Source organism: Apodemus sylvaticus, chromosome 9 (genome assembly GCF_947179515.1).
Source record: "Apodemus sylvaticus chromosome 9, mApoSyl1.1, whole genome shotgun sequence".
NCBI lineage: Eukaryota > Metazoa > Chordata > Mammalia > Rodentia > Muridae > Apodemus > Apodemus sylvaticus.
This window is the reverse complement of record NC_067480.1, coordinates 53878963-54122339: the sequence shown is the minus strand read 5'-3', so window position 1 is coordinate 54122339 and position 243377 is coordinate 53878963. Positions and strand designations below refer to the sequence as shown.

At 44.2% G+C, this 243377-nt stretch overlaps 4 protein-coding genes and 1 pseudogene across 11 annotated transcripts; 2 read left to right on the top strand and 3 right to left on the bottom strand.

Moving 5' to 3' along the window:
* Positions 1-2009: 2009 nt before the first annotated feature.
* On the bottom strand, positions 2010-20463 carry Tmem237 (transmembrane protein 237). Of its 3 annotated transcripts, none has more exons than XM_052193393.1 (13): positions 20340-20463; positions 18042-18073; positions 17410-17420; positions 15998-16054; positions 14154-14291; positions 11770-11887; positions 10840-10994; positions 8802-8925; positions 8168-8359; positions 7381-7454; positions 6466-6556; positions 5480-5601; positions 2010-2636 (listed from the first exon to the last, which is right to left on the bottom strand). In XM_052193393.1, exons 1-13 carry the CDS (start codon positions 20379-20381, stop codon positions 2575-2577), a joined length of 1218 nt encoding a protein of 405 aa, XP_052049353.1. In that variant the 5' UTR covers positions 20382-20463; the 3' UTR covers positions 2010-2574. The 3 variants fall into 3 exon arrangements, with proteins under 3 accessions (XP_052049353.1, XP_052049352.1, XP_052049354.1); XM_052193392.1 differs by lacking the exon at positions 20340-20463 and adding an exon at positions 19945-20202; XM_052193394.1 differs by lacking the exon at positions 20340-20463 and adding an exon at positions 19709-19787.
* A 498-nt stretch (positions 20464-20961) lies between these two features.
* Positions 20962-61725, bottom strand: Mpp4 (MAGUK p55 scaffold protein 4). Its single transcript, XM_052193395.1, has 21 exons — positions 61644-61725; positions 60306-60427; positions 55616-55693; positions 54223-54303; positions 53053-53184; positions 52586-52667; positions 50395-50480; positions 47796-47867; positions 45542-45738; positions 44676-44740; positions 41930-41947; positions 40711-40749; positions 38290-38310; positions 33936-33950; positions 31990-32031; positions 29851-30021; positions 28849-28929; positions 25197-25290; positions 24361-24469; positions 23050-23184; positions 20962-21449 (listed from the first exon to the last, which is right to left on the bottom strand). The coding sequence occupies exons 1-21, from the start codon at positions 61717-61719 to the stop codon at positions 21258-21260; spliced, it is 1908 nt and encodes a 635-aa protein (XP_052049355.1). The 5' UTR covers positions 61720-61725; the 3' UTR covers positions 20962-21257.
* A 4892-nt stretch (positions 61726-66617) lies between these two features.
* Als2 (alsin Rho guanine nucleotide exchange factor ALS2) lies at positions 66618-133107 on the bottom strand. 4 transcript variants are annotated; one of them, XM_052192536.1, is made up of 34 exons: positions 133009-133107; positions 119249-119326; positions 116605-116759; positions 113975-114894; positions 111286-111643; positions 109335-109503; positions 108311-108407; positions 107530-107607; positions 103896-104078; positions 100474-100645; positions 97875-98055; positions 96555-96620; positions 92519-92681; positions 92064-92195; positions 91603-91731; positions 89066-89136; positions 88687-88753; positions 87846-88048; positions 87666-87731; positions 86449-86547; positions 85899-86063; positions 83251-83362; positions 82831-82908; positions 81945-82078; positions 81320-81487; positions 78533-78650; positions 77037-77194; positions 74543-74665; positions 73947-74123; positions 72296-72341; positions 71991-72052; positions 71088-71237; positions 70820-70916; positions 66618-67167 (listed from the first exon to the last, which is right to left on the bottom strand). In XM_052192536.1, the coding sequence occupies exons 2-34, from the start codon at positions 119266-119268 to the stop codon at positions 67129-67131; spliced, it is 4956 nt and encodes a 1651-aa protein (XP_052048496.1). In that variant the 5' UTR covers positions 119269-119326; positions 133009-133107; the 3' UTR covers positions 66618-67128. The 4 variants fall into 4 exon arrangements, with proteins under 4 accessions (XP_052048496.1, XP_052048499.1, XP_052048498.1 ...); XM_052192539.1 differs by having other exon boundaries at positions 81320-81484; XM_052192538.1 differs by lacking the exon at positions 133009-133107 and adding an exon at positions 132702-132767.
* Positions 133108-152054: 18947 nt separating this feature from the next.
* Positions 152055-242998, top strand: Cdk15 (cyclin dependent kinase 15). Of its 3 annotated transcripts, none has more exons than XM_052192655.1 (13): positions 152055-152180; positions 152904-153053; positions 153616-153707; positions 160304-160383; positions 173832-173926; positions 174671-174733; positions 182275-182398; positions 184143-184263; positions 196677-196770; positions 206012-206075; positions 222690-222738; positions 226952-227091; positions 240957-242998. In XM_052192655.1, exons 1-13 carry the CDS (start codon positions 152055-152057, stop codon positions 241064-241066), a joined length of 1308 nt encoding a protein of 435 aa, XP_052048615.1. In that variant the 3' UTR covers positions 241067-242998. The 3 variants fall into 3 exon arrangements, with proteins under 3 accessions (XP_052048615.1, XP_052048616.1, XP_052048614.1); XM_052192656.1 differs by having other exon boundaries at positions 153613-153707; positions 240975-242998; XM_052192654.1 differs by having other exon boundaries at positions 153613-153707.
* LOC127692380 (mitochondrial import inner membrane translocase subunit Tim23-like) lies at positions 198630-199217 on the top strand (annotated as a pseudogene).
* Positions 242999-243377: the final 379 nt, after the last annotated feature.

The following is a 243377-nucleotide window of genomic DNA, read 5'->3' as shown; positions in this document are numbered from 1 at the left end:
AGTGAACTTTCCTAATCATCATGGTCAAAAGAATCTTTGACATGCACTGTTGGGTTGTTGCGGGTGGAGGATTTGTAGGTTCCATCAGCTACTCAGGGACTGTGTCCTTGTTGGGGTACATCAGGGGATGTGAAATCTAAGTTATACTCTCAGACCTGAATTCAAAGACCACTCTTCCAGTGTCAGTTATGACATTATTAACATAGTCAGCTTTCTCCAGCTGCAGTGTAAGGCTGCATTCTCTATACCGTTCTGAGCAAACTTAGCCACTTAGCTAATACAAAGCTGCTACCTTACTCATCTGTATTTTAAGTCTGGCACAGATATAACTGAGTCCAAATCAAAGTACCACAGGAACAGTACTACTTTCTGGAGGACTGCTTCCTTGCTTATCCTTGATAGAATTCCTGAATTCTATGTCTGTTGGCTATTGGATAAGAGTCTGTTCCCAGCCTTTTGGGTCACTAAAGGCCCCTCCACCTTTATAAGCAGAAATATCACAACTGGCCAATAGCTTTCAACAACACAGAAAAGGGTTTAGTCCTTTAGAAAACATCTAGGTCTGGAGAGATGGCTCAGTGGTTAAGAGCACTGACTGCTCTTCCAGAGGTCCTGAGTTCAATTCCCAGCAATCACATGGTGGCTCACAACCATCTGTAATGGGATCCAATGCTCTCTTCTGGTGTGTCTGAAAACAGCTATGGTGTGCTCATATTAGTTAATTAATTAATTAATTAAAAACATCTCCTGCCTAGCTGAGCCACTGCACAATGGGGGTAACGGGTACTCTCCCCATTTCAAGGCTCATATCCCTTTTCACATCTGCAAAAGCACTTTTGCTGTGAAGTCATACACTCATGGACTCCAGGGATGAGAGGGGCCATGGCTCAACCAGCGACAACCCCACACTGACAGCACCTTTCCCTACTTCTCCTTGATGACACAATTCAGATATGACAGACCTTAGCTCAACATCCCTGCAGTTGCTGCAAAACAGGCGATGAACTGCTACCTCACAGCTGCTGCTGACATGAGAATCACTGCTAATCAGTGAAGACTAAAGCTGGCAGGAATGGCAGAACTGCATGCAGTTATAATTCTATAATACAAGTGAATATCCACTCAGTGATGCTGCCTTTACGGAGAGTAAAGGATATTTCTAGTATGCTGCTGGCATAGACCAATCCTCAAGAACAGCCACCTCAATTATCAAACCATCAGTCACCTTCTATATAGCATTCAGCTGTGTGCTAATCTGGGAGGCCCGGTAGTTTCGGGGATGTGTCCGACAGCCTGTGAGCCACCTTCTCTTCTAACAGGTCTTGTTGCTGACTTAAGCTGTCGGGGCTCACAGACACCAGCTGAAGAACCATTGAAGTGTGTTAAGACAGCTTTTTTTTCCATGCAGAACCCACCCCAAGAGTGGAATTTCCCAGAAACCTAGAGATATCTGACCGAGAGTGTGAGAACGAGGGTGGTGATGTCCCACTCGTGTTTCCTATGAGTCATGAGAAGAACCCCTCAATCTCAGCATTTAAGAGGCTGGGGAAGGGGGATCAGGAGTTTAAGGTCAGTTCGGGCTACAGTGAACCCCTTTCTCAGCAAACTAGCAGAAATAGAAGGACTAATGAGGTGGCTCAATGGTAAGAGCCCTTGCCTTCCAGACTAAAACCCCAGGCAGGTTTGAAATCCATCAACAGTAAAACGTCAGAGCAGAGACTCCAGAGGTTAGCTCAAAGTCATGAGTCTCATGCTCTGCTCATGCTGTGTCTGAGTTTGTTGTTGCTGCTTTTGGTTTCTGAAATGGGCTCTCAAGTCGCTCGGGCTTGCTCAAGTCAAACTTGCTGAGGAGCTGAGGGTGGCAATGAGCTTGTGACGCCCTGCCTCCACCTCCCACATCCTAGGTTACAGGAGCTGTGACACATTCTCCTGAAGCTCCCTACAGGGTTCTGATGTGCAACCAGATAGGAAAATAAATGGTGCAGATTTGAAAAAGGAAAAATCTTCAGTTTATAAAACTTTTCAAAAAGATGTATTTCTGTTTTATTAGCTATAAAGCATCTTTCAATTCAAGTGATAACATAATTATTACATGATACACAACACTGACCAGATTCAGAAAACACAAGGTATATACTGCAGTGTGTTCAATAAGAAGACATCAAAAATATAAAATGAAGACACTGCCCCTCTTCCCCACTCTCTAGATTTACATTTAAACTTGATGTATATTTTATAACACTGAAGTTGCGGCTTTTCTAAATTGGTGCTTTTTAGAAAGTAATTATGAATTCAGCAAATCTGAGAGAACAGGAAACAAACACATGACCTGCTTTTTTTTTTTTTTTTTTTTTTTTTTTTAGCTCATTATCTCCTGTATCACTGAGGTGATAATAACAAAGATGTTAATGTTTGGTATAAAGACCAGATATAATTTAAACATTTTTCATAATCTCCAGTAGCATTTCAGCATTATGTAACAAAAATCTCAGTTATAAGTACACATATCTTATAAAAATACACGTAAAAACAGGCGTGGGGAACACAGGTGTCACTGCAGGGAAGGAGCCGGCGCTATGGAGAGGCTTTGGCTCCTTTCTCGGGGTACTCGTCCACATCAGAAAAGAACATTAACTCTGGAGAAGAGAATAACAATATCATACTTAGAACACTTTCCGATCCTCAGAATAGTTTTGCAGCTTAGTCACAGTCTGCTGAAATACTGACTTAGGCATAGTACTCATAGACAAGGATGAATTAATCAGCGAGTTTTTAATCTAAAAGCTAAGCTAGTAGCAAGTGGACATGTTTCATAATTTTAAAAGTTCAAGCATTAAATTTATTATAAACCTCCTAAAAATAAACTACACATAATAAAGTCAACATTAACACAACTTACCAAGAAATTAAGTCACTAGGGTCATTAAAAGAGCTAAGAGATCTAATTCTACGGTGACCAGGTGATTCAAGAAGCAGGGGAGAGGGAAGGATTCAGAGCCAACACTAAGTGTCTGCTAGAGCACCTCCACTCTGCTATCCCATTTCATCTCCAAAAGTCCCAATAAGCTAGGTATTATCCTCATTTTGTCTTCACTTTTAAATTGATCATCCTTAAAAGACAGCAGGTTTCTGGAATTCTAGATGTACTGTGTACTTTGCAGTTGAGACAGAGCCCTGTACAAGCCAGCCAGGTATAGTGTCAGTCCCAGCAACAATACAAAGTGCTATTAGTTGACATTTTCATATAATTATTTTTCATACTATTATTTTACATAGGAATTCAATTTATCATTAAAATGCTAAGAAATATAAAAAAATTAAACCTTGAGAATACAAACCATGAAAGTCCTGTGATATAAGCCATTAGATTAAAAAATTCTTTGAATGTCCAAAACCCATACCTCATGAGAAAAAAAAACAGCAAAGCACACAATGAGCAACATTTTTGTGTGTGCGTAAGTATGCTGTGTGTACATGTTCATATGACTGTGTGCACACACACAGCTGCTAGAGGCTGATGTCAGGTGTCTTCCTCTATCACCCTCCACATTATTTTTGAGACGGGGTCTCTCACTGAACCTGGAGCTCATCAATTTGGCCAGGCTAGCTGGCCATGGACTCCGGGATCCCCGTCTCCTCCCTCCCTGTGCTGAGGCTACAGGTGTACAACACCCTGCCTGCTTTTACACAGGCACTGGAGACCTAAATTCATCTCCTAGTGTTTATGTAACAAGCACTTTGCCAGCTGAACAGCTACCCAGGCCCAAAGTCCACAATACAGCAAACTGAAGAAAGCACAGGATATTTAGCGGACCAACATGAGAACTGCAAGGTAAAAAAGTACAATCCTGAATGAAACACACAAAGAAATGGCATTCTGGTTTGGTATATGTATACATGGACATATGTCTGGTTTGGTATATGTATACATGGACATATGTCTGGTTTGGTATATGTATACATGGACATATGTCTGGTTTGGTACATATGTATACATGGAAAACACCAAGTGGGCTCAACAGACTGTATGTTTATGTACATGCCCACATATACACATTTTACATCTATAAATGGAAGAAAAATGATAGGAGAAAGGATCCTGAATTTGGAAGGGACACAGGAGAAGTTAGGAGGAGAGAGGGAGGGGTGGAGATGGTGCAACTACAGTGCTCACGAGTGAACAAATGACAGCGTAGAAGCCCTGTCAAGGGAGTACAATGAACAGTAAACTACCAAGTATTCCTAGAGCATCTGCAAATGAGCTAGCTAACAGGAGTGTTCTAAAAAGACCCATGTGTCCAGAGATTAGTGACTTCACTAGGCACTGGGCACATTAAAATAAGAAATAATAAGTAAAATAAGAAAATACTGTTAGACAATGAAATAAGAGTCTGTGTCAACGTTAGGTGAGAATCTCTTGCTTCTCTGAGTATGACAGAGGCTGTGCTGATGACGTTTTAAATAATTGGATGCTAGTGTTTTCTATTCAATTGCCTTTCTGATATTTATCTCAAACCAGCCACCTCTCTGTTGTAGAAAGGCAAGTCACTCTAGATCTTCAGGTCTCTTTGTGTCCTATTAACACAGAATGTAAAAAATCTGGTCAAAACAAGCTTCAAAGATGTCGGGAATATGAATGGACTTGAAAGTGTATCTTTTGACTAGCCACAGATTACATTTTTATTTTGCTGTCCACATTAATAAAACCTCAGTCTCCAAAGCAAAGGCTATACTTATGTGAAGTCGGCTCCATTTCGAAGACTGATGTTTCCTACTTTGACTTTCTTCAGCTGTGATACAAACATTCAGAGGACACAGGATAAACCTGAGTGTCTCTCCATCACCTTCATGTAGATAAGATGAATAAGGCTAGTATGCAAAGTGCTCTCATCCTGCATCTTAAAATGTAGCTGACAGTAGCTATTCAATGTTGCATGAAATAAATGGAACAAATAAGCCCAGCACTTGAGGGCACATTCAGTAGAATGGTTAAACATCTAGGTTGTTCAGTGGAAAATCAGCAAAAATATCTAAGGCTTAAAATAGAGAAGTGAATATTATTAGGTGGCAATTCTCCATAGCCTCAGATTTTTTTCTTTTTAGTGGTTTGGGATGCAAGGAAATTCCCTAGCTCCTTATTACCAGGTAATGTGTTGAGAACATTTATTATTATTAAATTATTATTATTATTATTAAATTATATGTTCTGTAGTTATCTGTCAAGATTAATTGTATATAGTTCGGTTAAATTATTTACTGTCATATGTATGATATTTACATACACACACACACATAGTGAGGACCCTCAGGAAATGTTTCCAGACTCCGACTCTCTTAAGTCCTCCCTGTTTCTTCTGAGACCTTTTTATTTTCATTGCCCTTCCAGTAGTTTATTTTAAATGTATTTATTTTTGAAGTTATTGCAAGACTGATCGTGGGAGAAATTGCACAATACCTCTATCTTTTTTTAGTTTAATACCTTCACTAAGATCCATGTCTGGCCTGTAAGACAAAAAGAGCCAGGATAAACCAACCAGAAGAGCCACCACCAGATTCACTATGATCCATGGCATGAGAATCGGTTCCTTGGCTTCTGCTGCCCTGGAGGTGAGAAATATTCATTAGAAATTCCTTCATTTTTGCCCCAAGGTCCAAATGCAACTATTTTATATACTTTTAAAAAGTAGTCCTCTCCTAGAGTAATACCAAGTGTGATCTTCCTAAAACAAGTAACAGAAGAAACCCAGCACACATCTGCAGAGTTCAAAGCCCATGTGAGCTCTAAAAAGATCTCTGTATAGCAGTGTAATGAAAGTTAAATGTTCCCCTCAGAGCCCCAGCAATTTCCCTTACAATAATATCATGGCACTATTCTTCAACTGACATTCTCCTTTGTCTCTTAGCCCACACCTATTCACTCTCTCAAAAGAGACTATCATTCATTAAAACTGGACTTTCAGCCATCTGGTCAACCTATCGCTGGCTACTTGTCTGTGAATACTGCTTCTCCCATACTGATTTCCTAGCACCACTTGCTCAGTTCTTGGGCTGTATTCCAGCCATCCTCCCGCCACCATTCTGTGGTATTAGGTTCTCTGCATGGAGTAAAGGCATAGAGCACCTCCAATCCATCAGCATATGTTTTAAAAGAAGATGGTTCATTTAAAAGTCCAGGTATAAGCTGGGTATAGTGGCTCATGCCTGTAATTACAACACTTAGGAGGAACAGGCAGTATGATCAGGAGTTCAAAGCCAGCCTCACCTACACAAGAAGTTTCTTGAAACTACATGTCAAGAAAAACAAAAGTAAAAATATAAAAAGGTCATCATCCATTAACCAACAGATCAGGTACTTTCTTCTCATGGTTAATTATTAATAGAAATGTAGCCTTATTATTATCTACAGATGAAAATGTGCGAAGGTATCATTACCCTTCTCCTCCCCGCATTACTGTGGATTCTTACCAGAGGCTTCCATTGACAGAAGGTTCATAAAGGTTGATTCTGTCACTTGTCATTTGCTGACTCAGAGATAGTATTAGAGCAGTAAAATACACTGAGGGGGAAGAAGTGAAATTACTAATAAATTTAACTGCTATTTATATTGAACTTTAAGACCAAAATAATCCACCCTTTGGTGAATGATTATACAAAAGAATCTCATTTCACTCCACTGGGCAGCTTTTATTGTGTAGGCGTGGACACGGTGCCGAGTGTAATAGATGAGCACAGTTTTATCATTGGGACTGGCAAGAAGCCTAGACGGCCTTTAAGAATGTAAATGACTTGTTCAAGGTACCCAGACTAGCTTTAATAGATCTTGTAACACATGAGAAAATGTATTGTAGAATGCCAGAAATACATCAAGTGGTATTCATAACTAAACAGCCACGGCAGCTGTGTCTGCCAAGTGGAAAACACAAGCTAAATAAGTAATGAAGGCCAGCAAATTTAACTTTACTTATTATTTTTGGTGCAGGCATTAAACCCAGGACCTCACATATAAATTCAACTTCTGACAGTCATTTAGATGATCTTCACATGAGAAACACTTGTAAGCCAGGCAGAGCAGTGGGTGCTCTGCCAATCCCAGAACTTAAGGGAGAGCAAACAGAATGAGAAGTTCAAGGCTATCCTCAACCACACAGAAAGTTCAAGGCCAGCCTGAGCGATGTAACAGATCCTGCCTCAAAAACAAAAACAAACAAATAGTTCTAAAAAATTACTCCTAACACATTTCAAACTACAAATTCATTGACCTATAAGCAATGGTTTATATGAAGAAATAATATAAAACTTCTGCGCAAATATTTTTCGTGTTTCAAAGTGACAGAATTGCTCCTCAATTATAACACAGTTATCAAGGTAACTATTACTCACGGAAAGAAGCTAAAGCTGTTGGCTCCAGGGCCAAAAAGTTCCGGATTGCTACTGATGTTTTAGCAAAGTCAGTCCTAGAATGAGATGAAAGCTCTCTGTCACTGTGCAGCTGTAATGTGGCACAACGTTCTTCCCTTGGTGGTGTCCCCTTCTCTAGTCTACTTACACACACACACACACACACACACACACACACACACACCTTGCACTATGATGCACATGCGGAGGTACGAGTTGGTTGTCTCCTACCACAATGTGGGTCCTAGGTAGCAAAAGAGACAGCAGGCTTGACAGCAGGCATCTTTACCCACTGAGCCATCGCTCCAGTCCTACTGATATCTTTTAAAATGGGTTAACCTGTCTTCCCACAAAATAAGTGGTGAAGGTCTAACCTTAGTCCTTATGAAGGTGACTTCATTTGGAAGCAAGATCTCTATGGATCCAGTGAAATGAAGACAAGGCCATGCTAATCCAAAGACTGGCTTAAAAAACAATTATTCTGCTGGAGAGATGGCTCAGAGGGTAAGAGCACTGATTGCTCTTCCAGAGGTCCTGAGTTCAATTCCCAGCAACCACATGGTGACTCACAACCATCTGTAATGAAATCTGATGCCCTCTTCTGGTGTGTCTGAAGACAGCTATAATGTACTCATAAACATAAAATAAATAAATCTTAAAAAAAAAAAACAAAACAATTATTCTACCTTGAGAAGTCACAGTAACATATATTGCTCACTATTTCTTCCTAAAGAAAGGTTAGAAGGCCCCACGGTCACAACAGCCTTACCTGTCAAATGCTGACACTGTACTTAGAGCCAAAAGCAAGTAAAGAAGGCTCTGGAAGGGATAAGCCAAGGGCTTGTACTGCTGCAGAAGGTTGGAGATGTTAGACAACTGATCTCCTGCGAGAACGTAGATCACAACGATGTTCCACACAGCACAGCCAGCCAAGAAGCCATGAGAGAACAGACCAATCATCCTGCAGAGGAGAGTTTAATTATTGTTTTAAAGATTTATTTATTATTATATGTAAGTACACTGTAGCTGTCTTCAGACACATCAGAAGAGGGCGTCAAATCTCATAACAGATGGTTGTGAGCCACCATGTGGTTGCTGGGATTTTGAACTCAGGACCTTTGGAAGAGCAGACAATGCTCTTTACCACTGAGTCATCTCTCCAGCCCGAGTTTAATTATATATTAACCAGTAAAATAAAAAGCTAGGTATTTTTAAAATCTCCTCAAATAAAATAAAATTTAACATATTATGAAAAGAACAGTGGGATGTCTACAAAAATAAATCTACATATCATTTTTAATTGTCAAATTGTTTACAAAGTACAGAACAGCCACATTTCTTTTGTTGTAAATGACGGTATCCAATTAACATCTGCTTAATGAACACCAACAAAAGGCAGCCACCTGAAAGCTCTGTGCACGGAAAGCGCCACGTCGCGGGTAGTCCACAACGGCTTCACGTCCATTGACACGTCTATGTTTTCTGTGGTCTTTATCAGTTCTGAACGATCCGCCGCATGAAATCTCCCTGGGAGTGCAGACCAGACAGAGCACAATCACTAAGGCTAGCAAGAGAGAGCCTGCAGCTCCAGGCCCTGCGGGATCTGGCACCTCTGGCCTCCACGCCACTCACGCAAGTAACTGAAATAAAATAAAATCTAGATAAAAAACAAAGGAGCCTGCAAGATGGCTGCTGAAGTAAAGACGCTGCCTCAGACGCATGCAGAGGCAGCAGGACGGAACCGGCTCCACAGTGCTGTCCTGAGCTCATCCGCGTGTCACATGTCTATCTCACACACAATCACATGTGCTCCAAACCTAAGTAATAAACAAGGAGGGCGAAAGAAACTAAGGGTGAAATCTGCTGTTTTTCATAATCTAAAATTTCCCTTGACTGTAACTTTTTTCCTTTTCTTTCACCTTTGGCTGCTTAGACATATAATTTCTTCACTCTTTTCTTTCTTTCTTTTTTTTAAAGATTTATTTTATGTATATGAGTACACTGTCCTTTTCTTCAGAGACACTAGAAAAGGGCATTGGATCCCATTACAGATGATTGTGAGCCACCATGTGGTTGCTGGGAATTGAACTCAGGACCTCTGGAAGAGCAGTCAGTGCTCTTAACTGCTGAGCCACCTCTCCAGCTCCAAGTTTCTTCATATTTAAAAAGAAAAAATAATAATGCAATGTCAATAAGCTTTCTTCTTAACCCAAGGCTGATGTCAAAATAACAATATTAAGATCAACTATATTGAATGAAATCAACAATGAACTTTCAACTCAGAATTAGAAGTAATTTAAAGACTCTAGGAATTTTAAGATGAGAATGCTGGGGACTAGAGAAATGGCTGAGAGGTTAAGAGTACTTGCTGTGCTCACAGTTCCTGGGTTCAGTTCCCAGCACCCACACAGTGGCTTACAGCCACTGTAATTCTAGATCCAAAGATTAGACGACCTCTTCCAACTTTGTAGGCACAAGATACACACTCAGAATATACATAGGCAAAACACTAATACATATAAAATAAAAATAAATAAGCTTTTAAAATAAATAATTTTTTAAAAAGTATTTAAAATGTTTACACTATCAAGGCAAGTTATTCTTTAAAATTCTTGGGAAGAGATGCTGGCCTGGCAGGGAGAAGTAGGCTACGTCACAAAGTTCTCTTGAGATTCTGGAGCGGGACTGGGGAATCTCACATTTGCACTGTGGTGATTTTCTTCTTTAAGTATAGCAATCCAGAAATGGATCAGGAAGCAGGCAGACTCCATCTCAGTTACCTTCACAAAACCCATTGCTCAGATAGTTTAAAGGATAAAAGAATGACTAATGTTCTCAAAAAAAAACAAAAAAACAAAAAAACAAAAAAACACCCAAAAAAACCCATTCCTGGTGCGTCAACAGAAGCATTTGTGCCTGTCTTACTGGATAGTCAAATAGGCAAGTTTTTACACCAAAGGAAACAAGAATAAAACGATTGCTCTAAGAAAGAGGGTGTGGGGGTAGCCCAGGTAGTAAATGCTTGCCTCGCAAGCACAAAGACCTGACTCAGCCCGAGAGCCTACCTAAAATTGCTAGGCACAGCGGCCATGCCCTAGCGTGACCACACAGAGGGCCAGCTAGCCTGGTTTGGGAGCTCTAGCCCAATGAGAGATCCTGTCTCAAAGGAGGCAGATGGTAATTACTTCAGGGTAATGCCTGAGTTGGGATGGGGAAACTGAAATCAGAAGATTATATACGGAAAAAAAATCTATTTTCAATTAAATACAAATAAAACCTAGTTGGGGAAAAAATAGTGTAATGACTAGTTTTATGGGTCAGTTTTCTTCCACATTTCTGTTTAATTTCCTTCACTCAGGTCATCAGAACCATCATTACCAGCCTAAAGATATCCCTGTACAATATTTAGAGCAACTGTATTACAAACAAGGAGTTACTTACGGCTTTTTTCCACAAACACTTTGCCAACAGGCTGGCTCGCTCCGGTGGGTGCCGTGAACCTGGCGTGATGATCTAGAGTCTGCTCGTCCGTGGCTATGTCTTCATCCTCCACCCCTAGCTCGCTAGCATACTGCGGCTCAGCTGGCTGCTTCTTCCTGAAACCAGGGAAAATCGTTGAAATAATAGATAATTCTTGAATTTTTAAAGACTCATGTAAGAAATTACCCATGAATATAATGGAAAGAGTCCTGAACTTGGAGTGAAAGAAATATGCCGTTTTCACAAGTAGATTTGTTATTAACTACACACATTGCTGTGAGCCTCAGTCTTCTCATCTAGAGAATGGACACTGACTGGACTAGATTTCTCCTGGCTTCAAATTATTAAATTCTAAATGTTAACTGGTTACTGTTTGTAGTTATTTTTTAGGTACAAACATTAATGTTATGCAACTTCCAGCATACTTTTAAGTATGCTGTTGTTTGTATTTTAACAATTATGTTATTATTTAAAATATGTATAATGTATATGGCTATATAATAGTTATTTTCCTATATTAAAACACATTGGTTAAGATTATTTCAAAATATTTCAAATCCATTAACATGAAGAAACAAAGCATAGTAGCTTTGTTTAAAGATTACTCTTTATGTCAGGTTTGCAACTTATATGAAAATATTTTCTTTGTTAATGCTTTCTTAGAGATGAGTCCCTGGGCTATTTCCATACACTATTCTTTTTCTTCTCGTCTCTTCTCATCTCTTCTCTTCTTTTCTTCCCACATTCCCCCTAGCATCAGTGCATTTCTGTAACACTGCTCATCCTGACACACACAGCCATGGTGTTTTCTGAGACCCAGTGAGGAGCTCCTGCTTGGGATAAACCCCAGCCCTAGCTCGGGAACAGCTCAAAGGATGACCGGTCTATTACTTTGTCTTCCTTCGAGGTTTCGGAATCACGGCCTCCTCAGGAGGCTCCACATCAATGCCGTTTTCATTCCGTAGTAAAGATGGACTAGACGGTTTTTCAGTGAAGGAAGTCTCCAACTCTGAAAATAAGATGTGTCACATGATTACAAGGTAGAAATAAAAACAATACACAACTTTTGTGAGAGGAGAGGACTTTCAGACTTTTGGTTAGACCAATTCTTTTCTGCCAAGGGCAGTGTTGTTGTTTGAGACAAACTCACTGTGCAGTCTCATCTTCCCTGGAACTTGCCATGTAGACCAGGTTAATCTTAAACTCAGAGAACTGCCTGCTAAAGGCGTGTGCCAACATGTCCACTAGGATTAGATTTCTTAATTTTTTTCTATAGTGGTTGACATTAAAACTTGAAATTATATATTTAAAATATAGAAGTGTAAAATTTTTTAACTGAAAAAGTTGGCTGGTGCAGTGGTTTTTAATGTTTTTAATATCAGTGCTCAGAAGGAGAGACGGCCAGATCTCTGTAAATTTGAGACAAGCCTGGACTACACAGTTAAACTCCAGGCTGGCAAGGGCCACACAGTAAGACCCTGTCTCAAACAAACGCAACCGAACACTAATCCCCAGCTCTGGAGTACCGCCAGGTTTGGCAACTTGTTTGCAGGACTCACGGGACTCAGAAGTCATTACATTTGCAGTTAGTTTATTACAGCGAAGGAACAAAAGCAAACTCAGGAAAAGTGGAGCAGCCCCAGGTAGCCCAGGCACAGTACCAACAGTTCTCCATCAGAGCTGTCAAACGGCGCCTCATATTCCAGCACCAGTTACAACACCCCGGAGATGCAGATCCTACAGGGAAGCTCATAGGAGACTCAACATCAGTCACACAGACTTACAGAGTCCCTGAGAGGAAGCAGGGTCCACCATCAGTCAGAGCTCGCGTGCAAAGGCACAGTGAGGCCCTCACAGGTCAGTAAAGGTGACCTGTGTGAGTTTGGGAACTGTTGATCATCATCCACAGTACCCAAAGCCACAGACCAACCGAACAAGCAGGCTTTCTCAGAGTGCAGGGGTCTCAGTTTATGACCGTCACTCTTCTGCACCCAGCGTAGCCATTACGTTCCAACAAGTGGACAGAGCCACCTGACCATTAGCTATTCTTCCCACCTGAAAACACTAGTTCCCTCAGACAGGCTCAACCCTTCAAACTATTTTACTAAAATGCAGCCCAGGCTAGAAAGACAATACAGGCAGAACAGTACACAACGGTCATTCTGGGTAAAACAAAACAAGAACCAGGGCTTTAAAATCGTAGAAAGTTAAGAGCTACAGACGTCGCTCAGCTGGTGTAGGAGGTGAGGAAGGAGGAGGTGAGGAAGTTCAAGCCTTGGCTACACATCAAGGCAAGTGTGTGTTACACAAGACCCTGCCTCAGAAGAAAAGAGAGAAATGCTACAGCACCCGACCAGCAAGGCTGTGTGCATGTAGAATGGCTATAGCAGGTCCCCAGAGCCCAAACTTCCTTTGGTCTGATTCTCCTCCACCTTGTTTTTTGGTTTGGGCTTTTTGTTGGTTCGGTTTTTCTAAACTGTGATTATTAAACAGGACCACAGTGTTCTGATGGTTACCCATTTCTACTTTTAAGCTAATATCCTTTGACTGTATCAAATATTACAGCTGCTTCTATTCTTAGACATCTGGATAGGCTGAGGCGATTTATGCTCCTATTTCTGTATTAGTGTTTCTGTTCCCATTATCACTAGATTTTATTTTAATATTGTGGTCTTTTTTGAGGTATGAGGTTGCTTAGCTCAGGCCCGGAATTCATTACACCTTGCAATCCTTCTACCTCACTCAGCATTGTGAGTGCTGTGACTACAGGCATATACCAGGCTCAGCTCGTCCTAGATTTTCAAATTTAAAAAACAAATAGCACTGCTAACTTGTTACACATACACACACACACACACACACACACACACACTTACATTTTTTGTTCACATGGAGAGAGCACTGCCTGAGTCACAAATACTCAATAAACGGTGACTGCTGCTTTATTAGATCCTTCCTAATACAGAATTCACTCTAGCCCTACTAATCTGAAATGTCCATTTCATTAACTAAATTCTTACATGCACTGAGATTTGAGCTTTCTATTTTAGACCTGATCTCTCTCTCTCTCTCTCTCTCTCTCTCTCTCTCTCTCTCTCTCTCATTTACTTCTTCTTCTTCTCTCATAGTCTACATATTCTTCATCAAAGAGACCTGGAAAAGGGTCTGAGTCATTGGACTTGAAATGGAAAGTATCTTAAGGAAGAAAGCAAGAACCCACCTACGGGAACAAAATCACCACCTCTGCCACAGGCTAGCCCTCTTTCCTCACGTACCAGGAGGTGCTCTTATCTTCTTCTGTCTCCTCTGAGCAGGAGCTTCTGGGTGTTCCTTGAGTTCTGCAGCCGGCGGCTCACTGCCCTCAGCCCTCCTGTTAACAACAGGCTCAGCAAGGCCTTCCGAAGGAGCAGCAGCTGCCGGAGGACAAGAGAAAAACACGTCAACCTGAGCAGAGAGCACGGAGTTACAGAGACGGTCAAGGGCCCCTGCGGTGTTTTCTGTGCATCCACACCCCTCCTCTGGATTGTGCCTCTCCACTGAGTTCACAGCTCCTCTCCTCTCACTCCGGGCTCTATGCTGAAGATGAAATCAACATGGCAACAGGCAAGCTGAGGAAGGGGGAGGGCTGAAAAGAAGGCCACCGCTTAATGCAGAGCAGGAGAAACTGCTTCAGAACATTCAGAGCACTGAAAAAGGTGCAGCGGAATTAAAACTGACATCACAGACAACGCTCTTGTTTCCTGCCCTAAGAAGCGTATCTGCCTCTACAGCTCAGTCTTTCACTTGTAAGGTAACATGGGATTAAGTCACCATGAATTATTAACTGGAGCTGACAGGTCATTTAGGAGTTTCAACATTTCCCCTAAGGAAACCAAATTTCCGAAATTTCAACATTATTTGGGAAAGTTGAATCATTCTATTCACTGCTATTCCTTGAAAAAGAAAAGGGAAAATATGCTGAAAAACAAAAGACGAATGCTCTCAGCCCCACTGGTATTCCGAAGGCCAACTCTGGGCTGAAGATGGAGGTTCTTGGAAGATCATCGGCACAGCATGTGGGGCCAGGGTTATCTTAGCACTGGGAAAAATATCTAAGAAATGCAAACGAAAGACAAACTACCTTTCATTCACTGAATCAGTGACTGACAATGCAAAATTGTTACAGACTTGAAAAGGTGGCACTCCCATGCTTCATGGGCAGAAAATAAGAGAGACGTCCTTGAAGGCAAGTCAGCAGACCCCTTGTTATCAACAGCACCAAGGCTCCCACTGCTGGCGGTCTATGCCCTACCTTCGCCATACCACACACCACACCGCACACGACTGTATGTAGAACTGCAACACTCTTTTAAAATGAGATCTTTACGTAAATTAAACAATATGAAGTTAAAGATTAATAATATTGTAACATTACAAAATCACCACTTAGGGATACCTACAATGCTCTATGAAGAGCTAGGACAGTACCTACAGAATATGATTCCTTTTATATAAGAAAAACCAAATCAACATCAGCAACAAAAATCAAAGCATCGCTACTACACAGACTTTTTAGGCTTGGGAGAGATGTTAAGTAGAGAGTTAAGAAATCAACTGAAGGTTACTCTGAGGTCTCAAACCCATGAGGAAAATAAAGAAAACCAAAAACTGACTATTGAAGGCTACGCATTCTAGATGTGTTAAGTCTGGGTTATCAATAGGCCATCCAGGATTGCCAGGGCAGCAGAAGAGCGTCCTGGGGTTGCTTGCTATTAAAGCTTGAAGACATGGATGATGTGAGCATCTTCAGGGTCTTGCTCTAACACAGAATGGGAGAGTTAAGAATCCCAGGTGACTAAATCTATTATTACATTCAAGGGTCTAGAGCCTAGCAGAGCTTCAGACCACTCACGTTGTCTCGGATCAAAGACCTGAAGAGCCCAACAATACTGTAAATTTAAACACAGGTGGCACAGTGCTTCATTCTGTGAACGAATCTAGTCAATCTCAGGCTACCCATGGTCTTGACCCACTGATCCCAACTCATCGGTGACTTGGTCTCTCTGTAATTTGTAATCAATGCTGATAATGCTTAAGGTCCTGGGAAAACTTGTCATCACCCATAATGCAGACATCTTACCTAGTGTGCTTTTTGTTCTGGACTTCTTTTTCTTAGGATGACTAAGTGGAATATCGTCTATAAAACAAAGGGCAACAAGAAAGGCAGAGAATCAGCTGGAACAGAATTTCTAGTAAGGAAGACGTTTCCTCTCTTCTCTGGAGTCAATCAACATTTACACAGAGGGAAAGAAAGGGCAGAAGCTGACAAGGCCAGAACCACAGCGTGGTGCCAGCATACCTGATGCCCAGTGGTGTTTACAACTGTCACTTAGAAAGTTGGCTCAAGAAATGTACACCTGTCCCATACAGTCTCCAGTGCCTGGCACTGAGGTACTACAATCTAGATTGGTTCCGGCCAGGCAGCTGAAAAGATGTGGCATGTATCTGTCTGCAGCACTGAAGGGCCCGATCTTGTCGACATAAGAAGCTAAGCGGGGTGAAATGTGGTCAGTGCTTGGATTGGAGACATGATGTGTGTCACATATGCCATGGCTGCACGTCAAGGGAAGAAGCTTCGTGTAAGGATGACAGACTCACATGACAATGCAGCCTCAGTCTCACTGCAGCATCAACAAAGGCAACTGCTCTGGAGTGGAGCCCAGCGGACTTGGGCTTTGAAATTAACCTACTTGGGCTTTTTCTTCAGAGAAAAAAAAACTTAACATTTATTTATGTTATGTATATACATATGTGTGTGTGTGTGTGTGTGTGTGTGTGTGTGTGAGAGAGAGAGAGAGAGAGAGAGAGAGAGAGAGAGGTGGGTATAGGTGTGTGTACATCAAGTGTGCACACCACACCTTGTATGTAGATGTCAGAGGGCTGCTTGCCGGCGTCAGTTCTTCCCTTCGTCCCCGTGGGTCCCTTCTGGGACTCTAACTCTGGTTTCAGCTTGGCACCAGGTACCTTCACCTACTAAGCTGGTCCATCCTTAAACTATTTCCAACAAACTAGGAAAACACTAAGTGAACAAAACCTTTGGGGTTGTTAGTGTAGTACAACCTTGCCTAGCCTGACTAAAGGAGAAGAGAAAAAGTACAGTCTATCACAAAGCTATTAGTAAGTCAAGGCAACTGCAGAGAGCAACCTATTACTGTACACCACACATAACTTTCAAATGGCAGTCACGGGAGATTGTGGAAACAAGTGGGCACTGTGGTTTTATAGACTATACATTTAGATTCAATTCAAAGTAGAACACACTAAGGAGTCAGAGAAGAGCATCATTATCACCATCACTGTTATTATTATCCTAAGGCAAGGGCTGACTGGTACCATACTGGCTGTCAACTCCCGCACTTAAGCAGCTCCCCTGCCTCAGCCAGCAAGGGCCTGGGACTGCAGGTGTGTGCCACTGTCCCCACCTTGAGGCCTACATAGTCCAGGCAGGTAAATGCATTTAGGACTGTTTACACTAAGAGCCAACTAACTCACCTTGGATAGCACTTCACGTGACCCCCGGCCAAATTTTACAGAAGTGGGGAAAAAGGAGGAGAAAAAAAGAGAAAAAGGAAGAAGAGAAAAGAAACTATTAATTGGATATCTATTTTATTGTCTGGCTAAAAATTGACTTACATTATTACAACCTTAAAAATAAAACTAACTTTCACATACTGTTAGCCAGTTTATAAACTGACTTATTATTTGTAAATAGTATATTGTTTAATAGCACTGCTAAAAAAATATTTTGAAAGCACAAATACACATTCGCTACTGTCTGTTAATTAAAGGCTCTAAGCAGATTAGGAACTCTTCTTTGTCACTGGTTATAATCGGCTTAAGCTCTGCCGGAATATTCTGCAAACACAAGGGCCTCGGAGAATCCTGGTAAACAGGACACCAGCACTCTTAGAACAGACCTATCACTCCTCCGTGCTAGATTGAGGGCTTTCTACAATTACTCAACAATTATTCTCATGAAACTTCTTAGGAAGACTTCTAAAAATTCCAGGAAGGTTTTTTTTTGTAATGAAGTATTGTAGGTTTTTCAACCATATAATTAAATTTTTTCTACTTACTTTACATTTTTACAGTTCAATAATTAAATGACCGTAAACTGTTTTTACCTTGGCACAGGTGGAAGTGCTCGTGGAGGACGCTATAGGGTAGGGGAGAGGCAAAGATCTCATCAGTAAAAGCTGGGTTAATCTTAGCTTCATTTATCTCAAGTACCACAAAGCTACTCTTTTAAAAGCCCACTGTCCAGATGCTATCAAATAAAATGGATCAGCAATTATCTTCCAATCTTTGGAGGATTGTTTATCAGTGAAACCCAGGAGGTGGTGATGTAGACTGGAGTGCCGGGTTTAGATCTGTTCTGCTGTTCCTACATCCCGTGTAAAGTTCTTCTCTTCTTCCATTTCAACCAGTCTGGCGTACTCTGAGCATTCAGAAAAGGATCAAACAGGGCTCGCCTCCCTTTGCACACCTTCCGTTAGTGGTTAAGTACTGGAAGATAACGTTGCATGCACGGATAAAACTAGACCATGCCATATAAATGTGTGCGAGCATGCCTATGCATATGTGTGCTTGTGTGTGTGCATGCATGCATGTGTGTATGTGCATGCATGTGTGTCTGTACATGCATGTGTGTGCCTGCATGCTCAAGTGTGTGTTTACATACAATAACCACATATAAGGAATGCAGAGTGATACTTTACTTAGGGAAAGCCTCTTTGACATTATCTGAGCTGAGGTCTTCATAGCAAAGGAGCTAACGCTCCTTTTGGCAATGGAGCTCATTTATAGGCAATGAGAAGCAAAGGTTAAGGCTTTCAAGAAAGCCTGGGCACAAAGAGCTCTAGGTAAAGAGGAGCAAGGCTGGGGCACAGTTACAAAGGACAGGAAGGCAGATGCCAGATTAATTAAGACCTTGCATACTACGAGAAGGAATATGGATTTAGTTTTATTAAGTAGAAAGCCAACTAAGGTTTTATGCCACCAAGTAACATGCTTTTCTAAGTTACCTTAAAGAGAAATAGATAACATATTTTAGAACAGGGAGTATTTGGGGCTGGTGGAATTTACACTGTTCTACTTGAGTAAGAAAAGTCGTGCTTGTGAGCTCAGGAAGCATTAGTTAGGCATTCTGAATTTTTTTCAAAATAGAATGCTAATCATTGAGATGGCTTAGCCATTAACAACAGTCACTGCTCATGCAGCGGACCTGGGTTTAGTTCCAGCACCCACAAAGCAGCACACAGCCATCAGTAATTCCAGTTCCAGGGAAACGGACAGCCTCTTCTGGTTTCTGTGTGCAACTGGCACACAAGTGGTGCATATACACGGATGCTAGCAAAACACTCATAAAACAAACACATCTTTTTTAAAAAATTGAACACTAAGAGCAGTGCCTAGACGTCAATGTATTAGCTCAAGTATTTCATGCTGCTTATAGAAGGCACTGATTCCAAAGGCTTAGATTTAAGATAATCTTGCTTGTCCCATTTCACAATCCACGGTTGTATTCATTCCAACAGATTCGTGAAAATGCTACAAAATTAGGACACTGACGATGTCCTAAGCAGTAAAAATGACAACTGGGGTAGAATAGTAGTCCTACAAAAGCACTACTATTCATAAGATGCTATGAAAGTGGGACCCAGTCCTCAAGATATTTCAAAAGTCCCGCAAAAATGAAACATTTCACTCATCTAGAAACCGCAACTCTAAGCCCCTCAGAAGCAGAACCTCTGAACAGGAGGAGACTAAATTCCCAACAGCTTAAAAGTACCTGAGGCTCGCTAACCACCTGCTTCTTCCCCATCTCCAGACCACAGCAGAGCACAGGGCACGGCAGCGGCCCGCCCCGCCCCGGCTCGCCCCGCCCCGCCCCGCGCAGGCGCAGGCGCAGAGCGTCATCGAGCTGCGCCTCCTGGGCTACTGGGCCCAAAGGGTCCCCACCCATTCTCGCCGGAGGTATTGGGGCAACCCGGTCTGACCCCTTTCAGATTAAGCTTAAAGGAAAACCTCAGCGTCGGCCAACGTCCCCAGGAGCGGAGGGGGTTCACCCACAGTTTCCCAGGAGGTCATCGTTGTTTGCGTGGGGATGGGCATAGCGTGACCAGACCAGGATTCAAATTCCCCACCGGAAACAGCTTCCTCTCTGGCCTTGTCAGCAGCCGAGAGCCTCTGGGAGGCGTCGTCATGGCAACGTTGACCAGGGCGCCGGGATGTTGGGTGGGACTGATCGCCTGTTGCGGGGCCCGCCCAGGTGTACCGCCCGGATCCGGCCCCGCCGCACCCCTCGGGCAGTGCTGCCCCTTTCCCGGCCACCCCCCAGTTCCCGGCTCGGCGGTGGTCACTGCTGGTTAGGACACCTCCACTTCGCCACACTCCGGGTCAGGCGCCCCCTCGTCGCTCACCGCCTGGTCCTCCTCCAGCGGAGACCCTGAATCGCCCCTCATGATGCTTTCCTACGGGCCTCCCTAGGCGCAACCGCCCGAGCCCGAGGCCAGCTCCCCGCGACGCCCGGCCTCCGGGGACCTGTAGGAGGAGGCGGCTTTGCGGAGCCTGGAGAGGCCTGCGTGCCGCTGCCTGCTTCCCGCCTGCCAGGGTGCTGCCTGAAGGGAGATTTCTGAGATTAAAGTAGGATCACTTTCACTGGCAGGCCCAGATTCTTAGGTTTCCTGCAGGCCTAGGAGTATAATTTGAATGATCAGTTCTGATAGTTTATTCAGTGGGAACAGTTATAGTTAAAAATAGGTAGAATGGAGAGAAGCGTGGATATAAAGAAGATGAACAGACATGGGTGCAAGGAAGCTTCAGATCTAAGGAGACCAAGACACCCTCATTTGGACCTTATATTCAGGCTTTAGGACTAGTCCACTGTCCTTTACTGATCTGGAAATAACAGTGTCATAGGCTTCCTTCGTAGATGTGTGTGTGCTAACCGTTCTTACCTTAGTTGGTCAACTAGGCACTTTTGTAAAATAAACAGAAATAAGAAAATAGTTTACATTACAATAAGAATACAGTTTGTCATTAAATAGTCTGATTTATTTAGAAGAGACTTTTGAAAGCTAAATCACAAACACCATATGAAATCTCACATTCAATGACTATTCCCATCCCTCGCATTAGCTCATATGGAGAAAAAGCGGGAAATGCCTGAGAGCCAAATGAGTAGATCCATATGACTATTGGAAGCTGTCGATAGCCACACAATAAGCACTTCATGGCTGCACTTCTAATGGGTCAAGTACTGCTCTTTGCAATGGCTGCTGGTATTCTGGATCTTTAGGACACACTATTAAGCTTCCCATTTTAAACAGGAGACTAGATTAAGATTCAGTGCCAGGGGAAACCCATGCTTCTGGTACCCACTGCAGGTCTTCCTGAGCCTTCTGTATGGCAGACAACAGCTGGGCACATGCATCTTGCAAGTTGTCATTCACAATCACGTGATCAAAAAACTGGCCAAACTGACTCTCCAGTTTCTGGGCTAACTCCTCCATCTCTTGTAGGTCTTCATCCTTCAGGAGAGATTGAAAAATATGAATGGCACAGGCAATAAGACATCAGGTGTTCTGCTGGCAAAGTTGTGAGTTATAAATGCCTCACGGGTATTTATAAGAACAATTATGTCGCCGGGCGTTGGTGGCGCACACCTGTAATCCCAGCACTTGGGAGGCAGAGGCAGGTGGATTTCTGAGTTCGAGGCTAGGCCAGCTTTACATTGGCGCTTCTTCTGCCTCACTGCCCCAAGTGCTGAGGTTTCCCGTGTGCCCCCATGCCTAACACAGACACAGATTTAAAAGCCCAAAGACTTAGAAAATAGACCGTTATGTCCACAGACATCAAAAGGCCAAATTGGAAAACCATAGTTTAATGGTAATTGAAAAAAATATAGAAAGAAAACTACTTAGGGGTAATAGAAAAATACTTTTGACTTGTTTTGACTTGATGGACATCATAAAATTGGAACAGTATGGAGATTAGCAATGGCCCCTGGGCAAAAGGATGTGCAGATTTGTGAAGCTGTCATACTTTTTTTTTTTAGTTTTCAAGGCAAAAATTCTATTTCACAATGTAAATAGTCAATACTATTGAACTGTATACTTACTATAATGTATATGTCTGTCTGTCTGTCTGTGTTAGTGTGTGTGTGTGTGTGTGTGTGTGTGTGTGTGTGTGTGTGTGTGTTAAGCAAAGAGGACTCTGCTATGTGGGTCCTAGGGATCAAAATGTCATCAGGCTTGGTGGCAGATACCTTTAACCATTGAGCCATCTCACTGGCCCTGAGACAGTAGATCTTGTTATACATACATACACACACACAGCTGTAATGTTTGGATCTGGATGATAATTTGGGTGCATACATATAAAAATTCACTGAGATATATGCACTTGAGATTTCTACATTTTAGTAAGTCATATGCTATGGATTATAATTTCTGAAGTGAATTTAATGTATTTAAATACACATAACCATTCATAAAAAGAAAACCTTTCCTAGGATGAGTTCACCTGACTGTTCCTCTTGTATCATTATTAATACTTTTGTGAAATATCTTATTTTATAGATGAGGTATACACAGTACAACATTTTACAAAGTATTTAACTAAAAATTCAAATATAGAAATAGCCTTATGCATACTTTTGTTTGGCTTTGCAGATTGTGACTTATGGGTCTTTTATTAAGCTCAGAAAAATAGTATTTATTAAACCTCATTTTAATAACTGCAAATGATATCTAATTGAAAAGATAAATTTGGGGGTTTTTATTTGTTTTGGGTTTTAATTTGTTTGTTTTCCAAGTCAAGTCTGTGTAGCCCTGGCTGTCCTGAGACTCACTGTGTAGGCCTGGCCTCGAACTCAAAGATCTGCCTACACAGTGCCGGGATTAAAGGTGGGCAGCACCAATGGTGAGCTAAAAAAGATAAATTATAAAGACTACTCATTAAAACTTCCAAAGGGTTCTGTGGAAACAACAGTGGTTTTTATTTTTTAAAACCATTCTCTTGAGGTGCTCCTGAGAAGAGGATCAAATAAAGAGTCAAACAGGGAAAGGCTTTCAGCCCGGCCGCCGGTGGTTCTCCACCTCCCATAACCAGGATTCGGGTGTGGCCTACCTTCAACTTCATGTCCACAAAGTAGTCAGTGATAATCTTAGCGTTCTTCCGAGAGTGTTTCATGGAGCCCAAGTTAGGTGGCTTAATAAATATAACATAGGGCTTCAGCTCACGCGTCCGAGCCAGCTGAATATCCTACAAAAAAATTAAATGCAAAGGTAGAAGTGGGGCAGGAAGGTGGCTCAGCTGTAGAAGCAGTTACCACGCAGGACTTATGAGCCCTGTCCGATCCCTGCAGCCTGCTGTATTAGAGAACTGACTCCTGAAAGGCATCCTATAGCTTCAACACCAGCATATTCAAATACACATTATTCGCTCTTTAAAAATAAAAAATAGAAGTCCTAGCTTTCTGTAGTCAACATGATCATAGTCTCATGTGCCCCCCCCAAGTCCTCAGTTGTAAAATCCAAACATTTTAATAATTATGGTTCTAGAATCAAAATTAAGTTAGAATCTTTGTACCTTTGAGTAGCTATTGATATATTGAAATATGTCTTAAATATGACAATGCTGTTTACTGAGCATAGACTCCTATGTAGCACTTCATGTGACAAAAACAAAATTGGGGAAAGGGCCATTTTGCCCTCTTTTCATTTTCCTCTGGCCAGCACGTCACTCTGGACACCACTTCATCTTTCTGACCACTAGCTCTGACCCAGGGAAGAGCACATCACTTTTCTCCTAATTTTCTTTACCATGCAAAGTAATTCACATTAAGTGACTAAAGAAAGTGCAAGGATGGAAAAACTGGGTCTACACGAGTAGGAGAAACCATCCCTACTCTCTGCACATGTGGTTCAAGAACATAAGACAATCTTGCCAGCACAGAGCTTAGGCAGTAGCTCCTCCCACACAAGGTTACTGTGACAAGTTTGTGCTCTGTATTCAAAGCAGTAAAGATTGGGACTTCTTCCTTTATGGCTATGCACTCAAGCTCTGGTTCTAGGTATGAAAAGTAAAACTTTCCAACAAAGACAAAAATGTCTCCCATTAACATTTCAAGGAATGGCCTGGCCCTGATATGAGAGATGGTTTTATTCTTAAACATTTAGCTGAGCAGGACAATGGTGGCCTATGCCTTTAATCCCAGTATTTGGAGTTCAAGGCCAGCCTGGTCTACAAAGTGAGTTCCAGGACCACCAGAGCTACACAGAGAAACCCTGTCTCAGAAAAACAAAACAAAACAAAGCAAAACAAAAAAACTTTAGCTGAATAGGATGTCTTGGTTATAGCCTTAGCCTTGCGCACAGCACGGATGACGTTACATGCTTGTGACTTAGCATGATGGGAAAAGTGCTACTGCAGACCCACCTGAGGCTCCAAATCCATGATGCAGACCTTCCCTTCATCAAGGACTGCGTGTACAGCATTCACGCTAGTTCCATACAGGTGGCCCTTGTGCTCACCGTACTCCAGCATCCTATAGGAACAAGACAAAGGAAACGACCTTCACAAGTAAAACATCAGCAGTAGTCACATGAACTGTGCTGGTTAATTTTTTATCCACTTTACCTAAGCTAGAGTTACCTGGAAAGGGACTTTCAGCTGCGGGATGGCCTCCATCAGACTACCTAGAGGCCAGTCTGTGAGCGTGTTTTCTAAGTCAATGATTGAGATTGGAGGGCCCAGCCCTGGCACTGTGGGCAGTGTCACCTATGAGCGGGTGATCCTGGGTTGTGTAAGAAAGGTGGCTGAGTAAGCCAGGAGGAGCAAACCAGTAAGCAGCACTCCCCCATGGCTTCTCTGTTATCTTCTGCCTCCAAGCTGAGGCCTTGAGCTCCTGTCCAGACTTTCCTCAGTGGTTACCTGGGATGTGGACTTGCACGTCAAATAAACCCTTTCCTTCCAAGCTGCTTTCAATCATGGTGTTTTTCATAGAAATAGATAGCAAACTAGGACTCAAGTGTGACCTGCAATAGGATGGGGTTCTGATGGTATGAGAATCTTGCCAATACAAAATGAACAAGAAAAAAATCTAGAAAACCAAGGACTCAATTTCTCTGAAGCTTGCGTCTCTGGCTCTAGAAAATCAGTGTATGTGGCTTTCTCAGCTCTTCAGAAACGAGGGCTTATTGCTGAGAGCTTTGGATAATGCATAACAATGGACTACTATCAAATAACCAGAAGAATTGCCTTCTGAACCTTACCTGTGTCCATACATGAGACTTTCAAATGTTTCCCTTGACACGTAGTGATACTCACGTCCGTCCATTTCATAACTCTTTGGGGAACGGGTGGTATCTACCAAGGAAGATAATGGAAACTTTCAGAAATACATACTGATACACACTTGGATAGAAATTGCCAACTAAAACAAATAACCGATAGACAAGATGCTGGAACCAAGAGAGGAACCCTGAACTGTTGTAAGAAAGTGAGCGCTTCCATGTCAGCTTCCACCGATTACAAACCTTTATTGATTGCTCATGGTGTGGGAAGAAAGTATCATACTATCAGACAGAAAAACACCTGCTGTGATTTAGGTAATACTGAACTAAATGTAAGGCTCAAGGAGCATGTCTATTTTATCCTAGCAATAACAATGTGTGGTTTGGATGATGTACTTCTGATGATCTTACTGTACCTCTCACACTGCTTACCAGATCTGTTGTTATTTTACTGATAAGTAGCTGCAGCTTTTGGAAAGTAAGCAACTTGCTCACATCATAAGATGAATGTTTCCTCCTAAACTGCTTTTTATTACAACAGATTGTCTCAGATTTGAGAGAGAGAAAGCCCATGGCATTCTGCAATGTTGGCAAAGCATGAATATCAAAGCAGAGGCTTTGGAGACAAAGAAAGGGGAAAACTTGCCAAATCTGTGTTCAATTTGATTCTTTGATGTGGCCTCTTTAATTTAAATGAGACATTCTCAACCTCCCTAATGCTACAATTGTTTAATACAGTTCCTCATTTTGAGGTGAGCCCCTACCATAAAATTATTTTCATTGCTACTTCATAACTATAATTTTGCTACTGTAATGAATCACAATGTAAATACCTATATTTTCTGATGGTCTTAGGCTAGTCCTATGGAAGGATTGTTCAGCCCTCAAAGAGGTTGGGACCACAGGTTAAGAACCACTAATTTAGATTTAGACTCCTCAGTGTTATATTTCAATGGCATCTGGTATGGAAAACACAAGTTCCCCCAAATATCTAAAAGTGATTTATTGATTGTTTATTGACAACAACAATGAGCACATACTATGCAGTTTCTCCTGAAGTTTCCTACTGAGGACAAGAAAAGCCAGCAAAACTAAAGGCTCCCCAGAGGTAGTGAATTATATAGTGTGCATGGGATGACTCCACCATTGCCCCTATTGGACTGCCATTCCAGTTAAAATTCTGACAACAGTCTTATGCTTCCCCAGAATGCAGGGAACACCAATGAAATTCTACAATCTTCCAAGTGTCCCCATCTTCCTTGAAGCATGCACTCATTGGAAACCATCTTACAGAGTGACTTTTTCTTACTGAAAAACAAACCTCTATGAATACCCCGATGTTCTTTCCCCAAGCCATTCATATACTGATATGTCTCAGTACTTGACAGATTTTTCATATTCCTCTTTTAAAAATTTTTATCTCAGAGGGCTGGAGAGATGGCTCAGTGGTTAAGAGCACTGACTACTCTTGCAGATGTCATGAGTTCAGTTCCCAGCAACCACATGGTGGCTCATAACCATCTGTAATGGGATCTGATGCCCTCTTCTGGTGTGTCTGAGAACAGCAATAGTGTACTCTCATACATAAATAAATCTTTAAAAAATTTTTTTCATCTCAGTGCCTCAGACAAAACACTAATCTTGCTGGGCGGTGGTGGCACACACCTTTAATTCCAGCACTTGGGAGGCAGAGGCAGGCAGATTTCTGAGTTCAAGGACAGCCTGGTCTACAGAGTGAGTTCCAGGACAGCCAGAGCAACACAGAGAAACCCTGTCTCGGGGAAAAAAAAAAAAACCCACTAATCTTTATCCCATAGAATACGCATCCTTATAGACTTTCATTTGCTGAAAATTAGGGATCTTAAGCCAGATCGTCTCTATTTTATAATAAAGTAAGTGTTCTCATGTGGGCTTTTTTTTATTTATTGAAAGTTAAACTTTACTAGAAATACACAATAATGGGGATGGAGAGATGGCTCAGCAGTTAAGAGCACTGGCTGCTCTTCCAGAGGACCTGGGTTCAATTTCTGGTATCCACACGGCAGCTCACAACTGTCTGTAACTCCAGTTCCAGGGGACCCAACACCCTCAGATAGACATGTATGCAATCAAAACATTGATGCACATAAAATAAAAACAAATAAATCATTTAAAAACACATAGTAACATATTAGACTTGAAGTTTTCCAAGGTCTTCAAGCATAGAAGTATATTCATTGCTCTCCATGGGCAGTGGAGGAATGTCTGGAAGATTATCTCTTAGGGTAATGGCAAACTGGGAACATTTTCCTTATGGGAAACCATAAGGAAAAGGAAATAAGAAAATGTGGTTTTAAAAAGCCAAAGGTATATAATAATATTTAGAAATGTATATAAAATTATATATGGAGATATTAAAAGTTTTAGGTAAAAATAAATAATATAAAGGTTCCAGGAATAGTGTGAGAAAGATGATAAAGATTATGTTGGCCATTACTATAAAAACACTGTATCTTTAATGGTCATATATCATAGCGTGTAGTTTCTACTACCCCGCTTTAAGCTCCAGGTGGACCACGGGCTACCAGCCCCCTCCCTGGTTCCCTTGAATCTGTGAACACCACCCACTCACCCACCCCCACACACATGCACACACACATATACACGCACACACATGCACACACACACATATACACATGCGCGCACACACAGTTCATTTTTAACCTGCTTTATGGCTAAGCTGGGCTCTTCTCAGCCTCCTACAGCTAGCTCTCCTTTTCCTTTACTCTTTGCTCAATGCTGCTGCCCTTAGTTTAGTTGCCTGGTGCCTTCTCTTTGCTCAGCACCATACATTTTTATTAGTTGCATTTCCAATCTCCTGCCTGGGGAAGCAGCCAATGGCCACTCTACCCAAGAGCTGGCTGGTGACGCTCCCTCTCCCTCTCCCTCTCCCTCTCCCTCTCCCTCTCCCTCTCCCTCTCCCTCTCCCTCTCCCTCTCCCTCTCCCTCTCCCTCTCCCTCTCCCTCTCCCTCTCCCTCTCCCTCTCCCTCTGCCTGCCTCTCTCTGTCTCTCTCTCTCTCTGTCTCTCTCTCTCTCTCTCTCTCTCTGAAGCATGGTGAATTCCTTTTCTCCTCCTAGCCTGCCTGTGAGAGCCTGGAAGTCCCACCTCTTCTGTCCCAACATTAGCCTCTAGCTTATTTATCAATCAAGAACCATTTGGGGAACAGGACCTTCAGCATTCACAGGCAGGTCAAAGCATCAGAACCACTCCCTACAATATATATGACTAAGAAAAGTTAAAGAGCCAAGGAGATGGCTAAGTGGGCATAGATGCTTTGCCACCAAGTCTGCCAACCTGGGTTTGATTCTCAGAAGCCAACATGGTAGGAGGAGAGAACTGACTCCCACACATTGTCCACTCTCTTCCACTTCAAAAGGAAAAGATATAAGAATTATCTTTTGAAAGCTTAGCCTAACACACTATGCTATTATACTGACATAGTTATTAAAGCAAATATAGGTGGAATGACTTAAGGACTGACTGGTCCTTACATTTTTACAACAAAAGATGTGACAGTAAAGTGACCCCAGCACACCCAGAGACCAAGTTTCACCAAAACCCGAGCCACCAAGAAAGACAAACGGACGTACGTGGCACCGCGCTTTGAAAACAGCTGGGGTTGCATCCAATGAGCTGTCTTCTCAGTTCATTGACTCCAACACCTGAAGGTCCTGACAAATGACAGAGGCCACAGCAGGAACAGTTAGACGTGGGTGCACATGGTGACATGCCACAGCCGTCCCTGCAGTCATGCTGCTGCAGAAACTTGACAGCAAGTGTGTTTTTAGGGAAACTCTGTAGTAAACCTTCTTAGGATTGGAACAAACCCAGAAAGCATCATTCTCCCAGTGACTCGTGAAATAACCCACACCAGGCCGACATTCAGGGAGTCAGTGTGGAATCACAGGATCTGTCATCTCCAGGGAACTCTACCACTGTCAGTCCTCTGAGACTTCACTGGGCTTGCATCAGATAATCTGAGACAAAGTCTCAATCAGGATGCAACTCTGTCACCCATGGATGCTGTAACATTTCCAACAGGTAGTTGAGTAAGCACTGTCAGGCCCTGCTGGAGGTGGGACGCAAGCTATCACTGCTTCAGGGAGCCAAGTTTGCAGAGATCGTCGCCACAAAACCAGGGCACCCAAGTCCTGTTCTAGGTACATCCAGGAGATTTAGACACTTTACAAAGAAGGTGGCTAAACATTTCTTAGAGAAGCGGAATTTCTCTTAGCTATGTTCTTAATATGGACTACTGATGCAGGCTGGGGTGGATCATGCATGCTTCTAGACCAAATTCTAAACAAATAAAAGTATAAATCAGGTATAACCTCATCATATCAGAGATTGTTAATATACAGGTTCTTACACATCATACCACACCATGTTCAACTGTAGGTCAAAGGAGAAGAGGAGGCAGAGGAGGCAGCAAAGGAAGCTTGCCTTTTGAAAGCTTTCTTATAAAGAAATACAAGCAGACCTCTAAAACATTCCTAGGTGAAAAGTCTATAAAGAGTCCCACTTTATTGTTACTATCAACACAAAACATTAAATCTAGGATAACTCCCAGAACTGAGCAGAGCATGACATACCCACAAGCACTATGAGGCGGTGTTTGTCTGCTGGCTGCCGCTGGTACCTCACTACCTCCTCGTAAGGAGCACCCACTGCACTGTAGCAACTGCAGGTGCAGCCCATGCTGGCGTGCAGCCGGCTGAAGTGAGACTTCCTGCGACAGAGGCGCATGCTGCGGCGGAAACCAGCTGAAGAGGGAGGAAATACACAAAATGTTGGAAGCCAGGGCAGGATAGATAGCTGCTGTAAGAAGCAGACAGTGAGTTGGGCGTGGTGGCACACCGGGCGTGGTAACACGCACGTATTTAGTCAGATGCAGAGCCAGGAGGAACTCTGTGAGTTCAAAGTCAGCCTGGTCAAAAGACCGAGTGAGTTCCAGGACACCCATTGAGCGAGACCTCATCTTGAAATATCAAACAAAACAAGAAGCAGCTAGTGATGTCCCATAAGGTGTTTGTAAGTGGCATCTAGAATCCACTGTATGCCAGGGATTATGCTAGATAACAGTGATCAAACAATCCAGGTCATCTTCTCAGGAAATGTGCAATTCATGGAGGAGGAAACACAAAACAATCATGGAGAACAATAGAAGTAAAGGCTTGGGAAGGAGGTAGGTCAGAGAGTGGCAGTGGTTTATTAGGATGGACGGTTTGGTAAGAGGACCTGCAAAGCTGTCGACAGAAGCTGCAGGAGTGTAGAGAGCCGGCTAAGGTGCTGTCTGCAGAAAGGATCAAATTCCAGATACAGTGAGTGGTTTGAAAAGCTTCGTGCTAATGAACAATGGGGAGGTGGTGAGAAATGGTGCTGAGGAAGGGGCCACAGACAGACCACATGGGGGCAGGGGATTAATGCTGAGTTGGGTGTGAGCAGTGCGTGAAGAGCCCTTTGAACTGTAAGTCTGTGACCTGGCTTGTTCCTGAAGAATTCCTTTGGTAGAGGTAAAGAGGAAGCAGGGCCTCAGGGCGAGCAGCTGGGGCCTTCTGCAGAAGCTCTGTGGTCAGGGTGGAGACACTGGGTAGTCTTACAGCTCCCATTTTTCAGATGGATATGCTGCCACAGACAACTTAGGTGATTACATAGGATCACTGCAAAGTTAGGGCACCTTAGTCATTATCCCTGGCTGAATTCTTAGAATCCTTTTCCTGCCACAGCATCAAAAGCCTTTTTGGTATTTCCACAGCCACTTGCAGGTCCTCTCTGAAGGTAGAGTCAGAAACTATATGCATCTATAAACACACAGACACAGTTTTATAGATAGATAGATAGATAGATAGATAGATAGATAGATAGATAGATAGATAGATAAATCATGGGCCTTCATCAGCCCTTACAACATAACTACACTACAGGAGTCGCTGTAAACATCCCTTCTCCTCATGTGCATCCTCCTCCTCAGCCCTGGCTCTTATTGTCACTTATATCCAGCGACATCCCAGGGCTAGGGCACACCTTGATGGAGATTGTGGGTTATCAGAGACTGGCCATCAGCTACTGTTCTGTCTCTTCTGACCCTGACCACTGTACCAGGCCACCACTGTCCACAGATTTCCCTTGGCCCTGCTTGGACCCCCTATTCCCTACCCTGTGTAGCTGCTTACCCTGCCCACCCTCACTCACTGGCTTTGGGGTCAATAATTCTGGAAGTGAGGCAGGAAGGCAGCCCCTTGTGTCTTAGTTCTCCTCCAATGATCCCAAAGCACGTCCAGGCTTGGAGATAACATTCTAGCATTTAGACTACAGCTCTGTGCTGCAATTCTGTCTTGTGAACAGGGGGGAGAGGGTCCAGGGTGATTCTATCAGGGAGGTCTGATCCTTTAGAGAACTCTCCTTGGGTGACAGATTATAGAATGTGGATATAAAAGATAGTCTTAGTAGCCATGAAACTCATCTCTTTAGAGTGAGACAAATAAGTTATAGAATGGTCTGGGGATGAAATGAACATATGCATGTTTGACCAAATAATTAAAAGAAATCCAAGTTAAATTATATAAATAACAATGAGTAATCAATAGGTCAGATTATTGATGGGGGAAAAACAGACAGAGGGAAGTCAGAACAAGAAACAAGTTACAGAGATTCATCTCAGCAAGGCACCCAGGTAGTATGAATAGCACTTAAAAGCAAGAAACATATAACTCTTATCAATTGCCACCTACCGATAAAGAACTTCTGCCCATTGCCGACAAATTCCTCTTTAGCTGGAACATAGAGAATGGGAGATTGTGTGAGGACCAACACAGGAACACAACATGCAAATGCACAGCATCGTCCTCTGTCTTGTGATGCTCTCTCTCCATGGGGGGCAGCCCAGCCCACTCTACCCTCGGCGGCCTCCTAGGCCGTTCTCTGCACCTCCCATCCTGTTGCTCCTATGCAATCTCTTTAGCATTGCATCTTAGGATTTGTCTAGAAAGACTGAGAATAGAAACCTACTTCAGGCTTGGTTAAAGCTGTAAGAAAGAAGCTGGACATGGGACAAACCTGTAATCCCAACACTCAGGAAGCTGAAGACCACACTTTTGTGCCCAGCATGAGCTATATATTGAGAACTTGTCTTTAAAAAAATAGTCACAGTGAAAGATACTGATAATGCATTTTCAAACACATCCTTTAAGACCTGATGTTACAAAAATAAGAGAGAAGCTGATTTTGGCTTTCACTTGAAGACAGTGGTCTTGCAGACCCTGTAAGAATGTTGTGATGGACAATTTCAATTGTCAATGAGAGACAATCTAGTCACCTGGTAGGAGCATCTGGGGGACAATCTTCATTACATTAACGAGGTGAGGAAACACACCCACTTGGGGCAACACCATGCCTTGGGTTTGGGTCCCAGACTATAGAAGAATGGAGAAAGTAGGCTGGGCACAGCGAATACATAGACATGTGTTTTCTCTCTGCCCTTGGTCGGGGGTGTGATCAGCTGCTTAAAGTTTCTGCCTTAACTTTCCCACAATGATGGACTGCAACCTAGAACTGTAAGCTAAATAGATCCTCTCTCCTGTAGGTTGCTTCTGACAAGATATTTTCTCATAGAAACAGGTAATGAAATGAAGACAAAGGTTTTACTAGATCTTTATTTCCTAAATAAATAAAATTAAAAGTGTCCATCACAGCATTACTACATGGTCTTGACCACTATCTTCAAGTCAAAGTCAAAATCAGCTTGATTATTTCCTTTAAAAAAAAAAATCAGAAGTTGCTCTATGGTGGCGGGGAACACCTGAGAGAAAAGAGGGGTTGAGGCCAGCCCCACAGTCTCTAGGGCTGCCTCAGGCTGTTGGCCTGCTTCTACTGGCTCTCAGAAATACAGTTATGAAATCCCTTGTAATTTAAACAGGTCTTTCCTGGTTATTAATATACATGTTTGTTATAATGAATAACAAACATTTTTTATAAGATTAACTCACATATATAATTTTCTTTCTTTAACCTTATTTTTAGGAGTTATTTTGTCTGTTATGTCAGGGTCTCATGTAGTCTAGACTGGCATCAAGTTTGCTATGTAACTGAGGGTGACCCTGAACTAATGATCCTCCTACCGCCACCCCTCAAGTGCTGACTACATATGCCACTGCACCTGGCTTTACTAATGCACTTGAAAATGCAAAGAAAGCACCAGGGTCTGGAGAAATGGCTCAGCGCTTAGGGAAACTTGCTGCTGTTCCAGAGGATTTGAGTTCTGTTCCCAGCATCCATGTTGGTGGCCCACAACCAACTGTAACTCCAGCTCTGAGGGAGTGGATACCCCCTTCTGGCCTCTGCAAGTACTCAGTGTATAAATGGCATACACCAATTCAAGCATGCACACATAAGTCAAAACTTAAAATAATCTGAAAAAAAACCAGCATCAACTCCATCTTCTAGTAACTAATCCTATTTTTCCATGTTATGTAAATACATTCACAAGGAAATATTCACTAACAATAGATATAAAGCTCAATTGCCTTCATTTAAAAGGTTTTCTATGGAACCGACTAGTTCCTGATCTGGGCTTTAGAACACCTTCTCTTCTAGGAAGCTATGCTGCAGCCTTGCAGCAGTGAGAGATCTTGAGCACAGCACTAAGTGGTATATGCAGGAGATAAAAATGAACACTTACCTTCTGCGAGTTCCTCTGGATATTTGAGCAAGTGAAGAAGGAGACGCGAAGAATTAATCTTGGCAAAGATCAAGTTAACCATTTAAGGACCGTGAAGCCCATAGCAGGGAAATCATGCGCCATGTTTGATCACATGACAGAAGAAACGCACATCACTGGGACCCAGAAACTCATTTGATCTGACTCTACCGCAGGGGGATGGCGAGCTGTCCTGCAAGCTATGTGTCAAGACTGTCCCTGAAGGTGTCAATTATCCACAAAGACTACTGGTTGGCACCGTACTTGGAAGAAAATACAGGAAGACCATGGCTGAGCCTTCTCTCTGTTCTCCTGCAGCCCTGCCGCCACATTCCTGGGAAGGATGGCAGGCAGGAGTGCACTCTCCAGAAGTCACACCTTCCTTCCTTGCCCCCGGACGGCCTAACATATATGCTTTCTCCTCCGGTCCTGTAAAGACTGGGGTAGTGGGGTAGGGGTTGGTGGTTGGTTGGGTATTTTTGTTTGTTGGGTTTTGTTTTGTTTTGTTTTTGGTTGGTTGGTTTTTTCTTTTTTTCTTTTTTTTTTTCCCCCCTTGGTTTTTTGGATATTTTTTTTTTTTCCGAGACAGGGTTTCTCTGTGTAGCCCTGGCTGTCCTGGAACTCACTCTGTAGACCAGACTGGCCTTGAATTCAGAAATCTGCCTACCTCTGGCTCCCAGAGTGCTGGGATTACAGGCGTGCGCCACCACCGCCTGGCTGCTTGTTGTTATCTAAACATATTCAAGTGGCTGGATTTTCTGCTAAAGTTGTTACAGTTGTTTTAGTTAGATAGACTGTATCACTGACCCTGGGGAAATTCAAGATGGTCACATTATATTTCACTCAGAGGCAGAGACAGAAACTGAAGAACCCTAATTACTCACTGGTCCAAGTAACAAGAGTTCAGTGTCGGGAACAACTGCCAAGGCTTATCTACTCAGAACACGGGCCAGCTGGACACTAACTGGTCCTTAATTGAGCTCTTAGTCAAAGGAAAAGCATTCTGGGTCAGCTGCATGCTTTCGCTGGTAGGGCTGGCCTTAGAGACCAGCAGCTGGCCACGCCCTATGAATGACATCATAAGCACAACACCAACCAACACTCATGTGGAGCTTACTGTATGTTCTGTTCTGAACACCTTATGTATGCAGGGTGCTTACTGTATGTTCTAATCTGAACACCTTACATATGCACAGTGCTTACTGTATGTTCTGATCTGAACACCTTACATATGCACAGTGCTTACTGTATGTTCTGATCTGAACACCTTACATATGCACAGTGCTTACTGTATGTTCTGATCTGAACACCTTACATATGCACAGTGCTTACTGTATTGTTCTGATCTGAACGCATTACGAACATAGGGTGCTTAGTGTATGCTCAGCTCTGAACACCTTCCGTATGCAGGGTATTCATCATCTTAGAGGGATGGAGCCTCATGGTCAGAGAGGTGAAAGGCCACAGAGCCCACACACTCCAGTTTGTAGTGTACCCACTCCACACACTCACTTCTCCTTTCACAAATGCTGTGACTATCTCTGGGTCTTGGGTATCACTTTGGAGTGTAGAGCATGTTCCAGAAAAAAAAATGAGATAAACAGAACAAAAATAAATATATTCTAAAGATGCTAAAGAAGAAGTCAATCATAAGCTCTGAGTCAAAGTTAAATTATCCCAAATGGGCAACCATCTCAGGGAAAATGGGCATATAGAAAAAAAAGTAAGTAAAATAAATAAGTTGAGTACTTCCCAACCCCATCTGTCTTCATGCTATCTTTTAATGATAAGTACTTATCCTGGCATCTCTATTTTAAATTATTTACTTATTTATGTACAAGATGGCTTGCCTGCATGGACACATGTGCACCATGCCTGACTGTAGTGGCCTGGTGCTGCTTGTATCTAATGCTGACACTGGTTCCTCTGGTTGTTCCAGAGATGAGAGAGGCGGCAGGTAGACCTATGCCATCCTGCCCCCAAGTTACTTCTGGTTGGTGAATAAAGATGCTGACGGCTAGTTGGGCAGAAGAGACATAAGTGGTTTAGGGTTCCCAGGCTTTGGGGGGGGGGGGTCGGAGGAGAACCACGAGAGAGGAGGTAAATGGAGGAGAAGCCGCCAGATAGAGCATAGACAGTACTAACTCAGGGTTGTCCATAGGAAAGTAGATTCTAGTGGCCCAGAAGAGAGATATCTGCCCAGCTCTTGTGCTGATTAAGGCTTAGTGTAAGCAATAAAAGTGTCTTTTATCCGGAAACGGAATGATTGAGGCACGGTAGAAACCCCAAATTGAGATTAAAACTTTCTACAACCTGGTTCATGAAAAAGCCAGAAGGGGGCATCAGATCCCCTGGAACTGGAATTACACAGAGTTGTGGGTCATCGTATGGGTGCTGGGAATCGAACCTAGGTCCTCTGCAAGAGCAGACTGTGCTCTTAACGTCTCAGCCATCTCTCTAGCCTCAGACCTCTGTATGAATGCCCTCTTACAATGTCCTAACTCTACTGTAAAGGAAAAATTAAATAAGAAAAAACTTCAATGCATACATATCAAAATATAAATTCTTAGGCATGAGTTTCCTAGGAGATAGAAGAGACTGCTAGACATTAACATCTACTTCACAGGATGAAGCACGGGGACTAAAAGAGGTGAGAGGAGCTGAGGCGATTCTTCACCGAAGTACAGAGAAGTCGAGAGCAGAGAGGCAGGTACACTTCAGCATCCCAGTGCTGAGTGACACCAGGCTGGTTTGTATCCATGGCAATGAAGGGAGCCCTTCAGTTACAGTAGAGACAGCAGCCCAAGGCACAGAGACTCCAAACTTCAGCCTGAGGAAATGGAGAAACTAAAGGAAACTCGAGGTCTAGCAGCATGCCCATTTAAACAAACACGCTATAGAATCTATTCTGCTACTAACAGAGTCAATGATATTTTGAAGAATAGAGTCTGGAAAAGTGCCAATAGTATAACAAGAAATATACTAACAAAAAAGAGAAAGCTTATTCAGCATAAACACTGGACTTTACGTCTTATTTACAAATCATGTAGAACAGAGTGTGGGGAATAAGGACTTCAGAAACTATACAATTTCTCCTTCTATGTGTCTTCCAGAAGAATGACAGCATGTGCATGTGTGTGTGTCTCTGTGTGTGTCTGTGTGTGTTTGTGTGTATGTGTGTGTCTGTGTGTGTCTCTCTGTGTGTGAGTCTCTGTGTGAGTCTGTGTGTGTCTGTCTGTGTGTGTCTGTGTGTCTGTGTTTTTGTCTGTGTCTCTCTGTCTCTGTCTCTGTCTCTCTCTCTCTCTCTTTCTCTCTCTCTGTCTCTCTCTCTCTCTCTCTCTGCCATGTGGGAACGTCTGAGTACAACCTCAGGTGTAGGTCCTTACCTCCTTCCTGGTTGAAACAAAGTCCCTTCATAATTCTCCACTGCGTCAGGCTAGCTGGCCGGCACACTTCCAGTGATTCTCTCGTCTCTGCCTCATGCCTCAGCATAGGGCACTCGATGACAGACGTGCACCACTGTGCACACCTGGCTTGGCATGGGCTCTGGGGATTCAAACCTAAGTCCTCACACTTATATGGCGTATATTTTCTCCATGGAGCCGTCTCCCAGCCTTCTACACATATGGCTTATAGAGTTTACATCACTATCATGTATTGAAGAGCTACCTATTTAATCTTCACTATTGCTGCCCAGGAGGAACATATGTGGTTTTCAAACTTCCTAATGCTGAGACTCTTCAATACAGTTCGTGTTGTGGTGATCCCAACCATAAACATTATTTCACTGCTACTTCCTAACTGTAATTTTAGCTACTGTTATGAATCGTAATGTAAATATCTGATATGCAGGTTATCTGATATAAAACCTCCAAAGACTGAAAACCACTGGTCAAGCAACACCCCTTCATAGTGCAAGCTGGTTGTATTCTCCTCAGGACTCTGACATTCCTAATCCTACCAGTTAAAGGATGCTACTACTCTTAATATAGGAAACTATCAAGCACTGCCCCCACAGGAATCCAAATGCCCACCCCACCTCCAGACATCCCTGGTCCTAAGAGAAGTGGCTGGTTAATGGGAATTTATAGTAGCTCAAAAATAAATACAGCGTTGGTCCATATCTGAAACCCACAGCATATTTGGGGACATGCACAGGAAGTAAAGGCTACTGCCATGAAGCGAGGGAACCTGTCATCTCACAAGGTTTAGAGTCTTATTATTTTACTGTCTCATTTAACAATCACTTTGATATATCTCTAAATATGTTTCAATTATACGAAAACATGGAAAATATATTTAAAATTTGGTACTAAATATGTATTTTTTGACTTACCAGATTCAAATGTTTCTTCATCTGTAGTTTTCAGTGGAGGTAAAAAGCAAAATTATCATTACTTGACTGTCTACACCAAGTCTATATTTTAGCAGTGCAAGCCTAGTTCGTGATTCTGCCCATACACTGCCTTTAAAATGTTTACATTAGATCAAGATCAAGGCAGTGTTAGCTCTGTGGCATGCATACATCTTAAATGAGATGACTAGCATTTGATAGATGGGCTGTGATTACCAAGAGGGATACAGCAGGGTATTAAATAAATAGAGAGAAGAGAATAAATAAAAAAAAAATGGAACATGGGCTGGAGAGGTGGCTCAGCGGTTAAGAGCACTGACTGCTCTTCCAGAGATCCTGAGTTCAAATCCCAGCATCCACATGCAGCTCACAACCATCTGTAATGTGATCTGATGCCCTCTTCTAGTGTGTCTGAAGGCAGCTACAGTATATTCATATATATATAATAAGTAAATCTTTTTTTAAAAAGTGGACTACCACAAGAAACTCCCCAGACCATTGGTTGTGGCACAGGGGACTGCTCCAAAGGCCATCAGTGTGGCAGTGGTGTTAGGTCTCCCAGCCAGCAGCAAGGAGGATGGATTCATGAATGGCTGGCTTGTTCAAGGGAATGAGAGAGATGGGCTAAATCAACTCCCTCAGTAGTTAAAACAACTTTTCTTATCCTGAAAAACTTAGAACAGTTACTTAGCATTATATGTGAGAGGAAGAGGGAGATGGAGAAGGAAGAGGGAGAAAGGAGAGAAGGAGAGAAAGAATATGCAAGCATGCACACGCCATGACATGTGGAGCTCAGAGGATACGCAGCAAGCAACTTCACCAGTTGATCCACCTTGTCTGCACCTCTTGTTATATTTTGAAAATGGAATTAAAGATGACAAAACTATCATTTGTATGGACATAACACACAGTAGTGTGACCCATCAGGCATCCTTACACCAGGCACAGCCCCTGCTAAAGGCACTCACATCACTGGAATACATATTTATAAAGCTAGTCATCGTAACAGTGCATCTCACGGAAACCTAGTAAGCTGTTAAGAAAACAAAACCAAAACCACAGAGATGCTCTTCACCTAGGACAGAATCGTTTTCAATATACTCAGAGGCAGGAGGCCACCAGAGAAGAGCTGTGCACTGTCAAAGGATGAGCATACATGTTTGGATAAAAGGTTGGGGGTGGGGCAGGGAGAAGAACGCATGCCGTTGTTCTCATCTTCAAAGAGTACGCTTGAAGGGAACTACAGAAACTGGTAGCTGAGGCCATGAGATGGCTGACAGGTGGAAGAACTTGCTTGCGCAAGCATAACAACCTGAGTTTGAACCCTGGAACCCAGTTAAAGCTGGGAGGAGAAAACTAACTCTAAAAGTTATCCTGACTCCACACATTCACGGTGGCATGTGTGGCCCCCTATACCTAATATGTGTGCATGTCTGTAAGCACATATACACACACACACATACAAACACAAACTACATCATCATAATCATCATTTTTTAAAAGGGAAATTGAAGAGGGAAACACAGGAAGAGGAACTTCCATCTGAATATGCTTTGTGGGGTTTGAGCTATGTCGATGTATGTATTAATGGAACTTTAATTTAAAATGTAAAAAAGAAATGAACTAATTTTTTAAAAACAGATGGTGGAACCTGGTTTTTAAAAAGAATCCACGTTATTCTGCAACTGTTCTGAGAAATATACAGATGAATCTTTCATATCGCAACACTGCACTAGGCCACATGTCATGACAAAGTTACCTGGCAGAGCTTGTCCTGGTGGCTCTTCTTATGATCCCTGCGCTCAGGAGACCGGGCCATGAGGACTGCTGAGCATTAGAAGCCAGCCTAGACTATGTAGTGAGTACCAGGCCAGCCTCAAAGGACAAACAAATCCACCTATCAGACCAATGCCTCTGCAACCGGCTTCCTCGTAGAACCTAGTGGTTCCTGGGCCAGGCTTTGTATCACTGCTACATTTGAGAAAAATCTCTTTAGAACTCACAAAACCCATTAGATATAAAAATAAAAAATGTCTTATTTATTTCTCCATTACTATCTGCCTGCACTAGAATCATTACGTGTAACAGCAAAACTATACTGTGCATGTTAAGTATTAGGTCTCACACTCTTCGTTGTTCCACAGAGAGCATGGACACTTCCGGCTGTCCCACCTGAAATCCTGCTTATCTCTGTCCTGAGGTAATTTCTGAGAGGGAAACCCTGGAGACACCTCCAGCTTTGCTTCTCCTTCCAAGTGTGGAACCACAATAAAGGTACACAGGCTGGACTCATTTTACACGCCCTCCAGAGGGAGGGCTTGTGGCCCCTGACACCTCTGGTCATCTAGAGCTGAGGTGCCTCATGTGACTTCTGGAGGTGACTCGGTCAGGAGGAACTGTTACCTGCTTCCACACACTTCTCATCAATCTTCATGCTGTCTTCTACAAAAGAACATAGACAGGGGGCTTAAGATGACCCCATATCACACACAAAACCCTGTTGACAAAACTCAGACTACCTTTCAGTATGACTCTTAGGACTATTGCTCACTTGGAGCGAGAAGACAGATTCTACTGCCTCAGAGAAACATGCACGTATGAACAGGGTAACACAACACGCTCCTGCTTAAGCATCCCTGGCTCATGCCCACAGTGCCAGTCGAGGTGTGCAGCCTGCAGCACCGCGCATCAGCAGCGCTGCCCAGGGTGGATCCTGGATACTGCGGTACTGACAAGATGGCAACCCGGCTTCAATGGAGAGACAGGAGCACGACTGTTTGGGGTTAGACAATTGCTTTTTGATTGGATTTGAAGCCTGATCCATGGAAAGAAATGCAAAACTGATACTGACAACCTGGACCAAAATCGATGGCTTGGGTGTCATAGGTCCTAGGGCATCATTTACTATTGATACATGGCCAAACTGACTTCTAAATATATACATTTGTACCCTAAGGCTAACACGGATTTCCATCCTGACTAGAGGAACCTCTTGCCGTGGAAAACACTTAATACAGAGACTTGTCCTTGGTCAAAGGCAAAAGTCACTTCCCTCATTGCAGCTGAGGAGAGAGACAGATATAAAAGAGAAAGAGAGAGACAGGAGAGGGAGATAGAAGACAGACAGGCTGACTGACTGACTGACTGACTGACTGACTGACTGACTGCCTGACAGATACACAGTATCAATGTGCACATGGCTGAACATAAACAAATGGAAAAGAAATCCCTGAAGGTCCCACTTAGCCTCCAACTGAGGCCCTCCCGGAGGATGCTTGAATCTCTAGATTACCTGCTTTTAATTTTAGGCAACCATTCCTTTTCCAGAACCTCAATTTTTTATACACAAGATGATAAGAAGAAGAATTTCCTTACAATGTCATGAGATTTGTATAAACCCTTGATACGAAGCCCTGCTGAACTTAACTCCACCGAGGTCTTACCCTATGCTCTGTCAGACTCTAGAGCTATGAATCAGAATAAATACCCTTCTTGTGATACACACTACCAGACACATAGAAATAGCTTCACATAGCTGAGCAGAGAAATTACTTTTGAGAATTAGAGGAAATTCCTAGGAGTACTTGGAGATAAGGGTGTCATCCTGATTCCCAATCCTTACCTTCTTCCATAGACAGTGCTGGCAACAGGGAGAGAGAGAAACAGTAGGTCACGTTCTGTGTCATTCAGATTAACTTAGAACAAGACGAACAAAGCACCAACATTACAATCGGTGTTCTGGGAATTCATGGAGCTGCCTAGTGACCGCCCTTCAGAAATGAATGTATGTTCTAGAATGGCTGGAAATGGGGAACAACTTGCTTCTGGCAAACACACCACCTGCCTTCTCAGCACGCTCTGTATTAGTCATGTTCTTCTCAAGTCCGAGTTAGGGCGGTATTGTCTTAGGAACTCAAATCTAGGAGGGAGGGTGGGGGGAGCAGGAAAGGTGGGGTAGGAGGGCACAGGGCATGAAACAGGGATGACAGTAAATGCATTACGGTAAACAACTCTGCTCGTCATACATAATCTAACTCAGCAGTGGAACTTTCAAAAACTTGATTGATTCCTCTTCACTAGTAATCTGTCCATGTCTCCCGTTTCCACACAAGAAGATTTAAACAGCAAAAAGAGACGAAATATTATTACCATAGCATCATGCATGACAGCTAAAAGAGAAAATCTTAGAGTGTGGGGGCATGGTGCTGCCCATTAGAAGCACCTCCTGAAGATGGCGGTCTGCTGAGTCAACAGCTCCAGCCCCGGGTGCCAAGATTCAGGGCTGTGTGCCAATGCTAACAGGGCCTGACAAACAACTATCTATGTGGACTTTCAAAACTACCTAACATCCATCATACTTAAAGCACACAGGCAGATGTCATGTCAACCCCCGGCCACTCCAGACCAATAGCATCTCCATGAACCTTTGATAAATAAAACCTGGAAAGTGAACTAAAGGGTTCTTTCCATCTATATTGGTCAATTATTTTTTTCAAAATAAAATATTACTAGGACAATTATGATGTGAAAATGCTTCTGAAGAAAAGTTAAGAGAGAAAAGGTGGTATTACAACTGTTGCTGGAACCAGGCAGACGTGTGTCCGTCACTGAGAGATAACACAACATCAGGGAACCAGGCAGACGTGTATCCATAACTGAGCAAGAGCACAGCGTCAGGGAGAGGGCACTGCATGGATGCTGTCTTTTGAAAATGTCTCTGAGAGCTGAGAGTAGTGGTATAACCCAACACATGGGAAGTGGAGGCAGGGGGATCAAGAGTTAAAGTCATCTTCAGTCACTAGGCCAGCTTGGGCTACATGAGACACTGTCAAAAACAAAAAGCAAACAACCAACAGCAACAAAAACTATTTGTGGTCATTAAGGAAAATGATCTTTGGCTTGGAAAAAATGGGAAATAATAAACAGGAGAGCGTGCCGCTTGCAGCTCTGTGACGCTGGTGATGCTGTCTGTGGTCCACACAGAGCCTCCCCTGTGCCCTTTCTGTCTCCATTCTGTCTCCATGTGCCCCTCTCTGCCCTGCCTTCACCCCTACAGGGCCTGACAGGGGGCCATTTCTGAAGGTTCCCCTCAGCAGGCTCCAGTTGGCTTCCGATGTCTGCCACTCTCCTTCAGCCACTGTCTTGAGTATCAGCAACTTTATAAAGCCATAAGTAGCTCACGAGCACCTAAGGCCACAGACCCCTTCCTGATCCCCCCTCCTACCATTTGAAGAGCACTGTATAACGATCATGGTGAATTCCTTAAAATGGCAACAGTCTCATATTTAGTCAAAAAAATCCCAGGACTGGAGCTGAGGACAGAGCCCAGAGGGAGAGTTCTTTCTTAGCAGGCACCAAGCCCTTGGTTCAATCTCGTGTGTGTGTGTGTGTGTGTGTGTGTGTGTGTAAGAGAGAGAGAGAGAGAGAGACAGAGAGAGAGAGAGAGAGGAAGAGAAAGAGAGAGGAAGAAGAAGAAGAAGAAGAAGAAGAAGAAGAAGAAGAAGAAGAAGAAGAAGAAGAAGAAGAAGAAGAAGAAGAAGAAGAAGAAGAAATAGTGGCTGGAGAGATGGTATAGACGTGCAGGCAAAACCCCCCTATCCCCCCCCCACACACACACACACAAATAACAAAAAGAAAATAAATCTTAACATTAAAAAAAGAAAGGACACAAATGAAGATTATGCAACTGTATAGGCACAGACATCTGTCCAGATACCACACACAAGAGCTGCCGGGGAGGGTCCTGGAGGACTTGAATTTGGGAGGGGAATGACTTAAGCAGTCTTTAACCCAAGGATGTATTTAACTTCTGTGCTGGTTGGTTCCTGTCAACTTGGCATAAACCTAAACAGATCCGAAAGGAGGAACGTTTAATTGAGAAAACGCCTCCATCGGATTGGCACGCACTGGGGTATCATCATGACTGAGGACTGATGTAGAAGGGTCCAGCTCACGGTGGGTAGTGCCATCCCTAGGCTGGTGCTCCCGCAGCGTAGGAAAGCACACTGACCAGCCACAGGAGCCAACCAGCACACAGCATTCCTCCTACGCTTCAGCACCTGCCCCAGGTTCCTGCCTGACTTCTCCCATGATGGACGGTGATATGGAAGTATACGCAAAATCAGCCCTTCCCTGGCTGAGTTCTTTTGGTCATGGTGTTTATTACAGCAGTAGAAATGCTAATGGAAAAGGAAATGAATGCCTATAGGAGGATTTCTGATGGCTGGTTGTGGAGGAGATTATTGTGGGACAAGTAGAATATTTAAGCCCCTCTCTCGGACAGGATGCCAGCCTGAGAGACGGAAACACCATCTCGATGTGCACGCTGAGTTCAAGGTCTCTGCACACACTCACGTACGCACATTCACATCGGGTGGATTTGAGGCAGGTGTGAGGCTGGTACGGCTGAGACCACCAGAATTCCCGCTGCTTCCTAGGCAGAAAGAAAGCAAAGATTGACTGACTCTTAAAGTGTGGGCTCTCTTGGGGCTGTGGCTCTGGGGAAGTGCATTTCAGAAGAGATGCAAAGATGGGACACAGTCATCTGGCTCCAGGACTCTATTCCACTGAGCCTGGGACAGTGACTGTCCTGAGTTCCCCCCAGTATTTCCAGGACACTCTTCCTTTCCTTTAAGAGTCCCCCACTTGGGATATCGAGCCCCATTCTTCACAGCAGTTGACATGTTCTCAGTTCTAGCTATAATTCTGGGTGGTTTTATTAAGCAGGCAAATGTCCCTTCTAACGTTTTCACCTCTTATCCGACAGACTTTGATTCCTCCTTCATCTGCTATCCTGCCCCACTGCCACACCCAGGGCCGTGCACTGCCAAGGGCTGCGATCTTTCCAGGATTTCAATGTCTTACTTCTGTTTCCCACCAATACCTCCCTTCACAATACCAATAATCTGCTGCTGCTGTAATCCATGGATTCTCCTGTCCTCATCAATTCCTAAAGGCCTTTTAATACTATTGCTCTGGGAGTTACATTTCACTGGGGGGTTGGGTCAACATACTCAGACCATAGAAATATTTAAGTTTAATTTAGTCTCACAAGCACTTTTCTACCTAGCTGATATAACTATTCTGGTCCCCTTAGTGTTTAAGAAGCTGAAAGTCTATCAGTAAGTTGACACTTTGGTTTATAAACCAGGGTGTTTATGTTCGTTCCTCCATCTGCTTGTGTCTTTGTCACATGTTCCAAGCACTGCCTAATGAGCACCCTGGCTTCTCTTACCTCTTCAGAAGGTGATTAGAAGGGATTAGCCCAGCGCAGATAGCAAGGTCTGAGATTTTCCGGGCCTGCCACCAGAGGTCATCATTCTGGTCCACAATCTGTAGAATGTCCCCTTTCAGGAAAGGCAATCCAGCATCCATGCAGGGGATGTCAGGATCCTCTTGGGGCCAGTAATCAATCATGGCACGAACATAAACCTGGCATCAAGTCCACAGCGTACTCTCAGAAGAACGCTTGTCCAGAACCACCTCAACTTAAAACCGTCGCCCTCACTCCTCTGCTGCTGCTCCCATCTTTCTCGTCCTCCCTTACGGTAAAAGAGAGTTGTTCTTCTAAACCAAATGCTGGAGGGGGAGGGTTGCTGTGGGCAGTGTTGGGGTTTTGTGTAAGCTCCACCCCACACCTACCTGGCAATAGCCAGGTATGCCCCACCCCAGAGATCTGGCCCACTATAAGAGGGGCTACTTGCTCCTCCTCTCCCTCTTTGCTCTCCGCTCTCCCACATACTCTCACCTCTCTGCCCCTGGGGCTCTTCCCCCCCCCCATGTGGTCATGGCCGGCCTCCACTCTCTCTCTCTCTCCCTCCTCTCTCTCTCTCTCTCTCTCTCTCTCTCTCTCTCTCTCTCTCTCTCTCTCTCTCTCTCCCACTAACTCCCATCCCCTATTCTGAATAAACTCTATTCTATACCATGTCTGTGTGTGTGTGGTCCCTTAGGGGCAGAGGTGCCCAGGCAAGGGCCCGCCTGGACACCTTCCCCACGCTGCCTAGCCACACTCACCTAACTCACCTATATTCTCACCTAACCCCTATACCCCCACCCTTTAAGCCTCCTCATCCTTCAGGCAGCCCTGTCACAGGGCAGAGAGAAATCAGGCCGGCACAAGGCTGGAAGCTTCCTGCCTGCTGGTTAGCACTAGACGGTGCTAAGAAGGCTGCTGGGGAAGAACTGTATCAACAGCTTTACTAACCTGTGGACCTGTATGTAGTAATACCAAGCAAGCAAGCAAGCAAGCAAAGCGAGCTCTTAGGAGCAACAGGGGCAAGTCTGTTATGGCCATAACCAACCACTTTAAATATGTGATGTGATGCTCACTCCATAAAGAGAGTTCACATTCTACTGCAAACACAGTTGAACAGCCTGTGGCTGAAGAGGCCGCAGGCCCTAGGGGGAAGCTACTGATGATGTTTTGCTAGATGAGTATGATGTGTCTGTCAGATTGCTTTCCCAGGATCTATAGATTTGTGATGCTGTCGGCTGGCCACGGGAGTTCCTTTTTGCTTTGGGCAGCAGTTACTGTGAAGACCCTCAGTAGTCAGAGTACTGAGAATGATGAGTATTGAAGGAGTAGGCATAAATGGGATCCCTGCATTATCCTCTCCAAAGCTCGGAGAACACTGGAGAGGAAGAGGCAGAGATAATGTAGGAGCTGGCAGGAGTAGGAGGGGCGGTGTGCACACTGACTTACAGGCATGATGTAGCTGTTACACTTGACTCATGGCCACTGTGATTGCCTACATGACTGGGCAGGTCAGCGCCCTGTGAGGGGGGCTCCTAGGGGCCCATTCCTCCCCACTCAGGATTTAAAAACAGTCAATGGCTGATGGGAAGATTGAGACATTTGCTTCAGTGTTCCTGTTAATGACATTGATGGATCCCATTCATACATACACACTGGCACACACATGCACGTGCACGTGTGTGCGCACACACACACACATGCACGCATGAACACACACACATACACACTGGCACACACATGCACACGTGTACACATACATATGCACATACACACACACATACATAAGCATACACTCATGTTCACATAACACCCACACATCCATACTCATGCACATATGTGCGTGCATAGACACGCATATGAAAGCAGAAATGGGGCTAGTTGGAAAATAAAGAAGATTAAAGGGAGTAGAACACGAGAGGGTAATGTGATGGATAGACTATGATCAAAATCATTATACATATGTATGTATGAAAATGTCACAATGAAACCCCTCATTACAGCATGTTAAAGTGTGCTGCAGAACAGAATCACTTAGTGTAGAAATATTTGTGTCCAGATGCTCACTATTTTTGATGCAGCCTCTTAATGTTATGGTGGCCCTTCTGTGTTGTGTTCCTTCAGCCACTCTGCATTTCAGACCACCAGCATTGAGAAGCATCCTGAGTACTGAACCCTTGTCCAAAACAGTCTAGTGGCTAGGAGTGCTACACACCACACTGTTGTGTGATCTTACCATCTTCTGGCTGCTCACAGGCGGGGCAGAGACCGGAATCACCTTGAACATGATCGTGCCACAAGACATAGCCTAGAGGACGGTAAAGAGGAAGAGCGGAGAAGTGTGGACTCTACAGTGCATTAGACAGGGTAACATCTCAATGTGTCCAGACAGAATAAGAGTGCCCAGCTCAGTTTTCCACTGAGCACAAGTGATGAGGGACATGAGGGACGTGTGTGTATATGTGGGAGTGAGTGTGTGTGTGAGTATGTGAGTGAATGTGGGAGTGAGTGTGTGTGTATGTGAGTGAATGTGTGAGTGAGTGTGTGTGTGAGTATGTGAGTGAATGTGAGTGTGTTTGTGAGTAAATGTGTGAGTGAGTATGTGTGTATGTGAGTGAATGTATGAGTGTGTGTGTATGTGAGTGAATGTGTGTGTGAGTGTGTGTGCATGTGTGTATGTGTGAGTGAGCATGTGTGAGTATGTGAGTGTGTGTGAGTGTGTGAATGTGTAAGTGAGTGTACGTGTGTGAGTGAGTGTGGGTGTGGGTATGGGTGTGTGAGTGTGTGTGAGTGAGTGTGTGAGTGTGTGAGAGTGAGAGTGTGTGAGTGTGTGAGTGTATGTAAGTGTATGTGAATGAGTGTGTGTGAGTGTGTAAGTTGTGTGTGTGAGAGAGAGTGTGTGTGTGAGTGTATGTGAATGAGTGTGAGAGTGTGTGTGTGTGAGAGAGTGTGTGAGAGAGAGTGTGTGTGAGTGAGTGTGTGTGAGTGTATGTGAATGTGTGTGTGAGAGTGTATGTGTGTAAGTGAGAGTGTGTGTGAGAGAGTGTGTGTGTGAGAGAGAGAGTGTATGTGTGTGTGAGAGAGTGTGTGTGTGAATGAGTGTGTGTGTGTGTGTGTGTGTGTGTGTGTGTGTGTGTGTAGGGGAACTGCTGATCCTCAAGGAGACGCTTGGGAAGGGATGTTCCCCAGCCTGGGCCAGAACTTCTGAAGTTAAACAGGAGGCTTGGTGGGTGGGTTCCATAGCTGCAAACCAAGTCTGGGGCTGGGCATGAAAAGCTGCTGGGAGGACCACCACACGATAGACAGCACACACACCACACGATAGACAGCACACACACCACACGATAGACAGCACACACCACACGATAGACAGCACACACACCACATGATAGACAGCACACACACCACATGATAGACAGCACACACCACCCGATAGACAGCACACACACCACACGATAGACAGCACACACCACACAATAGAGAGCACACACACCACACGATAGACAGCACACACACCACACGATAGACAGCACACACACCACACGATAGACAGCACACACCACACAATAGAGAGCACACACACCACATGATAGACAGCACACACACCACACGATAGACAGCACACACACCACACGATAGACAGCACACACACCACACGATAGACAGCACACACCACACGATAGACAGCACACACACCATACGATAGACAGTACACACCACACGATAGACAGCACACACACCACACGATAGACAGCACAGCACACACCACACGATAGACAGCACACACTACACGATAGACAGCACACACCACACGATAGACAGCACACACACCACACGATAGACAGCACACACACCACACGATCGACAGCACACACCACACAATAGACAACACACACCACACGATAGACAGCACACACACCACACGATAGACAGCACACACCACACGATAGACAGCACACACACCACGATAGACAACACACACCACACTATAGACAGCACACACACCACACGATAGACAGCACAGCACACACCACACGATAGACAGCACACACTACACGATAGACAGCACACACCACACGATAGACAGCACACACACCACACGATAGACAGCACACACACCACACGATCGACAGCACACACCACACGATAGACAACACACACCACACGATAGACAGCACACACACCACACGATAGACAGCACACACCACACGATAGACAGCACACACACCACGATAGACAACACACACCACACGATAGACAGCACACACACCACACGATAGACAGCACACACACCACATGATAGACAGCACACACACCACACGATAGACAGCACACACACCACACGATAGACAGCACACACCACACGATAGACAGCACACACACCATACGATAGACAGTACACACCACACGATAGACAGCACACACACCACACGATAGACAGCACACACCACACGATAGACAGCACACACCACACGATAGACAGCACACACCACACGATAGACAGCACACACCACACGATAGACAACACACACCACACGATAGACAGCACACACACCACACGATAGACAGCACACACACCACATGATAGACAGCACACAGCACACGATAGACAACACACACCACACGATAGACAGCACACACACCACACGATAGACAGCACACACACCACATGATAGACAGCACACACACCACACGATAGACAGCACACACACCACACGATAGACAGCACACACACCACACGATAGACAGCACACACACCACACGATAGACAGCACACACACCGGGGCACTGCGTGCCGCTGTATCACTAACGAAGAGCAGAAGTAAGGCAGTTACCAGAATGTGGATCACTTGCTCAGGGTCCAGGCCCTCCACTGAAACACCATTAACCTCCACCAGTTTGTCTCCAGCGTACAGCAACCCTGTGTAACAAGAACACAACAGAGGAAGGGTCCAAAGAAATAAAACTGAGGCCGCTATTCCAATGACCACTAGCTCTTGACCCCAAACATGTTTGAAACTTTTAAATTAAAAAAAAAAAAAGACCTGTTTATACCACCGTAACTGTCTGTGAACACTGTATTTTCTACCTCTTTGCCAACGCCAAGAGTGATTTGTTTGTTTTGCTACTCTGGTGTTGTAAAATGGAACCAAAATACTGGCCAGAAGAACTCTAACGATGTCTGGGCCAGAAGGCTGAAGCAGATGCTCCAATGTGATATGGAATAGAGACAGTCCAGGCAGTCAGCTGTCACTACTATTGTTTTTAGTTTTAGGAGCTATGTTTGGTGCTTCCTATATACTCAGGTAATATTTAATTCGTTCTCAGATTTCTGACGGGGTTGAATACTACTTGTAGTCTCACAAGCAAACTTAAGTTGCTTAGCATTGAAAGATATGGTAGACAGTTGAAAACATGGTTTTCAGATGGTATTACAGGCTAAAATCAAACAATTCAGATATAGAATCATAAACTCTTTAAGTTAGGAATGATGGTAGAGTACTTTATCTAACTGACAAATATGATGGACTGGATGCTAATTGTATGTTATACCCTGTGATTTACATAATTGCTATGGTTGTACTCAATTTATACCTGAAAGAAGAGGGTTTTATTTGGTTTTGTTTTATTTTTAGTTTGGACAGAAAAGGTGGGATGTTGGAGATTGGTTCTAATGCTTCAGTTCAGTTGGGAATCTGTGTTTCCCGAGTCTAAAGGTCCTTGTCCCCAGTTAGTTTTTGATTGATCAATAAAGATGGCAGCAGCCAATGACTGGGCAAAGGAGACGGGGCGAAGCCGTAGGTTATACCGGCTAAGATGCAGGGGGCAGAGACAGGGTCGCCAGGATGCAGTGGGAGACAGAAGAGATTTAGAGCTGCAGGAGAGTGCCCACAAGCCATGTAAGAATTCGGGTAAGTGGCCATTGGCCGTGTCCCCAATTGGGCCTGGGGTAGTAGGGGAAGGTTTAGGAGTGCCCAGCCTTTGAGGTAGCCAAGGCATTTCAAAAATAAGCTGTGTGCGTACCTCACGCCCAGAACAAAGCAGGAGCCATGCCCACTAATACTCTTCCCCCACCACACCCACCAATACTTTTCCCTGCCACGCCCACCGATACTCTCCAATCTTGTTTTATGAGTTTTGTTTGTATATGCGTCTTATGCTTTTCCTTTTTTTTTAAAATTATTCTGGTTTATTTTCTTTATTTGCCTGTTTGTTTTCTAAAGAGATATAAAAATGCATGGACTTGACTGAGTGCAGAGGTGGGGAGGATCTGGGAGAAGATGAGGGAACCGTAATCAGAATACACTGTATGGAAAAAATATTTTCAATTTCAAAAAGAAAGAAAAGCAAATATCTTGATCTGTTATTACGTTTGTATACATGAATTGTATTTTCACACTGAAGCTTGTTAATACGTATGATTACTGTGTGTTGGCATTCTTAAAAGCCTTGAGAAATACAGGAGAGACGGGAGGTTTCAAAGAGCTGAGCCAACAGCAGGATGAACATCTGGAGAAAAATCAGGGGGAGGGTGACCCATCAGGGAAGAGCCAAAGGCAGAAAGAGGAAAGCAGGCCTGGGGGGACTTGCGGTGAGAGACTCCCCAGGATTTTCCAATGGATGTCAGGGTGCCACACACAGGGGCCAGGAGGCCGTGGGGAGCACAGAGGCAAAAGGGAGATGTGCGTGGAGGGTGGAGCACAGTGGGGGGGTGCTCATGATGAAGAGAGAAGAGGCTGGGTCCTTCCTCTGTAAAATGTCATGGCAATGCTTGCTTTGCTGGGCAACCTGGACAGTGTTAACAAGAATGCATCCCCTGTCCCGGAGCCAAGCATGCAGGGCCTGTCTGGCGAGGATGCTGGCATCCCTTGACACCATTGTTCTTGTTTCTTGACTGCCTTAGCCAGGCAGGAGCATCTGAAGGCCCTGGCCTACGTGGAGAAAGGAACGTCTCTGCTCCGGGGAGAACGTTGCGGACTCCCTCCATGCTTCCTGCCTCCCTTACACCTCGCTGCCCCAGCTTACCACTCCTCTCCACCAGTCCACCATGGATGACCCTGGCCACCAGGATATCCCCTGTTACCTCGTGACGCTTGATGGTTGCCCCCTGGAGACAGAACATAATAGAGCATCAATAAATTCTTTCCTGCCTTCTATTAGTAGACGAGAAGAATGAAGGCCAGTGTATTAGAACTGAGTAAAGTCCATAGAGGCCAAATAAAATACATAATACAGATGTCGAATTTCACCAAAAAGAGTTTTTATCTTATCTTCTCATAAAAGGAAGACACTAAACAGAAGCCTTTGCTCAGAAGCCTTTGAGAACATTATGAGTGAGTTTGAAACACAGGCAAAGTTATACAGCTGTCATGCCGTCATTCCACTCTCTGTGTGACTGAGACGAAATTGCCATTCAAGTCCCTATTAGCTGTAACTTACATCACAATGAACCCCGGCATAACCGTAAACAAAAGATGAAATGATTTCCTTACCAGGGGCTGTTGGTTTTTCACCAGACAAACAATCCTCATTGCTTCTTCACTGTCAGGGATATTGTCTGGCAGCGGGGGAAGAAGGGGTTCGAAGTCTTTCTGAGCCACTGTATCATGGGCACTCAGCAAGGCCTAGGAACAGAAGGGGGAGGGGGCAAAGGTCACATGCAGCACACGTGCCTCTCAAAGATGGTGGCTCGATACTGTAGAAGACATATAACCACAAACACCCACACTCAGCAAATTCAGTCACAGTCACTTTATGAGATAGGGATAGTTAGTCATTGTCCCTTTTATATATATATATATATATATACACACACACACAAGGAAACACAAAGGTTAAAATATAGATGGAAGTCGGCATTCGTGGGAGGAGTGGTCCTTGGTCAGATGAAGGCTCAGTAGAGGCCCCAACAAAGGGAAACCAAGGGGGGGAGGTGGGAGTGGGTCAGGTGGAGAGGCATATACGTGGAGGCAGGGGTGGGAGGAGGGGTTGGGGTCGTGGGGAGGGGGGAAATGGGGAAAGATTTTACCATTGGCAATATAAATGAAGATGATATTCAATAAATTAAAAAAATATGGATGGACTATAGAGGTTAAAAAGTGTACAGTAATCTCTTCTAGGGGCTGGAGAGATGGCACAGAGATTAAGAGATTAAAAAAGAGCTGGCCACTCAGAGTCCAGTGGACCTGGAGTCTGTTCCCAGCACCCACATCAAGGGGTTTACGATTCTCTATGACCCCAGTGCCAGGGGATCCAACGCCTTCCTCTGACCTCTGCAGACATCTGTGCACACGCTCACAAAGGCGCGTATGCATATATGTATATCCCAAGTTATTTCATACACTGTGCTCAAAACTCAAAACCTTCCCTACACGAGACAAAGTACAAAGATTATTTATCTGGAAACGGATGCTACCCTGGATGCTACCCAGAATTCTTCTTAGGAGGAGACACCTTGGGAAATTCCGGGTGCCTCCTTGTACCTGTGGCAACACTCGATCAGTGATTAGTCAATGACGCGTGGGCACCACGTGTTCAGGTAAAACCTGCTGGCTGCTCATGTGCAGAAACAGAATCTATACCCAGAGACGGTGTTTTCTAACACTTTCATTTATCCAGACTCTGTCTCTGATAAGACTTTGTCTATTTTAGCAAGTGCTTACCTTGCAGTGTGGAGCCTGGAGGACTTCCCTCAGCTCTTGGATCTCAGGGGAACTGGAGGCTTTGGATAACAGCTCCAAGACCTGATGCATGATGGGAAAATATACATTTTCAATATCTGTAAGCCATGTAGCTCACACCTGTAATTCTAGCCCCTGAGAGGCTGAGATGTGGGGATCACCAAGTTTGAGGCTAGCTTAGCTACAAAGTGAGTCACAGAGCACCCTGGCCCACAGGGGAGACCCTGTTTCTAAAAACCAATGTAAAATAAAATAAAATACTTAAAATCTTCATTGCCTGGGGCTGGAGAGACAGCTCAGGGTTGTGAGAACTTGCTACTCTTTTAGAGGCCCCACATCTGGTTCCCAGCACCCACTTAGGTAGGTCACAGCTGCCTGCTAAGGAAATCCAGCGGGCCTGGGGGGAGTGGGGGACAGCACACGCGCACAACATGCACGTAATCTTTCTCCCACAGTCGTCGGCGGCGGCACACAGGTTGACAAGTAGATGTTCTAACATGATGCAGTTTCTTTTTCTGCCTCCAGACAGGGCCTGGCATGTTTCCTAAGCTACTAAACTTTGACACAGCAGGTAGAGCCAAGGCTCAAGGTAGTGGCAAACCCCAGTGGTCTTTGTAACAAGGGTGCAGACCCGTCATTAGCTGAGACAGGAAAGGCTAAGAGAGGAGTGAGTTAAAGGGACATGCTGAGGATATGCTCTGTTCAAGAGGAGGAGGCTGGCTAGCAGAGTCTGGAATCCAAGCAGGGTCTTTGTTAGGAACCAGAGAATCAACCGCAGTCGCCATGCTTACCTAAGGTCAGTTACACGCAAAGGGGCAAGAGCGAGCGGCCATGAGGTGAAGATGTGTGTGAGTGTGTGTGTGTGTGTGTGTGTGAGTGTGTGTGAGTGTGTGTGTGTGTGTGAGTGTATGTGAGTGTGTGTGTCTGTGTGTGTGTGTCTGTGTGTGTGTGTGTGTGTGTGTGTGTGTGTGTGTGTGTGTTAATTTTGGAAGACAAGTTTCTTTATACTAAGTTCAATTAAGAACTCTTATTAAGGGCTGGCTAGATGACTCAGCAGTTAAGAGCACTGACTGTTCTTCCAGAGGTCCTGAGTTCAATTCCCAGCAACCACATGATGACTCACAACCATCTGTAATGAGATCTGATGCCCTCTTCTGATGTGTCTGAAGACAGCTACCATATACTCATACACATAAGATAAATAAATAAATAAATAAATAAATATTTTTTTTTTAAAAAGGGAGATAACTTTTATTAAAATGCATGCTCATTGACTGTGGTTTCCCAACAGAACCTTCCATCCATTTAAACAAACCTTACAGGTCAAAGGACATCAGCAGGGGCTCTGCGGCTCTTCTGGATAGAGCCACCTTACCTCGAGGGATAAGATCTGTGCATGAGTTGTAGCAGGAACTAGCTTCTTCTCTTTAAACTTCTGGAGGCAGTCGTAGACCTGCAGAAGAGTGAGAAGCACAAATGATATGGAGGATGTGGCCAGTGACATCTTAAAGTAAAAGCTCTCAAAGGCAGAAACAGCCTCAGGTAGCCATGCTGGCAGCTGAACAAACGATGCTGTGTAACTCTGGGCTGAGTGAAGTGTCCTCCCCGCTGGCAGGCCTGAGCTTCAGAAGTGTCCCTTCTGGCTGCTACCAGGAGATGGACAGTCCTGGCACAATTTCATTAATGAAAACTATGCAAATATTTCTCTTTTTAAAGTGAGGGAAATAAAGGAAAGATTTCTGGGACTGACCCCAGCAGGGATCTATACACAGCGTGGGGCAGCTCTGCAGGGCATAAATTGTGTGGCTCACGGCCCACCAAGGGTCCTGAATAAGAAGACAGGTATTCAAGGCATGCTCATGCACACTCTGCTCTGGTCTTTGAAGTTGCTCAGTTCTCCTTCCTCAGGCAATTCTCCAGAGCGAATTCACTGGTGCAAATTCCGCCTTAGTCCCTCCCTGTCCCTGGGGGTCTTTTCTGTACTGGATGAAGGTGGGCTAAGCAAACAGTGCTTGCTGACTTCACAGTGCTGCCTGCCCCCCATCCTACCTGGGGAATCAGATTTCTCTTACAGATGGAGAAAGGAGATTCAAGATCCCACCTGTGTCTGCAACGAGTGGGCTCCTGCTGTGCTATAGGGCTGGCACTCAGGTGTGTGGAAGTGATCTGTGCTGATTGACAGCTGTAGGGAGCACTAAGCAAAAGAACTGTGGAGCATTTATAATGAGAGTTTAAACTGCCAGGTCCTGGAAGGTGTTGGAAGGGGTGAGGTGTAGGTGTCAATCACAGGCTAGGCATAATCTACATCCTGAGTTCCAGGCCAGCCAGAGCTAAACATGAGACTCTGGGTCAAAAGCTATAAAACAATTGATGTGTCATGCAGAAGATGTTACCACTTCAATTCTATAGAATATAATATTAGCATACATCATAAGGCTGACCATATTTCATGCTTAATTAGAGGAAACACTCACATTCCCAAAAATAATTCCAAAAGGGTTTTTCTTAGGAACACTTGTTCAGAAAATCTACTTTATATGGTGCACAGAATTTTAATCAAAGCTGGGCAGTGCTGGCACACGCCTTTTATCCCAGCACTTGGGAAGCAGAGGCAGGTGGATTTCTGAGTTCGAAGCCAGCCTGGTCTACAGAGTGAGTTCCAGGACATCCAGGGCTACAAGAAGAAAAAAGAATTTTAATCAAATTAAAAGGATTCTATCAAGATAAGGAAATGTTATGAGTTCCAAACAAAACTGCGGATGTTTTACTTCTTGATTGAAAAGAGGAATGATGTTTTGTTAGCACCTGCCTCTGCCTCCCAAGTGCTGGGATTAAAGGGATATACACCACACCTAGGCAGGAGTGGCTTTTTATGTTTTCTTTTTGTTTGTTTGTTTGTTTTCCGAGACAGGGTTTCTCTGTGTAGTCCTGGAACTCACTCTGTAGACCAGGCTGGCCTTGAACTCATAAATTTGCCTGCCTCTGCCTCCCAAGTGCTGGGATTAGAGGTGTGTGCCACCACGCCCGGCTCATAAAAACATTCTTATTTGTCCAGAGTTGTTGCCCTTAAGGACAAAGGATTGTGTGGCCATTGTGATAACTGATTTGTGATCATAGGGACCTCTGAAAGAAACTGGAGACAGTAAAGAAAAGAACAGACATAGTTTTTCATTCCTAAATGCTTCCAAAGTGAACAGGGGAATGTCTCTGGCTCTCTGGATGTATGTGTGTCTGTCTGTCTCTGTATGTGTGTCTGTCTGTCGCCCCTCTTGTGTGTGTGTGTGTGTATGTGTGTGTGTGCATCTTTTCTCCCCCCTTTTTTGGAGACAGGGTCTCATTTATTTCAGGATGTCTTCAAATTGACCTTGTAGCCATAAATGACCCTGAACTTCTGATTTTCTTGCCTCAATCTCCTAAATGCTGGAATTAAAGGTATCCACCAAATCACCCGTGTAAGTGGTTTGAGTGAGAAGGACTTTCATAGGTTCATATGTTTGAAATTTAGTCACTAGGGAGTGATATTGTTTGGGAAGGATTAGAAGGTGTGGCCTTGTTGGAGGAGAAGTGTAACGGGGGTGGACTTTAAGGTTTCAAAATCCCATGGTATGTCCAGTGTCTCCCTCTCTGCTAACTGCCTTCGGATCAGGATATAAAACTCTCAGCTCCTGCCTCAGTGACATACCTATTATCTCCCATCATGAAGATCCTGGACTAACCCTCTAAAACCGTAAGCAAGCGCCCAGTTTGCTGCTTTGGAAGAGTTGCCTTTATCATGGTGTCTCTTCACAGCAATAGAACAATAACTAGCACCCCTGTTTTACCATGATGGGGTCTATCAAGGGCTTTGTGCGTGTCAGGCAGGCACTGTACAGAGCTCGCTGTACCACCCAAAGTGATCCCATACAGAACAGAGTCAAGGGCTGGTGAAGGAGCACGTGCAGTCAGGCCACCCACTGCCCTCTGGAGAAGGACATCCGTGATGATGAGGCCGAGGAGAGAGGAGGGAAAGATGGAGACGATGAGAAAAGACCTAAGCTTGAGGACTCGGGTTCGGGTGACGAGGGTATCACTGGCAAAGATAAAAAATGACTAAGGACAAATAGATTGATCAGAAGAACTGAGCAAGGCCAAGCTTGTTTGGACCAGAAACAGTGATACTGTCACTCAGGAGGAATATGAGGAATTCTTAAGAGCCTCAACAATGACTGAGAAAACACTTAGCAGCCGAGCGCTTCTCTGTAGGCTAGCTGGAATCTGGGACGTTGTTGTTTATCCATTGGCTAGCTCCCTTAGACCTCTTTGAGAATAAAAGGAATGATATTAAACTTTGCCCTTGTGTGTTCAAGTGGGACAGCCATGATGAGGTGATACCCAAGTATTTCAGCTTGATCTATGGCATGGTTGATTCTGAAGACCTGTCCTTTAACATCTCCAGAAACTACTCCAGCAGAGCAAAATCTTCAAAGTCATCCAGTTCTTGAAGCTGGAAGAAAACTATAAGAAGTTTCATGGGTATTCTCTAAGAATCTAAAGCTTGGAGTCCATGAAGGTTCCGCCTACCACTGATGCTTCTCTGTGCTGCTGTGCATGATCACATCCTCTCAGCCTGGAGAGGACATGGCTGCCATGACAGAGTGTATGCTTGACATGAGGAGACACAGCAAGCCATCTACTACATCACTGGTGAGAGCCAAGAATGAGAGGCCAACTCACTTTCATTGAGAACTTGGGGAAGAGGTCTTTGAGCCTCTTGACAAGTTTGGCAGCTCTAGTTGTTGATGGGAAGAGCCTGGACTATCGAACAAAGATGTTCTGGAGCTATGGGGGGGATGTATGGGGGGGGGAGTGGTGGGCAGTAAATCAAGTTTTGAGAATCTCTGCAAGATCATGAAGGCGCTCTTGGAGAAGAAGATGGAGAAGGTGACAATCTCTAATAGGCATATGTCCTCACCCTGTGTACTGGCTGGTTTTGTGTGTCAACTTGACACAGGCTCACAGTTATATCACAGAGAAAGGAGCTTCAGTTGGGGAAGTGCCTCCATGAGATCCAGCTATGGGACATTTTCTCAATTAGTGATCAAGGTGGGAGGGCGCCTTGTGGGTGGTGACATCCCTGGACTGGTATTCTTAGGCTCTATAAGAGAGCAGTCTGAACAGGCCAGGAGAAGCAAGCTAGTAAGAAACATCCCTCCATGGCCTCTGCATCAGCTCCCGCTTCCTGACCTGCTTGAGTTCCAGTCCTGACTTCCTTTAGTGATGAACTGCAATGTGGAAAAGTAAAAACTCTTTCCTCCCCAACTTGATTCTGGGTCATGATGTTTGTGCAGGAATAGAAACCCTGACTAAGACATCCTGCTACACTGTGATGAGCACAGTGGCTAGAGAGCAAACACAGAGCAGTTCACGAAGGCTCAGGCACTATGAGACAACTCTACCAGGGGCTATATCCTGGTCAAACAGCACTTGGAAATCAACCCTGACCACCCAGTTATGGAGACCCTGCAGCAAGTGACTGGGACTGACAAAAGTAAGGTTGTCACGAACGTGCTGGCTATGCTATTAAAGCTGCGCTCCTCCTTTCTCTCTTCTCTCTTAAGAATCCTGAGATCCACCCCACCCATGATCACAGTGGGCCTAGGCACTGATGAAAATGGGTGACAGTGGAGGAGTCCAGCATTCCTGTTCCTGATGATGCTGAGAGCACATCTCATGTGCAAGCAGTTTAGAGTTCCCCCCAGAAACCCTGTGACCTAGGCACAGTTTTTCCAATGGCTCCTCAAGTAGTCAGGATTGGCCTTGATCCATCACATTCTCTGCTGCTGTTTTCTCCTTCCCAGTTCTTTTACAGCATCACAGGAAACCCTCCCCTCCCTGACAGGAAGGTTGGAGGCGTTGAATAGACTTTTATGAAGGTTTTTCTCGAATTAAAGTATGCAAAATAAAGAAGATGCAGTTTTATTTTAAAAAGCAAGTAAATAAACCAACACTTTTTGGCAGGCTTTTACAGCAACCAGAATGGTCCAGTACCCTGGCTCTTGCTAGCCAGAGCTCAGAAAGGCACTCACCTTCAGCAGAGCCTGCAGCCACGGTGATTGGAGGAGGTCATATAAGAGACACAGACCATTCACATCTCGGCTGTAGAAGAGACTCAGTTCCTGCAGCAGGAGCCTCAGGATCCCAGAGAGACCTGGAAAAGGTCAGAGGCCAGCTGGCAGGTAAGGGCAGCAAGGAAGATGTGACTGGGGCTTCTGGGACTGCCCAGTTTGTCAGGCACTCCGTACAAGGTAACAACGCGGGGTTTAAGGTCTGAGTGTGGCTCCACACTCTGTCCTACCATTTATGTAACAGATTTCAGAAGACCCTGTGACTCTGTGAAAATTTTTTCTTTTCTTTTCTTTTCTTTTCTTTTCTTTTTGGTTTTATCGAGACAGGGTTTCTCTGTGTAGCCCTGGCTGTCCTGGAACTCACTCTGTAAACCAGGCTGGCCTTGAACTCAGAAATCCTCCTGCCTCTGCCTCCCAGAGTGCTGGGATTACAGGCGTGTGCCACCACCGCCCGGCTCCAAAAATTTTTCTTTTGTAAACTGCAAATAAGCTAGGTTCTCCTGGGGCTGTGACTAACATGATACGGTGAGACTAACACATCGGTTCTCCTCTTTCACTGTACCAGGCGGGAACTGGTCCCTAAATCATGCAGGTATTTTCAGGACCTTCTTTCTCCGAGTCAAACACAGTTGGTTTTGTTCACCATTTCTAAAATCATTTATTGAAAGTGTTACTGAAAACCTCTCCCATTAGATTTAAAATTTTAAAGTTATGTTGCATTACTTATCTGTGTGGATGCCACAGTATTTGGGTGAAGGTCAGAGGACAACCTGTAGGAGTTAGATCTCCCCTCTGGCCATGTGGATCCCAGGGAGAGAGTTCATGTTGTAAGTCTTGGCAGCAAATGTCTTTACTCACCGAGTCATCTGGCCAGCCCTCCCATTATTGTACTTACTTACTTACCCAGTGTGTGGCGGTCAGAGGGCAATCTGAGGGAGTTGATTCTCTCCTAACTGGGTCACCAGCTTTAATGACAAGCATCCTCACTCTCTGAACATTCTTGCTATTTACTCATGTTTTAAGTGTTCACTCTGGATGTGAACAAGTTGTGCAGTTCTGAGTTTTCTATATATTGGTGTGGCCTGGTGGGGCTCGGACTCTTCCACAGCAATGTCTTCGTGGTACTAACAGTTGCTTTCAGAACTATCAGCACTAGCTCTAGTGGGCAAAGGCACAGAATAAGCCCCCTGTAAGGATCACAGCAAGGCACCCTGTGCCCTTGATCATGTATTCAGATATCATGTATTCAGATATATACAGTCTCTTCTGGCCTAGGAAAGGAACTCTGGAAACACATACCATTCTCAGGACTGGGTGCTGTGGAGAGAGCCCTGTCCTCATCCGCCAGCTCCGCTCCTCTGTCCGACTGTCTCATCCTCCCTTCTGGAGCATGGAAAGGAAGTCAGGAATAAGACACAGATCGACAGATGGCGTATTGTCACTCAGGCCGCACCAGCCAGTGTTCATCATGCTGGAGTATATTTTCAACGATATTCTACAAGCCTAGCACTAGGGCACACACACTAGGGTATGCATCAGGGGAACCAGCCTTGTCCCATGATATTTCCTCTCTAAAAGCAGCTGCTACTAGCTGTGTGAAAGAGAAAACTATTCTTCCACAGACCACTCCCCTACTCCACCATTCTTCTATAATAAATGGTTTTAAATTATGTTTACACACACAGTCATATACACTCTCACGTTCAAGCTTAGAGGTCAGAGGATAGGTTGCAGGATTGGTTCTCTTCCTCTGCCATGTGGGTCGTGGGGACCAGTCTCAGGCTGTCAGCCTTGGGGCAAGCGCCTGTACACAGAGCCATCTCAGTAGGCCGTCCATCTTTTACAATAGCTGACCGGCCACGTTTTATCTACCTGCTTTCCATCCACTTGCCTAGGTGAATTACACACCCGTGGGTGCTCAGAGGGCCTCGCTGGCAGAACACACGATGCTCCGTTCTGCGTGCTGCACTTTGTGGTTCTTCCAGGAGCTGGCTGAGCAGCTGCACAGTCCCTGTTAGACAGCTGTGTGGAACTCTGTGAAACAGCTTACTGTCCTAGATGAACTCTGTGACACAGCTTACTGTCCTGGATGAACTCTGTGACACAGCTTACTGTCCTGGATGAACTCTGTGACACAGCTTACTGTCCTCTAACCTGGAGACGATGAAACAGTAATCTGGCTTTTTTATCCCCCACAGCCTTCCTGGCCCACCTTATAATCTGTTTCAGTCCTAGATGATAGTCCCTAGTGTATTTGCATAGACTGAAACATGTGGTAGCTCACTGAATCGTACCCTATCCATTTCAATACTCAGCTCTAGCAAACCATTTAAATTACTCAATTTAAAACAACAACAACAACAACAACAAAACAGTGCTCTTGATTTATTTACTCTCACAAAATGAAATCCAAAAACAGAGTGGCCTGGTGGGATAGAAGCCTCTGCACTGCCTGTCTGGCAGTGTTGAGGCACGGACAGTTCTGACTTGGGTCAGCCTCAAGTGCTGGCCACATGCCCTGGGGTACACAGCACTCGTCCATCTGCTCCAGGACGGTGCATTTCCGGTCATGTTTATACCTCAGCCAGCAGGATGAGAACAGGGTGAAGAAAGCAAGGGCAGGGGAAGGCAGGAGCCTCGGGGAGTCCCTGCAGAACGTGCGCATGTCTAACTGGATGTCTGTGTCACTGGAAAAACAAACCAAAACCAACCCCAGAATGAGCTGAATGTAGAACTCAACTTTTCAAGCAGTGGTGGCACACGCCTTTAATTCTAGCACTCAGGAAGCAGAGGCAGGTGGGTCTCTGTGAGTTTAAGACCAGACTAGTCTACAGAGAGAGTTCTAGGACACCTGGGGCTACACAGAGAAACCCTGTCTTAAAAAACACAAAAACAAACAAAACAAAAACTTTTCTTTGTACAAACACAAAGTTGTTTGCAATTTTGATTGAAACCGATGAATTTGAAGAAATGCTATCACCATAACTGAAGAAATAATTTAACTCATTGCACACTAAACCTTACCAAGTCGTCTACCAAATCAGAAAATCATTTTATCAGCACTAATCCTGCGTGTGACTCAGGAAACCACTACTACACACGTCTGGACCTTCTCCACCTGCATTCAAGGTTGCTACACGCTCTCAGGGTTTTGTGCAGGTTCACAGGTTTGCTTCTGTGCTGATCCATAGTCACACGCTTAAAACACATAGTATCTTATGGTTTTGTGTTTTGTTAGTATTCTGTTCATTTGTTTGTAGACCGAGTTCCATGTAGCCCATGCTGGCCTTAGACTTGCTATGTAGTCAAGGTTAACCAGATCCTCTCATCCTGCGGCCTCCACCTCCCTAGTGCTGGGATTACAGGCATATGTGACTGCATCTGGTTTATGTGATGCTGGGAACCAAACCCTGGACTTCACATATACCAGACAAGCATCCTACCAGTTAAGCTGTATATACTCAGCCTTTAAATTATGTAGATTTAAAAAAATAACCTCGTGTGTCTAAGTGTCTTGGTTTGCCCCAGAATGAAGAATTCTAGACAGGTGATTTATAGGGTGAAGAGGCAGGGAATTGAAAAGGCAATTAAAAGCTGTCTTATAAGGCAAGTGACCACCATGAACACCTGGAATGTACGCATTAAAGTCGGCTTTGGGTCTTTGCAGTGGCTCAGCAGGAAAATGCATTTGCTGCCAAGCCTGGTGACCTTGAACCCACATGGCAGGAGGGAAGTGTTTTCACAAGCATTCTGTGCACTAGGGCTTCCACAACTCACACACACACTCTCTCTCTCTCTCTCTCTCTCACACACACACACACACACACACACACAATTAAATTGTATTTAGACACTGTAATTAAAACATTTTAAGTATTTCCTTCTACTTTAAAATAATTGCTATTTAGAGTTCTGACCTCTTACCCATTAGGCTTGTTTCTAAAATTTTTTTCAATACGGAAATCCTGAAAAAGGCCGTGTGCAACCCTGAGAAAAAGCCTGCTGCTTCCCGCTACATCAAAGACCCTCAGAGAAGGGGACAGTTTCACGTGAGCTCTATGACAACCCACCGCTCCACACTTAAGAGATGGTATTGTATGGCAGTCAACCACTTTGAAGCAAACGACCCAAGATTATCTGTAACTCTGCTGTCTTCTGGAAATGCAGGATTGCGAGCAGACTCTTACCTGGAAGGACAAAACCAGTGTTGCTCCCGGCAAGAGACACAAAACACCAGCGCCGCAGGGGCCTTAGCTGCCAGTCACCTGATGCCCCAGAGAAAAGCTCTGTACATCCTCTTTGAGGTAATCCTGCCCTTGCAGCCTCACCCTGGACCTAAGCCTTCCCAGCAGCCCTCGATATCCCTGCATTTACATTACCCTCCACCTCACAGTGAACTCTCTCACACACTCTGCTACAAGCCCTTAATATTTTTGTTGACTGTTTTTAGATAACAAACACCAAACACCAAGCACCCTTCAAATTTTCTTTCCTACTTTCAATTTTTTTTTTTTTTGAGACAGTCTCATGTAGCCGCGGTGGCCTCAAACTCCGTGTCTAACCAAGGATGACTGACTTGCCTTCAGCCTCCTTTCAACGGCTCAAATTACAAAGGTGTGCCACTACACCCACCAGAGACTTCCATTTTTTTTTTTTTAATAACTTCAGTTTCTCAAGGCCTATGCAGAAGTCATCTGCAGGGCATATGCAGCAGGAGAGAGTTGGGGAAAGTGGGAAGCTCTGGGCTGAGGCCCAGCTCAGGAACTGAGCTAACTATTGATGGGAAGTAGAGGCCCGGCCTGGCACCGCTGAGGGCTGCTGTGAGCGGGGTCTCTCTCAGTTACAAGTGCTGGTGTTTCTACTCACAGACAGCGCCTGGAGATTGAGGGGTTTCCACACACACAACCTGAAAACTTCTTGTTTTAAGCTGCAACTCAAGAACTGTATAGAATGGGGAATAGACACTGGCTGGGCAGCGACACTGAAAGCCGAAATCAGAAGGTTAAAGTGCAGTGAGTTCTCAGAGATGAGCTGGAGTGTAGCCATTTGAGAACCTCGCCTGTGTTACTGAGTTTCCGTCCATTTCCACTGCCAGCCCCTCCCCCCTCTGAAAAAGGTGGTGTGTTCAGTTACTTTGGCTTTATGAGCCAGATCTGGCATTTGTGTGTTACCTCAGACTCAAAGATACGTGAAATGGGAAATCCTTAAAAGGGAGTGGTGGGTCCCTCTGCACGGCGAGTGAGCGCTCATCCCACTCACCCCTGCAGAGGGCGGAGAGATGTGGACAGGCCATCCTCCACTACCCCCCCTAAAGAAACTCAAAGACACAACTACCAACTAACTGCCTTACTCAAAGAAGCAGTTTTCCTTTAAGACCTTTGTCCCCGGGTTATCAGGGTCAGAATTAACTTGCTCTCTGCCAGCAAACTGGCTTGTGGTTAAGTGAGCTAAGACCCCCACGGGTCCCGAGGTCGGAGGCACAATTACAATGTGGAGAAAGAAGGGCTGCGAGCTGAGTACCCTTTAAAGTGTAGTCTGCCCCATGTCGTTTCTTCTACAGTCACAGAACAGCTTTGTAGAGATGAAGGTCATTTATTATGAAAACTGCTGTTATATTACAGCCAACATTCCAAACAGTATGTTAACAAACGCTTGTCTTGATTATAAAGTAGCTTGGAAATCATGATCCTTTTCAAAAGAGGTCACGGCCTGCTGAGTCACTTCCCGTGAGTCGGACACTGTGCTCGCCGAGGAGGACAGCGTAGACGAAGAGCACCTGTGGCATCCAAACGGCTACAGCGCAGACCAACAGCCCACAAGAGGATGTTCGTAAAAATGCAAACCGTGCCTATGCTGTGGGGCACAATACTTTTGAGGTGGGAGAATCCCGAGTGCGTCTCTCCCTCCTCCCCTTCCGAGTTCAGTGTGAGGTAGAGGGACGACCCCGCACGCTGGGCTGAGGACCGCGGCAGCTCCCTGCTGCCCCACACCTCCCAGGCTTCAGGCTCCACAAAGCTTGTGCTAAGAAGCTCCGGGGCCTCCTGGCCCGCAGCCGGCCTGGGATCAGTGAGGTCTGTAGCAGCTCAGCGCGGCAGTGTTTGCGTTCCAGTGCATTCCTATGTTCTTTTCAGTCAGCAGGCAGAAGATCCTATTTGGATACATTGCACGTGGGGACCAGGATGTCGCAGTCACCTTGTGGGAGCTCTCTGACCACAAATGCCCCAGTGGAAGGGCTTACAAAAGGTTAAAACTACAGTTAAAACTTCCTCCCCCCCCCCCCCCCGCCCCCCGCCCCAACCCCAGGAAAGTAGCGTGCTGCCCGTGTGCCTGGGAGAGGGCTAGGAGGGCCAGGCCGCTGCTTCCATTTCCAGGAAAGCCTGCGCCCTTCAAGGGTATGGATGGGGTAACTGCAAATGGGTTTAAACAAACCAGCTTAAAAACAGTCATCACCTTCTTTTCCCCTAAGCAGCTTTCCTGGAAATGTTTCCTATTACTCCATGGAGCTGAGAACTTCCACCATAGGAAAGGGTAACCGGTTTCCTTTCTAAGTAGGTGTGTGGATCTCAGCACAGGCTACTCTGTGCCTATTTCCTTTTCTGCTTTCCATTTGAATGATACAGTATGTTTCCACGCTGGGCTGGAATTGTTAGTAAGGCTCAGAAATTACAACCAAAATAACACAAAAGTCCATTCCAACTTCAACACTGTTCTTTTATGCCACCATCAGACTCCAGATGGCGCTGTAGCTTCCGCGCAGACAACCCATTCTCAAGAGGTCAGGTTTCTAGTTAAGCTTCTCACGCTGAATCTGGAAGTAACATGCCTGAAAAATCAAAACAAATTCAAATTCACCGTTTTAGACTCGGGAAAGAACAATCCCTTACTGAAGGCCTTGCTGCCTCCCTCACAAAGCTCTCCCTGACCTCATGGCTCCAGTCAATGGCTACATGTAGCCTAATCAGAATTAACAACAAACGCTCGCACATTTCCCATCTATTTCCAAAGCGAGATTGTTATCAGCTGTGTACTTTACTGATCATAAGGAGACCATTCACTAGTGACGGGGAAGTCTGAGGTGCACAAGGACAGGGTGATCAGAGCTCCTCGACACTTTCTCAGCAGAGCACACAGAAGTCAATTTTCAAGACTGTATTTCTGAGAAGCAGCCATCCCAAAGTGCTTGTGTACGTAGGACTCACAGGCTCCAATGGCCACACTCCAGGGCGGGGCACAATTTCCACTCTTGACATCTTTGGATAAATTCCAGGGAGTGGGCTCCTGAGTCCAACACTGCAGCGCTTTGCCATGACAGACACTACGACCTGTTCTTAGAGAGCCTACCCGCTCTCTGCCCGTTACCAGCGACGTGAGAAAGGAACCTCACTATAAACCCAGTAGCACTGGGAGAACCAGACACTGCTGGGATCTGAGGCACAAGCTTCAGTCTGGACCTCTACGGCTGTGACTGAGCCTGAGCACCTGTCCTGTAAACTTACTGATTCTCCCTTGGAACGCTTATAGCCATACTGTAGACATGTCACTACCAGCTCCCTCATCACCTTCTCTTTCTCAGTTTATATACAGAAACATTAATGTTAAAAAATGTTTTTTAAAGATTTATTTAATGTATATAAGTACACTGTCACTATCTTCAGACACACCAGAAGAGGGCATCAGATATGAGACACCGTGTGGGTTGCTGGGAATTGAACTCAGGACCTCTGGAGGAGCAGTCAGTGCTCTTAACTTGCGAAGTCATCTCTCCAGCCTAATGCTAAAAAGTTACCTTGGGCCTTGAACCCGATGTCCGGTTCTAAGGTTTTGGCCCCATTTTAACAAAGCAGTCTTTCCTTGTTCATCTTATCTCTACAAACCCCAGAGCAGCTACACTTCTCTACCTCAGCCTACCTCCCAAACTGCTACAAACTACAATACCTTTTCTCAAACATTTATTAAATAATTTATATTTCCCAATTTTAGTTTGCATCTTCCTTTTCTGATATGGAAATTACCTTACTGCATTGTTAATATAAACATTACCCTTTCCATTAGGGACTGCCTATTCACGGTACCATAACACACTACTTCACATTAAAAACTATATTTCTGTAAGATTTTATTACCTGGCAGTATAAGTCTGACTTTTCCTGATTTAATACATTATCATGCTTTTAGAACTGACAACATATATTCTAAAGGTATTTAGTCTATACTGAAAGGTAACTCAGAACCAGAAAGACAAGTATGATATGTATTTGCTTATATGTAGACATTAGCTACTAAGTCATTGATAAGCAAGATAGTTATCCACAGATTAAGTACAGAGGGACTAGGGAAGGGATGGGTCGGTCTCCCTGGATGGGAAAACAGAATAGATGGTTACAGATGAGGAGGAGGCTAGAACGGGAGGATCACATAGGTAGGGGTGGAAGGGACTGAAAGAGGGCTACGGAAGGACAGCTAAATGTAAGGGTCATTTGAAGGTCCCATGAACACACATACACACAAGAAGGCAATTTAAATGAAATCACCAAATAACAGGGAAGACAGAGCCCCAAATGGACATTTCTTGTCACCAAATGAAGTTTCCAATACCAGGACTAGGTTACATTTAACTGAGCTCTTTGCCAAAGGAGCACCATGGGAAGCCCTCCCACCTCAAAAAAGAAAAAAAAACACCTCAGGTTCTTCACGACCTGATGCTAAGGCTCTAACGCTGAAGACAACACCTACACAACTCAGTGAACACGAAGGGGTTGAGCTGGTTGAGCCTTCACTGACTACTTAGTTCGGGGTACTAGAAGGTGCTCTGCACACTACCAAAGGAGACAGGCAAACACCAAACCTGCAGTCTTTCCATCCACAATGGTGGCGCAAAGCTTGTGGGAGTGACCAGCCGCTAACTGATCTGAGTCAAGGCCACTCCATGAAATGGAGCCATTCACAGTGCTGCTTGGGAGGCTGAGAATCTGAGCCTAGATTGGCCAAGGACCCAGAAGAAAACAAAATACAACTCTTTGGCTGAAGCCACATAGCAATAAAATGCTCTCAGTGACATGCCGCACACTCAGACATCAACGCCTTGCTCAGCCATCATCAGAGACGCTTCCTCCTGCTGCAGATGGGACCCATACAGAGACCCAGCCCAGGGTAGGATATCAGAGACACTTCCTCCTGCTGCAGATGGGAACCCATACAGAGACCCAGCCCAGGGTAGGATATCAAAGACACTTCCTCCTGCTGCAGATGGGAACCCATACAGAGACCCAGCCCAGGGTAGGATATCAAAGACACTTCCTCCTGCTGCAGATGGAACCCATACAGAGACCCAGCCCAGGGTAGGATATCAGAGACACTTCCTCCTGCTGCAGATGGGACCCATACAGAGACCCAGCCCAGGGTAGGATATCAGAGATGCTTCCTCCTGCAGCAGATGGGACCCATACAGAGACCCAGCCTAGGGTAGGATATCAGAGATGCTTCCTCCTGCAGCAGATGGGACCCATACAGAGACCCAGCCTAGGGTAGGATATCAGAGATGCTTCCTCCTGCTGCAGATGGGACCCATACAGAGACCCAGCCTAGGGTAGGATATCAGAGATGCTTCCTCCTGCAGCAGATGGGACCCATACAGAGATCCAGCCCAGGGTAGGATATCAGAGATGCTTCCTCCTGCAGCAGATGGGACCCATACAGAGACCCAGCCCAGGGTAGGATATAGAAACCGCTGTTATTTAAATCAAGGTGAGTAAGCTGTAAACATATAACCAACTGCCTGCTATGCTCTAATTAACCACATGCAGCCGACCTTTGTCCTTACCACTGCGAGCTCTGGACCTAATGTCTACAAGAATCCATCAGGAACCTTGAGGCCATGTGTGCTGGACATAGCCAAATCTCCACCGGGCACGCCCTTGCTTAACCTGTCACGTCTAAGTACAACTGAATAACCCTGCAGCTCCCTTCGCTTTGTGCTCCCAGCCTCTGAAAATGTCGGACGATCCCTTTGGGAACGAGGCTCGGATCCAGACCCGGCCGCCTCCCTGAGGGCTCAGAAAGTGAAGCTTTCCTGCTTTAAGTGAGTTTTCTCAGCTTCCACCTGAACCCAACAATGCCCGACTGATTTTTAATAAGAGACAGAAAACATGTGGATCTGGATGGAAAATGGAAAGAATAGGGAGAGGGGAGACCATAATCAGAATACATTACATGAAAGATCTTTTCAATAAAAGAAAAAAAAATTAAAGTCTATACTTTAATTTTCCACAAAGAAGAAAGTAGTCCAGGCATGACAGCCCCACTGCAGCCGCAGCCCTTGGGAAGCACCGGTCGGAGGTGAGTGACATGCAGCCGGCTCGGAAATACTCAACCCCCACCAAGAGAGAAACGAAGACGAATGCTCAGCAAAGTGGGTCCTGAGCGACCCACACCGCAGTAAAGGACAGATGCGGAGAACTGCTCGGGGAGGCGCTCACCTTCAGGGTGGTGAACATTATGCCTTGCTCCCCATGCTGGAGATAGGGGTCCATCAGATCCTCAATGAGGTGAACTTCAGAGCCTAAATTCCGGATCCTGTCCCAGACAAAAGAGACGGGAAGTTCATTCTGCATCTTGGCTGACGCTCCATTGTGTCAACTGATGACGGCAGACATAGACCAGCTTAACCCACGTGAGATTCTGTTCGCACAGGAGCAGCCCAATAGCATTGTGGTAAACAAAATGTTGTCAGGAAAGAAAGGATACCTGGCCCGCAGCACCACATATAAGAAGACTGGGAACAAGTCATCCATAGACCACAGGAAGTCCTCCTGCAGCGACGCCAGGACACTCTGGGAGATCTCTTCAAAGGTCTGCTGGATCACTTTAAGTTTGTCTGACGGAGTAAACGTTGTACTGTTGTGAAAACAAAGTGTAAAAAGATATCCTAAGATTTTCCTAATAAATCTTTTTTTTTTTTTTTACTTTTTTTAATTTTTAATTTATTTATTTCAGGTATGTGAGTGTCTGGTGTGTTGCTGTCTTCAGACACACCAAAAGAGGGCATCAGATCCCATTACAGATGGTTATGAGCCACCATGTGGTTGCTGGGAATTGAACTCGGGACCTCTGGAAAAGCAGTCAGTGCTCTTAACTGCTGAGCCATCTCTCCAGCCCAAGCTGTCTCTAGTCATTAAAAAAAAAAAAAACAACAACAAACCCGCTCCTCTAGGTCACATGCCTCAATTAGACACACTAGGCAACAAGAGATGGCCTAGAATCCTACAATGTATGGGAAAAGAAGCCAGAAAAGAGGCTGTGGTGGGAGACCCTCACGCAATGATTCCTTTGACTGGTTGGAATCCCATTTCTGAATGAAAAGTTGGATAAAGATAAGAATACACAGATAAATCTCCAGGCAGGCAGTCTACTCCTTGGAAAACACATGAGCATATTAGAGTAAAAGTGCCCAGATGTTTCCAAAAAGACTTTCTGATATTCACATTAATTCTGACAACATTTAGGAGTGGAAAGGAAAATAATACAGCAACATCCTGTCTAGGGAAAAAAAATGGGGAGAAAGCGGGTGGGGATTGCATGCTTTCTACTCTCCCAGGACAGGAACCACTACTTTGATTTGTCTGACTGTTCAACAACATGAGGCATTACCTGATCTGCTGCAGACATTCTATTGCAGATGCAAAACAAGCATCCTTTGTGGTTGGCAATACCTGCATAAGGAGAACGAGAGTCAGAAGACAGGTGTCTTCTGGAACAAGAAAATGAGCGATCCTGGAGGACCCGGCCTGCTGTGGGGGAGGACCCAGCCTGCTGTGGGGGAGGACCCGGCCTGCTGTGGGGGAGGACCCGGCCTGCTGGGGATAACTGGCATTAACATGAACACTGCTCATGTAAAATGGAATCCTTCATAGCAAAGAAAAGCATGTTTGATTAGGAACTAAAATCCACTATACCTTTTTACTCTCTCCAAGGGTTGACAAGGTTGCTGGCCAGAATTTCCTACAATGAAAGCATAAATTGTTAGTATAAGACATCAGTATGGCAGACACACCCTTTATAAAGGTGACGGTTATCTTGGCTTCCCTGCTCCCGTTAACAACTTCTCTACAAATGGGTTCTGAGTTTCATGTTTTTATTTACTTTCCCCCCAAGTTTTAGTAAACATCCTAGAAATGGCTTAAAAGTGTAAATGAAAATTCCTGAGAAGCAGCTATATTTGGCTGTGAATGGAAACTCCCAGAAGGAGTCTGTGTGCAGAGAATAATGGACTGACTGGAATCTCAGTGATCTGAGAGATGGGAATGTGTAGGCTCAAAGGCTAATTACTTTATCTTGGGCTAATTTTAGCCTTCTGGGACAGTCACTCCTGGCTCTGAATTTGAAAAAAACACCTCATGATAATAAATAAAAATCGCATAGAAGCTATTAACTGAGCAGAAAGAACACTTTTCCAGTAAACCAAAAGCTAAGAATGTCATGAGATAGCATTCTGGGCCTATAAAATAGCCACACACCTCCAACCCCCTCCCAGCCTGTCTCAATGCATCTGCCTCTCTGGTATACCCAATGCATTTTAAACTTTCCTTGGTTGATGACCTTCTTTGTTCTGTAAAACTATAAAAACCGTTTCCATGTTAGAGCACGGAATTTGGGATAACCTAAATCTGTGTTTCTGATCCATGGTCACTTATAATGGCTCTAGAATGAACAATCTCTTATTTCTTTTAAAATGAGAGCTGTTTTTATATTGGCAATAGCAGCTACTGTATCCCAAGAGGCTTTGTCATCCTATAACCTCAGTCTACATCCAATAACCACACACTACAGTCCAGAGTGGGGCCTTCATTTACCTTTATCACATCTTCATTACTAAATTATTCCATTGAGAAAAAATGGCTTCCCAATAAAAATGTGTATACTTTTTGAGAGCGTGAATACATGGCTCCTGAGTGGACGGGGTCAGCTTTGTCACCACTCTAGAGAAAGGATGATAACCTTTCCCTGGAGCAAGAACCAATGATCTGAGACAGCAAGAAAACTTTTAAATCTAAAACTTCAAATTGCGAATGATGAGAAGGATAAAAGGCAAGAAAAACCAAAGATTTAAAGCAATTAACTTTTTCTAAGGAATGGGGGTACAAATTATACATCTTTATTATGTAAGATGCGACATTTAGTTGTTTTTTTTTTTTTTTTTTCGTTTTTTGGATTTGGTTTTTTCAAGACAGGGTTTCTCTATATAGCCCTGGCCTGTCTATGTAGGCCTGTCTGTAGACCAGGCTGGCCTCGAACTCAGAAATCCATCTGCCTCTGCCTCCCAGAGTGCTGGGATTACAGGCGTGCGCCACCACCGCCCGGCTGAGCCATTTAGTTTTTATATATGATAATGTAAGGAAAGCATGTTCAGATATAAAGGAACTTCATAAAGGATTCTTTGAATCCTCTCAGAAATGAAGACATGAATCCTACTACTGTGCTGACAGGGCGGATGAGCGCGTTGAGAAGCCACACACACATACACATAAGTAGATCCAGTCAGTTCTTGGTGGAGCCAGAGGACTTTCATTTCAAACTTTTGGCTCTGCTCACAACCGCAGTACCTACCTCTGTACTCCAAGAAAGCCCAGGAGAGCAACATCTGGCTGCTTGTTCAGTCGAAGCACACATTCCCAGTAAACGTCTTCCTCCCGGTCATTATCCAGGGCGTAGAGCATGAAGAGCGGCGGGTACAGCCGAGGCAGCAGCACGGGAAGCAGTAAGCTGGAACTCGTCACTACATACCTACAAACACAAGTGGAGGAGGCAGAGATGGGGCTTCCTTATAGACGCCAAGGATCACAGGGTGTTTGCAGAGTGCTGCTCCATACATGTACAGCTGACTGTTGTAAACCAACTGCCAATTCTTTTGGATGAGTGGAGACCAATCTGAGAATCTCTTTGATCCCATCTTGAGGCTGCTTTTGCAGAGTCACCTAACTCAGCACAAGTTGCTTTCGCCCAGTTGCCTTCATGACTGACCAGGTGGGGCTGCTTCCTCCCTGAGAGCAGCTAGTACCACAAGGAGCCTTAGTCAGGGTCACTGAGGAAATGAGGAAGCAGGAGCTCCTCATGGGGAAAGCAGCCATCTTTGAGGTGCTTCAGGAGGCCATGCAGCCTTCACACCCCACCTTCATCACCTCACCCTCCATCCCTCAGCTTACCCTGGCTCTGGGGACTCGGATCTGGAATCCGATTTCCCAGTACAGAAGGATCTCCTTCCAGAGGGCAGAGGAGCAGAGAGAGGAATCGTGCTGCCCTCTTCAGGAAGCTCAGGAAACAAGAACCTACGTGAAAAGAGAAAACAAACCAGAAGATTCTAGGTACTCCAGAAGGCCCAGCACACAGTCATCTGCACCCAACCAATGGTCAGAGGCTGCTGACCCTTGTGGTTGAATTAGGGAAAGGCTGAAAGAAGCTGAGGAGGAGGGGGACCCTGTATAGGGGCACCAGCAGTCTCAATTAACCTGGACCCCCAAGATCTCTCAAACACTGGACCACCAACCAGGCAGCATACAGCAGCTGATGTGAGGCCTCCAACACATATACAGCAGAGGACAGCCGGGTCTGTGTTCAATCAGAGATGATGCACCTAACCCTCAAGAGACTGGAGGGGTGGGTGGTGGAGACATCTGTGCGGAGACAGGGAGGTGGGGCAGAGGTATGGGATGTGGAACAGTAGGAGAGTAGACTGGGGGGGGGGGAGATAAAATCTAGAGTGTAAATAAATAATAAAAGATTATGAAAAAAAAGAGAAACAAAAGTAATGACATACAATGTTTCCAAACTAAAATAAAGCATGTAAAATTCAGAATGTACTGATTTTTTTTTTGAGGTGATGTTTATTTATTTTAAGAAACATTCTTTTTGTCTTCCTATAAACACTCGTTCCAAAATCCCTCCCCAGCAGGGGCTTATCTGACGAAGGAATTCTCTACCTGAAGTCAACTTGCATCAACTGAAATCAGAAAATCAAACTAATGCTGAATATTAGTCTCAGCATACAACCCCAACAGAACTACAGAGATCTCAAGGTCAATTTCAAAACTCTTTTCTAAAATGCAGACTAAAATGCTGCTGAAAGTTAATCCTTCAATGATAAGGGACTGAATAAATTGACTATTTTCTGGGTTTGCTTTTCCTCCATGCCTTGATTTTTGCTCTAGAGAAGTGGTTCTCAACCTGTGAGACAAGGATCACACATCAGATAGTTATGCTACAATTCATAACAGTATCAAAATTATAGTTATGAAGTATCTACAAAGTAATTCTAAGGGGGGGAGGGTGTCACCACAGCATGAGGAACTGTATTAATGGGTCACAGCATCAGGAAGGCGGAGAACCACTGCTCTGGGTGTTACCGCTGCCTTCTGCCATGTTGCTGGGGCCTACCATGTTTACTGTCTGGTTTATTTAAGAGATTTAAATCTTGACCTTTTGAAGGCAGCTTGTAATATTGTCTATTTTTTGTGGAGTTATAGCTTGCCACCCACCTCTGCTCTCTTTATAACTGGGAATACTAAACAACAAAGTAAAGAAAGTTCTTTTTAGCACACATACCTAGGCAAGGCTAGAGCTGAAACAGTCCCATTGCAGGGATGCTTTTCAGACACGCTGCTCCCCCAAACCTGGCACACTCCAAGTGCTCAGCATTTTGAGCTCGGCAATATAAGGACATTTCTGGAACAAATTCCTAAGTGACTCGCTCGGGAGCTCATTTGTTGGTTTAAAACTCCAGCTCACTGCTGCAGGGATCTGTCTTCTCTATGACAGCTCCTGGCTCATTTAACCATGTCTCTCAATACTTCCTGCTCAGTCAGGCATCCAGACCTGAAGCAGACAAGCACTTCATTCTAGCTTCTGCCTCAGTGTCCTTTCTTATTGTTCTTTAAAGAGATAACCGCTCTAACACAAGGCATGTGTTATCTGTTCTTCCTTATCTGTTCAAAAGCTGAAGAAGACTTTTCTTTTTTCACAGTTTTGTCTAGTTAAGACTGCAGTGTGTCTGGCTCCTGCTGTGTAAATGAGCATACATGGTGCTGTTTGAAGGGACGGGACTGGACATCTATATCCTCAGGGACTGAACTTCCCTGAACTCTATTCTGTAGTTAGGTTTTAGAGGCATGATTAAGCCTAGAAGGTAAATACAAATATGACTACTAACTATATTTTACACCAAATTAGACTTAGAAAACCAGAGTTTATTATAGCCTTCAGTTACATTAAATGAGAAGACATATAAGGTAGTAAATATCACATGAGCAGTTAAAAATGCACTTCCATTCTTTAGTTTATTTATGGATCTGTAGCATAAAGCCATTTTTAGATGAATACTTCCTAGGATAAAGGGGGACACTTAAGCACCTCACAAGGCTGCAACATCTATACTTAGGTTGAAGATGCCACAGTATTAAGAGAACACTCTAGCTGGGCGGTGGTGGTGCATGCCTTTAATCCCAGCACTTGGGAGGCAAAGACAGGTGGATTTCTGAGGCCAGCCTGGTCTACACAATGAGTTCCAGGACAGCTAGAGCTAGCTACACAGAGAAACCCTGTCTCGAAAACCCAAACCAAAAAAACCCAAACCAAAACAAAAAAAGACAGCATTCAAAAAAGAGAACACTCTACAGCTTTCAGACATCAGTGTAACGATCTTACCTCACAAGCTGGAAAATCCTCTTGAGATAAGACTTAATCTCCTTCACAGCTTCCTGCAGTAACCGGCGGTTGGCCCCTACACCCACATATGTCATTCTATACACTGCAACCAGGGTCTCCACAAGCCTGCCCAGTGGATGCAGAGGAGTGTCACAGGCCTGCGAACAGAAGCAAGGAACATGATCAACAGGCAGCAAGAGTCACAGTAGCAGGAACCCGTCCATGATAAACTTCGCCTACAATGTCAGGAGCCAGCCTGGGGTCAGGACAACTCAAACACCCTAACTTTCCAAAGCCTTAGTCTATCTGAACTGTAAGGAGCTGGGGTTGGGAATACTTGTTGTTCTGAGACAGGTCTCACTCCGTAGAACAGCAGAAGCAACGTCGGCACTTGCTTTTCTTCAAGGTAACATCCCACACACATCCTATGACATGTTTTATTTTTGCTTTTCTTTTTATATATTTTAAAGGTTTTTAAAAAATTATGTGATTGCATTCAGATGCCCAAAGGCCAAAGCCTCAGAAGCCTGGGGTAGCCACTGTAGGCAGCTGCAGGCAGCCTGGGGCCTGGGGCAGCCACTGTAGGCAGCTGCAGGCAAGCCTGGGGCCTGGGGCAGCCACTGTAGGCAGCTGCAGGCAGCCTGGGGCCTGGGGCAGTGCTGGGAGAGCTCAGGTCCTCTGCTGCATCGGTTGAGCCAGCTCTCCAGCACCCATTCCTTCTTTAATTGTTGTTTTGGAAATGGGGTCCTGGTACATAGCTTAGGTTGGCCTCAAACTTGTGATTGACCCTCCTGCCTTAGCTGCTCAATTGCAGAAGTGTGCCTGGCTGATTTTTATCCCGTTTAAAAATGTCAAGATCTTTCTGGAGATGATGCTCTGCATCAGGAATTCTGCTTTGTCCTTTTCAATGACTCAGGTTTTCTGCTGCAGAAGAGTTAGTAATGGTGTTTACTGGGGATTATGGCTCATCTCAAAACAGACAGAAGGACTTTGCTTTTTCATCACAAAGATACCTACATATCCTGAATTGATCAATATATAATATACAAATGTACCAGAATATTATACTAGTTCCTATACAATATAATTATTATCTATCAATTACAAAAAAATAAATTAGAGCCAAGTATAGTGGCTAAAACCTATAATCTCTACATTTGGAGGCTCAGGCAGGAGGATTGCCCTGAGCTCAAGAAGGCCAACTTAGGCGACATAGTGAAACCATCTTTAAAAGTCAAAGATTTAGCAAACAAAACAGAGAACATAAGACCAATATTAGGTTAACATTTCAATGACGATCGTGTTTGTTTTGGAGCGTTTACGGTGGAGTAGGGATGCAACACGGTTTCATGTCGCTCAGCCTGGCTTACATACTTTTTAGAGGATGGCCTACAAGTCCTGGTCACTTCTATGTGCTGAGACTCCACGTGTGCATGACCACACCCAGTTGTCTGATCTTTTAATTCACAAAGCCAACGCCATTTTCACTTGTTTACCTTTATTAAATACTTCTTGATGTCATCATATTTCTCCACAGAGAAGGCACCTACATGCTGGGGAATGTACTCCAAACTCTCCAGGGTCTGAGTCTGTGAACGGCTTAGTATTTCTGGACTGTGAAGAGGAAGAGGAAAGGTCAGCATTTCGTGTGTGAAGGCAGAACAGTTGTAAATGCACACCTCAGTCTCCAACTGAGGAGGAGTGGAGGGTCTGGCATAGATCCACCTTGCTCACCACGGCTGACCTGCTACTCAGAGCATCCACTCATCTAGCACAGGCCTAACACATTCATCAAGAGCAGCTGAACTGAAGTTATGTAAATCTACTCAAAATGGTTTTGGCTGACCTGCTACTCAGAGCATACATTCGCCTAGCACAAGCCTGAGGCTCTTGTAAACCCGAGTCCTCTCTCCAGGCGCCCTTCTTAATATTTTAGCAGTAAGGAACCGAGCTGACAACTCCCTACAAGCATACTCAGGACTGTTTCGGGAGTTAGGAAGAGTGAAGGCAGTCTGCTGCAGGCGCTTGCTTACACGCCACACACTCACTCACTGTGGACTCTGCGTGTGCTGCACACTTTTCTAGCCACTGTCACGATCATCTTCTTGGAATGTGACTGTGTCACTTCTGAACATACTTAGCTCCTGAGCTTACATGTTTATCTTTTGTCAAACCTTGAGTCTTTCTCAACTATCACTGCTTGAAAAATGTTCCCAGTCCTTATCATTATTTCTTCTGTTCTAGAATTCTGGTGAGTTTTTTATCGTCTGGAAGTGGTCTTAACCACTGAGCCATCTCTCTGGTGCTTCTCTTCTAGAAAATTTTTATTTCATTTATTTTTTATTTTATGTGAGTACACTGTAGCTGTCTTCAGACACACCAGAAGAGGGCATCGGATCCCATTACAGATGGTTCTGAGCAACAATGTGGTTGCTGGGAATTGAACTCAGGACCTCTGAAGAGCAGTCAGTGCTCTTAACCACTGAGCCATCTCTCCAGCCCTAGAATTTTTTTTTAAGTACAGACATTTAAACCTATCAGTTCTCTAAGCTTTCATTCCTACCCCGCTGCGGGTTTTTCCTGTGGTTTCCCAGGCCGGTCCTACTGACCTACTCCCAAGTTCACTGTCTCCTCCACTAGCACCTCAGTTCTGCTTCTGCGGCCTGATGAATTATTTAAGTGACTGTACTTTTGAAATCTAAAGCTTGAATCTGGTTCTTCTTTATGCCCTCTGCTTCTGTGATGGTAATTCCATTTTAACACCTATTTCGCGAATGACGGGGCTGCTCATCAGAGCATCTCTGCCACTACTGTGTTAGTTTATGGCAGCTAACTCCAACATCAGCCACCTCTGCTGAACGTCCATTCTCCAGTGAGTTAAGCTGTCTCTCCAGGACAGTATTTTGGCCTTAAGCAAACAACCTCAACAATAAACTATGAATGCCAAGGTAGTAAAGCAATTTCATTGTTTTCACATAGAAAGACTCAAAATATTGATGGGGCTGGAGAAATGGCTCGGGGTTCAGAGTGCGCAGCACCCCTGCTAAGGCTCTGGGCTAGGTCCCCAGCCCCGCATAGGGTTGCTAACACCTGCCTGCAACTCCAGCTCCAGGGCATAGTCCCTAGCCTCCACAGGTACATGCATTCACTTATACACACACACACACACACACACACACACACACACACACACACACACACACAAACAACTAAATCTTACCAATTAGAAGAGCCAAAAATATTGAGGAAGTAAATACAGCTCAGACCAAATTCTGAGTAAAGATCAAAGCGACTGTGTGATGTGAGGAAGCCAGGCCTGTGCACAGCCCTCGCTTGCCACTCTCAGAAGAACACGCTCTGTGCCCCCAGTGACGTTTCTTCATAAGTAACCTAGAGTCTCTAGATGCCTAAGTCAATAATCTGAGAATATCTAAATTAAAAATGATGCAACTGAGGCAAATGGAGGGGGAGGGCAGTGAGAGGGAGAGAGGGAGAAGGGGAAGGGAGAGAAAGAAAGGGGAGAGGGAGGGCACACGTACACCTTTGTGTAAGAGCTGGTACAGTGGCCCATGCTGTATCACACATGAACAGACACTAAAGTTCAAGATCCTAGGAGGAAGATTATTAGTTTCTCTAAAGAAAACTTACATTCTCCCCCTTATGACTCTCCTCAAGGTTTAAAAAGAATCCTCATGACCATTTCCCTTTCCTAAATCAGGCCAACGGGACTTGTCTAATTATGCTATTAAGGTGTGCACACTGTCACCTTTGCCCAAGCTTCAGGTCATTTCTCCATCAATCTCCTTTTCTGAAAGTGGTTTTGCAGACAGCCCGCAGTACTAACTTCCCCCTGCATCTCACTGATGAGGTTGCAGGGTGCTGACTTGCAGAGACCAGGAGGGACAGGAGAGGCCACCAAGCCTAGCACACCAGGAATTCCTGCCACCCTCACTTCTCCTATAACTGGCAGGGCTGCAGCTCTAGGCAAACCCTATGACTGTATGTCACCCCTTCCCCAGGTCATCTTATATGATTCAGCTATGACTAATATTGAACTTAGTTCCAGATTCAAAACACACACACACATTTTCCTTCCTTTCCATGAGTCTCTTCTGCTGGGACAACCCGTCCACGCTGCCCAGTCACTCTGGCTGGCAGCTTCCAAGCTCGCTGACTCGCAAATCATATTACATTTGTAGCCAAATATAGCAAACCTGAGCACTGTCTGCTTTCAAGTTCCGACTTAACGTGCTCTGCCATGTGCTGTGCAGGTGTGTGCTCACCTGTCTCTATGCTGGCGACGGTTGGTGGTCAAGGCCACCGCAATATTATCCCAGGCTTTCCAAACGTCCCCTTGGCCTGGGCTCTCGCAGCCCAGCTGGCGCCAACATTCGTCAAACACTGCTCTCCATTTGTCGTCCGCAGCCACGGCCAGGTTTCCCAGCTTCCTGCTGACAGAGCCGCACCAGGGTTACTCATCTGTGCGTTGTGAACGATCCTCCCCAGGGATAAAGACTTTCTAACATAAATTTCAAATACTTCTGTGACCCAAACTGTGTGCACATTGTGTGTGTGTGCGCCTATGTATGTCTGAGCTTTGCTTGGCACTTCAGTGCAGAGTGCTTTTCTGTCACCTGAATCTGCACCCTCTCCAGCAGGGTCATTTCCATGTCTAAATCTTTTAAACACCTGTGTGCCAGGACATATGCTTTAAGACAGGTCTAGAGATGTGGCCATCTATATAGGTGCAGCCGACATAACTTCATGGGAGATAGAACTTTATGGAAGTTCTATCTTGTTTAAAACGAACAATTTTAAAATATTGAATTTGCTTTAAAATATTAACCTGCTTTGATGAAAGCAAGACAACTGACTAGCGTGCAGTAACTACCCAGAGCTGGTACTCACAAGGCTTTGGGCTTGTCCTTATCACTCTCATATAGGCTAGGTTTGAAGTACGTCCCAGTGATTTTTATCCCAGATCCCCATTCTCCACTAAAATAACCTTCAATATAATCTCCATTTGGCATAGTCAGCATTCCCTGGGTAAAGGGAAAGAGAAGCGGAGTTAGAAAAATGTTTAAATTTACAGGATTAAGAGGAAAAACGGTATTACATACGTAACACTTGCTTTTATAATTTGCTTTTTTGATATTCTCAGTTCTGATAAAGAAACAAAAATGCATGCATGCACATTCCCAGAAGGAACACACGAAAACAACTCATGGGTAGGGTAAAGAGAAAGGACAGGAGGATGGGAAGACTTAGTTGTGTGAAACACACACGGTATCCCAGTCACAGTGACAGTGCTCAGGAGAGAGGTCACAGCTGCTAACATCTATCTGCCTTAGAAAATGCCAAAGGGTCTAAATCACATTCTGATTCTACCTTGGAAGAGTGGGATGAGGGAAGGAGCAAGTTGAACCCACCACGAGAAGGAAGGGTACGAAGAACAGACACCACTGAAAGAGAAACCCAAGCACTGCGGGGAAACACACATGTACCAATCAGAGTCGGTTTTATGAAAGCATACAAAAGATTAAGTTGAGTATTGTGGGACATTCCTCTAATCCTAGCATGGAGAGATTGGGGCCGAAGGACCAGAAGTTCAAGGCCATCCTCGACTACATAGGAGTCTCTGGCCAATTCTTTCCAAGAGGCATCAGAGATTTAATGAGAAAACATACTGAGGCAGTAATATTGATGCACAAAACGTATTTAGACTCTTTAAAACTTCCTAAAGACAAGAAAAATAAATGAGAGCATGCAAACAAAGAACAAAGTTGTTTCCAACCTTCCCACTAAGCGTCCAGTCATCGGAAAATTCTCCTTCATAAATAGTATCATCTTCAGAAAGCAAAACCCCATTCCCCTGTATGAAGAAGCAAAACACAAGTCACGTGACAGACCGCAGAAGACCTGAAAGAGCACACAGCCACAGCCACAAAGCCGTCCACCATCAGCAAGGTAGGAAATAGTTCTAAGAAAGTCACACAGGGCCGGGCATGGTGGCTCAGGCCTGGGGTCCCAGGATCAAGAGACAGAAGCAGTTTTTCCATGAGATCCAGGCCAGGCAGGTAGTCACACAGAGAGCCCTAGCCTGGCTGGATTAGAGTGCAGCCTCATCTCAAGGAATATTAATGAAAAGACCGTAAATGTTAGGGGCACAGGAGGTTTCAAAAGCAGACAGGAAACACGTAAAGAACCCACTCACCGTCATCTTGTTGAGGTGGAAGTTGCCTTCGTAATACAGCCCGAACTGGGTGACCACCACCCCATTCCCTTGGCACACATCGTCCTGCCACATGCCCATGTACTTCTCTCCCCTGCAGAGAAGAGGAGAAAGATGAAGGACAAATAAAACAAGGACAAAGGGAGAAAAACTCTTGCAGGGACCTGAATTACACACCTGGTCTGGACTGCTGCCGTCACTCTGTCTCCTCAGAGAGAAGTGTGATGGCAAAGGACACGTCACACATGCTGTGCTCGCACAGGAGCCTGACCCTCTACCCAGCAGACTGAGAACACTCCACGTACATCCTCAGTATCTTCAAGAGGTGTTATTAACTGGGTGTGGTGGAGTATATGTTCATTTCAAATGCTCAGGGGAAGATCTCTAAGAGACCAAGACTGGCCACACAGTGTGACTCTTGTCTCAGAATATAATATGTAATTAAAAAAGAACACCACAAATTTAAAGTATAATTGAACCAAACCTTTGAATAATTTTCCTTCCTAAAGTTTGTCATAAAAGTTTTAATTTTTATACACTTAAACTTAGAAGGTTTTGCTTTTACAATTTCTACTTAAAAAATATGAATTAGGTATGGTGGGGCCATTGTTACAATCCTACGACTTGGAAGGATAAGTCAGGAGGATCAAGTTAGAGCCAGACCTGGGCCAGAGAGAAGGACCTTTTCTCAAAGAGAGAGGAAAAACATAACTTAAGGCGGGACACAGCTTGGTGGTCCAGACTCAATGCCCTGGGTAGAGACGGGAGCCAGAGGTATAGAAACGACTTGTGAAAGCATAGTTTGCTGGGCAAGGTGGTGCACTTGGGTGGCAGAGGATCTGAGTTCCAGGCCAGCATCATCTACATTATGAGTCCCAGGCCACCCAAGGCTATATAGTAAGATCTTGGCTCAAAAAAAAGGAAAAAAAAATATATATATATATAGTTTGTGGTTAAGAAAAAATAAAAATTATGACATTTTATATATTCAACTTGTGTGTTTGTGGTCGGAACATGAATGCCAGAACACATGTGTGAAGGACACAGGACAGTCTCTCTCTTTCTCTCTCTCTCTGTGTGTGTGTGTGTGTGATGTGTGGAGGACACAGGACAGTCTGTGTGTGTGTGTGTGTGTGTGTGTGTGTGTGTGTGTCATGTGTGGAGGACACAGGACAGTCTGTGAAGTCAGTTCTCTCTTCTACCACGTGTCCAGGGATGGAACTCAGGTCCTTAGGCCCAGTGACAAATGTCTTTACCATGGAAACATCTCGCTGGCTCATAAAGGTAATTAAAAAAATTCACATTATGACAGGACCTGATAGCACATGCAATGAGAGGAAATGGGGAAGAGGATCAGTAGTTCAAGGCTAGCTTTAAGGCTATCCCCAACTCATTCAAATAAACAAACAAAAACACAAAAAATTCCCATATTATAGAAGCTATGGTGCTTAACATCTAGGAGGGCAGTACATTAAATCCAAAGTAAACAGACTAAATCAAATGAGAACAAACAAAATATACTGCTCTCCAAGGCTTGGTTACCTGAATTTAAGCAGGAGGACTTAACTCCTGATGTGTGTGCATGACAGGAAGACATACTATATTTAACACAGTCTATAGCCAGCCCCAACAGCGCTGTCTGTCACTGACCCCACAGAACATTCCGACTTTCTACTGACTTAAATTAAAGGGCTTGTTTTTCTGTATAATAAAGATTTGGGAAGCACAGGATGTAAGTCCGTTGGTAGAACGCTTGCCTGGCACACCCAAAGCTGTGGTTTTGAGCCTCAGGACTGCAAAAACCAGGCATAGTGGCACATACCTCTAATCCTAGCCCTTGAGGATATAAACTGGATGGTCTGAAATTTAGGTTCATTCTTGACTGTATAAGGAATCTGAGACCACCATGAACTACAGGGTTGATCTCAAATGAAATATATTTATTATAGATTTGGTAGCTTTTCTGAGGGAGTAAAACCTTGTATATGTAAAGATGTGGAAAAGCAGTACCCGTGTGAACTCTGAGTGAGTTTACTGCTTAGTTCACAAGGAACAACAGAGTTCTAACAATGGCTTCCTTATGGTAAGTTCTCTTTTTTTTTTAATTCCTGTGCTGGGTGAAGTAAACTAAGCCTCACTATGTAGCCCAGGTTGGCCTCAAACTTTTGATCTTCCTGCCTCAGCTTCCTTTAGCTGGGATTACAAACATACATCTCTAAGTGCCACCATTCCAAACCAAAAAGGTTTCTTAATGCTGTCAAATTAAGAAGCTGCAGTTGGTGCTTCTTGGTCTTCTGGCTAAAACTAAGATGTCCAAGTCTTTATAACTGGGGGGTGATGGGGGAGGTTGCGGGGGGGAGGCTAGAGACATGGATCAGCAATAAAGAGCTTGTAATGTTCTTACACAGGACCAGAGTTCAGTTCCCAGCCCCAACATCCTCAGCTCACAACCACTGGCAACGCCAGCTTTAGCGTGTTATCCAATGCCCTCTTCTCAGACACTACACTCATGTGTACTCAGGCACGCACATGTCTGTGTGCTACAATAATTAAAAGTAAGGAAATAGTGTGAAGGAGTAGGAACGTTATCTTCTCACTGCACACACTGAGTCAGAAGCAGAGCACTGTACCTGGTGATGTCATCAAAGACGCCATATCCTGCCTTCTTATCCATCACCCACTGGCCGATGAACATGCTAGGAGAAGAAGAAGTCAGTTTTCCACTGCGGAGGAGACCATGCCCATGGCGCATGTTATCTTGAAAGCAGCCTTCAAACACTTCACCAGAGGCATAGCTGTGGTTGGCAAGGACAGGCAGATAATGTGCACATTACAAAGTGCTTATGAGTAGCTATAATTATGTTTATTATTGTTGAGCATTAAAAAATTTAAAAACCCTCTGGTTTGAGGAACTGAGCCTCAAAAATCAAATGTTACATGAATAATATTTTGCATTAACATGGAAAGTGTGTTTAGTCTCTTATGGGAAATGAAATAATGAGCTATCAATGAGAAGGAAAAAGGTATAAAGTTTTGTCTAGATCAGACTCAAGTAAAAAATTAAACAGACCAAGCTACTGGATCTACTCCTTAGAAATTCTGTCCACACAAGCTTTAGCTTTACATGGTTCTCTGAAGACGCAACATGAGACCAGCAACCTTTGCAATGCAGGTCATTACCTGTAGACTCCTTGCCCACACATTTTCCCCTCTTTCCAATGGCCTACATAATGGTCTTCTTTGTTCAGGGCCTTGTTAGGGATTCTGTATTCACCATATCTGCCAAGGAGAATAAAAATCATTAGAAGATGCACAGATGCAAAGTCTGAGAGGAGTGGACCCAGGCCTGCCTGAGTCACCGGTGAGATGCTTTATTCTAAAGCTAATGAAAAGCAGAACACCAGTGTCCTCGCCGTCCTTGTCACTAATTCACAGCACCCCTCTGGGTAAGTCACAGCAGACAACAGCTCCGGCACCTCTCTAGTCACTAGAGTAAAGCAGGTAATACAAAAGTCCTCTTTCCTTCTAAACCTACTCAAGATCTTGAATTTACAAAATCTGACATTATCACTCATTAACTTCTCCAGTTTTAATAGTAAGATTTTTTTTTTTATTTAACAGGACACAAAATATTTAACTGCCATAAATTTTTCTTGTAAATATATTCTCAGTGTTAGAAAATATAACAAGATGTCTCATGGGATGGCTCAGTGGGTAAAAGCATTAGCTATCTCCTGTTAGGTTAGTGGCCCAAGTTCAAATCCTCAGTGTTGACATACTGGAAGGAGCATATTGGATGCCAAAGTTGTCCTCTGGCCACACATGGGACATGGCACATGTGTACCCAGACACATACATTACACATACTGAATGAATAGATGAATTTGACAAAAAAAAAAAAAAAAAAAAAAAAACACCAACAAAAAAAACCAGAACAAACTTATCCAAAATTGATGACAGTTGAGTATTGTTACAAGAATATCACTACAAAATTTCACTTTTACAGGGAGACAAATTTGAAACTACTTAAAAGCAGGCGTAAGGTGTAGTTCAGTGGTAGAGCACTTGCCCAGCACTCCCAAGACCCTAGAGTCCATCCTCAACACAGCAAGCCAGGGGAGAGGGCGGGATGAGATGGAGGTGGGGGAAACTATTTCTATAAAGCCACTAAAAATAAAATTTCTCTATGTCCTCTGTGTAAAGGTGACACCGCTGTGTCATCCTGCTCACATATTATCCTCCATTTCTACAAGCCCGCATATCTTCTGTGTGAATCCTAGCACAGCATCAAATACCTACATCTCACAAATCAACTGCTTGTTTGAAAAGCAACTCCCAGCATTAAATAACTTGTGACAAGATTTAAATTCACCTTCTACTTTAAACCGCACCCTTACCCATCTTCCAAGCCATTCCTGAACATGCCAGAGTACATCTTCCCATCAGGCCACTTCAAAACACCCCTGGAAGGCATGAGCAAAAGTAACTGTCAGCGAACATTTCAGATAATCCGAGCTCTTTTCACCATGTGACTGTCACCCTTCCTCCCCTGGAAACAAAACTGAGGCATTCTTCACCTGCCGTGAGGCTTCCCTGAAAGCCAGCGCCCATCGTAAGTGGCGTCCTTTAGGCGCGTGTCCTTGTAGAAAGTGTATTTGGCACTTCTTGAGATGGGTGGTTCCTGTCTCTGAACACTGCTGCCGCCTCCGTACAGTGGGAAATCGGATGTCCCCCTCAAAGCCTGATCCACAGCCTGGCTGATAGCACGAAGCCACTTGGTCTAGAAGCAAAAGGTCCACGTCAGCAAGTTTAAAGCACTATGTAAGTATTGACGGCTTTTCTGCAGGACTGTTCCCACTGCCTATCACTGTGCTTAGTGAGAGACGTGAACCAGCTCGTAGAATTTATTGCTCTTAAAATTAAGTCACATTTTACAAAGAAAGGAGGACTGCTGCGAGAGTTCAGGCCAGCCTGGACCAGAGTGAGACTCTACCTATACATAAATAAACAAATAAGAAAGAAAGAAAGAAAGGAAGGAAGGAAGGAAGGAAGGAAGGAAGGAAGGAAGGAAGGAAGGAAGGAAGGAAGGAAGGAAGGAAGAAAGAAAGAAAGAAAGAAAGAAAGAAAGAAAGAAAGAAAGAAAGAAAGAAAGAAAGAAAGAAAGAAAGAAAGAAAGAAAGAAAGAGAGAGAACGAACAATGAGGCATCATGGAGTACCCTTGTACTCCTGACACTTGAGAGGTTCAGGCAGAAAGAATTCAAGGCTAGCTAGGGCTACGTGACAAGGCTCTGTTTCAGGAAAACAAAAAAGGCAAAAGTTTAGTTTTGATTTAATGGTTATTAATGAAGCAACATCTTTTCTTTCTTTTTTACTAACATAAAAGACAGAAAAGGCCAAAGTTAAAAGCAATCACTAACCTTTTCCTGGGGGGTTGAAGAAACGAGTGTGAACTGTTCTTCAGGTGTGGTTATCTTTAAGCCATTCCTAAAATGTTCACACGGATAAGCACCAACAGGCAAGCAGACATCCTCCCTCCTCCCCCCCCCCCCCACCCCATGCGGAGAAGAGAAGGAAGTAGCTTAAGAGCTCCTGCTATAATCTTCGCTCCTCACAAGGGACAAGATGCTCTGTCACCAGAGAATGGAGTCACAGGGCCACCCACCTGCTGCTTACCTTGGTCCTCACACAGGGCATTTTATCAGCAAGGGGCGTGGCTCATGTGTTGGGGAGTGAGGATGAGTTTCCTAACCCAACCACCCCACTTAAGGAAATAAAAGGAGGAGCAGAGGCACTTACACGCTACCAGCTTCTTCAGAAAGTGGCTCTGCCCAAAGTGTGGCCAAAGGGAACACATGGTGTGTGGAAAACTGAAAGAGAACATGAAGGCACATCTGTGACAGGTCCAGGCCACCCTCAGGGCTCTACTAAGGCTTCCCACGTCATTACAGTACAAGCCCCCCCTCCCCAGATGGTTAAGACAGGAAGGTGGCATCATCCCAACATTGCTGCCTCTGGCGGGTCTTCCCACCTCTGCTACGAGGACCCTTTCACAGGGCTGACACTCATTCTCAAGCTAGCAAAAGATCTTGGCTCAGCAAGCAGTTTAACGAGAGAGGAGGCGTTTCATATTTAACCAGCAACCCCCCCCCCAAAACACACTCACTCTCTCTCTCTCTCTCTCTCTCTCTCTCTCTCTCTCTCTCTCTCTCTCTCTCTCTCAAATATAGCAAATTCCACAAGAGATAATTAAACATTCCTTTATTCAATAATTATAAATAAATCACAATGCTTAACATAAATTGACAGTATACACAGAGCAATAGTGTTAAAAACTGCATGGTATTGGTACAGTGACAGGCAGGAGGATCAATGGAACAGGATTGAAGATCCAGAAATGAACCCACACACCTATGGCCACTTGATCCTCGACAAAGAGGCTGAAAACATCCAATGGAAAAAAGATAGCCTTTTCAACAAATGGTGCTGGTTCAACTGGAGGTCAGCATGCAGAAGAATGCGAATTGATCCATCCTTGTCTCCTTGTACTAAGCTCAAATCCAAATGGATCAAGGACCTCCACATAAAGCCAGACACTCTGAAGCTAATAGAAAAGAAACTGGGGAAGACCCTTGAGGACATCGGTACAGGGAGAAAGTTTCTGAACAGAACACCAATAGCGTATGCTCTAAGAGCAAGAATTGACAAATGGGACCTCATAAGGTTACAGAGTTTCTGTAAGGCAAAGGACACCATCAAGAGGACAGATCGGCAACCAACAAATTGGGAAAAGATCTTCACCAATCCTACATCAGATAGAGGGCTAATATCCAATATATATAAAGAACTCAAGAAGTTAGACTCCAGAAAACCGAACAACCCTATTAAAAAATGGGGTACAGAGTTAAACAAAGAATTCTCACCTGAAGAACTTCGGATGGCGGAGAAGCATCTTAAAAAATGCTCCACTTCATTAGTCATTAGGGAAATGCAAATCAAAACAACCCTAAGATTTCATCTTACACCAGTCAGAATGGCTAAGATTAAAAATTCAGGAGACAGCAGGTGTTGGAGAGGGTGCGGAGAAAGAGGAACACTCCTCCACTGCTGGTGGGGTTGCAAATTGGTACAACCACTCTGGAAAGCAGTCTGGCGGTTCCTCCGAAAACTGGGCACCTCACTTCCAGAAGATCCTGCTATACCACTCCTGGGCATATACCCAGAGGATTCCCCACCTTGTAATAAGGATACATGCTCTACTATGTTCATAGCAGCCCTATTTATAATTGCCAGATGCTGGAAAGAACCCAGGTATCCCTCAACAGAAGAGTGGATACAAAAAATGTGGTATATCTACACAATGGAGTACTATTCAGCCATTAGAAACAATGAATTCATGAAATTCTTAGGCAAATGGATGGAGCTAGAGAACATCATACTAAGTGAGGTAACCCAGACTCAAAAGGTGAATCATGGTATGCACTCACTAATAAGTGGTTATTAACCTAGAAAACTGGAATACCCAAAACATAATCCACACATCAAATGAGATACAAGAAGAAAGCAGGAGTGGTCCCTGGTTCTGGAAAGACTCAGTGAAACAGTATTTGGCAAAACCAGAACGGGGAACTGGGAAGGGGTGGGAGGGAGGACAGGGGAAGAGAAGGGGGCTTACGGGACTTTCGGGGAGTGGGGGGGGGCTAGAAAAGGGGAAATCATTTGAAATGTAAATAAATTATATCAAATAAAAAAAAAAAAAAGATTGCTAAAAAAAAAAAAAAATTGACAGTATACAGCCATGTGCTATGTCATGATAGATCAGTCATAAGACAATGACAGTCCCAAAAGCAACAAGAGAATTCCTTTTGCCTAGTGATCTTTTTTTTTTTTTTTTTTGGATTTGGTTTTTCCCAGACAGGGTTTCTCTGTGTAGCCCTGGCTGTCATGGAACTCACTCTGTAGACCAGGCTGGCCTCGAACTCAGAAATCCGCCTGCCTCTGCCTCCCAGAGTGCTGGGATTACAGGCGTGAGCCACTACTGCCCGGCATGCCTAGTGATCTTATAGCTAGCATAGTATACCGAACACTCATGTGTTTATATATATTCAGATATACTAATGTTTACCATTGTGTGATGGCTTCTAACAGTCTGGCAGCACCAGGCTGTACCAGCTAGCCTGGGTTACAATAGGCTGTACCTTCTAGATTTCTGAGTACACTGACATCTGTGTGACAGTAAAATCGCCCAACACCGCATTTTCAACACAGTCCATCATGAAGCAGCCCACAACTGTCTATGTTCCAAGACTTCTCTTTTCAGCTAAGAACCAACCTACCTGAGCATGGACCAGGGCATCATTGAAGAGAATGAACCAATTCACAGAAAACCTGCCGGCATGCTGCAGGGAGAGGGCTCGGTTGCTGCTCTCACACAGCAGTCGGCGCTCCGGCTTCCTCAAGGAATCCTATAAAAGAGTAAGGCAAGCTTCAGAGAGCCATCAGACTTCCTTTAGAGTGTGGAGGAGGATGAACTAGACTCAAGGAATATTTAGGGGAACCTTCTAGTCATAGCTTATTATTGCTGCATCAGACGTTTCCTAAAACTAGACTTTAGGAACACACAGGAGATTAAATAGTAGCAAACAAACCAAAGGGCAAAGAGCTCATGGGAACAGGACGGTACTAGGACTCAGAACACTCATGACTACGCTCTTAGAATAGCATCATCCAATGCTACCTGTTACCAACCAACCCGCAGAGAAAGGAGGGCTGGAGGGAAGCGGCAGCTGGCAGTTACCGTCATTTTCCCAGGGAAGGTCTTCCAGAAGCTCAGGGTGTACTCTGCTTCCTTCCTCTTCTTGCCAAGATGGAGAGCAAGAGACTCATAACAAGCACTGGAATCCTGCAGCTTTTGATACTCTGGAGATGTCTAGAGACCAATGAACAGGGGGGTAAGGGCCTAAAACACTGCACACACCCTGACGCAATGAAGGAGCAGTCTCACTGTAGGCTCTCACAGCTCCACAGTGAATATGGTCTGAATAAGGCCCTGAGCAGGAACGATTCCACAGCGTGGAACACAAGTTCACTCTAGCCCGCTTGTCCTTTCTATGTCTACTACTTCATAGAGAAAGAAATCTTAAATAAACACACATATTAACTTAATGGGGCCCAACATCTTAAGGTGACTTAATCCAAACTACTTTGATTATTGGCTTCCGGAGTATTCAGAGGGGCACATAGGGAACCTACCACTTCAAAGCAAGTGGCGAGCTTCAGCAAAACTTTTGCATAATTATGAAGTCGTCTGATTGGCAAGAAAAACAGCGTGCTCAGTATTTCCATTAACTGAGTGTTCTTATCACTCACTTCTGACAAGTCTTGCAAGAGTTCTTGGTTTTTATTTAGGAAGTCACTGGAAAGGAGGGAAAAAGAGTCAGTGGGATCATGTGGTATGAACTAGGAATGATGTGACAGAGAGAGCTTCACTGCAGTAGCTGTTCTGAGTGTACTGCCTAGGTGTTATAAAATGAATATAGATATGATAACATGACTTAGGTATGAATAACAGATTTATAATATTTGTACCTGTAAAATAGGACTTTAAAGTACAAAGTGTAGCAATGGTAGCAACATAAAAGAAATGGTAACAGACCTTTCTCCACATTCTAGGAAATGAATTAGGCATTTCACAGTTTAAGGGGATATAAAGGACAAATGACACCATTCTGTTATTTTCACAGCCCAAAGTCAGAGGAATCTTGCAGGTCTGGCTACTGCTGAACACTAGTGGAAAAGCAAGCTCCTTGTTCAAAGCACTAGCACAGAACTAAATACTTCCAAGTTCTTGCCGGGCAGTGGTGGTGCAGGCCAGCCTGGACTACAGAGTGAGTTCCAGGACAGCCAGGGCTACACAGAGAAACCTTGTATCGAAAAACCAAAAAACAAAACAAAACAAAATTAAACAAAACAAACAAACAAACAAACCAAGTTCTTCCTTTTCCTTCGGACGGTCAACACAAGTTGACCACTGCAGGACTAAGACAAGCCAGGTGTGGTGATGCACACCTGTAATCCCAGTATTTAGGAGGCAGAGGCAGCAGGGTCAGGAGTTTAAGAACCTCAGCTATACAGCAAGCTAAAACTCAGCCTGGGCCACCCTGTCTCAATAATAGTAATAATAATAAATAATAATAAATTAATGAACTCTAAATTTATGAATCTAAAAGACTAATAGGTAAACACAAATGAAACAGCAGAAATTGATGAACTGTAAAACAAGAGTCTCCACCCTTCCCTAAGAACTCTTAAGAATAATTAATGGTTGGTTAATATGGGGTATAGTCACCAGTATGCTGCCCTGGAATAACCGTGCTCCTGCTAAAAGCAATCTTAACAAAAACACTGGGACAAAAAGAAAGACACGAAAACATTAAAAATAACATTCTAAAAAAGCCATGGCAGAGGAAGGACAGTAATTGAGAAGATGGGACAGAAGCTTTTGGAAGAGAGGGCAATGCAATCAAAGTACACTCTACTGGATATGTAAATGTTGTGATTAAACTTTATTATGTATAATTAATATATGCTAATATAACATTTTACAAAATGAAAAACAGCAACTACTCTTTGAAAATATTAAAAGGAAGCAAACTTCTGACAAGATTGATTATAATTTGAAAATTATAAATAAATAAGCTAGACTCCAGCCAGGAAAGCAGACCACCTCCACCATCAGCCTCCACTCGTGGAGAACAAGTGGCCGTTCCTGGCGCACAGCAGCCTGAGTTTTGCTGGGAGGTGGATATCTACAGTCACCCCTCCAAGGCTTAGGGGTCATCGAGGACGAGGGGCAGAGAGTCTAAGAGCTGGAAGTGGAGTGAAACCTCATGAACAGTTTCCTCTGAGACTGAAACACTCCGTCCTGCAGGGAAGGTTCTAAAGCAGGAAGGTAAACAAGTCCAAATACTTGCAGAAGTCCCTAAAACTGACCAGAGTCTCCAGGCCCCTTCCTCCCAAGAATAAATAAGCTGAGCTGCAAAGAAGACCCGGCTGTCTGTCTGTCGGGAAGAGGTTTAGAGCAGAGCCACTTGGAAGGGACGCTCTCCCACCTGCCGCGCTGCCTGCAGGCTGTGCAGAGAGCTCCAGGTTCCCGGCTTTGTGACCTGTCAGCCATGCTGGGAGGGGCTTTGGTGATGCTGTCTTTGAGTCATTTCTGCTTCTGTATGTATTTCCTTACCCATATTTCTATTAAATAATCCCAACAAAAGTCATGGGTTCACAAAAATAAACAGTTAAATAAAAGATAGAAAGTTCAAATAAGTGACAGCAAGGAACAGGAGAGGGAGACCTGCAGCTATGCAGTGACAGCATCAGGATGATGCTAGAGGTCAGCAGAGCTGAGCGGATGAAATGAGCAGCTTTCCAGAGAAGGAAGCCTCAGACAGGACAGGCCCGCGCAGTACAGAACCACACCAGTGGTTTGAAAACCCCCATAAATACTGCCATTGCAGGGTACACAGCTTTTTACAGCTACATTTTACCCAATCTTCAGAATATAGACAATCCCTGACTCATACAAACTATTCCAGGAAGCAGAAGAGGAGAAAAAGTTCCTTAACTCATTTTATAATGTCTAGTGCAAAGTTCAGAAAAGAAGAATTAGATTACCAAACCCCGAGTGACATCAAGGTATCAGCACTCCACCAGCATCGGAGAGCATGATTGACCCTGCCAGACCTGGGAAGTGTGGGTGGTGAGTGAGTATTTGAAATATTTTCTACTAAAATATAGAATGTTTCAGTTTGCCTTATTATTAGATCAGTGTATTATATCAGAGACTTTTGTAATATTCACCTAAACCCTTCATGCAAATATACTATGAGATAGGCTTTTCTGGGTCCATGGCAGACATTATCCACTCTTTACCAGAAGGGGAGAAAACATTCTTGTTTTTCAGATGGAAATAAAGTAGGCTTCCTGCTGTGAAGAGTTGATCAAAGTGTCAGGTCTAACAAAGAGCAGTGCTGAAGGGCCCTGATTTTACACCTCTGACTCTAATGCTCTTTCAGACATACTCTAGTGACAGTCAGGACCTGTCCTAAGAGTAATGACACTCTACACTTTGATTCAGTGAGTAACTGTCCATGCCATGGCATGCCTAAATACCCAAACTACAGAACATAATCTAGATATGGAAGCCTGCCACTGCAGGAGCTTCCCAGTATGTAAAAAAGGAGTCCAGATGAAGTTATTATATAGTGGGGGAGACAATGAATACCCCAACTCGACATCATATGCTACCAAATAAAACCCCCAGTACCAAAAATGGGTTACATCTTTTGGAGTTGTTGGCCCAAGGGGTCCTATTTATCCTCCTCAACATTATAGGCTAATTGCCAATGTTATTGGTTATCCTTCTACAAGACAGGAAGACCCTATTTCAGAAAACAACGCACATTTATGTCATCAAACATGGAGAAATTGAGCTACTGCTCAATTGGAAGCTTCATCTCTAAAGACTAGCTATGACAATGCTGGAGTACATTGTACACAGGACCGAGGAGGAAAATAACCGTCAGTCTCACCCAGTTATAAATAAAGTCTGCATGCTACAACAGTGATGGGCCTGTCGGACAGGCCCACGGCTGCAACAGTGGCGCAATGTTACGGGGTAAGCAACCAGATTTCTTTTTAATTGCATTTAAGGCTTACTGCACTGGATGGAACCCAGAGAGCATGCCACTGTTAATGAGGTTAAGAACCTGAGCACGGATAAGGAAACCTATTATTTTTATTCTGCTAAATGAATGTAGCAATAAAACAACTCCTATGACACACTGCTATACCCTTTGACCGATACACTGCTCAGCCCTCTTTAGAGAAGTGTCTACTTGCAGTAGATGGTAATGAATTTAACACAGAGACCCACAAGTGGACAATGTGCAGAGAGGAAGAGGCTCTGGAGCACTCAAGCCTTTATCACAGCCCTCCCCTCAAGGCTCAGGGATCATGCAGAAGAGGAGGCAGAAAGATTTTAAGACCAAGGTGGCAACTTCAAGGAAACAGCATCTTCCAGACATAACAGGGCTGATAAACACATGAACTCACAGACAATGTGACAACACGCACACAACAGTCAGGGAGGAGCTTGCGAAGGGCAGAGGATGATAAAAGTGTTTTGTATGAAACGCTGAAAGATTAAACTAAAACAGAAAAACGAAACAAGAACTCACAACCTACAGTCTAGGGCCATGAGAAGGATAACTGAAAGGTGTACATTACTTACATGGCAGGCTTAGCAAGAAGCTGGAATCCTCCCATAACCAGGAAATTTGAAACTGATGTGCAGTACCTTGGGTGGAAAGAACAGACACACAGGCACACAGGCATTAGTGAGGGAGTGAAGCTGCAAGTGCATATCTAGACACTTCCGTGCTTCCTCAGGAACCTGAGAACTTTGTGACCCCAATGTTAATGAGGATGACAACAGGTAGACTCAGCAGCAGAGTGATCAATGCCAAGTCAGTAGGGATATTAACATAAAGGGATTTCAAAAGCACTGTGCCATTCAGAGTGGCGGGTAGACTTGCTAACCTAACAAGCTGGAGAAAACATGGCTGAAACTGTGGGATTTTTAATGAAAATTTAATCTTCATTTCAAGTTCTCCAATTAAGTCTTGAGAAAACGAGTGTCAAAGGCTACAAAAACACTTGGGGGGTGCCGGAGGTTGATCAATGCCACCCGTGCACTGGAGCAAACTTATACTAAGTTTGAAAGGAAAATACTAAGGTAATTGCAGCAGGTTACTTCAACTTGTGGGAGGAAAGGGCAACTTTAAATATCCTTTTGATTAGCATTGCCTGTAGCTCTCGATAATAAACACTCGTTCATCAGCCCTTGGGATATTTATAACCTAAGGAAAACACAGGCACGATAGGAACTCCCTGGCAACAGGTGTTTCTCACTGACCCTGTGCTGTGACTGTGCAGTGCCTGGCACTTGCTGACAGAGTCAGTTTTTGTCAGACGGATGGAGAATAAATTAACTCCGTATCAAAGCAACACATATTTCAGACCAACAGTGTCACCTGGTCGACATTAAAATAATACTTAATGTCTTAATCATACCAAAATACAAATCAAGAAAAAGCAAGAAATATTCATTCAGAAAGCACTGTTACATTAAATGTGGCTACAGTGTCCCATCACACAGGAATAAACAGCAGGCCCAGGACAGCTTCACACTCACTTAGTTGCTCTGTAAATAAGTGTGTTCTTCATTTCCTCATATTTGGTATAATTTCCTTAAGTAAATAAAATATGCAGGCATATGACAAAATATTGTGTGTAAATAAAGTATGCAATCACTCGCTGTTGGACATAGACGGGAACGTGAGAACTCGTTGTTGTTAACTCTTTTCCCCATATGGAAGAAAATTGAACCTGAGCACTGCAGAACTACGGCCGGCTCTGGTTATCAGGTTAAACACTGCCTTTCAGTTCCGCCGCCTAGCAGCACTGTCCGTCCACTCTCCTCCAACTGAGGAGTGGCTCCCTTGCAGATTCCCCTTGCCAGGACTGAAGAGGACGTGGGATGGATACTTGCTCTGTGTAACTGTCCAGGAAAAGACTTGAGTGTTTCATGATGACCAGGCTCCTGGCTTCCTTCATGCCCTGCAGGTAGCTGCTCAGTGAGGCTCCGTGCTGCCCAATGAGGTAACACAACTTGCTGAACCGGCTGGCGACTTCCTGCAGCAGCTGTACAGTGGTCACGGTGCCCAAATTTTCTGCAACAAAATGATAACAACATGAAAACCAAAAGCTTTCTTATAAATTTGCCCTTTCTGAGAATGCTTACTCTGTTGAAATAAGCATGAAATATGGAACCCAAACCACTTCTAAAAATGTTACAAAATCAACTTCAGTAATCCCTGAGGTGGTTCAGTAGGTAAAAGTGCAACTATGCAAACAGGAAGACCTGGCCTACAAGCTCAAGTGGGAAATGGATTCTGGGAGGCAGGAGGATCCCAGAGCTTGCTGCCACCAGCCTAGTTAAAACCTAGTGAGCTCCAGGCTCAATATGAGACCCTGAATCAAAGGAGTAACATAGACAGTGACAGAGAAGAACCCAGTGTCCCTCTGGGCTTGGCATACCTCTGCACACTTGTGCACATAAGCCACACCCGCGACCTTATCTATAGGAACTGTCAGATCTCTGACTCTGTAGATTTGGTATTAGCATCACAGGATGGCTTATTTTTTTAATAACAGCCAAACCAGAGACCCAATGAAACTAATACCTGTTAAATTTTCAAAATAGGTAATGTAAAACAAAGAGAGAGAAATGAGTAATTTAATTTCACATAGTGATAACAGTCAAGATTTAATTCACTCCTACAAATAGATACTTCCCTTTTTTGAGATGATCCCACAAGCTAGGTCACAGGTCTGTGCTACCACGCCCTGTTTCAGTGCTGGGAACTGGCTCAGGGCCTGGAGCCTTGCACGTGTCACTCTGGCAACCAAGCTTATTTGGACTCAGCTCTTATTTAGCATCTTAAACTTTTTGCACTGGTTGCTGATCCACTTGACCCAGGGAGAAGCCCTTCAGCACACGGGTAATCTATACTTCAGATGGCCTAGGTTACTCTCAATTTTAGGGCATCTGCTAATTTTCTGACTTTCCCAGACTGCAGTTCCTCATTTCTAACAATGAGGCTGAAGAGAATATAACCAAGACCAACAGAGAAATCAAGACCTGGTCCGACAGTAGACTCTCCTTTCTTTAGGACAATACAGGAAGTCCCTGTTGCTTGTTCTCTTGCCTAATTCCTGGGCCCACACAACAGGGGCTCTATAACCCTTAGGAAGCGAAACAGATTACAAACAAAAAATGCAAATGCTCAAGTTACAAGGGGACTGCATTCCCACATGTGCTGACATTAGTCAGGTGTGGTGGTCCAAGCCTGTAGCTGCAGTATTGGGGCGCAGCATGAGGAGTGCAAGTTCAGTCATCTTTAGAGATTTGAAGGTTAACGAGGTCTACAGAAGACCCTAACTTAAAAACTAAAGTACAAAATCCAAATAAACAAAGCAAATTGCTGAGTTAGCTGTTACAGTAGGGTATTTTTCCATTAGAAATGACGAGCTCAGCACACAAGCCCGCATTTCCTTACAAAGGTAAAGTGGACGTGCTTTATAAAGGTAAATTGGCCTAAATCCTGAGCCCTAACAGTGGCTACAAATTAAGAGAAAAAGAGAAAACCCCATCTCTGTTTTCCATGTATAGAGCCAAACCTAGAAAAACTGGCAGGCCAGAGACTGTTTTGCTCGCTGAGAAGGTTGTTTGTTTTGGAGACAGAGACTTCTACAGCCCAGCTCCAATCCTCACTCTGTATGCTTTGCTAATGTCCTAGAGACCCTAAATACCCTGGACACAAGGATGGGGCAGCCCAGGGACTACAGGAACTACTTCCTCTGCCTTACTGCATCACTTCCGACTCCTCTCTGTGACCGAATACACAGCTAGTTAATGGACTCACATATATGAATGAAACAATTCTAAGAACTGTAAGAAAAAAATTAGGGGAAAAAAATCCATGGAAGTTATACAGTATGTAAGGACTAGGATGCAGAAGCATTGCTAAAGTCTAGTTTCTAGGGACAACTTTCCCAAAGAAGATACTTTTCTCTTCGGCCACATCTTCCTAAAGCTCTAGTCTCTATGAGTTCAGGAAGAAGGCGCTCAGGGGACTATGAAGACAGAGTTGGGGCAGCCAAGCAAACAGCTGTGAATTGCTTGGGGCCTGGGTGTGGGGTGTGGGCATAAACCATTAACACAAACAGCTTTCTTAAAGCAAGGCACAATGGCACAAGCTTATAGTCCCAGATAATGGTGAGACTGATTGTTTGAGGGCCTTAAACAAACAAACAAGTAAACAAACAAACAAACAAACCACAAAAGAGGCAGGCATGGCAGCTTACACCTGCAATCTCAGCAATGGAATGGTGGAGACAAAAGCATCGAAAGTTCAAGATCTTCCTCAGCTACATAGTGAGTTGGGCTTAACCTGGGCTACAGGTCACCTTGTCTAAGAAAGCAAATGAGCAAACAAATAAATATGCCTCTTGACAATACAGAAAGAACAGCTAAAATGAGAGTCCCGATGATCTGGGGATGCAGGCGACGGAAAGTGTCAACTTACCTAAGCTGAGAAGAGGCCTAAGGATCTGTGACTTGATTTCACTTAGTTTTGAGTAAAACCGTCTTTCCGTAGTAGCCAACTCATGGAGACTGGCGATGTATCCCATGATGTTCTTATCCACCAAGGCTATATAGCTATCTTTTCCTGCTGTTACTCTGCTTATATATCCAAGCTAAAACAGGTGGAGGATAAAAAGATTAAAGACAATATCATTTATAATCAGCAATCTGGCATGTTGTATGGGCTCACAGTGGCGGACAGGAGCCAAAGGCTCAGATACCCAGGAGCTGGGAAGCAGTTATTAAACGGCGCCATCCGACCTCTTCTCCTTTGCTTTGGAGTTGGTGCATTCACATACCACTGCTAAATGTGAACAACTGTATATACCGACTGCTATTCATCTCCAAGATACCTTAGACATACAAAGACCCAACTGAGAAAGGAGTTACACAGCTCAGAGCCCTTCAATCTTAGCACTCCGGAGGTAGAGGCAGGCAGAGCTCCGTGAGTTTGAGGCTAGGCTAGTCTATAGAGTGAGTACCTGGAAGTCAGTTACACAGAGAAAACCCTGTTTCAAAAAAAAAAAAAAAAAAGCAAAGAAAGAAAAAAGAAAGGAAAGAGTTACACAACTCAAGACTCACTTACATGAGCCAAGATTAGTGAGAACGAGGAGGAACCCGGAGCCACTGCCTCTGTGTCTCTTACAAGTGCCAACATGGGGCCAGATACGATGGCTCATGCTTATAATTCCAGCACTCAGGTGAAGCTGGAGGAATGCTGGCAGTTCAAGGCCATGCTGGCTACATACTGAGTTTTAGTCTGACCATGCATTAAGGAAAAAAAAAAAAAAGAGCTGGTGTGGTGGCACACACCTGCAATCCCAGACAGAGGATTGAGGCTAGCCTCGAATAGGAGACTATACTTCACAAATCAAAATCAAGAAACAAAATAAGGAAAACACTAAAGTGCTTCTGGATATTGGCCTGGACAAAGACTTTTCTGGATCTGACCCTAAAACACAAGGAGCCAAAGAAAAGCTGACAAATGAGACTGCATTACACGAAAAGCTTTTGGGGGTGAGGGGAGCAATAAAGTGAAGAGACAATCTCCAGAGCAGGAGGAAATGCCTTTGGACTATTCATCTAATGAAGGGGTAACAGCCAAAGCGTAAAAGGAACTGAAGAATCTCAGGAGCAAAAAATCCCAAATAATCCAATTGAAAAGTAGGAAACTGACCTCAGTAGAATTTCCCAGAGGATCCTCAAAAAGGCCAATAGAAACATTTACAATGGCCATCACCGAAAAGACAACAATTAGTGCTTACAAGGACATGGAAAAAGAGGGACTCCTATGCCTTGTTGATAGGAACTTAAATTAGTATGTCCAACAAAGAAAACAGGATGGTGGCCCTCAAACAAACAAACCAACCTATAAAAAAGAACTACTACACGGCCCAGCAACCCTACTACTCAGTATTTCCAAAGAAGCTAAAACCAGTATGTCAAGATGACATCTGTAGTCACATGCTACTCACAACGGCCAAGACACAAAATCACATAGGTATCCCTTGGCAGAAACACACACACAGAAAGTAAGTACTGTGTATATAATGGAGCCCCACTCAGCCCCCAAGGTGAACTTTTGCAGTTGTGATAACAGGGGCAGGACTGCAGGGCAGAGAATGACAACAGCCAGGCAGAGACACAAAGCACAGCCTCAGCAGCTGACGAGAAAGCAGTGGTTACCAAAGGCAGTGTGGTCAGAGGCGGTGAGTGCAAACAGGGAACTGCAAGAAGAAAGAAAAGGTCTGATGCTGCACTCGGGAAGCAGAGGCAGGAAGATCTACAGAGTGAGTTCTGAGACAGCCAGAGATTTGTGAGATTCTGTCTCACAAAACAAGCAAACAAAAGAATTGAATATCTCAAAACAGGCAGTAGAAAAGGATTCTGAATGTGCCTTTCACAAAAAGAATGTCTAAGGTGATGGAGTGCCACTTACCCTGATGTGGTCATTACCTACTGTACATTTGTCATAAATGTCACAACTGTCTATAGTTAACATGTGCTAAGGTTCTTCTCTGAAAGGAACTTTTTTTTAAACCTTTGCCCTTCCTAGTATGAACAAAATTAATCTATGTCTTTATTTACATTTCCTCATTAAACCAGGCAGGCAGGCTGTACACTGTGGCTATTACCCTTCCAAGGAAACTGGTGCCATACACCAGAACTTCATCCTTTCATCCTTTATCTAGACTGAAGTCTTCCACAGGGCATGTGGTGACAGGCCAGCTACTGCCCAGGGCCAATCGGCATGCCACAAAAAAACTGCATGTAGGTCAAGAGCCAAACCTTGGCCAATGCTGCCTTTGGCAATTAAGGTCTTGCCTCTATACATTCAACTTACTAACAAGAAAGCTGAAGACTACATATAGTCCATAGAACGTATTCTTCAATAAGATCTTCAATAAGATTCTTCAATAAGATTTCAGAAAATCCAGAATGTAACAGTGCTGAGGGCTATAACCCTGTTGACATATATTTGTGAGGATGACATACTTTAATAAGGGGAAAGCAAAAACAAGCTAATGGTTTAAAGTATATAAGTAAATAAGGCAGGAATTAGAAAAGCAGACATTAATGTGGACCTTCAAAGGAGAAAGAAGCAGCTAAGCTAGCAGAAATGAAAGCCAAGGGAATAGGGGCCCAAGGTAAGTCCCGCCAGCAACTAGTCAGGACTGGCTGTCTCTGAGTTCAGCTCAGGAGCCTCGAGATAGCACTGTCCAACAACAGAAAGAACTTCTGATATAATTCACCTGAGGGCTCTGGGAGACTTCGCTGCATGACTAGGTTCCAGGACTAGCATAGCAAAAGAGAAATGAAAGAAAAACAGCTCAGAGGGTGGGGTAGTTCTGGAGATGAGTTCTTGTCCAATGTACACAAAGCCCTGAGTTCCAACCCCAGCATCACAACCAAAAGCAAGCAGAAAGCGCAGCCCTGTACTGCTCCCCGACAACTACGTGCAAAGTATGCACTGTGCTGGAGCATGACAGCACACACCAGGGATCCCAGTTCCTCAGGAGAAGGGGGCAAAAGGTCTGCACGGCAAGTGCAGGCCAGCCTGGGCTGCATGCTTATCAAGACCTTGCCTCAAAAAACCAACAAAACAGCATCTGCAGACACAGCGATGAACGGGGAGTCAAAGCCCTACCCCCACAGCCCTCACATTACAGTAGGGCAGACAGCAGACAGGAACATCACACAGGTTTCACATGGTGATGGGTGCTGCGGGGAAAGTACAACAGGAAAGGGGGAGAGGAGGGAAGAGGGAGAAGGCCTTGCATGGACACTACAGTCACAGCAATACTCAAAGACTCCTCGTGCTACAGAGTGTGGGCCTTAGAATCCAATTCTACTGTAGTTCACCTTACTACAGGAGAGAAGTACTGGAGTCTTTGTACCACTGGGATTCTCTGGCTGGGTGTCACCTTCTGCACGGTCCTGTCGGCCACTGTAACACAACCCAGGCTGGAAGTCTTCAGTGTCCACTAAAAACAAGGAATAATCTTGGCCTGCAGCTACACTCCAGACTCCATTTTCATTGCTAACCTGAAATGACAGAAAGATATCGTCTGTCCAAGGTGACCAAGGAAAACTCAAGATGCGTGGAACAGGACAGATTACTTAAGCTGGCATGAGGTAGTTAGCCACGCCTGCAAGAGTGGATCTCTCACAGCAAATGGACCTGCTACTGCAGAATAGAGCAAAAGTAAGATACCCAAGGTTCAGCTTTTAAACTTGAACTAGACTCTTATAAAAAAATCTGAAAAAGTAGACTATGAGAATGCTCCTAGTTTTAAATTGTGTCTGTAGGTGCTGATAAGCACAAGAAGGCCCTATTTTACAGCGAGAAGTCTCTAGAGCCCTGTTCCAATAGTAACGCCTAGAATGTGCCTCTGCCTATCCACACTTGGGCATGTGCTAAAAATCTACCTAAAAAGAAAAAATCTAGATAATGAAAAGGCTAGATTCCGTCATCGCCAGATAATGAAAAGGCTACATTCCATCACTGCCAACTACACCTTTAGTGCGGAGATTCAGTTTCCCACTTGGAACTCACTATCTCTCTGATGCCAGTTCACTGTGCCAACTCCCAGATGCTGAGACAGGCAGGACCCCTGAGGAGCCATCTACGTGGACCTAGAGCAGTGGCTCTCAGAGTCTTTGCAGCAGCAACAGCAGCACCATCACCTGGAAGCACGTTAGAAATGCAAACTCTCAGCCACAGATCACCCAGGAGCGATCCGGCTTTCAGTTCACTCTGATGAATGCTAACAAATGCCCGAGAACCGAGCTCTACAAACTGCTGGCTTCCAAACACTAGGACTCCACATCATAATCCAGAAGCTTCCATCAAAAGGCAGTAACCAGAGTTCTAGGTACCCTGCCATCTACCACTTACTATTATTCCCCATTGTCCTGTCTGATGGACGGACTCCTGCCCCCGCCGCCAGCTTCCTTCAGCTCTATGCAGGGAAACCCTGTGCATCTATCAAGCCAGGCTCTACCCAGCAGACGACTGTGAGTGTGCACGCACTGCCACTACTTACATCTCAGCTGTCTTCTCTGTTCTCAAAATCAAGCCATCGAAATGATGGACTTCCAGTTCACTGTGAGATGAATGAATCACCCAGTCTGTGTGTTTGAGATAGGTCTCTGCTGGGTGACCTAGCCTGGCCTCGAATGCCCCCACGACCTGAGTACCAGGATTTCAGGGGTATACTACCAACTCCAAACAAGTTCAACAAGCCAGTAAGTGTTGACTGCATAATCTCCAATGAAACAAATCCAGGTGGCTAGAGAGATGGCCCAGCTGTTACGTGCACTTGCAGAAGATACAGAACCAGAATGATGTCTGACAACCATCTGTAACTCTAGCTCCAGAGGACCTGAGAAATGCATGCAATGCACTTACACACATGCCAGTAAAACATTCATACACATAAAATAAAGAGACTTACATAAGCGGTCCTGTGCAATGGCTCAGAGGACAAAGAGGCTTGCCTCTAAAGCCTGGGATCTAAATTCAATGCCAGAAAACCAAATTAAAAAAACAAAACCAAACAAACAATTTCAGAACTGAGCATAGTGGCACATGGTCAGGAGGAATCCCAGGAGTCTGGAGGCTGAGCAGGACAATCAAGAATTTAAAGCCAGCCTGGGCCTTATGAGAGTATGTCTCAAAAATTCAAATCAAAACAAAAACTCTAACTCAAATCTCACTAGACTTTTAGCTTTCATAGATTAATTAAGATGATTTCAAACCACCAGTGGCTGTGGTGTGTGGCTGTAGCTCAGTGTTGAAGGTCTTGCCCACCACATGCAAGGATTTCTGTCTCATCTCCAGACCACAAGAAACAAATGCACACCCATTTCCAAATAAAACAAACCTCCATGCTGTACTTTGTATACAAAGTTCTAAGACTAACCTTGTAACAAATTCCATGGGGCTAAGCCTAAATACAAACCAGATATTCAGGTCCTCTGACCCCACACTACAGCATTTTCTTTGGTAAGATTTCTGTTTGTTTGCCTTTTGTTACTTTGCTGGGGATGGAACTTGCAGCCTCATAGAATAGCCGGGTGACTATTCCAACAGTGAGCTAAAGCCCCAACCCTTTCTGGAGTACTTCTGAAATAGGGTCTTTCTGCATTGTCCAGGTTGGCCTTGAACTTGCTCTATAGCTCAGGCAGAACTTGAATTTCAACTCTTCTGCCTCAGCCTTCCCAGAAGCTGGGAAGGGGTGTCTAGCCCCAAAACCTTTCCCTCGTGAATAGGGTTGCTTCTGCTTTGTTTTTAACATGACAGGGCAATGAATCTCTGTGTTTAAGCAACAGTAGCTGGGTTGCATATTGAGAAAATGTTATATGCTAAATGCAGGGCTAGAGAGATGACTCATCAGTGAAGAGGACATATTGAGCACGTAGAGACGACCCAAGGTCCCAGCACTCATGCCAGAGCTCATGCCCCACAACATCAGATGCCCCTACTAGCCTTTGTGGGTATCTATTACATATTCTTAATTAAGAACTTTCTAATTTAAAAGGAAAATATTTACTACTAAAACTAGAAGCAGTAACTTAACATTCCCCAATGTTTTCTTTAGTCTTTTTGTTCGAGTAGAATTGAGCTCACTAAAGGGAGAGCCAGCCACCACTGTGGGCCTTAAGCAGAGACACGTGCCTTTTGGCCATAGTCTAAATTTGAACCACATTGTCAGAGTCAGGGCAGTTATCCCGTCATATTCTCTATTACTCCCAGCAGGGAGTCCGCCGTGGACACGGAAAGACAACCCGAGTCCCACATCCCATTCTGATGTGCGTCTGGCCTACACCATGCTGCCTCTAAACCAGGAAGCAGCACGGCTGGTTGTGTACTGGCATTTCTTCAAGGTGTTAGAGCAGGGGAAAGGTTGGGAAGTGCTGATCTGGAATGAAACAGGAAGGACGAGAAACTCTATTCTCTCAACAGTGCTACATAAATGAAAACCAATCATTTTTACAACTCAGAGTCATCTAAACCTTCAGCTTGCCACAGAAAGGGAATTAACAAAAGATTTGCCCTGGTATAAGCTATAAACACATACAACACCAGAAAATTATGGCTTATGGCTTGTCAAACTCAAGTTTGGAGAGAAGCCAGAGAAGACATTATTTGATGGAATAAAGAATACACCAAAGAAATAAAAGTTTGCTTAAAAGACATCTTTTTTTTTTTGCTAAAAAAGAAAAAAGAGACAGAAGTATTATAAATATTTATAACAACAGCTATAGCTATGAAGTAAACAGTTAAAGCTATGAAGTGAAAACATTTTTAAGAATTACATTTAAGTGGAAAAGGAATGGCTTTGTGTCATAAAGACTTTTTTAAAAACATAAAATTTTTTAAGGAAAATTATACTTATAAATTAAATTTGGCAACAAAAACAATTTCCCTAGACATATAAAGTGCTATAATTCTGAATCCCAGAATATATTGCTATTAAGTTTACAAAAGTACCTTTGAGAGTCGAGGAACCGTTGTTGGAAACTCAGAATGCCCAAGCTGACCGAAGGTATTACTGCCCCATGAGTAAACCTATCAGAACAACAGGGGAGCAGATACGACACATAAGTTTCTGGGGAAAAAAGTCACCTAATATTTGTTCTTAAACACACATGATTCTATTTGTTTGTTTGTTTATTTGAATTCTCTGCTCCATTTAGAATAGAATATACCAAGTTCTAATTTTTGCCCTACAAAAAAGAAGCCAGCGATTCTGACAGCATCTACTGTATACTTGGTCTTGTTTCCTGAACTGTTGTAACACACCTGCTCTGAAGACATCCAAAAGATTCATATACATGGGTCTGTTTCTAGTGTCAGGGTATTTTTGTTCAACTGATATCTTAACATCTTAAAACATTTTTTTCCTTAGGGTTTTTGTAAAAATTGGATTTCAAAACAAAAATGGATTTTTTTTCTTAGTGTCCCATGAAGAATCTTCATGAGGGAACTGAGGCTCTGCTACTACCTGGAAACTCGGGCTCCATTTAAGAAGGGCCCTGGCCTGGCAGCTAGAGTTAAATGGAAGCTTTATCCAGCCAGACCAATGCCTTTTAGACGAGCTGAATAACTTCTCTTGCTCTCCTCCCCTCATCCTTAGAATGGAAATGCTGCCCACTGAAACCTACCTGCTCCAGGAGACAGGCAACTCTGCCTGACAGTACAGTCCCTCAGACACAGTCTAACTAGAACAGCCTCCCATCAAACCAAGAGCTAACTCCGGTTAGCCTCTTACCTGAGACTTTGCAGTAAGTGCGAGAGAGTGGGAGCCGCCTGCCTCCAGGTGGATTACCTCTTTACCATCCAGACACTTGACACACAACGGCTGAAGCCTTAAAGGAAACAAATGTGCACACACACACACACACAAAGGAAAAGGGTTTTCAGCATGAATTACGGCCTTTCTCAAATTGTATAGTCAGTACTGCTATATAAAAATAAAATGTCAAAAATAATGTGCATATTTCTAAATATTACACCTAATTTTCAGTAGTTTTTAATTGCAGCGTTGTCTGTCATCACTAATTAACTTTACCCTATAATCCAGAATTCATTAAGAACCATAAAACTGAGCTAGAAGTGGTACACAGGCCTAAATCGCAGGGTAGCCCACTGCTACAGACAGTCTACTGATACATCTTCATTCTTCATATAGTAAGCATGTTAATACTGGGAATGCCTATTAAACAAAATGACAGTTTCCACTGATGTACACATTTTAATGCTTTAGTGATAGTTATTTTAAGAAGCATAGTTACATCTTTTGGGATCAGAAGCCTGTCGGCTCCTCTTTGTGAGTTAAAATGTAACTACTCAAATGTTTCAATGACATCCCACCTTATCCCTAACACCACTGTTCTGCATTCCAAAATAAACAAACATCAAAACAGACATGGACAAGTATGCATGGACACTTCAGTCCTTTATTGTTTTTTTTTTGTTTTTTTTTATTTTGAGACAGGGTCTCTCTATGTAGCCCTAGCTGGCCTGGAACTTGTTATGTAGACCAGGCTGGCCTAACTCATAGAGACTCCCTTACCCACCCTCATCTCTCCCTCCTGCTAAGAACAAAAGTGTGTGCTAGCGTGTCCAGCCTCCAGTTCTGCACTGCTAGACACTGAGGACTAAGGTAAGAGCTTTTTATCAGCAGTAATGGCGCATAGTAATCTGTCCTGTTGGAGGAAATAGGTGCATGCAGACCTCAAGAAAAAGATCATTGCCTAAGCTGATCACCATCAGTAAACGCTGGTGGCACTCACCTGGGCAGGACGTCGCCATGGCCCAGCTGCCCTTCCTTGCCTTTCCCCCAGGTCCACACCTCTGTTCTCAGGGAAGGCAGGAGGGCATCTGCTTCTCCACTGTATGTGGGAGTCAGAACCACTGTCCGCGTTTTCACCCTGGCAGCCTTTCTTAAGAGCCTGGGGGAAACTGAAGACAAACGAGAGCTGGGTAAGGGGCAGGGAACAGGAGAAGACACGATGCTTCACCGGAACATCCTAGAGCAGTCACCAACATGGAGTCTACAAAAGCACGGTTAGCTTCTTTGCAACAGAGTGGCTTTGCTGGTCAAATGACTGGGAAATACTCACGAGACTGGCAATTAGAAGCCTGCTTAAAAGTTTAGTCTGTAAGATTGTCAAACATTTGGCTGCAGAACCCTTCTCTGTGTAACATTTATCAACATCCTAGAGAACTTATATTCCAAAGAATATGCTAAATAAACGGGTACAGTAGCTCATGCTTGTACTGCCTGCGGAGGCAGGAAGACTGCTGAGAGCTGAGGCCATCTTGAACTATACACAGTTCCAGGCCAGTCTGGGCTAAGTATAAGACCCTGTCTCCAGAAAACAAACAATAAACAAAAACAGAATATGCTATAAAAAACACTCCAGGGGCTGGAGAGATGACTCAGCGGTTAAGAGCACTGACTGCTCTTCCAAACGTCCTGAGTTCAAATCCCAGAACCACATGGTTGCTCACAACCATTCATGAGATCTGACGCCCTTTTCTGGGGTGTCTGAAGACAGCTACAGTGTACTCACATATAATAAATAAAATTTATTAAGATATATTAAAAAAATACTATAAGGTTCACAATTACCTTATCTATTTCAAAACATAGCTAAAAGCTAATGTTTTCCAAGGCAACTTTTAATTTCAAATACATAACAACTGTAATAAAGGATTAGTTTTAAGACATAAAAATTTAAACTTCTATGATGGGAAAAAAGCTTTAAAAGAGGATTATCAAAAATCTCTCACAGGTGCTAGAGAGATAGCTCAGCAGTTAAGAAAACCAGCTGATCTTCCAGAGAACCTGGGTTTGATTCCACATGATTCTAGTTCCAAGCAATCTGATGCCCTCTTCCTGCCTCCGTGGGTACCAGACATGTTCATGGTGCACAGACATAGATGCAAGCAAAACACCCATACACATAAATTAAAAACAAACAAAAGCTTTTACATATTTGGATGATTACGTAGGTTAGTGGGTTTTCCCCCTTGGGTTTGTTGTTGTTGTTATTTATCTGTTGTAAGGCAGAGTATCACTATGTGGCCCTGGCTGTTCGGGAACTCACTATGTAGATCAGGCTATCCTGCAACTCATAGAGTTCTGACTGCCTCTGCTTCTAGAGTGCTAGGATTGAGGTGTGGCTCACCATGCCTCGCTGGGTTAACTTTTGAAAGAATGTTACTAGGTTTTGTGGTGTTGAAAACAATGTATAACATGAAATAAATCTCCAACATCAATGTGGTAGCAGGACAAACTTTAAATAGTCGTTAAAAAAAACTGAAGCTATAACCTGTAACTATTTCTGAAGCAGAGAAACTGGTAGCTTTCACTCTCTCTGTCTGTCTCTCTCTGTCTGTCTGTCTGTCTGTCTCTCTCTCTCTGGATTTGGTTTTTTCGAGACAGGATTTCTCTGTATAGCCCTGGCTGTCCTGGAACTCACTCTGTAGACCAGGCTGGCCTCGAACTCAGAAACCCGCCCCGCCTCTGCCTCCCAGAGTGCTGGGATTACAGGCCTGAGCCACTACTGCCTGGCGGTAGCTTTCTCTTAAAGCCACCATTTTAGTAAACCACCATTTAAAAACTTAAGAATCAGAATATGCCAGCCCGTGATCATTAGGAAGACTAACTTGCTATACTGCAGCATGTGACGCTGGGAGCACCCGGAATCTCCAGAAGTCCATCCACTGAGGCATTACCTTGTGACAACAGTCCTGGGAGGGAGAGTCTTCGACTCCCTCCCTCCGACTCTTCCTCTCTGATGTCCATGAGACTTGAGCTTTTCTTCCCTTGCAGTGACTCCTGCTTCACCTGCTCTTCCCTGAGATCTTTCAGACTCTCTGGGCCTGTGGAAGCGCTGCCTGACGGAGCTCCCGTCTCGCAGGGGGCGGTGCTGTAAAAGTTCATAACTTTCTTGAGAGACAAGGCCCCTGCCTCGTAGGTGGCAGCCACTCTCACGCCAACAGCAGATGCACAGGACACCACCAGGCTGTTGAGGGCTGAGGTGCTCGTGGTTGGTGGACTGTGGAGATCAGGACCTGCTTCTTCTGCAAGAGGCTAACACACAGACATGGTATATAAAAACATAAGCAGTCAACAGTTTGATGCTTATAGCTATCGGCATAAACAAATCTAAAACAGATCCAATGGCGAGGTGCCGTCTGTAACCTTAGCTTTAAGGAGGCTGAGGAGGAGGAATGAGGCCAATCTGGGCTACAGCAAAGCCCAGGCCAACAACAACAGAGCTGCTTATCTTCGGTCTCGAACCCTCCCTCCTAATGGCAGAGTTAACACGCTACATGGAACCAGTGCTTGAAATACAGTTCTTCACCTACGCGCTTCCTCTTGTCTCAGTGCTGTGGTTTTAGTGGCATGTTAAAACGATCTCCAGCCACTTTAGAAAACCAAGCATGGGAAAAGGAGAGAGAGGCTCGAAAGGCCCTGGCTGCAGCCCTGGGGAAGCCGAGACAAGAGGAGCTCAAAGCTACGAAGCCTGTCCTTTCATAGTATGACCTTGTCCTAAAAAGTAAACAGACATAAAAAGAAAATAACTGGATTTAATGCAAGGTGCTCTGGGTAGAAGGTTGGAAAAACTCAAACTGCTATTACTTGAATACTTTTAAGGAAATTTAAACTGATTATTTGGTAAGAAACAGAAGAAATAAGATATTAAGAAAAGAAGGCTTTTTTGAAATTTTCTAATGAAGATTTAGATGTAGGTTGTACACGCCTACATCCTACTACCCCTCAAACTGCATTCTTAGGCCGACCCTTCAGTGACTTATCTCCTATGACATAGTAGCTGGGCATGCTACAACCTTTGCTCTGGTTACCACAAAGGATAAAGGAACAGGTTAATAATTAAATACATGGAGCTGGTGTTCTTAGCGTGCTTTGTGGGAAAGTTTAACAAAAAATTCCCAGTATCAGTGAAAAATAGGTTGAAATATCAAATACTGTTTACTAAAAGGAAAAAAATCATTAGGTATACCCAATAAACACCAAAAAGCTTTTGACATATAACCATAGTTACTCTGAAAAACTACTGCTTCCCATAAGGGTTGACAGCTGGACAGACAGCTCCGCGCTTTAGAACACTTGCGGTTCTTTCTGAGGACCCAAGTTCAGCTACCAGGGACCGTGCCAGGCGGTTCGCAGCCACCCGTAACTCCAGTTCCTGGGGCTCTAACAACTCTGACCTCCTTGGGCACCTGAACTCACATGCACACACTCACGTGCAGAAACACACACCTACACATAATTAAAAATAATGTATTTAAAAAGAAAAACACTGCTTTTATACCCAAAGAGCCCAAAGATATGCCCATTGTTCCTTAATTTATCCTGAATTCAGAACCAAACCCAGCAAAGCAAGTTTATACAGCTGTAAGCCAGCCTGGGCTACACAGTGAAATGCTATCTCAAAACCGACAACTCTGACAGAAGCTTTGGGAATAAAGAACTGAGAACTCTGGCGGCTGTAAAGACCCTAAGTGAAAAGGTGCAGAAACAGTTCTTTCCTGATTAGATAGTTTGTTTCTTCCCCCACACCCCTACCACCACCTTTGGCACAAAGAAAATCCCAAATCATCAAGAGAAAACCAGAAACTGTCTTGTCACAACAGTTTCCAGGAACAGTGTCACCCATTCTGAAGTATCAATGAGAATGTTCTAAATAAGACAATAGAAAATATTTTTCCCACCTCAAATAAAGACCAGTAAAGACCAGTTATAACTGAAAACAAAATCTAAAAATACAACAAACCTGAAACATCATGTAAAACCTCTAAGTTTCTTTTCTCTCTTTTTGTTTCTACTTTTGTTTCCTTTTTCTGTTTTCTTTTATGAGACAGAATGTTAATTGTAGCCCTTGCTGGCTTGATACTATGTAGCGTAAGCTAGCCCCAAACTCATAGCAATCTTCCTGCTTTGGCCTCCTAAGTTATGGGCATGCACAACCAAGTCTAGAAATTGTAAGTAGTTATATGTCTGCCTACAACTAAACGCTCTGCCACCTAGTAACCTTGCTAGATGGGAGAAAAGAGTTTTAGGGACTCAGAAGAGTCACCCAGTGCATCAGGAGGCAGCTCTGCGAGCTATGGTTATATTGGTTATACTCTTCTGGGGACTATCAATATGTGGTACCTCAGGCAGGATGGCAGAATACAAGCAAGGAAATAAAGCATGGCCATTTCTAAAGCAAGCCCAGCATGACAGCTTTCTGAATAGCACAGGCTCCCTCCTCTCTAGGATTGCTTAGAGCCTAGAGACAGAATTATAGCAGCCTGATTGGGGGAAAAACCGGCTGGACTTAGTTCAGTTCCTAAAGGAACACAAAAACAGACTTTAACTCCAAATAACCTTTATGGTATAAAATGTAGCGGCTACCTGGACCTGGGGTGGCTTTTCTCCACGCTCATGCTTCTCCCTCCCTGGGTGCTCTGAGAGCTTCTGCAGGTATGCGGTTACGGCCTGGGTGTCTGGGTATGAGGGAGCAGTTCTGGCAGAAGACACTTCAGCTGTTCCCACGATGTTCTGCTGGGCAGAAATGGCACTGCCACTCGTGGTCTGACCGCTTCCCACGTTCAGCTCAGCTTCTACCGCCGTGTTCTCGAATACCTCTCCCTGCCCATCCAGTGTCTCCGGGTGAGGGCTGGCAGCAGTGCTGCCATGCTTTTCTGCTTGAGATTCTGACAGTGTCACACCTAGAGGGCAGCAATGGCTGTCTGATATTATCACGTGGTCCTCTTTGTCTGTCATAGTGATGAGCAGCTGGCTGCAGTGGTTGCACCGCTCTGGGACTGGCTTCATATCCTGAGGAGGGAGGCACTGCACCAGCGCGAGGCTGTGGAACGCGCCGCAGGCCACCTGGAGCACCACTCGTCCAGCAAGGTGCTCCACCTTCTGTGGCTTTGTCACTGGGAAGGTGGTGGTGATGAGACCCAGCTGACAGCCGGTGCCCCATGCCCAGATCTCTCTGCTGAGTGACAGTGCCAGTGTGTGTTCCTCGCCACATGCCAACTGCAGAATCCTAACGGCTAACACAGGGCTGGTCTCCGAGTCGGAAATGCTGACGGGACTCGGCTCCGGCACATACTGCTGGTTAGCTATCGCACACTGCCCGGCGCCGTTCTCCCCCCACATGTATACCACCCCGCTTTCTGTCACGGCTCCACTGTGGAAGCTCCCTGTTGCCACAGTAGTAACATGATGCCCAACCAGGGCACTTTCTAGAAGGGGGCTGCTTGGACAAATTTCTGCTGATTCGCTTTTCCATGGAAGGGTCCCAAAGCTGTAGACCTCACCATCTAAGGTTCAAAAGAGAACGGAGAGGTTAGTGAGCTAAGTGAGCATCATCAGCAAAGACCTCCAGAAGTAAAGACTCAGAGAAGCCGAGGGCATTGCGCTCTCCTAGCCTTTGGGCATTCTGGACTGAAATGAGGATTTACAAAGGAGTCTTGCGGAGCACAGGCCGCTCTCCAGCACCACAGGTCACTCCAAAATCAGCCAGCGAACCTGTGCCAACCTCCCAGCTGGAAAACACAGCCCCGTGCGCCATGCTGTGAGATGAAATTTTTCTCTCTTTTCTTTTTCCTCCTTTCATTTTTTTAACTACAGACTGAACCCAGGGCTTTCTGGGCTAAGCATGTCCTGTACCACCAAGCTCTATCCATCCGCAGCTCAGGTAAGTCTGCACTGTTTGTAATTTGGACACTTAAAAAAAACATGGTATCGCTTAAACATGAAAACAATGATAAGTTTTCCCTCAACTGTCCCAGCTTTTGTGAGACAGGGTCTCTCACTGAAACCTAAGCTGGCTTGAACTAACCACACAGCCCAGGCTAGCCTCAAACTTGTGGCAACCCTCCCATTTCAGCCTCCTAAATGAGCAACCAGACCCTGGCCACAACTCTACATTTTTTCATTAAAACCATTATTATTAATGTGTACATGAGATGTGGGGGGCTCACCCCACAGCAGGCCTGAGGCCAGCTCCAAGGAGCTCACTCTCCCCTTCACCCTTCGTGTGGGTGGAGCCCAGGCTCGGGTGGTCAGGTCTGGGGGACAAATGCCCTGACCAGCTGAGCCATCTTGCTGGCCTAACCCTAGACATCAATGACCATGTCAGGAAAAGGATTCCAAATATCTTACTTAATCAAGGTTTTCAGGTATTTTAATTTACAAATTCCAAACCCCTTATTTCCAACAAAGGCTAGTTCTGCAGCTCGGTGCCAGAGTATGCCTTAGCACTAAGTGAGGCCTCAGGTTCACCTCAGTACGCCGAAAAAGCCAAAGATCACCAGAATTTTTCCAAGAACTCTTGAGAATTATACGTTTTCAAATCCATAGTATAGATAGTATATACTGAACTTATAGTTCACGTTTTTCAAGTATTTCCTAAAATCTTCATAAAATATGTATCATTTCATTAAATTCAATAATAATTTAAAATGTGTCATAGAACTCTCATATACTCATGTTTGTTTTGTAACACCTCTAAATCCAGATTTAAGCTGTTTCCTACAACAAAAATATAAAACATTATTAATACTTAAATGCCTACTATGCAGAAATTTAAAATTGGAAACCAATGAGAATCTTGACCCAAATCCAATTTTCTATGACAAACTGGCAGCAAGATTAAAGTGACTCCCTGAGTCTCTACCTTAGATGGACGGCTCCCAGAGCTTTTCTAGCTGGCATTTATGCCATGACACCCCGCGCTGAGACACCCCAGCATCACTGTCCTGAGAGCCAGAACAGTCTCTAAGAAACTTTTCCTGAGGTCAGTTATATGTTAAGTGCCATAAAAATTTTAAACTACAAATCTCCCTTTTATTCCAGTTCATAGAAAGCGTCAGATGTACAAATGGACGTAATTTTTACAACGGGAGCTCAGAGCCTTTGAGGACAGGGAACAAGCTGCTGCAGAGCTCAGAAAGAGCAGCAGTGACTCTGCCTGAGCTCAGACAGGGCACGAGCAGGGCGTCAGCCTGACTAAGCCACCTCTCACCTACCTTCAGTCAGAAGAACTCCATGCCTCACACCGAGGGCCGCCTGAAGAACTGTCTTCCCTCCCCAGCCTGGCAACCTCTCTGGCGTTACAGAACAGGATCCTGCCTGCCAGACATGGACTAGGCCTCTTTCTTTGGATCCTTCTGCCTCTGTTGAGCTACAAACATTTAAAAACAAAATAAAACAATTATTCCCACAACCCAAAGCTGTTATCTTCTGCCCTCAATAATTCTTGAGACTGTCCCTTTCTTCTTCTGTGTGCCCGTGTACAGATGGGGGTGGGGGTGGGGAGGGTGAATTTGATATTGCACTTTCTACCAGCATAGTCATAGGAATAGCTGGGTTAGGTAGTTTAGTTAGCATTTGCTTTATTTACACTTTGGTTATGTGTGACACCAGAGCCGAGATAATACTATTTATATAAAAGGCTAGAGGATAATCTAAGCCCATAAATTACTTGCCTCTAAGCAATAAATAAGGCCTGAGATATTTTTATGTTTTATAATTTGGCAGCACAAATGTTCTAACTTGGTTGAAAAAAAAAATGAGGAATTGAAATTTTCCACTTTATGTTGACTTTAAAGCTAACTGATTTACATTTGTTTGTGGTGCTGGGGATTGAACCCAGGCAAGCACTGTACAACTGAGCTCTGTCCTCAGCCCACTACCTCTTAAAGTTTTTAAATATTATTTGTATCAGGCATGTACTTGAATATATAGAGTAAAACAACGAGTTAATTCTACACATGTATGTATATGCTATGGTCAGTGTAATTACCATATTCTTTACATCAAGCAAACTATTTCTCTTTGCATTTGGGACATTCAAAATCTTTTCTACTAGCTATCTGGAAATTCACAAAACTGGGTATGGTAGGTGACACTCGACTGCAACCCCAACACTAGGGAGACTGGGGGTCACGCGTTCTCAGTTGGAGCTACAGAGTGAGACTCTCTCCACGAGAGAGTGGGGGCAGGGAGGAAGGGAGGAGGAGGGAGGCAGGGTGAGATCATTACCAGCAATATCATCCACCCTACATTCCGACAGAACATTCTAAGGTTCCTAGACAAAGACACTCAATACATTAACCACATCCATTCTAACCACGTTCTGGAAACCATTATTTCACCCTCTAATTTCAAGAGATCATCTTTTTACTGTGCACATAAAAGTAAGGAGTTGTGGTAGGTGGTGTCAAGCTTTTTATACCTGACTTACTTCACTCAACAAAACACCCATGCATGTTGCTGCAAATGACAAGACTGCATGCTTTTTTATGGCTGAATATAGGCCACTGTACACACTTTTTTAACCCATCAATGAATACTTAAGTCAACTTCACATTTTGCCCACTGTCAGGAGTACATTTTTCTTTTCCTTCCCTTTGGATATATGCCCCGCAGTGAGACTGTTTTTTGACTAATTTCATTAATCAATTCCATTTGGGGGAGGGGCAGAGGTGGGGGTTATAGGTATTTGCTACTGAGACAGGGTCTATGGAGCCAGGCTTGTTTCAAAATCATACCTCTCAGGCCTTAACCTCTCACGTGCTGGGATAACAGTGTTTGCCACCGTAACCTGCCTATTTCAAGTTTTTCAAGGACCTCTATTATTTTCCATTATTTAGACTTTTGAAAGAATCAAATTCCTAACTGACAGCAGTCTTCTGTGCTTTTCCTTATACTGATAAGAAAGAACTCTCTCCACACCTCCCACTGAGGCAGGATCTCAATGTGTAGCTCTGGCGGGCTTGGAACTCTCTATGTAGACCCCAAACTCAAAGATCTGATTGCCTCTGTCCCCAAGTGCTATGATAAATGATGTGTGTTACACATCATGTTTTTGTTTGCTTGTTTCTAGCAAACACATTCTTCATTTTAGTGGAAGCAGAAAAGATTTTTTTAAATGTCTCTACTTTTACTAAACAATATTTCCTTACATTATAATAGGGCTAGCTGCACAGTGGTAGCAAAGGCCTTTAATCCCAGAACTCAGGAGGCAGAGGCGAGCGAATTTCTGAATTGAAGGCCAGCCTGGTCTACAGAGTGAGTTCCAGCACAGTCAGAGCTACACAGAGAAACCCATCTCAAAAAAATAATTAAAATAAATTATAACTGGGCATAACATGGAAGGAAAGCCACGATTTAATCTTTTTAGTATCTTCTGTGAGTAGTTTTCTAAGTAGAGATTGAAACTTAAAAAAGGATGTCTACAAGAGTTTTAAAATAAGCCAGGCAGAGGTGATCCACACCTTTAATCCCAGCACTTGGGAGACAGAGGCAAGCGGATTTCTGAGTTCAAGGCTAGCTTGGTCTACAGGGTAAGTTCCAGGACAGCCAAGTCAACACAGAGAAACCCTGTCTCGAAAAACCAAAAACCAAAAACCAAAAAAAAAAAAAAAAAAAAGAGTTTTAAGATAACAAAATCCCTCCATAAGCATAAGAAACTAACAATAAAACTTTTCTCTAATCACCTTTATTTAAATAATTTTGTCTCTTTACCTACCAATTACAAATGCAACCAGGTGCTCCTACTTAATACCACTGAAAAGAAAATCAAACTAAAAAAATATTAATTTCAACCAAAATTGAGTTGCTTGTTGTACTTTCCTAGAAGGACAAGGGAGGAAAAAAAATGATTTTTACCTTTTCTTCTTTGAGTCCATCGGTCAGGAGGAATACTCCATCACCAAATCATCCCATTAGCAAAAGCTCTATCAAGACCTAAATAGAGAGCACACACTAGGTAAGCACAAAGCAGCAGAAGGACTCTGGACACTCTGCCATCAGTAGCTCTTTGATGGAGAGGGGAGAGGGGAGGAGGGGAGAGGGGAGAGGGGAGGGAGGACACGCCTCTATCAAGTGTACATTCACTGAGGGAGAAGTATTCAGAGAAACTATTCAACTCCCTCATTCCCTGCCTACTCAAAGTCAAATACCAAGACTGAGCCTGCCCACTGAGCTTATAAAATGCCTGCTGGCCATCAAGTATAATGTCAAGGAAGAAAAGGCTGGAAGCTAACTCTTCCAGGAAACAGATTTTTCAGGCTCTTAAAAAAATTATTATAAATTCAATCTGCAAACCAACATATTTTATACAAAAAACGTCCTAGAGATTGTGGTGGTTTCAAAGAGATGTCTCCCATCTACGTGAATACTTGGTCCCCAGTTGGGAAGGATCAGGAGGTGCAGCCTTGTGGGCAGGCTTTGAGGTTTCAGGAGCCAAGCAGCACTCGGCGCCCTCTCCCCTCTACCTTCCCCTCTACCTTCCATCTGCGGTTCTCGTGTGAGCCCTCCGCAGCTGCTGCCACTGTGCATTGGCTCTATTAGCCCTTTTTAACTGTAAACCCAATCTGATAAGCTGCTGTAGTCTGGTATTTCATCACAGTGATAGAAAAGTAATACCAATATTAACGTTGCTTTTCAAGTACTCTGAGACATATAAAAACTTAAATTCCAACTGGGAAAAAAATTTTTTTTAATCTCAGTAATGTATCATATCCAAGTCATCTAATTTTCAGTAATGAACACAAAGGTTAGTTACTAAATTTCTTCGTGTTTAAGTAAAATACAACATTTTCCATTTATTGAAACTTCTGTGATAATTTCCCCAAGACAATCTCAAATCAATACTAACAAGCTTCAAACCCAGGAGGACTAGAAGACATGTGAAGTTTGAATAAGCTGTTTCCAGGCCCACCATTTGCCATTTGATCTACACAGGCTAAGAGTACTTGTATGGCAGAACCAATCGGCAGCTTGGCAGCTGTGACCTTCCTTATGCCTAGCATGGTAGCTATGGGAAGTGCTGACCACCGGGCACCTGTGCCCACAAGCTGAACACACACCAGCTCTCAGTGCTACTCCTTTCCGACACAGCTGGCCACGGTGCCTGCAATGCCGATGAAGTTCCCATTTTAGTCTAATACATTAAAACTGCTGCAGATGTAGTTAAATGGAAGAGCACTTAGCACACACGGGCTCTGGGTTAATTTTCCAGTATCCGTGCCCCCCAAAAATAAAATACAAGTCTCCACCCAAAACCCAGTTATGGTAGCTTATGACCACAATTCCAGCTCTAAGGAAGTTGAGGCAGGAGCCTGAAAATTCAAAGCCAAGCTGGTTATCGTAGCACACAGCTGTGACCCCAACACTTGGCAGATGGAGGCTAGATGATCGGGAGTTCAAGGCCAGCCTGTGCTACATAACACTACCTCAATTAATTAATTAATTAGTAATAAAGAAAATGTTGAAGGCTAGCCTGGGTATACAACAAGCCCTGCCTCAAAACACAATATTCAGTGAAAAAGAGCTAAATAAAAATAATTACATGAAAATAATAACCCATGAGTTTAAAACTCAACATTTAAAAAAAAAACAAAAGTAAGCTGGGGGGTAGGAGGGGGTGGGAGGGTGGGATGTGGTGGTGGTGGGGGGGGTGGCGGCGGCGGGCGGCGCAAGCCTGTAATCCCAGCACTCTTGGAGTCAGAAGCAGGCGGATTTCTGAGTTCAAGGCCAGCCTGGTCTACAGAGTGAGTTCCAGGACAGCCAGGGCTATACAGAGAAACCCTGTCTCAACAAAAAACCAAAATCCAAAAAAAAAAAAAAAAAAAAAAAAAAGGTAAAACAAACAAGCAAAGGAAATACTGGATGCATTTCAATTTAACAATTCCAAGTTTTAATGGCACCAAAATTCATTAAAAAAAAATACAAGAACAAAGTCCTATTTCTGTGGACCTTACAATACTGGGACCAAATTTATAATTTTCTGTAGAGGGTACGGCATGGTCACTGCTCTGGCAGGGAAATCTAAGTCCATCTGTTTATTCCAGACTGCCTGGAATTCTCACTGTTTCCCATCTGTGTATCCGGAGGAAATTACTTTCTACCTTGTAAGTGTTTAATTTAGAATGGTTCGGGATCAAATTTGGATGAAAGGTACTATAAACAGATGGTAAATTTGAATAAACTTAATGCTATTTGTACACAGAATTATTAACTGCTACTAACCTCTGTTCGTGATGATAACTAGCTTTAGTAAGAAGCCCGTTTCCTAGTACGCAGTAAAATGCTTACTCGGGCTCATCTGTATAGGCCAAGGGGTCACTTCAGATTACATCCTGACAGTATCTAGCAGGAGCCAGAGGACCCTTTAAGATTTTTTTAAATCTCACTTCCTGAAATAGATCACCACATCGAGACTGCACTTACGATCCCAGCTATTAAGAAGCCTAGGCAACAGAACTGCCAAGAGTTCAAGGCCACCCTGGGCTGCAATAGTGAGTCCCAGTCTAGCCTGAGCTATAAGAAGCACCTCAAAAAAGAAGAGGTTTAAAAGAAATCAAAAATATCCAACAAAAATGGAGGCTCATAAGATGGCTCTGCAGTTAAGAACAAGCAGAAACCATACCAGGCAGCTCACCACTGCCTCTAACTCCAGCTCCAGGGGGACCAGACACTTCTTGCCTCTTCAGGCACCTGCTGGAACTCCCCCCCCCCCCTCTCTCTCTCTCTCTCACACACACACACACACACACACACACACACACACACACACACTTTCCTAATAAGCAAAAATCGAAGGGAGGGGGCTGGTAAGATGGCTCAGTGGGTAAAGGTGTTTGCTGCATCTGTCTGACTTGACCTTAGTTTAGTCACTGGGGCCCACACGTAGAAGGAGAGAATGGACCCTGGTGACCTGTCCTCTGAACTACATGTGCATGCATGTCAATGCATGTATACACACGAACACACAATAAAGGAGCATACAAAGACATGTTTAAGGAATGAAAGAAAGAACGAACGAAGTGGGTGGAAGACGCTGCAAGGCTGGCCTTCGCATGTGCAAAGGCCAAGGACGAAGGAGCAGCACCTACCAACGTGGGGGAAACCCGCAGAAAAAGACAGAAAGACAGTCAAAGAACCTTTCCGGCCTAGTCAAGCCCATAGCAGACGTCTGGCTTATGGAACTGTAGGTATCAGCATTGTAGGCCACTGCATTTGAAGCAATGTGTCAGAGCAGCAGTATTAAGCTAACGTGTAGACCAGGGGAGGCAGCTCAGGTAGTACAGTACTTACATGAAGCCCCGGGTTTTATCTCCCACAGTGCACAAAAATGGGCTTGCGCCTGTAATCCAGGCATTCACAAGGTAGAAGCAGAAGGTCAGGAAATTCAAGGTTATCCTCAGCTACATAAAGAGTGTGAGGCTAGCCTGGGCTACAAAGGTGGAAAGAGAAATTGTTTTATAGACATTTGTCTTTATTAATATTGTTGTAGAAACTTTCCCCTTCTTTCTTTCTTAATATAGTCTTTCTACATACCCCAGGCTAGCCTCAAACTGATGATCTCCGACCTCATCCTCTCAAGTACTAATTATAGATAAGTACCCCAAACCTGGCTTCATTTTGTTTTAAAGGCTTTAAGATGTTTGACTTTTTTCAGGAAGTCATGGAAAGAAGAGAAGTGACAACTAAGGAGAACATGCCGTCCAAAGCTCACAGACTTAAGGGCAGGATTTACCGACTCCATTAACACCTTTTCTCAATTATGCACTAATACAGCAAACGATGTAAGCCAACAATAATGTTGCCTCTCTGGTGTCTCTCAGACTGCTTCTCCAGTCACAGAGCATTCAAACTGGTGATGGCAGGCCACCTGTAGGGCTCCTCGAAGATGGCTCCGCCTGGCTGAGGTCACAGTCTTCACGCTGCATGGAGGAGACTGGAGCCCTGTACCCTGCGGCTCTTCTGTTAACAGTGCCTCTCTTCCACTGGCCTCAATTGTCTAACTAACTGATAAAGACACTGTATAAACAGCACTTACTTGAAGTTACTTACCTTCAAGGCCCTTTCACAGACCAACAGACTCTCCATAAGACAGGCAACCTAGACTAATAGTTGTAGCTGTTAGCCAAAGGCCAAGGCTAGACTCAGTGGATACCACTCTATAAACTACTATCACCTTCACAGCAAAAAGATGCAACCCTCAAATGATGCATTAAAACTAAGTAAACTTTGGTTCTTACCACTGTGATCCCATGTTTAGATGCCACTGGCTACACAGCTTCCTGTGAGGAAGAAATGGGCTGCATATAGTTAAAGATGCTGTTTTAATATCAAGATCTGGGAATATCCAAAAAGAATATGGTCTAATCTACAGTCCTAATCATTGCTAGAAAGAGAGACAGAGACAGATGGGGGGGGGGGGGACACTATAAGCCACCTTGGTGATGTATGCCTATAATCCCCTAACTTGGGAGGCTAAGACAGGAGGATTGTCTTGAGTTATGAGGTCAGCCTGAGTAATAACGCAAAATCCTGTTTTTAAAAAGAAGAGCTATGAACCATCTGTACTTCCATTATATTGGAATCAGAAATCCAAAGTCCAAAGACTCTGAAAGCTACCTTTTTTTTTTCTTTTTTCACAGCAAAATCCAATATGACCTCAATTCAGCCAACTATAAAATTTGACCTGAACCAATCAGAGGCTGTTATTTTGTCTAGGGCAAATACTGCCCTGCCCCTCTTGTTGCAGAACTATCAATATGATCACAAGCTGGCACAGATTCCAGGGGAGGTACTGCATAATACAGTTTATACACTGTGTTCAGGAGAGAAAACTGACTACATGTTAAGATAGTTAACTGGGCATCCATGGTATAGACTCCTTTAAAACCAGCAAATGGAAGGTGGAAATAGATCAAAAGTCAAGACCAGGCTCAGCTATAGCAAGTTATAGGCTACCCTGGACTACACCTGACTCTTGTCCCTGTTTCAAAAAAATTAAAACCGAAGACCGGAAAGCAGAACAACAGAGCAAACTGTATCATTAGCTCTGCAAGGAACTAAAGGTAAGAGTGACTTGGACACAAAATTACTAGATTTTTCAAGTAGCCACCCACAATTTGTTTCTTTTTGTCTCCACAGGTAGAGTGGAATTAGGAAACAACTTCATTCACACTGCAGCCCAGGCTGCTTTGAACTCTGCAATTCTCCTGCCTTAATCTTGTAAATCCCAAGATTATATATATGAGCCACTACACCTGACTAGTGTTTCCTTTTTGAAGTCTGAGTTATAATTTGTTATAACGAAACCTACACCAGAGTTCACACTGTGGATATAGTGATTTAAAAGAGTCTGGTATTTTACACAGGTAAAATACTTAATAATCATTTGCTTTTAAAGTCTTGGTTACTGTGTTTACATGTGAGTTAAGGCACTCTTGGACTCTATATTCTAGATACCAACAACTTCTTTCCGGATACCCTGCCACTGATACCTTTTACCAGGCATGCAAGGCTGAGGACAACTTACCTGCAAGAACAGGCATGCTAACCAACTGGAACTGTCAAAGCCACTTCAAACCCTGGCGTCTCCTCAAAACACCCTTTAAGGCCCCAGAGTAGGGGAACACAGTAAATTAAAGCAGGAATAAATCCATGCCTAGTTAAAAGCTACTTATTACTTGTAACTTTGTACCTAGAGGGTAATGCCCTGACTCAGTCTTGACTGACTAAGCTCCTGCAGGTCAGAACCACCACAGACAAGCTGACTACATCTCAGGGAGAGCCTAATGGAAGGCACAGCCCTTGATCTGAAGGCTGCCCCAGGACTCAGTTTATAGTTGCTTGGTTTTTTTTGTTGTTGTTGTTGTTTGTTTGTTTGCTAACTTTTTAAACACTAAGAGAAAGAGTGTGTGTGTGCACACAGGGTGGAGAACAGTGCTTAAAGAAAACAAGTTTTGGAAGACAGTTCCCTTTCCACCACGTGGGTCCGGGGAACTGAATTAATGTGGTCAGGCTTGGTACCTTTACTCTGAGCCTCTCCCGCACCTAACCCTTCTTCCAATCTGCTTTTAACCTAGACGTACCAGAACTGAGCACACTTCTGATTGTGAGAGTCCTCTAAGAAGTAAGGGTATGTGGCCATTGCACAAGAAATGCCCAGCAACGCCCATTTAGTTCCTTTTCGTACCTACTGTGCAGCTTTAAAAACTGAGTTTTCCAAAATCAGTAAAATTCCCATGAAATATTTTATAATATTGCCATGGCATAAGAGGTACAAGTTGTTACAGTATCTTGGGAATTTGATATTTAACTATTAGAATTACAATATCTCAGGATAATGCATTTACTAGCTAATATAGCCAACTCAAATTAAACAAAGTACTCATTACTTCATGACCATATAAAGTCTTGGTAAAGACATTCTATATCTAAATTCCTTTCAGAGCATTATGAATGAATTTGCTCCCTGCACTTTAAGATTTCAAGATGGTTCTATGCTCGACTCTCAAGAATCCCTACCATTCTGACTCCTCTGCAGCCTTTAAACAAGGTTCATTGTTTCCTCATTTCCTAGAGAAAGCACTTCCCAGGATACAGAGTCTGTTTCCTCTCTGCAGAGTTCTGCAGAAAGGAGCTGCCAGCCACACTGCTGTCTCTCTGCAGGAGACAAGAGCTGTTTCAGACTCCACTACTTTAAAGCTACAAAGCAAAATAATGTATATGGGGAAAGAGCCCTGGTTATAAAAAAAAAAAAAAAAAAATTAAAGTGTAGTTCCCCCAAACCATCTTAGTCATTTATAAAATAAATTATCAAACCTATGTCCTCACCACCTGGATTTTAACAGATAATATTTCAAATTTGTTTCACACCACCACTGCGGGTGGCCTGGAACTTGCATCTGAGTTGAAGCCTCCCAGAGCTGGATTAGAGGTGCCTGCCTGGCTGCCCCTGCCCAGTGTCTCTATATGCACACTCAGTTAGGGTCTACGCGCCATGCCTAGTTCTCCATGCCTGCTCACTCTCATTAGCTAAAGACATACACGGAACAATGCTACTATTTGCAGCTGAACAGAAATATATCTTACTGTACATAAATACTTTCTGGCCCTTGCATCTTTCACTAAATATAATGTCCTTTGGGTAAGTACAGACCTAATTCATTCACTTTACTAGGGGATAAGAACATTCAATTGCATGAACAAGCAGTTTATCTATGTTCCTACTGGTGTGCAGTTGGATTGTTCTACTTCACTGCTATTTTAAAGAGTTCTATCATCATTCTTATTACCTTTGTTCGGAAAGTTGCCCCAAATTTAAATTGAAAACTTGGCTCAAATATATTTAGATGGTCGAAGAAAATAATAACACTAGCCAGATGCCATCATCTGGTCAAAGCTACCAATAACATCTTAACAGATCATGTAAGCAAGAAACTGGGGATGAGCCAGAAGAAAAGTATTTATAAATACTTGATAATTAAGAGAAGAATCAGTTGATCAATTTGTGGATTTAGAGAGACAAAAGCTAATCTCTCTAGGTATAATTCACTAGCAGCAAAATGAACTGCTCAAAAGCCCATCTTTTACTTGTGAGAATTGGAAGAGAAAAACAAACCTGTGTATCTTCTTCAAACTTAAAAGAACTACATAATCACTCAAAAATGTATCAATAACTTACTGATTTAAGTACTTTTTTAAGCCAGGCTCACTGCTGCATGCTTACAGTCCTAGCACACACAAGGCTGGGCAAGAAGATCACGAGTCTAGGCCAGTCTAACCTATATATCACTACCAGAGCAAAATCAAACAAAGGGCATAAGCTAAACACACCATCATCCTATGTCCAGAGACTCGGGTCCAGACAAGAAAACGAGCGCAACACCAAAAAAACAACCTCATGCTTTGTTGCAGTTCACCAAGGTTCTCTTAAACACTGACAAAAAAACTGCCACTTTTTATTACTAAAAAAAAAAAAAAAAATTGTTTGGTTATTAATGGAAAAGAGAAGTTTAAAAAAAGTCTCCTAATAAAGGAAACGCCAGGCTAGGAGACCATTCAGTAGGAGCACAAGGGCCTCAGTGCAGATCCCCAACACCCAAGTGGAAGACACTCATGTCTGAAACCCAGCTCTAAGGGGGGGGGGGGGCAGCACAACATGAATGAAGACAGGAGGATCCCTGTTGCCTTACTGGATAGCCGGTGAGCTCCAGATTCAATGAGAGACCCTACTGTAAGGATGGATGGATGGATAGATAGATAGATAGATAGATAGATAGATAGATAGATAGATATAGAGCAGACGGATGATGACCTTTAGCCTACACACACACACACACACACACACACACACAAGCTAGATGTGGTGCATATAACTATGATCTCAACAGTTGGGAGGTAGAAGCAGGAGGATCAAGAGTTCAAAGGCATAGAGCTATAGAGCAAGACTGTCTTTTAGAAAACATTCCTTCTGCTGCAGTGGTGGCACATGCCTGTAATCCCAGCACTCTGGGAGGCAGAGGCAGGCGGATTTCTGAGTTCGAGGCCAGCCTGGTCTACAAAGTGAGTTCCAGGACAGCCAGGGCTATACAGAGAAACCCTGTCTCCAAAAAAACAAATTCAAAAAAAAAATTCTTCCAAGAACAATCTGCCTTTAATATAGTTGGAATCTGCAGTAAATGTACTTCTGTAGAAGCTCTGAAAGGAGTTAAGTGCTCACAGCACTTGTCCTAGTGACCGCAACAAGGTTCAGATGTGCCATCAGAGCAGGCCTCCTGTGCCATCCCAGCCACCACCCACCCTCCTCCCTTGCTTGTTCACCTCACACTTGCCCAGGCTCACATTAACACTGGGGTATATTTTGGGATTAGGTATAGCAGTCTACGAATACTTTATTGTTTATACAGTTGATGCCTCAGGTACTGACTTCTTGTATCCCAAATTCCTACTGAAAATGGTCCTCCGAGCTCTGAGCTCCAAGATTTCATAAATCCCTGAGATCACTTAGGTAGAGACCATCCATCTTTGGATATGCAGGATCTACAACCCTGACCAGCACCAAGAAACCCTAGAAAGCAGGACTTCTGGGGAAGACTGCAGCTCATCTGGTCACTGATGGAAGGAGAGAAGCTCAGGCGGGCTGTCCTCTGAGCTCCACTCCCACTGGCAAACACAAGCACACACCATAAATAAATGCAGTTTTTAAAATGTTTAAAGCACTGGCTAGACATGCTTGTGCTTACAGAAAGGCTGCTTTTGACCTTTTTATACAACCAAACTGCTAACCACTTTATAATCTTCTTTATGAGAGGAAAGCTCTTTAAATGAAGCAGGCATAAGAAAATGCACTTACTTAAAAAACTTTCTTGGAAGTAAAGTTGGTGTGCTTTGTAGCCCCAGGCTAGCCTCGAAGGGCTACCTACTCAAGGATGACCTTGAACTCCTGACCTCCTGCCTCTAGGCTGGGATTACAGGCATGCCTGGGTTAATATTTCAAACCCTTGGTAACTTCAAAAGCCACCAAGACTTCTCATATAAGACACTTAAACACAATCCTCGAGAAGTCTTTTTTTTTTTTTTTTGACATGGGGCTCTTTGATATGACACAAACACACACATACCACTTAAACACAACCCTTCTTACTCTAACTCAACTCAGGCTGGCCTAGAACTACCCTGTCCTGGCTTTTCTCCCACTTGAAATCTCCTGATTAGGTCTCTGGAGTGCTGGGATTGCAAGTAGACATCACTGAGTGCCCAGCTTGAAAAGCTGTTTTCTTTCTTTTGTGGGTAGGGAGTGGGGCTAGGGGTGATGGGGAGAAACAGGGTCTTACTACATAGATCTAGCCATCCCGCAATTCACAGTGTAGATAGACCAGGCTGCACTTCAATTCACACTCTGTAGACCAGACTGGCCTTGAACTTGATAAGGTATCTCTCTCAACACCTGAGCCAGATTCTCCACTAAAATCCTTTCTTGAAAGCAGGCAATGGTGGGGCAGACCTTTAATCTCAGCACTCGGGAGGCAGAGGCAGGCAGATCTCCAGGACAGCACTGAGCAATTTCCAGGACAGCCAGAGATTACACAGAGAAACCCAGTCTCACAAAAGCAGGGTGTGGTGGTTCCTGCCTGCAATCCAGCCCTGGGGGACTGAGACCATCTTAAACTACAGAATGAGGTTCAGGTTAGTCTGGCTAACAGACTGAGACCTTGAACTGGTTGGTTAATGTGGGAGACACCAGCCCTGGGCAGGTGGATCTAGGAGGCATAAGAAAGGTAGCAGAGAGTGAACCTAAGGCAAGTCAGTAAGCACCTTTCCTCCATGGCTCCTGGTCTGTTTGCCTCTGGAGTGTTGGGATTGCAGGCCTACACCTGCCCATGCCACCAGTGCTGGCCAGGCTCCTGACTGCATCCCTGCCCTGACTTCCCTCAAGTGATGGGGTGATGTGAACCACATAAAATAAACCCTCTTCTCCCCAAACTGCATTTACTCATGGTGTTTATCACAGTAAGAGCGAGCAGACCAGGGAAGACCCTGTCATAAAACATCCTTCTTTCCAACATCACCTCTGCTTCATTAAAAGAAAGAACTAGAGAAAGCTCTTATAGGCTGGTGGTGTTCTTTAGAAATACTGTTAGAGGAATGTGGCAAGGACGGATGTAGGCCTATAATCTCAACACTCCGAGGAAATAGAACCAGGAGTTCAAGGCCAAGCCCGACTACTCCACTATATAGCATGTTTAAAAGGAGCCTTGGCTACATAAGACCTCAGACTTAGCAACAGTTACTACTTGCTTTAGACGCCGCTAATCACACAAAAACTAAAACCAGAACTCCAGCAATATTTTCACTAGTCTCTTCACTTAAAGAGGTAAAGACCATCCAACTGCCCAAAGTAGGGGTATGTACAGTGGGTCACACCTGTAATCCTAGCAGTCCAGAGACTGAAGCAGGAGAACTGAAAATTCAACACTGGTCCAAACTACAAATCAAGACTTTATCTCAAAATAAATAAATAAATAAATGTAGTTTTTGAACATTATTTAATTTTTCTTCCCAAATTACCTGTCTAGTACTACTATAAACTACTGTTTCAAACAGTTATTACATTTATTTATTATTTTGTGTGTGTGTGTGTGTGTGTACATGTGTGCTTCTATGCATGCTTCTGGAGGTCAGAGGCCAACTCACGGCAGTCAGTTCAGTCCTTTGGTGATGGATTTCAGGAACTGAACTAAAGTCATCAGCCTTGGTGACAAGTACCTTTACCTACTGAGCCACCTCACTGGCCCATGCTTTCAAATTTTAACATTATGAAACAGCTTTGAATTTTCTTATTTAACTATGAACTCTAAATCTGCCAATACTAGCCACAATTTATGAAGTAATAAATGTTAACTAGGTGTAAATCATATCAGCATATTTTCCATATTAAAATGTCTTTATGAAATACTGAAGTTACTAGAGATCAGCTTGAAATGACTTTTTCTTCTACATACAAATTATAAAACTATTTCTGAAATGAACTGTAGTTGTTCTATCAGAGACTGACCATGCGAAGCCTGTGTCCACTGCAGTCAGACCCACTAGCTACTGCTGACTGCAGCCAGCGAAGCGAGGGCCTCCCCAGGGTGCTTGCTGCCGCCTTCTCGCCTGTCAGTCTCCCGCTCTGTTCATCCAGTGCTTAAATCTGTGTTATAACCTTTTCTTAATAAACCCAACTCTACTTCAGTCAAAATATCGTTCCTATTTTCAAAAAACAAAAGGTCACTATGTAGCCTTGTTCATGATATACTAAAAGAAAGTAGTAACTATAAAGAGTTATATATCGATCATTTCCCAGGGTCCAGGCATAGTAACAAATGATACATAAACCATACATGCAGGTACTAATACCAGAAAAGCCTAGTGTAGAGATAAGGAAACTTAGGCAAAGAGGCTCAAACAAAGACCTGTTCAAGGTATTTCTAGATCCAAAGCCTAGAATTACCACCGTGCCTCTATTACTAAATGGATGGTTAAAATATTATTACAATTCACTCTTGGCATATGGTAACACCCACTTGTAATCCCAATACTTGGAATGCTAAGGCACTAAGAACTCCACACGTTCTAGGCCAGACTGGGCTACACAGTGAGTTAATGAATCAAAAATATATATAAACAGCAAAATTTTCACTGATCTCATTACCTAACACATTGTGATAGCTATTTCTGGTTGTCAACTTGACTGCATCTGGCATGAACTACAATCCAGAAATGAATGGCTCACTTGTGATCCAGATCTTGAAGCTGGAAGACACAGGCTTCTGGAGCAGATCTGGAGACATGGTGGCCATGAAAAGCTTAGGTCCAGGCAAAGTAGAACATGCCTTTAATCCCTGGAGACCGAGGCAAGCAGATCTCTGAGTTCAAGGTCAGACTGGGACAGGGCAAATTCCAAATCCTGGAGTAGTAGTGCACACCTTTAACCTGGGTCACACCTTCTGCTAGAGGCCTACGTAAGGCCGCTGGAAGGAAGGCTCTCTCTGCTTGCCTGCACTTACTTGCCAGCACATCTGTTGGAACCCACTTCTTCTGGATTCCAGCATATCCAGATATCCAGAAAACCAGCTGAAGTAACTACCCTTGTGGGACTGAGCAACTATTAGATTCTTGAATTTCCCATTCACAGCTGCCCATTCATTGATGGGTTAGTTGGACTGCAAACTGTACGATAAATTCCCTTAATATAGAGACATTCCATAAGTTCTGTGACTCTAGAGAACCCTAATACACACATGTATAAGATAAAAACAAAAAAGCATGACCTACTGCTTTGTTGCATTTTTGTACCTGCTCCGAATAAACCTTCATCACACAAGTTTATCCTTGACACCCATTTAAAGAACAGATAAGAGCAAAAGAATAAGAACCTTAGTTTGGGAACAGCAGTCATTTAGCCTGTAAGAAAGTGCTGCTCTTGACCAATTCAACCAGTGTGTTTTCCCTCTTTGGTAACGACAGAAGTACTAAACAGTAGCTTGCCTCTACAAATCTACAGTTGCTTGTCTGCAAATAGCCCTGTTGCCTGGAGGGCCAACATCAAAGTGAGGACCATTTCCTCAAGATCGTCCTGTGTTCTTTCCGGTCTTCACGACGCTTATTCTCTCCTTTGATGGATTACTTGATACACTAAGGGATTTGGTCAAACTACCACTGACTAATACCGAAGTCCTTTTCATTTTCTGCAAATGCTGTTTCAAACCACTAACCCTCCCACCCACCCACCCCCTTCACTTTTCACCGCGATTTGCATCCTGGGCAAACCCACCTAGGACACTCAGCAAGGTTCACAGTCTTGTCAGCTGGGCGCCCAGTGTGGGCATTCAAAAAACCCTCTGAGTGAATGGGCGGAAAGCAGCGTAGGTGGAGGCGGGAAGAAGGGACCCGAAGGAATGCCACACAGCTCGGACCACGGCAGTGGCGCTGGGACCGGGAGGGTGGGACCCGGGCCGAGCCACCACGTCCGGAGCTCTTCCACAGGCAGGCGCTGTCCCCGCAGGCCAGCCCAGCTCGCTCCCGCACCTCGGCCGACCCGCCTTCGAACCCAAGGACCGCCCGAACCCGCGCGGGCTCACCTGACGCTCCCGCAGCTCCGCGCTCTCCGCCCGGCGCGAGCCCGACTGCACCGCGGGTACGCGAGATCAGCTGATTCACGGGGGGCGGGTCCTTCAGGTAGGGGCGGGGCCTCCGGCGGCGGCTGGAGAGGCGGGCCTGCAGAATGGGTGGGGCTAGGCAAGAGCCCGTGACGGCGTCCGATAGGGATCAAGATTGCTCTGAACGCATCAGCAACTGCAAGCAAGCCATTTAGTTAGAACCAATTGTCCTAGGGCGCACTTTAGAAGCAACCGAAGACTTAGAGAACGGACGTAGCCCAATAAGCGTTTTCATGGTATCGATAGGCCGCGCTTGAGGATGGAGGCTACTGCAAATTTTGTTACCTCTTCAAACTGCGAGAGATGAAGAGAAAATCTTACCTCTCAGAACATGACTGCACACGTCTGTAAGCCCGTTTGTGAGATGAAGGCATCAGGATCAGGAATTCGAGACCAGCCTTGAGAGCCTGTCTCAAGAAAAATAACAAAAGTGAAAATACGAACTATCTTTAAGCTACATTTTCATGGATTGTTCCCTAATGAGGATAGCTTCCTTTCCCACCCATGACGTTATCCCTTCCCGAGTGTGCGTTTGCCGCGTGTCCACCTCAAACGGTAGAAGTAAGGAGTGAGGTAGGAAAAAATTATTTCCTCGGGGCTCCTTAATATACAACGTTAAAATTTTTTTGCTTGCTTCACGGTTTCACAACAATCCTCGTCACGGTCGCAATCCTCCTGCTGCACCTCTAAGTCCTCCCTTGAACATTTTCTTGCTGCTTGCAATACAAGCAAGAGAGAAATCTGTTGCTACAGAGTGAGCATCGCTGAACCTTCAGAGTTACATTTACTCCGTTAAAGATAGATGTATTCCCTAGATCTAAGGCTCCGGCGTACAATACCCAACTGGTTCCTCTAACTCAGGGGCCCTCACCAGAGCTTTATCAACTTCAGTGCCAGAGCAGAAAAATGTACAGCCTTGAGAATGGCGCCACCAAATGGTACAAACCAGAGACGTCCTGCAATTAATGGAGCCTGTGCTCTGGCCGCCCTAACAAGCTTTCTGTCCTCCCTAACACAGCTGAAAATGACAACAGTGAAAGAAATTCATTCAATGAGGCTGCATTAGGAAGAACAATTAAGGGGCTGGTTCAGTAACCCCCCAAGGCTATCTTTGGGCTCCTGACATGAGGTTTAAATAGAAAGCTGAAGGTGTGATCCTGCTCATGGTAAACACTTCTTGGTTGGTCCTGCAAAGCTAAGTGGCAAGTTGTCAGAACTAGGAAACAAGCCCTCCCTCTGGTTTGCACCCAGAACGCCAATCTTTTCTTTTCCCAGCGAGACTCTTGAGGAAATCTAATTTTTTGTGACCCATTATCCTGTTAGTCCAATAGTCAAAAGGAGGGGCACAGGTGTCTCTCCTTGGAATATCTTCACTCTTCTCAGGATGGTCACACAGCTTCTGCTGAAATAGTCTGTGGCCAAACTATTTCAGAGCCTAAACCAATCATTTATACACTAATACATTATCTCCTAGTCCTCTGCGGGGGTAACCCCACCCTCATGTGCTCTTAATCCCTTACTGAGCTCTATCCTGCCCTCCTCCTTTGATAAAAATCAAAAATAAATGTCCTCATCTACAGTTCTGAGGCAAGTGAGACTTGCCCTAGCTTCATTCCCCCTAGCAGCTACCAAAATATCCACCTACAACCAAAGTCTTCCTTTTCCTGTCCTGGAAAGAAGCGTTTTGTCCTCTCAAGCTAATCCTGGTCCCTGAATTAAGACCGCATCCCTCTAATCCACTTAGAGACTCACCCACTTTTTGCAAATCAATTCAGCTCTGCATTCTTTCTCCTCAATAAGATAAGTCTCTGTGGTTCCATTTTTAGCTATTTTTCTTCTACCTCATCTCCTGTGCAACTTAACATTCTACCTCTATTTTTGTATTCTTGTTTTTCAAGGCAGATTTTTTTTCTGTGTAGCTAGATATGTTATTTTACCAATGTATACCCCACCCTCATGTGCTCACCCATGTGGCCTTTCAGAAAATATATAGAGTGATTTAGCACGTGATATATCACATTTATCCTTATGAAGTCTATGTCTTAAGCCTGAAAGAATAGTTTTAAGAATGGTCCCCAAACAACCAGACTGTTGGCATTACTCTTGGCTGCCCACACACAGCAACAAGATGGTAAGACACTATGGTTGAAGACACTATACACTTTCTTTTTTTTAAAGATTGATTTCATGTATGTTAGTACACTGTTGCTGTCTTCAGACATACCAGAAGATGGCATTAAAAATGTTTGTGAGCCACCATGTGGTTGCTGGGAATTGATCTCAGAACCTCTGGAAGAACAGTCAGTGCTCTCAACCACTGAGCCATCTCTCTAGCCTGACACTATACACTTTCATCACAAGAAGTGAATAAATTGCTCTTCCAGAGGTCCTGAGTTCAAATACCAGAAACCACATGGTGGTTCACAATCATCTGTAATGAGATCAGATGCCCTCTTCTGGTGCATCTGAAAAATAGCTACAGTGTAACTATGTATAATAAATAAACTTAAAAAAAGAAAAAGAAAAGAAAAAAAGAAAGTGAAATTTTTGCCGGGCGGTGGTGGCGCATGCCTTTGATCCCAGCACTTGGGTGGCAGAGGCAGGTGGATTTCTGAGTTCGAGGCCAGCTTGGTCTACAGAGTGAGTTCCAGGACAGCCAGGACTACACAGAGAAACCCTGTCTCAGAAAAAAAAAAAAAAAAAAGAAGGAGGAGGAGGAGGAGGACGAGGACGAGGAGCAGGAGGAGGAGGAGGAGCAGGAGGAGGAGGAGGAGGAGGAGAAGGAGAAGGAAAAGGAGAAGATGAAGAAGAAGAAGAAGAAGAAGAAGAAGAAGAAGAAGAAGAAGAAGAAGAAGAAGAAGAAGAAGAAGAAGAAAGAAAGAAATGAATAAATCAGTATGGACTTCATCAGGAAACTTATTCCCTAGCGGCTAGTTCTCAAAGGTGCAAAGGTATCAGGACAGTATTTTATTTTGTCTTATTTATGTGCAGGTCACTTCAGGAAAAAAGATAGCAATTGTCTTACTCATCATTGAATTGTGCATGCTACAATACAGCCTTGCCGGGCAGGATGTGCCCCTGGTGTCGTAGTGGCATTGCTGTTTAGGGTATAGTCCACTGCTTGCTGGTTTGAGGTGAGACCTGCTCCAATGGAGGGAATTCATTCCTCATATTATATAGCCCATGGCTGCAAAGGTCATAAGCCCTAAGGGAAATCTACTACTGTTGTTTCTCTGATTGCCAGAAACCTGCCTTAAGTATTTGTGTTTATACCTCTAGATTAGTGGGTCTCTTAGACAAGAGAAGCTTCTCTTTGCAACAAGGAGCAGATGCTGACATGCAATGATGTCCACATGCTGAGAATAAGTGACTATTGAATGGATGTCTCTATTGCCATCTGCAAGGTGCAAAAGAAGAGACAGAAAGAAGAGAGCCTGCAGGTGGGGAGGATGCTGTGAAAGGCTCTTCTAGACACCAGGCTGCATTCCTGAACTCACAGCAGCTGTGGTTCCCTGCACAAGATCAAAACAGAATTTTAGTACAGATTGAGGAGGAGCACATAAGGCTCCACCCCTAGCCTAAGATCTATTGAAAGCTGATGGCTGCTGAGGGGGAGAGAGTTATTTTTCTTTGGGGACATAGCCACTGGTAGATTGCCCATTCTCTAGTGAAAGGCCCCACACCCATAGATAGATAGATGGATGGATGGATGGATGGATGGATTGGATTGGATGGATGGATGGATGGATGGATGGATGGATGGATAGATAGATAGATAGATAGATAGATAGATGGATAGATAGATAGATGGATAGGTGGATGGGTGGGTGGATGGATGGATGGATAGATGGATAGATAGATAGATAGATAGATAGATAGATAGATAGATAGATAGAGGACATGAAGTTGGGAGAAGGCACAAGGAGAACTGGAGAGAAGTGGGGAGAGTGCAGAGAATATGATCAAAATACACTATATACATACAATTGTTAAAACTATTACCAAAAAAAAAAATGACAGTAGGACTAGCTAGACAGATACTCAGTCGTTAGGAGTACTTACTGCTCTTCCAGAGAACCCAAGTTGCGTTACAAGCACCCACATGGAACAACTCACAGCTGCCTCTTCTGGCCTTCACAGGGACCTGCACGCACATGGCGTTCATATCCACTGATACACACATACACATAAATAAAAATAAGCCTTGCAAAAAACATGGCTATCCCTGAGAGGAAGACTGGGCACAGGAGTGTCGGAAGAACTGACTGCTCATTTTTTGACTCAATCGTGCTTTTTAAAAACCTTTCTTCTGAGAGGATATGTTGGTTGGTTTTGGTTTGCTTTGGTTTTTGGTTCTCTAAGACTGGGCCTCATATAGCCCAGGGTGGCCTCAAATTGGCAGTGGAACCAAGATTGGCCTTGAATTCCTGGTCCTCCCACTCCTTCCTCCTAAATGTTGAGATTAGAAATGAGCTCTGTCCCACCTTGCTTCGAAACCGGCAAATATGAAAAAAGACACAGCAGCTCAGTGACACAGAGCTTGTCTGTTGCCCACAGGGCTCTGGTTTTGATCCCCAGTGGCCATGTTCTAAAGAAGCTTCACTTAGTGTGGTGGGCTGAATGTGCTTGGTCCAGGAAGTGGCACTATTAGGAGGTGTGGCCTTGTCGGGCTAGGTGTGGCCATGTTGGAGGAAGTGCATCACTTTGGGGATGACCGTCCTCTTAGCTCCCTGGAAGCCAGTCTTCTCCCATTTGCCTTCAGAACAAGATGTAGAACCCTCAGCTCCTCCAGCACCACGCCTGCTTGGATGCTGCCATGCTTCCTGCCTTGATGATAATGGACTGAAATGCAGAACTTGTAAGCAAGACACACAAAAAAGTTGTCCTTTATAAGAGTTGCCTTGGTCATGGTGTCTGTTCACAGCAGCAAAACCCTAAGACACCTTGCTTTAAACAGGGAACAGTGAGAAGAGAGAGGACACAGGGAGGATCCCTGAGGTGCCAGGTATGACAGTGGAGCCTTCCTCGACCTTCCATGCCAACCCAGTCACTAGCTGAAGGCGACAGAGAGAGACCAGCTAATGGCAAGTGATCCAGAAGAAACAGCTTTGTCAAGCCATGTCTGAATTCCTGACCAATTCCCCAGAAATATCTTGCTTCTTTAAGTCAGTACATTTGGAATGTTTGGTTATGCAGCAACAATTGAAACAAGGACAGAGTGATGGCTAATAAACAAATAAGGTAGTGACAAGGACTTCAGACGTGGGTGGCAGCTTTCTAGCTATTGTCGCATATGGATGGAGCCTAATTTCAACTCCAGCACTTGTCTTTGTGACCTTGACATGAGTCATTGTAACCTCTGTGTGCCTTGACTTCCTCACCAGTAAAACAGGGATGGCCACAGGCCTAGCTTGATAGTGAAGTGAAGATCAAATGGTTTACCGACTATATAGAGTTCACCATTCATGGTACAGAGCAAAAGCTATATGTGACTAGACATAATGGTAGTGACCTATAATAATCCCATCAAGGAAGGCTGAAGGAAGAGGATTACAAGTTTGAGACAAGCCTAAATTATATAACAAGACTGTCTCAGAAGGGGCTAGGAGGTGGGGATGCATGAACAGCTGGAGACATGCCCAGAGAGCATTTCTGAGGCAGAGCTAGGAAGTCAGGAGGGTCACACAAGTTGGAGGCTAGCTTAGTTGATGTAGTGAGACCCTGAAGAAGGAGGAGGAAGAGAGGAGGGGGCAAGAGGAAGAGAAGGAGAGGGTGGGAAAGGAGGGACAGGGTATTAATAAGTCTGGCTAAGTTCTTTGTCTACTCAAACTTGGAACTTGAGGTGGGGGCCCAGGGATGGTGTTGCAGGGACTGGGGGGGGGGAGAAAGACTTGAGAAAACTCAGAAAAACCCTTCAGCACCATCCAAAACACGTACATTACAGAGAGAATAGGAGGGGAGGAAGGAAATATGTTTCCTTGGAGAAGTTGTGAAGTATAATTTTTTTTAATGGAGTAGCAGTAACAGAGAGGGTGTGAGGTGAGAGTGTGGGACAGGTTTCCAGAGCTGGGAGTGTAGCTCAGCTGCAAAGAGCCTACCTAGCAAGTGTGAAGTCCCAGAGCCCAGGAAACAAACAATGACATCCCAAACCCAAGCACTAAAAAGCAAAACTCTGTAGTATGATAGCAAACCTAGATCTCCTATTAGTAAGAATCTGACTTCAAAAGGAAAAAGAAAGGGTGGGTGAAAATCACTAGTGGGGGAGGGAGCTGGAGAGATGGCTCAGCAGTTAAGAGCACTGACAATTCTTCCAGGGGACCCAGGTGGCAGCTCCCAACCATGTCGTAACTCCAGTTCCAGGGGATCTGATTCCCTCACACAGGCATTCATGCAGGGAAAACACCAATGCACAAAAAATAAGTTGTTTTAAAAAAGGAAAATCAATGTGTGTGTTCTCGGGTTTATTTACTTTTGACACATACAGCAAAGATGTACATGTAGATGTATATCTACACGTATGTTTGTGCATTACACGTAAGCTTAGTGCCCAAGGAGCCCACAAGAGGGCATTAGATGCCCTGGAACTTGCGTTACAGACAGTTGGAAGCCATTATCTGGATCCTGGGAACCAAACCTCTGTCTGCAAGAGTAGCAAGGGCTCTTAACTGGTGAGCCATCTCTCTAGTCCCTTGTGAGGTAATTTTAATAATAGGATAATATCATGTTATTACTCAAATACAGATGCATACAGATGCAATTGAGTGATTTGTTAAATCAGTCCAACATTCCTAAGAGACAGAACACAACCCACTTTTCCCAGTTCCCTATCCACGGCTTTCTTCTTACTCAAGGTTTTGACAGTATTCAGAATTAACACTAAGAGAAGCTGGAGACAGTGCTGGGAGAGATGGCTTAGCTGGTAAAGTGCTTCCTGTACAGGCCTGAGGATCTGAACTTGGCTATCTAGCACATGAAAAGACTCAACACAGCAGCAGTGTGCTGGAATTCCAGCTCTGGGGACATGCAGACGGGACCCGGGCTTGCTGGCCAGCTGGTCCAACTAAATCGGTTAACTCAGGGTTCAGAGAGAGACTCTGTCTCAAAAAACATTAAGAGGGGATCAACTGGGGAAGACATCCATTGTTGACCACAGCCCTTCACATGCATGTGCACCCTCCAAACATACATGTGTACACGTGGACATACAAAAACAAAATGGAGAGAGACTGACAGAAGGGAAGAGCGAGGTACTCAGAGCTGCATCTCAGACAGGTGTCAGAATAGCAAACAGCTCCACTTCCAGCCCGTCTTTTTTGTATCTATATATGCAATATTCACCGTTTTGTATCTATATATGCAATAAAGACCGTTATTTAGTCTTTGAGTCATTTATTAAGACTCTGAAAAGTATATAAGATATAGTGCAGACCCCGAACACGACTCTAAGTGGCTAACACTTTGGAGGAAGGGCACACACCTCTCACTGACACCAGGAAGCACTTTCCTCACGGCTGATTGCCACATGTAGGTAAGCAGAGGTTAATGTAATTTTAGAGGAAGCACATGCTATATGTGAATACTTAAGTCTTATATTCAAAAGGTCTATATTATGACATATACATAATTAAATGTTAGAAATTGTGAAAGTTAATAAAATCTAAATATATGTGCTTAAATAAAATGTCTCTTTGAATTTTTAGGGCAAAGGTGGTTCAGGACAGGGTTTCTCTGTGTAGCTCTGGCTGTCCTGGAACTCATTTTTCACCAGTCAGACCCTGAACTCACAGATTCGCCTGCCTCTGCCTCCTGAGTGCTGGAATTAAAGGTGTGCACCACTATGTGGAGCTTATATTTGAAAATTTTTTTTATAAATTCTGTACTTGTTTCTCTTATTCTTTTTATGTCTTAAGGGTCTTTTTTTCTGACAAAATCTATGATATATCCTAGTGTTCTGGAAATATTTTTAAGTCACTAAGCTACAGGCTAAAAAAAAAATCTTGATGATTTATTGGCAACTGAACTTATTTGAAACTTGGAAAATGTTTTCCCTTGGAACCATGAGATAAATAATGGTGCCTTCCCAAACTATCTTTCTTTTATTATTTATGGTATCATTCTAAGCAGCTTTTTGTGATATTTTGTAGCTAAACAGTCATTTGTCATGAATTCTGGCTCTCAGAGTGAAGCATGGTTGGGAAGACAAGATGAGGTGCCCCACAGGAGCTGTGACAGAGGGAAGACAGGAGGACAGAAGGCAGTGCCCTGGGGCTCGCGGCCGAAGGGAAAGTGTGCACCACACAGTGTGGACAAAACACCTCCTGGGGCTGGTGAGAGGACTCAGTCAGTAAAGTGCTGGCTGCACAAACCTGACGGCCGTGAGTTTGAGACCCCAATCCCATTTTAAAGTGGAAGATCACTGATCTCTGGCCTCCAACCTCCACATGGGACTTTTCCTCCACATTGAAGTCATGCATACCAACAGACCAGAAACTGATGCACAATATACACAACATAACCAAATCCATATCCAAGAGATTGTAATTCAGTGGTAGAGTGTTTGTCTGATATGTTCAAAGGCTCCGGGTTCAATCTCACAACTGAAAAAAAAAAACACCAAAACATAAATATCTAAAATGAGTCTGAAATAGTTTATCAAGAAGTTAAGTTCTAAGAATAAGAATTCTAAAAACTGCTGTTGGTTTAACCAGAGGCAACCTTTCTCTTCATCGGGGCAGAGAGCACCCAGGCACCTTAAACTCAGTGAGAAGCAGCCATGCGCCTGGCTCTTGGAAAATTCCTAGTCACCTTTTTAGGTGGAAGGGCAGGCAATACGACCATTACTTTTCCACAGGAACTGCCTGGATATCTACATGGAACACTCCTTTGCTATGTCTTTCGGATTAAAGTACAGGGTTTTTAAAGCGTAATAGTGTTTGTTTTTTAAATTTTTATTAGTTTGTATTAGTTGTGGAAAATAAGTGATTTTGCTGTGACATTTTCATCCTTGATCATGTCCACTGTCTCTGCCACCATCTGTCTTAGTCAGGGTTTCTATTCCTGCACAAACATCACGACTAAAAAGCAAGTTGGGGAGGAAAGGGTTTATTCAGCTTACACCTTCCACACTGCTGTTCATCACCAAAGAAGTCAGGACCAGAACTCAAGCAGGTCAGGAAGCAGGAGCTGATGCAGAGGCCATGGAGGGATGTTTCTTACTGGCTTGCTTCCCCTGGCTTGCTCAGCCTGCTCTCTTATAGAACCCAAGACTACTAGCCCAGGGATGGCAGCACCCACAAAGGTCTTCCCCTCCTTGATCACTAATTGAGAAAATGCCCCACAGTTGGATCTCATGGAGGCACTCCCCCAACTGAAGCTCCTTTCTCTGTGATAACTCCAGCCTGTGTCAAGTTGACACACAAAACCAGCCAGTACACCGTCTCTCTCCCATCTGCCTTGCACTGGCCATCTGCCTTCCCATATGCCACACATTGTTTTTCAGCCATATGCTCATACAAATGCATGGATTATGTATGTATGTATGTATGTATGTATGTATGTATGTATGCATTTTGGGTGGATTTGTTTTAAGGCAGGGTGCGTGTAGCTTTCTCGATAACCTCACACTCACTACGTGACTGAGAATGTCCTTGAACCAATCAAATCCCCGTATGTCCACCTCTCAAATGCTGAATGACAGGTGTGAGCCACCACACCTGGTTTCACATTTATTTATGTATTTACTTATTTATTTATTACTGAGATATAACGGCAGTATGTCGCTCTGGCTGGCCTGGACCTAGCAGCAATCCTCCTGCTTCATCCTCCTGAATAGTTATCTTTTTAGTCACCTTAGTTAATTATCTGAGAGTCATGGGTGTCTGCGTATGCCACTCTTCAGTTCCAGCATTGGTAAGCTGAGAGGACTCAAAACCTCCCTTCTTCCTCTGCCTGTTCGTCCTTTGTTCCATTTTCACTATTTCTCTCCCCTTGTTTCTTCTCTCTCTTTCTTCCTGTCTTTGCTTCTCCCTCCGAAGCTGCATCTTCTTTTCCCATTTCCTGCCTCCATCTCCCTCCTTGGCTATTAGAGATGACTGCTATGGCAGGAAACAAACTCTGAAGAGGAGACAGGAACTAAAGGTTTCACACAAGATTTTGAACTGCCTGGTTTTCAGGATCCTTGTTCATTTCAGACGTGGTGGGACTCGTCCAGGGTGGAGTGGTATCGCAGCCCCCGCTGGCTGGACGGATACTGGTGACGGCCAGACTGCTGCATGTGCTGAAGATAGTTGGGGGCCAAGTCAGCTAGGAGAAGTAAAGTCCAAGGAAAATTGGAGTGTGTGCTGAGACTTTAGAAGGAAAGTGAGTTTAGAAGGAAAATTTGACCTGGTCAGGTCTTGTCTTAGCCACCAAGTGGCGCTGTTGGTACAAGGCTGTCCTCATCCTGGTCAGCAGGGGCTCAGGTGCTGGGGAGTGAGATAGGCACCTCCTAAGATCGCACACAGTCCTTGGGGATCAGATTTTACATCAGATTTTTTTGTAATTTGCATTTATGTATATTTATATACCCATACGAATGCATTCTAGAATGTAGCAATAACTTCCAGTGTATATTTTTAAAAACAGACCTAACCCTACTGCTTAGACTGGACTATACACTCCAGGTCAAAGGTTAAGAGGCTCCATGCTAGACCAGTCTTCATCCACAGAGCAAGACAGTGCTAAACACGACAGTGCTAAACACGACAGGAACATTTTAAAGCACAGAAATTAACAAGTGTACAAACATACCAATGTTATTGGTTTTGTTTTAAAGTTTTTACATTATTTATTCATTCATGTATTTAGTGTGTGTGTGTGTGTGTACATGTTTATACCATTTAAGTCATCACACTGTAGTATGAAACTGTGTGTTTTCAGAGGTTATTGGAACCCGTTTGACAAAATTAGGTACTTGTACTGAACAAAGTGAATTTAAGTGACCATTGTCTACCTGATATGTATCTCAACATGTGCAGCTAGTCTTTGTCACATTAGCAGACAGTTGCCTCCCACAGGTTCATGCATGAAAAATGTTTCTTCCCAGGACCAGAGAAACACAACCTGTGTGTCAGCAAAATCCACAGCAACCAGAAAGAAAAGGTTCATGCTTTTTTTTAAAAAAATTCTTCTATTTATTCTCTGACATTTTATCACAGGTATACAGTGTATCTTTATCATAACACTTCCTACCCTACTCTCCTCCTGGACCCGACAACATGTGCCCCACCCCCAGCTCCCATCTTCACATCTTTATGCTTTACTAAGTTCAGTTAGATCCAACCACAGGCTCATGGGTGTGGTCAACCTACCAGCAGTCATGCCCGAAAAGAAAACAGACTCCCTTCCCCAGCAACCATTAACCTCCAGTAGTTTTGTCTCAATTCAAGTAGTGCTTGCTACATAGCCCATGTGTGTATACATAGCTTCATATATAACCTTCACATACATATCCTATAAACATGGATATAGATAGAAGAATAGGTAGGTAAGTAGATAGATAGATAGACAGGCAGACGGACGGACGGACAGACAGCTAGAGATAGATATAGACATGGGGTTTATTAGAGTGGTTTACAGGTTATGGTTCAACAATAGCTGTCTCCCAATGGGAAGACTAAGAATCTAGTAGTTGTTCGGTCCCTGAGACTGGATGTCCCAAAGAAGTAGGCTCTAACAACAGCACAGCAAGAGCAGGGCAAGCAAGCGAAGAGCAGAAGCTTCCTTCTTCCACGTCATATATATAGTTTGCCACCAGAAACTTCCCACCTCAAATAGGTCTTCCAATTTCAAGTAATTCTTCCCAAATCAAGTAATTCTTGAGTTTTAGTTAATTCTAGATGTGGTCAAGTTGACAACCATCACACACAATGTCTAGGTCACCCTTGTATCTTTGCTTGCTTGCATATGTGCTTCACGTCTTGAATTATTATTATTATCATTGAATATTGATGTACTGTTTACTTATGTCTAATTTTCATTGTGACGTTATTGTGCTGTTATTAGTTCCCACACTGCCTTTTATTCCACTGTCTTACATAAAGAGTAAGATACCAACTGTCAGTGTTTAAAAGCATATGTGAAGCAAATGACCGTATTCTTCAATTCAGGATTTCTGAGGTGTTGGACATTGTTTGCACAGAAATGTCAAAAATCCAATTACTATGTTTAGTTTTATTGCTTTAAATTATATTTTCTCAGGAGCTAGAAATATAATTCAGGGATAGACCATTACTTAGCATGCACAAGGAAAAATATATTCTCTGTTCCTTGCCCTGATGATAGATTCCTGCCTCCTATTCTGGCTTTTCCCACACTATGGGCCTCACCTCTAAGACAATACTTTTCATGTTGTGGATCAAGACTCAACCATGTTGGCATGCCCAGGAGTCCTAAGTGATGCTGTGTGTAGGTTCATGATAAAGGACTGGAAAGCAGTGGCCTAAAAGTCACTTCCCAGGCGGGGAAGTCTGTTTGCAAGGAGTTGCTGTGAGAGATGGCCTGGTTTGTCAGCCCTGCAGTTATCCAGGACGCTGTCTACAGCAGTCAGGGACCCACCCAGGGACCCGCCTGCCTTCATCTCCCAAACGCTGGAGCTGAAGGTTTTCACCACCACGCCCAGCTTTGTCTTTTTTTTTTTTTAAAAATTACATTTTTATTTTGTGTGGGGGAAAGGTTAGGGAGTGGCATACGACCATGGAAGTCGGAGGGCAATTTTTGGGAGTCCTTTCTCTCTTCTCACTATGTGGGACCCAGGGATCAAACTCAGTTTGCAGTGTGACTTTCTAAATGATTCAGACACTGAGAATGGTGGCACAGACCTGTGATCCCAGAACCAGGAGGCTGAGACAAGAGGTCACTGGAAGTTAGAAGCTAGCCTCACATATACAAGCTCTAAGCAGCCAGGACGACATAGCAAGAACTGGTCTCAGCTCCCTCCCACTCTCAGAAGACTGTGCTTCTTATATAAACAACAGAAGCGTGAAAACAGCAGACTTGGGTCTGATAGTGAGGAACGTGTTACATATTTAATCCAAGTCTTCTGTCAAAATGGAAGAGGAACGTGACATTTAGAAGGCAGAAGAACTTAGGAAGCAGAGACAGGAGTTCCGGGACAGCCTGATGCGCTGAGGACCAGTTTCTATGATGACATGGAGCCTGGAACCCAGCATCGTCCCAACGATGACAACTCGGGCTGTCACAGCAATGATAACTATTGTGATTTTATTGAAAACCTACTTATTCTGGTCAGAAATGGGCAGGGAGATAGATGATAGACAGACAGACAGACAGACCGACAGACAGATGTTAGTAGAGATGATAGATGTGAGACAGATGGACAGACAGTAGATGATACACAGATTAATTATGTTAAATGATAGAAATGATAGGTGATAGTTGATATAGATAGATGATTGATTAATATACAGATATGTATAGTTTCTATGTGAATGAATTTTAAGAAATATTGCTTTTATATTCAGGACATTCTGGTGTGTTTGTTTTTAAGTTGTTGTTGATTGGTTTTGTTGTTCTTTTAGAAACAGAGTCTGAATATATAATCCAAGTCAACCTTAAACTGGAAATCCCCCTGCCTCAGCTATCCCGTGTGTTACAAAACTGCACCACCAGTTACTCTGTGTCGTCTCCCACCCAAGGTCTAGCTATTTATCCAGGCTGTCACCAATCTTATGACAATCCTCCTGCATCAACTGTCCCAGTGCTGAGGTTGCATGAGCTACTACCTCAGAGTTCCTTGTTTCGTTCTTTTATGAGGAGAGTAGGACAGTCCAGGCATTTTGTTTCTTCACTTCATTATGTATCTTGATCATCACGCTATCATCAAGATATCATTCTATTTGTACCTAAGTATTAGCATTCCATTATGTGGGTACTAGGGCTTATTTTCAACATTTCCGATAGTATTTTTCATGTTAGTACTGTGGAACATCTGAGATTACCCACATATTTAGAAAAATTATTAGATGACATGTTATGAAATGTAATGCAATATAATGTGGCAGGAGTGCAGCAGTACCTGGTGGGCCCCTGCCAAGACGTTCCCCTGAGAAACCAGGGCACGTGACAGATCTAGTATAAAAAAGATTTATTGTGGGGGAAGGGAAAGGCAGGAAAGATTTATTGTGTGGAAAAGAGGTAGAGGCAGAGAAAGAGGGTAAAACAAAAAGAGAAAAAGAGGAAGATAGAAAGAGAGGCCAGCTAGAAACACACAGAAACAGAGAAATCGAGTAGAAAAGGAGGGAGGGAGGGGGCTGACATAGTAAGCAGTTTTGTGTTTTTGTAAATTCACTTTCCATCTTGCTCACTGCCCTCCTCTCAGTAGCCCCTCCCACAATCCTTCTTTCATCTCCCCCCCCCCACCTTCTCCCGGGAGGGGCCGGTTCCGGTGAGTAGTCTTCTTATAGGCTGCCACACCTGGCTATTAACCTGACCTGGCCACCGGGTGATGACAAAAGCCGTTGCTAGGTAGCTGTTGGGCGGAGCCTAGCGGAATTGTCTGTAAGCCAAAAATATTCCCCTCCCCCAAAGTATTAAATTTAATAAAAACCGAGGAAACAGGAGAAATATGCAACCTCTCAAGCACAGTAGTTTGAATTCATAACATTATGATAAAGGAAAACGGGCCGCCAAAATGTGATTGAAAAACTAAACTGAAATTATTAATAAACTATAATTTTATTGCTAAATTAAAAAAAAAAAGGCAGAGTGGCTGTGAAGCACACACACCTGCAGTCCTAGTACTCAGAGGTGGAGGCAGGAAGATCAGGAATTCATCCGCGTCCCTGGCTACAAAGCGAGTTCAAGTCCAGCCCACGTGAGACTTCCTCAAACCATCAAATCGATAGATAAATAAATAAGTAAAAGAATGAATGAACGAACCATTTGTTTTGACCCAGCTTCTCTGGAAAGAGGCTGAAAAAAAGGAGGAGCAGTAAACACAAGCCCAGGGAAGGCAGAAGGGGGGTGGGAGTGTGCGGGGGCGGGGGGGGGGGGAAGGGAGGGGGTCCGAGTGGGGGATGGGAGTGGGGAGGATGGGGCGATGCAGTTGGGAGTGAGCCGTGCTGAGCTGGCCTGTTGGATCTTGCTGCAGTCTGAATCGAGCTACACAGTCCGTGTCTATCCATTTAAGGGGGTGGCAGCGCAGGGGCCTCTCAGTGCCAGGAGCTTGGTTCTGGCTGTTCTTCTCTGCACGGGACAGTAGCAACAGTGTGCATGCCCCAAGCGGGCAGGGCCTAGGATGTCCTCCAGGCTGTGGAAGGCGCAGCCTAGTTGATCTGAAGTATAAACTGCTATGATGCTGTTTGCGAGGAGATCTGCTCCATTTCTGTCCTTATTCACAAATCTTTGTAACAGAAATGATTGTTTTGGACACAAAGCTAAAAAAAAAAAATCTTAAGGACTCATCCAATGTTTTTCCTTGACCTTCAGCAAACCATGAATTATTAAAATTTGAAAATTCTGAAGGATATTTTACAGTTTCCCTTCAGGTGTCCTCTCTAGTTGGTAAACAACAATTTAATCCTTCAGAAATAAGCCATCTACACACACACACATAAACACACACATATTTGAAGAGAAGTTAACTAACTAAAATAATTCTCTATTCAAGCATATTTGTGAGTTAACTCTGTAATTCCTTCATCTTACACAAATGCTGGCCATTTTGAATTTTAAAACGTATTTGGTTTGGCATGCCACCTGTAATTCTGGCAATTGGGAGGCTGAGGCCAGAGGCTTGCCACAAGTCCAAGTCTTCTGTGAGCTACATAGTGAGTTCCAGGCTAGCCTGGGCTACAGAGTGAAATACTCTCCCACACCCTTCCACACTCCAATCTAAAATTTATGAAACTATCTTAAAGCAGAACTTAGCTTATAGGTTTTTCTTTTCTTTTCTTTTCTTTTCTTTTCTTCCTTCCTTCCTTTCTTTTTTTTTGTTTGTTTTTTTGTTTGTTTGTTTTTTAGTAAGGTCTTAATATGTAGTCCAGATTGGCCCCAGACTCAGGGTCCTTCTGTCTCAGGTCCCTAAGTACAGGACTGTATGGCGCAGGTCTGTGTCACCACATCCAGCTAAGATGTCATTTGTCTATGATAAAATCCACCATCTTCTTTGATGTCATATGCATCAGGTTGCATATGACAGGGCATGCATGTGTCTCTCAGAGGACAATTTGCCAAAGTCTGTCAGTTCCCTCTTTCTACCTTTGGGTCCCAGGATGAAAGTCAAGTCAGCAGGCTTGGTGCAGGGACATTTACCCAATGAACCATCTCATCAGATCCAAAATGAGCATTTCTGATAAATTTTATTATAATGAATAAGTAAAAAATTATTATGATGAAAAATAATTTCTTTCTCAGTTGAATGCCAGTCAAAAGTTGAACTGTTTTTGAGGTGTAACCATTTTTATGCCTCGTCCCCAGGTCCATTGTGCACCATTGATCTCTTACTTTCTAGCTTTCTCTTTGCCTTAGATCGTATGTAGCGATTTGTTTCTCTTTTGTCTTTGTTTTGGGATACAGTTTCACTCTGTAACCACATGACCTCTAACTCTTGCTAGTTTGTAGCAATTTTGAAATAAAACTTAAAATATATGGTCAAGCCCGGTGGTGGCCCACGCCGTTAATCCCAGCACTTGGGAGGCAGAGGCAGGCGGATTTCTGAATTCGAGGCCAGCCTGTCTACAAAGTGAGTTCCAGGACAGCCAGAGCTACACAGAGAAACCCTGTCTCGAAAAAACCATATATATATATATATATATATATATATATATATATATATATATATATAGTCAGGGTTAATGTGTTAGTTAGGGTTTCCATTGCAATGAGGAACCACCATGACCACCGCAACTCTTTTAAAGGAAAGCATTTAACTGGGGCTGGTTTACAATTTCAGAGGTTCAGTCTATTAGGTCAAGCCAAGAAGAGTGGTGGCATGCAGGCAGATATGATGCAGGAGAAGGAGCTTAGAATTCTACATTTTGATCCACAGGCAGCAGGAGATTACTGGGGTTAGCTTGAGCATGTGAGACTTCAAAGATCACTTTTACAACACTTCCTCTGACAAGGGCACACCTAATCCAACAAAGCCACACCTCCTAATCGTTTCACTGCCTCTGAGTCAAGCATTCAAATGCATGAGTCTATGGGGGCCATTTCTATTCAAACCGCTTCAATTAAATCACATAAAAGTAAAGATTTAAGGTCTGAAAGTTCAGATGTTAAATATCTGTGACACTGTTGTGATAACAGACATAGCCCTTTTTCTCATAGATATTGTTGTGCATGTTATTGTGCTTGGAATATTTTGATGGCAATAATTATGCCCCTCTCATAGAAAAAAGAAAAAGAGTTCTGCCTACTATCATAGGAAGTCAACAAAGCAGTTTGATCCAGATTAAATTCCTAGAAATGCCAAATACTAATATGGTATTTATAGACACTAAACATTGATTATACTTATATGAAAGGAAGGAAGGAACCTGGCAGGAGTGGCACACGCCTATAATTCCAGCACTTGGGAGGCAGAGACAGGCAGATTTCTGAGTTCGAGGCCAGCCTGGTCTACAGAGTGAGTTCCAGGACAGCCAGGACTACACAAAGAAACCCTGTCTCGAAAAAAACAAAAAAAAGAAAAAGAAAAGAAGAAAAAAAAAAGAAAGAAAGAAAGAAAAGAAAAAGAAGGAAGGAATGGGGGAATGAGGAGATATGTGTATACATACACACACACACACACACCCCACACTTTCACACACACTCACACACACAACTTTTGTTTCTTATTTATTTGAAATTTGAAAAGAATCTTATTATGTAGTCCAGGCTGGTCTTGAACTCACTACCCTGCTGTTTCAGTCTCTAACATATTGAGATTACAAGTGTGCCACTGGGGGCTGGAGAGATGGCTCAACAGTCAAGAGCACTGACCACTTTTCCAGAAGGCTTAGGTTTAATTCCCAGCAACCACATGGTGGCTCACAACCATCTGTAGTGGAACCCAATGGCCTCTTCTGATGTACCTAAAGACACCTACAGTGTACTCATATAAATAAGATAAATAAAATCTTAAATTAAAAAAAAGAAAGTCTTACCTATATTTAAAAACAAAAATCCCACAAGTGTACCACCACGCCCAGCTCAAGCTCTGCTCTATCCTTGACTCTAAAGTTGTGGACTATTATCAACACAGGTACTTACTACATAGTGTTTGAAGGAATGGCTGCCCTGTCAGACTGAGATGGACTCTCATTTGGAGGCAGAGAAGGAGTAGAAATCCTCAGCTTTCTTTTCATACTACATTGTGTGGTTCCTTTGACTCTAAAATTGGCTAGGTTGCAAATTCATTTTAATGTTGGAAAACCAATCTGAGTCAGATGGCTCAATCAGTCAATCCCGGGACTGGAGAAGCTGAGGCAGGAGGATTACCTCCACTTGGAAGCTAGCTGGGCTACTGTGAGAGACATTGCCTCAAAAGAAAAACAAGTTTTTAAAACCAAGAGGCTTTCAGATGAAAGCAAGGGATAAAACAGCACTCAGCATGACCACTTTAGCACCAGGGTAGCCCAATAAAAGCTAGTGTGATGCACAATGTGGGAAAGTGAGTGTATCCAGAGAACTGACTTGTGGCAGGAGTAAGAGCGAGCTTACTTCAATGTATTCTCTCCAAAAACAAGAGCCTCCTTGGTTTGGGGTGTGCACACATGAGCGCCGGCCGGCCGCTGCGGTTCTGATGCATAGTTCTTTGCGCTGATGAGCTAAAACTGCTGAAGTCATGAGACTGCTCCAGGCAGAGCCCTCGTGTGAGTCACACAAAAGCTCCACTCTGCTGACCTCTGGCAGAGGGGGAGCGAATGAGAAGAGGCGGATGGGAAGAGGTTCAAGTGCGGGGGTTTTCTCCTTGAACCTGGACTAGTATGGGTCAAGAGCTGTGTGCAAAAAGGCTACAGCCAGGATGCAGTTGCTACCATCGTTCCGAGGGAGGGGAGGCGCCCGGCTGTCAGAGAAGCCAGCCTGGAAGCACCGAGCCTGCTGTATTTGAGGTACTTGTATCCCGGGAGGAGCATCTTTCTTTATTAGTAAACCAAGCAATTCAGACAGACACTCCCTTTTGTAACAGGGTCTGATTCCTCTGCGGTAGGTCTAAACTCATAAAAAGAAAATTCTATTAAAGTCACAGAGGATTTATAGCTGTAGTTATCAAGTTTGGGGATGTACTTGTAAACCAGAAGAGGGGAATAAGCTTAGGTTTGGCCTCTTTTGACTTGAAATAGAGAAAGTGGTTCTTCTCTGGAAGTCTCTGAGCTACTAAATTGCAGGGCTGGACTGAAGAGGGCAAGCTGCCACTCCGGGAGGTCCGCTGCGGATTCTCAGTTTCAGTAATTAGCTTGTGATTATTAGCAGTGTCTTACTAGATTATTCTAAGGCATTACACTAAGTACCCAGGAAGGTGGGCAGGTATGGAGGAAACTGAGTTAAATAAAGAAATTGGAAAACACCCTCAAGGAGACTGGGTTAAACTGTGCAGGTGAAGGAAAAATTTAGTATTTCTAGTAATTGGTATCATAGTTTTCTCTAAGAGATCTGACTTTTAGGAAACCTGCCTTTCAGGGGTGTGGGAAGCTTACAAACAAACAAAAACAAACAACAAACAACAAATAACAAACAAACAAAAAACCAGGCAAATAAAACAAAGACAATGTTTTGCCAGTCACCAAATTTTGACTTTGTACACATTTTGCTCCTGTACTTTCTTTTTCCTCTAGCTCACAGATCTGAACGGAGCATCATGTTCCACATCTTCATTCCACCCCAGGGGACTCCAGGCTGCCAGTGCCCACAAGTCGGAGAGTAAAAGGCCACGGAGTAACAGTGATTCTTTTCAGGAAGAGAATATGAGGCAGGGGTTGCCATGGGTGAGTGAACTGCTGACAGGCATCAGGGAGAATTTCATGGGTGCTTGTCTGGGGAAGCTGGCCCTCACCTTCCAAGGATGCCTGTGTGGGCTTGCCTATGCACTCACACATACACACACACACACACACAGAGACATACACATGCACACATGTGCACATACAGAGACAGAGAGACACACATACACACATACACAGACACACATACACACACAGACATATACATGCATACATGCACACATACAGAGACAGAGAGACACACATACACACATACACACATGCACAGACAGACATGCATACACAACAGACATAGACAGGCACACATGCAGACAGATAGACACAGACACTGACACAAAGACAAACACACAGATACACACACACAGACATGGACACATAGACACACATGAACACATACATTCACATACAAACATATGCACGCACACACACACACACACACACACACACACATTCTGCTGTCCAGTGTCCCTAGTGAAAAGATAAGTCAACATACTTTTTATGAGTTCTTTCTGTCTTTCCACCTCTCACGACACTCCCCGAGCAGAAGAAGAGCCTCCCTTTTGGAGCAGCCTCATCTTACTTGAACTTGGAGAAGCTGGGTGAAGGTTCTTATGCCAAAGTTTACAAGGGCATCAGTAGGTAAGTGACTTGTGAAAGACTTTTGATGAGGGCATCTCTAGTGCATAATAAAGCCAACTGACAGTACACACATTCACAGTCTTTGGGATGGCAGGACATCTGGACCAAAAGGATGGTAGACCTGGTGGGGGTTTTGTTTTGTTTTGTTTTGTCTTAAGATTTGTATTTATTTTATGTGTATGAATACACAGTTGCTGTCTTCAGACACACCAGAAGAGGGCATCAGGTCCCATTACAGATGGTTGTGAGCTACCATGTGGTTGATGGGAATTGAACTCATTACCTCTGGAAGAGCAGTCAGTGCTCTCAACTGCTGAGCCATCTCTCCAGTCCTAGACATTGTGATTTTAACAGCCTTGAAAAACAAAACAAACAGACAAAAGACCAAAAAACAACAAACAAACAAAAAAATAAAACCAACAAAAACCAGCTAAAATCAACAGTGAAGAAGGCAGACTCTCTCCACTGTTGACCCCCAAAACAATCACTACCTTGTGAGAAAGCCATTGGCTTCTTTAGGGCTTTTCTTATCCCTTCCTAAATCTCAAAGTGTGGGATATCTAAAAAACTATGTTCTGCATTTGTAGAATATGCCAAATGATTGGGAGAGAAGAATGCTTATCCAAAACCCGTGTACCTGGTTTGAAGATGGGGTTTTGGTCTTTTATCTACCTTCTAGTAAGGCTAGGAGAGTTGGAAAACCTTATCCCTTAGCTTACACTACTTTAGTAGAGAAAATCATGACTTAATGATAGTCGTATTTTAAAAGTGCAACTATAAAACTAAATATTTTTATCTTAGAGTTTGCACATTTGTGCTGTCTTGGTTAAAGTAAGATTATCAGGGAAATACAATTTTAATTATATAGAACCAGGATTTGATTCAAGACCATAAATTATCCAGGGAACTAAGAATATAATATATTGCTTTCAAGAAACTCAATAGTATTAGAATGAAAAATTCCATCAGAAATGCCTCCCAACCTGATTGAAATCTCCATATCCATGTAAAAATCTAGGTAAAGCTATGAATGCCTTAACCCAAGTGTTGTGAGGACAGGAAGGAGTGGAGACAGGACAATCAGTGGGGCTTGCTAGTCACTAGGCTAGACCTAGGCTCGGTAAGAGACCTTGTCACAAAAGAATAATATATGTACTATATATATAACAAAAGAATAACATATTTACACTATATTTAATATACTTCAAAAGGATTTTATATACACATATTATAATGGCCTAAATAAAAATAAAAACAGATTCAAATATCCATTAAAGCAAGGCAAGGTAAATATTTACCATACTATGAACCAATATGAAAAGAGGCCCAATACTGAGGAAAGCGGTGAGGAACGGTATCTACAGGACACCGTGTACTCCATGGTCTTGTTTGGGAAAAAGAAAGACCACTTAATAATTATACAGAGTGAGATGCACACAGAAAAATATGAGGACAAAAGATGTACTTTTAGTGGCTGAGACTGGAGGCTACCATGAAAACAGAACATTTCTGATATAAAAACACATTTTAAAGTTCCATAAAGAGCCAGATATGGTGGTATATGAGAAGGCCACCACAGGTATATTGAAGGCTAACTGGGGCAGAGTAAGACCTTGTCTCAAAAGAAAACAAAAAACAAAAAATAAACAAAACAAACAAAAATTATCGTAGATATTCTGGCCACTGTAAAGACAGAGACTAAAGTTTATTATTATTATTATTGTTGTTGTTGTTGTTGTTTTGGATTATGGTCTTTCTAAAAAGGCAATGCTCATCACCTAACAGATTATCAGACCTAGTAACACATAGCATTCATGTGATCACTTTACAAAGTCAAAACAAGTTGCTTATGTATTAGAAAGAACTATTTAGAAAATATTGTAGAGAAAATTATTCTCATAAAAGACCATAAAGGAACTAGTGAAATAGTGGCTCAAGTGGGGAGGTGCCACGGAAAGGAAAAGAATGGGCAGATCCAGGGGCAGGGGGTGATCACAGTTTTAAATGGAGAGGTGAGAAGAGGGCTCCCTGAGACAGGAATATTTGAGGGAGGTGAAGAGAAACCAGACGCAAGGATTAGGACAACTCCAAGCAGAAACAAGCTAAAAACAAAACAAAACAAAAAACCCAAAACTTCCCTTGTCAGAACCACAGAACCAGTCCCCCTTCCCCCCCCCACCCTTCACCCCACCCCCGTGCACCCTCCCAAATGGGGGAGCTGGGAGGAGGAGAGGGCAGGGGAGCGCAGTGGGGGGTGTACGCTGCAGCAGATTCCAAGGTGTTTGCAAAGTTAGGGCAGTTGGAAGCTACCATATAAGAATGTCAGTGCTTCTCTGACTTGAGATTTTCATGTTACTAAACAGAGGTGCCCATGAAATACTTAAGGATGCAAGGGCCAGCCTCGGCTTGGGGAGGGGTTCTGAGGAAGGGGTGGCATCCGGGAGCAGCATAGACAAATGACAAGGTCGAAGCAGAGCTGGCAGCCTATGTTGGAGACAGCTTTCCAGCCTGCGTTCTCTCTGCTCTCCCCCCCCTGGAGATCTCCAGACAGCTCTCTCTATTTTCTGCTCAAGACAGTTCTCCAAGTAGTTCTCCCTTGCTGTTCTAAAACATTCACTGGATAGTTCATCTCCTCCAGATCATAAGCCCAGTCTTTTATTTTACGTATCAATCCAGTCATTTACTCCTGGTTTCCTTTTGATTATCCTATGAAGCATCCTGGGACCCCAGCTCCTTAATTCTTAGGAGACAGCGAGCATACATTTTCTTTTAAAGTTGCAAAAGAATTCAGAGATCTGCCTGACTCTGTTAGCACAGACAATAAGATAGCTGGGTGGGGCCCCATCATGGAATTACTATTTCTACCACACCTGAGTCTAACCCTGCTCTGTCCCAGGTCAACCCTGAACTCCGGAATCTGTCTGCCTTTGTAAGCATTAAAAAAAAGAAAAAAAAAATAGCTGGGTGGGACCTCCTGTGATCCCTGCTCCCTAAATCTCCTTTTCTCCTTTCCTAGTGTATTTATGAGTGCTCTATCTGCATGTACACCTGCATGCCAGAAGAGAGCATCAGATCCCATATAGATGGCTGAGAGTCACCATGTGGTTGCTGGGCATTGAACTCAGGACTTCTAGAAGAGCAGCCAGTGCTCTTAACCACTGAGCCATCTCTCAGCCCCCATAAACAATTTTTTAAGTTCAAAATTTGAAAGACAAGTGAGAGTGAGCACAAAAGTCTGGGTAAAATGTTCCATAAAAAGGAGAAATAAGGGTGAGATAAATAGTGAAGACTGGGAAATGCAGTTCCAAAAGTAATGAAGTTGAAATTAAAATATGAAACCCACAGAGAGCGTACTGTGAAGGAAAAACCAATCTAAGCCCACACTCGGGAGAGGCTTGGCAAAGTCGCATGGGCATCATAGAAGAGCTTCCAAGGGGCAGACCTGCCAAAACCAGGGCACAGAATTAAGTGGTATTGAGTTATAACCCAAAGAATAAAATATCTATGAGTTTCTACAGCTACAAAGGAATGGCTCAATAAATTAATAAAGAAGAGAGAAGAAATAAATTTCCCATGCAAAAGAACCCCAGGTACCTGGGAGGCTCTGCTAGTGCATGAGAAATACAGAGGGGGACACTTTCAGACAGCCATTGAACTGAGCACAGGGTCCCCAATAGGGGAGCTAGAGAAAGGACCCAAGTTGCTGAAGGGGTTTGCAGTGCCATAGGAGGAACAAAGATATGAGCCACCCTGTACTCCCAGAGCTGCCAGGGACAAAAACATCAACCAGAGAGTACACATGGAGTTACCCATGGCTCCAGACACATAGGCAGCAGAGGATGGCCTTGTTGGACATCAAAGGGAGGAGAGGCCCTTGGTCCTGGAAAGACTTGATGCCACAGTGTGGGGGAATGCTGGGACAGGGAAGTGGAAGAGGGTTGATTGGGGAACAGGGGGAGGGGAGATGGGTTATGAGACTTTCGGGCGGGGCGGGGGGGGGGGGGTGGACACCAGGAAAGGGAACAATATTTGAAATGTAAATGAAGAATATATCTAATTTTTTTATAAAAAAGTAACAACAACAAAGAAAAGAGCCCCAGGTACCTTAGGTGGATCTACTCTCTCAGAAGTGGATCTCAGTGGATCCATGCCCAAAGTGCAGGTTATACTTAGTGAATTGATCCTAATAGGGGTGGTGGATGGTCGCTTCACAATAGACACTCAACAAGTATTACCTCAGACAGGCAGTTAAAGTCAACATCAAGAGTCTCAAGTCATGATGGAATCTGGTCCAGATGCTCTGAGCCTTCCCCCAAACTCAGAATTCCAGTTTGATCTTAAGAGAAGCATCAGTGGGAAATGAGTGTCATTGGGGCCATGATGTGGGATGCCCAAGTGATCAAGACCATTTTTATGGAAGAACAAGAGAAAAATCAGAGGGGCATCCTTCCAAGTTCTTAACCTGCCTGCATTCCTCGAAACCATCCAGATGGTCAAACCCAAGGAAAACGTGACAAACTGCACAGCCAGGAGGGGCCCAGCAAGACTCAATAGAATAGAATCCAGACAATAAGAAGGACCGGAAGTGAAAGTAAAAGAAACCCTGGCTGGAGAGATGGCTCAGAGGTTAAGAGCACTGACTGCTCTCCCAGAGGTCCTGAGTTCAAATCCCAGCAACTACATGGTGGCTCACAACCATCTGTAATGGGATCTGATGACCTCTGCTGGAGTGTCTGAAGACAGTGATGGTGTACTCATATACATAAAATAAATAATTTTTTTTAAAAAGTAGAAGAAGCCATTAGATTAAACTGTTTTTTAAAAGTTTTAAAAATCCTAATGAATTATGAGCTTTAATAATAATGTATCAACATTGGTTCATTGATTATCACTAATGTGCACTCTTTTAGTTTAGATTTTTTGCTGTTTGGCTGTGCTTTGTGATACAGATTCAGGTTGTTCAGGCCAAATGAACTTCCTATGTAGCTGAGGATGGCCTTGAACTCCCTGGTCTCCTGCCTCCACCTCCCCAGTGCTGGAAGTATAGGAGTGGGTCACCAGGTCCTGTTTGGTTCACTAATGAACAACTGTGCCTTCCTAAGTAAGAGTCAATGGCCGAAGAAACATCAAGGATATGGGGACTTTCTATACTTTCTTAATTTTTCTAAAATTCTGAACTTGCTCTTTAAAAATGAAGTTTAGAATGATGGAGCTGAGAATGTCGCTTCGCAGAACAGCACTCCTTTGGAAGCAGTCTGGGCGTGGGTTCACGTTAACGAAGGCATGTGCAGTGCCTTCTTTAGTTTAGGACTTAGCAATTCCACATTACCTTACAGAAACAGTGGGAGCTATTTAACTGGAAATGATCACTATGGTTTTTCATTGAACAGTCTCATGCCCAAGTTGGTCTAGAATTCACCATGTAGCCCAGGTTGACCTTGTGACAACAACCTTCCTCCCACCTTAGCCACTCAAGGGCTAGAGTTACAGTAGGAGCCACCATGCCCAGCACAGTGTTCTTAAAATAACCCCAAACTGCAATTTATAAGAACTTGGAATTGGCAAAACACGTTGTAATATATTTGTATGATAATATACTATAACATTATTAAATACCACATTCTGTAAGAGGGAATGTGGTTTAGTCCTGTAACCCTGGAACTTGAAAAACTGAGACAAGAGTATTGTTATGAATTCAAAGCCAGCTGGTCTGTTAAAGAATACCATGAACAATAAAAGAAAACGTAGAACCGAGAGAGAACAGGCCCTGCTGTATGGATCTCACAGTATTAGAAACACCAAATCTTCTTGGATAAATAAGTGGAGAGTAGGAGGATGGAAGGAGGGGGATGGGAGAGGGAATAGGGGGACCTCGCAAATAGGAGGGTGCTTTGGAAGCTACTGTAAGACACTGGCTCTTAACAGACTCATCCAGAAGAATTGAAAGCTGGAGGCCAGCCTGAGTTGTATTGCAAGACCCTGTCTCAAGAAGGCAAAAACTTGCATCTCCCCACCCTCTGCAAAAACAAAAGTAAACAACGAAAAGAAAGGAAGGAAGGAAGGAAGGAAGAAAAGAAAAAGAAAGAAAAAGAAAAAAGAAAAGAGAACGTGACTGTTATCAGACATGAGATGTGGAGATTCTCTGAGGTCTGAAAACTAAGTGAGGTGTTGACTCTCACTTTCAGATGATGTCCCCAGCTACTTTGCTGAGAGTAGACAGAGGTACAGGTGTTCAAGAGGGGACAGTTATGAAGCCACAGCCAAAGTTAGGTGACACACAGGGCTGGCTTAAGTGTACCAGAGGGATCAGAAGGTATCAGGAAGGAGATGGTCTTTCTGTGCCTCTCTGCTTTCTCTGGTTGGTTTGTAAGGAAAATATAACAGTTTAGCAAAGAGAAGGATGTTTCAAAATATCTATGTAACATGTTTTATACATAATGAGTCTTGTGTTTTGAGAAGATTCTAGGTTTAAATACTAGGACACATTGTAAAGGAAAGGATTTTTTGGTTTTTTGTTTGTTTTTAATAGACTCTCCGATATAAGCTGTTGCTTTGAACCATCTCAGTGTGTGTGTGTCTGCCCCACCCCTTTCTAGGATAAATGGACAACTAGTAGCTCTAAAAGTCATCAGCATGAATGCAGAGGAGGGAGTCCCTTTCACAGCCATCCGGGAAGGTAAGAACAGGAAAAAATGGACTCCAGAGATTGTTTTGATTATTCAGTGTGGTAAAACACTGTGGAGAATTCATTCTGTCTACTCAGCATGTGGTCTTTGGTATCTCCAGAAGTGATAACTATAGTTTCAAAGTTTGATTTTGTTGCCAGTTTCCCAAGATTATTTACACTATTATTTTATTATTTGTTCTTGAAGATAAAGTTCAAAACTGCTGTCCATATTATGATCTCTATGAGCATTTACTAAACGTTTCCCATATGTTTGGATCCATGCTAAAACCATCTCTATACAACTCAGAGTTTCAGCATATTAACTCTTGGTGGGGATTTCCCTAATCATAGATTGTTTTCTTGTTTATGTTTTTGGGAAACATAACTTAGGGATTGAGCCAAGGGTCCAACACACAAACTTTTTTTTTGAGACAGGATCTCACTTAAGTTTCCCAGGCAGGTCTTGAACTAAAAACCCTGTTGCTTTAGCCTCCTGAATAGAAGGCATGTTCTTTAAGCATTTTTCTCAGGGACTGTCTCATTAATTTACTTTTTTGTTTGTTTGTTTGTTCTTGCTTTTTTTGTTTTGTTTTTCGAGACAGGATTTCTCTGTATAGCCCTGGCTGTCCCAGAACTCACTCTGTAGACCAGGTTGGCCTTGAACTCAGAAATCTGCTTCTGCCTCCCAAGTGCTGGGATTAAAGGTGTACACCATCACTGCCTGCCTATTACTTTTTTTTTTTTTTAATGAGATAGGGTTTCAATAATTTGCCTAAGCTAACCTCAGATCTAATCCCCTAGCCTCAGCCTCCTGTGAGCTGGGATGACAGGTGTTCCACGCCAAACCTAGCTTCCTGTGATTTCTTTGCACCCTGGGCAGCATAGTAAGGTAGTAAATAGATCCAAGTTTTCTTCATCTGGCTACTAGGTACCACTGCAGTGAGGTGATATTGGGTCAATTGTTTATCTAAGATTGAGCTGTTAAGTTGGGTGGACCTACTTTTAGTCCCAGCACTTGGGAGGCAGAGGGAGGCTGAATATGAGGCCAGCTACACAGAGAAATCCTGTCTCATTAAAATTAAAAAAAAAAGTGGCTGATAATCACATATAGTTCGTGGAGCTGCTATGAAGATCAAATGAGAGCGCACAGCCGTCTCTTTTCAGGGTTCAACGATTAGTCATTGCTATTATTTTTTCTTGATTATTACTTTATTTTATTACTTGGGTCATATTTTACTGCTCAGTGAGAAGATTTACACTACAGTGTTTAATACTAATAGCTTATAAATTTAAAACTAACATAGCAAAATTAAAGAATACAATTTATTAACATTTTGCTTGAGGCTTGTTTGTTTGTTTGCTTGCTTGCTTGCTTGTTTGCTTGCTTGAGACAGTGTCTCCAGAGAGCCCAGGCTGGCCCCAAACCAGGATGATCTTGAACTCTTGTTCCCCAAGCCTGTCCCTCCCAAGGGCTCTCTAATTATAGCTGTCAACACCCCACTCAGTTATACACTCCCTGCTGGGAGTCAAATCCAAGGCCTCAAGCATGCTAGGACATTAGTTACTTTTCTGTTGTGGTGATAAAAGGCACCTTAAGGAAGGAAGAGTTTATCTGGCCCACAGTTCCAAAGAGATAAAAAGTCCATCGCAGCAGGGGTTTGGGAGAGGCTGAGCGGCTAACAGCAGCCTTGGCTGCACGAACAGGAGGCTAAAAGACCGCACCTTCAATCACACATGGAACCCTAAGAGCAAACCGGAAGTGAGCGATGCTGTATGCTCTTACAACCGAGCCTGCAGCGACATACTTCCTCCAGCAAAACTGCTCTGTCCCCAAAGGATGCCACCCACTGGAAACCAAATATTCAAATAGCAAAGCCTATGAGGTTTATTTATTCAAACCACCACACTAGGCAAGCACTCTTATCAACTGAGCTAAATTCCTACCCCATGAGAGACCCATTTGAATGATGGGATTTTTATTCCTCTCTGGGAAAAAAAAAAAAAAAAAAAAAAAAAAAAAACGAAGAGAGCTATGGTCCTTCCTCGGCCTTACTTTCTTCATCTTAGCTATTTGTCTTCCCTTCTTTACTGAGTATACACTACATGCAAAAGGATAGCGCTGAATGTTTGAGAAACGAGCAGAGAAAGCCCCGTTCTTCATTCTGTGTGTTCAGCCTTAGCAGAGCAGACAATCCAAATACTAAGTGTAAAGAGGCTGTTGTAAACAGAATGACTCAGACTCGGTGTAGCTAATGGAGGCAGGTTTTAGACTGGACTTAGAAGACTGGGTTATGCAAGCAGGCATTTTAAAAACCAATTCTGAAAATGAGTTTATAATTCAATTTGATGCCATTTTCAAAAGTCTCTGAAGCCCCCCGGGAAACATTTTACATTTAAATAGAAAGGCCAAAAGGCTATCAGTGTAAGTGGAAACTCATCCTGGTAGGATCAGGTGCATCTGGGGGAACACATGGTTTTAAGCATTTAATATGATGGAAGCTGCACTTACTAGTGTACTTATTAGTGGTCCAAATGAGAACGTGATCACGTTGGGAGACAGATGTGTGGATAGGTAAAAGAGTATTTCTGAACACAATAAAAAAACAAAACAAAAAAACCCAAGTCACCAGACTAGACTTTGGCCACGGGCTCCCCTGTTCTCTGGCCACGGGCTCCCCTGTTCTCTGGGCGCGGGCTCCCCTGTTCTCTGGGCGCGGGCTCCCCTGTTCTCTGGGCACAGACTTTGTGAACTTGAGTTCACACTGGGCTTTGTTGCTATTTTCCCCAGAGCTGAGTTCTCCAGCTCGGCATCTGGCAGTCACAGTGAAACGTGTTTTGCAGCAGGTTTTGCTAACAGATGTTCTCGGCCGGCTCAAAGCCCCCGGGTGTGTATTGTTCTGTGTGCACGGCCATTCCCGCATTGCATGTTCGCCGAGTGCTGCCTCCCACACAGGTGTTCACAATTACAGTTAGCGTTCCCGTGTGGACTTCCTCGGTTTGTTTTATGGGACCGGCCCTTACTGAAAGCTTTGCTTGTATGATATGAAAAACCACAAAAGGATTTTGACACGCTGGAGGTGGTTCGACTTCCGGTTTCCAACAATGGCTGCTTCTTTTTCCTCCAGGGTAAAAAGCTTGCAGCCTTGAAAGCCAAGCCTCTTTTAAGAACTTTGGCACAGGCTCATTTTTCCCTGGTTAAGATCTGGATGCCCATGAGACCAGAGAGTCAGAGGTTAAATGGGAAGGGCTGGGAAGCAAGATAAGAACAGCTGGAGTTCATTAGTTAAAATCCAGGGTCATTAGCTAAAAAGGCAACCAAAAGCCATGCGCGGAGAAACTCAGAGTAAGACAAACTTCTTTCCAAACCTTTGAAAGCAGGGATTCTTTTCCTGAGAAATCTGCTTGCCCTGAAGGTGTGGCAGTCCAGAGCTTCGTGAATGGGATTCTGCTCCATGGACAGACTCTCCGGGTGGAATGTATGTTTGTTTTCATATGATCTTCATATATAATGTCATGAAATTAACAAAAGTCTGAGTAACACCAGGGGAAGCTCTTACTAAGCATTCATGCCCCCTTCAGTCCTTTAACACCTTTAGAGGTATTGTATCGTATGGCCAAACTTTCAAACAATACCTAATTCAAACCAACACTCAGAACATTATGTGCAATCACACTGCACTGTGTGCTGGGTGTCTGAGATAAGCAACAGCACACAAATCCCTGCTTCTCCGTAATGCTGACAAAAGACAAGGCCAAACACACGCTAGGTGAGTGATCTGTCGACAAGCTATTTGTCCAACCCTCTGTTTTTTTTTCTTTTTCTTTTTTTTTTTTTATTTTGAGACAGGGTCCCACTGTCCAGGCTAGCCTTGAACTCACCTTGTAGCCCAGACTGTCTTTGATTTCACAACCTTCTTGTCTAGGTCTCCTGAGATTGGTGGAGTACAGGCCCAGGCTCTAACTATCCTCATCCTTTTGCTAATCAAAAGATGAAAGAGCTGGATATGGTGATACAGACTTGTCATCTCAGCACTCAGGAGGCAGAGGCAGAAGGATCACTCTAAGTTCAAGGCCAGCATAGTCTGAATAGCCAGTTCTAGGTAAACCAGGGCTGCATGGTGAATCCTTGTGTCAAACAAAACAAAATGGAAAAGAAAAGAAAAAAAAGATAAAAAGATCAGAGGTTTTTATAGCAATTTTAAGAGAGTCATTTATTATTGACTCAGAATCACATTTCAAATGTTTATTTTTTACAACTGGGAGAAAATACTTTGAGTGGGTTGATTTTTTTTTTTTATGGATTTTATATTGAATGTACCTTAGTTTCATTGAATCCTATATTGACATTCTAGGAATGGACCTTAAATCCCTTTCTAAAAACAGTCAGCTTTTGGGTTGAACCTAGAACCTTCAGCCTGTCTACTGTGTTTCCATAAGAGAACCAGGCATATGGCAGGCCTCCCTCCCACAGTCTTTGTTAACCCTTTATACCACAAGAGTGTTGTTGTTGTAGAAATGAAGGGGTCTGAGCTTCAGAGCCGCTCAGTGACTTGTCTGAGGTCACACTTCTAGTCAGCATGCTTGGGTCCCACTAAAGTCTGCCATATTTAAATTCTCCCTGCTCTACATAAAGCTGCAAATGTGTGCACTGCTTGGGCATCTCTCTCAGCAAGTGGGAAAAGTGGGAAACAGCAGCTCGCTGGCGCTCTCTGTGTGGAAATGGGGGCAAACTCAGCCGTAACTCTCCAAAAGAATGTGATCCTGTGTGCTTCAGACCCAGTGGCTCTCTCTACAGAACCTGCCATTTAAATGAGAAACAGTTGCACGGAAATCCTTTTAAGAGCACTGTAATTACTCCTAATCCATTTGTGAGAAAATTCACTAAAAAAGAAGTTCAGGAACCTTGCTGGGGTCATCCAATAAGATCAACAAAGAGTCTGATTAATATCTCAAGTCAACTATTACCACAGATGGAGGAGGGCAGGCCCAGGCTGACAGGAGTCTGATCACATCAGGGACATAACAAATTCAGTGTACGCTTACAGCCCTATGAGAAATAACCCTAGGGTAACAACATATGAGAGGGATTTTTTTAAATTTAAAATTATGATCATTATCATTATTATTAATAATGTATGTGCGTGTGTCTGTGTGTGTACAGACACACTCAAAGCTGTGCCACCATGCCTATGTGGAGGTCAGAAGAGAACCTTGTACAGTCGCTTCTTTTTGTTAATCTTTACATGGGGTCCAGGGATAGAACTCACCAGACTTTGTGGCAAACACCCCTGTTCACCGAGCTATCTCACCAGCCTTGAAAGAGTCGTATTAGCACTCTTAGCACTTGATGTATATCAAGTGTACATATATGGGGTCTGTAGTGACAGTTTCATTCTCGTATCTATTTTGAGCACATTTGTCCCATTGGTATTTCTCCACCACCTCCACTTTTGAGCCATTTTGTGGGGAGTGAACTAATGAGTTAATTAAGGTCACTTACAGGACTGTGAACAAATTAGCAGTACCACGGACGAGATGCCTTTGTCCCTTAGGAAGTGTTAATTACATTAGATCCTCAGGGAGGTGTGGGCACTTGTGAGCTCCTCTCCTCCACAATGGGATGTTGATAAGGCCCAGTGTCTTGCAGGCTGCCATGGTGACTGGGAGTCTCATGGCCATGGCTGTGTCATCCCCTGAAGATATTGTTCCACAACACTTTCAGCTTGTACATTATTTCCGTTCTCCTATTCGTTCATGTTCTCTGGGCCTTGGAGAGGGAAATACAGATGTTTTATTTAAGGATGAGCATTCAGTAGGCACTTATTCTTCACACTTTGACAGTTATGAGTCTCTTCCCTAACTATTGCTCAGCACACACACACACAAAGAGAAGCATCTCTGACCAAAGCTGCCAGCATCATTAATCATGGATATAATCCATGAATATAAATATTCAAAGGCTATTTAACAGGCATGTCATGTTCACTTAGCAAAACAAGACTAGCTTCCCTACTAGGGCCTATGACCTGGGCCACAGGCTTCTGATGTGGTTTATAGTACCAGTTCCTTTCTTTGGAGCAGGCTTCAAATCTCAGCATGAAGTGGTTGGTTACCGCCCCCAAGGACATCACTGTCACACCAGAGGATACAATATGATGGGGGTTTAACTTCCAAAAAATCAGAACTACTCATTTGCCTTTACCGAACATTTCTCTAGGTCATACTGTTTCTTGGGATTCATAACTTGACTCCTTATCTTGGAGTCTGTGACTCTTATGCCAGAGAAGATGTAACATAAGGAATCGTAAATCCTTTATTGTTCAGTGTCTAATGGAGCTAGGATGGACTCCATTATCGACTTCTGCACAGATTCATTAGAAGTGGCCTAGTCTTTATTGATTCACAAACATTTATTGAGCACCACATGCCAGGCTGTGTTAGTGCTGGAGATGCAAAGTCAGGAGGCAGGGTCAATCTGTGTCTTTAAGCAACCTATAGACTTGAGAAAGCTTTGGTTACCAGGGTTACCAGGATATACAGATATACTCTAGGACTTTGGGAGACAGACTTGCTTTATCTGTGACTATTATGTTTAACATCTTTTGCTAAACTCAATAGAACAGTATAGAGTAACATCAAAATATCACAAAACACTGTGCTAGCAAAAATCGATTTTCTTAAAAGTCATTCAACTACAGATCATAATGGAAAAAAAAAAGAAAATCACTAAATTTTTGTATGACATTGTGAGATGGACATATTTTCCCTGAATTATTAAATATCTCACATATTATATCTAAATTTGATGTTTTATATATTAATATTTCATCAATTATATAATAAATATAACTAATATTAAACATTATGTTTAATAATATTTACTATATTAACATATTAAACTAAATTATTATAGCTAAGTATATTAGCTATCTTTCTCTATTGAATAAAGATCAGCACTGGCCATTTTCTTTTGGAGTGTTTTAATCATCTTCACTTTCTGGTGTTTTTATGATTAAACCATATTAATGTATGTGAAATTCTTACAGCAAGGCCTGGTATATCTTAAATAGCCCAGGAGTGTTAGCTCTTGTCTTTGCTACTGTCCTCATCATCACCTTAGTTAAGGAGCAGGATACAGCTCAAGGGAAGACTCTCGAGGCTCTAGGATGATCTCAACATGTAACCCCATGACTCATCTACACCCCCAATCTATCTCTATGTCTTTTCTTTGAAGAAAACAAAAGTAAGTGTGTTGACATACAGGACATTTGTTTGGTTTCTTCTGAGACAAGGTCTCGTGTAGCCTAGACTGGCCTTGACCTTACTATATGTACTGAAGATGACCCTGAACTCCCAGTCTTCCTACCTAGATACATCTCGGAGGTGCTGGGATTATAAGCATGAGTCACCCATCCACATTACTTGATAGGTGTGAACATGAGAACAACCTTCCCAGGATCGGCATGCTGGTTTTGGTATCTGTCTTCTTTCCCAGTTGACTTTTGTATCCTTAATCTTCAGATCAGATTCTGTATCCTGCTTTAATGACCAGAGAGTCCTCAAAAGTAGAAGAAAGGCCTTTTTCTCCCTGAGTTTCCTTCTCATACATACCTGGAGGCTAGGACACATTAGACCCTGGTGTGTGGACCCAATCAGGTGCCAGTAATTCGATGAGCTAAAGACTTAAACTATGACCTGCTTTTCATGCAAATCCCCTATTAGTTACTCAGTAAGATTCCATTTCCATACGGCTTTTCAGTATCCTGGGGCGTTGGCAGAGCAATGGTAAACATGAGCAGGAGAGAGAACAATTTTTGATCTAGGCAAGGAAGGTTCCTAAAGAAGCAAGGAGTGAAAGCATCTTCAACAGAAACACTGCCATTGACACTACACGTGTGAATGATACTGTGAAAGACATGGTCACAAAAGCAATAGTAAGGAACATTCCTGGCCCGTCCTCGCAAGGACCAAGGATGCAGTAAGTAGAAAAATAAGGCAAGAGTGACTGTTCTCCATGAAGCAAAGGAGAGAGTGACAACCTGCACAGGTGTGTGTGTGTGTGTGTGTGTAAGTATGTATCTGCCTGGTGGCAGGCACTGATCAGTACAACGGAGGGGAATCAACAGAGGTGAGGAATAGAGGCTGGGATGTGTGAGGCAGAGGCTGTGACTTCATCTGCAATGAGTTCACAAGGAAGCCCATAAGTTGCACAAACAGTTTGAGCAGAGTCCTAAAGGCAAGGGAGTAAGCATGCAAACAGGAGAAAAGAGAATTGTGGGTGGAGAAAATGGCTGGCACAATGGGGGGAGGGGCTCAATGGGGTGTGTTTGAAAATGAAAGTATCAGAGGAACAGTGAAGAGATTCCATTGTGGCCAGAGCCAGGGGGTGAGAATGGGAGGAGGTGAGAGCTAAGGAAGGGCATAGAGCAGGGAAGGGAGTTGACTGCCCTGGGAGGCAAACCCGCAGGTCGCAGGTTGCAAGTCGTCATTCTCAGGCCATGGAGTTCATTGAGTGAGATGAACGGTCACTGTGGGGGTTGGGGATCAGAAAAATTTGCTTTGACTTTGACTGGAAAGAACTGCAGTTTCAGACTGTTCCAGAAGGAAGAGTCAAGCAGGACAGACAAACGGGGCGACTGCTGGGGTGCCTTTGCTAGACACCAGCACGGCCCAGCCCAGGACAGTAGTCAGCTACACAGAAAGAAGGGAGGGAGGGCTATCATGTGTTTTGCAGAATTGACAGTAGATTTTCAGGTGGGTGGGTGGAGGGCATGAGAAAGGAAGTGAGAGGGACTGAGGTTTGCGTGAGCTCCAAACTGCATAGGGGGCATAAAAGGCGTGAATCGCTTTCGCTTACTTCTGCAAAGGTATGGTGAACTGAAGTCAAGACTGATGGTACAAATAAGTTCACAACAGAAAGAACCACAGGGCACTTTCCCCTTCCCTGCAAAACCATATTATTGAGAAAAACGACAGAGGTTAAGACTGAAGCCCACACTGTCAGCAGTGTATCCTAATCCTTGTATATTGTGTTCTTTGAGTGTCTTAGCATTGCGACTAATAAAATATGCCACCATAACTTTGAAAGTAAGCTGGAGGAGTTTCAGTAATACAATTACGTAAGAACAAAATTACTTTAAAAATGAAATTAAAACCGGGTGTGTTAGCAGATATCTGCAATCTGAAAACTTGGGAGACCAAGGCAGGAGAATCATTACAAGCCTGAGGCCTGCCTGGCCTACACATCTGAGTTCTAGGACAACCAGGGCTGAAGAGAGACCTGGTCTTTGTTCCTCTCCACTCCCCACCCCCACCCACTCACTCTGGCTTTATTTATTTATTTTATTTATATGAGTACACCATTGTTCTCTTCAGACACCAGAAGAGGGCGTCAGATACCATTACAGATGGTTGTGAGCCACCATGTGGTTGCTGGGATTTGAACTCTGGAAGAGCAGTCAGTGCTCTGAACTGCTGAGTCATCTCTCCAGCCCCGAGACCTGATCTAGAAATAAATACATAAATAGTAAATTAATAAGTTAAACTATTTTAATATTTTTAGCCATTTGTTTTTCCATTTCCTTTGAAGGAAGATATGATTTTGTGTGTATTGTTAACTATCGAATCCAAAGCCCTGTGCATACTAGGTAAGCACTGAGCTATGCCTGTGGATTCTTTCTCCTGTATACATATGTGTGTAGGGAAACAGAGAGTTATGAAATGATTCATAAATAAAAGTGCACCTAAAATGCTCAACAGATGGTCAGATGTTATTGCTATAAATCTGTGAGGTATTGAAAACTCTAGCAGAGATGTGCCGAAATGAGATTTTATGACTGGGAGTGGGGTTTTAAGGGCTCAGGCGAAAGGAGGCGGGAAGCCGATGTGAGGCAGTAACTGTAATTTGCATCTCTGTAACATTTGCCATTTGCCAAAGGTTTTAGGAATGGGTCTGAGTCAATTCATAAGATCCCTGTGAAATGGAAAGATGGTATTTCTCTCCATAAGATGGGAAATTCTCCAAAGCTCACTGAGAAAGTGTGTGTCAGGGCCAGGATTCCCCGGAGACTCTCTTTAGACACTCAGTGAAGATGCTTGGTTAAGTGAGTGTTTCCTCTCAGCAAAGTGGCTGGCTGAGGAGATGGGGTAGCATCCAAAAGACAGTCACCCTGTGCATGTGCAGGCGTTAGCCCGGGCCTAGAAACTAAACCGATGCACTGAAACTAGCCTCATACTTACAAAACTAACTCACAGTTAAAAGTGAAATCATAAGTGTTGTCCATAAGGACCCTGTGGGCACAGCTCAGAAGGGCACAGCAGACTGGCAGGCACAGCAGGACTCCTTCAACTGCGGGAGTGGCTCGCCCCAAACTGACTTGGTTTTTTGAGATCAGGTCTTTCTGCATAGCTCTGACTGTCCTGGAACTCACTATGTAGAGCAGGCTAGCCTCAGATTCGCTAGGATCTGTCTGTCTTTGCCTCTTGAGTGCTGGGTGCTGGGATTAAACGCATACACTGCTGCTCACAGCTCAAACTGACTTTAAAAAGGGAATACGAGTAGTATTCCCTAGTAGGGCCATTTTTACACCCACAGGCTTACACAGCACTGTCAATGCCACTACTAAGACATCTGATAAGCCAAACAGGTTTCTCTGCCTTAATAGCGTGTGTGTGTGTGTGTGTGTGTGTGTGTGTCTGTCTGTCTGTGTCTGCGTGTTTGTCCATGTATACAAGTGCTTGTGTATGTGTGATAGTGTATATGTCGATGTGTGTGTGTGTCTGTGTGTGTGTGTGGTGCTGAGGACAGAAGCCCTGGCCTCCTGCATATGAGCCAAGGCTCTCCCACTGAACTACACCCGGCTCATTTCTGTCTTCCTTTTAAGCCCAGGGTATTGTTAATTAGCAGGTGTTGCTAATCTGGCCCCAGCAGCTTCAAGGAAAATCCCGCACAGTGGAAAGGAAAGCAGCTCTTTTCCTAATGGTGCCAGCCAGAGGAGGAGGGCTTTCCTGAGCTGCTGGGGTTTGCTTGTCTTTGAACTAATCCTCACTGAAAGTAGGAGGGGCTGTGAACTGTCCAGTCATGGACACTTCCGGGTCACATGGCAGCTCTTGGGTAAAGGCAGGGCTGCTCAACTAGAAAGGAATGGACTGAGACGTGTTGGCTCTCTGAGGACAATAATGGAGTTCCAACTAGAGGGGAGACCGAGCAGCAGGAAGCAAAACCAACAAGCCCAACGTTAGGTTCCTGAGGGAATAGGTATGTTCCCAGACGGCAGCGCTGCATGGATGCGCACACACCTGTGCTTGCACATGTGTGATTAGGTGTGCGGATCTTTCACGGAACCCGGAGCACACCGCTTGCTAGGCTGTCCCATGAGCACTTCTCTCCAGCGCTGGGATTACAGGTGTGCACTGCCACACCCAGCTTTCACTTGATCTTTGGGTCTAAACTCAAGTGCTCATGCTTGTAGTACCGATCCACCAAGCCACCTCTACAACTCTGAGTTTGTTCGCTCTTAATCGTGCAGAACTCTGTGGTAGGCAAGAGTGGTGCAGAAGACTTATCAAGTAGACATGTAGGCACAAAATCAGAACCTGGATTTTGGGGATTTTTTTTTTCAATATGCTATTTTCCTTTTTTAAAATTAATGTTTTTAGTTAGAGGACAAAATAATGGGTTTCAACACACATGCACATATACCACATAGAACACACATAAAAACATACATACGTACATACATGCATGCATACATCATACATACATCTGTTATGTGTGTGCTATGTGGTGCGTGTGCATGTGTGTACTTGGTTCCTTGAGTGGCCAGAAGTCAAGCTGCCCTCCTTGATCACACCTACAGTATCTAGGGGCGGAGTCTCTCAATGACCCTTTTTTGTTTGTTTGTTTTGCTTTTTGAGACAGGGTTTCTCTGTGTAGCCCGGGCTGTCCTGGAACTCACTCTGTAGACCAGGCTGGCCTCCAGCTCAGAAATCCACCTGCCTCTGCCTCCCATGCACTGGGATTACAGGCGTGTGCCACCACGCCCTGCTCTCAATGACCCTTGTTTGCTGACCCAGCTAGTCTGTAGATGGCTTGCCCCAGAGATTCCTTTGCCCTCCTCTTGGGTTTCGGGTGGGCTGCTGCTCCTACCTGGCTTCTGTGGGGTTCTGGTCATCTGAGTCAGTCCACACACTTGCGTGGCAAGCACTTTACCCACTGAGCCATCGCCCCAGCCCTCTGTGCCTTTAAACCTTGACTCTGTGAGAGAGAACACGTGACACTTTGTCCTCTGTTCCTGTCCTGTCTTGCCCTCCTTTTCTCTCCCCTTTATGTTCCTGCTTCTCCTTTATGTCCTAAATATACACGCACATTGATGTTTGTGATTTGAGTTCTATACTGTTCCAGTCGCTTGTGTCTTTTGTTTGTTTGTTTTTGAGGCAGGGTCTCACTCTGTAACCCAAACTGCCCTGAATTTGCAGGAGCCCTCCAGCCCTGTCCCCTGGTTACTGGCATCACAGTCGTGATCTGTTGTATCAAATATCGTCTTAGTTTAGAACACTGTGGTCTTTGTGCTGAGACTCATCATCTTTTTAAGTCTGTTTTGTTTTCCTTCTTCTTGGTCTTCCATCTCTCAAGTCTTCCATCTCTCTGGAACTCCCAAGCCTTTCGGGAACTTTTGTGGTGATTGCTTCCCTTTAATTGGATGCTTTTATGGGGTAACAATGGGGACAGGTCACTGGTAAAATGCCTCAAGCTGAATCCCCAGCACCAACAAACAAATAAATAAGTAGCTACTTCTAGAAGCCTAATAATGGCCTGTTACTTAGTAGGCAAGAGACGGCAGCCAGCACTACCACTCCCCAAGGCTTGCCAAGCTCAGTGTTCTCTGTTAAGCTTGATTTCCATAGGGCAGGTTTGCAATGTTCCCTCAGGAAGCCTTTCCCTGTTGCACAGGTCACCAGGTTCTATACTCTGTGCTCCAGTCCTGCCTCCCACAGACCATGTCTATTAGCTGCTTCCTTAGCCCCTGGCTGGGCTTATGTTTTAGGCGTGGCCACTTGTTAAAAACTCCTGCTCTAAGAGGCGAATCAGCCAGTTCCCGGCTCCTCCAATGGTCTGTGTGTCTCTGAGCCTGGGATGGTGAGAATCTCAGAGGAGAGCCTCGCTAAGTGCGCAGAGTGCTCTGAGAAAATGGATTAGGAAGATGGAAGTGGGGCTGGCAAGGCAACCATCAGGCCGGTCAGAGAGGGCAGCTGTGGAAATGCAGTAGGTCACCATTTTTAAAATAATAAAGGCCTGTTGTCATTTCAAATATTCTTCCAGAAAAGATTCGTTTCCAGCGGTAAAAACCTGATTGCTTGATTTGAAATGTTTTTAAAAACCAAATATTGGTTAATGTGTTCAAAGAGGCACTTTTACTCTCAGTGATTGATGTAATATCTTGTTTAAATCTTTCTAGCATCTCTCCTGAAGGGCTTGAAGCACGCCAATATTGTCCTCTTGCATGACATTGTTCACACCAAAGAGACTCTGACATTCGTATTTGAATACATGGTGAGTTCTCCAGAATCTTACAGCACATGGGGGGAAAGCCTGGTGCTTGTATAATGAATCTGTTAATATTTTATGGCATGATAAAACTTTCATTATGGTGTAGAAGGCATGATGGATCATTGATGTGCTAAGTGCAGCCTCGATGCTCTCGCTGGCAAGCAGTCGTACTTTACCTGGATTTTGTCTGTCCTGTCCCCCTCGCCACCAGTGGTAAACTAGCATTGTGCACTTGCTTTCTCAGAAAAATGTGGCACTTTTTAAAGGCTATTTTGGTTGCCAATAGAACCTGATTTGTTTCTTTGACTTAATGAATAGATAGATATACAACACAAGATATTTAAAGACCATATATAAACTTACTAAAGAGTAACTCAACTTGTATTTTGCAAAGAAAAAAAAAAAGATTCAAATGAACAGAAAGAAATCCTGAGGTAAGTGTACTTGACCCGCCTTCAAGGATGCTTGGAAAGAGAAATTTTGCTTTGTTGTGTGTTGTATGCCAGTCACTCCAATGGGTGTCTCTGTGCCAACAAACAGGTTGGTTCCCTTGCACCAGCAACCAACTAGAAAGATATGTCTGATCTTAACAATGGGAGATCAGAATAATCTGGCTATCTTCCTCTTACACTTTATTCTAAAATATCCATATTTTTGTTGTGCTTCGTCACCAGCTCTGTGGTGTGATTTAGGACACTAGGTTCCACTGACTTCTTCTGCCCTTTCTTTCTCTGTTGGTTTGTTTAGCATACCGACCTGGCCCAGTACATGTCTCAGCATCCTGGAGGGCTTCATCCTCACAATGTCAGGGTGAGTATTTAAGAGTCATGTTCTCTGGCCTGCCCATAGCAGAAGCATCTGGAAACAGACAACCATCACAGCGCGAAGTCTGTGATACAGTAACAGAAAATGGAACCAGGTATGGTGGTTTACACCTTTAGTCCCAGTGCTCTGGAGACTGACACAAAAGGATTATTGTGAATTCAAGGCCAGCCTGGCCTTTGTAGTGAATCCTAGGTTGCCTAGACAATAACGTGGGACCCTGTCTCACAACAATCTGGAATTGTAGATGGCCGTGAGCTGCAGGGTAGGGGTCAGGAGCCCTAGCTCCTGTCCTCGACAAGAGCAGCTGGTGCACATAAGCATGGAGCCACCTGTGGGCATCACCACCCTTCTGGTTGAAAATGGCAGTACTTGACAGTTCAAGGAGGGGAGTGGTGGACAGCAGACATTTTGACTGATTGAGAAGTGGAGCTTTTCTAGGCATGAGGGAAGAATAGCCAGTGGGAAGGGGCGTACAAGAACTGACAAGAGAAGTTAACATGATGACATTGGCTTCTAGACGGGGTCTAGCCTCAGGTCACTGTGTGGAGATGAGCAGGATGCTAAGGAGAGTGTAGACTGCTTAAGGTGTTAGAGGTTGATTAGATAGAAGAACGCTGGGGGAAAACAGAGTTTGAGGCTTGAGTAACTCACACAGCAGACGCTGAAATGCTGAGAAGGATAAAGACACAGAAGACATAATTCCTACCCGCCAGAACCTTACTGCAAAATGAGGTGAGAAGACAGCGCGACACTATTACATTGTCTAAAAACAAAACAAAACAAAAAAAGGCTAGTAAAGGGCTGGTGACATGGAAGGCTCAGTGGTTAAGAGCTCTGGTTGCTCTTACAGATGACCTGGGTTTGGTTCCCAGGACCCACATGATAGCTGATAACCATCTGTGAGTCCAGGTCTACAGGATCTTCTGCCCTCTTCTGGTGCCTATGGGCACTGTATGCAGGTGGTACAAGGTCAAAAAAACATGCAGGCAAAACAGTCATACACATAAAATAAAAATAAAAAAACTGTTTAAATTTCTGATAAAAAGTAAGACCTGGTCCTGTAGCAATGGAAAGAAGTAAGTGCTTTCTTGTTTGTTTAATTATCTTTATTGCTTCTTACTTATTAGTTTTGTGCGTGGTGGGGGAGATGTACATGCCGTGGCACAGGTATCAGGTCAGAGGACAGCTTATGGGAGTTGGTTCCATCCTGCCACTATATGGGTCATGGGAATGGAACTCCAGTCCTTAGGCTTGACAGCAAGCTTCTAGCTGTGGGGGAGGGGGAGGGAGCAGAATGATATGATCAATTATATTGTGTGGGGAATAAAAGTTTCATGAGGAAGAAGAGGCTAGAGCAGGGATCCCAGTCGGAAGTCGCTGGGTGTGCACTAGCCTGGTGCTTGTCAAACCCAGTGAAGAGATGACTGTCTGGGGATTGGGGTTGGTAAATCCAGGATCAAGTCTGGATGAGTTTCTGGCATTATTCACAGCGATGCAGCGGTGTACGAACTCTGAGCGGCAGGGACCCGCTTAAGGACCTCCAAGACCTACAGTCCAGTAGCCATGGCAGAAGTGTAAGGGGCGTGGAGAAAAGTAAGAAGAGGTCAGTGAGGGTTTGGTGACCAGGACAGGAAGAGGAAAGGGAGGGGGGGGCAAGCACGGTTGATTCTTGAGCTTTATAGAATTATAGCAGAATTGATGAAAATGGGAGAGGTTGGCCTGGAGAGGAAGGGGAGCTGCTTTAGAGTGTCCAGCCACTGCTTGGGGCAGGCTGTCTGCGGGGAAGTGGACAGTAGGCAGGTGAGGAGGGGGCAGGTTCGGGCCTGCTGGCCCGTGGGGTTAGGAGTACAGACCAAGAGCAGATGGTCCAATGAGCACAAGGACAGGAGGACTCCTGGCAGGATTCTCATGCCTGGGGGCAAGAGAAGTAGTGGATAAAGACAAGCTGCCTACAGAACTGTAAGACGTTGGTGTCTGTAAGGCTGTAAGTGTCCTCACAGCCAAGGGCATCACAACGGTCAGAGGCGGTGTGACTGGGGACAGAGCAGTTCGGTCAGTTCCCCTCTGTTAGGGCCCACCTCTTGGGTGAAACTAGATCCTTGGCTTTGCCGCAGAAAGGAATTTCAAATTCAGGTTGAGCCAGCATGAGCAGAGTTGGAGTTTATTGAAAACTTGTGGTGTGTGTGGTGTATGTATGTTTGAGACATGGTTTTGATATGTAAGCCTAGCTGTCTTGGAACTCACTTTGTAGCTCAGGCTAGCCTTGGACACAAAGATCCACCTGCCTCTACTTCCCAAGAGCTGGGATTAAAGGCATGCATCATCACCACCCAGCTATGTGGGATTTTAAAAGCTTTTCATTGGTTACTGAGTTTCTAAAAGATCTTCCCCTCTCTTATTTATTCCTTTTTTGTTTGTTTGATAATTGAGGTCATAAAGGACTCTATAGTTATCTTGAATAGTCTTACGATTTGATGAGAGAAGACCAGGTACCACTAAGGCTTTTCAACAAGGTTGGGAAATATCCTTTTAGTGTAAGTGAGCTTTCTGGTGACATTTCTGAAGAATTTTAGGTATATAGTTGGATAAGGATAAAGACTGTAAGCAATTCTTCATTGTGTTGGAATTCTTGACTTTCAGCCAGTGAGAGGTTTCAATCAGACTCTGGATCGAGGCCTCCTATATCTTCTCACGTCCCCAAAGTTGTCTCTAGCTTTGTATCCTGCTGCAACAAATACCATTAAAAATCATATTCTTTACTGCAAAGACTTTGGAAATTTGTTAGCAGTACATTAATAAATACAAGAATTTGGGGGGGTCTATGGTGGCAAAGCACTAAAGTAGGGGCAGAAATGAACTCTCTAGGTAGAAGAAGCCATGAGGGTACCCCAGAACTGAAGTAGTAAAATTTGAATATTTTATTCACAGAATTAGAGGCAGTTAAAGGTGAAACTCCAGGAAGCAGAAGCCAGGGCGTGAAAGGCCTGCTGTGTTGTGCTTCTCTGTAGGGGACCCATCAAGGACACTTATTTATTATCATACAAAATAAAGGACCCCCATTGTGACATCTTTTGAAGCATATTGGTGTCACCCAATGACACTAGGCAAGAAGAGAATAACTAGACTTTTCTTTCTGTATAGTTCTCTCTGACGACAGTGTGGGAAGAGGATTGGAAGGAGGGGAAATTCTCTTGGGTGTGTGTGTTATATTCTCTTAACTTGACATTCACCTACATCCATCCACTGTCACCTCCAACTCCCACGCTGATAATCCCCTTCCTCTGCTGACTCTTGAATGCTGGGTTACGGCCTTGACGGCAAGGCTGGTTAAGACAACAGTTACAGATGTGCAAGGCTGTTGAGAAAGAGCCTGGGTCTGTGATCAATTAGCCAACATTGATGGGTGAGGGAAGAGTCGGCAAGAATATCTCCGGCTTTGAGCACCGAGATGGATGGTGGTGGATTCAGCGAGGGAGGAACGGGAAGGAAATGGATTTGGGAGGAATACAGTGAATTACATTCTAGCTTGCTGAGTAAGGGCATTATGGGATGTTTAAGTGAACTTTAGACTGTGTGAGTCTGAAAGTCAAAAGAGATTCAGGGGCTGGGGAGACAGCTCGCTCGCTGAAGAAGCAAGATACAAGAAGCTCTTCGTTCAGGCCCGAGCCTCCCTTTAAAAGCCTGACATGATGGTAGGCATCTGTAACATCAGTTCTGGGGAAGTGAAGGCATTCTGAGTCCCTGGGGCTTGCTGGCCTGCCAGTCTAGCCAAAACAATGAGGTTTGGGGTCAGTGGGAGACCATGTCTCAAAAGAGAAAGTGGAGGGGCTGGTGGGTTAAAGCACTTGTCACACAAGCTGAGGACCTGAGTTTGATCCTGGAACCCACTGTGGAAGAGACAACAGCCTCTTGAGAATTGTATTCTGACTGACATACACAGGTGTACCATGACACACACACACACACACACACACGTTGATCATACTACAGTTGAGAGCTGAGGCCATCTTAGAGTTAAAGAGACTGATGGAGAGCAGCGAAGAGAATTCTGGCAGCGGGCCCAGGACAGAGCCCCACGGCCACTGACCTACACACCATTAGCAGTGGCATCTATAAACAAGCAGCCAGAGAAACTGGCGGATGGCAACGATTAGAACATGGTGGAAACAAGGAGAGAGAGACAGAGACAGAGACAGAGCACGCGAGCTTCAGGAAGGCAGGCGTGGAGGGCAGCCTTACCAAATGCTGCAATCGTAGGGAGTGAGAGCTGTCCACTGGATCCCATAAGCAAAAGGCATCATGACTATGACCGAAAACATGAATGAAATGAACATGCAGACACCTATTAAAAGGGGATGTGAGCTCATATTTCAGAGCCAAACAATTCCAAGTGACCCAGCCCATGGCCGTGGGAGCTAGTAGCTGAAGATGACGGGGGGAACAGATACTAGGAGATACACTCTGGACAAAGACATCGTGTGGAACAGCTGTTAGCCAGAGACCCACGTCAGTAAATGTAGGACAAGAGTTCAGCAAAAAGAGGGATGGGGGGATATGTTGATGGGGAGCATAAAATCTAAGGGGCACACAGAGCTCAAGGTGGAGAAGTAACAGCTCTGAAATGGGATCAAGGAAGCCATGCACACAGCTTGATCCTACCTTTCAGTAACGAGGTTATGAGGAAGCTGGAGAAAAGCTAGCGTTCATCCCAGAATGCTGTAGGGAAGCCGCCACTTAGCCTTTAGAGAACGTTCAGGCAGGGTCAGCGTGACGAGCAGATAGATTTGGAAGAGAGAAGATGTGGTCACCCATGAAATTCCAGTGCCACCCTGAGCTATGAGGTGACACCCCGTCATCAAAAAAAAAAAAAAAAAAGGAAGAAAGAAAAGAGTAATGGATACTAACCTTGGTGACAGAAACACAGAATGGCTTGGAGATGGGTTATAGGAGGAAAAATAAGACCTTCAGGATATTTTAAGACATGACCAAGGAAGGTAGAAGATGCTAATGAAGTTATCTTATTTCTGATTGTGTGTATGTGTGTGTATGTGTGTGTGATAGAGAGAGAGTTTGCACATGTGTGTGTACAGGGCAGAGGTTGATTTCAGGTGTCTTTCTCAATTGCACTCTGTCATCTTTGTCACTGTCTTATTGCTGTAAGAGACACCATGGCCTCGGCAACACTGGGGCCTGGCTTATAGTTTCAGAGGTTAGGTCCATTATCATCATGGTGGGAGCGCGGTGGTATGCAGGCAGGCGTGGTGCTGGAGAAGGAACTGAGAGTTCTACTACCTGATCCGCAGGCAGGGGGGTGGGGAAGGAGCGAGAGACAGAGACAGAGACAGAGACAGAGAGAATGCACCTTGTGTGGGCTTTTGAAACCTAGTTTCACACACTTCCTCCAACAAGGCCACACCTCCTAGTCCTTTTAATATTTTTACATTGTGCTGTTCCCTGGTAGCTAAGCATTCAAATGTATGCGCCTATGGGGGTCTTTATTATTCAAAGCACCACACACTCCCTTAGACCGTCACTGAACCTGGAACTCACGATTCAACCAGACTAGCTTGCCCGTGAGCTCTGGCGATCCTCTTGTCTCTGCCTGCACAGCCCTGAGATGCCAGGTGCATGCTGCCACACCCTAGCTGCCCCAGGGATGCTGGAGCTCTAGACTCAGGTCCTCCGCCATCTTCCTAACGCCTTGTTTCTGATTCCTGATGGAACGAGGCTCAGGGAGAGATACTTCAGACATAGAGGACCTACCTGGGCACTGATCCCATTGTAATCTATTTTTGTGCTTTTTCTTTTGTTTTCTGCTCTTTTCTTTGTTTATTTTTTTTAAAGAGGGTGTCTTAATATGCAGGTTAACCCTCAAACTTACAAACATGTTATCTTCCTGTCTCAACCTCTCAAGTGCGAAGACTCCAGTTGTGGCTTTGAGGGACTTGTATCCCAGATGGCACTAACTCAACAGAATTACTTCATCACGCCTGAACTCTGGGGTGTGGGAAGCTGCTCTGGACTGAGGAGCCAAGCTGTAGCTTGGCATTAATTATGAAATTAATTCAGGCTTGAGCTCTTCAGGCTTGGTTCTACTCTTGCTGGAGGAAGAGAGTGGGTGGTGAGGTTTGGTAAGGCTAGAGTTTTAAGATGCTGTGAGATACCACACTTAAATACCCCTGGGCTTTACCACTTACAAAAGCTAGGAGCCTAAGGAGGCAGAGAGGAGGACTACACAGCGAGTAGGAGGAGGCAGAGAGGAGGGCTACACAGCGAGTAGGAGGAGGCAGAGAGGAGGACTACACAGCGAGTAGGAGGAGGCAGAGAGGAGGACTACACAGCGAGTAGGAGGAGGCAGAGAGGAGGACTGGATGAGTAGGAGGAAAGGGGATAATTAGTGCAGTGTCTGCACCCAGGCGCTCCGCTGACCCACTAAGCATCTCTGTCTCTACTTGAGGTAGCTGGCTCTCTTCCCTTTTAACACATACTAGATATTTCCCTTATTTTCAACCTTGAATTTAAGGGTTTTAAATAATTTATGAAGACAATAATTCCTTTCTTTCTTTTTTCTCATATTTAAAAACAAAAATGAAAGTCCATCCCTTGTGTGTGCGTATGGAGGTTGGGGTGAGAAGGCAGCCCCGTGAAATCAGTTCTCTCCTTCCACCTGGTTGTGTCTTCTGGGTACTGAGCAGAGGGTTCCAGGCTTACAGAAGAGGGCCTTTACCGCGGAGCCGCCTCACCTTCTCCTTCATTTCTTCCTCCCCCACCTTTTTTTTTTTTTTAAAAAAAGGTTTATTTATTTTTACATGCATGATGTTTTGCATGTATGTCTGTGTAAAGGTGCCAGATCCTCTGGAACTGGAGTTACAGACAGTGGCAAGCTGCCATGTGGGTGCTGGGGATCGAACCAGGGTCTTCTGGGAGAGCAACCAGCACTCTTAACCTCTGAGCCAACTTTCCAGCCCTGCTTTATTTCTTAATACCATTTAAAATCGATTTCCCAGTTGTGTCTCCTGGTATTATAACTTTAAATGGGTTTGTATCAGAGCCTGGAAAAACAAAGCAATTGTAAACTCCAGACTTATGTTTCCAGGTCAACTTTGACCTGACCTGCCAAGTACATCTGTAGGAAAAAAATTATCTTTCACATCCAAATTAATACAAATGCTCCTAAGGAGACCACAAGGTTTCACTTTAGATTTTTAGGGAAGGGCATCTCCCTCAGTATCAAGGAAAGGAGGTGGCAGGAAAAGCCAGAATTCTTTGTTTGAGATGCAGTCTACTTGAAATACCCAACTTTCTCAACAATAAAAATCTCTCTCTCTCTCTCTCTCTCTCCCTCCCTCCCTCCCTCCCTCCCTCCCTCCCTCCCTCCCTCCCTCCCTCTCTCTCCTCCCTCCCTCCCTCTCTTTCTCCTTTCATCTCTCAAGAGACACTTTCACTATATTCTTTTAGAGGAGTGTTTTTGATTTACAACACACAGTGGTTCAACTGTTCTTAGGTATGGTGTTCATTTCTTCCAGCTTTTCATGTTTCAGCTTCTGCGGGGCCTGGCATTCATCCATCGGCAGCGTGTTCTCCACAGGGACCTGAAACCTCAGAACTTGCTCCTCAGTCACCTGGGAGAGCTCAAGCTGGCTGATTTTGGTGAGTTGGTCCTCAGGTCTCCTCTGGCCTGTGAACAATGAATCTTTTGTGTGCGCTTGTCTGAGGCGTTGGTTAGGCTCGCCCTTTGAAAGCTAGAGCCCACGAGTGTGGATATCAAACTGACAGACCGGAAATGTGAGGCAAGAAGGAGGGAGAGTGTGGAAGTTGCTTTAAATTCCATTAAGACTCATTGAGCCAAAGGCCTAAAATAGGTCCTCATATGATCCCAGTGTCACATTTGATGTAGTGATGTCTGTGGAGTAGACTGTACCTAGGAAATGTCTCTATATCTAAGTGGATAATGGCAACTCTGTCAGAACAGAGGCCTGACCCAGGATGGCAGAACAGAGAGGTTGACCTGATAATGTAGCATGGCCTCCTGCACAAATGGAAATGACACTTGTTCTGTACCCTTAAATGTCACCATCAGCTTGACTGCATTCCTCTCTGACTGTCTTTCCATTTTAGCATTTTTGTAGTTTATATCTTTAATACAGAAATTCATAAACATAATATACATAAGGGCTTATATGTGATTTTAGATTTTATTCTTCATTAGCAGGTAGTTGAGAGTCTTGCCTTTGCTTACCATTATATTCCTAGTGTCGTACTAAATGTTCAGTTTTTTTTTTTTAAGATGGAATTTCACTATGTAAATCCATGGTTGACCTAAAACCCACCATGTAGACCAGGCTTGGCCTTAAACTAGCAGCAATCCTCCTGGCTCTGTCTCCCAAGTACAGAGATTGCAAGTATGAACCACTCCACTGGGCTGACACACTGGGTCTTGTGGGGTTTTTTGTTTGGTTTGATCTCTTGGTCTTTGTTCATTTGTTTTAGACACTGAGCTTTGTGGATGCTAGGAAGTTGCTCTGCCACTGGGCTGCCTCCCCAGCTCTGACACACTGGTTCTCGAGAGACAGGAAGCCAGTCTTCTTTGTTGGAAGATGTCAAATGACATCGGGGGACTTTGCTTTGTAGTGATGGCTCATCCCAGTACATACACAGTTAGCAGCTAGCCCTTTACCAACCCTCCACAAGACAACTCCTCTTGCTAAGGTTTCCTCAGTTGTGGGTGCTGCTGTTCTGGGGAGATGAGCCACTGACTTGCATTCTTACTTTGCAGAGAAGCACTTGAGAGGAAGTGACTCAGTCTGCTAACTTGGACCAACAGTCCTCTCTCTTTCTACTAAACTGGTAGAGAGTGTCCTAGACTACAGAAATGTAAAGCAGACATATACACCCTGAACCAAGTGATTTCACTGCTACTGCAGAGACCCACGGTACAGCAGCACAGTGTTCTAGGAACAAACTTACTCACCAGAGCAGTCAGCTGTCATGGCAACCCCACAGTGTCATCGTCCAGTTGTCACCTGTCACGTGGCTCCACCATCCTACAGGTATTGCCCAGATATTTCAGCATAATTGTCACCCCAGCTCATCATAGCTCAGAGGGAAGAGAAGGACCTGGAGGTTCAACATCACTTCTATTGTTGAAGGCAAGAACTCAGTTACCTGACCATACTTGGCTGCCTCATCTAGTTACAGATCAAAGCTAAGGAATCTTACTGCAATATACACAAACCTCAGGCTGGTTGAGTGCTTCTGGTGAGAGCGCCCGCCATTGGCATGTTACCCTTCATGTTGTTTGCTCTGCCATTCACATACTCCCCGGTACAGTGTGTCACCATGCCTCCCAGAAAGACCCAAGATAATGGGTGCTATCTTCAACCTCTTTGGACAGGTCTTGCTCGAGCCAAGTCCATTCCCAGTCAGACATACTCTTCGGAAGTGGTGACACTCTGGTACCGGCCACCTGACGCTTTGCTGGGAGCCACGGAGTACTCTTCTGAGCTAGACATATGGTAAGAACTAGTGCCCCTAAAATGAAGACGCCTATCATTTCATTTCAAAAATGAAGATGCCTGTGGTGGTGGCCCTGCTACCTGTGTTCATCTTAACAACTCTCTAATGGATAATCATTGGTTGTGCATTGAAATATTGAAACATCAGGTACTTTGCAAGACTTGATTTTTGCATCCCGTGGGTTTTTATGGTTTAAGAGTCAGTGTCCACAGAGGACTTGCCTAAGGCACCCTTGGCCCCCAGTGCTTTCGTCATACCCCTCCCAGCTTTCCTATTGTCGGAGGATGACGGAAGTCAGTTCTCTCTTTTCACTATGGAGGTTCTGGGGAATCAAACTCAAGTTCTGAGGCTTAGCAATAGGCTCCTTTACCCACGGAGCCATCGGCCAGCCCCATTAGCTTCTAGAGCTATCCCAGTTAAGTGAGGACCACATTAGATGTGTAGTGACCTCACAGGCCTAGCAACTCCTTAAAGGTAATAAAATATATGGACCTTTTCCAAGGCTTTATAGAAACATGGTTTCTATTAAAAAAATAATAATGCTTTGTCTTCAAATTTTTATTTTCAAAGTCCAGCTATTATTTTATTTGAATGTGACAAAAATAGCATTTTCTTTTTATTTGGGTAACTGAAGGGTTTTTAAAAATTGATTAAATATGATTTCATCATTTCCCCCTTCCCTTTTCTCATTCCAACACCCTTATGTTTCTCTCCTTATCCCCTCACAAATTCATGGATTCCTTTTTTTAATTGTTCTTACATATATGTAAAAACATGCTGATAATATTTATGTATATGTGTATGTGTGTCTGTATGTGTATATATCTTACATATGTATCTTAATATATATATATTAAATATATATTTTAGATATATATTTATCTATATATCAGCATGACACAACATGCTGAGTCCATCCAATATCATCTGTATATTTCCAGCTCTTGGCACTATTTCTTAGTTGCCTATAGTTCTCTGTCTAAGAGTTGGGCCCTGTGAGACTTGCTTCTTTTGTGTTAACATTCCTGCTGGTGTGCTTGTTTGGGTCTTGTATTACTGAAGTGTTGTGAGGTAAAGCTTCGTTGTCATTTCTGGGAACCAGAAGCTCTCAGCGGACTTCCGGGTCCTCTATTCTTACAGCCTTCCTGCCCCTCTTCCTCCCTGCTTCCTCAGCTTCCGGTTAGGAGCTGTGTTGTAGGTCGGGCTAGGTACCCTTGATTCGCAGCTTTACAGCTGTAATGCTCTGTCTGTGGCAAAGAGACGCGTCTTTGGTGAGGGACAAGAGCTACAGTTATTTGTGAATATAAGGATAAGTATTTAGAATGCAGTTAAGCATTATGCTGGTTTAATAAAATGAGGTTAGTAGGTTCTCCTCTAAACCATGACTTCACTAGGCTCAGTAGTTGGAGAGGTGTTCAGTGCCAGGCATGATTTCCTTCCTGTTATGCAGGCCTTAAGTCCAACGAGAAAGCTGTTGGTGGCTGCTAAGAGACACGTGGCACTGCTACACCCTTGGGATAGCTTGACCTGCTAGCCATTGGTCTTATCATACAGATCCCAGCTGGGTAGGACAGTCCTGCTGCCCTCCCTTAGCAGCTGCGATGCACCTTCCTGTACTGTAACAGCTCATCAAGGAGCTTTCAGACCCAGCTCAAACCCTTCCAGTCCATGTCTGCAGTACAAGTCAACAATAGATTTTTTTTTTTTTTTAATTAAGCAGGTAATTTCTAAGCAGGATTAAACTTTCAGATTTCTCAACGAATTGAAGTGAGGACATTTCCCTCCCCCGGTGTAACTAGTTGTAGGCTTCTGAGACTGAGCACCATTTCTAGAACAGTCACCTGCTATTCAACCGCTCTGGAGCTGCCAGCCCTGGTGTTCTGCAGGCTCGACTTCAAAGGCCTTCAGCAGGCTCTGCCAGGCTCTGCTCCTAATGATGCCTTCCAGCTTGTGTTTCCCAGGCAGTGGAGGACCTTCTACCCATCAGTTTGAAACCGTGTTTTATTATAGAATATGTAACACACACACACACACACACACACACACACACACACACACACACACGGGTCATTTTGTCCCACCTACCAGCCAACAGTTGGTAATGTCTGGAGAATCTTTGTTGTCACAGCGGGAAGAAAGGAAGGTAGAGACACTAGGAATGCCGCTTAAATGTCCTGTATGACAAAAGATGGCTCCCAAGGAAAACCTTTATCCAGCACAAAGTCAGTGACGTCACACCAAGAGTGCCGAGGCAGCTTCAGAAGCATGCGCACAACCCCAGCGCTGCCTGCAATGGCTGAATCCCAGTCAGTACTGCCCACAGTCGTGTGTACCATTCTTCCCTGCCAGCCTGTCCTCTGTGGGAGAGGGATTCTACCTGAACTTTGTTAGTTTTCAGTCATCATCCCCTTTCCCCCTTTAGAAACAACAATTTTCTGTTTTGTTTATATTCTTTTTAAAAAATCTTTTAACTATTTTACCTTTGCCTACTTTTGATCTTTTAAGAGTAATTTTTAAACGTTACATTTATTTATTTATTTACATATGTACCTACGTACATAGGTAGGTATGTATGTACTTACTTATTTGGGGGCCAGAGATAAGTATAACAGCTCAAATATGAGGCGAGGAGACCTTGCAGGAGTTGGTTCTCTTCTCCTGTCTGTGTCGTTCATATCGAATGTGGGTCATTGGGCTTAGCAGCAAGTACTTTAGCAGGTTAGCCATCCTGTCAGGCTTAAGTTTGAGCTTGTAAAAATAGTGTGGCTGTGTGTGTGTGTGTGTGTGTGTGTGTGTGTGTGTGTGTGGTGGTGGTGGTAGTGGTGGTGAGCTGTAACCCAGCACTTAGGCTCATGTGTGCTAGGCAAGGGCCTCCCACTGAGTTGTTGTGCTTGTTTCTCCTAATTTGAGCAGAACTGGTGTTTGTATTTCAGGGATTTTTGTCTTTTGAAATTGTTTGTTCCTTTATCCCCATTACCACCTACCCTACAAGTGCTGGCATTACAGGTGTGCACAACTACACTCTAATTTTTCTAGAGTATTTACTATGGACGTACGCATTTTGTCCCAGAGAATACGTGAATGTTCAACTTCACAAAATAGTGTCGACCTTTTCTAAAGTAGTTGTGATCGTCAACAGGCCAGCGTTGTAGGACAGCATCTTGGGGACATCTGCACCAACTTCATCTCACTGTAGAATCTGTCATTTGCCAGTTGAATACGGAAAGAGAAATCATGTTGCCATCTAAATTTTCACTCCCTAACGCTGTTGAGTTTGAACATCTTCTCCTGGATTATGTGTTATTTGCAAACGTTCCTGTGGTCTATTTATTTATGTCATTGGTTTACTTTCTGTTGGTCTCTCTGTCTCCCTTTATCTTTGCATGTGTAGATGCTGGCTCTACGGTGAGTGAGTGTGGAGGGTCTGGGACACAGCTGGCAGGAGCTGCTTTTCCCTTCCACTGTGTGGGTTCTGGGGACTGAACTAAGATTATAGTTTTGGTAACAGGCACCTTTACTCACTGAGACATCTAGCCAGCCCTTACACAACGTTTTTAATTTTAACACTGGTGATTTTGTTAATATTTTCCTTTTTGCTTCCCCCCTTTTTTTCTTGTTTTAAAAAGTCTTCCCCTGACATCAGAATGATATGATCTAATGCATCCTCTTAAAGATTTGGCTTTTTTTTTTCAAGTTTTGGGATTTTTTTGTATTTCTTACTCTATGTGTGACACACACACACACACACACACACACACACACACACACGAATGCACGTGCATGCGTAAAAATCAAGGTATCTGAGGAGGCCAGAAGAGGGCGCCAGACAGCCTTTAACTGGCACTATAGGCAGTTGTGAGCTGCCTGAGGTAAGTACTGAGAACAGAACTCAGTCCCTATGTAAAGAGAAGTATGCTCTTTGACCTGCTGTGCCATCTCTCCAGGCCCAGTTTCAGATCTGTTCATTGATTGATTGATTGATGATTGATTGATTGATTGATTGATTTTGGTCTTGCTATATATCCTTGATCAACCTCCCGCCTCAGCACTCTGAATTCTGGTATCACAAGTGTGAACCACCATGTCTGCCTTCTATGTTGACAGACTTTAATACATGTTAACCAGTTGTCTCATTCCAATTTCTTATGCTATCTGCCATGCCAAATTTCTCTTTAAAAAATATAATTTTATTAATTCTTGGAGAATTTCATATGTGAATGCAGTGTATTTTAATCATGTTCACATTCCCCACCGTCTCCCATTCCCCCCACTCAGAGCCATTCCCCAGCGGCCTTCACGTATTGTGTGACTCATAGGCATGATGCCGCCCACTGGAAGGTCGGCCCTAGGGCCACACCCTTAAGGAAAACTGACTTTCCCTTCCCTAGCAGCCATCAACCATCAATAGGTCTTTAGCTGGAGGCTAATAGGTCAGAGGCTGTGAGCCCTTCCTTCTCCAAGCTGGCAAATTACTGGCTTGACCTTGTACAAGTCATGTGAACATGCCAAATTTCTTCTGTATTTAGTTTCCACAAATGCCTGTTCTGTTTCTGAGCTAGCTCACTATTCTGTCACAGTGAGGTCAATATATCTATTCTTGTACCAATGTATTAATTTCCATTGCTTTACATTAATAATTGATAGGTCATAGGACATGTCTCATCCTTCCTTCACAAATCTCTCAAGGTCCAGGAAGATGACTTAGTGGGTAAAGTGCTTGCCACGCTGCCATGAGAATGAGAGTTTAGATCCCCAGAACCCAAGTTAAAAACAAAGCAAAAAGGCAGGCCTCATAGCACACGTCTACAGTCTCAGTGCTGGGAGGAGGGGCAGGAGGGTCCCCAGGAAGTGGGGCCAGCTAGGCTAGCTGAATCAGACAAGTCTGGGTCTGTGAGATGCTCTCTTAAAAAAGAAATTGATGAAAGATTGAGGAAGACACTTGATGCTGACTGTGGACTCTATACTTCCAGCCCCTCCCCCACTCCGGCACACAGGAACATCACACACGCATGAATGCCTTGACTCATGCCTTTTTCATTTTTGGTGTAATCTTAGAGTCAGTGTCTCCAGTTACATAAAAATTCCTACTGGGCTTTTCATTAGAATTGCATAACATGTATAGAATATTATGAAAATAAGTAGGCTCTTTATTTTTATAGATATGTAAAATATATATAATATCTGTATTATGCAGGTTATATATTATATATATGGAGAGAGAGAGGCAAAGACAAAAACAGAGGTAGAGTTTCTCATGTACTTTCGTAGCCCAGGCTGGTCTCAAACTGAGTGTAGCCGAGGATACCCTTGAACTCCTGACCCTCCTGCTTCCACGTCCTTCTAAGTGTGCACCGCTGTGCGTGACTTCCAAGGTTTGAGCATGACTTATCTCTCCACCTGCTTGAGGCTTGGCTTTATAAAACCTTGAGTCAGGCTTTATCAAGTGTCCTAGCTTTTTGTTTAAGGCCTTGTGTATCTAAGCGAACATCCTTACAAGTCTCTTTCCTTGCTGACTGTCTCTGTTGGTCCTTGCATATGTTCCCTCTCTCCCCAAGCACGTGGCATCTGGTAGTTGTGTGTTAATTCTCCTGGAATTATATCTGTGATATTTTTCATGTGTGAAAAGTAGCCAGGAAACTTTATTTAAAGCAAAACAACAGAAAAGGAACAATGAGAATACCCTGCAAGAGAGCATCAGGGCACGTGAGTGGGGACAGGCAAAGTCATCTGTGGAAGCTTTTGAGGCCTTAAAGAGTGATGGGTTCCCTTGAAGAGGATTTGCACTTGAAAATGCTAAAGTGTGTGTGTGTGTGTGTGTGTGTGTATACATATATATATATGTGTATGTATGTGCACTTTATATATAGCAATATAGTTTGTATATTACAAAACATATAATGTTATGATTTTATATAGTTTTAAACAGATAAGAAAGGCAAACATTTCAGGCTACCACCCCCTACCCTAACCCAGAGGCTGGAGAGATGGCTCAGAAATAAAGAGCACTGTCTGCTCTTCCAGAGGACCCTGTTTGAGTCCCAGCACTCCTATGGTAGCTTGTAACTGTCTGTCATTCCAGTCTCAGAGGATTCAAAGCCTTCTTCTGGACGTTTTGGGTACCAGGCACGCATGTGGTACATAGATATAAATGTAGGCAAAATTTTGAAGATTTTGTGTAAAGTTTATTCTATGTAATATTTGGTTGGTTGGTTGGTTGGTTGGTTGGTTGGTTGGTTGGTTTTTTGAGACAGGGTTTCTCTGGGTAGTCCTGGGTGTCCTGGAACTTGCTTTGTAGATCAGGCTGGCCTTGAACACGTAGATCCACCTGCCTCTGCCTCCCTAGTGCTGGGATTAAAGGTGTGGGCCACCATACCACCCATTTTTTTAAAACAATTTTTAAATAATGTTTTTCTAAGTGGGTTAATACAGCAAATATATTCAGTAACATTATGTCCAATAGGCAATGAAATTTAATAAAATCCAATTTTCACAATCACTACCTCAAAGGAATAACCCATTGTGGATTCTTCTGGAATGTAGTCTGGCTGCATTTTTAAAGATGATTATTAAAGGTGGGAAACACAGCTCAATTGGTAGAGAGAACTTGCTTAGCATGCACCCATGGCACCAATGGGTCCCTCCATCCCCAGCACCCTGGCAGGTGTAGTGGTGCATTCTTATATGCCCAGCACTAGGGAAGGGGGCTAGAGTTCAGGGCCATCTCCAGCTACATGGGGAGTTTGAGACTAGTCTGAATGCTGGAAAACAACCTTGGGTCCTCTGCAAGAACAGCAAATACTCTGCTGAGCCATCTCTCCACAGCGGTTAAAACTTTTTTGAGACCCTTTTAGTTATTATTGTATCTTAGTTCCTCTCCCCTTTGGGTTCCTCAATCCTTCCCCTAACTCTTCCACAAAACTTGCCATGCTCTGTGTAATGTTTGGCTGTGGGTCTCTGCATCTGTTTTGGTCAACTGCTGGGTGGAGCCTCTCAAAAGACAGCTATGCAAGGCCCCTGTCTGCAAGCATAACAGAGTATTATTGATAGTGTCAGAGATTGATTTTTGCCCATGGGATTGGTCTCAATTTGGGGTAGTCATTGGTTGACCATTCCCTCAATCTCTGCTCCATCTTTGTCCCTGCACTTCTTGTAGGCAAGACATTTTGGGTCAAAGGTTTTGTGGGTGGGTTGGTGTCCTTACCCCTCCACTGGGAGTCCTTACAAAATGATACAAAATAAATGGAGACATGTCAAAAGGACATGGGAAGCAGCCTGAAGAAGCTTCCTCTGGCCAAATCTGGGACACTTTTAACATCAAAGTAAATTATGAGAGAAATTAATTATAGCCTAGTGAGTGAAGTAAGAGTCCATCCTGGAGACAGCTGGCTAGCTAGCCAGAGGGCTGGGAAGAGAAGTCCCGCCCCACCACAATCCCCCAGAAGGATGCCAGCTAATGACAGAAGGGGGAAAAAAAAACCTGATAACAGTTGGCAAATCACTGTTTGGCAACCTATACAGTAGGACTAAGCTGAAACAGGTTCACTGATGTGTAACTAAAAGGGGACATTTTGCTGACAATTAAGATATTTACATAGCCACAAAGTACAGCTTCACAAATTACTTATCAATTACAAAGAAAAAAATAGTAACTTTATGGCAGAGAAACTTGGTGGACCACACCTCACAGCAGTAATTAAAGGGATAAATGAATAATGGGAAGCCTGACAAGCTCTTCCAAAGAGGATCTACTGAGAACCCAGTGTCATTTATATGGTATTCATCGAAGAAGAAAGTCTATCCAACTCTGATCACGAAGACGCGTCAGAGAAGCCCAGCTCAAGGAGCAGTCTACTAAAGCAATTGGCCTGTAATCTTTGAACGATCAGAGGTTTTGGGTTTGTTGTTGTTGTTGTTTTCTTTTTTGTTTTCTTTTGGTGATGTTGGCACTTGAACCCAGCATATGCCTTGTCCATGCTAGGCAAGCAGTCTGTTGGCACACTGAATACCCAGATCTGGAGTCATAGTTTCAGAAGCCAGAAAAAAAAGGAGAGAATGATTCCAGATTGAGGATGTCACAGAGATGTCTCATTCACATGCAGTCACGGCTCTAGACTGGATCCTGGGGGGAAACTGACCAATAAAGAATCCTATCCAGCCAGTGAGATGGCTCAGAGGGTTAGGGCGCCTGCTATCTAAGCCTGACAACCTAGAGGCCGATCTCCAGAACCCACATGAGGTGAAAGGAGGGAGCCAACTTCACAAAGTCATCCTTGATGACACGCATCCCACTAGCAAGGTAAACACCAAATTATAAATTGAAATCACTTCCATTATTTCTACTCTGCCCACTAGTGTTTGCTTAGTAAAACTAAAAAGTAACACAGAACTAGAACAGCCGGCATCGCCCCAGGAATTACTGCCTCTCGCTTGCAAGGCCTTGCTGGAGTTGGGGCTCACACGGAGATCCTCCCACTTCTCCTGTTTCCTCTTCAGGGTGATAAGAGGAGGAGTGGGCAGAGAGGAAGAAAAGTAAGGCGTGGAGAGGATTCTGTTCTGCTAGGCACTGTATGCAACCCTCCCGCACAGGACTGACTACCTCTGTAGCAGCGGAGGACCAGTGGCAGGTGCTTTTGCTTTAGGGGAAGAAATCATCGCCTCTGGGGGAGCACTGGGGGCCAGACTGTCAATGGGGCCCAGAGCAGACATGGCTCTGGTGAATTATTACAAAGGTTCTTAGCCAGTGTTCTGTCCACCAACACTTTCTCCTGTTTGTCTTTCTCCTTGTCTTCTTCAGACCTTACAAGTCCCTCATTAGGGATTTTAAAGAGAAAAGATGTTTACATATTGAGGTGCAACTCTATGTGGTGTTTTTGTTTGTTTGCTTGCTTGCTTGCTTGGTTTTGAGGGGAGGAACTATATAAACATAACATACAACAGCATATTTAGTCATTCGAAACAATCCAGTGGCGTTCAGTACATTTGTGTTCTATGACCATCATCTCTGTGCATCTTTAGGACCTTTCATTATCACATATGGAAACTGTACTCCCACTAAACTTTGCCAGCAGTCCCTGGAAACCCCCAGTGCACTCTCTGCACCTCAGTGAATTTAACTGTTCAGAGTATTTCACAAAACTGGAATCATACCAATACTTGCCATTGCCTGTCCAGTTTCTTTAGTTTAGTATCATGTTTTTAAGGTTCATTCTAGTCTATTACACTGAAGTTTTTAGAGTGTGTGTGTGTGTGTGTGTGTGAGAGAGAGAGAGGGGGGGGGGGAGAGAGAGAGAGAGGGAGAGGGAGAGAGAGAGGGGGGAGGGAAAGAGGGGGGAAGGGAGAGAGAGAAGGAGAAGGAGAGAGAGGGAGAGGAAGAGAGAGGGAGATAAAGGGAGAGAGAGAAAGAGGTGCATATCCACAGAGGCTGAAGAGGATATTGGATCTCCTGGAGCTGGAATTACTGGTATTAATAATAAGCTGCCCAGCTTAATTGCTGCAAACTGAACTCAAGTCCTCTGTAAAAGCAGCCAGTGCTCTAACCACTGAGCAAACTCCCCAGCCCCTAGCACACTGGGTTTTAAGGATGGCTTGATTTTGAAACACAGGGTCGATCTTTGCTCCAGACTTCAGGTGGCTGCTGGCTTTCCAATTATAGAAAGCAGTCCCTGCCTGATTTTCCACTGTCAGGCGTGTTGCCGAAAACCTTCAAATATAAAACATGGCCCAAGGAAAGTAACTGGAAGTGCCAGTTATTGGCATCTGTCATGGCCTGCTGAATTTACTTCAACAGAGAGAAATGAAATATGAATTCATTTCACCCAACAGAATTTTTATATGCTCCTCACATCTCCAAAAAGCTAAAAACTCCTGAGATGGTTTTCTCCCCTAGGGGATTGCCTAAGGAATCTGAGGAATCTTTTTCTTCTGGAAGAATTTGTTCATGCTTAGAATAGAGAGGGGGAAAAAATCGGAAGATAGCCAGAAAATGCAGAAAAGATTGTAGCTGTTTGTTCTAACTTGACTGAAGAACCACATTTGAAGCCATAAATTGACCCCTGCCAGTTTGCCCTTCTAGAAGGGTGCACTGTCTGAGGCCACCTGCTCTTTGTCTCCTACTGTGAGTGACACCTCTGCCACAGGGGCTGCTTCCTCCCACCCCACCTACCCTCAGGTATCTATGGACTGAAACCCCACTGGAAGCCTGGTGACAGGCAGGGTGTAAGAAGAGTCACAAGAATGAAGACTGAAAACAAACAAAATACAAGGAAATTGAAGCTGGCTCCTTAGCTGGGCCTGCATGTGCAGAAAGTTTAAAGTGGGGGAGGGGAGGCTTTAGAGGGGGCTAGAGGGGGGTTAGAGTGGGGGATAGGAGGGAGTGTTGGTTTGGCTTGGTCGCTTTTGGGTTTTTTTTTTTTTTTTTTTTTTTTTTTGGTTTTGCTTTGGGTTTGGTTTGGATTGGGTTTTGGTCAGTGTGTGTGTGTGTACGTGTGTGTGTGTGTGTGTGTGTGTGTGTGTACGTGTGTGTGTGTGTGTGTGTGTGTGTGTGTGTGATAGTTTAGAGACCCTGTCCCCCACCCCCATTTTTTAAGACTGGGTTTTTCTATGTAGGAATTTACTCTTTAGACCAGGCTGACCTCAAACTCATGGATCTGCCTCTGCCTCTGCCTCCTCTGCCTCCTCTGCCTCCTCTGCCTCCTCTGCCTCCTCTGCCTCCTCTGCCTCCTCTGCCTCCTCTGCCTCCTCTGCCTCCTCTGCCTCCTCTGCCTCTGCCTCTGCCTCCTCTGCCGCCTCTGCCTCTGCCTCCACCTCTGCCGAGTGCTGGGACTAAGGGTGTGTGCCACCACACTTGGATCTTAAGCTAAGTTCTTAAACTGAAAAAACAAATAAAAAATAACTCAGTTCTGGAAAACCAATTGCATAGCAGGATGGTAGACTGTAAGGTTTTCATAACAGCAGTTAAACCCAAAAATGCTTTCAGCTTTAAAAACTTTAGCTCAAACTCACTGAGTACAGTACTCATTGAAGTATTTAAGAATCAGCCTCCTTGTTTTAACGAAAGCATTAGATTAAATAATTAAATATTTATTGTTTAAGTATTGATGGTACTTAATGGATCTTGCAGGTCCTGAAATGTAATTGATTCAGGGTTCTGTCTTAAAATAATACACAGCATATATAGAAGCATATACATGTGCATACACATGCTATTACATGCATGTATATAATGCATATAGACTATACATTGTAATCATCCTTGTGTAGATGACAAAGGGTAGCATAAAACTGTCTGACAAAAAGACTTCTTTCTCAGCTCCCACATTCACAAGGGTGAAAGGCCAAGGCAGGTCCAGACTGTGGCTTGGTGGCAGGGTGCTTACTTAACATTTAAGAAGCCCAGGCTTGGCTTCTAGCACCACAGAAAGAAGATAAGAAGACACCATGAAAAAGAGACACTTTGTTTTAAAGCAACAAAAGCTTTCTTGGGAGGATGAGTGACTGAAGTAATGGAAGGAAAACCTGCAAACAAGAAAGTTTGCTTTACTGAAACCCCTAGGAACCAAACAGAGAAGTGAATCGACATGTTTAGTAACATTCTCCAAGCAGGAGTCAGAAGTAAACTAGCTGTATAATTGTAGAGCCACTCAGCAGCTCAGCACCAGTGACGCTTAGTCCTTTTATGGCTTATTTTAAAACTTGCCTCATCATCAGCTCCTAACCTCGAGCCACGGGCTAGCACATCAGAGAGTCTGGATCAAATGCTGAATGTGCAGAACTTTTAGGAACACTTGAACCAATTTATTTCATTTTAATGTTCCATTTTTGCATATATAAATATGATGTATTAGAAAGTAACCCATGCTTAATTAAATTTATAACAATCCTACAAGTAAGAATAAAATAAGCATTTTAATTACATCATAATAAGATTTGCAAAGAGAGTGTGTGTGTGTGTGTGTGTTGCAATCTTTTTTTCACCTGATTCAGCCTCCTAAAGACTAGGAATATAACCACACCCAGGGTTACAGTCTTCAAAAATACTTTTAAGTTTCTAGTGATATAGAATAATTGTATATAGTTATGGAATAATATGATTTTTTTCTCTCCTACTGGCACATACCCTTAAATCTTATGGAGGGAGCAACTTAAGTTTAATTATTTAATTTGGGGGTTCAGGGCTTTCCAACTCCACAGACTGGAGAACTGGTGAGCTTAGGTGACTTCAGGTGACAACTGGCGGTGGCTGGCTTGAGCCATCTATTTACTGTCCTCTCTTAGGAACATGTTTGGCTCTCGGTTTTTAATAGCATGTGGCCCCTGTTTAACAGTATTCCCAGGGTTTCTCAGAGGGAGACACTGCAGATGTCCAGTTTTCTATGAACAGCCTCCTAATGGATAATCTTGCTTCCTTTGCTAGGGGCGCAGGCTGCATCTTTATTGAAATGTTCCAGGGTCAACCTTTGTTTCCTGGGGTATCCAACATCCTTGAACAGCTGGAGAAGATCTGGGAGGTAAAGCAAAAGTTCCTTATGAGAAAAAAAGAAGTACCTACATTACAAACTAGGAGACAGATTTGCCTTAGAGATGGATGAAGCGGTTTGTCTGCTCAAGATACCAAGCTGCACCTAAGGTGGTAGAGACTGATATCTGCCACAGACATGAGTTCCTTCTGGATGAGCCGTTAGGAAACTCCTACTGTCCCATACCAGCCTGTTTAGTTCCCCCACTAAAGGCTTTTGGGGAATGTGGCCTTGTGCGTTTATTAGTATTTTCTTGGAGCCCAGCAGCATTTTCTGGCAGTACTACTTGGCCATTCCTGTGCTGGCCCTGAATCTTCATCACTAGGAGATAGGACATCAAATTTTCCTAGACTTTCATAAAATAGATTTCCCATGTTGTGTAAAGAAGTATGGAATTTGTCATGTTCCTGCACATGGCCAAAGATGTTAAGGACCTTGGTGTGCACACATGTGTATGAGTGTGTATGTGAGCATGAATATATAAGTCTGTGCATGTATATATATGAAAACTTTGTGTGTGCTCATGTGTGTATAAGTATGTGTTATAAATGTGTGTATGCATGCACATCTGTAGGAATGTTATACATATGTGTGTTTCCATTTCTTTCCTTATTATTTTCTCTACTTCATTTGCATCTTGTGTGCTTTGCTTTGCTTATAGACAGTAATATATCTGTACTGTCTACTTACCTCTCTTTCTCTTTTTTTATAATGGTGATTTTTTTCCTATTTCAGTAAAATATACCTAACATTTGTCAGGTTGGTCAACGTATACCAAGTTACAACCAGGTTTGATAAATTTGATCTGGCTATCTCTTGCACAGTATATTGCATGTAACTATGAATGTTCTGTACATATATGTGTGTATGTGGGCATATTTTATAAACATATAACTTATGTGAAGTGGAAACTTAAGGGTTCTTTGGAAAGCCAGTTGTATGGTATTTTGCTTGGGCAAATACGTGAAGAAATGTTTAGCTAAAGTGAACACAGGTGAAAGGCTAAGCAGACTCATGAAGGACTGTTTAGCTGAAGCAGACACAAGTCAGAGGATGTTCTGCTAAAGCAAGCAAGTGAAAGCATTTGATGGAGGGTTCTTGGCTAAGGACACATGTATTGGTCCACCTTACACGCGTAGTTGAGCTGCATTTGGCGGGACTCCATAGAGAGAAATGCACCGAGAAACTTCTGGTGGTGTGCTGCAGTTTCTTCCTGCTTCCGTAGACTCAGGCCTATTGGATGCACATTCTGAAGCAAGACCTGTGCCTGAGGCAAGGCACGTGGTAGACACGAGATGCTGGAGGGTATAAACGGGACTGCATGACCAGTGACCAGTGACAGACGGCTTGGCATGCTGGTCCAGCTAGCTGTGCAGCTCTCATCTTTGCTGATGGTCACTTCCCTGAGAGAGGCACAGCTGAGAACTTCTCCTGGCGGTCCTCCTGCTCCCTCCCGCTGACCTGTGCTATGCTGAGGCTGAGGTCTGGCTGTCTCTGCGAGGTAGTGCCACCACTGCTGACTTATGTTTGCTATCCCGACTTTACCGAACTGGCCTGCTCGCAGATCCATGAAGTGTTTGCAAGTGGATTGAGCCGCCGCCGCTACCAACCTATGAACTGAACTGCCGACTTCCAGACAACACAGATGGGAGTTGCTCCAAAGAACCTGTCTAAGCAGGTCTACTTCCTCCAGAGTCTTTCTTTTCCACTACCTCTGGTGGGTGGTGGGCTATAAGGGAGGTTAAAGCATTTAAGAACCATCATTAAAGTAGCAGTGCGGGTTCCCCCCCCCCCCCCCCCGCTGTTGCTGCTAGGGCCTTGACTGAGCACCCGCCATTTGCTGTGACCTCATGGAGGGTGGCGGAGGAAGTGGCAACAAATCCACCAGCAGGGTAGGTAGCTTCTTCTGAACGGGAGGAGCGGGTGACTCGAAGGCCTGCATCCTGCTGTCTCCTTTAAATGTGGATCCACACTATATCGTTCAGGATACTGATGAATTTCTTTTGCCAACTGGAGCTAATAAAACCCGAGGCAGATTTGAACTAGCTTTCCTTACCTTGCACAACAGGGGCTGCATTCGGGGCAATGAATGGTCTCCGTTTAGGATTGGAAGAAACCCAGAGCATGGCCTGGTACAAACCAAGAAATGTACAGATCTTGACTATGGTGACTAGGCAAGGGGCACTTTTGGGCTAATACTATAGGTTCCCTGGCTTTGCTCTATAGTGCTATTGGTGTTATCATTGAGAAAATACGGGGTGCAGAAGATGACCTCAACACAGTAGCATCTGGAACCATGATGGGTATGTTGTATACGTGTACAGGTGGTCTGTGAGGGATAACATGGTGGCCTGGCAGGACTGACATTCACCAGTCTCTGTGCACTGTAGAACAACTGGGCGCACATGAAAGGTTTCCTACTCCAATAGTCACTCTGAAGGTCTCTGCCACCTCGGGAATGGTAGATGCTAAACAATCACATGGGACAGGAGGATGGCTCACTGGGTAAGGACAGTTGCCACCAAACCTAACAACCTGAGCTGAATCTCCAATCCACACTGTGGAAGCAGAGAACTCCCACAAATTGTTCTCTGACTCCCATACATGTACCACTCCCCAACACACACAATAAATACAAATCACATAGCACCCAATAAGCCCTAGGAACGATGACAATAAAAGGAGGATGCAGCTATGTTAACAACTAAGCGGACAGTGCGCTGCAGTCAGTACATTCACACTGGCGGTCAGTGTCTCTGTGATCATCTCCAGCACCTTTGCATTATCACCAGCTAAAGCTCTGCAGCCATAACCACAGTCCCATCTAGTCTGCCAGCTCAGCCCCTGAGAATCTCTCGTCTACTTTCTGTCTCTGTGACTTTGTGAATTATCGCATGTCTGATATTGTATATTGGTGTTTCTGGGTCTGGCTTATTTCACTCAGCATAATGTTTTCAAGGCTCATTCATATGAGCTTCAAGGTGCTTCACACGGGTGGGGGGGGGCTTTTATCAGTTACTAAGCTCTCTTCAGCTCCTCACCTTCTGGTGAGGATAAATTGTACTGTGAGAAACAATGACTATGAATATGTGTGTGTGTGTATGTATTAATCACTGACATTAAATTGTCTTTGGCCACCTGGAGGATATTATGGGAAACACGGGACAAAATAGGAAGCATTCATGAACAAACAAACAAACAAACAAACAAACCGGTTCCCCCCCTAGCCAGAGGACATATTCTTAGAAAGAGCTATAAAGGCCACTTGGGATCATCTCTTTGGACACTGAAACATCATCTGAGCTGGAGGTGGCTGGTGCAGTGGCTTTTCTTGCCAATTAGTAGTTATGAAAATGGAAATCATATATGATTTTATATGATTTTGTAACCTCATTTTGGGGCTTCTGAAATGTATAGTGTGATGGTTTCTATATGCTTGACCCAGGAAGTGGTACTATTAGAGGATATGGCCCTGTTAGAGTAGGTATGGCTTTGTTGGAGTAGATGTGGCCTTGTGGGTGTGGGCTTTAATACCTTAGTCCTAGCTACCTGGAAGCCAGTATTATGCTAGCAGCCTTCAAATGAAGATGTAGAAATCTCAGCTCTACTTGTGTCATGCCTGCCTGGATGCTGCCATGCTCCTGCCTTGATGATAATGGACTGAATCTCTGAACCTGTAAGCCATTCCCAATTAAATGTTGTCCTTTATAAGACTTGCCTTGGTCATGGTGTCTGTTCACAGCCATAAAACCCTAACTAAGACTTATAGCAAAACCAGTTCACTGTAAATGCTTGCTAAATATTTGTAGGGCTGGAGAGATGGCTCAGAGGTTAAAGGTCAAGCTGGACAAGCTCAACAGCCCGAGTTCAATCCCTGGGACCACAACGTAGAGGGAGAGAATGGCTCCAATGGGTTGTGCACACACACTCACACACGCACAAACTCTCTCTCTCTCTCTTGCTCGCTTGCTCTTGCTCTTTCTCTCACACACACACTCACACATGCACATACATGCTCGCTCTCTTTCTCTCGCTCTCTCTCTCACACACTCACACATGCACATACACACTCTCTCTCACACACACTCTCTCTCACACACACACATACACACTCTCTCTCACACACACACATATGCACATATATTCTCTCTCTTCTCTCATACACTGTTATAAAGATGCATCAATCAGCCACTGTTGCTCTACTCTTAGCCAAGAAAGAACAACTGGGGTTGCCACTCTTCACCCTGCAATGACCCTTCACACATCTGAAGATTTCTTTCCTACCTATTTATTTATTTATTTATTTATTTATTTATTTATTTATTTAATGTCCAATATTTATGGACATTAACCATATATAAGTATTCTTTGGAGATTATGAGAAGCAAAAAGTAACAGAGAAAAAGGGGACTATGAGACACGTGTTTTTCAGTCAGAGTAGCATGATGACAGAAGTCCCAGTAAACCCATGTGAGCAGCTGTGACGAGCATCTATAAAAGGAAGCATGTGACCATAGCTAATACATGCAATGCTGAAGTAACACGTGCTGTTAGAATGTTTGTGAAATACCATATTTGAAAAGAAGGTAAACATATCTACAGGTTCCATTAGCATTTGGAGAACTGTATATAAGCCAAGTTTTTCATTCTCCCCCCCCAGCCCCCCACCCCCAAGACAGGGTTTTTCTGTGTAGCCCCGGCTGTCCTGGAACTCACTCTGTAGACCAGGCTGGCCTTGAACTTGGAAATCCGCCTGCCTCTCCCCACCAAGTGCTGGGATTAAAGGCATGCGCCACCACTGCCCGGCATAAGCCAAGTTTTTAAAAACATTCGGTACTATTTAAATAACCACACACTTCAAAAACAATTACTTTGCAGTTCTTTGTGCTCAGAAATCAGGAAGAGTGGCTTAGATATTCCTGGACTCTCTTGCTGTTGGTCCATGGTGACTGACACTGCCACACGACAAATATCTGTGTAACCCAGTACGTGCAGGAGTCTGTGCTGGAAGCTGGAGATAAAATACCAGAAAATGAGTGCTGTGTTAAAACCAAGTGTGTCTTAACGAGACCCCCAACAGATCCTGCCCAGAAAACCATATTCATGCCTGTCTTTATCTTTGGCATGCTAAAGTAAACCAGAGACGTTATTTTGACATTTTAGGCAAGTTATTACAGATTAAATCAAGTAAGCATCTCAGAAATAATACTGGCTTGGAGTCAGAAGTCGTGCTGAACTGAACACAGTTCTAACCTCGGGTATAACAAAGAACATGACTATACCCAAACTCTGTGAGCCTCGCTGTCTTAAGGTGCGCATTATTCTCTGGTTCTGAGAAGTTATGGCTCCTGCAAACAACATGCAAAGAGGATATTGCAGCTCCTATCATTTTTTAAAAAAATTTGTCTAATGTGTGTGTGTGTGTGTGTGTGTGAATGTGTGTGTATGTGTGTGAATTTGTGTGTGTGTGTGAATGTGTATGTGTACACATGTGCATGTGTGTGCCGTGGAAGCCAGAAGAGAGTGCCAGATGTTCCAAAGGCACAGTTAGATGTAGTGAGCTTCCTGGTGTTAGAGTTGGGAGCTGAACCCAGGCCTCTGGAAGGGCGGCAAGTACCTTTAAGCACTGAGCCATCTCCCTAGGCCCAGTTCGGTAGTTTTAAATCATCGTGTTTTCCTCTGTTCATTGGCTTTTCCCCTTTCGGTAGTTATCTCTGGAGTCTGAAAAGGTGCATGGCTCACTGTTGACCTCCGCCGTCCCAGGAAGATCGCTCTCTTTCTCAGCTGTATACTGGGGCCTAATTCATTTTACTCAGGCAGAACTCCAATTGCATCTATAGTTCTGTATTCTGAGGGAAACTGGACAAAATTATTACATTAGATGACTTTGTTGTGTTTTTTTTATGTGTATTTTTGGGTTGGGAGGGTGCACTTACCATGAAGAAGATCACAAGGGAACTTGAGGTTGTCCGTGTTTTCCTCCTACTGTGTGGGTCCCCAGGCGTCAAACTCAGGTAGCAAGCTCCTTTCCTGCTGAGCCATCTCCACGGCCAGATTGTGTTGCTTTATAACAACACTACAGCTCAGGAACTTGAGGTTTGGGGGTTGGCTTTTGTTGTTGTTGTTTGTTTGTTTGTTTTGTTTTGTTTTTCCTTAGAGTAGTATGTAACCAATGGTAAAGGCCAAACAGCAGCAATAGTTGTATTTCAGTTTGGTTTCCTTATGCAAAATACGGTTGTAATTGGTATGTATCTAGGGCAGGAAGGAGGTCTTTGGAGGTACATGAGGACAGAACAGATGTGAAAACACTCTATAATTTTGAATTCAAGTGTTTTATTTTTTAAATTAAATTTATTAAAAAAATTTAAATTAAATTTTTAAATTATAATTTAATTATAAATTTAAAAATATATTAATAATTTAAATATTTTTAAAGTATTAGATTTATTTATTTGCTGTGTCTGTGAATGTGTGCATGAGCATTCCTGCAGACATGTGGACATCAGTGGTGGCACAGCCTGCATGTTGACATCAGAGGAAAACTTGTGGGACTCAGTTCTTCGCTTCCTGATCACTAGGCAAGCCCTCTACCATGGATCCCCTCCTTAGCTCCACTATGATGTTTCAGAATACGGATTCATTATAGAATGGCTAAACCACGCCAATGAACACATGCATCACCTTAACACATGCATTTTTTTTTCCTCAGAGATACTTTTGAGGTATTCCATGGTACATTCATGCCACACTCCTGCTGCACTAAATAGGAGCCATCTCTTTGACAGGCTAATTTATGCCCCTTACCCCACCCCCACACATAGGGCAGATTAGATAGCAGCTTTTTAGTTCATCATGGCTGGACTAATTCAAATTCTCACCAAATTCCTCCACATCTTAACCAACACCATCCTTTTGTCCTATGGGGGAGGGGAGGCAGGGTGTTGAGGTAGGTGTCATAGCCCAGCCTTGAACTCCTGATCCTCCCAAGTGCTGGACTACAGGTGTGTGCTGCCATACCTGGTTCACACATTCCTTGGAGACTGAACTTAGGGTCTCTCCTGTACCCTAGGCAAGGACTCTACCTACTCAATTAGCTGAGTCTTACCCTCAGCCCTTTATGGATTTTTTTTTCCAAAAACCATTCCAACAGATACACAATGATATTCCCATGGTCCTAACTACAGTTATTGTCCCAACTTGCATTTCTCTGGTAACTAGTGATGTTGAACATTTTTTCATACCTTTAGCCATTTGTATGTCTTCCTTTGAGAAATGTCTACTAGAGTTCTTTGATCATTTTTTTTAAATTAGTAGATTCGTTCACTTGTTACTGAGTTCTCTGAGTTCCTTGTACATTCGGATTCATTATAGTTAGATATCAACTCCAACCAAATATATAGTTTGCAAGCATTTTCTACCATTCGTAGATTGTTTCTCCATCTCACTATTTCTTTTTCTAGATGCCTTTTGGTTCTGTGTGGTCCTATTCATCTATTTTTGCTTTCCTCACCTGTGAAATAAGTTAGAAAATGAAACAGATTATAAAGTTTCTGAAGTTGTATCTTACTAAATGAATTTCTGCTAAATGAATAAATTGAAGCTTTTGTTTAAGCTTCTAACATCTCAGTTTAATAAGCTTTTAGCATAAAATTTTTCCAGAAAATTCAGTATTCATCTGGCCTCAGTTAAACATAGTACAAAGTAACCAAGAAGTCTGGAAGCTTTCACTTTCCAGAAAATATGCCTGTGTTTGCTCTTCGTTTCCTGTGTTGGTTCCTCCTCCCCGCCTTTGCTTTCTTTCCACTGCGCTTTGCCAACCAACAGAAGATGAATGGGTACCCATGAGTCACACCCACTTGTTTACACATGCATCTGTACAAATACAGATGACACCAGGCTGAGAAAGAATTGGCCTCCCCTCCTCTGGGCTTCACCCACAGAAGAAGAATTAGGCTAGTTGGTTTTTCAAAATGGAACCCAAGATTCTCAGTGTCCCCCCAGGCTTGGGTTGGTCATAGGAAAAGCTCATAATCCTCTCACTCACTTTTTTAGTTTGTTTAGAGAATGGATCAAAGCTCAAAGCTTTTACTCAGTGGCATGACTTTTCAAAACATATTATGGGAGGGAAATAGCGCTTTAGTGTCTTTTGTGTAAAGACAAGCACAATAGACTCCACAAGCTCTACCAGGGACCTAGTCACCACACCAAGGAATTTAAGTTCCTACATTTCTATTAGTTATCCTCAGCCAGACAATTAGCTTCCTGTTGTAAGAGCTGGACCAGTGTCTATATTCAGTGTTTTATAAAAAATAATATTCAGAGAAGAGCTACGCTGTAGTGATGGAAAACAAACTATGAGAACACGTCACAAGACCACGCTGCTCAGTCTCCCACACAGAACTGACTATGGGGTTTGGGGTCACCTTCGGAGAATGGTGAGATGGTGTCTGTAGTGGGCTGCAGTAACACCTCCATCCAAACTCCATTTGGCTTCACACTCCAGAAGACTTTATTTTCCTAGTACATCTTCATTAAAAACAAGAACTTAACTTCGGACATCTAAAGCACAGGTCAGGACCAGCAAGATGCCTCGGTGAGTAAAAACTCCACAGAGTTACCCTTCACCTTCCATGCAAGTGTCTTGACACACACATGCACACACAGCTTTTTAAAAGCATAAGCCAGTTTCTGTTTCACATGATGTTACCATTATCATCTGCCAGGGGAAAACCAAATTATAGTTTAAGCTGCTGGGTGTGGAGAAAACTAGACAATGAGACGGATTTAGTAGAAAAGGCAAAGATCGAAGCGGGGTCATTTTCAGCCAGTGTTCTGCTGCCTAAGGGTCAGTAATCCATATCCTTTATCCAGGAAGAGCTGAACACCCGGGCCGAGGTATAACTCAGACCAGCAGCAGTTCCTGAAAACAAGCCTCCAGGACTGGGACGTGAGGCGGCGAGCAGCCGCTCCTGATGCTTCATACCCTAAACTCTTGGCAATGGTGCAGCTTGGGTTGGTAGACACACAGGGTCAGGACTGCGGGAATACAGTGCTTTGCACAATAAACTGGAAAAAAATATTGGAACAAAAACATTTCTCCTATATGTCAGCTGGAACCATGCGACATCACTCAATCCTTTATTCCTCTCTAATCTGGACGTTGTGTCTCCGTGCCTGCTTCATCTAGCTGGCTTCCTCTTACCTTTGTTTCTCTTTCTCTGGCTCCGTGTAGGTTCTGGGAGTCCCTACAGAGGATACCTGGCCTGGAGTCTCCAAGCTGCCTAACTACAATCCAGGTACGGTTCTGCACATCCCAGGAGCGGGCAATGCCGGGACAGTATTGGCCACAGAGTGTTCATCTGTTATTAGACCCAACAAAGACAGAGTACCAGATTTGTATATTTTCCAATGATTGTTTTTGTTGTTTTGTTTTCTCTCTTTATTTATTTAGAACAAAGTCTCACTGTATAGCCCAAGCTTGCCTTGAACTCACAGAGAACTACCTGCCTCTTTCCCAACTGCTGGGATTTCAGGCTTGTACTACCATGCCCAGCTTAATCCTTTTATTAAAAAGAAATTGAAATAGCAATTACGGTTAAATCAGTTCTCCAATACCATAAAACCCAGGTAGCAAGGTGAAAATAATTAAAAAGAACTGTTACCATGGAGTTTACATCTATGTCTCAGTACCTCACAGCTTAAAGGAACAACAAGCGCTTTTAACTCCATGAGCCAGGGACTGTCCTCACTTCTGAGCCCATGCCTGTCACTCGCTTGATTTCCTACATGTTTGAGCCTTGTATAAAAGGAAAACTAAAGCAACAGAGGGAGCTAGAGACACGCCAGACCTAGGATAAGCCAGGAAAGATGCAACTAGAAAATTGTCTCTCTGCCTGACAACTGGTCATTTCTGTCACACATTGCCCCCCCACACACACACACACACAAGTAGCTGCTGGGGACAGATAGACAGGAAGCAGTAGTATTGTCCACAGGGAAATTCTTTGAGAAGTGGTCCCCAAGCCATGGCCGATAGTCAGATAACCAAGAAGTCACTTCAAGGCGTTGAGACGGAAGTGAGATTTCCAGTGAGGCAGAAGATGAAGACGGGCCATCTCAGAAGCCCTGGGAGCCAGGAAAGCAAGCAAAGGCTGAGGCTAACCTCTCCCAGAATGGAGATCTCCCAGGGTGGATGAAAGTGGTCCAAACTAGACTACACAGTCTTTCTGTCCTTACATTGTCCCATTACTAAATCCCAAATGTTCCCCAATTGTCATTACAGATTTTGGTATGAGGCTCTCCTGGAAGAGTTTCATGAGAGCAAGAAATTGCAGGGAGACTTCAAAAGTAATTAAGGAGGAAAACAAGAAATCTGGGTGTGGTGATATCCGCCAGTAATCACAGCACTCCAGAGGCTAAAGCATGAGGACTTGGGTCTAAAAGGCCAACAGAGAGACAGGGGGGGCAGTGAGGAGGAGTTGATGAGAGGCTGGGCTTTTCCCTGTTTCCCTCATTGCTCTAGGGAAAGCTAAAGACTAACTGTAAAGTCCTTCCAGCTTCTTTGAGGATGATCACATTCCTTGCTACGTTGCCTTAGGGTCTTTGGAATTGCCTTACTGTTTCTAGCTATTTCCCCCAGCATTTAACATGCTGGTCTTGAGGTGTAGAGTAGCACCTCTCCCCTCTGGTGTGAGATGGAGATGAGAAAAGCTCTTTCTGGAGATCGTTGTCCAGTCTGCAACAGCTCCTGGCTCTAGTTGCCATGGTTTCCAGGAGAGTCCTGTTCTCATCATTCCCCATCCCTCCCTCCACTCTTTTCCTGAGTGTGAACGGGCCCACTGACCTTCCTCCGCTCCCTAACGTAGCTACAAGCAGAAATGTAGACTCGAAAATCATTTAGGTGCCTATGAATACAAAATAGCTGTGGTAAACATAGGCAGCTGGCCCAAATATCAAATGCTTGGGTTGCAGGTTGGTCCAGGCAATAGTGAGATATCCCCATAACAGATGGTCATCAAAGCTAGGAATGTAGCCAAACACTTCCCTGCCAGATTCCATGCTAAGAAGTTAACGGGGCTCTGTGGAAACAGAAATATGTCACGTTGTTCATTTTGCTGTCATGTCAAAGTAATGAGCAGTTGTTTTTACAAAGAAAATTCTCCAGTCCCCATATCAGTGAGGCTTATATGTTTGCATTGTCGCTCCCTTCTGTTTCTATCTGCTAGACTGGTACAAGGCGCAGCAGTCCCTGGCTGGATAAGCTGTGCTCTTGGCTCTGCAGAGCATGGGTTTGGATTCATTCCCCCGATTCTCACTGTGACTACAGTGTTCCTTAGGTTGCTGTGTTCCGCTGTTTCTGTGAGTTTGGGAAGCTTATGGTTGTGGGTCAGGCTGAGCATGAGCAGAGACCTGTAACCTTAACCACAGCCAGGGCTTCTAATGCCACCTTTGTTAAATCTAAAGACTGTAGTGTATCTTGGGCATGGGGTTGATACCATTTTAATAACTCAGTCTAAAGGACCGTGTTTTAAAGGGGTCATCAATGAGATTCCTGTCCCAGAGCAAGTCTTATGAATAAGCAAGTCTCGCTTGAGTTGAACCTATCTACCCCCATTCCTGAACTATTGCTCTTTCCACAAACTTGAACTGAAGTAATTTAAGAGACACTGAAGAGGAAGGGAGCGCTAGAACATTATGAGTCGCCCTTCCTATCTAACGTATTCCTATCAGCCTCCCCATCTCCATCCTCCCCTTTCCCACACTGTTCCCAGGCTCCGGTTAACTGCTGCCTCACTCTCTTCTTCCGTTGAAGTCAACATTTACCTTCTGCAGAGAAGGGAGAGCATATGAGATTTGTCTTCCTGTGCTCAATTTAGTTGGTGAAGAGTTTCCTCTATGTTATTGGAAATGACAGAATCCCATTATTTTTATCACTACGTAGTACTCCGTTACAAGTAAATAGCAATTTCCTGCTCCCATTTTTTTCTCCCATGATGCCTACCACTGTCCATTAGGCCTTGGCTAGTGTAAGCAGGGCTGCAGAGAACGTCGAGTGTAGTGTGTACATGACACACCGGCTTCAGCTCCTTTGGATATTTGCCCAGTAGTGAGATGGCAGGATCCTAGGGAGCTTGTTCCTGGTTTTTTTTAAATAGAGATTTGTACTGTTTTTCATAATAACTGTACTCATGTACTGTCCTAGAAATAGTGAAAATAGTAAGAGTGTCTGTCTCACTTTTCCCATATCCTTACTGGTGTTCAACACCACCATTACCACCACCATCATCACCACCATCACCATCATCACCACTACCATTTGTTTCTGGGGTACATAACAGAATCTTGTTATATAGCTCAGGCTGGCCTCACATGTCACAGTGACCCTTCTACCTCAGCCTCCCAAGTGGCATGTCCCACCACACCCAGCTTACTTTTGTCTCATGAATAGTGTCTGTTCTAACTGCCGTTTGATTCAGCCACTTGGTGCTGATGCTTGAAACTCATTTCTCTGAGGATTACTGGTGACTGTTTTTTGTGTATTCCTTGGCCAGTCACGTTTTGTTTAGTTTTTAAGAAATATTCATTCCAGCTGGGCGTGGTGGCGCACGCCTGTAATCCCAGCACTTGGGAGGCAGAGGCAGGTGGATTTCTGAGTTTGAGGCCAGCCTGGTCTACAGAGTGAATTCTAGGACATCCAGGACTACACAGAGAAACCCTGTCTCAAAAAACCAAAAAAAAAAAAAGAAATATTCATTCCAATCGTTTGGTCATTTAGAAATCTGTGTGCTGTGTACTACTGAGCTAAAGTCCTAATGCACTCTCTCTCCCCCCGGCACAATCGAAGGTGTTTGGCTGCTCTGCGCTTGGTGCACAGTCCAGCCTCCATCCATCTGCTGCTGTTGCTAGGCCTTGCCTGGGGAAGCCTTGAGGAACCACACCAATTCTGGTGGAGATGGTAAAAATCTCTCAGTGCTGACTCCAGTAAGACCTAGCTTTCTCCCAGTTCTAGTGCGCTGGGCTTTAGGTTGTGGCTGGTTGTGGCTACTTGTTCCTGAGTAAATCTGGAAGGAGAGAGGGGTGTGTTATGGTCAAGACTGCCCCCATTCTCCTTCCTGCCCTCTTTCCCTCCTTTCCTTCCTTCCTCCTTCCCCACTCCCCACTTTAAGCAAGCTGGCCGAGAACTGTCTGTCCTCCACTTCAAAGGGCCAGTTGTCTTATTTTGATGTGGGCAGATTGAGAAGTAGGCTTTGAAAAATAGGCTCTTTTTTTTGTTGTTGTTTAATCTTTCCTCCTGGGATGGCTTTCAGAGCGGTATATCCAAGTGTCGGTGCGGGGGTTCTGACGAGCCTGGATTCCCAGGCTCTCAGCAGGATCATCCTCTAACAGAAATATAAAAGTGAAATATTAAAAACCCTGCGACGTGAACTCCATCTGCAGAGTAGCCGGGGCCTTGCCTGCTTGTGCCATAGGGGGGAAAAAAGATCTTGAAAAAAGAGGAGGAGAAAAGGGTCTTTGACTAGGAGGTTTACAGGGTTAGCAGAGCACAGTAACTTCCTCTCAAAGGAGTGGGTGTTGCTCCTCGCCCCCCCCCCCAAACTCTCATCCTTTGACTCGCCAGAACTTACTAGCCTCCTCCAGCAACACACCCCCTTTCACATGCTAACTGAGGTGCCTGTGATTGGCTGAACAATACACTGGTCACACTCGCTAAAGGGCTGCTATCTTTCACACAATTAGCCAAGACGCATTAATCATGCTGACGGGCACTGAGGCTGCTGGCCTCCTGCAGTGGGGGAAGGGGAGACTTTAGTGACCCTCCCTCAGCATCCCCAAGCAATGATAGAATCCTAAAGGGAATTCTTCTACCCCAGTATCTGAAGAGGTTAAAGCCCCCAACTGACAGGGATGAAGTGGGTTTGTGGCACAGGAGATCCCAGAAGCTTAGAGCAAACCAGATGTTCATCTTGGCTAAGATCTACTAACCCGGAGACAGTAGTGTGGATTTGAGCAACAGACGCCTGTAGATGTTTTTACAAAGTTTCCCCAGCCTTCGTGCTTCCTCCCTCCATTCACAAGAAAATGTACTCAGAGTCATTCGAACCTCAGGCATTCTGAGGCCAACTAAACAGAGACTATGCCCACCCACACAGTGTGGACGTCTCTATCTAGACAAAATAAAGCCAACCAAAGAAGAGAAACAGTCTCAGTCTAAGACAATGTAACAACTGGCGTGGTGTTGGTCCTCAGCGCTTGAAGGGCCTTAAAATATAGTTCATCCTGAGGGAAAAGGAAATGGAAGCATTTGTGCTTTTGATCACAATTTTTTTTTTTTAAGTTTTCTTTTCCTAGTCCCCTTTTGTCTAGATTTTTCAATGGCAACAGTCGACAAGGTCTTACCTTGGAGACCTGTTTTCTACAAAATCACATAGGGCTTTTTATGGAATCAGCTAAATATTTAGACGTGTCTCTGTTAACGTAAACGGAGGCCTGCTCCTCTGGAGGCTGTCCAGGCACCGTCTCATTAGATGCAAAGATCTTGTGATAGAGGAACTTTTTCTTCTGCCCACATGATCGCAGTGCAGTGGTGGTTTTAATGTGTCACTGATTGTTCCGTCCAAGCCTGTTTGCTCCCCTGAAAGGGTCTGTCCGGCTCTGTGGGCTTCCTTAAACACGGTTTTTGAAAGCTCTCGTGCTGTGTGAGCTCAAATCCTAGCATTAAGGTACTGCTGAGTTCATTTCACCACACTCAAAAGCGCTGAGTTTAAATCCCTCTCAATTCCATTTGAGGCACCAGAAGACTTTATCCTTCTTCACTAATGGTTCCAAGTTTACATCTAGATACTGGGGGTCAAGGACAGGAGAGGATTTAGAAATAACAGTGCGTGACATTAGTCAATGCATTTGCCAAATTGGCAATTAGTTCCTGATGTGCGTGCAAAGCACTTTACTCCTGTCTCTTTGATGCCTGTTCCCATAGAGAAGGAAGCAGCGTACACCGAGGCCGTTAGGACTTTTAAAGAAATATCTGCTGAAAAGCACGCCTGATTTGCCTCATGAGCTCAGCCACAGGGAAGCATCCGGGATTAAGCTGGTTTTCAGTTCCAGGAAAGAACACCTCATCTGGGAGTTTTTTCACTGGGGAAACTTAGTAAAAGGCAAAAAGGAAAAAAGGGAAAAACCCAAAACAAACAAACAAACAAACAAAAGGCTGCACACAGAAAAAGCCCAGAGGCACAGGCCCCCAAATCCGTGCCCTAGCCCACACCCTATTGGTTTCTGCTATGTTTGCTTTTGCAACTTCTAACCACTAGGTGGAAGCAAGAAATAACTGGGAAGGACAGCAGCCATTAGTCAGGTGGTGGAGCCTCACTCCTGAATTCTCCTTCTGACTGGAAAACCCTTTTAAGATGTTCCCTGTATGTATGTGATCTCAGGGCTGATTGTAAATACGGGTGACATTAGGTGAACTAAGCATGCTGTTTTTATGTATTTAGGGATAGACCATGAATTTGAGAGAGGGAGAAAGAGAGAGAGGTATGGGGAGATACATACATGTAAAGGGTTGGAAGGAGGAAAGGGAAGGAGAGGAATTATGTAATTATCATTTCATATATGTGTGTGTGTGTGTGTGTGTGTGTGTGTGTGTATGAATGACAGTGTAAGAGCTGTGGGAGCCATGTAGGAGAAAAAGATTGGACTGAAAATCATCCTCACTCCAAATAGGTTAAAGAACCATTTTGTGTTGACCCAAAGAACTCTGAGCAAATGCAATGAACCCTATCTAACACTGCCTCTGCTTTGGTGTCAGCTGTAGCCATGACTTATTTGCTGAGCGATATTTACTGGGCTGAACTCAGAGGGAAAGAGCTACCTTCTGAATGGAAAGCCTGATTTCCTCCATTTATTGTCTGAGAGAACTTAAGGGAGTTTATTTTCAGTTCTCTGAGCCACAAAGTGGGAGTTATCCTATCATTTAAAACATATTCCCTGTGTGCTGGGCAATATACATAAGTATATGCATAATGTATAATGATACATATATAGTATAATATATTATATATAATATTTATTGCATATAATTGCTAATCTCTACTGCTGCTTGCCTGGGTCAGTGTTGGAGGAGGTAATTCCATCTTACAGATGAGGACATGTTCTCCCAGGCTCACAGAGAGATGTTTCCTGACTGGAAAAGACCAGAGTCAATATCCAGCTTTGTTGTATTTCTGTTTACCATATAGTTTCTCCATCGTCCCGTTTTGCAGCAGTGCTGATTGGACTGTGTCTGCCACAGAGCCTAGCTTCTCAGAAAAGCCTGACCAAAGTTAGGCTTCTGTTCTCTCTGTCAGTGTTCGAGGTCAGCTGCATAGTGATCCACCGTGGCATAGACACCACAACGGGTGTGGAAGAACACACTGCTTCTGGTCCTTTATATTTAGGACCATAGGGACCCTAGCCTCTGTCAGGATGCCCAGCATACCTTGTGGCACCAGAACTGGCTTTTGGTTTGGTTTGCATGGGCCCAAATGTTGTCTGGATTCTCACATCATTAAAGTCAATGTTCAAGTTTTTAAGCACCTACCTACGTGTGTCTGAGTGCCTGTTAAACCTGTACCCGTCTTCTCCCTACATCTAAATTGCCATCAAATTCCTACCCACTCTGTACCTGCAAAGCCTTCCCTAGGAGAACCCTCATTATCTCCTGCCAGGAATGCAGTAGGGCCTCATAAATTCTCTGTATTGGCATCAACATGGCTCTTTAATTTTTTTTCTACAAGAAAAAGATTTCTAGAATTCCCTAGAGGCCAAGCCAGCTACTTTTCATTCTTCTAGAAGGATTTTATACATGGCCCTTAACCGGTACATAAAATTAATCAGCAGATAGTTGTGAAATGAAATTATCTTGCTTTGATTCATAACCACCTTATCGGATGGCAGCAATGTTACTCTCTATACTTTGTTTTGGTGGTGAGCCTAGCCTTTAATGGCTGAGCCAGCTCTTCCAGCCCTGTCTATACTTTACAAATGAGAGCTGTAGATTTAAGAGTCCGATATCTGTGCCAGTGTCACCTATCCAGGAAGCAGTTGACCCAGAATATCCAGACTCATTGGACCCTAAGGCAATCATAACAGTTTTCTGTATGCATTCATTATTAAGCTATAAATATTGTTTGGTAATTAAACAATGCCCTGCACAGGGGGACAAGCTAGGGAAACATTTCCTGATGACATCTTCCCACCAAACCTGGATTTCTAAAGCTGAGTTTGGCTTCTGGAATGTACTGTCAAGTGCGGTCCCTTTCCTGGGACTCCAGTGGTCCTCCCTTGCTCCCGCTAATGAAGCCACAGGCATTCCCAGGATCTATGCGCTCCGACTGGACTCATTACGACATCACTTCAGGAGTGCTGCAGAAAGCTCCTAGGGAGTTCCTATTAACGTCTTTATTAACCGTCCCCCACACCAGTCAGGGAAATTAATTTAGATACACAGCCCACTTTGATCTTTATTAATAGTTTCTTCTAGTTTCCACATTTATTTTTGGTTTTCTCATCTTTAATTTATTTGGAAGCAATTATTAGTTTTTATGGAGTGGGAGTAGATGATCTTAAAGTAGTTAAAGTTAGGAAAATTACAAGCAAAAGCAGATAAAACTATTTTTAACATAAAACCATGCGTGTATATGTAGAGTATTTTATTTGTTTTGTTTTTCAAAACAGGGTCTTGCTCTGTAGCCCTGGGTAGGCTGCTATTCACTTTGTAGCTCAGATTGGCTGTGAGTTTATGATCCTCCTGCCTCAGCCTCCCAAGTGCTGGGATTGTAGGAATGTACCACCATAACCAGATTGCAATTTTATTAAGATTAATGCGTCAAGTATTACAAAAATAAACACAAAATTAAGGCCTGTCTTATTCCTTCCCAGTTGCAGGAGTGGTTTTAAAAGCACTAAATGTCATAGAACTGACTTAAACCAGAGGTCCCTTTCCCACTCCCAGAAGACACAGAAATAAGACACACAAGTGAGTTTTGCAAGTAAGAGGTGGTAAATTTATTTCATTTCTATTTTTTAATCCATCATTCATCAGCAAAAATTTAGTGATAGTAGAAAAAAAATAAAGCATCATAGTGTAGATTCTTGCTTTCAAGAAATATATGGTCCAGGAAGGAGGGCCGTGAACGAACCAGTCGTGCAGTGTGGGAAGTGTACGGCAGCTGTGTCACCCAGGGACTTCTGGGAACCTGAGGGAGGATGGTCTCCTGAGGGAGAGATGTGAATAAAGTCTCCACAGTGTTCTAGAAAGGGGACAGAGGAGGATAGCTTTCTCCAGATGAGCATGCGCCAGACAAAGGAATCAGATGCTGGGAACAGCATGTACCTAGTCAATTGCACACCTAGAACGTTGGTTCGATAGAGGGCCATTGCAGAAGAAGAGGCTGAAGGGTGGATGGCACCATCTGGGAAGTGCCTGGCAATCACGTAGAATTTGCATGTTGACCTATAAACAACAGAGGGAATAAGTTTTTTGTTGTTGTTGTTGTTGTTTTGTTTTTTTGTTTTTTTTAACAGGAAGGTAATCTAGCAGGCCTTAACTTATAAAAAATAATCACTTGGGAGACAAAATGCAGAATTGAATTGGTGGTAGGCAATGTGGCAATGTTCTCTAAACTCTAGAAGACAAATTAGATGTCAACACTAGAGTAGTGACAGCCAGTGAGGAGAGGCCGGGCACTTCTAAATCCTTTTAGAAGGAAGTCAGGAAGTTGTCACTAATCAGATTTGAATTGTGAAGGAAAAACAAATCCTTCTCAACAGTGAGAGAAAGAGAGTCCCTTTTCAGTGGAACATTGAATAAGGGGGGGGGGGGCTGTGTGGGAGGAACAGGCTTCTTAAAACCAAATCAAAAGCCAGCCTATGATAAGACCCCAACCTAGAAATGCAGAAGAGGAAGACCTTAGCTTGAAGAGGCAAGTAAGCCTAGGAAGCACTGTGTAGAGAAGCAAGCGGAGGACCTGACCAGACAGGAAGGAATCCACCAAGGACAGGGGAAGGAGTCGCTGGGCCGAGAGGGGAACCAGAGGGGCTGGAGAGGACTAGAAGGTAATTATGAATAACAATGCCACAGAAATCTCACAGCCATATGCTTGCTGGGGGGAATGCCAGGTGTGTGTTCTGTGCCGAGCCCCTGGAGGCCTCTAAATAGTTGTTGAGGCTACAGGAAGTGGAAAATGCCCAGCAATGCATCCTTAAGTATGATACTGAAAGTTGTGATTTGATCAAGCTCAAATGTCATTTGTGAGAACAGACAGACAATAGCAGAGAAGTGCCTCCATGCATGGCGACACCCCTGACTACTGGGATTTCTCCTGGGTCTCCAATCCTGGCACTCAGGCCTGGCTTCCCCTTCTGTTTCGGGAAATATTAAAAACTTGAAGGGTTCGTTCCCAAGCTTCAGCCAGCACTCTCTGCCTCGTGGCCTGGCTGGCCATGCACTGGCGGGCAATGGCCAGCCTGTTTTCATCTCGTGGAGACTCTGACTCAGCACTCCACAGTCTCTCCACCCAGCTTGCTAGGTTTCCACTGGTGGGTCCGGTCCTTACCACACCAGCCCTGTGCTTCAATACCCCACAGCACACCTATGCTCTGCATACCTTTCTTTCTTGAGCTGCAGCGTGAAGGAAAACACAACACAAATTTAGTTCAGAAATAACGGTAACTCAATCACTGGGCACAGCAACTAAAATCCTAATCTTGTAAGCCTTATTAAATCTAAATCCTCCAATGGCGGAACGGATCCACCATTGAAACTGAGAGATACTCATAATTACATCTTGTCTTCATGATGTAAGTCTGAAAAAGGCCTCTCTCCTGTGTCCTCTCTTCCCCTCTCCAACCTGGAAGATTCCCCACTGTCCCAGTGATTGCCTCCTTTATTCATTAGGGGATTGGTCCACAAGAAGTCACCTGTGACTCACTCTTTGTCCCCAGCCCCGCCTAGGAGAGTGGAATTAGCATCAAAATACAAACAGCACCAGGCCCATCCACAACATCCTTCTTTACCTTTGGAACCATCCCCAGAGGATCAGGTAGCCTTACAATCTCAGGAAGTTTTGATGCAGGGTTCCAGGAATGATGGGCCACACGTGTGAACTGGAGTGTGAGCCTCAAATGCCAGGGAGCCTCAAACATCAGTGGCCTGGCTTTTAGAGTCTAGAAGGTGCTCCCTCCCAGAGGATCTGGAGGCCTGAAGATGCTCCCTCCCAGAGGGCCTGGAGGCCTGAAGATGCTCCCTCCCAGAGGGCCTGGAGGCCTGAAGGTGCTCCCTCCCAGAGGGCCTGGAGGCCTGAAGGTGCTCCCTCCCAGAGGATCTGGAGGCCTGAAGATGCTCCCTCCCAGAGGGCCTGGAGGCCTGAAGATGCTCCCTCCCAGAGGGCCTGGAGGCCTGAAGGTGCTCCCTCCCAGAGGATCTGGAGGCCTGAAGGTGCTCCCTTCCCAGAGGATCTGGAGGCCTGAAGATGCTCCCTTCCCAGAGGGCCTGGACGCCTGAAGGTGCTCCCTCCCAGAGGATCTGGAGGCCTGAAGATGCTCCCTCCCAGAGGGCCTGGAGGCCTGAAGGTGCTCCCTCCCTCCATGCCAGCTCCATGAGGAAGAGTAAGACCAGCCACCTAGGACTGGGGAGCAGATAACCCGGATGAGAGTGCAGTACAGGTAGGTGAAGGAGAAAGCTGGGATTTTTGCAGTACACTCTTAACATACTTGAGATAGCAAAATCAGGCCAGCCGTGTTATCAACTGCATAAATACGTGTTATCTCAAGAATGCATTGTGTTCAGGAAATTCCTGGGGTGTATGTAGTTCAACAGAATGCACTATAAGATAACCTTAGGGTGACAGAGGCAAAACTATAGTAACCAGAAAATGTTTCACCTTGAGCCAAGGCTCAAACCATCCAGGTGATGTTTTCTCAATTGATCACTCAGCAAGTCTCCAGGGACTAAAGGTTCCTACGCCTGAACCAGCTGTGGAACAAGTTCTATTAAACATTGATGAAAAAACAAGCAAACAAAAACACACCAAAACCTGTGGTCATCTTTTATTAGGGTAGCAGCTATTCTGCCCACATTTGAATATTGCTTCATTCAGAAATTTAAATATTCTGCTTTTCCAGTTCACTTTTTACCTTGAATTCCAACTGAACTCAAATAAGAGCTCACTCTCTTTAAGACAGCTGCTGTGGAAGGAGATGGAGGAGAAGGCATCCTGGTGACTTATTATTGCCTTTGGAAGGACGCATGCTACCTCTAGACCTATTATTTTTAGAGGCTGCTGAAGCCAGAGAAACAGACCCTCTTGAAATGGTGCTGTGTAAGATGCCTGTGTGCCTCTCATTGACTGCTCGAAACTTAACTACTGCAAGAAAATCAATGGCAGAGAAGCAAGGTCATCTGGCATGTGGGTCACAGACAGGCTGTGGGCTCTGCTTCCCAGCGGCTGCCCAGCTGACCCTGCCTGCTTGGCTGATGTAGCTTCAGAATAGATGTGGAGAGAGTCGGCATTTCAATTAGGATACAGAACCAGAGGGCTCAAGTTCAAAATGTTGCTTGCCCTCCAGATGGTCCAAGGGCATCCATTTGGAATTCTTGAGAGCCTCCTTTGCCTTTGTCACATTCTCTCTTTCCTGTTTTTGGGGGGGGGGAGGGAAAAGCCCTCACTAAGTAGGAGTCTGATGCTGTGTTCTGCAGTTTTTATATACACTGGCTAATGGACTTCTGCTACAGTCTCCCTGGGTTGCTGCAGTCGCGGAAGTGAAGCTTGGGGAAGCATGAGTTGCTGGCAAGTGCTAGAGCCCTTTCTCAGCTGCATCGCGGCAATCCTCCAACCTTAACCTCACTAGAAACATCTGGAGCCTATTAAAGACATAATAACAGCGCAACGACTAACCTAACCAACGTGTGGCCCCTCCCAGACCTGTTAAATCAGGCTCTCTAGGGGGTGGAGCCAGGCTGCCTTCTTTTAAAAATCTCTGCAGGTGAGGCCACCCTACCCTGTTGGCCCAAGCCCCATCTCCTGAAACTGTGTCCAAGGGCAAAAGGAAGAAAGGAAAGAAAAACAGTGAGACCAGGAGCTTTAGAGTCTGTACTACATGCCAGAGGTCTTATCTAATCTTTCCGGAAACTTCAAAATGATTCTCATTTACAGTTCTGGAAACTCTCTGTTGCTTCACCAGACAGGTTGAGCAATCCTCACCCCCCAAGTCCTAGAGCACCTGAATGGCAGAGAGGTTTGAGCTGGGATTCTGTGCTCATGTTACTAAACCACACCATAAGGAAATACCTGGGGCTGGAGAGAGCTCTCAGAGGTTGAGAGCACTTTCCGCTTTTCTAGAGGACTTGGGTGAGATTCCCAGCACCCACATGGCAGCTCACAAGGGTCTGTCACTGCAGTTACAGGAGATCTGGTTCGCTTGTCTGGCCTCTGTGAGCACCAGGCACACACACAATACACACACATATGTACAGGCAAACCACTCATATACATAAAGTAAAATTAAAATGAAAAAGAAATCTCTGGGGCAGCGAGATGGCTCAACAGGTAAAAGCACTTGCAGTGTCAGCCTGACAACCTGAGTTCAATCCCTGGACCTGGTGGTGGAAGGAAAAATCTGGCTCCCAAAAGTTATTCACTGACTTCCACTTATACACCACCTATTGTGTGGATGTACACACACACACACACACAGACAAATAAAGGCAACACCTCTTATACTGACTATACAAAGCAAACCAAGGCAGATGGTCACCATGGGTTGATAGATGAGAGCGACTCCCACCAGCTTATATATCTAAGTGCTTGGTCTCCAGTTAGTGGAACTGTTTGGGAAGGATTGGGAAGCGTCACCTCATTGGAGGAGGTGTGTTACTGGGGATGGACTTCAAGGTTTCAAAAGCCCATGCCAGTCCCGGCTAGCTCTTTCTGCCTGGTGATTGGATCTCAGGCCGTGAGCTCTCGGTGACTCTTGTATCTCAGGCCATGAGCTCTCCGCGACTCCTCTAGCGCTATGCCTGCCTCCCTGCCGCCGTGCTCCCCACATGATGGTGGGGATTCTAACCCTCTGAAACCGCATCATCCACGGTGGCTGAGCACAGCAATAGAAAAGTAGCCAAAACACCATGGTGAAAGTCATTTTCTGGATTTCTCAATAATTCTGTTCTGTTAACTGGAAACTGGGATGGGCTTGAATATGGAGTCATTTTCTTTTCCCGTTTTCTTCTTCTTCTTCTTTTGGCTGGGAGAATAGCAAACAGGCAGCAGTAAGCAGGTTGTAAATGAACACTAGGCAGATGCCAGATAGTCTTGTTTTTACTACTTATTTTGAATGTAGGCACAGGCTAGTAAACAGAGTAGCCTAATACTCACTGACCCCTAAGAGCTCACCAAGGGCACTAACCTGCCATCTGCATGCCCCTTTTGATTGCATCTGATCTTGGAAACTGAGTTTCCACAGCTTGCTTGCTTGCTTTTTTGTTTTGTTTTTCAAAACAGGGTTTCTCTGTGTAGTCCTGGCTGTCTTGGAACTTACTCTGTGGACCACTTTGGTCTTGAACTCAGAATCTGCCTGCCTCTGCCTCCCAAGCATTCAAGTCAGACTTGAGCCACCACCACCACCACCACCACCACCACCACCCGGTACCACGGCTTTCTTTAATCACTCTTTTTTTACTCTACAATTCAACACTATAAATAAACTTTTAATTGAACTTACTTTTAAAATTAAAAATAATAATGTCATCCTTGGAATTCTCAGGGCATGACTCCACTGCCTTAACAGGGCAAGTGCTATGTAAGGACGTGTCACAGTTCGCTGTCTGAAGAGTGAGGCCTGCTCATCCTGTCACTTACAAGTCGTCTTCTAGGTCGTTCTGTGTACCTACCAACAGGCATACGTCAGGATTATCCAAGTGGCTGCTGTTGAGGTTGATTAAAACCTTAGCCATGACACACAATCTTGGTTTATTCCATTTATGTAGAACCTGGAAGAAGATGTTTTAAAAACCAAGGTAATCATACTTTAGGTCCAAGAAAAGGAATGGCCACAAGTGCCATTTCAAAATATAGTTGAAATGTCTCCCCTCAGTCTGGATCACAAATTTGAGGCTAGTCTGAGCTCCTCAAGAGAGGAACAAGGGAAAGGGAGAGGAGATAGAGAAAGAGCAAAAGACAGAGGGGAATGTAATGAGCAGCTTCAGCTGGCATGCTCCACAGCTTCTCTGTGGCCCTTCGTAATTAGACTTCCAGTTTCTGTTTCCTAAAGGCTTGTTTTTCCGGGCTCTATAGGTAATCTAGGCTGGCCTAGAACTCTCCAGCTTCTTGCTTCTGCCTGCCAAGTTCAGGACCATGGGCATGAGCCACCACACCCAGAAGTCAATTACTAGTTCTTGTTTGGTTTTGTTTGTTGAGACAGAGTCTCCCTATTTAGCCCTTGAACTTGTGGTGACCTTCCTGCCTCTGCCTCCCAAGAGCTAGGCGGACTAGGCGAACTAGGCGAACTAGGCGCTAACTCAACCCATTTAGTCCCTTTTCATTGTGGCTTTAGTTTGGGTTGGCACAGCTGTTCGCATCAGTCCTTGGATGGAATGTGGGTTCTTTAGTTCACACAGCAGGCACTTTACCCCCGAGCCATCTTCAGCCTGGTTTTGAATTACTTAAGGCAGGATTCACCTCTATTATATCACAAGTGGCATATACAATTACATACTCCTTACTCTAAAAAAGAAGCATTTCTGAGGCTTGTTTACTTGGTTTTAAGGCTTTCTTTTAACTTATGCATAGATGTGTCTATCTGTGTGTTGGTGTGTACATGAGCACAGGTGCCTACAGAGGCCAAAGGCCTCAGATCTCCCTTGAGCTGGAGTTACAGGAGGTTGTACACCACTGATGTGGGTGCTGGGAGTCTAACTCAGGTCCTCTGAGAGAGCAGCGGGCCCTCTCGACACTGAGCCATCTCTCCCAGCCCAATGTTTGAGTTTGGAGACTTTGCCCAACCATTTGCTTTTGTGTTGTTGTTGTCATGGCAATGGCAGCTGATTTTGGTTTTTTGTTTGTTTGTTTGAGACATACTTTCACTTTGTAGCACAGGCTGCCCTAAAAGTCATGCTGCTTTCCTTGTCCGTGTGTGTGTGTGTGTGTGTGTGTGTGTGTGTGTGTGTCCTTTTATTCTCCCAGGAGGATTGTAAGCTCTGGGAGGGTAATGAACTTCCTTTTGATTTCTTGCATTCTCTAGCACTTGACACATAGGCTGCACAACACAGTGTGTTAGAAGGTTGTTAATCCAACTGAATGTTTTAATTGCACAGCTCTGTGAAGGCCGCCATACCCAAAGACCACAAACTGAGAGGCTCAAATAACACAAGTGTCTTGTTCCTTCTTCCAGAGTTTGGGAATCTGAAAGAGTGGCATTGTCATGATTGGGTCTTTCTAAAGACAGAGGCAGAATCTCTTCCAGGTGCCCATCCTTGCTTGGAGATAACTGTCCTTGTATTTCTTTGTGTCATTATCTCTAATATGTATTTCTTTGTCCATTTTTTCCCCTTTTATGAGGATCCCAGTCAAATGACATTAGGACCCACCTTAATGAGAATGTTACACTGACCCTCTTTCCATATAAGGTCCTATTCCATGATACTTTGTGTTAGGACTTCAACATGGGAATATGGGACGCAAAAGTCATGCGTACTCACACCTTTCAGTGACTCGTAACACACAGAGGAGAGGCCTTCAGAGCCTGTAGTTAGCTTGCCTGGTTCTAGAATCCTCTTTTACCCCAAGCCATGATGAGCATTTAGAATTTTAATAATATTTTTGGCCACAGACTGAAGAGTAGCTCTTGATTTTAATGTTGCTCTGTGTGCTTTCCAGAATGGTTCCCGCCACCTAAACCTCAAACTCTGCAGATTGTCTGGAACAGGTAAGCGAAACGTTGCCAAGTACTCTTGTCTTTAGACACAGAGGAGAGAGTGAAGCTTCTCTAGAACTCAGGGCACTGAGCACCAGGCCCCCAGTACCCCCATCCGAGGCTCTGACTGATGCCTCTGAGAAAGCCAGCCCCCTGGGAGGGTGTTAGTTTTTCTTTATGAACCATTTTACTTTCAGTGAATTTGGTCATTAAAATTGTTTTGTGCCCCTCTGCCACGCCCCAGGCCCTGAGAGCAGTAGTGCTGGCCTCCGAGAAAACCTAGTGGGTTTATTATTCTCTGACACAGAGAAACCGAATAACATCATTGAGTGGTCGTTGGAGGGGGAACTTGATTCATAGAGGTCATGCTTTCCCAGGCCCTCGCAACATGGTCTCGGCTCAGACCAGGGCAGACTTTTATTACCAGCTTTCAACAAATCCCTAGTTTCTTTTGCAAAGTAAAACAGATAATAGAGGCATTCCAGGAATAGCTAGCTAACTATGCTGCGCCAGGCAGCCTCTGGGCGAAGAAGAACTCAGTGTTTTCGGACAATGACCAATTACAATAACCAGTATTATTTGATCTGAGAGTAATTAGCTGAGAGGCTCTGTTCTTTTTGCTTCAGTGAGGAGGCAAAAAGGGCAGTGAGGGAAACATCAGAGACTGGTGAAGAAGCTCAGATGTCAAAGAAAAACACTCTCACAGGTGGGAGAAGGAAAGAGTTTCCCAGCCAGGATCCCGACGTAGCTGGCATTGGACCGTTGGTCTCGGAATACACAGAGTGATTTAATCTAAGCAAATGCGGCTTGGTTGATTCGTATGTACCATTTGTGTGCTTTTAAAGCCACTGTATGGAGTGAAAGGATAAGCACGGAGCCATGGACCGCCAGGAGATCTTTCATTGGGAGAGACAAGGCTCCCAAGAAGCAGTGCTCTTATTTTTCAAGTCCAGGATGGCTTGAAGCCTCTGTTATTTTGGAGGTGTGTTCCCAGGAACTGCTGTTTATTCTGTCCTTTGGGCTGTGCAAACTCGTCACCCTCACTGCTAAGCCAACACAGCAGTCTGTGGGCTTGCACTTTAATTTATCATGACATTTTAAAATAAGAAGTTATCTTTACTACAAGCCACTTAATTGAGTGGCACTGTCAAATAAAAACACACCTTTTTTCTGTTTAGGCCTCCGTGATTTTAAGATACGCATTCAAAAGCTACGTCAAAGCCGCCAGGAACATCCCACCCCCACCCCCCAGTGCTCCCTGGAGTCCCTAGAATGTCGCTGACATGTGTTTGGAGGTTTCCCCCCCCCCCCCCAGTGCTCCCTGGAGTCCCTAGAATGTCGCTGACATGTGTTTTGGGGTCCTGTGGAGGAGCTGGGTCAGCTCTGTTTCTAAGCAGAGCAATGCCAATTTTAGTTGTTTCAACTTTGAGGTTGGAATAAATGTAAGCTTGCTGAATAACAACAACCAAAGGTGCAAGCGTCCTCTGCTGGCACGGTGACCCCTCGCCCGAACTTAGAGAAATTTGAGTCCCCATGCTGCTCTGGAGTTTCCTTTTGTTCCTAGTGGCTTTTTAAAACTCAAACCCACAAAGTGCCTTAATACTCTATGCGGCGGCTGTGGCAGCTGTCACGGTTCTGCCACAGGCTTCCTCCTGTCACCTTTTCTCCCACATCTTTCTTTTAGAGTCAGTTCTCTCAGTGTCACCTGACTTTCCTGACCACACACCAGCGACTGCCTCTGCCCATCCCTGTGCTCCCGGCTGGCCTGTGCTCAGACTTCCCTTTTCTCTGCTTGGCTCCCGAGCAAGAAGTAATTAATATCTGCTGGTGCGGCGGCCATCAGCCGTGTACAGCTAGCTGTCTAAGCTGAAGTGACTCCCAGCTGATCTTAAAGCTCAGGTGTTCAGTTAGACAACCCGTGGTCCTGGGCTCAGCAGCCACATATGCACAGTGGTTACCATATTGGGCTGAGCAAAAATAGGCCATTTCTATCAGTGTGGAAAATTCTATTGTTTTGTATTAGCATGTGAGAAAATTCTTGGCTCTGCAGAGGACTAAGGATATGTACCCATCGTGTGCTTTAACTGTGGGGTGGAGCTTAGACAAAACCTAACATGGGGGTGGGGGGTGGGGGGCTGCCTATTGTTCCACTCATTGTTCCTATTGGTGATGGTGGTGGTGGTGGTGGTGGTGATGGTGGTGGTGGTGGTTGTGGATTTGTTTTGGAGAGAAAGGATTGTTTTTTGTGTTTTTTCAAATCAGGGTTTCTTCGTGTTCCCTGTCTTGGACTGTCTTGGAACTCAAGTCAGATAGAACAGGCTGGCCTCTATCTGACTCAGAGATCTGTCTGTTTCTGCCTCCCGAGTGCTGGGATTAAAGGCCTGCACAACCACTACTCCTCTGTTGCATTTATTTTCACTAGTAACGTTCTGGACCATTCTGGTGCCAAATAGGCTGAACCTGAGGCTTGGAGAAACTAGGTTACCTGGCCAGGGTCAGCCAGAAGGTCAGTGGAGGATTCATCTGCTGCACAGGTTTGCAACAGACTTAGTTTGCAAGTGTGGAAACCCTAGAATAGCCTTCTTCATCGTTCCTACAGAGGTGTGGTGGGACTGTGTTCAGGACTAAAAATGCACCTTTCTATGGGTTTAATGGTGATCTCCTTAATGTCAGCCTAGTGAGTATATCTCAAATTTCAAAGTGACTGGCAATTGTAGACCAGCTTTCCTAATGATTGAGTCTAATGAATGTTTCTTATTGTGGGGCTGTACCACATCCTAAATGGAAAGCATTAGAGCAGTGGCCCCTCTATCCATACACTGTCTCCTTTCTATGATGTAGGGGAAGCACAGTACTAGTGACCTCACCACGGGTAGGCAGCCCCGCCCCCTCCTGTGAAAGTCAGCAGCAACCATGGGCTGGCTGCTGTCTCACTCCTCTGAGAACAACCTTTACATGTGTGACGTGATGGGTAAGCGGCTACTGCTTTATGGAATCACAAAGCCCAGACAGGGCATGTGGCATGGAGAATCGACCAACCAGTCCTCCTTCATGCCGCAGGAAGTGAGCGGGCCCCTAGCCTAGGATGTCCAAATCTATGAAACAAATACTCTGCCGTTAGAGACAAATAACCTGTTGCAGAAACAGTTCTATATTGTAGAACTCTGATACCTGGGGGTTTCCCAAGCAATTCTCGTGTAAAAATTAAACAAAACATAGCTGTAGAACAGGAGCTTTCGCATCCCTGCATTGCACATGTCCAAGAGGAGCACGTAGTTCTAGAGGTTGGGAAGTCTGAGGTGAAGGCTCCAGTACATTTAACGTCTGGTGAGGGCACTGTGCTTTATGCCCAATGCCTTCTTGGATGTTTTCACATGGCAGAAGAAACAAAATGTTGCCAAAGTTCCTTGGATGGAGTTATTGAACCCATCCAGAAGGCTCTTTTACCGTAACCTAATTACCTCCCAAGAGCAGACCTCAAGAATACAAACCTCCAGACTGGGGGAGGGCTTTTTCCTTGGCTGATGTGTCTGCATTTGTGTGATAGCTGGGTGAAGGGCAGAAGCCCACTAGGGCTCACTTTTGCCTTACACCTCCCAGAGCTAGCCACCTGATGACGTGTGGTAGTTGTTCATCTCCAGATATATACAGATGAGCACAAGGCCCGCTTGAGGGTGAACCAGTGTTGGGATCTGAGTACCTGATTATTGCTCCTGCCCAGCTCCATGCCAAGAGGAACAAAGGAAACTTCTTAGCTGATAACCCTGGGGCCCAAATCCTGTTAAAAAGGACATTTCCACTCTCTGGAACGGCCTCCCTCCGTCCTCCCCTCCAGGACTCCATGCATTCTGTCTTTGGTATCCAGAACCTGGAACATTCTGCCAGCTAGGCCTTTCTGCTTGGGTGGAGCTGCAGTGTTCCTCCAAGAAGAAACCTTAATTATAGATTTCTGCCTCTGTAATCACAAATCTGTGACCCCTGTGCACATTGTGCCTAGGGACATGGTGAAGGTTATGGTTGCTGCTGTGTCCCTTCCTCCTAGTGACAGACCAGGTAAGAGTTTTGAGTTGGGTTATTTACACTTGCTATCTGTGGCCCAGGAAGGGCATGATGGAGACACGTTAAGCCCCGTTACCTCTTCCTCCCCTTTTTTATCCATCGCTCCCCTTGTCTTTTGCAGAATAGTGGCCTCTAGAGAGACTATTTGTCCCTTCCACTTTTCCAGGCTTGGTGGAGTTCCTGAAGCTGAAGACTTGGCCTCCCAGATGCTAAAAGGCTTCCCCAGGGACCGTGTGTCAGCCCAAGAAGCACTCGTTCACGATTATTTCAGTGTCCTGCCATCCCAGTTGTACCAGCTTCCTGATGGTGAGTGTGTGTGCACATGAGTAGTGTTAGTGTGTGCAGGTGAGTGTGTTTGAGTGTGCATATGCATATGAGTATGTGTCAGTGAGTGTGTGTGTGCACACACATGTGTGCACACATATGCATCAAGTCTCATCTTAATGAGGGTTTTCCCTCCGCAATGACAAGTCATAGAGTTTGCAACCAGAAGTGAAGTCAGAGACTAATTTGCTTTCCAGAAAGAAGCATGGGGACCCAGCCTCACCTGAGCTTTGAGTAAGATTCTTTAGTACTCTGAAGTACCGGTAGGGATAGGGGACAAGGATCTCCTTGTAATGGCGCAAACCTTTCTTACACACAAGTATATAGTTAGAAATTGGCGGCAATTTGGTTGCCTGAGGTATTTGCTTTCGCTAGCGTCTGACAGGACAAGCAAAAGCAATGTTTCTAATAAGCTGCTTCCCTCTTGCACAGAGAGTAAGCGCAGAGGTGACATGCATATGTCAGGGAAGAGAGATGGGCCCTTCTTGATTGGTAACACAATGCTGCAGAAGGAAGCTGGGAGGTTGGACTCTGGAGGAAGGGAAGTGTCCTCCCAGGCTAGCTGCCCACTACGAACACAGGTTACCCTGAAACCCGCCTTTGCTGCCGGTGCCTGAGTCACCCTCCAGATCTGAAATCTGCTGCCGGATCACATGGCAGGAGCTCCTCTTGGGTTTCTCAGAATGCAGCCAGGAATGGCTACAAGGAAGATGTGGGTGGCGGTCAAGGCATGGGCTGTTCAGGGTGGGCTGGGGAGCGGATCCTTAGGTGAGGTTCCTTTGAAAATATCCACATTCAATGGAAAATCGTTGTTTGAAGTCCCAAGCCAAAGAAAAGAAAACTGAGCAGGAAGGCCTGGAGGTCAGCCTGGGAAGAGGCGAATAGGGCGGAGTGGGGTGGGAGTCGGGGCGGGGTGTCCTGAGGCGCAGAGCCATTGCTCCGGAGGCGTAGGCCCGGCGTGGCCAGGCTTTGTAAGAACAGTTTTCCTAGATCTCAAACATCATCATGAACCAGCACAAATCTCTTAGTTTGGGACTATTGAGGAATTTTATTATTAAAGTGAATCACTTAAGATCTCTAAAAATAACCGTCATTATACATCTGAGGTTAATATCTTACTTAACCCTGTAAGAAGAGGCAGCCATTAGAATTTATTAAGCTGCCATTAAGTGTCAAGAACACATGAAGTGCTATAAAAGTTGAGGAAAACAAGAGGCTTGGCCTTGGCCTTGAGGATCTTACGGAGTGGGAGGAAAAGGGGGTGAAGAAGAGGAAACAGGGTACCTTTTACACTTATTAGCACAAATCATATCAGAACAGCTAAAGTCTGTGTATATAATCAGCTGCAGATGTTCAGAGACGTGTGGAAGGTGACTCCGGAGAAACGGGGATAATCTGAGAGAGACGGATGAGCCTGGAGGGGAATCTGGAAAGGACGACAGATGGGGTTGGGCTAGCGGCTCAAAGAAAGGCTTTGCAGCAGAGCTAGCGCCCACCCTTTCCTGGCACCTCTGCCTCAGGTGGGTCCAGCCTGCCTGTCCTGTTCTGCTGTCTTTTCCCATCTGTGCCTAAGACCCTTCTCCCTCAGGACACCTAACTCTACCACACCCCATACATGTATGGCATGTTTGTCTGTACACAACACTCACATCCCTCTACTTAAAGAAATGTCCTCTGTTAGCTTGCTGCACGGTCTGTTATTCTGGACGCTGAGAACTGCTGGGGTTATCAAGGTTTTCTGGGCACCAGCTTTTCAATTAAGAAGCAGCAATCACTATCCAAACAGATGTATTATATGTTCATAGGAACTTGGATTTTGATTTTTCCTAGAACTCAGAAGCGAAGTTTTCAATCAATGGACTCTGGTACATACACCATCTAAAGGTGTGTGTGTGTGTGTGTGTATGCACATGAGTGACGGAGAGAACAATCTGTATTCCTTCTCTGTTCACCCTGCTGCAGAGCCCAAATCTACTTTGACACTTTGAGAAAAATGAAAAGATGGAATCTTGCAGGAGCCTGCCTGAGCTGGGGGAGATGAGGAGTTTGCGCAGCGGGAGGGAAGTTGACTTTTCTTTATACATATAGGGGTTTTTCCATGCAGAGTTTAAATTATGCCTGATAAAAGGAGTTTCGTGGATGTTTCAGTTCTTTCAAATTCTCCTGGCTTCCTCCCAATTAAATGAGGTTTGTCAAAGCCACAGGGCTCTGCTGGCTGCTGCCTCTGCGGACAAGCACTTCCTGCAGCGACATCTCGAATCCCTGAGGGAGAAGATGAAAGGGCCAGCGCCAAGAGACAGGGAAGAGGGGTGCAAGTATGTGTGTGAATGTGTGTGTGTGTGTGTGCTCGTGCATGCGTGTGCGTGTGTGCTTGGAGAAGGTATAGAAATACACATTGAGAGATGTCATTGGGATTGCAGCAAGCAGGCAGAAGAGCAAAGGTATTGGGAAAATTGGAGAGGAAAATGGAGAGGAGCCTCCAGGGTTGTCTGTGTACTTTGACAACAGTGGCCCTCGCACCGGCCACTTCCTCCACTAAGGGCTGTATTCCCTGGGCTGGGCTCCACCACCAGCCTGCCTTTTCATTGCCCCTGGCAAAGAACCTTTGTTAACAGCCTGCTTTGCAGATAGAGAGACCCAGTGGGTAAGCCCAGCTCCCAACCTGCAGGGAGAAAAATCTCCATTGCCGAGGTGGGCTGCTGCAGGCTTGAGAATTGTGAAAAAATAAGATGTATTCGTACAAAAGATGTGCAAGGAGCGTAGCTTTGTTGTCATTAGGGGCAAGAGTTTGCTCTCTGGTAGCATTTCAGCCTGGACGCCATTTAGGGCTGTATATTTACATCAGTTTATTATTCTGGTCGCAGGATAACTGAGTTGTCACTTTAAAATATATTCTGTTTCCCCTTTGATCTGGAAGATGCCAGCTCTTATTGTCTGTCCTCTGAAGAAGACAATTAAGCATGAAGCCTGTGAGTGGAAAATATATTGAGACCAGAGAACAGACAGCCCAAGTCCCCACAGAAGGCTGCTGTGCAAAGTCCCCACAGAATCAAAGAGCAGCTCCCATCCATCTATGCCGATTTTCACCAAGCTGAGTCTCCAACGACACTTTCCCTGGGTTACGGCAGTAAGTTTAGAGCCAGAGGACATTGATCAAAGGTGATTTGCCATGAAAACCCAGGAATTCCAGGATTGGTTCCCATGTGGAGATCACTGTTAAATGGGAAGGAGGGCGTCAGCATTAGAGCAGGGAGCCTGTGGGAATGTCTGCCAAGCTCTTGCTTTCCCTCCTTGACTCTTGAACACCTGAAGAAACATTTGTTGAAGGAGAAATTATTGGTAGTCCCTCTCCAAACACACCCATCAGCAAGCTAATTGCTTTTGCAGATGGCTAGGGAGCACCTCTCTCCACCCAGACACCAGCTCACGGTGCTTGTGGTCCCCACGGCAGCCCGGCCTGGCCAGGCCAGCAATGCAGCCTGTCAGCTGGGGCAGCCAGGGCCTAAATGTAGGCCCCTGGCAGCTCTCTAATCTCAGCTCCAGGTTCAGCCCTTTGCGTAATTCTCTTTGCCCTCAGCGTGAACTTGGGCTCTGGGAAAGGAACACTGGTTAACGATTTGGGGGTGGGGAGTAGAAAATCATTAAGCTGCCCCTAGAAATGGCTCCCCTCCGTTCCTACAGGAAGCCTTCCAAATGTTACCATTACAGAGTTAAGACTGACTTTGGAAGCTCGCCATTTTGAGCACACACACTGATCCACAAGAGGATTTAAAAAAAAAAAAAATCTGGGCCAGTAAATGCCACATGATTTAAGAGTCTGGTCCTTAAGCCCCAGCTCTTGATCATCAAGACATCAAAGGCTGCTCTCTCTCCTCTCTCTCTCTCTCTCTCTCTCTCTCTCTCTCTCTCTCTCTCTTTCTCCCCCCCTCCCTTTTCCCTCTCTCTCTGTCTCATTTTCTATCCTAATCCAGGTTTGAATCCGTCTCTACCATTCCTTCCTGGACTAAATCCCCCCTCCTCCTTTAAAATAGGTCTTGGCATCTTAGGAAAAAAAAATTCAACTTGAAGTTTAAAGGCTTGCCATGTTCCACAAATACTTTTGTAGAAACAATACTCTATGGGCTGCACAGGGGTGGAAAAGCCTGCAGTCCTTCCCTCTGCTTTCCCTCCACCCCTCATACCTCCACTCTGAGAGCTCTGAACTCATTCTTACTGCTGCATTAGCATCAGAGCCATATTTCACTTCACTCCAAAAGGAGGGAAAATGTCTTCTTCTATTATCATGTCTACTTCTACTAACATCTGATGATCCTGTGACATCACTGTTCAAACTCACTTCTCTAGTCTAGGTGTCCTTAACTGTTTCGTGTGTGTGTGTGTGTGTGTGTGTGTGTGTGTGTGTGTGTGTGTATGTGTGTGTGTGTGTGTGTGTGTGTGTGTGTGTGTGTGTGTGTATGTGTGTGTGTGTGTGTGTGTGTGTGAGAGAGAGAGAGAGAGAGAGAGAGAGCGCACGCGTGTGTGCATGTGCCTCCATGTATGGAAGTTGACCTGGGTGTTGTTCCTTAGGAGCTGTCAACCTTGATTTTTGAGATGGGCGACAGGACCGCTCACAGGGTCTGGGCCTCACTGGTTTAGACTAGGCTGGTTTGCAGTCAGGTTACACAGATCTACTCTCCTCCCCAGCACTGATGCTATAAGCTCTTTCCACCTAAGTTGGTTTGGGTTTGGGGTTTTGTTTTGTCTTGGTCTTTATTTTTTGCTTGTTTGTTTGTTGTTTTGATTTTTGAGACAGGGTTTCTCTGTGTAGCCCTGGATGTCCTCACTTTGTACACCAGGCTATCCTCAAACTCAAATCTGCCTGCCCCTGCCTCCAGAAAGCTGGGATTAAAGGTGTGCACCACCAAGACCAGCAGTCAACCAGCTTCACCTCAGTGGTGTTTACATGGAGGATGCTGAGATTCAAGCTCAGCTCCAGGCTCAGTCTCAGGTCCTCATGCTTGTCACCCCAGGTGGGCTCCTGCTGCTTCTTTTCTCCACCTCCCTGTCTCTCTCTGACTCTCTGTCTCTCTGTCTTTCTCTCTGTCTCTGTCTCTCTGTCTCTATCTCTCTGTTTCTATGTCTTTCTGTCTCTGTCTCTCTGTCTCTCTCTGTCTCTGTCTCTCTGTCTCTCTCTATCTCTCTGTCTCTATCTCTCTGTCTCTGTCTCTGTCTCTCTGTCTCTCTCTATGTCTCTGTCTCTCTGTCTCTCTCTATCTCTCTGTCTCTGTCTCTCTGTCTCTCTCTCTCTCTCTCTCTCTCTCTCTCTCTCTCTCTCTCTCTTGGGGATTAAACCCAGGACCTCACACATTCTAGGCAAGTGCTCTCCTACTGAGCCTTAGCCTTAGGTTAAATTTCTTTAATTATCCCACCATATACATATCAAATATAAGTTCTGCTTCTCCCGCGTTCTTAGTCATTGGTATTATTGTGGTCATTGGTATTATTGTGGTCATTGGTATTAATACTGTGGTATTATAGAATTCTTCATAGTTTTATCTCTAAGACTCAGGACCCAGCATAGCATCAGGTTTCTAACAGTGGGCAATTTATGTTTCAGTTTATCCACCCTTCCCTGGGAAGTGTGCTGTTGAAAACGAGACAAGGGTTTAGGCATGGACATTACCCTCCAAGAGCACACAGTCCTTAAGGCAATGGATGAGGCTGGGATGTGACCCACTACAGTCAGTTGCTGACACATGCAGAGGTTAACGCCACTGTGGAGAGCCAGAACTGTGAGCAGACTGGTCTGGAATAGTGGGCTGGGGAGTTGGCTCAGTGGGCGAGTGTTTTCAGTGTGAGCATGAGGACCCGAGTTCAAATCCCCTGCTCTCATGTAAAGTGGGGTACGGGCCAGGCATGGTGGCACACACCTTTAATGCCAGAATTCAGGAGGAAGAGGCAGAAGGGTCTCTAAGTCTAAAGCCACCCTGGTTTACAGAGTGAGTTCCAGCACAATGAAACCTTGTCTTGAAAACAACAACAACAAAGTGGGCATCACCTCAGCATTCGGGACAGCCAGCCTAGCTAAGCTGCTTCTGTTTGTTGATTGATTAATTGATTGATTGATTGATTGATTATTTATTTATTTATTTATTTTTGGACTTGAGATTCTTGCATAGACTAGGAATGCAGTGACAGATACTGTTATCACTGAATTCACCAGGATTCCATTTCATTCTCTCAATGAATTTGCTCCAACTAAAGGTGGAAATATTTCTATTGTTTTTTTTTAATTTTATAGTTAATATTTATTTTACATCCTCATTACAGTTTCCTCTCTATCCTCTCCTCCTACTCCCTCCCCACTGTTTATTGCTTTTTAAAAAAATATTTATTTTCTGGGCATGAATGTTTTGCCAATGTGCATACCTGTGTACCATGTGTGCGCCTGGTGCTCACAGGTGGAAGAGGGTATTGGATCCTCTGGGAGTGGAGTTACAGCATCCTCTGGAAGAGCAGTAAGTTCTCCTACCCACTGAGCCTGTGCATTGCTTTTGTATCCAGTTTACTCAACATTTAATTAAACTATGTTTGAGGCCAAGTTTCAAAGTCTGGGTGTGGGGAAGAAGGAAGAGAGACTTGCCTGCCACCACCACTCTCTCTTTGTGAGTATGAGTGTGTGTGTGTGTGTGTGTTTCCTGAGGCAGAGTCTTGCTACTTAGCTTTGACTGGCTTGAAACTTACTAAGTAAACCAGGATAGCCTCAAACTTGTGAGCCATCTTCCCACCTTGACCACCCAAGTGTGAGGATCGTGGGTGTGTGCCACATAGCAGGAACTAAACAATCTAATACAGACACTCTCTCTATCATTCATTCATTGTTTCTTTCTTTTTCTTTTTTTCATTTGTTTGTTCATTCACTCGTGTGTGTGTGTGTGTGTGTGTGTGTGTGTGTGTGTGTGATGTGTTGTTTTTGAGACAGTTATCACTGGGACTTGGACCTCATAGATTAGTCTGATTGACCAGCGAGTCTCAAGCATCTACACCCCAGGGCTGGAATTAAGGGCCTTTACTACCACGCCTAAATTTTCTGTTTGTTTGTTTGTTTGTTTGTTTTCAAGACAGGATTTCTTTGTGTACCTCTGGCTGACATAGTACTCACTATGCAGACTAGGCTGGCCTAGAACCCAGAGATCCACATCTCCCGAGCGCTGGCTGGGATGTCTGACATTTTTATGGTTCTGGGGATCAAACTGGAATCTTCATGTTTGTACAGCAAGCACCTTACAGCCGGAACTATTTTGCCTCTTTCTCCACCGTTTAAATTGCTTATTACACAGTATTTTTTTTAAAAGCAATCAATTAAGAAGCAAACTGAGGGCCATGAGATGGCTCAGTGGATAAAGGCGCTCACTGGCAAGCCTGGCGACCTGAGTTCAATCCCTGGGCCCCCAGGTAGAAGAGAACTGACTCCTGCGAGTTGTCCTCTAACCTCTCCACACAGGTGCTGTGGTATGAGCACAGCACCCTCGCACACATACAGAAAATTTAAAAAATGTAATGAAAAATTGAAAAAAATAAAAGAAGCCAACAGGGAAGTGTCTAATGTAACAGATGTAGTCACTTTCTTCCTTAGAGTCGTCCTCAGCACATCCCCACACGGTAGAAGCAGAGCTGTGGCTCTCCATGCAGCTCACATTTGTGTCAGCCAACTAGCCCTCAATCCCACCACGCCTGTGGACGTGCTTAAATTTATTGGCATCACAGATTCAAAGAGTCTCTAAGTAAAGATGAATCATTCAGGAAAGAATGAGACCTTAGGCAGGGAAAGGACCCTTAAGGCCGTTTAGCTATTCCTTTATCAGAGAGAAATCTCATTGACACTGGAGAAAGCGTCACCTTTATTGGCATCTGTGTGCTTTAAATAGATCTCACTCAACCTAGGCTGGAATGACTACTCTCATATCACAGATTTAGAAGTTGATACTGCCAGACTGTAGTGGTGCACACCTGCGATCTCAGTACTCAAGAGGCTGAGGCAGGAGGATGGCAAGGGTGAGGCTAGGCTAGCCTACCTAGGAAGACTGTCTCAAACAAAAAAAAAAAAAAAAAAAACAGAAATTGGGGTTGAAAGTGGAGTCACCCAGTTGGAAGAGGAGGAGCCAGGACTCACTCTCATGAGGCTCCAGCCCACTCTCCCCAAAATTCATTCCATACTCAAAAACACTACAGCCAGACTGGGCTGGCTCTGAGTCAAGGTCCACCCCAGGCCCAGCTTGTGGCTGCTCTGTGTATTGTAAAGTCGCTCTGGGAAAGGGTCCACCGTGCCCAGGTTGAGCGGTTCATACCTCGGATTTGACATGGTATGAAAGTTCACACCCCAGCGGCCCCTCCCCTGGGCTCCTCCCAGCATCTGCTGCTCTTACTCTATGATGCTGTCTGCAAGCACCCTTGGGTCTTAAGACTTCTTCCTCAATGGCAGTCACTGGTTTTGTTTTAGAAAAAACAAGAATCAAATGAAAATGGAAGAAAGGCATAAACAGCAATTTGTTCAAGAGGAAAGGAAAGCAAAGAGGCAGCCAACACATGGGAGACAGCGTTGGAGGGTGGGGTTGAGAGGGCGGGGTCGAGGGCGGGGCCCTTCCTTCAGCCAACAACTCAGCACAGGTGAGGTGCCAATCTAGGCATTTTCTGCTGACAGAAGTGTGGGTCAGGGACTGTGCCTTTTAGCAATATCAGGGTCAACCAACCTTACGGAACAGGAGCTACACAAAGCTGCTCCTAAGTTTTAATCAAGATATGTTTATCCCTGAAATTACCTGGCTAAACAATTGGGCAAGCTTAAAAAAAGCCAAACATGCCAGGCCACGGTGGTTCACGTCTTTCATCTGAGCACTCAGGTGGCAGGGACAAGCAGATCTCTACATTCCAGGCTAGCCTGGTCTAAAGGGTTCCAGTAGAGCCAGGACTTTATAGAGAAATGCTGACTCAAAAAACAAAGCAAAACAAACCTTAGATGATGTATACAAATGTGATATATAAATATATAAATATATATATGTGTGTGTATGTGTGTGTGTGTGTATACACACACACACACCTACACATATAATGGTTTGAACATTACAAAGTAAAAATAATTTAATTACTGAGCCTGGGACAACGGACTGGATAAATCTTAATGGCTGCTGGGCACACAGTGCTGTGTACCATCTGAAGCCGCTCACAGGACTGTAAAGTGTATTGGAAACACTTCAGCACGTAAGTCCATAAGTTACAGAAACCAGAAAAGTAGGCCCAAGGGTACATTAAGGAGGCCCAGTCCCATTAAGTCACTTAATCCCAGGATCTGAGAGGCAGCCTGGTCACATAGTAATACCTTCTTTCAAAATGAAAGGGAGAAAGAGAGAGAGGATAGAAGAGGAGGAGGACATGGAGGAGGAGGAGGAGGAGGAGGAGGAGGAGGAGGAGGAGGAGGAAAAGAGAAAAGCCAGCAAATGCCTTTAGTCTAGCTCATAAGAGGCAACCAGAGGCGATTCTCTGTGAGTTCAAGGCTAGCCTGGTCTATAGAGCAAATTCCAGGCCATCCATAAATATACAGCAAGACATTGACTCAAAAACCAAAAACAAAATTGAGGATATGAAAAGGCATACTATAATGTACTTATGAAAGTTATTTGCATGTGAACAAAACTGAAAGTTAATACAGAGAATAAAAATGTTCTAGAACATTAGAATCACTTTCCCTCCTTTTCAGAATTTTCTGTAAAGCTGGGGATGCCATTTTTTGGCTTTAAGAAAGAATTAAAGCAAAACTGTACAAGGTTTCTGAGCTCTGGACTGAGAATCAAAGTTTTTACTTGTTTTTTGTTTTTGTTTTTGTTTTTCCCTTTCCTAAACCCCAGATGTAGCACTAGCCTTCATAAGCCTTGATTTTTTTTTTCCATCTGCACAGTGGGTTAACAATAGTTTCCTTTAACCCATTATGAACTGAACATTTATGAAACCTTCAGCTCACTAAATACAAGGGTTCAGTTAAGTGTGGTTCTAGAAGATGAGAAGCAAGACAGAGAAGAAAGATAAATAGGTACTAATTACTTTTAAAAGAAAAGACCCCCATTACTTTAATGGGAGACTACTGTGTTCTGTGCTCCTGGTCTGAGCTGTAAGTGCACTCTGTGTTCGTTAGCAACTTCAGTTTAAGGTACCCCGTGATCCTTCGGGCTTTGACGGTTCCGAAGCTGCCATATCTCCACATGAGCCAAGCTGTCGGCCTTCTCATGCAGAAGTGTGTGCTCTGAGTAATCTGACACAGCAAGCAGCTGCAGCTGATGAATTGATGCTGTTCAAGAACAACACAGAATCACACGACCAGGGAAATAGCAAAGAAACTTCTCAGGGCTAGCTTAGTTCCCAAGATCCTTGCGACTGACTCTCGCTCTCTCCTGTAGCCAGTGCAGACAAGGGAGATTTGATTATCTTGTTTCCTGTGGTGGTGATTCAGCTCCCCAATCCCATTAAGTCACTTTCTGCACTCCAGTGCACCAGGCTTCCCCAGGTTATCAGTGCAGGGAGAGTAAACGGAGACCCTGGGATCGGATTTCTAAGAAAGAGAGTCAAAGCAAGGTTTGAAAGGGGTGACAGCCAGCTGCCAGGAGCCCAGGAACTCAATTAGACCGAGAGACAACTATCTCATTATCTCCTCTGAAATGATCTAAATACACAAGAATCTAAAAGTTTTAAATAAACTTGTCTTACCGACAGCCTAGATGACTGAATTTCCCTTCTCAAAAAAACTTTTAAGCACCCACTTTCGTATTTATTTATTCTAAGCGCAAAGCAGCTGTGATAATTACGCTGTCAGATTCACTAAGCTAATGAGCAGTCACTGGGAGTGGAAGCTTGCCTGGCGAGATCACTGAGGGAGAGCCGTCTGCCGCCTCCCTCCCTCCCGGCTTCTCTCCTTTCCTTCCTATCTTTTTCTTCCCTGGCTTTTACATTTTCTTTACTGTGACTTAGGAAGGAGAGTCTGGCAATCCACAGCAACTTGAATCCTTTTGATTAGTTTCTCTCTCCTCTCTCCCTCTCCTCTTCTCTCCTCTCCTCTCCTCTCCTCTTTCTCAGCCCCTTCTTCCTCTCTCTCCCTCTTCTCTCTCCTTTCCTCTTCCTCTTTTCCTCCCCCCTTCTCCTCTTCCCTCCTCTCCCCTCCCCCTCCTCCCCTCTCCCTTTCTTCTCTTCTCCCACCCAACTCCTATCCCTGCTTCTGAGGGGCAAGGAAGCCCCAGGGTAACGCAAGCCTTTCATGCCACTGTCTCCAAGGCAAGAAGAGATTTCTCCTGGAGACAAACTCCTAAATCAGCTTGGATTTGAGCTGACGGAGAGTCTGCTAAGTGTACACAACGTCTATTTTAGCTGTTTAACTGTTAATGCTGGAATGTGAGCTGAAGGATACTACAAGAGGGATGTTATAGCATCCCTGTGAAAAATGTCTTATTTGGATCAGCAAAAATTAATCCTCCCCACCCCCCATTCCAGCCTAGCAAATCTATTATTTTAAACCAACAATGTCAGAACTGCAGGTTTCCCACATCATTGATACAGAGAAGTCCAGATCGAGCAAGGCAGGGCCAACAGTGCAGGCTTCTTTCTTCCCCTTGGGTGTGAGCAGCCTCAAGCAAACAACATCATCACGATACGTTATGCCTTTGCTGTGCCAAACATATCAGAGACGCTCTGTCTCTGATAAATTATGAGCTATCAGACCATGGGCCTGGAAAAGCAAGGCCTGCTTGTGAGGACGCTGAGAGCAGATTCTGTGCTCGCACTTGGAGACCTGGGCCCCTGCTCTGCTCTGCTCTGTTCAGGCCCCAGCAATGGTAACTGTTCAGTGCCTGCTTCGTGTCAGGAACTGTGGAAGGTGTCTCACACACGTGTTTGTGTTTAGCTCACAGCAGTCTGCGGAGAAGTTGTTTTCCCCCTCTCGCACAGATGAGTCCCTTAACTGAATGTTAACATTGGAAGGACTTGGCTCATCGCCTCCCTGAGTGTGCGCAGAGATAGCAGGTGTGTGATAAACACAGGTGTTTGTGGAACTGCACACTGCCAGGGTGCCCACCCAATCAAATACAGACTTTCCCTGATGGGCGGTGCTTTCATTTAAGAGTTGTTTATAGGGGGCTGGAGAGATGGCTCAGCAAGTAAGAGCACTGACTGCTCTTCCGAAGGTCCTGAGTTCAAATCCCAGCAACCACACGGTGGCTCACAACCATCTGTAATGGGATCTGACACTCTCTTCTGATGTGTCTGAAGACAGCCACAGTGTACTTACATATAATAAATAAATCTAAAAAAAAAAAAGAGTTGTTTATACATTATAATGGGGTGAAAGCCATATGCACTCAGTAGAAACCATAAAATGGGCCTTCCGTGCCCATGGGTTCCATGACTGTGCCCGTCAGTTTCAGATTCAGACAACCCCGCATATTCAGGGGAAAGTGCATCTTAACATAGAAAGTACCTGACATAGACCAATTTTCTCTTGTCATTATTTTCTTTAAGATGCTGTGTAACTATTTACACAGAGTGTACCACATTAGGTGTGATTTAGAGACACAGGAGTTCTGGAACCAAGGCCCATGGGATGCCTTTATTCCAAGTTTTGGTCACTTTGGGGTCTAGCAATGCACTCTATCCACACTGGGTCATAGTGGATTGTTACTCGTTTCCAGTAGCACAGTCTCAAGGTGGAAATAACCAGCTTTATGCAGTGTCCAGCATTGCTAAGATCTGATGTTCCATATGTTAGGTATGGTAAATGCTTGTTATTGTTGTTTTGAGATAGGGTCTTAGTAAATGCATTTTTGGATTCATTTATTTTGGGTGTATTTGTCTGCATGTGTTTCTACACACCAGAAGAGGGCATCGGATCCTGTGGGCCTACAGTTATAGCCCATTGTGAGCCACTATGTGGGTGCTGAGAATTGAAGTCAAGACTTCTGAGAGAATGGTCAGTGCTCTTAACTGCTAAGCCATCTCTCTAGCCCTGTTAAATGCATTTTTGATAGAGCTGGAGAGATGTCTCAATGGTTAAAAGCAAGAGCTGTTTTTCCTGAGGACCAATTCCTAGGTTCCATTCCCAGCACCAACACTGCAGCATATCTATACCTCTAGTCTCAGGGGACCTGATGTCCCATTGACCTCCACAGGCCCTGCATGCACAGTGCACAGACATACATATAGGCAAAACACCCACACACATAAAAGATAAATTTAAAATTACGCTTTGATTTATGATATTTATTGTCTTTCTTTTATGCTGGGGATTGAACCCAAGGGTTTACAGTGGCTTACCAGGATATATCCCCGTGGTAAGTCAAAAAACACCTGTCTTTGTAAGGATGTAAGGATGAAGGTACTACATAAAGATATTTCAATTTTTTTCTTAATTTATTAAAGTCATGCTTTAGAGTTTATTTAGACTATGTTTGGAGAAGAAGGTATCTGACAAAGTTTTAAACCTTCCTCGGGATATCTAGCCCACTTGCTGCTCTCTGCCTGAGCTGGTAGGAGTACAGTCTACACACTGCTCCTTGGCACACGGCTCTAACGCTTCCCCGTGGGTGCCAGACCCTTCCCCAATTTCATCTACTATGTTTGGTGAGTGTGCACTGAACAGAGCTAAATTGGGAGCACTTGACAACTATTACAGATTTGGTAACATACCCCGAGTCAGTATAAATTAGTAGTAAGTCTGCTTATTTTGACATCTCTTTGGGTATCGGATGTTACAACAGGCAGACAAAAATATGTGTACTATAGAAGAGTTACGGAAATACTGTATCGATGATCTTCTCTTTTCTTCCCTACAGAGGAGTCTCTGTTTGCAGTTTCGGGAGTGAAGCTAAAGCCAGAAATGTGTGACCTTCCGGCCTCCTACAGGAAGGGACACTGCCTAGCCGGGGTTAACAAGTGTTGGTGAAAAGAAAAGATGACGTCATGTACATCTCTGCAAGTGAGCGGGCCCAGAACCACAAGCATTGATGGATCCATCACTGCCAGCAGGAGGGAACAGTGTCTGCCTCTGTCCAGGGTCTAGCACTTTATCCCCGCTCCTAAGGCAGCCTCCACAGAACCCCACCTCCTACGCTGAGGGGGAGGTGAGGATGCCATGGCCGCTTCTCCCTCTCCCCTCTCCCCCCACCCTAGCTGTGGTGAGCTCCTGAGTAACAGCCTGAAGAGTTCCACCAATGCTGGTGGAATGAAGAGCTCCCATGACACGGGTCTCCTTAGCTAGGCAGGCCTCTGTGTCAGCTGGCAAGACACAGCAGGGCAAAAGTTGACCAACAGAGCCACTTTTCCCAAAGGCTGCAAGGTTTTCTGGAGTGCAGGATATTCAGTGCTGAAGTGGCATTTCTTGCTAAATCAGAATGCTTTGTCATATTAGTGGTGAATTCTTTTCTCTGTCAGTCCCAAGGAGCAAAGGGCATGATGGTAGATTTTCCCAGAACCATTGTACCCTAAAAGGTATCTGCACAGCTAGCTTCTGCTAGCATGCACGGAAGGCTGGTGGAACACTCCCCAAAGCCAAGTGCAGACACACCCAAGTGTTTCAGGAGCACTTCCTCTACCCAGCCTCTGCCAGGAGTAGAAGGGACAGCAATCTGGGTTTAAAGTGAAACCAGGTGCAGGGCTGGCCAGACCATTAGGTGTCCCTGGCCAGATTCCAAATCATAAGTGCTGTTCTCTGATAGGGCCACCCAGTTGGCAGGCACAGCCTGGCTATGCCTCCTGGTGGAAACCCCTGGGATATCCCCTATGTGTGCACGCCAGTGCCATGCCTGTGGCAGTCTCCTGTTCTTTGTGGCTTTCTCGTGAGTCTCCATCTCTGACTACATCTACAAATCAAAGATGTCTGCTTTCTGGTTCTTCAGCTGCCACACCAACTCTGGTGGAGTCTATGTGACATGGTGAAAGTCATGCTTTCAGACCTGAGGTGTGTGTTCCTCGGAACTTAGCCTCCCTGAGGTCCCTGGCATCCTGCTTCTGCGAGCTGTTCCAGCGCACTGATCAAATTCTGTGGATTTGGGTTCTGTGCCTTGTCGTTCTTGATTTTTATGATAATAGTTAGCATAATGCAACCTGGCATTATCAACCAGATCTTGATAGATCAAGGGCCCAAGGGATGTCCCAGGAAACATTCCTGATAGCATGATCACTCCAGGGCCTACAAAGACTGATGCCAATGAACCTGATGACCAGCACCAGGTAATACCAGACTTAGGTCAAAGAAGATTCATGAATTATTCAACACAAGATCCCCCATTTTTCCAAGCTTTACTCAGAGTTAAGTGGAAGAAAAATGAGATATTTGGAGATGTTATGAATCAGTTATAACAGGAAGAGTTGTTTGTAAAAATCCAGACAAATTGAGTAGTGAAAGGATAAAAGTTCAACAGCTGGTAGGGAAAGACCAGGAAGGTGTGTCAGAAGTTTAGGAGAATGGTCTGGAATTCCAACAACTGTAATATATGGTAGGAAGCATTATTTAGAAGCTGTTGGTGGACTCCTCCAGTAAATAGTGAAACTCCATAAAGGCTCAGGACAACAGCCCCACATTGGCCTGACTGGCCATAAAATATTAATAAAATTTACTAGCTACAGCAAATTTGCTCAGACTATAGCTTGGTAGAATTCTAAAAATAGGTGACTTCAAGTCTGGGTTGATTAACCACTGTCTGGGTACCAAAGGGTTCCCCAAAAACATTTCCTGCTCTGTGTTTTTTAGTTTCAAGTTAAATTGTAAATATGTAAGCTCCCCATCTGATCATCACCTGATGTAACCTGGCATGAAATCAAAAAGTAGTTCCTAAATCATGTGTATATATCTGAGATGTTTACAGAAGTAAAACTGCAGCAGATTCAAACGGCTTTTTGGTGTGTTGTGTCTGTCACTCAGCCGACTCCTTACCTACCTTCTCCCACAGGAGAAGACCCAACCGGGTCTGTCAGTGGCATTCAGCAATGGTTTGTCTTAGGAAAAAAAAAAAAAAAAAGGAAGTTTTGAGTTAGGGCTGCTTCCCAGAGCATTTTATAAAAGGCTTAAGTTTGTGTCTTAACCGTGCACAATTGAAATTACCATCGGCAATATAACCGTGTGGTATTCCCCATGCAAAACATTTTCTAGGGCAGAGTTTTTGGGTCTTTTCTTCTTATGCCATTTGGAGAGTAGGATGAACTCAAATTACAGTCTCCAAGGTGAAGGGTTAATCCCTCACACCATTGTCAAAAAT

What these genes read in the sequence shown, in the direction of transcription:
- Als2 (XM_052192536.1), bottom strand. Translation starts at nt 119,268, where the DNA reads ATGGACTCAAAGAAGAAAAG. An exon ending in TCTGAAGAAGCTGGTAGCGT is followed by an intron (nt 88,754 to 89,065) that starts GTAAGTGCCTCT and finishes TGAACATTTTAG; the next exon opens with GAATGGCTTAAAGATAACCA. An exon ending in AGGATTTTCCAGCTTGTGAG is followed by an intron (nt 74,666 to 77,036) that starts GTAAGATCGTTA and finishes CTTTTCACGTAG; the next exon opens with GTTCTTGTTTCCTGAGCTTC.
- Mpp4 (XM_052193395.1), bottom strand. Translation starts at nt 61,719, where the DNA reads ATGAGACAGTCGGACAGAGGAGCGGAGCTGGCGGATGAGGACAGGGCT. An exon ending in TCTAATCACCTTCTGAAGAG is followed by an intron (nt 44,741 to 45,541) that starts GTAAGAGAAGCC and finishes CTTTCTGCCTAG; the next exon opens with GAAGCAGCGGGAATTCTGGT. An exon ending in TGAGAAGTGTGTGGAAGCAG is followed by an intron (nt 38,311 to 40,710) that starts GTAACAGTTCCT and finishes TGAAAACTACAG; the next exon opens with ATGAAGAAACATTTGAATCT.
- Tmem237 (XM_052193392.1), bottom strand. Translation starts at nt 20,031, where the DNA reads ATGCCCATCCCCACGCAAACAACGATGACCTCCTGGGAAACTGTGGGT. An exon ending in AAACCTCGAAGGAAGACAAA is followed by an intron (nt 10,995 to 11,769) that starts GTAATAGACCGG and finishes CCCTGGTTTCAG; the next exon opens with GAAGAAGCAGCCAGCTGAGC. An exon ending in AACAGCTTTAGCTTCTTTCC is followed by an intron (nt 6,557 to 7,380) that starts GTGAGTAATAGT and finishes CTTCCCCCTCAG; the next exon opens with TGTATTTTACTGCTCTAATA.
- Cdk15 (XM_052192654.1), top strand. Translation starts at nt 152,055, where the DNA reads ATGGGTCAAGAGCTGTGTGCAAAAAGGCTACAGCCAGGATGCAGTTGC. An exon ending in TCTTCTGAGCTAGACATATG is followed by an intron (nt 184,264 to 196,676) that starts GTAAGAACTAGT and finishes TTCCTTTGCTAG; the next exon opens with GGGCGCAGGCTGCATCTTTA. An exon ending in GCTGCCTAACTACAATCCAG is followed by an intron (nt 206,076 to 222,689) that starts GTACGGTTCTGC and finishes TGTGCTTTCCAG; the next exon opens with AATGGTTCCCGCCACCTAAA.